Here is a 288358-nt window from a genome sequence, read left to right as displayed (position 1 = left end):
CCCACTTCCCTAGCGTGCCTTCGTGGTGTAACGGTAGCACGCTGGGCCGGTATTCCAGAGGTCCGTGGTTCGATTCCCGGCGAAGGCAGTTGCATATTTTTCATCTTTTCTGCTTCTAATTAACCTAATGACTCTACAAGTGGCGCCCGAACTAAAAGGGTTGTGGATGATGATTCTCCGCACCCAGGATTTGGCGACTAGGTCCCCTAAAACCCTAGTCGCCCTTTAAAAAGGGGAGTATATAAGGTATTTCTCCCACTTCCCTAGCGTGCCTTCGTGGTGTAACGGTAGCACGCTGGGACGGTATTCCGGAGGTCCTTGGTTCGATTCCCGGCGAAGGCAGTTGCATATTTTTCATCTTTTCTGCTTCTAATTAACCTAATGACTCTACAAGTATAAATCAAAGAAGTAACTAGGCAGGATTCTGGTGCTTTAGAAAGAACTTTGCAAGTTAAGAGAAATCGTGATATTTTATTTGCAGTTCGTAATTTTCATAATATGTCATTCCGGTAGCGTTTAATTTTGTTCATATATTGAATCTCTTACTAGCTTTTCCATTAAATGCAAGTCCAAAAATCAGTCCTAATATTCAATTTGAAATTGAATTTATTAATGTGAATGATTCTTAGAATTTAATATAACATGTATTTCGTTGGTTCCCTATAAACGGCGTATCACTTTTCAAATTGTTGCCACCAAATAATTTCACCCTGTATTATTTTTAAAGAAATTAAATAAGGAAGAATCTGCATGTTTGAATGTATAATTTTCACAATGTAAAAAACGATGGTACTTGCAACCTGTGTAGTCGCACCAAGAGGCAAGGTATGGGACAGAAACATTTTGGATTTAGAAGCACGATTGCCATTACAAAATGGAAAAGTTAAAGGCGGATCTATTTTTTTCTCTGTTTTTTTACAGTAATGAGCTGGAGGGGGGAATCATTCGTAAGTATTAATTGCTAATTCCAGAATACTTGCTTTTCTTTCTTAAGGACACAAAATCATTGACGTAAGTTGAGCAGTTGTGGCATGAAAGGACTTTGCCCCACTCCCATGTCGAAATGCCGTTCTAGTCCAGGAAATGCAAAGAATTTATGGCACCACATTTGGAAAGGAGACATTTCCCGTTCGGCTTAGGGATCTTTGAATGAATTCAAGGTCCGAAAGAAAGGGGAGGGGAGTTTTACGACAGACTACGAACAAACATTTAAACGGCCAAATACTTCAGTTAATTTCCGGCATAAATTTAATGCAATTTTTTTCATTAAATTTATCGAAATTCATTACTTTTTCACTCATGGGGGTAGGAAATGAAATGGATGAATAATTTTACTTGAAATAATGAGTAAATAAATATTTATCGAATTTTTCATATCAAAATTTTCAAAATATTCTCACATTGCAGATAAAATGCAGGTTAGGAATTCTTTAAAATCCAGCGTTGCTCTAATAGTTTTATGTTGCATTTCAACATATGAAAGAACGCGAATTACATTTCTATTTTCACTACACAAACGAATAGAATATTTCAGAAAAGAATGCTCCCTCGTTATTACAATAATTCAATAATTTTTGCAAATTAAAAAATTTAATTAACACGTTTTAATAGTAAATGATGCGATTTTTCACTCATAAAATCCATTTGTACATTATTCTCTTTCATTTCAGCATCACTGCATAACTTATCTAAGACATACATAGCTTCCATTAATATATGTTCCCATACATTATATTTATTTTTTATATTTTTGTCATTAATAAATTAATGATTAAGATAAAAAAAATTGATACTGCTTAATTTATAAGCAATGTAAAGACTGGAAATCTGAGGTCATTACTTTCTGAGACATAAATAGCTTTCTAAGACACAAATAAAAGAGACAACAATAATCATAAATATTAATGCTCCTAAAATATATCCGCTTTTCCTAACTGATTTTTGCTTTCTGATCACCTGGGGTACAACAAACCTATTTTCATTAAATGAAGTTTTGCGCATTTCTCTACGAACTACGCAAAACTTGTTTCATACAATTTTATTTTTACTAATTATGAAGAAACTTTATACTTGTTTCCTAAACAAGTATTTATGTGTACTATTTTTAGAATCCATGCGACAGAGTGTGAGTACTTATCTTCAAATATACGTTAGTGTCAATAAGCTTAACTCTAAATTATTAAACATTTCTGGGACCTTGAAACTTGGAAGAGAATCGTCATATTTCGCTACAGTGGGTATTTAAATTTAGATAAATCCTCATACCATAAATATTTTGTGTTTAATTTTAAAATTTCCATTTCGTATTACACAATCATTTTCAAAGCTCCTTGGATACATATCAATAAAATTTGTTTCTACCTGTTTATGATTTCATCGTAAACTTGTGAAGAATTTCCTAAAAATATTCGAATATCCATAATTTTTACTGTTAAATATTTAATAATTATACATTAACTGAAATGCATTTATAGTACAGAGGAAATGTAGAAAGATATTGTAGGTGATGTTATGTATCATTGGAATATGACAATAATAATAGTACAATTTGACTGAAGGGAAAAGAAAAAAAAAACAGATGTTTCAGCGTTTTAAAAGGGAAATGGACAATGGACATCTTTACAGTAAATTCTTGGATGAAAGTTTTACTATGACTCAACTTGGGAAGACACTGGAAATTTATGGTGGAAGCGAGGCACCTTTCTTCATTAAACAGCTACATTGAAGTGTGAAACGCTACCCCTCAAGTATACTTGTAAATTGGCTGATGACTCAGAACAGTAAACTGAAACTTCCTCTTATTCTAATGCCATTTCTCTAGTCTATGGCTAGAAAAAATAGAAGTTTTTATTTAAAATTAAATTTCAAAGTGATGTCAAATATAATTCTTCATTATAAAGGTAAGTTATTGATTTGTAATATCTAAATTAATCATAAACTAAATTCTTATAATTTAAAACTTGCTAAAAATTCAATTCAGCTAAACTTTTAATCCATTTATCTAAAAAAACTAAAATTATCATCATTAACAATGCAAATGTCTACTAATATTAATAACGTATTGTTATATTAACATGAAATATTTTTATGATAAATATGAAATATAAATATAATCTATGTTTCCATGCATTAAGAAACATCATAACAGGCCAAAATTAAAAACAAAATTTTTTAAACACATCCTGCACTATAGTGCAGGATCGATCAACCCATCAATCGTCTCGACAATCGAAAATCAATCGACTTGAATGGAGCTCATCAACATCTAAAAAGCGTTTCTATTAATATGCAAGATATGATAAACAAGTTTGAAGACATTATGAAAGAAGCTGAGTTTATTGCAAATAAATTGGGCATAGAAACTAAATTTGAAAAATAAAAGAGAAATAAAGAACCTAAAACACTGACATTGTTAACAAATACGGAAATTATTAATAATGTTTCAAAAATACGGAAAACATATAAAGAAGACTTGCATTGGAAGTACAACTTTTATTTTTTATAAATACTTTCAGAACAGAAATTAAAAAATTTGAAATCCGTTAAGGATTTAGCTAAATTAGCAATGGTAAAATATTATGACATTACAAGCAGTTATTCGGGAGTGTGCAATTCACTTATATTGTATTTATCATTATCTGTAACCACAGCCACGAGTGAGAGGTCATTTTCAATACTGAAACTAATAAAATCATATTTAAGAAACAGTATGACACAAGATCGGTTGTCAAATCTTTCACTATTAAGCGTTGAAGCTGAGATGGCTGAGAAAATGGACGACCAAGTATTGATAAATAATTTTGCGGAAATGAAGGTTAGGAGACGCAAATTTTAAAAGAAGGTTTTCTTTTTTTTTCCTTTATGATGAATTTTGGCCACCAATGTTGTCATTACACTTATTGAGGGAGGAAACAATTAGAGAAGAAGAGCAGTACGGACTGAGGAAAATTAAAAGGAAACAGTAAAAAAATTTAGCATTCATATTTTTTATAAAAATCATATATTCAATTAGTTTAGTGTACCAAAAGGTTTTTTAAAAAGACAGAAAAAAAAAACTTTACCATACATATTTTCTACAAAAATTGTATGTTCAAATAGTTTTCTTTATGAAGTTTATGATAAATATGTTTTATATTTAACAAAGGTATCATTTACATTACACAAGTTCTTATTTATTACTTGTACAGTCAAAAGTCTTTAATTCGGACGTCCATAATCCGGAATGATCTATAATCCAGACCTTAAGGCTACAAACTTTCTGCGCATGCGTAAACGCATAATGATTTTACGCCTGCGCATAATACTTTACGCATGCGCGTTTAATGTACAACAGACGGTATAAGCTAAGCTAAAATTATCTAATTATCTATTTCAGTTAATGTTGCAGATTGCGTTGTTCCTTAATCTTCTAACTGGATCCGGCTTATTATTCTTTGCAGACTGTTAGAGCAATTTTATAAAAGTAAGCTTGAACTTTCGATTATGTCAAAAAGAATTTCCGATTCTGCAGCTGTTAAAGAATCTACAAAGCGAAAGCATGTTTCGATGTCCATCAAACAAAAAGTGGAATTGCTGCAAAAAATGGATAAAGGCATATCCTTTGTTTCTCTAACCATTCCGAAATCTATTTATCAATTTCACGCTGCTCTGCGGAGGGGGGGGGGAGGGAAACGTCGCGGTGCGCAATGAACTGGAAGTTGATCTGTCAGCACTATCCTCATGTTCAGGGCAGATGTTTTTATTTTATTTGGCTTATAATTATTTACTAAATGCAGTATTTCATCTCGATGTACTCAGTCTTTGATATGATTTAAATCAAATTCCTCGTCATTATGAATATCACGAATACACATCAAATAGTTTTCTGGTTGCAATTTTCTAATTTCAACTATGCGTAATGTATGCTTTACGCATGCGTGCGTTGAAAGAAATGTTTAATAAAGTAAAATAAATATTAAGCCTTTGTTTTAATAAATTTTGATAACCTTTAGATCATAATTGCTCTTTATTTCATAAATTACGGTTTCATATTTTTAATTTTATAATTTCTGCATGTCATCTTACCAGATTTAAATTGATGATCTATAATCCGGAAAAACCGATAATCCGGAATCGCCGAAGTCCCGACGAGTCCGGATTAAAGATTATTACTCGTCGGGACTTCGGCGATTCCGGATTAAAGACTTTTGACTGTATATTATTGCATAAATCATGTTCGTAAGTTGAGTAAATCACAGAGTACTAAACATTAATCTAATAGTTTTTCTGTTTATCAATTATCTTGTCTGTCAGTTTATAATATAACTAATTATAAGTTTGCTAAATTAAGCGAAAAAACTTAGACAGGCGCAGATTTTATATAAAAGTTTAAAACATTAGTATGTCAAACTTCTTGGATTTTATATAAAAATCTCCGCAAATCTTGGCTTTCTTCCTTTTCTTAATACTTTACGTCGACATGTTCCTTTTTTTATATAGACTTATTCATTTATTATCAGTATGCATCTGAGTAAAAGGAGAGAAAAATCTGTCTCTCGCCCTCCCACAAAACGTCTTAAGTAACTGAATTAAAATCATCTGAAGTGAAATACCCAGACTAAAGCAAATTTTCATTTCACCAGTTGGTCAAGGGAAATTATTTTCCTTTTTATTCTTTCTTCATGTTACGTACCTTTCAACTGGTTCCCTGAGAACGTGCTTTTATTTTTTAACAATTAATACAGATGTGATAAAATTCTTCATGAAAACATTGGCTCCTGGAATCTTTGATTTTTTTTAACTCTTTTTTTTTTTCCTTTTAATTTTTTATTTTTAAGCACATTAAATTTATTGGGAAAGGGGCCCCGAAAATTTTTTTGCATAGGGGCCCAAGAGTTCTAGTTACGCCACTGTTGCCAATGCAGCCGCAATATTTTATGATTCTGGGGAATGAGGAACGTATTGGTAGCACTACTTTGTATAGACGAGGAAGAAAAGGAACCAGTTAGAAGACGAGACTGCTTCTACATAGAATATTTCTGCATGATCTTCCTTCATACATCTCGGATGAATTTAATCCCCAGAGAAGTTTCGTTCAGAGTTTCGCGTCGATAAGTCTCATCAGAGTTTTACATCCCTCTTCGTACTTAAAAGGCAGTTGGGAAGAGGCATGAGACATATTCCGCCAAAGACAGGTAATAGCAAATTATCGTTCACCATATTTTTAGTTCTTGCACGGTAGGAAACTATTAGACTTTCGGTGAAAATCAGCTGTCGGGAATCGAACCACGAATCATTTAATTTCACTTGGATTGGATGTCCAAACTATGTCCAATGTCACGGTATTTTAGATTCAGTCAAGAAGATCTATATCTAAACAATTTCTGTTAGCTAAATTTATATAATTGCATATTTTAGGTTCTGTTTTTGTAAACTTTTATTCATTAAGAAGTTAATTACATCATCATAAAATATTTTAAATTATAAGCTAATATTATACTAAGCAACAAGAGCGTTCGAATAAAAGCGTTCATGCCTCCCAAGGGAAATAGCTTCTGATTTGTAAACTCTATATAATTTTAAATCTACAATATGTCCACGTGATAATTTGCATTACGTTTGTGGCGTTATTCTGATTTTCTAACGCCATTTATTACCTACCTGGACGGAGATTACGAGATTATTTTTAACATTACTAGCCGTTTGCGAAGTTAACCACCTGAAATAGTTATTTAAAAAAATATTACATATATAATGGTTTTCATGAGTCAAGATATTATACTTTTATAAAAATATTTAAGGAATTTTAATTAGATATATCATTAATTAAATGAAATTTTATTTAAATCAATCAGATTAACAAATAAAAAATTATTAAGAATTGCGTTTATTGCTTTTAAATCGCTTAATTTGGTAATCAATAACAGACAGATTAAACGCGAATATTAAATATGTTACACTTTGCTGAATGGCAACATATAGGGGTGTGGAAGATAAAAATATTTTATTTCGAGTAATGGCAACACACTATTTGCAAACTGCTAAATTTGTTGATTAAATGTGAAATATCATACACTTTGATAAATGGCAACAGACTTGCGCATTGAAAATAAAATTGTTTTATTTCGAACAATCGCAACATATTACTTTTAAATCGTTGAATTTGTTACTAAAAAATTCATTAAGTTTGCAAAAAATATGAAAGAAATTTATAAAAAAAGTTCGAAATTTAAAATTCGAGCTTCGGAGTGCATATGTTTGGATAAAGGATTATGTGTATTCAAAATTTGGTGCCGCAGTTTTGCACAATGCGAGGAACATAAACACAAGCATCCATACATACAGATTCTTCTTTACTTAATAATAGAAACTGGACAGACGCATAGAATCTTTTTCTGAAATTACATAGCAAGTACGAATGTATAAATAGCGTCAGAGGTGGGTTTTGTATCTTTTTTTTTTTTTTTTTTTTTGAAGTGAAACAGATGCGAGTTATCTACCAAGAAAAGAAGCAGGATAAATTCTTTTTTATAAAAGAAAAAACATTTAAAGTAAAAGATACAAATACTTTAGAAGGTAAAATATAAAAGTATTTAAGAAGATAAAAGTATTTTTGAGAATTTAATTGAAATTATGAGTTATCCCTTTTAACAGCATTTTGATATACATGCTTCTGTGCAAGAGATATTGACTGAAATGATAATATTTCTTGCATTATGTGACTTATTAATCAATTAAAGCGTTTCTTTTCATATTACGTGAAATACACTGCCCTCTAAAAGTTAAAGAACAGCATGTTTTTGAAGGCTCGCCTTTACAAAAATGTCAGTAACATTTAAATTCACAGTTTATATGCATAATAGTAAGGAAGTTTAAGAAAATATATGCAAAAAGAATAGCTATCGCTTTTATTTTATAGAAAGGAATATAGGAGTTAGAGAAAAAAGAAAAAAAATTGTAAGTTTTGTTCACGAGTGCTGATGTTCAGTTGTTATTAGCCATTTCGTTGAAAATATCTAGGCGAGTCTATCAATGAAGGAAGAAGAGAAGTATTTTGCTCAATTCGTTGAGGTGGCGGACAATCGGATGGATGGGAAATGCGGATGTCACAAGCTGATGCTGCTAGGCGTCTCAATGTCTCTCGCAGTGTGGTCCACCGACTATGGAATCAGTTTGAATCCGAGGATTCTGTATCTGGAAGACATGTTCAAGGCAGAACTAGACATCTGCGGGAGATCGTTATTTAGCACTTTCGGCCCGAAGGAGGAGTATTCCAACTGTGTTCTGCTCATGGCAGATCATTTAATGGCAACAGGAATTTGAATCTCAACTATTACAGTGCGCAGATGCCTGCACAACATAGGTCTGTATGCAAGACGCCTAGTTGTTTGTGTCCCCTTGATCCGAGAATGCAGAGATGCCCGTTTATATTGGGCAAGAGCACATGCCTCCTGGACCAGACAACAAAGGACGTCTGTTCTCTTCACAGGCGAGTCCAGGTTCACATTGGCGAGTGATTCAGGTGGTCAGCTGATCTGGAGGGAACAACGCACCAAACACAACCAATCCCACATTGTGGGAAAACACAGTTACAGAGGTGGGGGAATAATGGTTTGGGCTGGGATAATCACACTGACTTGTATGTGTCCCATGGAGGAATTTTGACCAGTGTGAAATATCGAGACAAGATCCTTGATCAATAGTCCGCCCATATGCCGTGCTATTGGTCTTGGATTTCTTCTAATGGACGACAATGCGCGATCGTACCGAGTTCGGATTGCTGAAGAATACATTGTGGGTCACGGTGTGGAGCGGATACAATGACCAGCTCAATCTCCAGACCTGAATTCAATAGAGCATCTTTACCTTGGGAGACAGGTTGCTGCTTTAAGTCCTCCTCCAAGGTCTTTAGATGAGCTTGAACAAGGATTACTCCGTGTCTGGTCGTTGCTTCCCATTGACCGACAACTTAATTGACAGCATAGAATGTCGCTGCTGCCAAGGTATCGCAGCTAATGGTGGACACATTCCTTATCAGAACCCATTTTTATAATGTTACCACCCCATTTTTTCTCAAAAAAACTGTGATATGCTGTTTCTCCAAGACTAGATTTCTCTGCCGAGAATGCAATTTTTTGTTGTAATTCATGTTTGTGTTGAACTTTAGAAACATTCTATGTCGCATTCATTAAAGAATTGTTTAGTGAACATGTTCTCTAAAATTCTGTTTTCTATGTTGCTTCATTCTCAAATTAGACACAAAAAACATGATGTTCCTTAACTTTTTGAGGGCAGTGTATTTTTGTTTGTTATCCGCAGCAAGAAGTTTATTTTAAATCCAGCACTATTTATAAACCAGATTTTTTTTTAAAAAACTGTAACTATAGCATTGAAGAAAATTTTGCAAGCTTCAAGATTCATGCGATATGTAAATGAGATTTCTAAAAAAATATTTTAAAAGATTTTTAAGTTTCAAACGACCATACAGTTTTAGAGATTTTTATATTTTATTAGTGCAATTTGTTTTAAATGTAGCATCGTATCACATTTTCAAAAATAATAGAATTTCTTTTCCCACCCACCACCTTTTTTTAAAAAAATCGAATCGTTTTCATTAGGAATAACATTATTCTTATTTAGATTCTTTATTCTAATTTGAAACCTAAAACTGACCAGGAAACCCATCAGTAATGCCAGACAAAAATTTGGCTATTTCTCGATCATATGGAGCTGTTAAAAAATTTTATTTCTTGTTTAGAAACTGAAATTTTCGAAATTCCCTAATATCTGAATAAAGTGATCGCAAGCTACAGCAAATTGCATGACAAGATAAAATGGCGAACACTACTCAAACGTACTTGTTCGTTTTTTCTCCGTAAAAATTATCAGATGTCTCGACAGATTTTGGCTTTAAGCAAAATATTTTTGCATTATGCCTAATTATTTTTGCTAACTTTGATAATTTCATCTTCTAATCTAAGCTATACTAAGGAATTTTGCATTCTTAGTATGGATGGAAGCACTAAATTTTGCTAAGATCTTGATAAAGCGATTACTTTGTAGCTGTAGCACATGTATTTTGCATTACAAGTTAAATATGGAAAACGTTATTCAAATACTTTAATCTTCCCCTTCCCAAGGTCCACTTGCGGCCGAGCGGTAAAAAATAGCTGAACATTGGTAATTCTAACTTGGGTTTTATTTCAAGCAAACGAGCTCGCTGCGTGGGTGTTTTCATGGTTTTCCTTATGTCTAACGTATATAACAGTCGATTTCCCTTAGAAAGTCCTCCAACAGGGCATCCCTTCCCATAGGCAGATAGCCCTAATATGCTTTGCCGTAATAAACTAAACCAAACCAAATCTCTCCCCCTTCCCTCTCCTTCCCAACAAATGGGCTCAACCAGATGTTTACATATTAAAATGATTTTTGCACTATGACAATTTCTTTCTTTCTTTTTTTTTTTTTTACTTTGAAGGTTTCGTCCTTTAATGTTTGTTAACTTTTTTCCTATAAATTTACGCTAATTAATAGATGAATCATAATTATTAATCTTATTTAGCGCATTTGCTTAATGCCGCTTCGCTTAATGTACAGCATTTGAGGCATTAATTGCATCTTTACTCACATCTGTAAAACTTTTTCACATCAGTAAAGACAAAAAATAAATAAATAAAAAATAAAATTCTGAAAGGTTTCAGATCTTAAATTACGTCTAAAAGGACTTTTTCGAACATTTTGTGTGTTACATTATTTATTAAATATCACGTTCTTCGCACTTAAACCATTAAATTCAGTTCAAGGGCAATATCGTGAAATAGTTTTAAACTGAGCATATCTTTAGAATTTCCGATACAGTCTCGCGCGCTGGCAATAAAAAATATTTTTTCTGTACAACGTTGCCATTGGTCGCTTTGAAATCCTTGAGTTTGTTAATCAAACATTCGTTAAAGTTTTACAAAATATGAAATCGATAATTAAACAAATTCCAAATTTCAAATTTGGGCTTCCACATGCCCATATTCGCAGTAGGATTACGTCATTCAAAATTCGATGGCTCTATGTACCTTTGTTTTATCACAATACGAGAAATATACATCAATCATTTATGCATATTTTTCATTATTTAATTTCTTCAAATATAATGCAGGACTCTAACATTTGGTGGCAATAGTTTGAAAAGTGAAACGGACATTTATAGTGAACCAACGCAAAATCGCAAAGCGAAAACAATAATCCTTCAGGAAACAAAGCCCCTTTGGACTTAAAAAAAAAAAAAAAAGAAATAAATTAATTATGACAAAAGGATAGTAGGGCTATTTCTCTGTTTACGGCTTCGATCTTTGTTGACTGAGAACCAACTCATAAAAGTATTTTCGAAGAGAGGGTATATATTTTTGCTATGTTCAGAAAGTAAATGTGAAAAACAAGTCGAAAACATATTATTGTTGGGGTATATTTTATACGGAAGAAGAAAAGAAATTATTTTACTATTACTACAAAAAGAAAAGTTTGAAAGGATTCAGATTTTAACATTGATCGCGCAAAAGGGTTAGTTGAGGTTTTCGCTCTCGTTGAGCTCGCAGTCTACCAGTCTGCTGTTGCACTCACCTCTAATAACACATTTAATTTTGTCTTTTTAGATTTGTTATTAAGCATCATTTTCGCACTTATGCAATAGACATTTCAACAGTAAAGTTACAAAAATTTTTAAATTAGCATATGTTCAGAATTCCAAATTCAATGTTAAGTGCTGGCACATACATTTTCTATTGTTTACCTGTCTTTTCTCAGGTCATGATATCAATGTTCAGTTTTCTTAGTTTCAAAGTTTTTTTTTTTTTTTAATCTTGACGTTTCTTATTTTAAACTTATTAATTAAATATCACGTTATACGGACTCATGTAACATAAAATTTAATTCAACAGTAAAATCACAAAATATTTAAAAACAGTATACCTTTAGAATTTCTGATATACAGTCTCACGCGCTTTAGATTAAAATTTTTTATTCCGTACATATTTACCGCTGCTCGCTTTTAAACCTTTGAGCTTGGTAATAAAAAATTCATTAAAGTTTTATAAAATAGGAAACATAAAATTCGCAATTCAAAAATTTAGGTTTTCAGGTGCACAGGTTCAGTGCTGGACTACGTTATTCAAAATTGGTGGCTATAGATGTCGTTTTTTCACAGTGCGAGGAACGTACATACATACATGCAGATTCTTCATTATTTAATTTCTTTAAAAATAATATTTGGTGACAAAAATCTGAAAAGTAGTACAGCCGTTTATAATCAACGACGCGAAGTCTAGTTTCGAGACTAATAGCCCATTCGGGCTGGCAGTATTTTGAGGTAAAAAAAAAAAAAAAATCTGAAGGCTTTTAGATTTTATATTACGGCCAAGGGGGTACTTTTTAGTCCAAAGGGCAATCTGCCCTGAAGGACTATTATTTTCGTTTTGGCATTTTGCGTTGGTTCACTATAAATGTCCGATTCCCCTTTTCAGATTGTTGCCACCAAATATTTGAAAAATCTGCATATTTGTATGTATGTTTCTCGCATTGTGATAAAACAACGGTACCTAGAGCCATCCAGTTTTGAATAATGCGTTTCCATCCGAATATGGACATCTGAAAGCCCAAATTTGGAATTAGTTTTATTATCTATTTCATATTTTGTAAAACTTTAACGAATTTTTGATTAACAAACTCAACGATTTAAAAGCGAGCACTGGCAATACTCTACGGGGAAATATTTAAAAACAGCCTGTCTTTAGAATTTCCGATAGACAGTCTCGTGCTCTAGAGATAAAAATGTTTTTTTTTCCATACTGTGTTGCCACTACTTACTTTGAAACTGTTGAGTTTGTTAATCAAAAATTGGTTAAAGTTTTGCAAAATATGAAATAGGTAAGAAAACAAATTAGAAATTCAAAATTCGGTCTTCCAGGTGCCCATATTCGGATGGAGGATTACGTTATTCAAAATTTGATGGTCAATATAGGTATTGTTTTTTTTTTCACAGTGCGAGATACATTCATGCAGATATTTCATTATTTAATTTCTTTAAATATGATATAGGGCGATAATATTTGGTGGAAACAATTTAAAAAGTGATACACCGTTTATAGTGAACCGACGCAAAATGCCATTTCGAGACTAATAGCCCTTCTGGGCTAACGCCCCTTGGGCTAAAAATTATAATTTTCCTCGTGAAAAGTAGTCTGCTGTTATATGTAACGATGACAGTAGAGACAAAACGTTGCTTAATTAATTGCTCTAGAGGTTTAGTTTTGAGGTTCGCATGGCAATTAAAATAGTTTTCGAGTTTTGACTTTCAGAACTGAAAGAGAATTTGCTTGGAGTCCCAATGAGCGTTATTTTTTTATTTCATGTGTAATCTAAATATGAGTCAGTTTCCCTTAGAAAGTTATCTAGAAGTGTATTCTTCCACTTAAGAAAATAATCTTCGCATGTTACACAGTATTCAACTAAACAAACAATACTGCATTATTTCCCATTTTTAAATATCTCTTTTATTTCAAGAATTGTTATTTATAAACTTGTATCAATTAAAACAAGCTTACTAAAATAATAAAACTGCTTAATTTTTTTTTAACCAATAGCGGACGCTCAGCCGTATGACCTTAAATAAATGCACAAAAAAATGAAAATACTACTGCTTCGTTACTTCTGTAATATTTCTGTAAATTTGACACAGATCTTATTTTACTGCTGTATTTGTTGGCATTAATTAAGGATTTTTTTTTTTTTTTTTTTTTTTTGTAAATAGCATTCGCTAATTATGTGCGTAATCATTAATACACTGGCTACCAATAAGTATTTGGACACCTGTAATAGAAAAGAAAAACTAACTTTGTTCAAAATCAATAGTTGGTAGAGCCTCCACGAGAGGTAATTACAGCGTGGACCAAACGTAACGTACAAAACGTAACCAAATGTGATCTGATTCGTCTGCTATCATACCGAACTGTATGGAGGATAATGTTAGCGCTGAAATAAAATTTCAGACATCTAACCCATTCCAAATTGTATGATTACTAGTATTATGTTCTTTGCGTGAGCCGCCCAACCCGTATAGTGGTTAGTGACTCTTACTGCCGTAGCAATCGGCCCAAGCTCGAATCCCAGAGAAGGCATAATTGTAACTGTCCGTCTCTTCATAGAAGGCAACTGTGGCCATCCATTAGGTGCTTCCATAATAAAATGGCCCCTACTTCTGGCCCTTGTTATGGCCCAAGGCTAACGGCTGTCAAATAAAGCCCTCTGCCATTAAAAAAAAGTTCCCTGTGTTGGCTACACGGTCTTTTTATAATTATGAGGCTGCATACTTGATGCAGGTAAAAATATATGCGCCCAAAAGTTAAAAGAAAATTTTATAGTAATAATATAGTCTCCAAGAATGAATGACGGTATTTTATTAAGTTTCTATGAAGTATATATTTATTATCTGAAATGAATTGAAAGTGCCTTTATTTAAAACTGTTATGTGCACGCAATTGCTCATGAGCGTGACTCCATTATACACGAGAGCATGTTCAACGTAATCGTGTGACACAGTTGCGTAAATCGTTACAGTTGCTGAATTAGGGACTTTCGAAATGCGTGTGTATCAGATGAAAGCGCTCGAGATTCTTCTAAGATCAACATACAACCTAATAAAGATGGTACAATCTAATAAAGATTTTGGCCCTTTTTGCTTTGTTAAAACTGATACCAACTTAAATGTGTATTTGATTGCACTTTTTAGTCCAAAGGGATTTGAATCCCGAAGGACTATTAGTTTCGTTTTGGCATTTTGCGTCGGACGGATAAATGTCGGTTCACTTTTCAAACTGTTGCCATAAAATGTTAGAGTCCTGCATTATATTTGAAGAAATTAAATAATGAAAATCTGCGTAAATGTATGTATATTTCTCACATTGTCATAAAATAACGGTACATAGAGTCATCGAATTTTGAATAACGTAATCCTCCAACGAATATGAGCATGTGGAAGACCAAATTTGAAATTTGAAATTTGTTTTATGATCGATTTCCTATTTTTTAAAACTTTGACGAATTTTTGATTAACAAACTCAAGGATTTCAAAGCGAGCAATGGCAACGTTGTGCAGAAAAAACATTTTTATCTCCAGCGCGTGAGTCTCTGTATCGGAAATTCTAAAGATATGCTCGTTTTAAAACTATTTTGCGATATTGCTGTTGCACTGGATCTTATGGTTTAAGTGCGAGGAACATGATATTTAATAAAGAAAAGTAACACACAAAATGTTAAAAAACGCCCCTTTGGACGTAATTTAAAATCTGAAACATTTCAGATTTTTTTTTTTTTTTTTTTTTTTTTTTTTTTTTTTTAGCCTAAAGGGGCTTTGTCCTTGAGGGACTATTCTTTCCGTTTTGCGATTTTGCGGCGAATCACTCTGAATGTCCGTTTCGCTTTTCAAACTGTTGCCACCAAATATTATCGCCCTCTATTATATTTGAACAAATTAAATAATGAAGAAAATGCATAAATGTATGTATGTTTCTCGCACTGTGGTAAAACAATGCCTACCTAGAGCCATCCAAGTTTGAATTATGTAATCCTGCTGCGAATATGGGCACCTGGAAGCCCACATTTGAAATTTGGAATTTGTTTAATAATTGATTTCATATTTTGTAAAACTTTAACAAATTTTTTATTAACAAACTCAAGGATTTCAAAGCGAGCGATGACAACGTTGTACAGAAAAAAACATTTTTATCTCCAGCGCGTGAGTCTGTTTATCAGAAATTCTAAAGATATGCTCAGTTTAAAAAATTATTTTGCAGTATTGCTCTTGAACATGGTTTAAGTGCGAAGAACGTGATATTTAATAAATAAAGTAACACACAAAATGTTTGAAAAAAGCTCCATCGAACGTAATTTAAAATTTAAACCTTTAAGATTTTCTTTCTTTTTCCCTGTCTCCTTAATCTGCGAAAACGGAAAAGGAAAATACTGATTAGTAGATTTCACAATGAGACGGAGGACCACCTTATCTTACGAATCAGGTTCGAGATGAGTTGAATTATCGAATCTCAGGACATTATATTTTCAGTGGACTTATCCTATGCTCCACCGGAAATCCTAAATACACCCAATTGGACTATTGGTTCTGCGATTGGACTGATAATCTTGACTATTTCTAGGAGACAGCCACACAAGCAACTGAAAGCATTACACCAAACGTTCTTGTCAAAGTAGAGACCGAAACTGAATATCGCTTTGACGTTTGTCGTGCTGTTTATGTTACAGATGAACATATTGAAACACGAAATTTTCGCATGGTGGTTTTGAGAAAATGAAATAAATAAAACTATTTTTAAGCCATTTAACATAAACATTCTTTGTAAAGTATTAACGGTGGGATTTTATAAATACTCTGTAAAATCCCCCCGTTTATTGTCGGAGATCCTGCTGTACGTATGGCTATGGAATATGGAAATATTGAAGAATGCATTATTTTTTGCATAAATCAACATCAGCGCAACACAAGAAAAAAAATTTTGAAATTTTCATGTGCAGAATTAAATTAAATTATATGTTTAGCGGAAGAGATGTCGTCTACCTCCATGTTCGTCAGAGAGAATTCAGGGGTTTTAATGGCCTTGCCATTGGTGTGACGTCCAAAACCTGTCTAGAAGAAAAAATTAATTGAGGGAAAAGCTTTTTTGAAGCGAAAAGCTATTTTAATAAAAACTGTAGGAAATTGCAAAAATATTGTTTTTTTAACATAACTAAAACATTAAAATAAAAACATGAACGTAAAAACAGTCATATATTTGTTTTTATTTTTTATGTTTTTTTTTACCTTTTCTATTCGTTTTTCATTTCTTGAAACAATTTTTTTAATTAAAATTTTTGTTTTGGTGACTTCGGTGAAATTGTCTACAATGTCTACAATTATGTTGCAAAGAATGCAGCAGGCATGTGCCCTTGAAGGGGGAAGATTCATACCTGCTTATATTTCTTTTAAAATAATAAAAGCGTTATCTGACCAGTAACCAAAAGTTTTATGATAAAAAGAAGGGAGGGAAAAAGATAGTCAAACCTTAAAACATCAGTCGTCGTCTTTTTTCTAGGGCCCAAATTATATGAATGACAATTATATTAAACAAAGTCTTAAGCTTTGGAGCTATCATTTCCATCAGAAATTAAACTTAAGTTCTCATTTCTCCCGGTTGAAAATTTTGTTTGATAATACATAATTAGGACAATGTTTTTATTTATTAAATATCATATTTATTTTATTTTATTAATATTTAATTTTTATTTTTATTTGTTTATTTACTTGGAAAGAAAAGCAAAATTCGCCCGATAGTCACGAGGTACGTCGTGAAATTCACACAAACACTTTCAAGAAACATTTTCGTGGTCAATAATTTACATTAATATTTCGAGGAAAAGGATTATTCCACAAGTAAAGAAATAGTATAAATAACTAAATAAATATTTTATTACGTAGTTTTTAAATGAAAATTATTTTGAAAGTTATCATCTACACATACATACAGATTTTCATTATTTAAGTAGTGGCCGCCAGCGGCCGATCCGTAAAGTCGCTGAACACTGGTAGTTTGATCAGGGGTTCGAATCCCGGCGATGTCCGTTCCCGCGATTGAATGGTCGTTTTCATGGGCTGGCTGCATGGGCGTTTTTGTGATTTTCTCTATATGTAACGTGTATACGAGCCAGTTTCCCTTAGAAAGCATTCCATGAAGGCATCCCTCCCCTTAGGCAGATAGCCCTCGAGGCTTTGCCGTAATTAAATAAACCAAACCTTTAGAAAGTCCTCCATGAAGGCATCCATCCCCTTAGGCAGATAACCCTCGAGTGTTTTGCCATAACTAAGTAAACCAAATAAAAACCATTATTAAGTAGCACATTTTTTTAAAAAGGATCTTTTGGGCATCAAAATCGCTTGTCGGCATTGCTTTGCAACAGTGAGCGACTCTGTGTAACTTCAGCAAACAATTTTGTCTCATATTCTAAAAGTCTAGCAAAACTTAGAATAATTCTACTGTCAGTTTTTTAGTTTGAGTTTTGGAATAGGATTACTTTGCAGTGTATCTCTGCGAAAACTGTAACGGAAAGTAGCTTAAAAATTATTCAAATATAAGAACTATCTAAAAATGATAATAGAAATTAAAAAATTATCGGGGAAAATCTGAAATTCATATTCGACATTTTTAGAAATATCTGATAGTCGCGAAATGAGAAAAATCTCCTAAAATTGGTCAAAACAATAGTGGATATTCGTGCCGCGACAATGTTACTCCTCTATAAATAAATCATAGCAAAATTTTCAGTTACTTATAAATTAAATGTCATTTCTGTCCAGACCAAAGGATTAAAAAAATGAGGTAAACCCAAGGCCAGTTTCATCAGTGAACTTACAATAAAAAAAAAAATTTTTTTTTTTTTTTTTTTTTTTTTTTTTTTTTTTTTTTTTTTTTTTGCGTGGGAAGTGAAAATTTAGTTGCGATCGCTTTAAAAATAAATTCAAACCAATTGTTTCTTTAATGATTTTTACAGACAATTACTGTATTTCTGCAGAAATTTACCACACTTTCCTTCAATGCAGACAAATTCCACAAGCACGTATTTTAAAATTCAGTTTAAGACTCTAATTATCTCGATTTATTTATAAAAACCGTTGAAACTTAGAATAAAACTAAAAGAAACATACGAAAGTGGAGATGTTGCCTGTTAACAATGAAGAATTTGAATAATGAAGATTCCCAGAATTAGGCCCATTCTGAAAACTTGGCGAACTCTACCGTAATATTATTTGTGCTAATATGTAAGTTCTGTGGCCTAGTGGTTAACACCGTTGGATACTTGGAGTTCGACCCCAGGTGAACCGGCTGGCTGCATGGATGGTTTTCGTCGTTGCTCCATGTGTAACGTGAATACGAGACAGTTTATCTTAGAATGAAAGCATCCTTCCACACGCGCAAATAGGCTTGGTGCGCTTTGCGATAACATTACCTAAGTACCAATTTGAGGCCCTAGGGAACGATTTTGATATCCTATCCGATAATACGGCTGTCTGAGTAAAAACCGTAGACGGTCAATGTCGTTTCATATTTCTTCTATAAATATTGTCATCGCAGTCTGAGTAAAACCGCATGCGATCAGTTGCCGTTCTACATTTCTTCTATAAGTATTGTCATCGCAGTCTAATGTCGTTTTACATTTCTTCTATAAGTGTTGTCATCCCAGAAAATTGTCTTAATGATTTTGTTTATAAGAACATTTTGCTTTATCGCGACTAGAGATTCCAAATAGAGTGTTTTAGCTTAAAAAAAAAAAAAAAAAAACACTCTAAGTTTTAGATTTTAAATAACGTCCAAAGGGCGTTTTTTTAACGTTTTGTGTGTTAACTTTATTTATTAAATATCATGTTCTTCGCACTCGAACCATAAAATTCAGTTCAAGACCAATATCGCAAAATAATTTTTTAAATTGAGCAGATCTTTAGAATTTCCGATACACAGACTCCCGCGCTGGAGATAAAATGTTTTTTCTGTACAACGTTGTCCTCGTTCGGTTTGAAATCCTTGAGTTTGTTAATCAAAAATTCGTTAAAGTTTTACAAAATATGAAATCCATAATAAAACACAATCCAAATTTCAAATTTGGGCTTTCAGATGCCCATATTCGCAGTAGGATTACGTCATTCAAAATTGGATGGCTCTAGGTAGCGTTGTTTTATCACGATGCAAGAAGCATACATACATTTATGCAAATTCTTAATTATTTAATTTCTTCAAATATAATACAAGGCAATAGTATTTGGTAGAAATTTCTTCAAATATAATACAAGGCGATAGTATTTGGTGGCAACGAATTGAAAAGTGATACAGCCTTTTAAAGTTTTCAACGCAAAATCACAAAACGAAAACAATAGTCCTTCAGGTACAAAGCCCCTTTGGACTTAAAAAAAAATTCTATTTCAATAAGGAAAAGAAATGGAGCAGAAAATCATGCAATTCATCAGCTAATTTTGAATACAGAAGCGCAAGGGATTTCAAGTGGAGGTGGAATTGTAATTGAGTCTGATATGTTGTAAGGATCTTAAGTTTTACTAACGTTTATTTTATTTTAAATCTTTACTATCACTTCTTATTTTCTACTTCCGGCCAGAATTAAAAGCGTTAACTTATTTATGCAAAATTTGTCTGGCGAACGCCAAGTACTTAGTTGTGGCTTTTTGCCAAGCGAGAGAGAGGAAGGAGTTAGTCGAAGCAGGCCGCTTACCTTAGCAGTTTTACTCAGTTGCTGGTTGCCTTCCAGGACAGAGGTTTAATCCTCGTGATAATTTTTAAACGTATTGTAGTGTTAACAGTTCTCTGTACTACATACGGCTTCCTGTTAATATACGGCCAATCTTCCACGTTTATTATTCCAAAGTTAAGTTAGAGTTTAGTTAAATATTTTTATATTCTTACGTTCAGACCACAAGTAGTTGGTCTCTGTATTCCGAAGTACGGAAATTATTGTAAAGAGTGAAAAATAAAGGGTTTCGTATACCCTTCCTGTGTATCTTGTCTACTTCCCACATTTATTGAACATAGCTTTAGTAAGCTCCCTGTTCCGAGTCAGGTTCCTCAATGTTCCCCAAGCAAGTAAGGAGAAACATTGAACCTGATAATGTATCCTCCTCTTGATAACGTCCCATCAGATTTAATTGAATTCTCGTCTTCATTATTTTTTATGGTTTTAGTACATATTTTCAGATCATTAGAATTTTTAGGTTTTAATTTTACATTTATATAATTCTTATTTTGTATATTTATATGATATTTTGAAATTTATTGGTATTGAATTTCATTTGGGGGGGGAGGTCTTTGTGAAAATAGAATCAAAATTTCTCACTTTTTCTCTTTATATATATGATATTTCCTCTTTAATTATATTGCAAATATAATAGGATTCATTCATAAGCAGTCTGTGTGTTGAACTAATCCTGAGCTTCCAGGAATTATTTCTGCTTTTGCTTTCATACAAATAGTGCGTTTTCAGCTTTTCCAAATTTTGAAATATTTAAGAAGTATTTCTGTTACAATACTTTTTGTATGAACTGGCGGTATGGCTGTTTGCATGTGTTTTTTATGTACAAAGTTAGTGTGAACCAGTATTTCTTAGAATGCATCAATTAAGCAGATAGTCGTATAGCTTTGTGTATTTAGTCAAACAAATAGATCGTATTCGGTTTCACCTTGTAATAAAATTCTTGCTTTTGAAAGCAATTACTAAGCGTGTCTGATGCCGTTTTATTCCAAGAATCGGTTAACATACAGCATAAGAGTCTTAATTTGAGATTTCGTTTCCGAAATTCCGATTTTCGTTTTAAATAATTCAGTTACTATATCAAAATGCTGTATTTCATTGGCAAACTTTCAGATTATTTTATTTCTTTGTCGGGGTACGGAATAACATAGTAGGGAATCTTTATCAGTCATTCTTACAGAAATGACATTTATACAGAAACCACTGGTACATGTTGTCCCCCATGTCCATAGCATTTTTTTACATTACCACTTATGTTGGACGATGCCCGAATTCTCGTGAAGTTTGGTGGCCCCATAATAAATAATTACAGGATTGCAGGTAGGAGGATTTGAATTATCATTCATAATATGTCATCTCATCATTTTAATCGAAGTTGAATTTGATTACGAAGCAACGCGCAGTAGTGTTTTATCTTGCACTAAATGCGTCATAATCCAATGCTTGCCCTTCTACCAAGCCAGAGAAAATGTTATTTTATAAAATGTCAGCAAAATCCTGACTTTTGAAAGGAATAATTCAGCACAGTCAGTCATTTGAGAACTCAAGGCGCAGCACTGTTTGAATGGCATAACTCTAGCTAAAAGAAAAACCTTCCGTAATAAATATTCTTTAAAAAAAATCCTCCACAACTGCAAGCATTTCTATGTTAATCGTATTCTTTACGTTATAAACTCACTGAAATAAAAATTTATCAAGAAATTGCTTACTCTTTTATTGTACATCTGTTTGTGTTATTAAATTGATATATCGTTATTTTCGTGAGAAAAATTTGGGTATTTCTTCGACTACAATGAAGCGCTTGAGCGTTTCTATTAGAATATAGAAAATTCTTTCGTTTCGCAATGTGATTTATAAATATATCTTGGTTGTTAACCTGTGACTTGGCTTTCTATTCTCTGCAAAGCGAATGACGTCAAAGTATACGTCACATTCTCATGGGCGTAATAGTATTTTGACATTAACATGAAAAATCTTTTGCGTGGGAGTAAAGCAAATAGAAGTTTTCAGACTAAATTTTTATTTCTCAAAATAGGCTAACGTTATTGACTTGCTGTGAACTAATTTTTTATTATTGCTGTGAACAAATAATAATCCATTGTGCCTCTTCAGTTTTTGATTTGTTTCATTAGAATGCTCTATTTTCAAAGTTTCGACAGTTTTGTTACAAACGTTTTTTTTTTTAATCATATTTTGTGACTTAAATCCTAATAATAATGTAGGTGATTTTTCGCTTTCCTTCGTCTTCTTCTCTTGCTTCGAGAATAACCACCGAAGTAAAAATAGAAAGATTTAAAGGAAACATTTTGTGCATAATGTACTTTAATTTATGCTGCGTGGTGTACATAAACATTCTTGGAATTTAGAAAAAAGAATCTGGTCAGAAAAATTCAGAATGAAGAATGTATCAACGGGCGATGCAAGAGCCTAACATTTCTTTTATACATGTCATGTTAAGAAAATAAGCTTTCGCCTTCTAACTCACGCCTCTAAGATTAAAAATTCTTTTAACATGAAGAAACGAATTGAAGCTATGAATTTTCCATCATTTTTAGCACAAAGGGACGAAATTAATCAGAGAGCAGTTATATTCTACATGCATAATGATAACCTTCTAATTACGCAGAAAACAACAGCAGCGTTAGAAGTTGTATCTGAATTAGGGCTAGGGAACATTTTGGATTAAAGATACTGAAATATTATAATAGACTTTGTGTCTATAATTAAAAATATATAATACCATACATATAATTTATGTTGTGTCCGGGTGGTGTTGTGTTATATGGATTAAGCACACGATGGCTATCTGCTTAGAGAGAGCTTTACCTCTACAGAGGACATTTTAAGAGCAACTGGATCGTATTCATGTTACACATGTTGAAAACCACGACTACGCATCTAGTCCATTCGTCGGAATTTCAACTACCACGGAGCAGTGCTCTTACCGTTCGGCCGCTTCTGGGTTGCTGTTTGGATGCGGGGTGTATGGTGGGATTGCAAGATGTAACATAAAAGGTAAACTCTAGATCATTTGGAAAGCTTGAGTTGCCTCTTTCCTCAACCTTTCTCTGTAAATTCTTATAAAGCTTGCTTTTTTTCAGGCGTTATAGTATGGGAAGGCACTACCAGTTGGACCCATGGTATATCACTGGTGTCCCCAATACTTTTTTACCTGTACGGTTATGCTGAGGTATAGATAATTTCTGACGACCTGTCTGTAAAAGCCTGGTTATGTTGACGAATGAAAATTATTCTATTCTATGAAAATGATGAAATCTAATGCTTCAAGTGAAGAAAAATAAAAGAAATGGTCAATTAGAAATCTGTATATTCTCATCTAATTTATATGAATCAATATTCAAGCATGCGCAAGTGCACAGTCAGGCCTGTCTCTAGCATAAGGTGCCATAGGGGTTACCCAAAGCACCAGTCGGGTTTTTCTTAAGAGCGATAATGGCTTGGTTGAGCGGCAATGTCTTGGTTGAGCGGCAGGTGCAAGATATTAAAATTGTGTAATCCGACTAAGTTTGTTATTTCTTGTATGAGAGATAGTCCCCCCTCCGTCGAAAACAATCTAATTTTATTTTCTGTAAAAATGCGTATATCTACTTTTAATATTACTTTAAAAGATACTCATCCAAAGATATGGTTCGCAGTTGTTCTAATTTTGCACTGTAACCCGTATTTAGAACCATTAGAATTCGACGAAAGAAAAGGATGTTCGATCATAAACATTCCACCAAAGCTCCAGAAAAGCAGCTTCAATCCAGGCGAATAGGCTAGCTGCATGAGCGTTTTCGTAGTTTTCTGAGTGTATAACGTGGATACGAGCTAGTTTCCTTTAGAAAAATCCTCAGTGAAGCCATTCCTCACTTCAGGCAGATAGCTCTTGCGGCTTTAGTATAATCAAATAAACTAAACCAGGCATAGGTGGTAAAGGTATTTCCTTAGATTTGCAACTCATAATTTCATATGCGACACCTGAAAAAGTAAACTTTGCTTTGAATTATCAATGTGTTTAATTTATAGGAGACACTGACTGTAGTGATCTCCAGTGGTATCGAAAATGTTGGAGCTGAGCCTGTTATATACATACTTTATGTTTGAGTATCCATCCACCATTCATTTTAATGGAAATCGTCATCTAAAATAACAGCACTAATTACGTTATCAGAATATAACTAACTAAAATTGTATAAAATACTTATTTGATTATTCACTAGTACTTTATTACTTATATTATTTAAATACTAGTATTTCTTGCTTACGAATGTAGACATTTTTTCTTTTACTTTTTGACGTTACAAATGGTCTTTACGATCTTGAAAAATTGAATAAAAGTTCAGTAGCGGAAAAGTGCAATAATTTGCAACATATTTAATACAAACGGGAATGGAAGATACACCAATCTTATATCAATGCTGACAAGATGACCACAGACCTCCACAAATCATAAGATCTTTCCCAAGTTTCAAAAGAAGAGGTCTAAAGTTCTTCACTCCGATGCAAATTCAAAAAATACTCATCCAAAGATATGGTTTTTATTAATATATTTATTTATTTATTATTTCAGTATCAGTATTGTTTTTAAGCCGAAATAAATAAAATAGAAGTAATGTTTAAATCAAGAGACGTTAAACTCCCTTGGATGTCAATCAGCAGAAAATGATATTCTCAAAATCACACAGCGGTGACATCATCGCCGAGATCCCCTGACGAAAAGCATGTACCAGATTTTATGTATAATAGGTAACAAATGTATAAAATATTGTATTAATTAATTAAATAAAGGTATATTTTGGTCTTAAATAAATTTAGTTTATATGGGGCGCGAAACGCACTATTCGCCTACGGTGCCAGGAACACTGAAGCGCAATAATTACCGAGATGAATTATATTGACACAAAGCATATATATAACTGAATTTTCTTTATTCTGCATCACCGGTGGCCTAATGGTTAAGGCTGCTGAATGCTGATAATCCGCCAGGGATCAGAATCTAAGCAAACTGACTGGCTACATGGCTGCTTTTCATACTTTTTTTCTATGTGTAACTTAATTACTAGGTAATATCCATTATAAAGTCTTCCACAAAGGCATCCTGTCCTTTAGGCAGACTGTGCTCGTGAGCTTTATTAAAATGGTTAGGAAACATTTTAATGACATTGCACATTTTTTTCACTTTTCAAGTATACAGAAGGTATATATAACGTCTCCACCATATTAATCTGAATGAATTTTTATCTAGTATCCCATAAAATATTTCGCCATTCCACCTGGATCATCTCAACTCATAATCTCTATTGACGAAAAAAATTAAATAATCTCTATTGACGAAAATTACACTAAAAGAGCCCTTTAGGGCAAAAGCTGAAATCTAAACCCATTCGAATGTAGCGCAGCATTTCAAATTAACAAATTTTCTGCAAAAGGTTATTAAATTTAAAAATATGATGTTTAGGATTTAAAAAGAATATGAAAATCCAATAGAAATTAGGGTTAACTAAGTAATAAAAGAAATCTTTACTGTAGTGAAAGAGGAGACTGACTGTGAAAATGAATCAGATAAACATACTGGGAGGTGTATTCACAGCCGTTTCGCCAAATATTGAACATGATTAAAAAAATACTTCACTTTCATATCACGGGACTATAAGGAAAAAGAGGTAAAATTCTGGCATAGTATAAGCCTAAATAAAAAAAATCTGAAAGGTTTCAGATTTTAAATTACGTCCAAAGGGGCGGTTTTTTGACCTTTTGTCTGTTACCTTTATTTATTAAACATCACGTTCTTTGCGCTTAAACCATAAAATTCAGTTCAATGGCAATGTCGCAAAATAATTTTAAAATGAGCATATCTTTAGAATTTCCGATACACAGTTCCGCGCGCTGGAGCTAAAAAGTTTTTTTTTTTTTTTTTTCTCCCCATAGAGTTTTGAAACCCTTGAGTTTGTTAATCAAAAAATCGTTAAAGTTTTACAAAATATGAAATCGTAATAAAACAAATTTCAAATTTGGTCTTCCACATGCCGATATTCGTAAGAGGATTACGTCATTCAAAATTCGATGGTTCTATGTACCGTTGTTTTATCAGAATGCGAGAAATATACATACATTTATGCAGATTTTCATTATTTAATTTCTTCAAATATAATGCAAGACTCTAACATTTGGTGGCAAAAGTTTGAAAAGTGAAACGGACATTTATAGTGATTCAACGCAAAATCACAAAACGAAAACAATAGTCCTTCAGGGACAAAACCCCTTTGGACTAAAAAGCTTACAATATGTTTAAAATAAATTTAGGCAGACGTAACATCTGCAAAATTTTTATTATTAGAAGAAAGAGCTCTAAATATATGGGAATGGCAAAAGAAATTTAGAGGAAACAGGGACATTTTAAAGTAAATGGTTCGTATTTACATTACCCATGTGGAGAAAAACCGAATTAAATACCTGTGTTCAGCAATTTTACTGCTCGGTCCCCAATGGCCTTGCAATTCGATTCAGTTTGCTAACTACAACTGGTATAAAACAGATTACTGCTTAGATAATTTTCAAATCTATGCTTGAAAAAATCTTTTTTCAATGCAGTATATGTGTACAGTCCGTTAGAAATGTTAGTGGGTAACGGTCTGGTACAGTATTTGCATTAATGCCACGGTAATGGTCTCCAGTCACCGGATTATTTTAAAGTGAGGTGTAATGAACTTGACCAGCTGTTTCTGGATCTTCTTGCAGCATATAATCGAATTCCGTTTTCGCAGCAATCAACTTTTCTTGAGAAAGTCTTCTGACTTTAAAGGATATGTAATGCTATACATCCTGTTCTTTAATTTTATTATTTTTATGTTGGATTTAAGTAAGTTAAGAAATTTATTTAGAATTGCTCTATATTGGTTTTGAAAAGTATTAGCAATGAATTTAGGAGCGATGCTATTGTTACACAAAGTACCTTTAGTCATCAATGAGGTGCTGCTGTCGATTAATTTTCTATTTTTGCTATCGACTAACAAATTAAAATGTGAAAGAAAGTTCATTCCAACGATAGGTTTATTGACATCCGCAATGATAAAAGTCCTTGTTGAAAAATCAGCGTAGCCTTAAATCCAGTTCTAATAATTTTTTACCATACGTTTTGATTGTTGTACCGTTAGCTGCAAATCGCTCAAGCTTAGCCACAGTTCTTTTATCCGATGGAGATGGTGGGATAATCGATATTTCTGCTCCAGTATCAACTAAAAAATGGGTTGCTGATGCATTTTCGCGAATATATAGACGACTCAGCTGGACCCCTTCACTTTCGGTTGTGATTGAAGGCCAGGGATTCAATTTTCCTGTTTCGAAACCTGGTATTTGCATAGCGAGATGCACTTGTTAGGTCTCTCGCCAAAGCGTTGATGAAAGTTAAAGTTATTTGGGTCACTGTTATTTTTGGAACGATTTCTTGAATTCAATCTGTATCTTCGTCTCTTGTGTGGACTGGAATTTCTAAGCCTACTCATTTTTGCCATCTGCAGTGTCAAGTTTGATATCGATTTCCATAGATCTTTGGATATAATGTTATCAGATGGTGGAGAAACAATGCGAGCTGCCTCGGGTGGATTGAGATTTAATTCCATATTTTCTCAGCCATTATAGATAATTTCGACAAATCGTCGCTGCTTACAGACAAAATGCTCCGCATATTAAGTGGTAGTCGTTACATCAACAATGTTTTCAAAAATTCATCTGGCACTTACTCAGCCGCCAAGTTACGAATTTCGCAGAGAATTTGGGATGGTGTCTTATCACCCAGTTCTAATTCGGCAAGAAGTTTAACAATCGGTAAAAATTTCAATAAGCCTCTTTCCAATGGCCGGATATTTGTCACTGTCTGGTGGTTTGGTGAGAATATCAGCGTTTTGTGACAATGCCCCTGATTCAAAAGCACCGACAATATAATCGTATTTTGTATGATCAGCCGTAATTCCAGCTTTGTGGAATTGGGTTTCAAGCAGAAAAAACCATATTTTGGGGTCGGGTTTCCAAAAAAGGAGGAATTTTGATGCTGACAACCGGCGGCAGTCGCTGTTGTTGCATTAGTTTTAGTTTGTTTGTTCATCTCCATCAGCCATACTAGAATTAGGCTTAACAGATGTACAATTATCTTTATTCAACTTATTTTATTTTTTATAGCTTCAGCTTTTCCATGTAAAGATTACTTAGAAAAAAAAACTTTTTTTTTTTTTTTAATTTTATTTTTTTTAAGTTCGTTTATTTTTAACACATTTGATGCATTCTGAAAGTTTTCAATAAATTTACAGCTAAATTGTATACATTTTTGCCGTAATATAGAACAAAATTTTAAATTTTAAAGTTGACTTACCCATTTCAGAAGTATTTTAGTCCCACGTACACTCGGAATTAATACTTTTCAAATGCATAAAGATAATAGAACCATCAGTTTTTAATGCAATCCACGCGAACACAGAAGCACTGCGAAATTGAAACTGTTACTCAATCCACTGTCGAGCTCAGGGAAAAAATACGGAATTTTACAATGGGCAAGTACCTGCTTACAACTCTGCCGATAACAGATATTTAATAACAGGTGAACTATTTAGAACATACGTATAATGTCAATGACATCTCGTTGTTATTTTACAGGGTGCTACTTTGGTATACGGTTGCACGGATTTTTGGCGATTTACGTTGGCGCGATTTTTACAATCGTCAGCCATCTTGAAAAACGCTGTTTTTACGCATAGTAAAGTATTCGAAACTTAAAAAAAAAAATAAATATCGTTAAAAGTAATGGATTAATTTTTTGTTGAAAATGTCGTTGGTGAAAATGTGCTTTAGCCCACTGCTTGGAGATTTTCAGCAGCGGCGATTTTTGGAAAATAATATCAGAATACGTTGCATAAACAAAGTTGCGAAGGCGGAGCTATGTGACGTTCATAAACGGGTGGGACTAAGATTGTGACGTCACAATGTATTCTCTACAGATGTAGAAATAAGTATACTAAATTTTTTGTATTTCAAACTACTATAATACGGTAAGTGAATTGTAACAATTATTAAAACTGTAAACAACGTCGCAGTCTCTCATACAGGGTGAATATTTTTAAGCTTTAGTATTTATACAAATAAAAACAGATTTTTTTAAATTTTAATTTCATATTGCGGAACATTTTAACTTATCTTTACAAAATTACCTTATTACTACGTAACGACACCATCTCTTACATACTAGTAAGTAAACAATCTTCATTATTTTCTAAAAATTTTTATGCTTTACATTAATAAAAAAGAAAAATATTTATGATTGAATATCAACATCATACACAGCTTTCATTTCCCTGTTTCTTAAGTTCCTAAACCACGTTCTATACTCTCGTATTAGAATTCTACACATTAATACATTTAAAAAATCTAATTTCTCACAGTGAAAGAAAATAAGAAAATATTAAAAATAAGCAATTTTAAAAAGAAAAAATATTTTCACTTACCCTTTTCAGGAAAATAAAAAGTCTAAAATTTACTCAGTTTTATCGGCCGTTTCTGGCGGATAAATCTTTATGATTGCCGCTAAAAAGGCACGATAATGTTCATCACTTAGTGAGTTGTGCCATTTTCGCCACATACAGTGTCTCAAAAAGTGATGGGACACTTGTGCTTTAAAAAAGTATCAGGTTCAATGTTCCTTCTTACCTTCTTCGGGAACATACAAGGACCTGACTCGGAACAGAGAGCTTACTAAAGCTATGTTCACTAATTGTGGTAAGTAGACAGGATACAGACGAAGGGTATACAAAACCCTTTATTTTTCTCTATATACAATAACTTCCGTACTTCGGAATACACTGACCCGCTACTTGGGGTCTAACGAAAAAGTATAAAAATAAAACTAAACTCTAATTTAACTTTAGAATAATAAACGTGGAAGATTGGCCTTATATTAACAGGAAGCGTATGTAGTACAGAGACTGTGAACACTACAATACGTTTAAATTTATCAAAAGGATTAAAACCTCTGGCCTGGAAGGCAAACAGCAACTGCGTAACTTCTAAGGTAAGCGGCCTGCTTTGACTCAACTGCTTCCTCTCTCTCGCTTGGCAAAAGGTCACAACTTAAATACTTGGCGTTCGCCAGACAAACTTTGCATAAAAACCTTAACGCTTATAATTCTGGCCGGAAGTAGAAAATAAGAAGTGATAGTAAAGATTTAAAATAAAATAAACGTTAGTAAAACTTAAGATCCTTACATACTTCCCGCCAGAGTTAATTAGTTTGAAATTGAGGTCTAAAACGACCTTGTTGAAAACTTTTAGCTCTAGAATCTAACGCGAGGCCAATCTTTTACAAACATACTTCGCTAGAAACTAGAAATTTAAAAGAAAGAAATTTGTTTTTACACAAGCAGCTCCCAGGATATACAACATTTTTTTTCATCTGTACTGCATCTAAACAGGAGCTTTTATTCAATTTTGGTTCCTTCCAGAGATCTGGAAGGAAAACTAGTTTAATGAAATGTTACACAATGAAATGGCAAGAATCATATACAATTATACTTCTCTTAACATTCTTATTTCATTCATGACTATTTTAATTATCTCTCCCCGTGCTCTCTGACATGTGTTGTAAAAGAACACCAAACACGAATGTGTTTCTGTCTACGTGTTCCACACTTCCTCCTACAATCAAAACACTAACGTGTTAAAATTCAACATAACAAGACCTCTTAACACACCCTAATTTCAACTCTAAACCCTGAGGTACTATTCTAAAAGTGGCTAACTCTAAAGTGTAGCGTCAGAGAGCCTAACTACATCATTCAACCTTTAACACATATTCGCCATGCTTTAGTCTTTTTACAGTCACACGAATAACAAATTTTTAACATTACTTTCACTTTTACCATATCACGGTATTTCTTAACATTTAAAATAACAGTTCACATTGTATATAAGAACATATTAACATGCCGTTAATTTTACACATTTGAAAACATACATTAGTAGTACATTGTTAACTTCTATTCTTTTCAAAGCAAATGCCAATTCTTTCTACATTGAAATACTACATTTCAAAAAGTCTTTCAGACTAAAACTTCTTTCTTGCCAGAATGTTTTAAATCAAATTTATACAATAACTTTTACAATATTTAAGTATTTACACATTCCTATTATACATCAACTTTAGTTTTACGCGCGAGTAATTGAAAAACATAATACCAAAATCGGTAACAACTCATTTCTCGCCTTTTTGGCGATAAAGGTAGGCCTCACATGAGGTAAAACTTCTTGAAATCTACCACTTGCAGTAAGAATGAAAGATTAACTTAAGTTTGCAAAGTAACATAAAATTTTACTTATCTTTGTGATATTCGGACATTCTTTTCTGAGCCCAGTCCTGGAAGGTAGCGCAGATTCTAGTTTGATTTATCCTCCTTCTTGTGCGGGCTCGTCCTTCAGTTCCTTCCTCTAGAAGCTTTCTTTTTCCTCCAGTTCGGTCACCCTTGAATACCTTCTTTTTCGCCTCTGCCTGTGGTCCTGGCCTTTTGATGGCAGCTGGTCTTGGCGGAACCGGGATACTTCTCGCTCGTTCCTGCTTGGACTTCGTTGCTGGTCGTTCAAATTTTCCTTGTAACTTTTCCTCCGCCGCTGGTGGCTTTTCCGCAGTTCGGCGACATTTGCTGCGGAGAGTCCTGTCGGATGAGTCGATTTTCCGTTTTAGAGCCGGGTTATAGTTGCCGTCATTTCTCCTGGTTCTCTTCACATACGTCGTCCTTCTCCCTTCTTCATTCTGGGGGTGTTCGTGAACTCTCTTTTCTGGACGGTGGAACGGCTTCTTTTTCTTGCTACCTTCAATTTTTCCGCGGGGCAATTTTCTTTTCACTTGCTCCTGCCTCTTATTGGCTTGCCCTTGTACTTGTCGTTTTTCCACCTCTGGAGCTTGTGCCTGCGGTGTCTGCCGTGCCGGATCCTGCAAAAGATCTGAAAATATTTGCATTTTATTACGATCGAAGTAGGGCTTGATTTGATCAATGTTTGCGGAACAGGTTTCACCATTTCTGGCTTTTAACACTACTACAGCGTGAGTTATTTTTTCTATAACATATGGTCCTTCAAATCGTGGAAAAAATTTGGCAGTTTTATCTTCTGGTGCTGAAGAAAGTGAATGCTTAAATTTTAAAACTTCATCCCCTACTTTATAAGTTACTCCCCGTCATTTCAAATCATAATAGAGCTTCTGTTTTCTTTGTGCTACTTCCGTATTCTTTTTTGCTTCTTTTATTAGTTTTTCTATATCACCCATTTTAAATTCTGGGGCTCTTTGTTGCACATAAAATAATTTATCTAACGGTGTTATAATCTTTCTGCCTAGAAATAACTCAGCAGGAGTTTTGCCCGTTGCATCATGTTTTGCGGTCCTAAGAGCGAAAGCAAATTCATTGACATAGTTATCCCAGCTTTTATGAAAATTTTTAACATAACTACGGATAATTTTCACTATATTTCTATTGACCCATTCCGCTATATTTGATTGCGGCCGATACGGGACCATTTTTAAATGACGTATGCCCAGTTTTTGGCACATGTCTTCAAATATATTACTTACAAATTGAGGACCATTATCCGATATAACTTTTAGGGGCGCCCCGTATTTTAAAATATATTTATTTAAAATAGAATCAGTAACTAATTTCGCGGAGGCTCGTTTTAAGGGAACAATTTCGGTCCATTTGCTAAAATGATCAACCATAACAAGGAGATAGCGACTTTTATTTAACTGACTTTTTGGGAAAGGGCCCAATAAATCGATGCCAATTATTTCATTTGGAAATTCGGATTTAATACTATTTAGAAACCCGGCCGGGCGGAAATTAATATAATTAACTGCTTGACATGTTGGGCAGGACTGGACATACGCCCTTGTTAACTTTTGCAGTTCAGGAAAGTAGACTGCCTCGCGTACGCGTTGGATAGTTTTTCGAATACCAGCATGAGAAGCTAAAGGGCTGTCATGGAGCTCCTGCAGGATATTTAATCTAAGACTAGCTGGGATAACAAGTCGAAATTCGTTGTTGGAATTCGTAGTTTTTGTATAAAATAATAGACCATCTATTAGTTCGTAATGGGCCGCCCTATTTCTTATCGCCACAATATCTTGGTGGCTAAAATTTTCAGGATCCTTCAAATACTCATAAATGCTTCCAAACTCAGGATCCTTACCCAGTTCGGTTATTACAGTTTCTCGGGAATTTATTGTACATGCTGTAAGCATTGCCACCTTTACGGTATTTTCTTGTTCGTCTATTTTAAGTCTTGATAGGGCATCTGCTACGATATTTTCCCTTCCAGGGGTATGCTTAATTACCAGATTATATTCTTGCAGCTTGAGTGCCCATCTTATTAACCTGGGGGATAAATTTTTCTCTGAGTACAATCTAGTTACCGCCGCATGATCAGAGTACACTGTTATCGGCGCCTTTCCAAAATAACCTCGGAACTTTTGCACTGCTAACAGAACTGCAAGTGCCTCTCTCTCGGTCGCGGAATAGTTTCTTTGTGTTTGATTTAAAGTTCGGCTAAAAAATGCCACGGGCTGCTGATTTTGCGAAAGTACCGCTCCTACCGCATAATCCGAAGCATCCGCTGAAATTTCTAAATTCTCATTCTTTTCAGGAAATTTCAACACAGGGGTTTGCGTTAATGCTTGTTTTAATTTTTCGAAAGCACTATTGGCTTCGGCCGTCCACGAGAATCTTGCCTTTTTCCTTTTTAATTTTAACAATGGCTCAGCAATAGCTGCAAAATTTTTTATAAAGGACCTATAATATGAACAAAGTCCTAGAAAAGAAGAGAGCTTCTTTGCCGTGTTTGGAGTCGGATACTTTTGTACAGCGATTATTTTTGATTCATCTGTCTCGATCCCTTTTTGAGATATTTTGTAACCTAAATATTTTAATTCAGGGGCTGCAAATTTGCACTTTTCGACATTAACTTTTAGACCGGCCTCATTTAATAAAGAAAACACCTGTCTTAAATCCTGTACATGTTGGTCGAGATTATCACTAGTAATAATGATATCGTCTAAATAGATAAATGTGGACTTTCCAAGAACAGGTCTTAACACAATGTCCATGCATCGCTGAAATGTTGCCGGGGCCCCTGAAAGGCCAAACGGCATACGCAAAAATGCATAAGTGCCAGACTTGGTTATAAAAGCAGTCTTAGGCACGTCCTCAGGCCTCACCCCTATTTGAAAATAACCAGTCGTTAAGTCTAAAGTCGTCATAAATTTGGTTGATTTTATGTTCCTTAGAATTTCTTCTATAATCGGTAACGGATATACCGGATATTTAGTTATGGAGTTTAATTTACGGTAATCAATAGCGAATCTCCATCTTTTTGGATGCGTCAAAGGATAGTCATTATTTTTCTTACATAAAACCACCGGGCTAGCATAACTACTTGAGATGGGCGTTATGATCTTTTTACGTAGCATATTGCTAATATGCCATTCTATAATTTTTTCCTTATTCTTATCATACCGGTATGGTTTTTTGACGAACTGGCATTGCATCTCCGGTGTCAATACTATGGTTAGTAACCTGAGTAAATCCTGGAATATCACTAAATAACGAAGCAAATTCACTTACCACTTGTCGGATTCTTCCTTGCTCGTCATTAGAGACGTGGTCAACTTTTAACATCGGCGGTTCAGCGTTTTCTGTACGAACTGGTTTCATTGTCAGCTTAAGGGACGCTTCATTAAAATCCAGCGTAGCTTGTGCTTCTGAAAGAAAATCTATTCCTAAAATTAAATGTGCTTGCAGATTCTTTACTATAAAAAACATCACCTCTACTTGTTCGTCCTTGATACGGATATACAAAGGTGCTTTACCTACGCACTTACATTTTTCTCCTTGCGCCGCTAACACTGTCGTATTATCCGCATTATATATGCGGTATTTGCGAAAATACTTCCTAAAAAACTCTTCTGCCACACAGGAACACTACGCGCCGGTATCCAGGAGTGCGGTGGCTGGGATATTATTCACCAAGACTTCAATCTTCGGAAGAGTCAAATTTTTCACCATTACTGTATTTAACTTGTAGGAAGAGGGGTTTTCGTGGCCTTCGGATTTCCGCACCCTCTCGTCAGCAGAAATCCGTTTTAGTTTAAATCCTTTTTTCTTCCCATGTTTTCCTTCTTTTTCCACTGGCCTTGAGACTTTTTTCCTGGGTTGCTATTGAACTGTCGACGTTCGCCGGCTGTTTTTGAATGCTCGGGTTTCCTTGCCCACTGATTCGCTTTTTCTCCGTAGCCGTGTGCTTGAGTTTGCTGTAGTCTTGGCGTACCAAATTGGTTTCGCTGTTGATATTGTCGTCTTCTTTCGACGTCCGCCGTTCTTCTACTTTCAAACTGGATTGCTAGCTCAAATAACTTTACCAGTGTAGTCGGATTTCTCAATTCAATAAAGTCTTGCACTTGTGGTAGTAACCTCGGCAAAATCACTTGAATTATTTCAGGATCCGGACGGTTTCCATACAAGAGCTTGAAAACGTGAATTTTTCTTAAAATAAAGCTCGAGAGGTTTTCGATTCTTTGTTGATATATACTGAAAAGTTCCGTTTCTAATTTTGCACGATCCCTTACAACAGGGAAGGCTTTTAGTAGGGCAGTCTTGAAATTTTCGTAAGTATAGGTGGGACTTCCTGCTTGACCCAAGAGACTTCTGCCTATACATTTGAACCAGTTAAGCGCTTGGCCCCTCAAAGCGCTGGTAGCTAAGGTAACTTTTGAAACTCGTGCACGGGGTAGAGCATGAAGTGGTCATCCAATTTTTCCAAAAAACTGGTTACCGGTGAGTTTCCATTAAATGATGCTTCTGGTTTCATCGAAGCGCGCATGGTCTGGACGATGTAACCAAATCCTTCCAGGGCGGCAGCTGGCATTTCTGGATTCTGAGCCGTTTCTGCAGGCAGCACAGGTTCTTCTTGAAACTCGGCCATGGTTATTCTTCTTCGTTGGGCGCCACTATCAGGTTCAATGTTCCTTCTTACCTTCTTCGGGAACATACAAGGACCTGACTCGGAACAGAGAGCTTACTAAAGCTATGTTCACTAATTGTGGTAAGTAGACAGGATACAGAAGAAGGGTATACAAAACCCTTTATTTTTCTCTATATACAATAACTTCCGTACTTCGGAATACACTGACCCGCTACTTTGGGCCTAACGAAAAAGTATAAAAATAAAACTAAACTCTAATTTAACTTTAGAATAATAAACGTGGAAGATTGGCCTTATATTAACAGGAAGCGTATGTAGTACAGAGACTGTGAAACACTACAATACGTTTAAATTTATCAAGAGGATTAAAACCTCTGGCCTGTAAGGCAAACAGCAACTGCGTAACTTCCAAGGTAAGCGGCCTGCTTTGACTCAACTGCTTCCTCTCTCTCGCTTGGCAAAAGGCCACAACTTAAATACTTGGCGTTCGCCAGACAAACTTTGCATAAAAACCTTAACGCTTATAATTCTGGCCGGAAGTAGAGAATAAGAAGTGATAGTAAAGATTCAAAATAAAAATAAACGTTAGTAAAACTTAAGATCCTTACAAAGGAAACTGCAATAAAATAAATATAAAAAACATGTAAATTTTTTGTGGGTGTGTTTCATACTTAAATTTAGTAACAATTGTTTCATAACATACATTTTGTCAAAATATTAAAATATTAATTTAATAAAAATACAATTGTTTAGAACGGAGCAGAAAATGGCTCACTTAAGTGATGGGACACTTACTTTTCCATCAAATATTTATCCAAAAATTTTACTTTTTAAAAGGTTTTAATATTTTGTTGGATTTCCTTTTACTTTTAAAACATGATTTAATCTTCTTGGGATGGATTCGACTAATTTTTTTGTGATTTCTGAAGTGATTTTACTCCATTCTTCTTGAAGCACCGATTTTAATTGTTGTTTTGAAGAAATGGTGTGTTTGCGAATTCTTGATTCCAATTCTTGCCAAATATTCTCTATGGGATTTAATTGTGGAGATTGTGGGGGTGTTTTTATTATTTCAGGACAGTTATACAGCAGCCAGAGTCTAACGTTCAAAGCACTGTGCTTGGGGTCATTGTCCTGGTAGAATTTAAAATCGTTATGAAGGTTCAATTTTCGTGCTGAATATTTCAAATTTTGATTTAAAATGTCAATATACTTGTACCGATCCATTATACTGTCAATAAAAACAAGATTACCAACTCCAGCGGACGACACACACCCCCATACTATAATTCGTCCTCCACCATGTTTTACTGTTGGCACCAAGTTCTGTTTGCGAAATTCTTCCCTGGGTTTTCTCCACACCAAGATTCTACCGTCAGAACCAAATATATTAAATTTACTCTCATCAGCAAATATAACTTCATTCCAGTAATCAGAATTCTTATTTATGTTGGATTTTGCGAAAGCCAGTCTGAGTTTTCTATTCTTTTCACTTACGAAGAATTTTTTCCTGGCTCCTCTACCGTGATATCCAGTAGATCGAATTACTCTTCTAATAGTCTCAGAATTAACAATTACTCCGTATAATGCTTTTAAATCAGCAGCAACTTTAGGAGCACTCATTCTTGGATTTTTTTTAAATATTTCGAACGATAATTCGCTTTATTCCATTGGATAGTTTTGATGGTCGGCCAGGTCTTCTTTTATCCTGAATCATATGATTCTTTTTATATCGTTTAATGATATTGAAAACTGTTGAATGACTGAAGTTAACTGTTTCAGTAGTTTCTCTAATAGATTTTCCACGTTCAATATGCAAATTAATAACTAATTTTCGAATTCCAGGCAAAGTTTCTTTTCGTTTAGCATTGATGGCTGCACAGAGCTAAAAAACACAATTCCAAAACAAACTGGAGAGAAATACTGCAGACGATTTTATAAATTATTGGCAATTGCTTTTGAGTAAAAATAAATACCCAAAAAGATATTTTTATTGCTTACTTCAGACGATTTTTGTTGCATAGTACGTAGTGTCCCATCACTTAAGTGAGCCATTTTCTGCTCCGTTCTAAACAATTGTATTTTTATTAAATTAATATTTTGAGAAAATGTATGTTATGTAATAATTGTTACTAAATTTAAGTATGAAACACACCCACAAAAATTTTTACGTTTTAAAATTTATTTTATTGCATTTTCCTTTTGCAAAGCACAAGTGTCCCATCACTTTTTTGAGACACTGTATATTCCGCTAAATATGAATCAAATTCGCCATCTACGTGGTTTGTATTTTGACGTAAATGACGTTTGATTCCAGACCAGGTACCTTCTATGGAATTAGTGGGCGCACCCGACTCGGGATCAGGGAAGTACAGACTGTGGTTGACAGTCAGATGGCTATAACCTAAATTTTTTAGTCCACCATATGCCTTCCAGCAGTCTGAAACCACAGTTGATCCCGGCAACACCCATTCAACTATCACTCTCTCCAAACTCTCCTTTGATCTATTCTCAACCTCTCTAAAAAAACATCTGCTCGTTCCTCTCTCTATACCACCAATTACCCAATGACAGTCCACAGGCTTTCCTCTTCCATACTTCATTTTCCCGAATTTGCTCTCATCCACTTCAACTATTATTCCTTCACCACCAATTGGAACACTATCATTTATCACAGTCGTCATACACACTTCTCTGCAAAACATAAACCAATCAACAACAGCATGTTCATGCACTTTCACTTCTTGAATCACAGATTCATTTCCCATTTTCAAAAACCAACACCTCGTAATTCTCAAAATATCACATATACTCAAATGGCTATGACTAAACCATGAACCTTTCCTTATACTCCTACAAACATCATTCGCATTCACTTTTCCTTGCTTTCTACATCGCCATTCAAATCCATCTATACTTTCCTTTCTCTCACAAAAACGCATATTTTCACCACATTTCGAACAAACAAAAAAAGTAGCAATCAAACCAACTTTCATACACCATTCAATCCGTTTCCCTTGCACTTCCAATAAAGTAATAAATTTACATGTACAATCACTCACCTCTCTCAGCATCACAGGTAAATCCATAGCGACTGTTATTTAACGAAATATATGCAGAAAAATGTTACACACACATAAAACCACTCGATTGATAACTACCAAATAACATTCAAACGGCAACTGAATTAACTGCCCAAATTACGAAGTAAAAATTCCAAGAGAAATCTTCTGCTTGGAAATTCTTTTTAACTGCAAGTATATATTTTTGAAAACATAAATTATCGTCTGCTATTTGACAATTTGTCTTCGGACATTTGTGCTCTCTCCGAAGAAATTTATTCGTATTTAGTTATTAAAAAACGCTGTGAAAGCCATGGCTTTTCGATATCGAAAGCTACGATAAGTAATATTGTCAACGATAGGAAATTAAAAAAAGACAACAAATATAATGAAATTAAAAAACAAAATAAAATCTGAAATTTAAGTTTAAAACACAAAATACCATTAGTTTCGCTTAAACGCTACGTGTAATTCACAACAAATGCGAGAGGTTTAAACCTCGTAGAAATTTACAACATTTTCATTCAAACATGGAAGTTTATTTCTCGCAAAATGCATGATTCATGCGAAGGATTCATTTGTTAAAATTTATTTGCGTGCATACATATTTTCTTAAAGAGATATCAGTCACTATGCATACCAGAAACAGTGTATAGAAAAGCCTGCTATACAATTTGAAGTCAATTAAATAAAATTAAAAAATTCAGATAATTACACAAACTTGGCATTGCGCACTGCCTTGGCTTTGTCCATGTGCAAGTCGATCTATTTTTACTTAGAAAACATTAGAGAATTGCACATAACTCGGCATTGCGCGCTACATTGGCTTTTCCCATTTACACATCGATCTATTTTCACTTAAAAAAAATCCCAGAATTGCACAAACTCGGTATCGCGCACTACATTGGCTTTGCCCATGTGCACATCGATCCATTTTCCCTTAAAAAAATCCCAGAATTGCACAAACTCGGCATCGCGCACAACGTCGGCATTGCGCACCACATTGGCTTTGCCCATGTGCACATCGATCTATTTTCACTTAAAAAAACATCCCAGAATTGCACAAACTTGGCATCGCACACAACCTCGGCATTGCGCACCGCATTGGCTTTGCCATGTGCACATTGATCTATTTTCACTTAAAAAAAATCCCAGAATTGCACAAACTCGGCATCGCGCACAACCTCGGCATTGCACACTACATTGGCTTTGCCCATGTGCTCATCGATCTATTTTCACTTAAAAAAACATCCCAGAATTCCACAAACTCGGCATCGCGCACCACATTGGCTTTGCCCATGTGCACATCGATCTATTTTCACTTAAAAAACATCCCAGAATTGCACAAACTCAGCATCGCGCAAAACCTCGGCATTGCGCACTACATTGGCTTTGCCCATGTGCACATCGATCTATTTTCACTTCAAAAAAATCCCAGAATTGCACATACTCGGCATCGCGCACAACGTCGGCATTGTGCACTGCATTGGCTTTGCCCATGTACATATCGATCTAATTTCATTAAAAAAAAGCATCAGAGAATAGCACAACGTCAGTTTTTCCAATCTTCTAGGATTGAGCCAAAAAGAAATACAAAATATTAAAAATAAGCAACTTTAAAACGAACCATACAAGAAAAATTTTTTCACTTACCCTTTTCAAGAAAAATGTAAAGTCTTTTAGAGGGGTTTTATATATGAATTTATCTCAGGGGGAAACCCTTTTGGATCCCTCCTCATCTTTAAATAAATTTACTAACGTTTTATACGCCGTTTCCGTAATATATGCAGAAAAAAGGCTAAAACCCACAGGGGGGAAAACACTCGATTAAAAAAAGAACCACCGCATAAGAATATTCAAACCGCAACAGAATTAACAAGTAAAAATAAAAATAAATAAATAAATACATTTTAAAAAATGAAAGCTTTTAGATTTTACATTACGCCCAAAGGGACGTTTTTTTTTTAACGTTTTGTGTGTTACCTTTCTTTATCAAATATAATGTTCTTTACACTTAAACCATAAAATTCAGTTCAACAGCAATATCGCAATATAATTTTAAAATGAGCATATCTTTAGAATTTCCGATACACAGTTTTGCACTCTGCACGTAAAAATGTTTTTTTTCTCGCACTGTGTTGCCGTTGCTCGCTTTGAAATCTTTCAGTTTGCTAATCAAAAATTCGTTCAAGTTTTACAAAATATCAATCAGATAATAAAAAAATTCCAAGTTTGGGCTTCCAGATACCCATTTAGGTTGGAAACGTATGTTATTCAAAATTTGATGGCTCTAGGTACCGTTGTTTTATTACAATGCGAGAAACATTTATGCAGATTTTTCAATATTTAATTTCTTTAAATATAACACAGGGCGATAACATTTAGCGCCAACAGAGTAACAACACAGCTTCAAAACATCGGGTTAGCCATGTTGGCGGGTTTATTGCCCATTGAAAAACAATCGCCAAGCAGTGGGCTAAACCGCATTTTAACCATGTCGTTTTTTAAGATGGCAGGCAAGTGTAAATAAATATATTTACTATGAGTATAAAGTACTAAAGTAAGGCTATTATTACTTTCATGTAGCAAAAAAGAGAATAAAAACACCGCTATAAAAACATTGTGCCAACGTTTAATTAGATTAAAATATTACTGAAATTGAATATCGAATTAAAAACCATCCTACCAACATTTAAAAGAATTAGACTATTATTAAATTCAAATACTTTAAAATACGTTATATAAAATATAATTAACATTAAAACATATGTGACAATAATTATCTCAGCAATTTTTGAAAATAGTGTATTAATTTTTTTAACAAAAATTGAAGTATACAATTATAAAATAAAAGAAAAATATGTACTACATTTTTTTGAGTAATTTAACCTCTTGTTTATTGATAAGTACCACAAAAAAAATCGAAATCATAATTGAATCGGATCTTTTAACCATCTTCATCTGTTATCCAAATATCTCGCACTTTATTGAAGAAGCAATTAGCGAGGCTTCCTCCAAAATTTCCTCTGACGTTATTAACAATTTATAAATAAATCTTTGATTAGGAAAGACAGGTTGGCCAAAATAAAGTCTCAAAGGGCAATTTTTTTATTCCAATACCAATAATTCTTGGTAATTACCAATAACAACATTCGTCTTCGAAACGGAGATATCCATTCCATTTGAAATCCGAGGAATTCGAAGAGATGAATAATAAAATTTTAAAATGGCACGGTAATGCACAAATATTTAGTAACCAATCAGGGAGCTGATTACATCACGCATAGAATTAAAATTATTTAAATAATCATTCATAATAAAATCATTTTTAAAACAAATGCAAAATTAAATTTTATTTTAATATTTAACAGCTATAAATAATGTTTAAAACATTAGATTAAATTTATAGATATTAATAAAACCAATTACTTTTTAAGTAAGGTGACGTCATTGATTACATCATCCACAACATAAAATTATATAAAATATTATAAACAAAATTTTTATTTCAAATAAAAATGTAAAATTAAATTGATTTTTAATATTTAGAAGCCATAAATAATATTTAAAACACGGAAGTTATGCATAATAAAACGAATTATTTTTTTAATAAAATGACAACAAAGTATCGGTTACCATAAATAACTTATCCAGCAATGGGTTTACCATAAGTTGTATTACTCGCCATAAGGCAAATCGCCAAAAAGTCGCCAAAATCCGTGCAACCGTCTACCAAAGTATCACCTTTTACAGAAACGTCGTACGTTCTTCTTACGCTTCATAAGTAGAATTGCATCAAATCCGGGTAAGGAAAATGCGGAACACTTCTCCGACTCCTATAAGATTAACATTTATTCATATTGAATTTCACAAAACAGAAACTCAGTCACTGTTCTTTTGATTTCATGTCTGGCTTAATGCTGCCACTCTGGCGAAAGAAAAATCGCACGCGAAGAATTTCTGCTGAAGAGTTTCGCTATCTAACTGAAGCGTTAAGATAGCGCTTCAGTATCGCAAATGATTTCGCCACAGGGGCAGTTTTTTTTTCATTTATACATATATACATGTTTCGAGAGAATTTGGGCTAACGCCCTTTCAGGCTATAAATATTTAAAAAACAGCATATCTTTAGAATTTCCAATAGACAGTCTCGCGCGCTGGATATAAATATATTTTATTCCGTTCAGTGTGTTGCCACTGCTCGCTTTGAAATCCTTGAGTTTCTTAATTCAAAATTCGTTAAAGTTTAAAAAATATGAAATAGATAAAACAAATTCGAAAATCAAGATTCGGGCTTCCAGGTGCCCATCCAATTTTGAATAAGGACTACCTTATTCAAAATTGGATGGCTCTAGGTACCCTTATTTTTTCACAGTACGAAAAACATGCATACACTCATGCAAATTTTTCAATATTTAATTTCTTTAAATATAAAACAGGGCGATTTTGGTGGCAACAATTTGAAAAAGTGATACAGCCGTTTTAGGGATTCGAGGCAAAATACCGTTTCGATAATAATATCCCTTCTGGGTTAATATCCCTTTGGGCTAGAAATGTGTGGCAACACTTAACACTATCGGAAATTCTAATCATATCCTGTTTTAAATATTTTTTAATTTTGCTGTTGAATTTTACATGGCGTAAGTGCAAAGAACGTTATATTTAATATATAAAGTTAAAACATACAATAAGTTAATAATAAAAAGATTAGAAAAATAGTTTTATAATCCATCTTACTCAGAAAATTGAACATTGGTATGACTAATTGAGAAAAGACTGAAAAAAATAGAAAACTGTATGCCAACACTTAATACTGTATCAAGAATTCTAAACAAATACTCCTATTCTATTTAAAAAAAAAAAAAAAAATTGTAATTTTGCTGTTGAATTGCATGTGGTGGCAGTGCGAAAAAAGCAATGCTTAATAATAAATCTAAAAAAAAAAAAAAAAAAAGTGTCAGTAAAAGTGAGTCTAAGAAAGATTGGTAAACTAAAAGTTGAGCAAGAGCATAAAAAACCTTAACAAACCCTCTGGCAGGACGTTAAAAATCTGAATAACTTCATTCTTTTCTTTCCTAAAGTTTTATCTTTCTGTACTCACCATAGCCAAAATATTATTTCAAACTACGATAAACAAAGAGGTTCTTCATTGCCAGCACAGTTATTGAAAATTAAGACAAATTGGAGAAATGTCTCATCTTAATATGCCTCCTCCTGAATTATGCTTCAAGAGGCTGTAGCGTTGCCATCTTCGTCATTACTTTTGGTTATTTAAATTCAATCATTTATCCAGACGTAAAAAATATTTTATCCTAAAATATAAATAAAATCTCTCATAATAATAATTATTCAAATAAATGCTAACCTTAGTCAAGAAAAACAGTAAAATACAATATTGTGTTTTTCCTTCGACATTTGCTGTGATGAAACGTAAGAACTGAATGAACTATACTGGAAAAGCGTAATTATTACACTAGTCTCAGCAGCCCCGAATTACTCTCGGCACACATGTGCGGCGTAGGACATTAAGTCATGTACGTTTGCGGCATAGTTGGATTCTGAAATGACTTGTATGAAACTGTAATGCAACCGCTATTATGATGCGCTTGGGGTATTTTGCAATATGTAAATATAATTTGCAGCTCACCTTGGTTAGATTTACTATTTTATAATTGCGATGCAACAGAAAATGTAATATGTTGAATTAAAGATAATTGAACAGACTGTAACTAATCTTTCTTTAAATTCACGCATTTGAATTAAATTTTTGCGACCCCAACTTTTCGCATTGTGACCCCACAAGTTTAAGAAAAGGCAATCTAGTTAATACTGATGATATCAAGAAATTTTTATTCTATTTATCCGTGGAAATTTGAACATTTGCGACTACTTCTAAGTTAGTATTACAGCTTCACTATAAACATACGCATTTTAAGATTAAGAAGTCCTCTCCATTATTCTTTGAATAGAAAGTAGGTTTCGTTTGCCAAATGGCAGTTTGCATTATTCAGTTTCCTCTTTCTTAAGTTTGCATATTACGAAACGTACATTTAGATTGGATTGCATTATTTCAGGCAAAGTACACAAAAGCAATCTGCCTTTACTTCAGTTTTCACCAATAAACTACAGGGAATTGAAATTAAAAGCTTCTTATATCCCTCTTCCCTTACAAGCAAGCTCTTGGAAAGACATCTGGCTCGACAAATTTCAAGTTCTTTCATACTACACAAATTTTGCAACTACAAAACCATGCTTTGCTCACGATTTGAACCTGTACCCAATGACGTGAAAATCAGTCAGCCTTCGTTAATCACCAAGTCGTCTTGTGTCTTCAATTCGTACATTCGAAGTTACAAAAAAGAACAAAATTAACTTGGAATCTATCCGCACAGACTGCATATTCATGAAATGATGCTCTTTCATAAAAATTGGGTTCGGTATTACATTCCATATATGAATGTTATACAATCTGAATTCCATAACAGTCGTAGCTAGGGTTTTCAGCGCTCATGGACAACTGAAGATTTCGCGCCCCCTACTGCTTGCCAAGGATGGAAAACATTTAATTCTAAAATGTCGTAACATCAGTTTGGTGCCCCTTGGATTCTGCCCCCGGGGACAGATGCCCCCCCCCTCTAGCTACGCCCCTGATAATCAATGAATAAAGCAGTGTTCTTACGATTTAAATAACTGATAAACAAATCCCATATCTAAATTTACAGATGCGTACTTTTGAAAGAAGAGACGTAAAGGTTCGATAACTGTAAATAAACTTGAATCATTGATGTGGGTGAAACATAGAAAACTTTAGTATCAGGCTGGGGAGAAGAAGAAATTAAAAAAAAATTTTTTTTTTCTCTATTCGTAGAGAATAAAATATTAAAATTAGCGGACAACTGAAATGTTCATTTTTCATATTTCTTTCCCTTTTTATGAATACATTAAATAGCAAAAACTGAAATTAATATTTAATGATTAATTACATTGGTCATTGGGCATACATTAATGGTTACATGGTAATCCAATTGCAGCAAATGCAACAACGTAATTGGATTGGCTAATCTCATAAATATATTTGAATAAAATATTATTATGTCTGTATTTTGTGAAATGTAAAATAAATTTTACTCTGAGAATAAAATAGGAAATGCAATAGTTACAAGTATAAACAAAGGTTTCATTTTCTATAATAAGGTTAAAATTTTCTGCATTTCAACTCACAAAAGTACGCAAAAAGCCTCAATAAAATGCCGCGTTGACAGCTATTTGGCGCTATGGTGAGAGTTGGCGCCTGGCCTGTCGCCAAGGAGCGATTGGCGCCGTTTTCCGATTGATGAATATGAAGTCGTCTGTTACGTTTGAAGATTCTGGAGCAAATATTTAGGTCAATACAGGATTATAATGCTTTGGCGAAGCAAGAAAGAGCAGAAAAGTTCTTCCTCTGTCTTAATTCTCTCCTGTTGGAGGGAGAAAAAAAAAGTGGTAGTGGTGGGGAAGTAGCCGGCAACACCTGTTTTTCAATCCAACCGCTTCAACATAATGCTGTTCAGGTTAAAATAGAATTCAAGTGTGACGTGACGCAGAAACAGAATTCCGCATCCAGATGCCCTTCTCCTGTTTGTATACTTTGAAGAATGTTCCAAGAAAGCGCTGGCTGACGCATAGGGTTTTTCCAACCTGTGAGTGTGGACCACTTGTATCCCTTAAGACTTCTGAAACTGGTCCAATGACACAATTTCAAGTACTTTCCCCCCACCGTTTCCATGAGTCAAAAAATAATACAACGGTTAAAAAAATCTGATGTGGTTAGCACATGATTTAGTCTACTTCCTAAGGGAAAAACGAAATGAACTGAGCAAGATTTTGGCATCACTTTACAGGCCGAATATGAGCATAGTTACTAGCACACATGGAGGTAGGAAGTAAGATGGAGTAGCCCTACACAAGTTTCTCCCGTACCCTGCTTTGAAGCACCGGCGATCCCTACGTGGTGACCAAAACATTGAGACATTTACCACTGAGTTCAATGGGATTTGACGCGTTCGGATGTAAATATTTTGTAATTACGTCGTAAATATACGTATGTATATAAAAATGTATATATTTATATAATAAAAATAAGTATAAGTATGTATATATAAGTATGTATATAATAAAAATGTATATATTTTCTTTTTCTACAACACTTCAGAGTCCTAAGTATATGAAAACAACATATTTTTAAACAACATTTCATTCTGAACGGTATTAAATGCTATACTTTTCACAGGACAGTTTTCTCAGAATGGTTTAATTTGAATGAAATATTTTCACAAGTTTTCGTTAATTACATTAGAAAAAAATTAAAGTAATTCGATTTTATTCGGTTAAGGTACAAAAATTAAGATCAAAGTTTATTGTATTATTAATATTAAAATTATGCATTATTTCTTTTCTATTTATAGAGCTTCTTCCTAAAATACTTTCTTAAACATGACATGATTTTTTGGCTTCTGAGGCATCTTTTAAATCGAAAAATGCAAGTCAATTTATAATTAATGCTCTATTCGGTTCATTTTAAATTAGATAATTATTAGGAATTATCGAAATACTTTAAATAGTACTTGACTTTCTCTGAACATTTCTGAAAGTGAATTAAAATAAGTTTTTTTTTTTTTTTTTTTTTTTTTTTTTTAAGTATTATTTAAAACTTGTAACTGAGTTATTATAAAATGTAAGGGGAATAATTCTTTTAATTATACTTATCAGATTTTTTTTTACCCTTCATTTCAACAATACATATTCCAAAACTCTTTATTACGTTCTTAAGTGCGCATCTCATAGCATTTGCTTTACAATACCTTTTAACAGATTGCTTTCCAATACGAACAATTCTTGCTTAAATAGTTTTATAACGTATTTGTCAACAGGATTTCAATTTATGTTTAGAATTCAATATTAAGGTTATTATATATTTAGATAACATCTATAATCATTATAAATTAGATACATTTAATAATTAGATTTTTTCACAGTACTTTCACAGTTGTTTATAAGTGAATAAATTCTTCATTTCAAATACATTTATAAATAATTTAATGAATATTTATGTATTTTGTCAAAGGCAGATACATGCTTTTTGCAAGCACATGCATAAATACCCATAAATATTTCCTATTTTTCATTTCCGGCGTGTGCAAATCTTTAATTTCTGTGCATTCACTATATTTTTCGTGTAAAGTAATTTACACTAATTTAGCATACACCCGAAACTTCTACATAAAAAATATATATGAATATAATTTAAATGAAAATTATATGCATTATTTTTAATACCCACTCAAAGGTTAGTTTTTCTTCAAAATTCCTCCACGATGGCATCTCTCTCTTTAGGCAGATAGCCCTTGCATGCGTTACTCTATTTAATAAAAACTTAATCTAACCTATGTGCCTAATTACAAATATTTTAACATACATAATTTTATATTTACATTTAGCCATCAAGTTTCAAACTTTTCAAATCTTCTAGAAAATAAATTTTGGCAGAGCACTCAGTATCTCTTTTAGCAATTTTACACAGTTTAATAATTCTTTGATAATATAATAAATAATAACTATCCAGTTCACATAATTAACCGTATTGTCATCAGATCGCAATCTTGATTGCCTTACTCTGCATAATAGCTTCATTTTTTTAAAACAGTTAAAACAACTAATTGATCTAAATTCACTTACCTGAAATTTTCCTACTGTGAGGTAATCCAGAAGGTAACAATATACAAAGTATGTTGATATACCAATTTATAACACTTTTTCATGTCTTGAAACTTTCAAAAATAGAGGACCACTACTCAAGTATATGTATTGAATAACAAAGATTTTTCATTCATAATTTTTTATTACATTTAGTAATCAGCTAAACATGTTGCTAAATAAAATTTTAAAAAAGAGAGAGAAAACTTTATATTTTCCCTTAAAACTAACTCTATTAATCACTGACCATGAAATAAGATAAGTTTTGTATACAACTGACACATAGATACTGAGTTATTTACAACATTTTTGCAAAAATAAGCGTATCTTATTTGCAAATATTGTTTAATGATTGCTCTTATTAAATGTAAAATGTGGTTATGCACTGGATCAGTTTCAAGCAAATGTTCATTTAAAAAAAGACCGAGAAAAAAAGACTTGCGTGGGAAACATTTTAACAACCTGGAATCAATAAGAGAACCATTCATGATCGGACCTCCTTTGGCAGGATATACAAATGTTTTCACCTCCGTCGATTACCCTATTTTCAAATTCTTAATAAGCTGTTTTGATGGTGTAGCACGTTCATATGGTCACATCATCTTGACCGCACATGGTACTTCCGCCAAATTCGCAAATTTATGCCTCTTCTGTTCCACACATTTGTGTAAAACTGTACATAATTTTACACAAATGTGTGGTTCCAAATCAAGGGAAAGCTAACTTATTGGCATATCTGTGTGTATATTTATTAATTTTGACGAGGATTGCAGCATTTGATGGTAATTTTATTTTTAATTAACCCAAATAAGTAAAACGGGTAAGCCCAAAGTGATTATTTTTCAGATATATAAAATTAAAACGATCAGTTTAAAATGAGCAGCAGTAAAGCCTCTTCTCTAAAAAATTTTAAAAGGTACGTTACAATAATATATGGATGTGAAAAAAATTTGTTTTATTTAAAACATTTTGGCGTTTGGAAAATAAAATAAAAGTAGCCAATACTCTATCAAGGGTATCGAAAGACGTATACAATTTTAAATGTACCATAAGGTATTTTTCATTCTTTAAGCATAAAATTTTTCTTAAAATCTGTATTTTTGTAGTTCAACAGCTTAGAATTTTATAAAACAAATTCATAATCAAAATCGCTGTTGTTAGTTATCGAAAAATAACCAAGATGTGATTTTTGCGTAAATGTCACTAAACTATACAAATTGCTATTATCCATCACACTATGAATGTTTCTTTCATACAAAAGTGTCCCTTTTTCGATTTGTATGGAACTGTCGTGTGTCGAAATACTATCAGAACCCTGTCAAGCGAGCTTCTGAATGTAAACAAAGAACACCCCATCTGGTGACCCAAGCTTCAAAGCAGTGCTTCACTTTTAGTGCCGGTTGGCCCCTCCTTCCTTTCCTACCTCCATGCTAGCACATGCAATTAATCGATTATCATTAGTCTTCTGCTTCATTTGCATAAATAGAACGGTGATTATCAACTCTTTCTGTACCTCTCAGAATACTGAACAAAGCAATAAAATTTAGAAAGCATTTCTTTCTGCATCCAGGATCCCAAAGTTTGTTTCCCGAAGGTCCATATCCGCGGTTCTTTGTAAATTATCGCACATATCCGAAGGTTTAGCACACAGAATTGAAACCATTAGCCATTGTTGAATATAATAAAGCAAAATCCACGTATAGATGTAATTATATGGTTTTACACGCAATGTCGTCGCTGCATAATATATATAAAATGGTACTGCAAGCCTTAGCACTGTATTTAATTGTACGTGTATTTAATTACACATATGTTTGTTGTACGCACTGTATTTAATTATACGTAAATTTGTTAATCATACGTAAGTCGTTTCCTAATTAAAATAATTCAGGAATTTAAAATCACAAGTTTAGAAAAAATCACTTCTCGGAAGATCTTGAAGACACATTGGCTCGTATACATGTTGCACAGGGAATCATGAAATTGATTCTTGGGGGCGGGGATTCTTAAGCTGGCCTGATCAGTGATCAGCATTTATAATATTATCTACTATAATTCGATACCATTTGTAGCTGTAGAGATTTTTTTAGTATTCTCTAATGTTTCAGAAGTACATCATATTGAAAACTGAAATCTTTTGTTTTAGTAAGCGTAACTTTTAGCTTTCTTCAACTGTCTGTTCAAATTGGCTTTTACTGAACATCATCTGAAGAAACATTTCAGTTGGTAAAAGATTGCACAAATTTTTTGTTAATAAATTTTTCTCCTTACGTTCTATGATAGTAGTCCTAAACGAGAATGCTTATTATTTAGGGTTATTTCAAGGAATGGATGGTTTCATGGAGGGCTTTTTAGGCGAAACTGACTCTTATTATTTTACTTCTGCAATTAGGAAGATCATTAAGATTCGAACGCAAGTTGCATTACGATAGTTCAGTATAATTCGACCTGAGGTTCGCCAACCAATAATGGGTAGCACTCAATGGCCAGCAATGGGTATGTTCCACTTGTTTTCGTTTACAATGCATTTTTACTTACTAATATTTTACAGTGAAGTTGTGTCTCTATCCGATGTATCGTAGATGATAGTTCTTCGTTTCGAAAGTGCTAGGGCAGCCATTTTTCTTTCATTTGCTGTAGCATCTACGTTTGGTGAAAAAATAAGTACATGAATATGTCTACTTTAAAAATCTATCCTTCACTACAGGTTTCATAATTTATTATCAATATACCATACAATTTATTACTGAAGAGCATACTAGCAGCCAAGTGGTAAAGTCGCTGAACATTGGTAGTTCGATTCGATTCCAAGCGAACGGGCTGGCTCCGTAGTCGTTTTCTTGGTTTTCTCTATGTGTAACACGGATACGAGCCAGTTTTCCTCAAAAAATCTTCTGCAAGAGCATCCTTCCCCTTTGGCAAATAGCCTTAGCATGTTTTGCCATAACCAAATAAACCAAAACTTTATTCAAAAATTAAGAATGGCTTTCTGAAATATGGGTATGACTTTGAAAAGAAACAAGCATTTAGCTACGCAAGTTAAATTCTTTTATAATTTTCACAATAATTTATGCTAACTGTCATGTTTTCGCAACATTTAATAAATCAACAAAATATTAATAAATGAATCAATACAACTTATTCGAACAAGCCATTTCGTAGTAAAGATTCGAAATATTCTTAGCGTCTGGTTATTTTTTAATGCGCATCTGGTACCGCGTGTAAAAAAAATATTTTTTATTTAAAAAAAAGAAGCTTTTTTAAACCGCAAATTAAAATATTTAATTTATAATTTATAAAAAATACTAACATTATTCAGTAAAGCCTGAGATTTCTTTCAATATATATTGAATAATAATGTAACAATATACATAAAATTTCAATGAAATACATTTTGTAATTAGTTTTTTAATCAATTATGTGTAAATTCAACATCACCGAGAAAATTGGTTAATAGCTGTTTGTAACATATCTGTGACTAGATTAGATTATTTGGATTACTGCAAAGCACACCAGAGCTATTTGTCTAAGATAAGAAATGCCTTCGTGGAGCTCGTTTCCACTTTACATATGGGGAAAAAACCTGAAAACTCCCTTACAGCTGGCTCATTCGCAGAGGTATGAAGACTGGTCGAATTTCTCTGTAGTCTTCAGTTATTTTAACGCTCAGCCGTTGGTAATCACACTATATCCGAGATACTTCTTGCTTGTTAGACTCTGGAAAGTGAAAAAGGCAATCTGATAACTCACTAATGATGTTATACATTTCTGACTTCAATAGAAGAGCAAACACACAAAATAGAACTTCTTCTATACATAGGAAGTAGAAAATACTGAAGATTAAATTATATAATCATAAAAAAAGTGAAATTGCAACATTACAGAGAACTTTGCACAGTTGACTGAAAGTCGCAGAATGGGAAAAGATATCAGAGATGTGGATGTTATTTAAAAAAATACAGAAGATATTCAATACATAACTTCTTTATTCAGTTCTTAGTGTAACCCCAAGAGCAGCGGTTCGGTCCTCTATATGGCTAGGCGTATTGCAAGTAAGGTGATTAATTGTTTGGAGGTTTGTTTCTGTTGCCAAATCGTATTTACCACGATACACCGAACCTCTCTCTCACCTATAATGAAATAGTACAGCTGTTCGATGAGGAGACCGGCAGATAGGGGTATTTTGCCATAATCAAATAAATTATATTACCCCCAGTCCACGGAATAGGTGAGATTCAGCGAGGTTGATGGCAAAAAGGATGTCACATGTCTCTTGTTGTGTCTCTTGTTGTTGTGAGAGTTTTCCGTACAGTCGACGTTGTATTGTTATAGTACTGTGCCAGGTGAAACCTTCACCACTGGCAGACCACAAAATCCATAATCTGAATCACGTACTAGCCGTTGTCACATAATAAGATATGTGTACAGGAAGTGTTGTGGTTATCGAATGTGATCCTGCCTCAAAACATAATTCCATGTTTCGGCCTGGAGTGACTCTCAACCAAAATGACAGGGCGAAGTGTTCCCGTGAATAACCCTCTCATCCATGACTGTCTTTCTCTCATAATAATAAGAAAGAAGAGAGATTCACCAATTTGGGGGATGCTGGTTTGATTTCAGGGGTGCAGGCTGCTGCATGGGTGTTTTCGTTGCTTTCCCCATCTGTAACATGAACATGAACCAGTTTCTCTTAGAAAGTCCCTCACGAAAGTGTCCCTCTTACGCAGATAGCTGTCATGTGCTTTGTCATAATCAAATACACCAAATTCTGGCGTTTGCGATATTTTCTGTAAATATTTGGAAAACCATCCACAGGTGGCCTTCTGCCAGAGACAGATCTGGGATTCATCTGATGATTCCGACACCACACTAAACATACAAGTTTATGCTGATTGGTTAATGCATACTGGCTATTGTTGCTGTTCTTGCAGACTGTTGTAGACTGTTTTGATGAATCTGGAAGTACCTGTTAAAGGTACAAGCCAACTATATATGCCACATGCCTAGGTGAATATTTCCCAACGTATCATTCACCGGAATAATCAGTCGGCATTCTCTGTTGAGAAACGTTCTCTGCATCTCAATTAGCATTGCTGACAGTGATCCGGTATTCTTTGTATCATACATTGCTGAATGGTACGCATGTCAAGCCGCATATGTTGAGTAGCTGCGTGAATTCATAATTAAAAGATCAGGTCTCGTTCGTCAGTCACTGATTGATGGTAAATCTACGAAGGTACTTTATAGCTAGCATTGGGTGCTACATGATTCGTTGTATACTTTTCTGTTATTGCGATTTAAAGTTAGTTAAGTTATATTGCGAGGAGGAGGAGAACATTTAAAATTTTTCATAAAACTTTAGACAAAGCATTTCATAAATCTACGAAAACAAAACTTTTGCACCTTTGCAGTATAAACATTATATGATCTTGATTAGGATATGGTCAGTTCTGGATTCTTTATTTAAAGATGAGTCAGAGAGACAATGTATGAATTTAAAGATGAGTCAGAGAATGATGAATTATACTTAGAAACATGATGCTGCTCAACTAAAGGGAAAATCTGATGTGTACACCACATGACTTCCTTGTGCAAAATATTAAATTATATGCATTTTTTCTTGCATTTCATTTAAACTTATGGGACTGAATTAAATCTACTTCGTCGATAGCGCATAATCCAAAATAGAATAAATGCAGTCTTTAAAATTCACTATTACCATTGCGACACTCTGGCGCTAGGTTCGCTTAACGACGTTACATTTCGTTTATATTATAACTAATCCTAATAGTCTCTAGTATACTGGTACACAATCACACTAGGATTTTAACCAGTAATATTATAACTATGTCTTTGTCTTATCACTTAGAGGCAATCGACCATTAACGGCCTTTACCAATATGTTATACTTGACTTTTAAATGCTTGAAGAATCGAGTAAGTTGTATCCAATATGGAAGTACTTGTGCACATGCTGTGCTAGAACTCAGAGACTACTAGCGACGGAAGCCCCTGTGCCGTCGTCAGTAGAATAAGTAAACTTTGAACAAATGAGGCGCTCGTGTGTCGCCATCTATTAGTAGGGATGAAAAGCATTTTAGTTGACTGGAGCTCTGGTGGTGCCATATCTTGCAGGATGTATTGTAACGCATTTTTAAAATTTCATAACAATTATTCTTCTGATTAGCAATAATGTAATATTATAACTCAGAAAGCACGAAATTTATATCATTTGAAGAATTATCTAATCATTGCCACATGTTCTTTTCAAATACTATAATAAATTTAAAACGATGTATAAAAGAAATTAAGCAAAGAAAAAAAAAAAAAGTTTTCCCCAGACGATTCAATATTTCTCATTCAATTAATTCAGTTCTCACTTCGCGGCAAAGCAAAAATACATAAAAACTCAAAATATCTATATCAAGAATTACGAAGTTAATCTTAAACACTTATTTCCTCGAATAAATTCCAGAATGGATCAAGCATGATTTAATTCGCAATAATATATGAAGGCATTATCTTTGTTGTTGCGAAGCTTAGTTTCTCTAGATTGGCAACAAATCCGCTATTCTGCCAGTTTCATATGTAAACAAACATGGCCGCCATGGAAAAAATAATTAGGCTTAGCCGCACTTAAACAACTTTTAAATTGTTGATAACTCTACAAATATTGCATACAGATTTACTAAAGGCATAAAAACCTTAACTGGAAGATAAGAACAACATAATTCAATCATTTTTAAAGCAAAAAATGCACAATTACAAATACATAAGAGTAAAGAAACTGGAATCACTGAGCCGGGTAACAAAGTGGATATATATATATACGTAGCGTATTCGGAAACTAATTACCGTTTCATTCTAGCGCCGTCGCAGCGCTGTGGTAGGTGTCCCGCGCATGCGCACTAGTCTTTCTTGTTCACTGACTTTCAATTGTCGCCATTTTGGTTGCTCTATGTTGTGTTTTCAGTTTGCTGTGCACATTCAAAATGTTTAAGACAATTAGTTCTCCCGCTGACTGTGAGATTCGCGCCGTGATTAAATTATTGAACGCGAGGAATGTTAAACCGGCCGAAATTTATCGTCAAGTGACAGAAGTTTACGGTGAATACACGATAAGTGATGGAATGGTGAGAAAGTGGGTAAGAATGTTTAATGCAGGTCGAACAAATGTCCACGCCGAGGCTCGGAGTGGTCGGCCTTCTGTTGTCACCGATGATTTGGTAAGGAAAGTTGATGAAGCGATTCATGAGAACAGACGCTTCACAAAGACAACTCTTTCAGAGGCATTTCCACAAATTTCACGTACTGTTTTGTTCGAAATTGTGTCTGACGGCTTGAATTATCGCAAACTGTGTTCCCGATGGGTTCCAAAAATGCTCACTGATGTTCACGAAACAAAGCGACTTGGTAGTGCCCTGACATTTCTCACGCGGTACAGTGATGAGGGAGAAAACTTTTTAAACCAAATAGTGACAGGTGATGAAACTTGGGTGTGTCATTTCACTACAGAATCGAAACAACAATCGATGGAGTGGAGACACACTCATTCTTCGAAAAAACAAAAGTTCAAAGTGATAATGTCATCACAAAAATCATGTGCGCTGTCTTCTGGGATAGGAAAGGCGTTTTGCTTACTGAATTTCTTCCCAGAGGTGAAACCATTAATGCGGCACGATATTGTGAGACTTTAACAAAACTAAGGCGTGCCATTCAAAACAAACGAAGAGAAATGCTCAGTAAAGGAATTGTGTTGCTCCATGACAATGTTCGGCCCCATACTGCTGGTGTCACTCAATCGTTCATTCCACAGTTTCATTGGGAGCAGTTCAATCACCCGCCGTACAGCCCGGACTTGGCGCCGTCCGACTATCACTTGTTCCTGTACATAAAGCGCGAGCTTGGTGGCAAGCGCTTTGGATCTGACGATGACACGAAAAATGCTGTGGAGTCGTGGTTATCGAAACTGGCGGGAAGTTTTTTTGACGATGGTATACAAAACTGGTCACCCGCTATGACAAGTGTTTGATCATTGGCGGAAACTATGTTGAAAAATAGTTTAAGACATGTATTTTCATGTAAAAATAAAATTGGATTCGAAAAAATTGTTTTACTATTTTTTTTTTTTTCTTTTCAAAACGGTACTTAGTTACCGAATACGTCTCGTACATATATTTATATACTTTTGGTATGGCCGATTGCAACCAAAATACGAAGCGCACATCTACATGTTATAGCAGTCCTATATACAAAACTTCAACGTTCTGAGTTAGTACTCGTTTTTGAGTTATGCGAAATACGTACGTACACACAGATGCCACGAAAAATTCTATTCAAAATTCATTTTAAATCAGGTTTACAATTTTTTTGGAGTCTTTTATTCTGTCCTTACGTACAGATGCCACGCAAAAACATCTTTAAATTGCATTCGATAGCAGTCAAAATTGATATTTTCGTTGAAATATATGCCTTAAACTTTTCGCGATTACAATACTTCCTTTTTACTTCGTACAAAGAAGTAAAGAAGGGTTCTAGAAAAGGATGCATGAAGAGCAAGTTTCATTCAGGTATTTCAGGTTAGCTCAGAATAGATTAGTGTGATCTGAATCTAGAAATAATTGTATTAATATCCCCGATAAATTAACTGGTAATTTTATAACTGCATGTAGTATGTAAAATTTATATGATTACCAGAAATTGTTGATAACGTAAATATAAATAAAATATTTCATTTCAAGGAGCCCGTGTTTAAATAATGATATGAGTTTGGACTGCTTTACCACCGAAAAGCCTATTTATTAACTATACTATTTATTACATTATCTCTTAATGTTATTTTCGGAGTGTTACTCTTCAATATAATTAAAATTGAGCACTAGTTACTATCATTTAATTTACAATACAGCCATGTTTTGAATATGTAAATTGGTGCATATTATGAAGCATTTAACATGATAACCGAGTTTAAATATTTGCTGTCTTTTTAGCTGCTAAACCTCGCTCAACTGAAGGAGCATAGTAGTAGTGATATGCATACGTCAATTCTGGATTGTTCTTTCCATTTCTCTGCTGTTGTGTGAAGTAGGCGGGGCTTCGCGATGCGAGCCGTGGGCCGGTGATCCTAAGTCCACAAGCATGCTGAGGGCTGGATCCCGAAACTCTGTACCACAAGAAAAGCCAGAGAAAAACTTTCAACAGCAACAGAAACAGAAGAAAAGGTTGTCGTTTAAAGATCCCGAAATCGAAGGTCCACAGCAGTCCAATATTTACGGAGGTTGCAGATCCAAGATACTAACAGGAAGGATCAGCGAACGAAGACCCAGTACCAGTGTTGAAGATCTCACATTAGAGGCGAGTAATATATTAATTCGCTCTTTGGCCTATCAATCACTGGTTAATTATTATCTATCTTGGAAATTACTATAAATTATCAGGTTTATCGTTATCTGTAAATTACAAATTTTACTCTATGGAAATAACATTCATTTATGACCTGTAACGCCAAATTGTTTGTAATTGCACAACATAGTCATGGATGTGCATCAAAACACACTTTTAGAGTCTGTTTTTCTATCATTTGTGAAATAGATTCAATACAGTCAAAAGTCGTTAATCCGGACTCGTCGGGACTTCGGCGATTCCAGATTATAGATCATCAGTTTAAATCTGGTAAGATGGCATGCAGAAATTATATAATTAAAAATATGAAACCGTAATTTATGAAATAAAGAACAATTATGATCTAAAGGGTATCAAAATTTACAAAAAGAAAAAGCTTAATATTTATTTGTTTACTTTATTAAACATTTCTTTCAATGTAAGTTGTTTAAGGTGCTTCGTTTCATGTGATAATACTTTCTCTTTATTTCTATTAAACAGACATAATTTCCTGTTTAGTTACAAAGTTCCGCTGTTCAAGTCCTATAATTGCTGAGTCGAGAATACCGACTAATTTGTATATCGAAATTTTTTCGTTTTCAATAACCTCTGCGTCACTTTCTTCATTATCAGAAGCAAATTATAATGAAGAGGAACTTGATTTATATCATATCAAAGACAGAGTACATCGAGATGAAATACTACATTTAGTAAGGGATTATAAGTCAAATAAAATAAAAACATATGCCCTGAAGATAAGTATAGTGTTGACAGATCAACTTCCAATTCATTGTGCGCCGCGTCGTTTCCCTCCCCCCGCAGAGCAGCGTGAAATTGATAAACATATTTCGGAATGATTAGACAATCAAAGGATATGCCTTTATCCAATTTTTGCAGCAATTCCACTCTGTTTAATGGACTTCGAAACATACTTTCGCTTTGTAGATCCTTTACATATTAGTAAATATATATCGGAAATTCTATTTGACATAGTTGAAAGTTCAAGCTTACTTTTATAAAATTGCTCTAACAGTCTGCAAAAAATAATAAGCCGGATCTAATTCGAAGATTAAGGAACAACGCAATCTGCAACATTAATTGAATTAGATAATTTTAGCTTATACTGTTCGTTATACATTTAACTCGCATGCGTAAACGTATTATGCGCATGCGCACATGCATATTAGCAGCCGTAAAGGTCTTACGCGCACGCGTAAACGCCTATGTGCATGCGTCAAAGCGACGCGAGGTCCGGATTATAGATCTTTCTCGGATTATGGGTGTCCGAATTAACGACTTTTGACTGTACTACTTACTTCACCACAGTCTGACGGAATTTTTTATGTTGCACTGTTCATAAGTGGAACATACTATCTTCCATAATCTTAAGGAATTTCTTTAGCAAATCAACATTTTTGAACCAAGCTTTCATTCTTTACCAAACCGAGATTTAAAAAAACCAACATTTTTACAAGTATATATCCTTATTTGATATTGGCTTCATTCCAGCAGTTTTGCTTCACCAATGTAATTAAATTCTAGGAAAAACCTTATGAATTACAACTAGCCATTCTCTCTAAGTAATTTTTTTTTTATTCAAACTTACTAGTTTTACGTCTCCATACAACATTCCTATGTGACAACAGCTGATTGAAAAGAGTGTTATTAACAAACTGAAATGTAACCTCTTAAGTTAGTCATGCTTTATGCTAACAGAACAAATATTCGAAATAAAGATGCATACACTATATTTTTCCTAAAAAACAGCCGAATGCATTTCAGAGATTTTTTTATTAACATAGCATATAAAAATTAGAATCCAGAGTCGTAGCTAGGATTTTCAGCGCCCAGGGACAACTGAAGATTTCGCGCCCCCTACTGCTTGCCAAGGATGGAAAACATTTAATTCTAAAATGTCGTAACATCAGTTTGGCGCCCCTTGGATTCTGCGCCCGGGGACAGATGCCCCCCCTTGCCCCCCTCTAGCTACGCCCCTGTTAGAATCTCAGAAATGGCTAAAAGTTTTCACAAGCTGCTGCCTTGAGACAATAGGCCTGTGCCTTTATTGTAAACCAGTATTAGAGGTTCTTTTATTTATGTTATTGTTTTCGAGAGTTTAAGATAATAAGCATACAGTGAATTATTTATTATAAATATGTATATAAATTAACACCTTGAAAATTTTATAGTAATGCTGTATTGCATTCGTTGAAATTTTACATCTTTTGGTTTCAGGATCAGGCTTTACAAATTGTCCAAAGCGTTGGAAGTGCCTTCTCGGACTTGACTTTGCAAGAAAAGGAGCCATCCAATTGCTTTGATAGCATTCACTCCTCAATTTCGGAGAGACCAAATAGAGGTAACTTGAAAATGAATTCATCATTATCTTTGAAATTTTGGCAAACAAAGTGTAATACTGAAATATACTATCGGACGATGAAATTAGTGCACGAAGAAGGAAGCCCCATCGGATTCAATGAAATTTATTGATGCATGATACACATGACTGTAAAAATAAAGTAGCAGGACTACTAAAGACAAATCTATATACGGCTGTTCTCTTAACAAATAAAGCGCATCATATTAAACTCATTGTTGCGATTCACATTGCAGTTTGTACTGAATAGGTGACTGATGGCCTGTGGGGATCAAGCCCATATTTCATGTTGGTATGTTTGAAATCCTGGATACAGTTGAAATTACTGTCCTTTCAACTAGTCCCACATATATTTGTCAGGGAAAAACTGGTAAGCAGAAAAAACATGGAAGTGTCTGGACAACGTAGGCAAACTTGAGCGGTGTTCCCACACATTATCCTCCTGGAATATTGTACCTGATATTTTAGGTATTTCAGCGAATAATGGGGGCGCATACGGCAGTAGGATCTAATCCACATCCAAAGGACCATCAGTGTTCCACATATCATAAGTAAAATGGATTTTTTTTACTTATTACGTGCTCCGCCTTTAGGCACTACACGGAAAGGGAGGGATGCCCCGTGGAGGTCTTTTTAAGAAAAACTGGCTCGTATTCACGTTACACTTGAGAGAAAAAAGTAAAATGGATTGGGCTATTATTTATGATTCCTCAAACCATAATGTCTGCACTGGGGCAGATGTCAGTGTGACAGAGAGTTTAGAATTGTACCATCGACGACACGATTGTTATACGCTCCCCAAACCAGGTGCCAATCATCATTAAACACCACACATTCACAGTGAAATGGCATCGCACGTTTCTTTGGGAAGTACTACTGCAAATGGAGCTGTCGACGTTTCTGCATTAAAGACATAGATAAGAAGTACTGGGGGTCTCAGAATTGCTTTCTTTGGCATTTGGAAATGGTTCATGAGTGCAGAGAAACCTCAATATTGCTTGTATAGTCGACGGGCTGGAGTGAGATACATACATGCCTGGCATATGATCCTTCGATTCTCTCAACTGGCAGCCTATCTGAGCTGGTTCACCGTATATGGGTGCCACTTATATACTCACTGTTTTCGACAGTGTCATACAACGTGGTCAGAACAAGCCACATGGCGGACTAAACGACTCACCTAGCATCCTGCAAGGGGTAATAAGGTCTATCTCGAAGTTCATAAATTGAGTAAATTGAAGTGTTTGTGTATTATCATTATTCTTACTTGCATCGGTTTGTAATTTTTTTTTTTTTTATTCAAAAGAGATGTTAGTTTCCCTCTGGTTTGTAAGGCCGTCCGTTTGTGTTTGCAGTGTCACTGCAGCAAATGCGGTCATGCGTAATCACTCCAAACTTGGAATATTAGCATAACAGCCAACACTCTATCTGTTTATATAATTTTGAAGTTTTAGCATAATTTCTTCTTTAATCGCAATTACATTGTCCGTGAGTATACACAACGCTTGAAATAAAACAGCCCCTTGTTGTTTTTTAATCAATGCCTGCACAGCATTATTGACTAGCATTTGCTTTCATTTCTGAAATAAACGCCTGTTCATCTTCTTGAAAATGATGCTATCCAAATTTCTCCCATCTTATTACGCACATTCATGTAGCTAGGGACATAGTTTTACCGCCCGGGGTGGTCCCTAAACTTACTATCGCTCTTGATTTACAAACAAATAAATCAAAAAAAAAAAAAATGTCCAAACAACTAAGGGAAATAAATTAAAATTTTATGCTAATTTTTGGAAAAAAAGGTTTTAATTCCAAACTTTTTAAAATATATTATTATTTTGCTTGTTGCTTTGTTTTGAAAAAACATCAATGACATCATAGATTTACTTGACCGCTTCATTTGCTGTAAGGTATAAAGAGCTTTCTTAAAAGCAAAATAAACATTTATAATTCTAAAATACTTTCTAAATGATTTTGGATTAGAAAACTCTTCTAAAAAAAAGCAGTGCTTACAGCAATTGTGAGGAAAGCTCACAATAGTATTACAATATTTGGAACTTCGTTCTGAAGATTATATTTTAAAATAAACTGCAAATGTTCAAAAGTACCACCCTCCCATGTTCCTGTTTTGTTTTCCTTAGCAATAACAGAAATAAAGTTCTTGAAATATTTCTTTCTGAACATTGAATTCTTCGTTATTATAATGTCACCGCAATCATAATCTAGTTGATATTTGTAATTTCCATTCAAACGTATTGAGAGAATAAAAAAAGTTATGTAGCTGTTGAAATCTCGTGATTTCTTAAATGCTTTACCTCGAGTAAAAACTATTTTTTTTTACTAAATTTAATTCGATATGCAATTCAGAATCTCATTAGTATTTACATGTCTCGACGATTCACGACTTTTAATCCCTATAAAATAATGTTTTATGCACAAAATGCAGCTCCCCAAAAATGGGCCGCTTGGGGTGAACCATCCTCCTTCTAGCTATGCTTTGTAGCCTGTCTTGGACAATTGTAAGATCCATTGTATCTGGAGAAACCCACCTGACTATTTTAATAGTTCAGTTAATACTAGAAGGCAAGGCATGATACTCAGTGAACTTCTGCATATATCACATTTTGAGAGGCATGCTAAATCATCATTAAATAGCATTTTTGTCTAGAATATATTTTATTAATGATGAATCTGCCTTTCTGCTATCTAACCTTGTTGACAGTTTTATATGGACTTCAAAAACATTCAAGTGGAAAAATTCCCATAAATAAATATGCTATTATGGACTGAAAAGTCTAGGTCTAAATGGTTCAACATTGGAGAATAAAAGGATGTGCAAGATGTTCCAATCCCAGGAATTATTAAGGAGCCATAAAATAGTTCAGCAGCATAGGTTGCATCAAATACATCAGATCACAGTGAGCGAATAAGACTGCTTTGGTTTTCATAATAATCCCTATAAGGTGATGGTTATGTAGGAGTTAAAAGAGATTCACCTAAGCAAACTGGAAAAATTCACAAAACAAATGCTCAGCATTTTAATAGATGGCATTATCATCATGAGCAATAATATTCATTTCTGTTCATTAGATTACATAAATAAACAGAACTTCAGGTATAAGACTTGAGATTTCAAAACGGTCAGTATAGACCTGCATGTTTGGGCTGATTAGAAATATCTGATGATCGAAAATGTCCAAGACTTGAGTAAGAATCGACAAATTATTATTAAAAAAAAATAAGTATTAGTGACCTCTGGAGTAATGTAAACATTATCAGTATGTATTCAGCAACTTTGCTCAACAGAATATTTTACTTAAATTCTTAGTTTCCTAAATATGGTTCGAACTAGTTTAAGGCATGTAAATTCAAAAGTAGCAAATATAATGTCACAGTGTGTTATTCTGTATATTTTTGTTACAATAACTAAACTTCACTGATACTTTCGTTAAATTATATTCATATTTTTAAAAAAAATTAGTAAAAAGTGACCTTCCACAGATTCTTGTGTTATATAGGTATAGATCTGAATATGCTTCATGACAGATATATGACAGTATAGTCCTGACCAGACGTATGTGAGAAGTCTACACATATCTAAGGGCAAAGGACATGCTGTAACAAAATATTATCCCCCATTCACGATTTGAAAAACACGTAAAATAACCCATGTCTTCTTTCAATAAGCAGCATCTACACTGCATTCTATAAAGTTGCTCTAAAATAAATGTACAATAAAGCAATATGTAAGTCTTTCTTTGTGCATTCTCTACATGGTGGAGGAATTCTTTGCCAAGAAAACGTAAGAAGCTTTTATAATTGCAAAATATTGCTCTCTTGGCAATAACATGACTTTATAGATCTAATTCTACAATAATCCTCAAAGTCTTGTTAGAACTTCCACCACTGGATTTTTAATTTTGTATTCAGAATCTACCATTCAAAGAATTATGAAATAAGTTTGCTCTTTTTCTTTGACATTGATCAATAAGTTAGAATCTGGGACCTTTATTCAGCGATTATAAAGAACATATATAATTCCTTATACATCATAAATAGTCTTATAAATATCTCATTCATACTAGTATAGAAATCTACACCAAGAATTCCAAAGAAATAGTATGTGTGTGATTATGGCAAAGCCACAAGGGCTATCTGCCTAAGGGGAGGGATGCCTTCGTGGAGGACTTTCTAAGGGAAACTGGCTCGTATACACGTTACACATGTGGAAAACCACGAAAACGCTCACGCAGCCACCCCGTTTGCGGGATTCGAACCTCGGACCGAACTACCAGTGTTCAGCGACGTTACCGCTCGGCCGCTCGTAGGCCCCAAAGAAATAGAATACAGTTCTCAGAATCTGTATTTCTAAGAATGATGCTCTAATTTCTGAAATTTAATATAAATTTCCAGAATACTGTTGAGTGTATCAAGTGAAAGTATGCCCAGTTCTACAAGCACTTAAATGGTTTGTATAGAATACTGATATCAAGAATGCAGCATCATTTCTTGTAGTTAAGCTAAAAAATTGCTTTAAGAAACGAAAAATTATAGTTTTGAAAAAAAAAGTAAGAGCAATCAAAAAAATTTTACGTTGATTTGTTGAAAAGTTTTGAAACTGATTCTCTTACTAAAAATAAAGTGACTTTACAGGCACTTTTCTTTTTCAGGTCTAAATCCTTACACTTTTCAAGACTGTTTTATGGCATTCTCTTAAACACTGCTGGCATGACATTTTTCAATTCTTCATCTGAAGAGAACCATTTTTTCATAGGTTTCTCGGACTCTTAAGAATGCGTTAAACTTACATAACAGATCAATTTCAGATAGTTCTGCCAATGCAACAGTAGCCTGGCATTTCAAAACGGGGCAAAAACCACAATTTCTTGAATAACTCTGATTCATTCGTTTTCATGAGGCCCCACAAACAGCTTTCGGATTATTTATATGATAAACAGTATTCATAGCTTGCCCACAGGTGTCCAATTTCAAAAGCCATAACTGCAGTGGATAACTTATCAGAATGTGCTCTGTAGCTTAATCACTCGCATGTTATGCCTCCATCACTGAAATACTAAAACATAGCTAAAGTTCCATTTCCAAATGCATACATAGTGTTTCAAGAATTTCATTACAGTTCTTCTAAGTTAAAAAAAAATCTAATACAATCTTTGCCATATATGACATTGACACGGCACAGATTATGTAATATGTGTATTTGACACGGCACAGATTATGTAATATGTATATTATTAATTATAATACACATATTACATAATCTGTGCCGTGTACAGTATTATTAATATGTGACACCGCACAGATTGTATTGGATGACGTATATGACAACATATGCAATATATGACAACATCACGTCATCTGACGGCGCGCGCAGTCGAACATAAGGTTGCCACAATCACAACGATGCCTTCTTCACTCATTACAACAAAACGTACTAGGTACTTCCACTCGTTGTGACCAAATATTGAAGGCCTACAGATTCAAGTATGTCGGTGTATAATCTTCACAAAATCCAATACAGGGTTTGTCATGTCTGGTTGCTGTTGCTTATCCTCGAAAGATCTGACATATTGCAGATCAGCTCCAGAAGGTTGCTGACCATAAAAAAATCTATAATAATAAGAGGATAGGATGTTAAGTCCCCTTTAGAAAGTTCGATGCCGCTTAGAATGTGATCCGGTGAAGCTGAATGGTTACAGCATTTTTTACAAATGGGAAGATTTTTCTGCCACTTTAAAAGGAAAGACATTTAAGCCACTTGTTAGTCTAGCAGTCTGGGAGACACTGTCACATTTGATTTCCAGCAGACAGCCAGGGGATGCTCTTGTGTATCATTGGTGCATAGGTAGAATACGCCATACAATTGAGTTTAGATCTTTTACTTGAGTATAGTTCTTGATAAGTAAGTGAAGAGCCAGTGGCAGTTTTATTCTTACTACCCTCTTTGGCCAGTCTATCAGCGACCTCATTACCACCCAGAGCTTAAATTACGGCGGAGCCAGGCTCTGGTACTTCTCAGTTTTCGTAATAAATTATAATTTCTGACCGCACCGGAGCCCTAAACAAAAAAGCTCCGGCACTTATTTTATGTAAGGGAACTACAATTTTAGCACATAATTTTTGTTTCAATAGTAAACATGCCTTAAAAATTATTTCTAACTTCTGAATGCAGGCCTGTCTTTCCCTCGCACTCAAACCTTGCACAGAGGTTGAGACTTTTAAGGAAAAAAAAGTTCCCCAATCATATGTCAAAGGCTTATTCTCCAGGATATGCAGTGAATTTATAAGAACGGATCAATTTTGTATTCGTCAAGGAACTTAAAATGATACCCTGGTCGTGCACGTTTCACTATAGTGACTTCTTACTGCAGCGTTCCTATAGACTTTCTGAATGATGTAATCAAACGGTAGAACCACTGTTATTAGTTGTACAGAGAAGTCTTATGTTTGTTTTCAGGCTGTATTCAAGAAAATTTATACAGAAAAGGTATTCAGGGAAAACTTTTGCTTGACGGCTAGATTTATATCGGCAGGGCATCGCGATCAGAAAGTCTTGAACTCTTCTCTCTTTATTTTCAAAGCTACACTTTTCCGTTAAATTTCTTTCCATATCCTCATATTGTTTCTAGAATTCTCACTATTCTCCTTATTGGAGCTTTAAGCGTTTTATCTTTTTTTCTTGGTGTGCTGCAAGAAAAGAGTGGTACCTGTCATCTCTTGAAATAGTATATTATGAATATAATCAGGGCTTAAACGCAGGCGGCGATCGGCTGAGCTGCTTCTTAGCATCTAAGTGGAACTGAAATTCCAGCCGATGCCCGAAATAAGACAAGGTCCGATACTTTTTTTTCTATTAACTATTTAAAATTAATTTAGTAGTTTATTAGATTTCTCTTTAATCCTCCGGCTGATCATCCTGTGATTTCCATGGGCAATTCAAATGTAGCAAAATTTGCTTATTGTGCGATTTCTGCGGGCATATCTTTTTCTTCCTTAATTGAGGAGCGCATCCCGTTTTTTCCCCGTTTAATCATTGAAATAAATTATATACAGCATTAGGCATTTAGTTTACGTTTTGGCTAACAGATATCGTTAGTTGTCCACTAAATTGCGGCATTTGAAGGCACATGGTATTAGCGCTCAAACTTCATTTTTTTCTTACAGAAATGGCTGCTAGAAAACGTTCAGCGATTATCTTGTTTATTTAATTAAATTATTGAATTATTAATTAGATTTATTGAATCTGGTGCAAAAACTGTGAAGTTGGAGTTTGCCTTGAACCCTGTTTTGAACTCTATCATACTAAATTGCACTTCTAAGGTATTTTTCCCTCAACTTGTAACTTTTTCATAAGGAAAGAATTTCCATAGAAAATGTATATGTGTATCTCTATTTTAAAATTTTTTGTGAATATTCAGATGGCCAGAAAGATTCTTGATTGCCTTTTTTACACATATTGCCTGCTAGTGCTTCATATATAGAAAATTTATAATTCTTCATAATTTTCCTACACATGAACCACCCATTTATACACTATATATATGCATAAGAAATTTTGTTGTTTCATCTGCAAATAAATATCTTGATGGTTCCCACACTATATGAAACGAAACGTGCAACACAGAAAAGGCTATCAAATTGTATACTTCTGGAAATCAAATAAAAAATCTTACCAAGCATTTATTTAGTAGAATAAAAATATGCAGAAATTAACTTTACAAAAATTAATATTGTAGGAATATCCATCTTTATGTCTAAACTCATGCAGTTTAGCATATAAGTTTTGGAAAAACAAGCTAACACATGACATGTGAAATTGTGGCTACTTCATCATAAGTATTTTGTTTAAATGGACTTTTGTTATCAATTTCTTTTTATACACACAACTTTTACAATACCTCTATATTAGGTCAGGAGGAGAAAGATCAAGAATTCTTGACGCTGATGGGATATTGTCTCCACAAGAAATCAACTTATTGATGAATATATTTTTTAACCATGGATTACATGTGGCACCACCCTGCTGCATCCAGATTCTGTTATCATAGCTTTCAAAATCTTGCAACTCTGGTTGTTCCTTGTAGACTAACATCTTACACATTTTCTTTGCTTAGCTGATAGTGTCACCATTATGCTGGAATCAATTTATTTGAATTTCGTGATCCATGTCTTCATTAAATTTATATTGGGGCACTGAATTAATGTGTGTAAATCATAATGAATACAGGTCCCATATAGCTACATAAGCATAGTTATTTTTGTAAATGCTCTTTTAATAAAAAAATCATGCTATTCACCTATGAAATGTTCCAAGTATTTCAGTGCAAGAATCAAGCCAAAATTCAGGATAAATTTAGTCTTAAATATTGTTTAGTATTTCCTTTAATATGTTTATTCATTTAAATCTATATATTCTTAACTGATAAAAATTAAGCAAGACATTCAGCATATTCAGTTTTTTTTTTAAATATTAAAAAGTAAAGAGTATAAACAATAATAACATAACAAGAAAAATATTGTGTCGTTCACAATAAATTTCTTCAAAGAAATGGAACAAAATTTTAATGGTTGTTACTAGCTTATGTATTTGATGCAATTTATGCTTTGTGGAGTTATCTAATAATATTATTTTCCATTTCAGACTATTCTCCAACAGAGGAATCCTATCAAAAAGTATCTCAGTTGCAAAGTTTTAAAATCTCACCTGAGGATCGTGAATATCTAGATACTCAAGGTTCACCAATTTTTAATTTAACAATGCGTGGCCCATCCAATGAAGTAAGCCATAGTAGTTACTTCTGATTTGTACGTAAAATGTACATCACCTGTACATCACTTATGCCATTCTCAAATATAAACAGAATGTTTCTAATGTTACAGGATAAGATAACATTTAATGGGTTGTAAGCATAGATTCTTGATATTGTTACGAAACGTTAAGGCGCGGTGAGATAGCTTCCCCGCAAAGCAGTTTTAGGGTTGCCATAAAATGGCAAGGCAAGGCAGGGTTGCCATATTTGGTGAGAAATACCCATTTGGCGATATACCATGGACGGTTGGAGAACCTTCTGGAACGAATTCTTACTGGTTTAGCCCAGAATGTACTCGATAACACATGCCAAAAGCTATATAAACCCTGCTGGTCTGCAGAAGTGGGAGTGTGCTTCATCTAGAAGGCGAGTGAGTGTGCCTCGTCTAGTCAGTATAGAGTTGGTGTTTCGTCTAGCGAGTCGATCCGAGTTGACAGCCGGGCAGCGAGTGCCGAGTGGGTCATCGAGTTCACTGAAGGAGTCTCTTAGTGTACGCGGTTAATGCATTAGTGCATCATTGAGACTGAACCATATTCAGCTCCGGGAATGACTGAACCGAAGAGTCACGACCTGTGCTCTGTGTGTTGTCGAGTGCATCGCGAATTGTAGCGTTAGTCTCGAGAATACGTGGAGTTCCGAGAATGACCAAGCAGAGTCGGGAGCTGTACTAGTGCTTTGCTGTGAAGCTGTCTCCACCGTTATTGCCTGACAGTGTGAAGGCTGTGTTGCTGATCATGTCAGCGTGTTTATAGTAGTCCACTGACGACTGTAAAAATGTGTTTTGGAGCTGTCCTGGCAATATCAGCCAATAAAGTGTGTTTTGATACTTTATTAAGTGTCGTTGTTATTCACTCCAAATCCACACGAACCCCGTACAAACGTGAAGGAAGAAAATAACGTAACAACTGGTGTTAGAAAAGAAAAATGCAACAACTGGTGTCAGAAGTGGGATTTGCGAGTGAATGCCAGTGACCCGCCTGCAGAGGAAAGCCATGGCGGAGGAAACGAAGACTTTGATGGACTTCTTAGCCGAGATCAGAGGCAGATAGAAGGAATTGAAAACCAGATGTGCTGAGATAAAGGCCGGATATGTTGAGTTAAAAGCCGAATGTGCTGAGATAATAGCTGGATATAAAAAGATGACAGCTGATATAAAAGCTGGATGAGAAAAGATAAAAGCCGGCCAAGAACAGTTGCAAAAGCAACTCCCACAGATGAAAGTGGAGGTTGCGGAAGAAATTGGAGCCATAAAAGAAAATGTGAAAATGACAGAAGTGGCGTCTGAAGAATCAAAGGATGAAGAAATGAAAGAAGTAGCTAATGATGGAGGAAACATTTAATGGGATTAAAGCAAAAGAACGAAAATATGAAGAAATAAAAGGCGGGAAAGAAGATATTGAATCTCATGTGCCTGAAGTAGAGATAGAACAAAGTGAAAACGTGACTATCAAGATCGTAGAAAGTGATAGTGAAATGACAAAGTCGCAAGCAGCATGTGTTGAATCATCTGAAAGTGCATGTGATGCAGAGATGGGAGAAGCTGATGTACAGCTTAAGCAGCGCGCTCCAGTATGGCAAGAAAATTCACCCACTTTGCGAACTATATGTGCATCTCATAGTGAAGAATCGTGTTCCGTTCGCGACTCTAATGCAAACATCTGAACTGACTTTCAAGAAATAGAGGTAAATAAGCATGAACCATTTGTTAAAAGTATCAAGATGAACTGTACATATGATGCAAACAAACTTCAGAGTGGTGAACAAAATGTATCAGATCTTCTTGTGGATAAAAATCTGAAAGAATTGATTATTCAGACTGTGATATGCAAAACATAAATGTATCTGAGAACTGCAGTGGAAAAGTATTTGACCCGGGTATAACTTCATGAAAAGACTGAGACTGAAATTCATTATGAACTTTAATTTGTATAATTTAAAATTGTTATATGTTTAATTTGTGTTTATAACTTGTACATAGTGTAAATATTTGTTTCTTTAATTAAATTATTTGTTTGTGTTATTACCTTTTGTTTGTATCGAATTATGCTCCTGAACAAGGATTGTACTGTTGGAGAACCTCCTGGAACGAATTCTTACTGGTTTAGCCCAGAATGTACTCGATAACACAAGCCAAAAGCTATATAAACCCTGCTGGTTCGCAGAAGTGGGAGTGTGCTTCATCGAGAGGGCGAGTGAGTGTGCCTCGTCTAGTCAGTATCGAGTTTGTGTCTTGTCTAGCGAGTCAATCAGAGTTGACAGTCGGGCAGCGAGTACCTAGTGGGTCGTCGAGTTCACCGAAGGAGTCTCTTAGTGTATCGCGATTAGTGCATCGTCGAGAGAGCGTGTTGAGCTCCAGGAACGACTGAACCGAAGAGTCGGGAGCCATGCTCTGTGTGTGGTCAAGAAGAGCATCGGGAGTTTTATTGCGGAGAGTCTCGAGAATATGTGGAGTTCCGAGAACGACCAAGCAGAGTCGAGAGCTGTACTAGTGCTTTGCCGTGAAGCTGTCTCCATCGTTATTGCCTGACAGTGTGAAGGCTGTTCGCTGATCGTATCAGTGTGTTTATAGTAGTTCACCGAAGACTGTAAAAACGTGTTTTGTAGCTGTCCTGACAATACCGGCCAATAAAGTGTGTTTCGATACTTCATCAAGTGTCGTCGTTATTCACTCCAAATCCACACGAACCCCGTACGAACGTGAAGGAAGAAAATAATGTAACTGGTGTCAGAAAAGAAAAACGCAACAATATATCAAATATTTTTTGAGTATGTAACTACAGTGAAAGTAAGTCTGGTTGGCAAGACTCTTAGCGAAGTTTTGAAAACAAGATTCTTTGGATGTTTTAGATGTAACAAAATTTGTTATGATCATAATCAAATAATAGTTTTACCTTAGTCAATCCACTGGTTCTCAAAAATAGGTTCATATTAAGTTTTTCCATGTTAAAATATGGTGAAATCACACTTGAAGTCAAATGGTTAAAAAAACATTCTGCAACAATTCTGGCAAAATCTCTTATAGAAAAAGGTTGTAAATCAAGTTGAGTTGATAGGTAAGGTCTCATAAGTCTAGTCCAAACATCGATAAAGATTTGTTGCTTTCCTGTAGATTCATATTTGCCCAAGCAATAAACTCCTGGGTAAAAGCTACTTCATGAATAGAACATGTGCCAAAATTGCTAGCTGCGCTGCATTCTATTGCATTAATGAATTATTGGTTTCTATGTTGCAAGGATATTCTCAAAATGATGACTCATAATAAATCATCAGCTTGCATTGCATGTATATATAAATATTGTATATTTATATGATCTTTAAAATATTGCAAATGGAAGGGATGTAGCAATGATAATGATTCTTCAATTTGCCCAGCATGAATTTTCTGCAAATAGCAAGGGCTGTTTCCCATGTATTCACATGGGTAACATCCCTGCCTTCCCATACTATGATCAGACTAACATAGATACAACAGTGCTCTTATTAGAGAGTTCAAATAACAGGAATGAACAGTATTTTTTATAAATTTGCAGTACTAATTCTGTAATTTCGATTACAGAACCTTCTTCAGCTGGAGTAAAATGGATCATTTCCACTACTGCAAATTTATAAAAATGACCACTGATTCCTGTTGTGAGAACTCTCTAATAAATGTTATTTGGCATGTATTTTTTACTTTAACAGTGCTCCTGTTTGTTACTGGATATTCTTCAGTCCTCTGCAAAATGGCATAATCATCACGGATCTTTGCATTCATAAATCAATCCAATATATAAGAAATCCCTGTTGAATCTGATAGGCTTCTGAAAACACTCACTAGCATAGAAATCCAAAAATGCCCTTTAGCACATTCCAATTACAGTTCCAACCACACATTTTATCAAAAAATATGTATTTAGCGTGGTACCATCCCTTAAAGTTTGTTGTATAAATTTAGAAAGGCCTTTTATATGGAAATTTCACACATAAAAGTCTAACTCTGAAATTCATAATTTTATTATTCTTCCCATTATATGCTTAGAATTTTTATTTTTTATTAATAAATATTATTCCTAATGAGATTTCAAATTTAATTTATAAAATACGTAGAAATGTTAATATTTAGCCTGGCTATTTCCTATGGTGAAACCCTGAAATATTTTTGTTTGTACAGTCATAGATGATTAGGAATATGGTGTCTGAATTATAATCAGTAGAAAGAATTCTCAAATATAAATACTGTTTTCTAGCAATTCATAATACTTAAAAGAATTTGCTAATTCTCATGTACAAAAATAATATGTTCAAAAAGACACCAGTTTTTCTTTACTGCTTAAAAATAACCACCACACAGATTAATGTACTGTATTTAATGTAGATTTACTAAATAATCAAGCAAAAAGGTTGTCAAATTTTAGAACTAAAAAATATTAGCTCCTTTGTTTTCATTACTTTTATTTAGTTACGATTAACTATTTTATTTTATATTACTTTATTTATCAAACTAGTGTTTCAGGGATGTTTAGAAAAACTGACGATCTTTTCATTTTAGAATAATAAACCTTGCCTATAATAATCCCTTCTATTAATATTTTATGGCTTATATTTTCTTGCAGTAAATTTTACAGCAAGTAAATAATTAGTATAAGAGACTCGAATTAGTTTCAGATTTGATTTAATGGCTATGCCTAATTATACATTAGAAGTTGTTGGAGTCAATTCTAAAGTTTTTTGTCCCTATTTAAAAAATAAGCATTAATTTCATGATTTTAAGAAAAGTCATATATATATATAATTTTTTTAAAATTTTTTTTAAAATTTATTTCAGAAATTTAATCTTTTCCATAGTTCCTAGAATTGAATTTTTTTAGAAAAGTTGGTAAATACAGGATTAGTTTCTTAAATACGATTATTTTCTCTAAAAAAAAGGGTAACAAATTTTCCACAAAAAATTAGTAATCTAAAAAATTAATAAATTGGTAATAAAAATGAGTAATCTTTATGATTTAATATGCTCTTTTAATACATTTGCAAACAATATCTTAATTTGACTGCTTAATTATAATAACTTATGTCATTTTCTGTGTCTGCAATAACTTGAAATTACTTTAAATAATTTTTATTCCAGTCCAATGACAGGAATTTCTCCCCAAATTGCATTCCAACCACAGAAGCTGAGGAGAAATACCCAAGCAGTGCACAGCATCAGATACAACTTTTGAAATATCACCTGGACCAACAATGCCAGCAAACACAAATGGCTCTGCACCAAGTACAACTTCTCACGGACCAAATGGCAGCGGAGAGTGTTGCCAGACATAAAGTGCAGGTAAGAGGAATTTGTTAACAATTCTTGGCTTTTTTTAGGATTCAATATTTCGGGGTATCACCTTCAGATTATCACTTATTTTCATAAAGCATTCAATCACATTCTTTATAAAAGTGTCTGATGCTGCAGAGATAGGAGAATTTTTCAGATGCTAAGTGATGTTTCATATACATTTCGTGATATAAATGGCCAATGAAACTATTCACTGCCCCCATTTCAGCATTGTTGCCTTGCCATTTGGCCTTTAGGCCAGTTTGCCATCGGGCCAATTCACCATCAAGACATTTTTTTCACATGCCTATATTACAGTACAAAGTCCATAATCTGGACTCGTCGGGACTTCGCCGATTCTGGATTAGGGGTTTTTCCGGATTATAGATCATCAATTTAAATCTGGTAAGATGGCATGCAGAAATTATACAATTAAAAATATGAAACCATAATTTATGAAATAAATATCAAAATTTACAAAAAAAAAGCTTAATATTTATTTGTTTACTTTATTAAACATTCATCACTTTGTCATGATCGTCACTTTTAGCATAACGAACACTTTTTCTGTTAGTCATTGCAAGTGGGGTGTCGGAATCCCCAAAATATTCAAAAAGTTCCTTTTTCTTTTTGCTTATGTCATATACAGTTGACTTCCCAATGTCATACTCCTTGCATAATTTTGAGACGGATATGCCTTTATCCATTTTCTGCAGCAATTGCACTTTTTGTTTGATGGACATCGAAACATGCTTTCGCTTTGTAGATCCATTGGCAGCTCCAGAATTTGAAACTCTTTCTGATATAAACGAAAGTTCAAGCTTGCTTTTTATAAAATTGCTCTAACAGTCTGCAAAAAATAATAAGCTGGGTCCAATTAGAAGATTAAGGAACAGCGTAATCTGCAACATTAACTGAAATAGATAATTTTAGCCTAGCTTACACCGTCCATTACATATTAAATGCGCATGCGTAAACACGCATTATGCGCATGCGTAAACGCATTATACGTTTACACATGTGCATAAAGTTTGTAGCTTTGAGGTTTGAATTAGAAATTTTGTACTGTATATATGTTTTATTTACCTATTGTATACCTCTTGCTGTGTTAAATTTTAAAAGAAAAAGCTTTTGCAACTAAGCACATCTTCTAGAATTACTAAAATATATTAAAATAATAAATTCCTTAATGATATGCAGTATTCAGTTAAATTCAAATCAATAACTAAAAATATTCATAATTAAGAAGGAATCTAATATAATTATAAAAATAATATATAATAATGTAATAAAGATATATAATAATGTAATAAATTAAACATAACATAATGTAACATTCATAGTAAAAAGAAAATTGGTATTGTTTTTATATAATTAAAAAAATTGAATTTTGTTTTTGATTTTATATTAAAACTCGAATTTTTGCAAGCATTTTAAAACAAATTGCATGCAAAAATTAGCTCTACAATTAATATATAGTAACATACCTTCCTAAACTTCTATTTAAAAAACCAGATGGTTTGTTAATATTTACATGTCAGCAAATTTCTCATATTAACATCTTTTGAATGATATATAAAATTCTTTTGTGTGTCATTTTATAAAAATATATCATTATACATGAATTTAATCTTTACTTCACTATGATTTGTGCCATATGCCAATGAGACTATTAATCTGTAGAATCTTTCCGCTTTAGTGTCGTATTTATGTGTTATAAAATTTTAAAAAAATACCCCAAAAAATACATAAAAAATTAAATATATATATATATATATATATATTTATAAAATAATCATAGAACTAAAAAAATCAAAACTTGATTTTTCCTATCCCTAAACTTTCTCGAGCTAATGTAGCTCCCTCTAGTGTGCATCATTATAACTAATTATGCAATTTTTCTATTTCTGCTCACTAATTAGATAGTTTTCCGATGTGGAGGTACATGGTTTTGAACCACAGGCACTCCGTAACTTATAATCATTGGCATTGGCATTATACATGATATAAAAGTTAATTTATTAGTATAACTATCTATATATTTATAAATTTTAAGAGAGTAATGAGTTAACAACATTCCAAAGTGATTCCATTTTCAACTAAGATTTCATAAAAATGTGTATTTTCTGTTGCATGAGTGATTTCACTGAACTGGCTGATTAAAATTTCAAAAAATTTTTAAAAATCATGTAAACACTATCTGCATTATTTTAGAAACAATAATTTAACAGAATATCTCAAAGATTTCACCCGCAATTATGAAATGTGATAATTTTGTTGTATCTGATTTTGACATAATTTTCTGACTAACTTTGTGTAATTTATGCAACAACATTTTGAAGTACAACAAAAATAACATTTTTATCTACAATATTAAAAAATCTGATGTATACACCACATGACTTCCTTGTACGGGATATTAAATTATACACATTTTTTCTTGCATTTCATTTAAACTTATTGGATTGAATTAAATCTACTTCGCCGACAGCACATAAACCACAATAGAATAAATGCATTCTTTAAAATTCACGCTATTTGTTTACCATAGTGACACTCTGGTGCTAGGTTCACTTAACAGTATTATATTTTGTTCATATTATAACTCAGAATGCACAAAATTTATATCATTTAAAGAATTATCTAATTGTTGCCACATGTTCTATTCAAATACTATAATAAAGCTAGAACGATGTATAAAAGAAATTAAGCAAACAAAACAAAAAAGAAACAGTTTTTCACAGATGATTGAGTATTTCTCATTCAATTAATTCAGTTCTGACTTTGTGACAAGGCAAAATTACATAAAAACTCAAAATATCTGTATTAAAAATTAAGAAGTAAATCTTAAACACTTATTTCCTCAAAAAAATTCCAGAAAGTATTAAGCATGATTTAATTTGCAATAATAAATGAAGGCGTTACCTTTGTTGTTGCGAAGCTAAGTTTCTCTAGATCGGCAACAAATCCACTATTACACTGTTTTAAATGTAAACAAGCAATGGCCGCCATCAAAAAAATTATTAGGCCTAGCAGCACTTAAATAACCTTAAAATTGTTGATAATTCTAAAAGTATTGCATACAGATTTACTAAAGGCATAAAAACCTTAACTGGAAGATAAGAAAAACATATCTTCATCATTTTTAAAGCAAAAATGTAAAATTTACAAACACATAAGAGTAAAGAAACTGAGATCACTGAGCCGGGTAAGAGTGGATATATATATAAATATATTTATATACGTTTGGTGCAGCCGATTGCAACCAAAATACAAGGTGCACATCTACATGTTATTGCAGTCCTATATACAAAATTTCACCATTCTGAGGCTACTCATTTTTGAGTTATGCAAGATATGTACGTACATACGTTCATACAGATGCCACAAAAATTTCTCTTCAGAATTCATTTTAAAGCAGTTTTATAATTTTTTTGGAGGAAAAGAGTCTTTTATTCTGTCCTTACGTACAGATATCAGGCAAAAACATCGTTAAATTGCATTCGATAGCGGTCAAAATGGACATTTTCGTTGAAATATGCTGCCTGAAACATTTCGCGATTACAATACTTCATTTTTACTTTGTATAAGGAAATAAAAAGGAATGAAACATAAAAATTAGCATAAAAATATATAGAATAAATTTTCTCTGCATTTTTGTCAGAATATAGCCCAGTTTTATAAAAGTTAATCACTGTTGTTAATGTGAAACTTTACCACATAAGTGGTTCAGTTTAATTCCCCTCTAAGTACTACAATACAGGAAGTTATAGTGAAAATAATGTTTTAAAGTACAATAAGAAAAAAAGAAGTATGCAAACATAAAAATTAGCATAAAATGCCAGAAGTTATAACACTTCAGTGGGAAATTTAAGATCTTAACTAGAAGAAAACAACTGGGTCTTGGAATATAATTCACATGTCTCCAAAAAGAATAAATATGAAATTGAAATTATTCAAAAAGAAATCACAATGGGAAAAAATTTCTAAAAGTCCTAAAAAATCTTCAGCAGCAAGAAACAATAATGTGGACAATAATTTTGAACTTTGGAAAATGAAATTTAAGATTTTGATCACAAGAATTCAATGCAATGCAATGCTAGATTTTTTTGTACTCCTTTCTGTACTTATGTCCCATCAGTAGCTGAGTGGATAAAACTGCTGAATGCTGGGAGTTCAACCTGGTTTCAATTCCAGATCAATCGGTTGGCTTCATGATTGGTTTTACCCACCTGTAATGTGAATATGATCCAGCTGCCTTCAGAAAGTCCTCAATTAAGGCATCCCTACCCTTAAGCAGATAGCCCTCATGTGCTTTTCGTTTTTGTTATTATCTAACATAACCTACCGTGTATAATTTAGGCTATATTTTATTAAATTTTGAATTTTTATTTTTATTATTATATTTAACAAAATTTGCTCTGTGCATGCAAAGGAGAAATTTTTAAGGTCAATTCATTTATAAATTCATTTATAAATTAATATTCAAATTTTTAAGGTTATTCATAGTATTCAATTTTCTATGCCTCAGAATTTTATTTTATAGAACAATTTGTTAATAGGAGAATAACTAGATCTAGCTTCAACATTTCTTTTCTTGGCTTATCATAAAACATGCATATGTAATTGACATACTACATAAATAAATTAACATCCATAAAATTTTGCATTCAAGCTGATTCATGTAATTATTACAGTGGAGTACCAACTGCAAGACTGTTTACCTACTGGTAGAACTTTCCACTGAAATTAAAACTAATTTCTTTGCTAAAGATCATTGTTGTTTACAGTTCTATTTCAAAATCAATCACAGTAATGGAATTCACAAATAAAAGATGATTTATATTGAATAAAACTATAATAGCATCACCAAGAACTTAATGTTAATAAAAAAATTGTGAGTGCTTTCCATGAGTATATAATGCAGATAAAATCTGTTGACAATATAGTTTGCAAAATGATGGGATGTCAAACTAATACTGGACATAAGATATCAACCTTCATTTTGCAACAGTGCATGATCCAACTTCTTCATCACAGACCTGTTTAACAGTGGCATGTTATTAACCTGTCCTAGTTGGGGGGGGGGGGAGGAAGAAAGAAAGAAAAGAAAAGGAAACTTTATTTCCACAGTATTTAAAAGATACTTTATTTGAATACACAGTATCTTAACTCAGGATCAGAGAATATACCTAACATATTTGATAGAAAGAAGTCATTCATTATTTAGATTAAAATCACAAATTTCAATACTCAAAGGTCACAATTATTGTTTATACTTATTTAGAAGTATCAGAAATTTCTCTCCATAAGACTATCTTGTGAATGGCATAACATATATTCCATTACTTCCTACTAAGCACTTCAACTTCTTTTCAAAGCATTATATTTTCTGCTGCAAGTACCAGTCCAGCAATCATGATAAATTTGGACATGGTCTCACAAAACTGCAATCCCCATTGACTTTGGGTAATTTTTGCTTTGCATTGATTAATTTGTTTAGATTTTAAATCTTGAGTTCTCCCACAGAACTGCCTTTCGTCCAAACTAAGGAAAACAATAAAAAGACACATATTTATTCCAAATAAAGCACGAAATTATGAAACACTCCACTAGATAATACTTAAGAATACCTAGAAGGCCAAGAAAAATGAGAAAGCCAAAAGGAAGAATGATAAAACTCACTGAGTAAAAATCTGCATAAAATAACATGGACGTTGTAAAAAAAAAAAAAAAAAACTAACTAGAAGAATAGCATCACAGACAGATAATCTATTCAAAGATTCAAGGAAATAACAACCAAATTTCATTGGTTCCTATTATACAAATAAAATTTCACCCAAAACCAATTCAGAAAATGGTCATTATTTAAGGTACCTGTAGTAAACTGAGATTTGAAGTCATTTTCTTTCAGATGGGTTGATGTTACTTTTTTTTAGCTCATGGCACATTTTACAGGGTTCTTGTGCATTTCTGCATGTGGAAATTAAGTACTTTTAAGGACTTTTAAGAACCATTAACGAAAAAAAATTAAAGACCTCTTAGTAAATGGAAACTGAATAAATTCAATTAAAGACATTATCTATGCCTGAATTTTACATTTGTTATACAATTCTAAGAATAAAATAGATCCATAAGTAGGCTGCATTATCATTAAACATAATCATAAAACAAATTTGAGAATAAAATCAACTTTAAAAAATTTATCAACTAGCATTAAATATTTTACTTACAATGATTGGACATATCTGAAGAAAGATTATTGACATTTTATTTACTTTTTACCAAAGGTTAGCTTTATACTGATTTTTTCTTTTATGTTTCATTTTGTCACATACTTGCTCAGTCTACAGATTTTATATTAAATGGCATGAGTTAAAATTAGAAGTAATCATAATCAGCATGATTCGCAACAGATGACTGGCTGTTGCCAGTGCTGCTGCTTGCTTAGAAAGAGACCTGTTGCTAAGAATAAACCTGAAAGCCTGATGTAGGCACAGTTGGCAAGTTTTGAAAGTTAGTCAAGCTCTATCTTTCTGACGCAGTTAGTGTCATAGTTTGTGTAGAGTTCCTAGGGTTGTAACTCAGTTAATGTACTTTAAGATTGCAATACGCCACTAAGAGACCATAAGTGATAATTTGTTTTGTACTATTTTAAGTCTCCCTAGTTGCAAAGAATAAGTTTTACATTAATTTTTAGACTTTTGTGCTGTATCTTGTGACTAAGAATTAATGAAAGGCAATAACTGGCTTTAATATGAAGAGATAACTTTTAAGAATGAGCAATTAGTTACAAATAATTAAATTAGGTAGTTAGATAGCTTTAGTTATTATAGATTTAATTAGCCACTATTAAATTTTATTTATTTTTTTAAAAAAATATTTTTTAAAAAGCACTTAAAATCACAATCTAATAACATTTCACAGTTTAAATACATGTAATTTACGATATTGATTCTTACACAATATTAGGATAATTACACGTTTTGTAGCAACAACACACGACAAGATATATATACATGTGTCTTTTTAATTTGAAGCCTTTCCAGATAGTTTGGTTAATTTACATCAATTTCCTTCTCTTTAAGCATCTTTTCTAACATTAGAAACATATTTCTAACAGTTAGAAATTTGTTTTAATATGCAAACAAAGGTTCCCACTAGTTTCTGGGTGCTTTATCTGCTAACTAAGCGTGGTCCAACCCTCCGCATGTGGCCCTCTTATTCATTTTGTTGGCACTTGCCCTTCTTACTGGAGAAAAAAAATGTTAGTTGAACATTTAGAAAAACAAAATACCCTTCTTACTGCTTTAAATATTAATAAACAGAATAAATTGTAAAGTAAAAAAGTTATTATACAATAAAAATTATAAATTAAAAAGTTTTTAAGGGATGGTTAGTTTAAAAAATGTGCTATAAAAAAGGCATCTTCATTTGGACATAAGATAGCTAGAAATTTTGAAACAGTATTGTCTCATCCGGCAGTAAGTAGAAGAACTAATGATATGGGTAATGAAGTTTCAGATACTTTCAAGGGCATTTTGGGAAAATGTGAATTTTACCCTATAGCTTTAGATGTCAGCACAGATATAGCTGACATCAGTCAGCTCCTTACTTTGTCAATAAATGAAGCACTTTAAATTCATGAAGAACTGTTGGAATTAAAATCATTAGAAACTAGCACCAAAGGTATTAATATATTCAACGCACTGGATAATGCAATTTCTAAATATGGTATTTTCAGGAAGTGCAGAACTGAGCTAGTAGGACTATGTAAAGAAAAAGAATAGATTGTTTGTTTTTCCACTGCATTATACACCAGGAGGCTCTCTGTGGAAAAATTATATAAGACTCAGTGAGACAATGAAAACTGTTGTAAATATTGTAAATTTAATAAGGGGAGGCAAAGCCCAGAGACACAGAACATTTATTGAATTTGTGGACAGTTTGGATGCTGAGTATGGTGACATTTTATTGTACTGTCAAGTATGCTGGCTAAGTGCTGGAAATTGTCTGCAACAGTTTTTTGGGTTGAGGAATGAAATTCTTGCTTTCCTCAAAAAAGAAAACATCGGGCATGAGTATCAAGAAAAATTGGAAGAAATTCAGTATTTAAATAATCTTGTTTTTCTGACAAATTTAACATTCCATCTAAATGTTTCAAACTTGAAACTACAAGGGAGAAAACAAAATATATTCCAGCTTTAGGGACATATTGAAGGTTTTCGCAAAAACCTTAATGTAATGTAAATTGCTCTGAAGGCAAATAATGTGGCACACCTATTTTGTCAGCAGCTGAAAGAAGAAAATGACATAAATTTTAGTATGTTTCATGAAATAATTATTGATATCAAGAAAGAGTTCCAGGACAAATTCCAGGATTTTTGACTCCCTAAACACAAAACTTTCATTGTTAAACAACCCCATGGAGATTGAAGTAAGTAAGGTGCCTTGTGACCTTCAAATGGAAATTTGTGATCTTCAGGTAGATCCATTCTACCAGATTAAAAAATGTGATGTCACTGAACATTTCTGGGAACTGATTTCCAAAGAACGTTTTCCCAAACTGCATATATTCTCTTTGTAAATGTTATTGTTATTTTGCAGTACACATGTGTGTGTGGAAATGCTTTTTTTTGCTCTCAAACAAATTAAATTAAAAACGATAAATCACATTGAAAGTGCTCCACTGGAATTCAGCCTGAGACCTTTGCCTTACTGAAATTATATAAACTTGTATCATAAAAGCAGTGTCAATCATCACATTGATTTCTAGACTGTAAAATAAAGTGATATATTAAACTAGTGATTTGTATGTAATTAATTTTCTTTTTTTAATGTAATTTTGTAATTAATTAATTTTCTTTTTTATTTCTCCCCTTTTTGTATAACTATATTAAAGTGGTAAGCATATTAGTAACAGCTATTACATTATGTTTTTAGTTTCCAAATTTTAAATATTAGATAGGCAGATTCAATATTTAGATCACAATTTATAAAATTTGACAATAAACACTTCGAAGATATTAACCCTAATGTTGACTGCTGTAGGGGTCACTGGCACTTGACTTACACCGACGTGCGTGCCAACAATGACCGACGCCGCGACGAATAGTAAAATACATAATTAGAGTAAATATTGATGCTGATAATTTTTTTAAATAGTGCCATTGTTATTATAATGGTTTGATGAAGAATAAATCATACAAATTTAAATTATAAATCACAGTAATGGTCTACAGCACCTTGGGGGTCACCGGTAACTCCACTATGAAAAATGCAGATAATATAATTCACATTATCTTTTGTAGATAATATTTCAACATAATATAACATAATTTACACGCATAATAAAAATTTCAAGTTGGCGTCATGGGCAAACCATGTCAAATGCGCATGGCAGTCAGCGCATTAAGCATATATATTTTATAAAAATAACTACTGAAGAAAATCCAAAATACTAACTGGCATATTCTTGGAATGTTGTTTAGATGTTTTAAAAATTTAAAACCAGTGTAACAAATCAAAATGTTTAATATTTTGAATTTTACATTAATGCATTTGTTATAAAAACAGGAACAAAACAATCATTTGATGGCACAGAATAAAGAACTATTGGATCATATTGAAGGGCTATTTCAGCAAATTGAAGATTTAGAAAAGCAAATTCGTTTCTTGGAAGAAAGGAAAGGGATGCATTTTCAAGATACACAGGTAATTAAATGAAATTGAAATTATTTCTATTATTATAAATTTAAATCTAGCATAATGCACTGATTTAAAAGTGAATTAAATCTTGAAAACAAAAATAGATAATACATTTACAAATGCATACAAATTGTTTACCTTACAAAATAAAGGACTTCCAATGATTATCCTGGCAAATAAACTGATTAAACAATTTCTTGATTTTCCCCTTGAAAAATCTGTCTTTAACCACTTGCGCTAAAAAGACATGCCACGCACGTCGAGATGCTTTTGTCTCAAACCACGAGCGACGATAACACCATGTCGATAGGCATTTATCGCAAAAATGAAAATAACATGGTGCACATGTTGCCTAACAACGAGATTGTTTATTTCTCAAGTTACAGCTCTGAATTGAACTCGCAGACACGGAACGCCGTAAATGAGACACTTTACCGCTTGTTATATTGTAGTGCACGGCACTGCAACCATGAAGCTTAGCCAGTGCAAGTGGCTAATGATTAAAAAAATTTATGAAGAGAATAATTTTTTAAAAGTTTGGGGTATTAATAAGAAATATAAAATTAATTAAATTTGCATTCATTAATATACTAAATTTTAATTAAAAAATTTATAGGAAATATTGGACTATTTTAAAATCCATTTTCAGCAAATTTTATACTTTTTTAAACATTTATACTTCCTTAAAAATAGTGTAATATTGAAAAAAAAGGGAGAAAGACAGATAAAATATAGTTTACTGAGCTGTAAATAAATATCTTGTTGATAATGTGACAATAGATACAGTAGACTCAATATTGAATCTGGTATCTTATAATTCCTTTTCTATGCTTAAAATTAATGAATTTTTTATACATCAAATAGAGAAAATTATTTGTCTGGAAAATTAAGTGTCTATTAATTCAAATTTTCATAAAAATTATATGTATGCTTTAGTTTGTCAATTAAATTATTGATAGCATTTTTACTATTAAACTGAGCTTGGAATAGTAATATTTCTGTGGAAATATTGATGAAAATATGGAATAGTAATATTTCTGTGGAAATATTGATGAAAATAATCTCCATAATTTTTCTTAAAAAATACCTCAATAACAGTGTGTATTTGTACAGTAATTTATACAGCCTTTTGACTATTTCATACACTTTTATTTCAGGCTATACAAACAAGGCAAACAACGTCTTTTTCTGGAAATCACAGGCTAACTAATGATCAAGCAGCTCCAGAAAAGACAGCGACATCAAGCCGCATTCAATATCCAACTAGAAGAAGCTCTCTGACTTCTACCAGACCAGTCTCTCAAAGCAGGACTCCTACAAGTCAATCTACTAGTCCAAACCAAACTACTTCCAACAGGAAAAGTTCACTAATCTCCCAAAGACTATACACAACAACACAAAACAAAACATCAGACATGAACAGCAAACCAAAAGAAATGCTGCGAATAGGAGATGTAAGCCCTCCAATTCAGAGTGTCACAACAAATCCATTAGCTGATGGATGGAGAAGAAAGTCTCAAGACCGAAACAATCAGTCTACTACAGAAAAGACCACTACCATATCTGCAAGAAATAGAACAGGTAGCTTCAGCTCCTTTTCAAAGCTCAAGCCACCAGAAAGCAGCAGTGGAAGTAGTAGTTCTCTTTTTAGTAGCAGTAGCAATATATCAAAAATATCTGAAACTGCAAATAAAAAACACTCATCAAGTACTTCCGATTTGTACAAGTCATCAACCACCATTCAGACAAACAAACCACTAGTGATAGATGAATCTCCATCAAGTGGGAAAAGTGATATAAGTAATGCAAATGTTAATTTTACAAGCAAGCTTCCAAGGTTCCAGCCATACAATGGCTGGCAAAGAAGGAGTTCATTATCAAATGATTTTGACCAGATTTCTGCATTGGGAAAGGACATATACAAAAAAATACCAGAAACAACACTTTTTAACAGATGAAAAGAATTGGGTATTAAAATCAATATACAAAATCTAAGAAAAGTAATTTTATATAAAAAGAGAAAGAGTTATGTGCATATTTAAAATACTTATAAATGCTCTCATTGTTCTAAGATGGCTTATGTTTGGGAATTTAGAATTCAAGGCAAACAAAAAATATTTTGCATTATTAGCACAAATTCATACTACAGTTTTATTAAATAATTAAACAGATAATGAGAAACTGTGAAAAGCATTTTATAAGAAATTTCTATGCTAAAAGCAAACCTACTTGTGAATGGGCAAAATGTAAAAATGAAATAAAATCCATGAAGATATAGATGTAAGAAACTATGACTGAATAAAAAACAAAATCTTGAACTACAGAAATTACATAGAAGATATTTACGAGTCAGAAAAGACACAAAGTTGATTTGTCCTTTTTGGAAAAGGGCAAATCACCAGATCATATGTGCAGATCTAAAAGCTGCAATGAATATGTTATGGTATTTATACATTTTCATCTTTTTAAAGATTTGAACTGAGCTTTTTTTTTTCTTTTAAGAATATGTTATTCTTACAATGCATATGGATTTCTCATAACTTTTCCTGTTTTATCTCTAATCATTTAATGATTTAATCATTCATTCACCTTAATAGTTCACAAACATTAAAATATTTTCAGCTTCCTGATCAAATGCATATTTTTTGTACTTTTATTATTAGAAGGTATATGAAAGGATAAGAAGTCAAAAGCAAAACAATTTGCTTCATTTGGGTTGTGTTTTGAAAATAACTGAAATTATTCTATTAAACAAAAACTTCTTATAATCAATATTTTTAATAAAAAGCTTAAATAACTTAGTAATTTTAATTTAATGTGAGAAAATAAAAAGTTCCTCAAGGATAACATAATTAATTATAAGCATTCCTTAACACATAGAAATGAGTTTTCTGTAAATAAATTAGAAATGGATTTAATGGAAGTTTAAATTTTCATATACAGAAAATTTTTAACTTAATCTATTTGCTTCAGAAATAATTATGCACACAAGTAATCAAGAAAATTATGCAGTTATTTATCCCAAAATGGCTTTTATATTATAAATTATGTTTCAATGAATATTTCTATTACATTTTATAAATATTTTTGTTCCTTCTACTAACATTGAAATATCATTTTTAGACTTTGTAAATACTGTGTACATTGAACTATTATACATACATATGAAGAGCTATCCAAAAGTTCACAAAATTTAATTATCAAATTTAAATTCTTATTCTTCTCCATCTCCTTCAAAAGAGTTTCCATTGTAGCACCAATCTGCCACTCAATAGATATGGTGGTTAGTGATGCTGACTGCTGTACTGAGGGGCCTATTTTCGAATCCCAAAGAAGGTATGGATATTTGTATAAGATATATATAAGAGTATACTATGCAGTAAATCGGTATTCAAATACACAGCGAGCCAAAAGTCTCTTAAATGGTTGGTGATACAGAAACCCTTGGACCACTCACAGGTGTTCTCCCTCAAAATTGGCATGGAACTGCATAGTTAGTACAGATGCATGATTAATGGTGAATTTCTGGTGTCCACCAGTATTTGTACCACTGATTTCAACTTTTCCCCATGAAACTTTTCCTAGGCTTCATTTATGACACTAACTCTATTTTCCATTTTATTGTCATCTTTGTTTTAGAGAACAGAAACATGACAGAGTGCTAAATCTGGTAAATAACAGGGTTGAGGGAAAACTACCATGCTTTTGGATGCCAAAGTTGCTTTATATGAAATGAAGTGCAAGCAGGTGCATTGTCATGATGCAGAATCCAATTCTCTTAGTGTTATTTTTTAGCACTTTTGCAAAAACATGATGTTTTCATCTTAAACATTTTTACTCTTTTTGAAAGCAAAGTAATATACTCTCTAATTACTTTACGTTTCTGGAAAGTAAATGAAAATTTTGTATTGAAAAGAAGAAAAATAACATTATTTTCCTTTTCAAAAGTAAACTTAAGTACAGCATATAAATTTTTCCTTCCTTAATATTTGTTATTTTATATAAATATTTTTAATCTATGCAATTACATTAATTAATAAATTTCCAACTTCCAATGCTAGTTTCAAATAATGAGGCTCCTTCTTTCAGTAGTAAATTATTTTAAGCAACTTGTTTGACAAAATGTACTGAATGAAATATGAAATGAACTCAGCCTTTTTTGTCACAAACCACAAAAAGGCTACATTTTGCTACTTATTTATTTATTTAAGTGGCATAAATTCAGTTGCTAAAAATCTTTTAAAGAAAGCTACAATAATTGAAATTATTAAAACCAAAAATACTTACCCTACTAGGAAAAAAAAAGGGAGGGGACAAAAATCAGCAGCTCCAGCTGAGAGAGATATTATTTCAAAAATAGCTATTCACCTTATTCTGCACAGTAGTAAAATGCGTAATTACATATTACTTTAATGTTTACATATACTATATTTAAAGGAAAAAATTCAAAATTTTGTCTCCAAAGTATATTTTGAAACATTTTCTTAAAACAAATTCCAATTTTAAAATTATTATTATGATGCAGACTCAAATCACACTAGAAAAGTGTGTGATTACTCATTATTTTAACACCTAAGGGCAACATATTTATGTAATTTAAGAGAAAAGTAAAGATAAATTTCATTTCTAAAATATCCAGCCACAAAAACAACAAAATTATCAATCTGAAGCAAAGACAAAACAAACTCTTCATCAACAAATTAAATACCATACAAGTCCCTAGCAAACAGCCTTAGAGCAAGCAAAATAGGCCTAATATTTAACACGTTAATATAATTATTAAATCAGAAATCTGTGACTTTTCATAAAGGGTTCCTGCTATGCATCCTAATGCAGTGGTCTAAAACTAGCAGTCCGCTGGCCGTACGCAACATCTGAAGCAATTTTATGTGACCTACAAATACATTTCAATTACGTATTTGTGTCAAATATAATGTTGCAAATATTTCAAGAATTTAGTTATCTGAAGAGTGAGTTTACATTATTTTCATTTCTATTAAAAAGAAACATGAAAAGCACACCCAAAAATCTACAAATTGAGCTACTTAATTTACAATGTGATATAAATCTAATTCAAAGACCTGAAGATACAAACTTTATTAACTTTTATTCGTATGCTTGTCAAAACATAAAATACACTGAGTTACGAATTTTTGCAATAAGAATAAATGTTTTGTTTTGGGATTTCATTTATATGGGAACAGCTCTTTTTCACAGTTGAAAATTAATAAGAAAAAGACTTGACTGACCTATGACTATCTACAGTCCATTATCAGAACTGAAACACCCCTATCTAGCTGCAGTGTAAGAAATAAAGTAGTTTACAGTTATTTACTTACAAACATAAGTACTTTTATTTATGCCTCAAAGATACATTTACTAAATAAAAGAAAGAAACTAGGTTATCATTATTTATTCTCAAGTTTTGTCCCACTTGGGAAGTTTTCTCAAGCTATTTGTTTACTTTTAGTTCAGATTAAATCATTTAATGATTAATTAAACATGTTAGAATATTTTTAAATAACTATCAGTCTGAAAATTAATATTATTAGCTGTCAATATATTTGAATTACAAACCATGATGAATAAAAAATATTTTGTAGGTCCTAAACTTTAGATTTTCTTTGCATATTATTATTATTGCTTATGTAAGTATGTTTTGGTAAATATTTAGTAAAAAATTAAAACTGTATTTAAAATATTTCTTATTGTGTTAAATAATATTTAATACAAATTTTTCATTTTGTTAAAAATAAAATAAAATAAAAATTTTGGCCTGCCAGTTGTTTTCAGATCTGGTATTCGGCCCTCATGTTATTAGAGTTTGAGACCACTGTCCTAATGCATTTTTTTAGCTATTGACTGAAATATGTTGCAGTTACAGAAGCAAAATTCAGGGTTTACCTTCAGGAAGGTAATGATGCATTTTCAATTTATCTGAATGCTTTTAGTGGTAAATAATTAGTATTACTATTACTGTCTCAAATATGAAGTGAAGAGGAATCAGAGAATTTTCTACCTAATATCAAAAGATATGTACTTTACATGTATATGCAGATGAAACAAATTAAAGGAAAAGAAAGAGTAATTAATATTCGAATACTGAAATATTTTTAAAAAATACATGAGAAATACAGAAAATCAATAATATATTTATTCTGCTTACTCTTCAGTAAGCGATTAAATATTGCATAAAGTTATACAGCCAGCTGATGGAGTTCTTTGATATGATATGGAAAGAGTCTGAAAAAGTGACAATATTCAAATTCAATCCATTCCTATTAATAAGATTAAGTAAAGACATCAAGAATGAGAGTTATGGGATAGTTCTGATGTAGAATAAGGATGCTGAACCCACAAATCTTATATGTGAACTCGCAATCCTGCGCAAAAGATATTAGTAACAGAAATGTAATACTATTTCTTATTACTGCCTTCAAATATTTCAGTATTAAATGAGATATTTGCATTATTAGAGTTTTTATCTCATTGTTTGTGTACATGTCATATACAAATCACACATAATGTAAATGTAAATTTTCATCTATCTGGTTTCATTTCCCAGACACAAATTATAACTTCTTTGATTCATTGATACAGGCACCCATAAAAGTTTTGAATCAACAAAGCACTGCTGCACTTAAACCAAAAGCCCCCCTTTTTTTTTTCATAATAATTTTTCACTGCAAAATTCTGAACACATTTACATAATTCTAAACTTTAAAAACTAAAATATATAAATTATTATGCAAATTAAATAATGGAGAAATTATACATTTTCCATGTAAGTTGATTATAAAGTGAATAAATTACAACTTATAAAATAATTGCATTTAAAAATATTTAAATAGTTTGAACGCCTAAATCTGTACAATTCAATTATTATTTTTATCAGTACAATTTAATTTTAAAAAACATATTTTATATTAATCTACAATATATTTTGCTCAGTTCAAAGCATACACACACACACTAAAAAACTAAAACAACTGGAAGATCATTTAATAAAAAATCACAGTTCTCTTATTTACACTGAGGAATGATAGTAGACAAATACAGAAAATTGACTTTCTGCATGTTTTTTAATATACAATATACAACTTTCCTTATAAGTATCTCTTCTCTCACTGTGTTTTCTTATTTTTATTTATTTATGTATAATTATTCCCAGCTTTGTAATACTGAAGAATACTCAGACATATTCAGGAAAGGAACATCAATTGATCTGCAATGACACAATATGTAGGATATTATAATATCAACATTTTTGCACCAATGACTAACATGCTAAAAATCAGAAATAAAATATATTTATTACTTTTGTTTTAATTAGTATTTTTAATAGATAGAACTTTTTACAAAGTAATATATAGTGAGCCAAATTATGTAACATGCAATTTATTACACAAATTTAAGGCATAATATTACAGAAATTTAAAGGCATAATAGAAACATATTTTGTGTCATGAAGAAAACAGAAGACCAAGCTATGACAACAAGTATTTGTAGATATTAAATAAGTGCTTTAAAAATTCATTGCAACATACTATGCATACATAATACATAGCAAACTTACCAACATTACTAATGTACAGTAGGAATTGCCAACACTTATGAGCAATTATATATATCAACTTCAAACCTTCAGTACTATAAGAGTATGAACCTACTACAATAAGTACTATGAATCCACACTGAGAGAAAAATAACTTTACAAAATATTTTCCACAGTCTCTTAAGTTAATACTCATTTTAAATTAATTTTCAAAATAGAAAAATTTAGTATATTGCAAAAATGTCTTGAGGATCATATATATTATCCCATCAAAATGCTGACAAACACTGTAATACATAATACAACACATAATAGTGTGAATTTTTAGTACTTTTTTGCTGTAATTTTTAAATGTTTTTAATATTTTGGTGATGTAATTTTGAATTTACTGTTTTGTTTTTGCTGAGTGGCCTGAAGTAATTGATTTCTGAAGAAAGCCATAAGAAACAACAACATTCATCTATCATGAAATTATGAAGAAATAAAACATAATCAAAATAAGCAGATGGAAGCCAAAAATTATGTTGTAAAGAATTTTAGTCTCAGTGAATAATTAATGCCATAAATTTAATCTTTTGCAAATGGGGGGGGAAGAGTTCCATTTAACGTAAATACTATATGAATGGTCCTTTTATGAATTTACATTGGCTATCTATAACTGGTTACGACTAACTCTGTTTTACCTTCCTGCTTTATAATTAAATTTTATTTACTACATAAAAATTCACATTTACATCCCAATTACTCCTAATTGTTCTAGAAGTTTTCTTTCAAATGAATTATCAAAGCTTTTCCTATACTTTTATAACAATTTGAATCTTAAAATCATATTTAAACATAAAATTTCCTGTATCAGAGAAATAAATGCATAACAAATCATAATACAATGAAATCTTACTTACCTTATCATTATATCTCCACAGTATAAACATTCAGACGCCACAAGATCATCCAATTCCGCCTTTAAAAAAAAAGTAATTATAAAACGGGTTGTGAGATTCAGATTAATTTAAAATACAAATGCTTTCAGTTTAAATTAATACCTGCCATTAAATTAAATAGCATACACATTAAAAATCATAAATAAATTTAGTTTCTTGTAAATTTATTTAAGAAATAATTCAATTAAATGTGCTTAAATGTGTAAAGAATAGCCCAGTTAAATTTTTTTTTTAAAGTCTCAAATATTAAATAAAACAAGTTTAAAAATAAATGCTTTAAAATTTGTTTTAAAATCATGTTTTTAAATTTTAATTGTTGTATTTCTCTTCCAATTCAATAAAGCAAGTTATTTAAAATCAAAATAATTTTTTATTTATTTTCTTAATGATGTGCAATCAATATTTCTTTTGAAATTATAATATAATATAGAATACTGCAGTTTTCATCTGTAAAAATGACAATTTCATTAATATCTGAAATATGTTAATAAATAATTTATTCATGAAGTTTTTTCTTCTTCTAAATATGACATGTACTTAGAAAGGAAAGTTAAGCCGGATTTTTTGATAATTTTGGTAGGAATTACAATGAACTTACATAAATTAGATGCAAGAAAAGTTGACTTAAATAAAAATACAAATGATAAAAAGATTAACATAAGAGATGAAATTTTCAAAAGTCTCTTCAAATAAATGAAATATGGGAAGGGGGAATACAACTTACATAAAAATATTAAATAACTACAAATTATACAAAGAATGCATTAAAAATAAATTGTGAAAAAATAATGACATGTCAGAATTAAAACTTAATTTTATTAATTTATCCACAGAAAAGTGCATGAAAGAGTAAGTATAATGAAAAGAAAGAAAATGGGAACATGCATTTTTATGTTGAAATTTTGTATGTTTATTATTTATGTTTTCTTCATAATAATCATACCTTAGATTCATCTTGAATTTTTATTATTGCATATTTTGAAGCAAAACTCAATAGTTTTTATAAAGAAGATCTGAAGTTAGAAAATGTTTGCAAGTGTTATGAAAAAAAAAAAAAAAAAAAAAAAAAAAAAAAAAAATTGTTTATTTATATAAAAAAATATACTTTTTTTTTTTTTTTTTCAAAGTGTGCAGTAAATTAAATGCTCCAGTACAAAGGTACACCACTAAGGAAAAGCTTTTGCAATGACTGATATACTGTTACTCTTAGAATGAAATAAAAGAGTGAATCATGCATCCAGCTCCATGGAACAAAAGCATTATGCAATCTGGAGAACTACTGTACAGTATACATTGTTATTTACCAAAATTATATGATGAAAATGTTAACCAATGCAATGTTTGAAAATGTTGCTAATCTAATACTTGATATTTGTGATACTTACATTTAGCCTGTCTTTGGTACTAACAGCTGCTGACATCAAAGACGTAGAAGAAATTGACACTGAATCTTCCTGTCCAACAAAAGCAGACAACTGCCTCTGAATTTCAGATACACGATTCTGCTTTGTGGGTGAAAGATGAGGTAAAACCTGAAAAATATACGCTCACATGTTAATAATAATAAAATATTTTAATAAATCATAACCACAAAAAAAGAATGAACTGTAATAAACATTGAATGATTATGTGAACTATTACCTACACACCCCTTTAATGCTATAAAAATTTTCATTAAACATTTTAATGAATGATAGTTAAATTTCTGTAAATTAAGCACTTTTTTGAGCAATTTTCTTAAAAGAATAAAAAGTAAAATGATATTATGTAAATAATTCCATATGGTTACATATTACACTTAATCATGTTTTATTGCTAGAGTTTATGTATTAAAAGCAGTCAGTGAAACAGTATTTCACAGAATATTTCTTCATAATTTGATCTTATGCGATGAGAAATTATATGGATGAAATAAATGTGATGCACATTAATGAAAACAATAATAAAATATTAAAATTCTTTTGCAACTTAGCTGAGGCATTTTTTCCCCTTAAGCACAAGGTTCTGAAATTGTTTACTTATTCACATAATTTTCTCCTTTCTCAGGACATTCAGAAAGTGAGGTTTCCTAGGTTTTAAAATGGATTCGTTCAGGTAGTGATTATTTTCATCTTACTAATTGATTTACTTGTAGATTTTATATGCATGGGCTCTGACTGATGGAATAATAATGAACTGTTTCTAGAAAATGAGATATCTAATGCTCATGAGGTTTCTAAAGAATACTGCACACAAGAAGGCTGACTGAACAGTGAAATAACAGTAATTTCTCCCCTCTTGATTTTTTTTTTGGGGGGCAATAAAATTAGTTACAAAGAGGGGGATGTACAAGTAAGAATAGTAATCAAAATAAAGCATATATATATATATATATATATACACACACACACACATATATATATATATTTCATTGAGAACAGGATTTCTTAAATGTCAATCTAAACACTATCTGGTTATAAAACAACTACTTCAAAATATTAGTATTTCCCTTAAGCTTTAGATTTTAATCTAAGGTAATGCTTACCTATACAGAAAAAATTTTACATATTTTCACATATACAGAAAAAAATATTATACTACAAATATAAAAAAGCAGAAGTTTCAAATATATATAACTGTACATTAATTTAAAGAATAAAACATCTACATCAATTTGCAAAATTTTTTCATTAAAGGATATGTGTATAGCCAATAAAATAAAGAAACCCTCACCTCAGCTATCATACAAACTGAATGAAAAACATGCTTGCAAGGAAATAAGTAAAATGAACGGCCCATTATAGGATAATTACAAGAAGCACATTTTTCTTGTGCAGTGACCACAGAAAACCTGAAATTTAGAATGTTAATGATTAACAAACTGTTCGCTAAGCAACAGAAAATATCCACTTTTTAAAAAAGAAAATTTTTCAAGATACTTAAAGACTCTTAAGACATAGCATATAAATCTATGGTAGCTGCACATGAATTATATTTTTATCTTCAAGTACTAGGAATGTTGTCAGATGAAGAAAAATATTTGATCTAAAGGAAAAATGAGAAAAATGTGTTACTTTGATTAAACTAAGTCTAAATTTGTACTATCATACTAGTTGAATCTCTCACTTTTCATATAGCACTCATAACAGTCTTAATAGATAATTTCAGATGCTTTTTTGAGTACCAGGTGATGAATTTCAATTGAGCTATGGTTCTTTTTTTTTTTTTTTTTCCCATTAAGAGTGTATTGATTATATTAGAGTGGATTCATTAAGAGTGTATTGATTATTGAGACTTGCATAACAGAAAAAATACACTTAGGGGTTAAGATTAGACAAAATATTTAACTCTATGAAAACGTTATCAATCTAATAATAAAACTATGCTCAATATGAAGTAACAGCCATCATTATAAATAAGGATTTAAAAAATTACACATTGCTAATAGGTTAGGTTACATTAATTGGTTAAAGAAAGGCTATCTGACTATGACAAGTGATGTCTTCGTGGATTTTTAAGGGAAACTGGCTCGTATTGCCTGTCACAAATGGTAAGAATGAGTGACTGTAATCTTTAAATATTTCACTGCTGCAGACCTCACACAGTTTACAAGGGACACCATCTGTCCTCAAGCTGCTATTATTATTATTATTGTTATTTTAATTTTCATAATATTAGATCATATTTCTCCTGCATGATACTTGTATGTCAGAAAAATAAGTTCTAGGTTAAAAGCAGAATGCATATTTAGAGTGCAGAACATTTTACCACATCTGAATAGCAAAATGTTCAATACAAAGGAGAAAAAAGAGAGAGAACAATAAACACACTGAATATATGACTTTGATTACAAACGAAGCTGATTAAAAGCACTGGCAAAAAGCAGAAGATACTTATAGCTATTGTTCAAAGCATTTCTAAAGACACTCAGTCATCCTAGATTTTAGATTAGAGATACATTCCTTTCTCACTTACTGAAGAAAGAATAACAAAATGCAAATACAAATGAATTCAGTTGAAGTGAGTATTTTTTCCTCCCTCTATCACTGGTATCAGTTATATAACTCCAGACTTTATATGAAAAATAGGGCACAAGAAATTAATAAGTTAAAACTTATCCTTTATATATGTTACTAAGTTTGCTAATTAATCATATATATACCCAATAAATAGCAATATTGATAATTTTAAGTAATGCAGCTAATTTTGCTATGTAATCATATAAGGTTTACTATCTGATGAACAGTAATATTCACAATTTTATGATCACAGATTTAAAAAAAAGTTATAAGCATTTTAATAGTAGATCCTGCTATTACAGCTGAAATTTGTGCTTTACAAATCATAATTCATTTAATGAAACTGTTCTCCCTCCAGCCAAAAAGAAATATTTGGATATTTGGAATTGAGAGCTGAGGATATATAAGTATTTTTTACTTGTTTCTAAATGTTTGAGTTTCAGCTCTGATTTCCTGAGTATTCTGAGTTGCAACTTCCATTTCTTCCTTCAAACCTTCAATATGTTGATTATATTCTTGCAGGGAAGAACATATAGCATCCTATAAAAGAAAGGGAGACAGATACAAGACTGAATCACATAAGCATTCATAGTTATCATAGTATAGAAGGATTCTTAACTTACATAAATATTTTCATTGATCTCTCTTGAAGGAGTCTGCGACACTTAGCCAATGAGACATTTAGCCAACACAAACATTAGCTGTGGACATTTACTGATATGGACATTTAACAGACAGGACATTTAGTCAACAACACATTTAGTTGATAGCACGTTTAGCTAATAATGCATACATGTAAACAAAGAGGGGGGAAGTGACAATGTTTTTTTAAATTTTTTTTTTATATTTATCTGATGAAAAATTGTTTTCAGGGGTACATAACAAGAAGGTTTATGGACAAGTACCACATTTTTAGTCTTTACTTATTTTATTTAATGCTAAAAAAAGAGAGTAAATGTTAAAATTGGACAGAAAAACAACCTCATTTTGGTGAAGGTTTTCAAATCAATTTTGAGATCAATGGAACATAGGAATGAAACAATTTTACATGGAAAGAAATGGATGAAGCCAAGCAAAAATAAATATAACATGATCTATCAAGGAAAATAATAATAAAATGTGGAAAAGCTAAGATATTAGAATTTTGAAAGCATTGAAAAATTAATTCATTAACTAAAGTACAAAAATTGGCATTAATGTGAGAATTCAAAGAAATCCAGTTCACTAACTGAAGAAGCTCTACATATATTTTTTTGTAGATCAAAAATGAAAATTATGATTAAGTGTCCAGCTGTGATTAGCCATCAAAAATTTATTTATTTCTCTTGCCAATAGCAAATATAACCTACCCTTGCTACTGAGAAAATAAATAACCTATTTTTTTAAAAGTACTTAAATAAATTAGCACCATCTCATTATATTTCTATGATGTGCACACCAAATATGTAATTTAAGAGAAATTTATACATTTCAGACATCCAGAACATGGATATTTATTGATACACTACCTTGAAATGATCTATCGTCACAAAATCTGGGAAAAAGGGTAAAATATCTTCAATCTTTATTAAATCGCATTCCTGAAGAAACTCCATAGCTCTTTTTATATCATTTTTCTCTTTCACCACATGTTTTGCTAAAATTAAGAACAAAAAACACATAATGTATAAATAATTATACATAATACATTCTTCAGTTATCTATGAAACCTACAATGAAAATTAACTAAGCATACATATTTCTAGTCAAATAATCTAAAATTAATACATTTGCATCCAGGGTAGGTATCCAAAACTTCACTGAGAGCCAACTAACAAAACAAAACAAAACAAACAAACAAACAAACAAAAAAAAAAAAAAAACATGCACTGGCGTTGACTGGCTGTTAGACAATACCTCCACATCGGCTAGCACGTAATTGGTAGCCAATGTATTTAGATAATAAATCAGTAAGCTAAATTAATAAAACTAAATTAATATATAATCTACTATGACTACACATTATTTTGTACAGACAGGATCTTAGTTATTGCATTAAAAACATCTAAAAAAGTACATATAAAGGCTAATACACAATACTGCTAGTAAATCTCACTAGCCTTTATTATTTAAAACAAATCAATTTTATAATCTAGATTTACAATCTGAAACTCAATTTTAATGGCATACTTTTAACCACAACATGTGCAACCATGAACACACAATTCAGATTGATTTATTTAGGAACTAAGGTAGTTTCACACCATTTAAGGAACACAGTTGTTAAGGAGACAGATGATTACTTTTTAATAATCTAAGCTGATTTGCTGATTATGTGGATCACAATTTGTATTAAGTATTGATTACATTGTACTTCATTTTCTGGACTTATTTAATCATTTAAGTATTTTTAGAAATATGAGAGTCCTCAAAATTTAAATGAGTTATAATGATGAATAATTACTATCATTAAGTACTCAATTATTATTATGCAATTTTTATTATTATATTACCATTTTGATTAATTATAATAATGCTTTCTCCTCCCCAAAAACTGCCTTTTGGTTGGTAATAAAGGAAGACAAATTTATGAAAAAATGGATGCTTTTGTAATATAATTAAAGTTCAGTTTTAACTATCAATTATTTAGGCAAACTAATTAACTAAATTGTGATAATTAACTAATTAATTAAATAATAAGCTAATAAGCTTCTGAAGGACTTTTAAGAGAAAGTAGCTAACATTAACATTTCACATGATGAAAACAATAAAAATTCCATTCAGTTGGCTGCTTTAATGAACTGAACTGAATATAAATCTCAGCTCTTCCAAAATTTGAAGCTAGGAATGAATAATTTTCTTTTCAGACCCATGACCTATTGAACTATTTTAATCTAAACTACTTTTTTAATCTTCTTCATAATAAAACTAAAATTCTAAACAATAAACAACATCCACTACTTCTGGTAATTCCTTTTAAAATTCCAATATTTAACTGAAAAATTTTCCTTTCTAAACACGACGGATGTTTATTATAAGCACTACCTATTTCAGAATAAAATTCATTATATTAAAACATTCAGTTATGTCTCAGATTATTGAAATTTTCATGCAGTGATTCCTATGATACAGTAAATAACCCTATATATGCCAATCATTTTATGTTGCTTACCACGGAATGGAAGTTTTGTCAGTGGCATATGATACCTGTGAATGATAAAAAAGCAAAAAATGCCTCATTCAAGAAATAAAGGATTATGAGTAAATTTCTAGAGGAAGGAGATATCTCAAACTACCAAAATCTGAACAGCTTCACATACAATATGCAGAAGAATGTCTATCACATACAGACTGTTGGACATCTTGATACATCCCCATTAGAATCCAAATTATAGCTGAAGTAGTGTTTCCTAGTGTCATAATAGTAATTCAAGATTGAATTCATATCAAACCAAACGCTTTTTAAGAGAGGATAAAGATCCTCCCAGAATGCTGGAAAGATAATACTGCAGTACAAGGGGATTGCTTTCAATAAACACATTGCATATGTACAATGATTTCACTTTTTAAATCATTCCACTCACCTTGATCATATTTGAATTTCCTCACATTTCAGATAGATCTATTAAGATATATGACTACATTATAGATGATTTAAAGTTGAAGCATTTATACTATTTAAAATCTTTATTATATAATACTCAATTAAAGCTAAAGTTCTTAGAAAACAATACAATATTTTAATACATACAGTATTTTTTAAAAATTAAATAACTATACAGAATGAATATTAATAATAAACATTATTAAAAATAATTACCAATTTTTAACCAAAGTTTTTTCTTTAAATCATCATTATCTTCTGGACGACAGGCATTCTGCTTTCCTAACTCAACATCAACCTACATATAAATTATACTTTAGATTACTTTAATACAACAAAAAGGAACACTTAAAGGAAATTTTTAATGCACAAACCTTAAGTGCTAAATCTACAGCTTCTTCATAAAGCCCCATTGTTGTGTATATGTGGACACATGCTCGTTCAAATCCCTGAAGCTCAGAGCATAGACGCAATGCATATTTCTGATCATATGGAACATCAATTTCATCCTGAAAACAAGAAATAAGTATACATACACACAAAAAAAGAAAAAAATTCCTCAATACAGTTTGATTTATTAAAATAAATATATATGATATTACTAACAAAATAAATTATGATACATAAAATCATTAAACATTTTACAGCTAGTCGTGCTAAAATAAATAAGAAAAAATTTCACAAATGAGAAGGTAATGTCAAACATTAATGATAGATAATGATAGATAAGAAAGAAAATTAATAATATATTATACAGAATAAAACATTAGTAAATTTTAAATATTGTTTCTTTGTGAACAGATACACTGAATTATAAAACAAAGTAACAATATAAGAAAGAAACAATGAATACTATAAATGATAATGATTATTTAAATTTTGAGGCATTAAGTTTAACGGTAAACATCAGCTAAGTATTTTAGCCTAATTTTGCTAAGTGTGACTCATGTTGAGAAATTAACTTCTGTTACGCAGCATGTTTTATACAAAATGCTATGCAATAAACTGCATATGCAAATAATTTCAACAGAACTCAGAAATTAAATGACAGTATTTCCACTTTTCTGAAAAATTAAAAAAAATATTTTCATAATATTCTAAGACTTTGAAATGTTTAAGCAAAAACATTCATGCAGATTTGCAAATAAAATGCCAAAGCCAAAATAGTATAAGACCCATTTTTTAAGCACTGTTTTTGAGTTTTTCTACAAGTAAGTGATTTCAACTAAGATCTCAGGCAAGATACCTTTGGACTAGGTGGAATTTTTATTTTCTCATCTAGAGGCAAAATGATAAAACTCAGAAGTCAGACATTTTTGTTAAGTAAATTGGCATAACAGACATAGTACATATACTCATGGTGTGCTTCTGCTTCATGTTTAAATTTAATCGTATACTACTGCTCAAATCTGTACTATCATTAACATCATTTGACAGAAAATAAATGTAGCATTTTTTCTATAGGCCAGAAATGCCACTAAAAGACTGCTGGGAAAAAAAAAAAGCTCATCCTACATGTAGCTGAAAATACATGGCACCATGCAATCATTTACCCTTTCTTGTACTTATCCTCGTCAAATATGGACTCAACAGCGGTTAAACAAACATTTGTGCTGCAAAACTGTCTGAAATGACAGGAGGCAAACATCTAGAACAAAAAAAGGAAAGAAAACAGTGATTAAAGAAAACAAAAACGATTATCTGTACAACCCAGATTTTACCCTAAATGAAATTTAACTATAGTTGTGTTTGAAGTTATTGCTTGCTGAACAATAATTTAACAATGAAGAAACAAACAGTGAAGAATAACATCAGCTGAATGGATAGATGACTCACTTCAATGAAAGATGAATATAAAAATTTCTATCGCTTATGGCGAATTCTTCTGTAATGACAGGGGCTACATAGGCAAATAATTTAAAGAATGAAGAATGCAATAGTCACAAACACGTTTTGCCCAAAAGGGCTATTAATCTTGAAACATGATTTTGCATTCACTATAAATGCATTGTTTAGCTTTTCATTTCAGTTGTCACCATTTGGCAAAATGTAAGATATTTATCTTACAAATTTAATCTGCCTGCTACTGATTAACAAACTAAGCTATTAAAAATAATAGATGCAGTTCTCAAGAATATTATTTTTTACTTTTTAATCTGATTGATTTAAAAAAAAATGCATTTACACTCATGTCCATAAATTAAGGATAATGCAAAATCAGGCAAAGGAAGAGTTAGAAGCAAAACAAATTTGACTTATTTGTAAAGCTTATTTATTAAACAAAAGGTAAAGAACAAAAAAAGATGCTATACATTTGATATTATTAGAAAAATTGATTAACTGATTAACAAACTAAGCTATTAAAAATAATAGATGCAGTTCTCAAGAATATTATTTTTTACTTTTTAATCTGATTGATTTTAAAAAAAATGCATTTACACTCATGTCCATAAATTAAGGATAATGCAAAATCAGGCAAAGGAAGAGTTAGAAGCAAAACAAATTTGACTTATTTGTAAAGCTTATTTATTAAACAAAAGGTAAAGAACAAAAAAAGATGCTATACATTTGATATTATTAGAAAAATTAGTGATTTTTTTCTCCCTGGAGGAAATTACAAAAAAAAAAAAAAAAAAAAAAAAAAAACTATTTACAAAAAAACAATATTACATGGTTGGTATGATTGTTAATACATTGCATGTCTCCCAGACGATGCAATACAGTCCGTACAACGCCTAGGCATGCTGAGTATCAAATTATCGATCTGATCTTGGGGGATATTGCACCACTCAAAAAGCAATGCTCTCCGAAGTTCCGGTAGACATGTAGGAGGAGGTTGACAGACTGCAACTCATCAGCCAAGCATGTCCCACACGTGCTCTACTGGATTCAAGTTCGGTGAGAGTGCTGGCCAGTTCATACAGGTGATATCCTCCGATTGAAGGCGATGTTTGCACGGTGAGGACGGGCGTCGTCATCCATAAACACAATTATGTGCCCATGGCGCCCCGAAACAAACGTATATGTTGTTCCAGAATGACGTCCCGATAGATTTGGCTTGTCATGGTTCCAATTTGAACTTGCAGGTCAGTTCTGGAACCCAGAATAATTCCACCCCAAACGAGAAATCCTGCACCATCGTAACGGTGTCGTTCAATGATGTTTTCTTGGTGGTAATGGCTACCTGGAGCTCTCCATATGAAAGTTCGGCGAGAATAAGACTGCAAGCTAAACCTGGACTTGTCGGAAAACAACACACAAGCCCACTGTTGCAGTGTCCACAATGCATGCTCTCTACTCCAGGCTAACCGCATGCGACAGTGAGTTGCAGTAAGTGGAACTCATCTGACAGGTCTACGAGCACATAGACCAATCTGCCCTAAGTGTCTGTACACGGTCTGCCGTGAAATTGTCGTACCAGTGGCTGAAGAGAGCTGACGAGACAGGTCTGAGGCTGTGCTCTGCCTACTTCTTTTGGCAGTAACTGCCAAATACCAGTCCTCATTCGACGTTGTAACTCTGGGCGACCTGTGCTGTAACGTCTACTCACATTACCATCATCTTGGAATCGTTGCCAAAGCCTGGAGATGACACTCTGGGCAATTCCAAGTTCGTCTGATACTTCCAGTTGGGTACGCCCACATTCCAGACGGCCAATAATTCTACCACATAAAAAATCATCCAAATGCGTCCTTTGTGTCATAGCTATTCGGTTATTGCACTGAAATGCTTATAAAGCGCCTGCAAACAATTTTACTTCTTTGCCTGTATTCCTTATATATCACTCTCTTACACTCTCGTCATTGTGACGTACCATCGGTGTCATCTGGTTACTTCCTGAAATTTGCATATGATTCTTGAAGATGTGTGTAGTGATTTTACAGGTGATATATTTATTTTAGAGTTCCATTTCTGCGTGACTCCGAATTATCCTTAATTTATGGACATGAGTGTAATTCATGATATATATAGTTAAAAAATGTACATATTTTTTACTTTTAAAATGTACAGAATGATATATAACATTCCCATGTTAAAAGGTTTTGCTGTTCCACCTGGGTCATCTCGATTCATAATCTTTACTGATAAGCCATATTAAACTTTAAGAAAGCCCTTCTGGGTGACATTAAAACTTGAAACCATTATTTTTTTTTTTTCCTTTTTTTTTTTTTTTTTTTTTTTTTTTTTTTAATTATTGCTTTTGTATTTAATACAGAGCAAAATGAATCATAATTTTTCAATATTGTTCATATCTTATACTGTTACAAACTATATCTCTTGCTAAATATTCCATCTGTAATTTGGGAAAAAAAAAAAAAAAAAGTTTTCTCTGCTTTAAAAAAAAATAAAATTAAAAAAAGGTTCAATCCTGACAAATTTTACAGGTGTGAAATAGAAAATGATACCATCATTATTAAAAAAATTCAATATCAAAGTTATAAAAAATTCTAGAATACTTTTCCTATGATATATTGTTCCAGCATGAGTAATTAGAACTCTTCTTAATGGTATATCACCCATTAAGTTATTTATTGTTATATATAAATTATTTATTGCTGTATATAATTACTTCCCAATGCTCAGGATCATACATTACATCCTTAATAAAGCTTGGAAAACAATTAATACCTTTTATTTAAAAAATAATACTATATTGGCTTTTATGATTAAAAAAGAATTTTTTAAATGCTAATATCCAGTCATTTCAAAATGAGAAAATAACTTTCTAATTAAGACAAAACATACCTGCTGCTGTAAATATGTCATGAGTTTATCTTTTTCTTGAAGTCTTGCATAAAGTGTTAGTAGATAATTATGTATGGCTTGATCCTTCACTCTCATTTTATTAACACAATACTCCAAATACCTTATAGCTTCACTTCCCTATAAATTACTTGTATTTAATTGCAAATATATATAAATAATAATAAAACAAAATCAGAAAGGTATGTTCAAGAATGACAGTTTTTTAAATTTTAACAAAATAAATGTTAATTTAAAAAAAATGTGTACATGTAAATGTTTTGTCACAGTTATGAAAAATACACACACATATATATATATATATAGTTTAGGTATTGTTTAACATATTTTAACACCTTAATGTGTCATTCTGTGCAGACGCGTCGGGAAATTGGAACAGAGAATTGAGACTATTAAAATTTCCAAGACACTTTGTCTAAATTTTAAAAAATTTTTGTAGAGAAAAAGTTTCAATTGTCTGTTTCGGCGAAACACGTAATGGGGTTAGCTTGATTCGACATTCAAATAAATGAAATTTCCCTTTAAAAGCCAGTTTGGAAGTCGAATTGGGCTAATTTACCATTTTCCGCTTATTTTTTTATCTGATTCTGTTTTTTTAATGTTTTACATGTTTAATGGTTTGATTTTCATATGTATTAATTTTTTAAAACGTGTTGAACTTTTTTGAGCAGCAGCTCTTGGTAACTTTTAGGCGAGCTTACTACAATTTTTATATTTTACTTACTTTGCAGCATATTGCGCAGGTTGTTTTCTGGACCAAATTTTTTTTTTTTTTAAATTATAATTACTACCTTGCTTGATATATATATATATATATGTATGAAAAATACATATATACATGAGAAATTCATAATTTCTTCCTAAAATATATTCAGACTTTATTGAAATTCTATGACTATTAACTGATATAGTAAAATATGTATATGTCTATTAACTGATATAACAAAATACAGGGTGTCCATAATTAAACTTGAAATTTGTGAGCAGTCTGTAGCAAAAAACTATGCAGCAGAATTGCATGAAAATTGGGTATTGGCAGAATGAAATGATGGGAATTTTATCAAGGGGAGGGGGTGAACCAATTAGTTTCAAAAACCACGACTAGATGGTGTTGTGCAATGTAAGCTATTGGTATATGCAAATGTCGGAACCAGAGTAATCTTGTGCACACACAGCAACCCTATAAAGCTGCAAGAGGCGAACTGCAGTCATACTCATTTCCAAGTCAAGAAAGATGACCTTGACTTTTTGGGAACATGTTTTAATGGTAAAATTGTTTTACCAAAATGGAGACTCTGCACCGAGGCTTTGCGGAAATTTCGGTCTTTGAAACGGTCACAAAAAGGTCCACTCACTAGTCAAAGACTAACAAACATGATTAGAAAATTTGAAGCAATGGGAACATTGGGGATTCAGCCAGGAAGGGGTTGAAAGTGTGTTGCAGCACACGCAGTGGATAATGTAATGATACACATGGAGAAGGACAGATCGCAATCCATTGGTTGCACTAGTGTTTGGCATACTGCAGTATCTATTGAAAAACCATGTTCCAGTGTTCATAAGCTTCTTCAAAAGGTCTTGCGCAACTAGCCCTATAAACTGTCGCTAGTGCAACAGCTCTTACCAGTTGATCTGAACAGGTGACAAACTTTTGTGCTGCGATTTCTTGCATGAGTTGAGCTCCTTCGCATGTAATGGTTTGGTGCAGCTTTACTGCAATCTTCATTGTGGGTCCAATTTTTTTTAAAGAGCATAGAGCTGCAGAGCTTGTGACATGCACCATCATCGGTCAACGATACGCTTCATTATTAGAGCAATCCGTTATTCCGGCTCTTCAGGCAAGTCGATGTGATATAACCACAGTGTTTACGCAGGAAGGTGCTCCTCCATACATCACTTGTTTTGCGAAACAAGTGCTCCACCGCCATTTCGGTGATAGTAAAATCATCAGCCGGCAATTTCCTTCAGCTTAGCCTCCTAGATATCCCCGACTTGAATCCTTGTGACGTTTGGCTGTGGGGATACTCCAAGACCATAGTCTATCATGTTCCAATCACATCTCTGTTCAAACTTAAAGAAAGCATACAATGGCATATGCGTAACTTTCTCCAATTCATGCTGCTTTCAACAGTCGAACATGTGATTTTACTCTTCCAGATGGTAGCAGAGGATGGTGAACATCATATTGAGCATGTTTTGTACATTAATGTTCTTAATAAAGCTATGATATGCCACCTAGAAGAGGTTTTTGAAGTTCATTGGTTTTTTTCCTCCTTGATAAAATTCCCATAATTTCATTCTGCCATTACCCGATTTTCATGCAATTCCGCTGTATAGTTTTTGTTACAGACTGCTTGCAAATTTCAAGTTTAATTACAGACACCCTGTATGTATGTAAAATATTGACTGTATAGCAAATGCAAAATAAATTGCTGACAGTTTAAATTGTAATAATTATGATTTGAGATATGAAGGAGAAAGTATTTAGTGTAATTTAGCATAAACTATTAAAATAATAGTCATAATTGCTTTATCTCTGAAAATATTGAAGATTGCAATTAGAATCCCTCACAAAATGCAAACAAATCACTTAAAAAAAAAAAAAAAAATACATACAGAAAATATATGCTATTTTACGTGTTCCAAAATGTATTAACATTTGGTACCTTCTAATATTTTAACTGCTAATATAAAGTCTCAGATGCAAATGATTTTTTTGTTGATATTGAAATGACCTTTCAAAGGTTCATTTTGAATTTCCAAAGTACTATCAAATTAGAAATATATAAAATGCTGATTAATAACCCCCACCTAAAAAACTCAGCTTTATATAAGAAAAGTAAAGACAATAACGAATGATGTTGATGATTAATAAATTTATATTTGTTATTAACCTAATAATGATGAATAAATTTATGCTAAATAGTTACCTGTCTAGGATCTTTACTGCTATCATACTGAACTAAAGCTGGAATTAACTGGACAGGATTTAACCTATAGTCTTGGGCTATCCAAGCATCAACAATTTCTTTGGGATTAGTTTGCATTAAAGCAGGAGAAAATTGATAAAATAATTCTGGACGGCTCTAAAATAAAAATATTTTTTTAAATAAAGTTACAATAAATAAATATTTGATAACAAAAAACTTAATGAAAATCTGAAAGAACAAAAACGTCATATCACATATTTAAAAAAATATTTCTACTTGCCTTCTCTATTTAAAACCGAGATATAGTATCTAATGAATAAAGAAATTTATTTCTTTCCCCTTGAATGATTAAAATCAGGAAAAATAATGGCAATTAAATTATTATGAGTAAATTTTTATACTATCTTATTTCTTCTTGTCTTCCATCGCAATAATTCGTCCAATTGAGAAGTTTATGTAAATCTGCATTATGTAAAAATAAAATACTGTAGCTAATTAACTTCAATGTGCTGAATTCAAGCAAGAATTGTTCCTGCTAAACAGAATCCTTGCTGCTGTTAGGAAGTCTTTCCTGTGCTTTTAGTGGATTATGACTTTGAAGTTGCTCGGCAATGTTTGAAACACATCAGTTCATATTCATCTACATGTCTCCTTTGAATAAACTATGTGGTACCTACCAAGTGTCCAAATTTACCACAGGTCTAAAGTATAAATCTGCTTCTCCAAAGTTATCTTATAAACAAGACATTTTTCTAGAAATTCTGTGCCAATAATCTTCTTATTACTTTCAGTGGCATTTAACAGGTCTTCACCTGTCGATTCTTGAGGTATTCCTGATTATTTTAATTTTTGAGCTGCATCTCACCATTATTAGCATATGTACTGTGTTAAAACACTATCACATGCCATCATCATTCACTACTACTCATGGGAAAAAAATGTCTGAAAAGCTGTTTTAGGATTTTTAGCCCAAAGGGTCAGTAACACAAAAGGACTACTAGTTTCAAAATGGCATTTTGCCTTGTTTCACTATAAATGTCTGTTTCACTTTTCAAACCATTGCCACCAAATATTATCGCCCTCTATTATATTTAAGGAAATTAAATAACGAAGAATCTGCATGAATGCATGTATCTTTCTCACACTGTGAAAAAAACAGCAGTACCTAGAGCCATCAAATTTTGAATAATGTAATCCTCCTGTTCTCATCTTCTGCAACATTGCACAGAAAATAATACTTTTATCTTCAGCGTGTGAGGTCATCTGTCGGAAATTCTAAAGATATGCTGTTTTTATATATTTTGTGATATTTCTGCTGAATTGAATTTTATGTGGTTGAACATGGTATTTAATAAACAAAGGTAACACACAAAACGTTAAAAAAAATGCCCCTTTGGGCGTAATATAAAATATGAAAGCCTTCCGATTTGATTTTTATTTTATTATATATATACAGTGAAATACGTTTAACGCGAAAAAAAAATATCGGCTAACACGAAATAATACAATGTCCCGACAAACTACTATGTATATTCGTGCATTTTTTTTTTCATTTACCATGAAACAAAAAACACTTCACACGAAAAGATTTCCCTTCTGGGAATGAACAAAATACAGCGCAAGTGAGATTTAAGAGGGTTGAGAAATGAAAGATAGGTGGCTTCGCATAATTTGTAGAAAGGAGGCTAACTTGATTGTTCTACCATTGCCTACAACTTCACATAATTATTATTTAATTGCTGCTATGTTTTACTACTGATTCTCCATGAAAGCTCCACATTCAAAATTTATCTTCAGATTATGCTAGCACATACAAAGATATGCAGAAAACTATTTCACTGCAACTACACACAGGGTAGGGCCATGCGCGAGAACCTGCTACTGTGACTTCTTCACCTGATCTGGCTAACTTGGCTTAGAAATACCCTCGAAATAGCCTGTGACACGAATCAATTTTGTTAATCTAGGCTATTTCACCTTCCACCCCTACAAATGCCACACAGAAACATCTCATATATCATCAGTTGACTTTGCAATTCAGTGATGAGTACATAGCAGCGTGTGTAAAAATCAGTAAGTTTGGTTCATGCCAAAAGAAATGGAGGAGGATGATATTGAAACTGAGCCAGCACTTAATGAAATGTTTGAGAAAGTTTCTGTATTATTGGATTGTCCCACTGTATCATACGGAGAATTCGTTGCAGTAGATGATGATAATGTGTGTACAGCCGTGACCTTTGAGAGGGAGAAGGCCATGACACTCCAAGATAACGTCCAATGTTAAAAGATGATGCATATCCATGCACATTTAACGGCTGTCCAATGTACATGCCCGAAAACCCACCGGCAGTCAGGAGAAGTAGAACGGAACAAATCACATAGTAAGTTATTGTCTATATTATTCAAAGCTCTTCCATGTAATATGCAAAGAAAGTTATTGATTTTAAAAAGCATATAAATAATTATCATAATTCCCATTATCCTAAAATTTAGAAGCTAAAAATATGTATATACACCAGCATATGATTGAAAGAAACGGTGTTAAGAAACATCAGCATTACTACTAAATATTGTAATCCATAAGTATTGCATTTTTAATCATATAATATTTAAAAAACATTAAATTTTACATTAAGTGCAAATTTCAGTTCTGCTGTTTTTCTCTTAGAATTTTTAATATATCTCTTGGTATGAATATGAATGTTGCAAGTTATGTTTTTTAATTATTACATTTGAATACATTCCATTTTCATTGTTAATTTTTGTACATGCTTGTGATAGAATAAAATTCATGATAAATGGGAAAAAACATTTTGTTGTGTGCTTATTATTGTGTATATTATTCAAATCTTTTCTGCGCAGTATCCAAAGGAATGTTATTGATTTGAAAAAATTGAAAAAAATGGTTGTGAGAATCTGCCATAGTTTAAAACAAGTGTATATATATATACAGTCAAAAGTCTTTAATCCGTACTCGTTGGGACTTCGGCGATTCCAGATTATCAGTTTTTTTCGGATTATATATCACCAATTTAAATCTGGTAAGATGGCATGCAGAAATTATAAAATTAAAAATAGGAAACCGTAATTTATGAAATAAAGAGCAATTATGATCTAAAGGGTATCAAAATTTACAAAAAAAAAAAAAAAAAAGCTTAATATTTATTTGTTTACTTTATTAAACATTTCTTTTAGCGCGCACATGTGTAAAGCATACATTACACATAGTTGAAATTAGAAAATTACAACCAGAAAACTATTTGATGTGTAGTAATATTTATAATGACGAGGAATTTGATTTAAATCATATCAAAGACGGAGTACATCGAGATGAAATACTACATTTAGTAAGGAATTATAAGCCGAATAAAATAAAAACATCTGCCCTGAAGATAAGGATAGTGCTGACAGATCAACTTCCAGTTCATTGCGCGCGTCCATCCCCTGCAATCAATCCAATATGCAACATTAATTGAAATAGATAATTAGATAATTTTAGCTTAGCTTATACCGTCTGTTATACATTAAACGTATATGCGCATGTGTAAACACATTATGCGTTTACGCATGCGCAGAAAGTTTGTAGTTTTGAGGTCCGGATTATAGATCATTCCGGATTATGGACGTCCGGATTAAAGACTTTTGACTGTATATATATCTACATATGATCGAAAGAAATTATGTTAAAAATTATCAGCATTGCTACTAATTATTGTACTTTTAAAAGCTTGCTATTTAAAAAGTACTACATGATTTTTTATTAATTGGAAATAGTAGGTAGTTCTGTTACTTTTTTTTGGTAACTTTCAAACACTTAAGAAAAAACACAGTTTCTGTGTTTTTTTTTTTAACATTGCCAGTTGTGTATGTTGTTTATTAGATTCTCTCATTTCAATTATGAATGTTGGAAGACTTTTTTGTTATAAGATTTAGTTATGTTTCTTGTATGAAAATTTATATAGTATTTCATTTACATACATTGGAGATATAGAAGTTGATGGTTATATATTTTACTCTGAAACGCAAATAAATTAATATTTGAGCCTAGGTAAAATATTAATTAGTATCTTAAGAACTTCTTCTCAATTTATCATGACAGTGGCAATTTTCAATCAGCGTTTAAATTTTTGTAAAATGTTCGTTTGTTCGGTTCTTTCAATTATATTTATGCAGAAAGTTAATTAAAATATCTGTAAAAAGCCTAAAAAGTGAAAATAATGTATATAAAGCTCCCTTTCTTTCAGATATTTTAATTAACTAAGCAACAAGATAAGCAACAAGTTATATTTCCGATGAAAATTTAAAAATCCAGATGACTTTCCAACGATAACATCAGATGGAAGACTCTGCCATGTTTACAAAGTGTCTTGGCCTTCTCCCTCTCGAAGGTCACGGTACAGCCCAATTATGGCAGACAAAGACAGTTTGGAGTTTCTTCAAAGCTCAGAAAATATCATTGATGCAGATTCCGATGACAAAAATTAAATGAATAACGCAGCTCCTGTTCTCATGTCATCCAAAAAGAGGAACATCATGAAAAGTATGCGCAGTTATTTAGACATACTTTCCAGTGGAGAAATGAGTAACAAAATGGACAACATCAAACAATTTGATGCTAGAAAAGACAATGCAAAGAAAAATATCAGATTTTTTTTTTCGAAACCTCAATAAAATGTTTTGTTTTTCAAAAAACTTGAAAAATTTGTATTAATTTCTGGATGTTTTTATTTTATTAATTTTTATTAAATACATGCTATATACATATTTATGTAAATAAAATGCACTCTAATAAACTTAATTTTGTTGAATATATGATTTTTTTGCAATATCCTTTAACACGAAAAAATATTTCAGTCCCCTCAGTTTCGTGTTAAACGATTTTCACTGCGTATATATATGTATGGTCTTATTTAAAACTGAGAAGCAATGTGGGATTCCTATACCAACAGCAATTAGTAAGCAGAACTCTGGGAACTTCCATACTGCCTAGCCATTTACTAATGAAAAAATGCAAACAGTTTCCAATTCAAAAGTAAGAAAATACAAAAACCTTTGGACATGCCTGATATATTACAATCTCAAAATGTTTATTCACATACCTTGTACTTCAACGTAGAGTACTATACCATAAAACTCAAGATGAGAAATAAAAGTAACTAATATAATTAAGTAAGTTTTCAGTTTTCTAATTTTGTCCTAAGATTTCAGGAATTTGAAAAAATAAAAATATCCACGATATATTTAAATACTGAAGTCAACAACACAGAAACATTTTTTCATTAATCCAACATTTAGACATAATACAGCAATGTTTCTGCCCCTAAACATGAGAAATCACACTTTAGGAAATGAATTTATTTACGTACATACGTACATGCTCATTAAGAACTCCTAATGCTGCTCTGTAATTTTTATGCTGTAGGTGATACTGTATTACTTTTTCAAAATCTAAAATGACAACAGAATTTAATTTAATTTTACAAAAAAAAGTTTTAATCAATGTACTATTTTAAAAATATTAAAATTCCTCAACCAACCTTTCATAAGATTAGTGAAATATATTAAATTTTCTTCATCACCATGACTGGACATTAAACTGTAAACAGCACTCCTGTTATTAGACACACAATCCTAAAAAAAGCATTACACTGATCACTCATGTAACAGCTACAAAGTTATTTACAAACTTGAAAATCATTTTCTTGCCTTGTATAATGGTTTACATAAAAATACAGCCAAAATTAAATAAGAGAAAAAATTTAGAAACTTCACAAAAAACTTTAGAAAAAGTTTACATATTATAGAAATGCTCTATATTTAAAATATATAATAAAACATTTTTCAAAACTTTTAAGAATCACAGATACTTTTAGCAAGCTTCAAAGATTCCTACTACACACATTAGTGATGTGTAAATTATACATCAAGTTATTGCAGCTATTTGCTGGGCTACAAGCTACAAGCTTTTCATTTAAAAAATCTATATAAATCTCAGATGCATCTCATGGTCTGAATGCAAATGATACATGGCAAAATTTACAACAACAGAATGAAAGAAAGCATAACAATTTAGAAAAATATATCTGAGAAAGAAATTCATGGGGATATCTAAAAGACAAGAAAACTTTAAAATAATTTGAGATAACCATACCATAAATAATTCACTTGATAGTACTACTGATGCCTTGTTTTGGAAGATAGTGTAAACATTAGAGGACAGATTGGGGGGGGGGAATGAATTTTTAGTATTTGCATATTAACCACTATTATGAATATTGGTTCGTGTCAAAATTCGTCTCCCTATATTTTAGTAACATAAATTTCTTGAGGATAACTGTTTCAGCCTACAACAGATTTGTGGACTACATTGGTTTTTCTTTGTAAAACTTTACTGATACTAAATGCTTTCACTTAAATCTGTTGTAAATGTGATTTAGCTTCCTCCTAACCAATTTCTTACTATCTGTCAATATTTCTACAATATAAATATATTTTTAGTAATATATAATTTTGCTGTATAGGAATACAAACATATATATATTAATTCTGAGATTTTTGGGGTTGGGAAGCAGACAGCTCTTATTTTGCTATTTGAGAAATCCGAAATGCATTAAAATAATAACAAAGTATATAGATAGAGTTAATCATAATATTAAAAATAAGGTAATTAAAATCCAATATGAATGCACACATTACAAATTATTATTGTTCGACAGTCTATTGCAAAGCCTCTGTTGGCATTTCACGAAAACACATAGAATCGTCCAAAAGGGGCGTCAGTTAAGTGCTGCGAGGTGAGAGGTCACGTGAAACTTCTCTCTTCATCGATAAAAGGGAATTTATATCATTGAGGGAGGGAAAATTCTTATGTCATTCGGGTGACGATGTTGCATCAATTGTCTTTTGTGCCTTTAGTTTTTTTTTTCTTTCTTTTTTTAGATTTGTAGAAATAAATGCTAAGATTCAAATTGGTTTGCAGCCCAGAAACCTAGAACGTTGAAATTTTTTTCATTATGTATTAATTTTATATGAACAATGCTTACTTTTATATGAACAATGCTTTTTAGTTCATTGCTTACTTTTAAAGATAAGGTCACTAAAATCAAGGAACTATATACTTTAGTGGATGTATTTTTTGTCGTAAAGAAAGAAAACCTATCAATAGGTTTCCACCACATTTAACGTGGGATTTATTTAGATCCTGGTTGATTGTTTACTTAACATTTGTCAATATTGTGATCTTTTGTGTAAACGTTAGGAATAGCTTGTTTTTATTGTTAAAATGAGTTCTGTTGGTAAAAACAAAGCTTTTCATAGTGATACTAAGAAATTGCTGCATAATGGCATTACATTTTGTGACATCAAAGTCAAGAATGGAAAACTTAGCATTCCCATCTCATAGCCCACGAAAAGAGCCAGCAGCATTGCAAGAGTATCGCAGACGACAATAAAGAAAATTCGCCAACAGCAGAAAGGGAGGAAGAAACAGTTTTTAATTCTCCGGAAAAAACAAGCCCAAAAAAGTATTAAACAGGTTTGGTTTAGATGGTTTTGAATGCGATGTGATTCAAAGAACTTGTTCATGAATTTTATATTAAGGAAAAAAAAAAAAATTCCATCCCTTTCAAAATTACTTCCTGTGCTTGAGAAAAGATTTATTTTAAATAGAAAAGAGAAACATTAAGAAATGTACTGCATAGTATTGGATTTGTATGTAGAAAAAGCCAAAACAAGAGAAAAGTTTTAATTGAAAGAACTACTTTGTGTTAAGAATAATGCAGTATCTTAGAAAAGTGAGGCAATTTCATCATGAAAGAAAACCTCTCATTTACTTCGACAAAACCTGTCTGGATAGCAACATAACATTAAGTGTTGGCAATCGGAAGCAGTTTTTGGCGCCGTGCAGAGCAGCAATGCATCGAAAAGAATTATAGTTTTATGTGCTGGAGGAGACACGGGATTTTTTACCTGATACATCGCTAGTGTACAAAACAAATACCACATCCAGGGACTATCACGGACAAATGAATTCTACTGTTTTTGAAAAGTGACTTTCGAAAAACTAATTCCAAATCTTCCACTAAATACTGTAGTGATTCTAGACAATGCCTCCTAACATACTGTTCAAGTAAATAAATGTCCAACTAGCCAAAAAGTAGAAATTATCCATTGCAGTGGCAGCTCGTGGCTAAAATTAGTGGGGGTGCTGTTCCAAAAGAAATTTAACCTTTGTTTTAAAATTGTCTACAAGGAAACAAACATGTATAAAAAAAATATTTTGAAACTTCATGAAATCTTACAAGAAAAAAAATTAAACATTTCTTAATTACTTTAACCAAAATTGTTACAGTTCAATCTTTGTCCATTCACTTAAAAATAAAATCCATTCTTCTTGTTTTAATTTGCGCAAAAAGATCAATAATTTTCTCCTTGATCTCTGGATGACAACTGAGGAAATTTTTCTTTATTGAAAGCAATGCAAGCACATTTAGTCTTTCTGAATCACAGAACAGCCAAACATCCCATCGCTGGAACTGTGAAACACGCAGTTTTTCATAAAGTGGAGGATGGCTACTGAAATTAAGCTTACGAATTATGTATTGTAAAAGTATAAAGGAAGAATTAAAGACTAAAGGGCACACTATATTGAATATTAAAGACAGTAATAAGTGGAAACAGGGGGAGCTGCAGTTCCACAATGCTTATTACGAGCTGACACTGATCCATTGGTTACTTAACAAAAATGTACAGTTCTCTCCAGTTTTACGGAAAGTGGAGTTAATGGAGCTTGTGAAACAAAATGCTCCTAAAAGAAAAGTCATATAAATTTGATTCAATGCTCGAAAAACATGGTTTTACGGCTCTACGTCTGCCCCCATACCACAGCGACATTAATGCAATTGAATTCATATGCGAATAAATAAAGCAATTTGTTCGACTGCAACACAACTGGAGACATGGAAATGACTAAATTATTAAGAATCACAAAAGAAGCTCTTGAAAGCATAACTATAGAAAAATGGAAGAAGTACTGCACTCATGTAGATTTTCTACATAACTACTACTGGGAAAAAGATGGTTTGATTGAAGATTTATATGAATCTTTGATCATTTCCTCTGATGAAGAGGAAGACAACTTGGATATGTGTAGTGACTGTGATACAGAATAATAAGTACAGAGGTAAGAAATTTCGTTTTTAGCTCCCCAGTACATGTAATACTGCATAAAGCTTTCAGCGCAAAAACCGAAGCGATGTAATATTTATTTATTATAATATAGTTATTATAATTACTATAATTACTCAATAATTATAATAATTATTTATCACTGCATAATCATTATAATTAATTAATAGGAAATTTTTTTATCTGTGTAGTAATGCAGATATGTAATATTTATTTATTATAATATAGTTATTATAATTAGTACTATAATTACTCAATAATTATAATAATTATTTATCACTGCATAATCATTATAATTAATTAATAGGAAATTTTTTTATCTGTGTAGTAATGCAGATAAATCATAGATCAAAGATAAAATAATTATCAATTATAATGCAATTATAATAATTATTATTGCCATATAATTACTATAATTAATTATAATAATTAAATTATTAGAATTCCTTGTAATAATAATAAAATAATGAAAATCATGAATAAAATATAACAACTGAATAATTATAATAATATTTACTTATTATGTTTTTTTTATAAAAAAATAATGTTATACTGCAAAACTAATTTTAGAAAACGTGTATTTTTAAGAATATATACATAAATGCTTAATATTAAACACAATTTAATAAAACAGCTAATAATAAATGAAAATCAGCTTAGATTGCTCAAAAGTAATTTTGTCTTCTTATGTCTGAGCGCTTTGAATGTTGTGGAAATAAACAGGGAAAAAGTAAAACGGAAAAAATCCCTATGACATGATTACACCGATTCCTTCCACCCCATTTTGAGAATAAATCGGTCCAAATAGCGCATGCGTGTTTGCGTTCATGGTAGCCAGTAAGACAGTCGAATTATATCATAAATTTATATGAAGAAAATAACCTTTATTCTGGATTCTTTCAGCAAAGACCTAAATTCTTTTTGTAAATTCACATATTCTTGTGTTGTTTGCTTTCCAGCTGTTCTCAAAACACCGAGTTCATTTAGAAATATTTCCAGCAGCCACATAACAATCATGGTTATTTGGGTTTTGTCTTGTGATCGAAGACCTGCTAGCTTTTTCAGCAGAAATTTACGTAAAGCTGCCTCCTGTTCAGCCACTAAAAATTTTAAAGCAATTTCTTCAAATGAGCTGTGTGTTTGAGCATATATTACTGCACTTTCTTCATATCTAGAAATAAAGCACAAGTACTACATTATATATAACAAAAAAATGAAATAATTATAAAGTTGAACATAATTAAAACAACAAAAAAGGCATATAATGACAACAAGCTGCTTCGATTCATCTCCCACCCGCCAACTAGAGAAAATTAATAGATACAGACTAGGAAATGTGAAAATGGCAAACATCTTAAAGAAATTATCACTATAGTAACTATACTATTTTAGTTAACAAAACACTTTTTAACGCTACATCAAAGATGCCACACAAATCCCTTAAACTACTCCAGCATGTTTAATTTTAGTAGAACATTTGCTGAAAAGCTTTCAAGTCTTAATATAGTTCATATGGAAATAATTTCTTGAATATTTTGTTAGTGTACAGAATATTTAATACAGTCAAGTCTTTAATCTGGACCTCAAAGCTACAAACTTTCTACACATGCGTTAATGCATGCGCATATGCCTTTACACCTGCGCATAATACCTTCACGCATGCGTATAATACGTTTACGCATGCGCGTTTAATTTATAACGGATGGTATAAGCTAAGCTAAAATTATCTAATTATCTATTTCAGTTAATGTTGAAGATTGCGTTGTTCCTTAATCTTCTAATTGGATCTGGCTTATTAATTTCTGCAGACTGTTAGAGCAATTTTATAAAAGTAAGCTTGAACTTTCGATTATGTCAAAAAGAATTTCCGATTCTGGAGCTGCCAAAGGATCTACAAAGAGAAAGCACGTTTCGATGTCCATCAAACAAAAAGTGGAATTGCTGCAAAAAAAAATGGATAAAGGCATATCCTTTGTTTCTCTAACCATTCCGAAATCTGTTTATCAATTTCACGCTGCTCTGTGGGGGGGACGTCGCGGTGCGCAATGAACCGGAAGTTGATCTGTCAGCACTATCCTTATCTTCAGGGCAGATGTTTTTATTTTATTCGGCTTATAATTCCTTACTAAATGTAGTATTTCATCTCGATGTACTCCGTCTTTGATATGATTTAAATCAAATTCCTCATCATTATAAATATCACGAATACACATCAAATAGTTTTCTGGTTGCAATTTTCTAATTTCAACTATGCATAATGTATGCTTTACGCATGCGCGCATTGAAAGAAATGTTTAATAAAGTAAACAAATAAATATTAAGCTTTTTTTTTGTAAATTTTGATACCCTTTAGATCATAATTGCTCTTTATTTCATAAATTATGCTTTCCTATTTTTAATTTTATAATTTCTGCATGCCATCTTACCAGATTTAAACTGATGATCTATAATCCGGAATCGAAGTCCCGACGAGTCTGGATTAGGGACTTTTGACTGTATTACTTTTATTAATCCAATATGCATTTTTAAACTAAGCACACAAAATAATAAAAAAAGTAATTAAATTTTATTTAATTTAAAAAAAAACAAGGGAAAAAGGGAATGAAAAAGATAACTGTGACATATATTATTATGAAGATTACTAATTAAAAAAACTATTACATACTTATATGGCATATGATAAATAAAATCTTATCAAACTCTGATATAAATAAAACAAAACATGAATGAATGATTTGAGTATGATTGTTCTGTCACATGATCATCAGTAAGCTCAGGATTTCACATAATTATTAACATGCTAAAAAACAAAATCAATATATATTATACAGGAAAAAATACTTTCTTAGCTTCATCATAGATAATTTTTAAGTATATAAAATTTTAATATATTAGATGACAAAACATTAGAGTATCTAATATTATAGAATCTACCCACCAGAGAACCACATCATAAACAAATGCTATTAATTAATAAAGAAATAACTTTTTTATATAATAATATGCATTTAAAAAAAATTAAAATGAATAAACCAGCAAGGTAAGTATTGACCAAAACTTTAGTTAAACTTTAAGATATGTATTGACCAAAACTTGATTTTGAGATTTGTATCAACATTAGGCTTGGAACCATCCTTTTTTAATATCTATAAAACATTTACAAATTCTGAAATTATGGTTTACAAAACTAAAATTATTTACTTTATTACAGGCACTTTTGTGGGACAAAAATCAATGTTTACATTTTATTTTTTCTACCAACATTACATAGTAAATTATAGTTTTACACAAATTTTAATTTCAAACTGTTGCTCAGAGGCAACAGTTAATCTTATGCCTTAACTCCAATTTGAAACATTATTATTCTCACAATTTTTTTATAATGGCTCTTGGCCGAAGTACCTAGGTTATAGGTATATTTCTGATTCTTAATTAAGCACAGCTAGTTTTTGCAAGCATAGTAAAATGATATAACTTACAAGATTAAAAAAAAGCAAAAGGAAATTCAAATTACTTAAAAGAATGAAAGCACAAATATAATAAGGGGGGAAAACTGATTACATGCTATATTCAAAATAGACTGGTTTTTTCTACAAATAATATAATTTATAAAAATTAACAATACATGGAATATATAACAAGCAATATTTTTAAATATAACACATATCAAAAAGAAATGGGGGGCTAAAGGATTCATAGAAAAAATTTTCATCAGCATCATATTATACTCATACCACTTGATGGAATGTGTTTGCCGAAACTTTAAACTTCTTTACTTACAAAATAAATTAGGTAAAATTCTGAAAATTTAGATTTTTCATATTAAATAATAACTCACTTCTCTTTCTTGAAAAGATCATCAGCTTGTTTAGACATAACTTTATCAATTTTTACAGGATCTCCCTATAAAGAATATTAGAACATCATACCAATAAAATTAACTTTATCATTAACATTTTACAGAATTTTAGAAAAGAACACGGATTGTAGAAAATATTTTGAAAACATGATTTATGCAAATAATTAGCCATGTCGGACATTTAATCGCTTGCCTGATTATCCCGAGTCATCTCGGGTTCGTATATATTGCAGTTAATTATTATCTCATGAAAACTTGGGCGAAGCAGAATTTGTTAGTATGATTTGTTTTATCATGGTTTTACTCGGTCTAGAGGAAATGAAAGGAAATATTCAGCTTTGATCAGCAGTTGGCCAAATTTTGTTGGTTGCACGGTTCTTTTGGAGGGACTGGTCACGTGTTTCCCTATTGTATAGTATACGTCGGCTTGTGGATTAGTAATGTATGAAGAAGAATACATGCATTGGAAAAAAATAAAATAGTGGCAATGATGCAAGACAGCGAAAGCAATGATTTTTCAGATAGTGATTGTGAAGAGGGGGGAAATCCAACAAGACGATGTACTCTGTGCTCCCGTGAAGAGATTCCAGCGGTAATCCAGTAAGAAAAGAGACCAAATACCAGCATCGAATGTCAATTATCACTCTGTGTTGTCACTTGTTTCAAAAACTATTATACAAAGACTAATATTTAACTTTTTTTCGTTTGCCTGAGATAACTCGGGATAGTAAACTAATATTAAAAATAAATGCTTTTACACCTTCAAAAAATTAAAAATTCAACTTAAAGCCTACATATTTTGATTTGTTTCGTTTTGTTGTATTTAATAATAAAATTAAAAAAATGTGATGATTTTTTGCAAGTTTTTTTCAAAAAAATTTGTAAGGGAAGCGGTTAAAAGAACTTAATGGAACTTTGGAATGAAGGCATTTAAGTTCTGAATAGTGGCTAATGTATGCCACACCCTCTTTCAAATAAAATCTGTTTCAGTGCCTTATGCTGGAAGAAAGTTATATGACTTACCTGGTTTCCTAACACACCCACACTGGCTCAAAGATGTGTTGAAATTTCAGGTAAACAGATGGTATTTGGTGTCATTCTCAGACTTTTAAAAGCGTGAATAGGCATTACTTGCTCTATGAACTGTACCATAATCATTCTGAATGATTAGGAAAAAAGTCATCATCATGAAGAAATCCTCATAATTACACACACATCACTAATCATACTTCCTATCCTAAGGATAATAACATGTGCTAAAACTATATTATAATCACCTTAAGTATTATGGAGCTTCTACCATCCTCTATTGCAGCAAACAACAGATATTTCAAGCTTCTGCCAAAGTTCTTTACAGGCAAGTTGGAGAATAGTAAGAAAGTTGAGTAATTTACAGATCAACAATCCATTTTATATATTTATGTATAATAATGATATGCTGCACTTTGCTGCAAATTCAAAATAATGATCAAAATGTGGTGGCTCTAGGGTCTGCCATTTTTCAAAATGTAAAGAAAATACATTCATACAAATTCTTCATTATTTAATAATTGAAATGAATTCTTCTGTTGTACGTTGCTAAATTTGGTAACTTAACAATATTTAATAACAAATTTTAAAATCACCTGCTTACAAAAACTTTAATTTGGCAGTTTGTGAACTTCATGACAAAATTTAAAACATACATAAAAATATTATCATTGTATCATTAAAATAAAAATAGTTTTTTTTTTTTAAGTAAAAAAATAACATAAAAATGTTCATTTTACCCTATTTTAAATAAATGTTCATTTTACCCTATTTTACAATGTTGTTGCCTTTCATTTTAGCAATTTTTTTTAATATCTTTATTCTTAAAATTAATTAAGACAATAACTATTATAAAACAAAGATCTGACTTGTTGGTTACAAAAGTAAAAAAAGCTAGTGCAATTTTTTAAATTAATTTAACTTCTCTAATTTCCATTTTTCATGATAAGTTTCCCCCTATGTAAGCATTTTAAAAATTCAGAAATGTATTAGTTTCATTTCACTTTTTAAGTTTCCCTCCCCCCAAAAAACAATCTTCGAATTTTTACTTACACAAAGTTGAAAGATATGCATCTGTAACACAATAAATTCTACAATGACGATTCTGCTACAAATTATTTTGCTTATACAATTCCTTTGCATTAATTCAGTTGGAACTGTTTTTTTAAATTAAATATTTTGCACAGTAAGCCCATTTGTTGCACTGATCTTCCACTTCGAGGTAGCAGTCTTCTTTAATGCTATCACCCACCACAAGCAAATTTTATTTTTCCATTTAATACATTTCATTTTGCAATGAACGCACATTGTCAAGATTTCAGACATAACAACTTTTGATACAATCAATAATTTACAGCTTCATTCAGAACTCTGTCAAGTTGCCTATTTTTTCTCCACATCAAACATTCCCCTCCCTCAAATCTCAAGTTAAAATGCTTCAGACAAAATTTTCAGAGGGTAAGCAAGACATCAATACTTAATATTTTTTATACAGATTTTTGCTTTATAAATAGCAAAAAGAAAATTGTCTTTTTCAAGTCTGGTGTTGCCATTTTTATGTACAACCTCTGAATTTATCTAATGTCAAATCTAATGTTAGAAACATTAATGATATTTAAATCCTGGAAAGAAAAGATATCATAAAAAATTTCTTCTTGAAGAATAAATGCTTAATAAAATGTTTTTATATCATAGTTATGCTATATATTATATAAATTCCAAATGCGTTATATGAGTTTTTTAATTCATAAGGTTTAAGTATCCAACGATTTTAACAATTTAACTACTATGACTCACAAGACTGAGATTAAAATATGCAGATATTTAAAGCAAATTTTAATAATACTTTGTTAAAATGATTATAATGAGAAATTCAATAAAAAAGTCCATTATACAATCAATTATTTATTAAATAATAAATTAATAAAAACTGAAATAAGGAAAATCTCAAAACATTATAAGTAATTTTTTATGTTGACACAGTAATAACCAGTTTACCAGAATGAACACTTCTTTTTATCTATGTTCAGTACCTTAATTTTAGACTATTCTTTTTTTTTTTTTTTTTTTTTTTTTTTTCTAATACAAAATTTATCTATCAAACATATTCAGGTATTAACTTTATTTATTTACCTTGCAATACTCCTTGGCAAGATCATATTCATTTTTGTCTAAATAAACTTCCCAGATAAATCTAATAACAGAAAAAAATTCATTTAAAAATAAATTCATTAAATACTATTGCAATTTTATTAATATTTTTATGATAAAATGCATAGTTCTAAATTATACATTTTTTCTTAGACTGTTTCATAAAATGAGAAATCTGTTAATGAAACTTCATAAGCATTTGAATTTCATGTAAATACTCTTTATCTCTAATAATAAGATAGCAGTTCTAAGATAATAGTATTAAGATATTATTATCTATTTGTATCTATCACTATCTATAATAGTATTAAATTTATGTAATTATCCTGACTGTAATACTATTATTTCTGCTTATGTTCTGGGTAAGGGAAACTTTTTTTCTTTCAGCATTAAAACTGAAATACTTGTTTCTATCTATATTCTCTACACTTTTCATTCTCTCTCTCTCATTTTTTTTTTTTTTTTTTTTGAAACCAATACAAAAATGACTTTTTACATGTAAGAGAACATACCGTTTATATTAAAACCAAATGGCATACTAATTACTATTCAGGATCTCTTAAAATGGCCATAAGTAGCTATTCACATTTAGTGAACTATAAAACTCATCAACTTAAAAAAATAATAACAATTTTAAAGAGAAGGAAGAAAACAGAAGTGGGAAAAATTATTTTTAATCTGAAAACTTCAAATCACAGCTTCATAACTTTTATGGAAGTTTATATTTTATATAACTTTATTTATTTTTATATAACTTTTATAATAGAAGTTTGACATTAAATAAATGAAACTAATACATATTGTTATAAATTCCATATATATGTAAGAGTATGTAAAAAATTAAATTAGCAGCGTAAATTAATTTCCCTTCTCTATTCTAAAAATAGCAACATTGTAATTATGATGATGTAAGTGGAACGAAAACTCTTAACAGCCAATAATAATTTTACAGCAATATTAACCATCCAATCAGAATACTTTGAGAACCAAAACTAACTCAGTCTGACTTAAGATTTCATCCTGAACATTACGCACTTGCTTTCCACGCTTTGGCCTAGCTACACTGCAGTCTGTCTGCTACTGCTTTCTTGCTATAAAGTTAGCAGAAATGTATGCTTTTTGGAACAGGTATATTTATAAATATGTAAGAAAAGTAAAGAAGATTAAATTAGCAACATAAATTTTCCTTCTCTATTCTAAAAATAGTAACCCCTCTCTGCACTGTGTCATTTCGAGAAAAATCTATGTCATATGACTCTTACGTAATTCTGGTGATGTAAACGGAACTAAATCTCTAATCAGCCAATACTAATTTTGGAGCAATATTAACTATCCAATCAAAATGCTTTGAGAACCAAAATTAACTCAGTCTGACTTAAGATTTCATCCTGAACATTACGCACTTCTTTTCACGCTTTTGGCCTAGCTTCACTGCTGTCTGTCTGCTCTTTCTTATTGCAAATTTATCTAAAATGTAAAATCTCTTGGAACAGGCACAATTAATGTGCCAACTTGATGTCGCCGCAACATGTTGTGAAAATAAAACTGTAGATCTCCAAATTCTGCTTGTCATTACTTCTAAGTTTGTTTCTGCTCCCGAATATATTACAACTGAGTCTCCTCCTCCTGCTCTTCAGTTATTTCCGACTTTGAATTTATTATATATATGTAAATGATTTTAGTGAAATTGTAAGTAAAATTGCAGTCTCTTGTATAATGTAACACGAAAAGAATAAAAAAAGTGAAGCTTTGCTGGAAAATGTTACAAGAGCAAGTCCTTTTAACAATAATGGTTGGCAAGACAGTATCAAACCAGCAATGGTTTCGACAACTATGCTGTGTTCTGTGTACAACCATAATTGTAATATGTTACTGCATTCCAGCAATTCTGAGAACTCAAAGACACTGGAAATTTCTTGGTGGATGGGAGAAAACTATGTTAGACTTCACAGTTCTCACTTTAGTTCAGATTTGAGTACAGAGTTTAGCTCAGAGTTCTGAGAGACCACTTTGCGAGCTTACACACTGAGGCTTTGTATATTGTTTCGTGTTTAACATTCTTAGTAGTTTGAAATGGTAACTACTGTTTGTGCTCTGTCATACTGAGAACAACTGTGCAATTACTTTAAGAAAAGCTGATGAACTGTAAAATGTTTCTTTGGGGAAAATAAATTTCATCAACCTATCATCAGTTCTGTGTGCATTCAATTAACTATGAAACCTGTACACATGTAACAATATCATTGCTGAATGATTAAATTAACTAAATAACTTCATTCAGAAATAAATTAAAACTCAATTTAGGTGGGGGATTTCAGATTGGAAATTTATGGTATACCTTTCAGCTTTTCAATTCATATAAATAAGACAGTTTCATAACATTGAAAAAGATGGTTACAATTTGACTGAAATTAAAAAAAGAAACACATACAGAGTAGTGTGATTTATGTATCACTAAAGAAATTCTATCATTAGATTTTAGCTTTGATGCAAATGATAATTTCTGCTGTTAGTAATTAATATTTGTGATCAATATATTACAGGATATTAGAAACATATCATGTATATTGTTTTTGAATTAAAAACCACTTTTCTGCATGATCTGTGCAATAAAATCTGGTGAATGTGGTGGTACCATTGGAAAAGTATTTTTTTGGACAAATATTACCGAACTTATATGCAAAGTCCTCCACACTTTTATTAATTTTATATTTTTAAAACAGGGAAAGGAGAATTACATTGTGTTTAACTTTTCTGCATGAATAAAAGTAATTATGTATGAATGTAGAATAAGGTGGTAGATTAAAAATTGCATATACAGAGAGACGTATTAATATTATGTATTCTGTATCTCAAAGAAGTTCCAGTTACTGCTCTCAACATAGTAAATTCTTGATTAATTGGAGGCAGATTAACTAAGTTTTGGATCAAACAAGATTCTGCTTAAATAAAGAAAAGTTTACCATTAAGTTTATTTATTGTGGAATGTTGGGAAAATTACCATCACAAATCATCAGCATAAAATGAAATTGTCCACAGAAAATAAAAAAAAAAAAGAAAGAAAGAAAGAAAGAAAAGGGCTTGAGATAATAGCAGTGACAACAGATTATGTCAGTCATTTATAACTCACAATTCACCATTTCTAATCCCAGGCAGCCTAACAGTAAACAAACATTACGTATTTTTATTTAACAAAAATGTATGCTTATTATACTTTATTTTCCCACAACAATGTAGGTGTACTTTTAGAGCTATGCTGCCTGGGATGATGTTTATTTTTCTGTTATTTACTGCATGTTCTTTTCTTTTGAATGTTGACTTAATTTATATAGGATGATCCTAAGATAAACCAAACCAAATCTACAATGTCCAGTTTAGTTTGATTTATCTTGGGTCGCCTAATATAACACCACCAAACAGTTCATGTGTTCTTTACTTGCTTCAACTTCAGTTTATCTTGGCCATTTTATATAATCAAATTTATTCTCCAAATTAAACTGTTTTAATATACAAGTAAATTGATATATAGATCATTTATCTTTCCTGTACTTTTTTAACTGCCCTTGGATTAACTGGGACTCTGAGTTAACTGCAGTTGTCAATCTCAGTATTACTCCCATTAACTAAGTGTTGACTACACTATTCCTTTTACTTTCACATTATACTTTGCATCTTGCATATATCAGAAATATCTGAACTGCATGTTTAGAGGGGGGGAGGTGAATATGTGACAGCGAAAAATATTTGAATAAATATGGCAATTATGTTTCATAAAATAATCTTATTACTTAATAATAATGTGTTGAAAATTAATCGCAGAGAGAGGTAATGTACGGATTTAATAATATTTAAAAGGATTCATTTAGTTTATGCACACATATTATAATTACATGTCTCTTTTGTGACTATAAGAAAGAGCAATTAAACTTTTAGAAACAGAGAGAATAAGAATTTGATGTATAAAATAACATTTGATTTTTAAGAGAATAAGTCTGTAGCATAGTGTTTCCCCCCACCTTTCCTTTCTTAAGTGCAAAATGATATTTCCTTACAGACACATATAATAGTTCCCATTTATTTTCAGATACTTGTGTTTTTCTGTTTTATTTGCAAATATCAGTTACTAAATTATAGCAAAATGACTTTTTTTACATATACTATTGATCATCTATTTTCAAACCTGAGCGTTTTGAAAAAAATTATTTAAAATGTTTTGATAAAAAAAAAAAAAAAAAAACAATAATTTGTTCAAAAAATTCCAAAAATGAACTTGCATTAGTATTTGGACACACTGAATGAACAATCTAGTATATTAAATAAAAACACGGATATAACAAGAAATTCAATATTTTGCTGGATACCCTTTAGCTAAAACAAATTTTTCACAGGCTTTGTCATGGATTCAACTAATTTTTTCATATAAGAATGTTCCATTATTACATAAGAATTGTGTTTAGTAGAGTTTATGAAAAAGTATGTTTCCTCACTTTTTTCCTTCCAACTCACTCCATTCATGTCCCATAGGATCTAAGCCTAGAAGATATGAAGAAGTTTTGTATAATAGCTAGAAGTGAACATTTAGGACTTTAGGATCATTATCTTGATAAAGCTTGTATGTATTTTGCATTCCAAGTTTTCTTGCAAATGCCTTCAGGTTTCCATTAAGAGTATTTATATATTTAAACTAATCTATATTATTTTCAATAAACACACCAGACAGCAAAATATCCCCAAACTTCTTCATACATATGATTCTACTCTTACGCATAACATTAGGCAATTAAGTTTTTTTAATTTAATTCTTAATTTGGATTTTTCACATACTAATTCATTCATCAGACCCAAATACATTAAATCTTGACTATTCTGTAATAACATTGTTCCAATACATTATGATGAAATTTAGCTTATTAAAGATTTTGCAGATGCCAAGCATATTTTCCTTGTTTCCTTGATGAAGAACTTCCTTCTTATTGATAGCCCAATGTATCCACATGGCCTAAATGACTTTTCTAAAAGCTTTAGGGTTAACTTTTATAGCAAACCATTCTTTTGGCTCTGCTTAATGCTTAACAGTACTAATTTTTGGGTCACATTTAAGTTTTCATAGAATAAATCTGTGATTTCTTTGTGTTGGTCAAGCTTGGAATTTGGTCAAGACTTCAATGCATTTTCAATAATGCCAAGCAACTGTCATTATTTTATTGCATCAAAAATAGTTAAATGTTTTACATCAAGAATGTTTCGAATATTTTGAATATTTTTTCCTCTTTAAAAAGAAGAATTATTTAATTTCTAACAGAACCAGTCATTAATTTGTTGCAACTTGCCATATTCACTTCAGATATGGAAATATTAATATATTTTGCCAAAGAAGTAAAAATTCCCAAATGCAGACAATAATGTTTTTGTAGACATGCCATAATAAAAAATTATAGCTTGATATATTGTCTACAAAAGTATTTCAGCAAAAATTTGGAGTGGTGGCACAGTCAAGATGGAGGAAAAAAAGAAAAAAATCACCATTCAGAGCAGCATAATAAATAACACAGCTCACTGAAGAATAAGAGCAGCAAAGAAAGAGTGTAAAAAGATCTGAGTCTATTCCTCTAAACTTACTTTTCATTCTCTTCAGTAATTTACTTACTTTATTTTAGGTATGTTACTTTATTTTTTATATGATAAAAAAAATATTTTACTGTTTAATGCAAATAAAATGAAATATGGAAAAGCTTATTTTTCACTTTTTAGTAATCTTATTTACATAACCTCATTTATCAAAGCATATTGACAGTACTGATGTTGGTTCAAATGTTATTATCTCCCCTACCCTTTCTGTTTAATTGAATTGCATGGCAAAGGATGCAAAAATCGGGAATGGGACTATTTTCCGTGGCCATTTCACTGTCGGGACGTTTCGCTGTTAAGACATATTTTTCTTTTTACACGACTGTATTATATCTTGCCGTATTATATTGATTTAAATTAATAACTTTGTTTAGTTTAAAAATTTAATTTGATTTAATAAACATTTTACATAAAATGTTTTTGTGTACAGTTTTATACAAATACACCGTTACACATGACATATTAATTTTAAGAGAGTAAGGTGCTGACATGATTCCAAAGTAATTCCGTTTTTCATTCAGATTTCATAAAAATGTGAATTTCCTGCTTGTATGAGAGATTTCTCTGAGCTGGCTGATTAAAATTTCAAGAAATTTTGACAAATCATGTAATACCCCCATAGTTTTAAAACTGATAATATAACTTCTATTATATCAGAAGTTTAGTCCCAGTTTTCTTTGACTGACATAATTTTCCCACTAACTATGTGTAATTTCTTTGTATCTCATACTTGTAAATAACTATATATATTTAAAGCAACCTTTATTAAGTATACAAAAGGAAAACAGAATTATTAAACTAAATAAATTTAAAACGAGTATGATATGGCAAGATAAAATACAGTCTTATAAAGATAAATATGTCCTGACGGCGAAAAGTCCTACACCAGCAAAAATCTTATTATTCCAAGAGCAAAATCCCCCTCTTTACATAGGCAAAGAAACACTTTCTTTGTTAAAGAACACCAAGAAAGGAGCTTAATAATAATATCACATTATATCAGATAGAAGAGATTCTACATATTTACATATAAAATCTCCTGAGCAAATAATTGGCTAGAGCTCAACTAGTCTTATGTAGAACAATGAGAGTGTACAAAAATAATTGCTGTAATATGTTATAAAAAAATACTGATAAAATTACTTTTTAAAAGGCACATTTTGTTATGCTGGTCAACAGTATGAACATGAAAGCTAAAATTTATGATCAATAAATTTGTCTTAAATTTGTATCATATAAAAGCCAGAAAGAGAAAACAATTATACCCCCACCTCTCAGGTTTGAATAAAACTGTGTAATTCTATTACTGAAGTAAATCTAATGTTGCTTAACTATTCTTTACATAAGTTTATAACATACAGAATTCCGTACAAGAAATTGTAAGGTATATCTCCCGCCTTCCTAGCGAGCCTTCGTGGTGTAGTGGTCAGCACACTGAGCCGGTATTTCAGAGGTCCGTGGTTTGATTCCCGGTGAAGGCGTTATTAATTTTTCATCTCACCGGCTTTTTCAATTAACCTAAGGTCTCTACAGTGGCACTGGAACTGAAAGGGTTGTGGATAATGACTCTCCACACCCAAAATTTGGTGATAGGGTCCCTTAAAACCCCAGTCGCCATTTAAAAGGGAGAGTATGTAAGGTACTTCACCCGCCTTCCTAGCAAGCCTTCGTGGTGTAGTGGTCAGCACACTGAGCCAGTATTTCAGAGGTCCGTGGTTCGATTTCCGGCAAAGGCGTTGCTCATTTTTCATCTCTCCGGCTTTTCCAATTAACCTAATGTCTGTACAAAATAACTTCTTTAATAATAACAGTGCCCACATTAAAATCTTTCTTTGCCATTAGTGATATATAAACATATAATACATACTTCAAACGTGCCATTACATATAATTTTCAGTATTAAAAGTATATTTATTAAAAGGCTCCGGTAACTTCATTTGACTTTTTTTTTTACAATCCAATGGCTAAATACTTGATTTGATATATAATGAATCCATGAATCACATCACTATTCCAACATTAAAAATATAGCCAATGGAGCATCATAAGTGATGGCTACAGAGATACGTCAAACATGTCATTATATATAATTTCAAATAAATAAAATTAAAATTTCAAATATATAAATTTCCTGCCAAAGGATCTGCTATCTCTGTTCTGCTTGTTTCTCACATCAGAGAGCTTTCCAGGCATAGTGCAAATAATATATCTTAAACCCATATTCTCTTCAGTGATGAAGACGATATGTGCTCTCACTTTACATATTGATTCACTATGTATACTGATTCTTGATCTACCTTTATCTGCAGAGAGCATGACACCCAATATTCTTCTGACATCAGGGCAAAGATTCACTATGATGGTGAAGCTATCAAGGTCTGAGAGTCATCATGTTGAATGGTCACACACCCTTCCATGTTTTTAATACAATCTTCTGGACTAGTCAGAAGTATAGAGTGGAGATCTTAAAACTCTATATGTAACTGTTTTGAAATTTGAAGGAATATGCTATTCTGGCTTAATTCTGAACAAAAGAGTAATCCCCAAAATCTTTTTACTTCTTCCCTAGGGACTCAAAAATGAAACTTTGTACAGGTCAACCTTATCCATATTACAAGAAACTTGACATCTAATTATTAAAATAAAATTCCATAACTGTTGTAGAACTTGAATATGTATTGTGTTAAATGTACCCATAGAATGTTTGATAGTAGGAAATTTTTATCTTTTCCCTATTAAGCAACGTATGACCTACTTTTAGATTACATGAAATAATAACAAGTAAAATTAGCTTCTTTTCATTGTACCTCATATATAAATTTGATTTCAGTCACATAGTTTAAAAAAAAAAATTTAAATTTTCTATAATAATCTATACATCAAAATCACAATTTAAAAATTAAAAAAATTAGGAAAGGAAATCATTTTATTAAATACAATTTATAATTTAAACGTTGAAAAGACCATTTAAAAAGAACTTACCTGTCTTCTCTATATATTCTGTATCTATAAATTGCCATGTCAGAGAATGCCCATATTGTACCTTTTTCAGGATCTTTAAGAATGCCTTTTAAAGAACCATATGTCTGAAAATTAAAAGAGAAACTAGTAATTTTTAAACTAACAGTTTAATAAATAATAAGATTTTAAAGCTATTTATTTCATAATAACTAATCAAGCTAACTTCGCACATATTTTAAAATAATATGGATATGCATGAATTAACATAAAATCTTCAATAGATTTTTACTAAAAACTGCACAAACGAAATTCAATAATAATACAATACACCAATTCAAAGTATATAATATATATATATTAAAAAACAATATGAAACTTAATTTTAAAAAAAAATCTAATTACATTTTTAATTTTATAAATAGTCTGGTAATATTATAAGTTAATTGATACTAACTTTAGGAGTTAGTTAATGTTAACTTTTTTACCTTTTTCAAAATTTTCTAACATACCTCAGAGAAGAAGTCCTCAAATACTAGCTGTTCATTTAAAACACATATTACTTTTAATCTGAAACAATGGTCAAAAATAAATAATTATTCAAAACATAAAATTTCAAAAGTCAATTACATACATGAAAATAACGCTTCGTTTTTTTTCAATCAAAAATACAAAATATTAAATAATTAAAATAAATTTAATGTTTATTTCAAATTATATTTTAATTGACAATTACCTTAATCTCAATTTATATATAAGTAATGAAATATTTCCATTTGAATATTTTCGCTAAAGATAAAACATATTGTATTCTTGAAACTTTAAAGAATACCTCCCATTTAAATAAACCATATTAATTTCTTTTCTCTCTCTCTCTTTTTAGGTGTATATATATATATATACAGTCAAAAGTCTTTAATCCAGACTCATCGGGACTTTGGCGATTCCAGATTATCGGTTTTTCTGGATTATAGATCATCAGTTTAAATCTGGTAAGATGGCATGCCGAAATTATAAAATTAAGAATATGAAACCGTAATTTATGAAATAAAGAGCAATTATGATCTAGATGCTATCAAAATCTAGATTGCTATCAAAATTTACAAAAAAAAAAAAAAAAAAAAAAAAAGGTTAATATTTATTTGTTTACTTAATTAAACATTTCTTTCAACGCACGCATGTGTAAAGCATACATTACGCATAGTCAAAATTAGAAAATTTCAACCAGAAAACTATTTCATGTGTATTCGTGATATTTATAATGATGAGGAAAATTTGATTTAAATCATATCAAAGACGGAGTACATCGAGATGAAATACTACATTTAGTAAGGAATTATAAGCCGAATAAAATAAAAACATCTGCCCTGAAGATAAGGATAGTGCTGACAGATCAACTTCCGGTTCATTGCGCACCGCGACGTCCCCCCCACAGACCATCGTGAAATTGATAAACAGATTTCGAAATGGTTAGAGAAACAAAGGATATGCCTTTATCCATTTTTTTGCAGCAATTATATAATACTTTATAAAATTGCTCTAACAGTCTGCAGAAAATGAAATACTACATTTAGTAAGGAATTATAAGCCAAATAAAATAAAAACATCTGCCCTGAAGATAAAGATAGTGCTGACAGATCAACTTCCAGTTCACTGTGCGCGTCCCCCGCCCCCCGCAGAGCTGCATGAAATTGATAAACAGATTTCGGAATGGTTAGAGAAACAAAGGATATGCCTTTATCCATTTTTTGCAGCAATTCCACTTTTTGTTTGATGGATATACAGTCAAAAGTCGTTAATTCGGACACCCATAATTCGGAATGATCTATAATCCGGACCTCAAAACTAAAAACTTTCTGCGCATGCGCCGTGTTGACACATGCGCATAGGCGTTTACGCGTGCGCGTAAGACCTTTTACGACTGCACATATGAGTGTGCGCAAGTGCAGAATACGTTTTCGCGTGCGCGTTTTATGTATAATGGACGTATAAGCTAAAATTATCTAATTATCTATTTCAGTTAATGTTGATGATTGCGTTGTTCCTTAATTTTCGAATTGGATCCGGCTTATTATTTTTTGCAGACTGTAAGAGCAATTTTATAAAAGTAAGCTTAAACTTTCGATTATATCAAATAGAATTTCCGATATATATTTGTTAATATGTAAAGGATCTAAAGCGAAAGTATGTTTTGAAATTCGAAATCTGTTTATCAATTTCACACTGCTCGGCGGGGGGAACACGCCGGCGGGCACGTTAATGAATTGGAAGTTGATCTGTCAACACTATCCTTATCTTCAGCGCAGATGTTTTTATTTTATTTGGCTTATAATTGAAGATCAGATGTTTTTATTTTATTTGGCTTATAATTCCTTACCAAATGTAGTATTTCATCTCGATATGCTCCGTCTTTGATGTGATTTAAAACAAGTTCCTCGTCATTATAATTCGCTTCCGATAGCGAAGAAAAGTGACAGAGGTTATTGAAAACGAAAAAATCTCGATTGACAAATTAGTCGGTGTTCTTGACACAGCAATTATAGGACTTGAACAGCGGAACTTTGTAACTGAACAAGAAATTATGTCTGTTTAATAGAATTAAAGAGAAAGTATTATCACATGAAACGAAGCAAAACTTAAACAACTTACATTGAAAGAAATGTTTATTTAAGTAAACAAATGAATATTAAGCTTTTCCTTTTTGCAAATTTTGATACCCTTTAGATCATAATTGTTCTTTATTTCATAAATTACGGTTTCATATTTTTAATTTTAGAATTTCTGCATGCCATGTTACGAGATTTAAACTGATGATCTATAATCCGGAATCGCCGAAGTCCCGACGAGTCCGGATTAACGACTTTTGACTGTAGAAACATGCTTTCGCTTTGTAGATCCTTTGGCAGCTCCAGAATCGGAAATTCTTTTTGACATAATCGAAAGTTCAAGCTTACTTTTATACAATTGCTCTAACAGTCTGCAAAAAAAAAATAATAAGCCAGATACAATTAGAAGATTAAGGAACAACACAATTTGCAACATTAACTGAAATAGATAATTAGATAATTTTAGCTTAGCTTATACTGTCCGTTATACATTAAATGCGCATGCATAAACGCATTATGCGCATGCACAAACGCATATGTGCATGAATAAACGCATGAATAAACGCATAATACGTAAACGCATAATGCGTTTACGCATGCGCAGAAAGATTGTAGCTTTGAGGTCTGGATTATAGATCATTCTGGATTATGGACGTCTGGATTAAAGACTTTTGACTGTATTACAGTGTCACAATTTTTTTTTATTTAAAAACAAAATTATTCCAAGTATTTCTGCACAATATGCTTGAATTTCACTTCTTTTGGGTCTTTGTGAAATTGGTTCTAAATTTCTTACTTATATATATATATCACGCATGGCCAACTGTGACTCTCTGACACATTAACTTGCAGCTTGTGAGCTTCTTGTGGCCCTTTGCCCTCTGAAATTCAACTTGTTTTAAATAAAAAGTAGTTTAATTTTTTGAAATATAAATGGAATTTGAAGCTGAAACCATGCTACAAACTGAAATATATTTCCTTATTAATTTCAAATTTAACTTCTTATATTATGTATGTAATAATTTGATCGATTTCCATCTGTCTACTCAGGCTTGTCCTCCGAGTTACAAATAAAAGTGCAAATAATTTCATTTCTGGCAATTACATTTTGAGCATGTAATGAACACCAGAATAGCACAAAATACACAAATACGAAGTTGATCTAAAAAATAATGTTCTGTAATACTATTAGTTATTGTAATACTATAAGTTAATTTTATTTCAGGCTGTTTTTACCTACATTCCTTCTTTGTGATCCCATTATTCACAACACTTGTGATCCACTAGGAAGATTTACTATTTGTTGTTGGGTATCACTTTTGTTCAATCCTTGAATGGCTTGAATAACTACTGAAGTAATCTCCTTCAGTCTGCAGTCCAGTATTTCAATTTGGGGAAGAATTTTAAATCCGAGGATTTTAATTTTGGTGAGTTGAACTCTTTCTTGTGCACTTGGTTAAGAGACTTATCACAACTTTCTGCAGGTGTCCTTCAGAATTAACTCCCTATCCCTAAGCAATTCAGCTGATTTTTATGCAATTCCTTCATAGTTTTTGCAACCATGTGTGATAATATGCTGCAATGATCACTTTTCCAACATGAATTTTATCTTTCATAATAATTAAATGGTAATACTAGGCAGAGATAATAATTTATTTCACCTATGATTGTGCATGTTGAAATATTTAGGGTCGAGGGCAAATCACTGGACTGACAATAATTTCAGTTCTAGTCAAAATTTTCAGTTCACGTTTAATCAACTGATGTTATTCAGGATAGAAATCTTTCACCTTCATCATCAAATCTTCATATCAATAACACTGCATCAAGTAATGCGGGATCAAGTGAACACAGTCGTCTTTCTTCTCCAAAGTTTCTGTCAAAATATACCATACTGATAGTGAAATAGTTTTAACTTGTGATATTTTATCATACGTTATTTGAGGACCTTATTTCATTCTTACTCAATACAAATATTGCTCTAGCATAGAGGAAGCGCTAGGCCTTTTTGCTACTCGCTATTTCTAAATTTTTTGACTCCTTAGAACTGCCGCTCAGTACAGCTGCATTGGTTACTCTGCCTCAGATTACACTTCTTTAATGTATTGATAATTTTTGTCTACCTAATTTCCGATCATCAGGTATGTCTGATACTATTTTATAGATGTCTAGTAGCCAGCGGAAAGCTATACTATGTTCCGCTGCCTGATCACTACAAATTTCACGCAATAATGTAAAATTTTGCTGGAATTTTGTCTCATAAAGGTTTATTTTTTAAGTCATCTCATATTTTTTAAAGTATACTCATATGTCTATAGACTCCATTTAACAGTTATTTTCTGTACACAGGTTGTATAAACATTAGGTTCACTATAAAATAAGGAAATGTTTATTTAAAATTTTCTTCCAAGTTATTTTACTTAAAAATTTAAGATGTGGCGGTAAGTCACTGCCTTTATGGGTACAATAGATAACAGAATAAAGTGGATCCATATACCTGTTTGGTAAGAACTCCTGAACAAAACTGTCAAGTAGACACCTGTCGTGTCACAAAAGGCTTTCACATCGAAAATCTGTGCATGTCCATAGAAATGCGACAGATCTACATTCATGATATATCTGCATTTGTGAAAACAATTCAGTGTAGTAGTCACAGGCATGTTTCCTTTTTTGTATCATTAGTTTTGATTTACCTCATATTTTTAAAATAGCTCAAAACTCAATAGCTGTGGCTAAAAGTTCGACTAGTAGATGGTTAGAAAATGTGCTTGATGAAGCGTTTATATCAACCAGAATGAACTGCTAGATTTATTAGCAATAGGTTATGTATGTCCAGAGTTATTGGGATGATCCGAGACATAGTTTTGAGGGCTCTACGCTTATATGTGCCCTAAGATCACCAAATGTGGCGATATGTGTTCTGCACTGGTTTTTGGTGTGATTCCGTGCTGTGGGATGGTTTGCTGGACGATGCTGTTTGTATGGCAACCCTTTTGACGTTTAAACTTAACTCTTTTGCTGCAGTGGTTTAATTGCTCGTTGGTTCGTGTCGTGCGTGTTTTGAATGTTGCAATGAGAGACGTGGTGGCAAGATTTAAGTTGCAATTTTTAGATTGTGTGGAAAGTAAATTTAGTATTAAAAAGTACGATGTTGAAGTTGTTAATGAGTCTTTTGTTCACGGGTGCGTTTATGCGGAGAGGAGTGCATTTTTGGAATTTCTGCGGGAGTCAGGACTTTTAAAATGGAGTTTAGCGTGTCCAAAATGCTGAGCTGATATGGCAAATTGGACGAAGAATGGTGTTTCTGATAGACTTGTGTGAGTTTGCACTCAAATGATTGCTGGTAAAGTATGTGGCTGTCAGCGGAGTTTAAGATTTGGATCGTGGTTTTCGTGTAGTAAGTTAACTTTGGAGGAGGTTTTTATTATTACTTTCAAAATTTTGAATCACAGAAAGACATGTGATATAGCAAAATCGTGGCACTTTAGTTCACAGACGTTGTGTGACTGGCGAAATTTTATTCACGTATGTATTCTGCTATGTGCATTTTATTTTATTGTTTTTATTTTGTAGAATGTTATGTTCATTGTTTTTTTACTATGAATTTCTGTTGTTATTTGAATTGTTTGTAATTTATTTATTTTAGTTTATTTTGTTGATTTGTGCGCAATGCGTAGATTGTGCAATTCGTAGACGTTTTTTTAAGTTTAAACAGAATGCTGTGTATATGGTATTCTTTGAAATTTATTGTTGTTATGTTAATTTATTAAAGTGAAGTGTGTATAGTTCGTAGATTCCTTCACTGCCTAGATTGTGCAATTCGTAGATTTTTTTTAAAGTTAAAACATATTGCTGTGTACATGGATTCTTGTTAAATATTTTTGGTTAGAAACTTTACATTTTTGCTATCTAAATTTTTTGTTTTTGTTTTGCATTTTAAGCTTAACTTGTGTGTTGAAAATGTGGTTTTTGCATGTGTGAAAACAGCGTTTTTGGAGACATGTTGAAGTTTGCTTAAAGTTTAAAATGTAGACAAAAAATTTAGATAGTAATATGGCACAGTGGAGTTTCTCGCCGTATATAAGAGTAGTTCCGTTTTGAGAAATTTTAATGACTCGCATTGTACTGATTAGTTTAAAATTCTCACAAATTTCATTGGATGCCATACTGAAAGTGTAGCACTAAGGGCAGTCAAGAGTTAAAATGATAATTCAGATACTATTGAAACTGTAATCATGTTCTTTTTCTAATAGATTCTTCTACACTGGCATCAGTAAAACTAGTCACTCAAAGTTTGGGGATAAAATGTTTAATGATTTCTTAGGTTTGGATTCAAAAGATTCGAGTGATGAAGAAAGTTTTAAAATCCGATATTTGGAATTTAAAATCTTTCTGAAGGTTCCCGAAATCTGATGATTCAAATGCATCAACATCAGATAAAAAAAGTGTAATTTATAATCTTTATCTCATCTAATGAATTAATTCAGTTACTTAAAGTTAGATTTGATATGAGTATGTTGATCCTCATGTTAACTGAGTGCAAAAACAAAATTAGCTTTTATGCAAAAAACCAAAAATTTAATAACTTATTTTTAAATAATTTTTCTTTTTTGAATAAAAATTTCTCTGCAATGCACGCTGACCAGTATTTTTAAATTTAATCTTTCAAAAAGACTGCTTATGAGTTAAAAAAAGAAAGAAAAAGTACTCAACCTTTTCTTTAAAATAATGATTTAGAATACACTCAAATAAAATTTGTTTACACAGTTGTAAACCAGTGCATATGCTTCTAATTTCAGTTTACTTTTACTAAAATCAAACAACAATGATTATAAATGGAGGGGGATAAAGAAAATTAGAAGAAAATATTTGGTTTTCTACTTAAAGAAAGAATGCTCATTTGCACAATACAAGAGTTACAAATTTATATTTTCTGGGAATTAAATTTTCGGAAGACAAAACAGGAGGTATGAGATTTATCTATTCATATTTATATACAACTATGTTAACCAAATATATATTGCAAAATTCTCAAAAATTTACTTAACAATTTTTTTAATATTCAAATTCGGCTTTATTATTTTGGAAATGCGGCCCCTATCATCTTGAAATTTGACCGCTCATATATATATATCACAGTATCACAATTTTTTTAATTTAAAAACAAAATTATTCCAACTATTTCCATGCAATATGCTTGAATTTCACTTGTTTTGGATTTTTGTGAAATTGGTTCTAAATTTCTCACTTTTTATCATATATGTACACACACACATACATATATTTAAATAAATTTTCAAGGAAAATAGTAATCATGATATTGGAGCATTGATAAAGTACTAACAACAAACTGAATTTAATTTGTTTAAAGAGAAAATAAAACTATCCAAATAAGAAATTTTAAAATGCTAGTATATTCTGAATAAGCCAATCAAAATTAGAACTATGCATATACATTTTCAGTTATGCCATTCATGTTAGATTACCAAAGCGCATGACAACTATCTGCCCAACGGAGGAATACCTTCGATGTAGTTGTGTTGCACATGGAGAAAATATGAAAAACACCCTTGTAGTTAGCCTGTTTGCATTGGTTTGAACCTGAATGAACTGCAATTTCAAAAGCAAATTCAGTAGTTTTAACCACTTGGCCATTTGTATGGCCTATATCATTAACAAAAAAATATTTTCATCATATTGTTGCACAGTACTAATTCATATACATCTGCCTAAATAACTGGGCCAGAAAACGACAAACATATTTCAAATGGAGATGAATAAAATTTGAGACAAAAACAGAAAAAGCAGCTCTAAATAGCAAAGAACACACAGATGAGCTGATATTCTCCATAAAGGGGTGATGAGTATCGAAGATCTTCTCAGACAACAAAACAGAAAGCTCAATAATATAAATTAGATAAAATCTTGACCTATTAGGCCACAACCATTCACAGCCTACTATCTATACAAGTACTCATGGATAACAAAGATATTTTTGGAGTCTTCTAGAAAAATCTCTCCTTGGGCTTCATAAACACGCTTCCTGGAAATTTCCAAAATACTGCCAATTTCACAACAATAATTGCTACGAAGGTACAGTAAAAACACATGCCCTCAGTTTTACTTCAGCTTCCCTTATAATTTAAATTAAATGGCTAAAATAAAAATTACAAATAAAGAAAATAATACATGAAATAAAAACAAATATAATACACGAAATAAAAACAAATATAATACATGAAATAAAAACAAATAAATATAATACATGAAATAAGAACAAACAATATAACTGACCAAAAATCTAAAATTAAATAACATTAAAATAAACAAACCCAAAATCACCATACAAAATACTCCAAACAAATAAAATAAATCTGATGTGGTTACCACAATTTTTTTTGGGGGGGGGCATGGCATATTAAATTGTACACATTTTTTGCTGCACTTCATTTAAACCTATTTCTTCAAAATATTCTAACTTAGTTAACCGATCCCTCAATGCAAGTTGAAAATGATATCACAAATTGCAAATTATGGAACTAAATATCCCGGTCAGTTTTGTTGTATGGTGGGAGCCAAACTTCTTATTTTTTTATTTTTCATAATGAGTATAAAAAATTTCTAAACATAAGTATAGGAGCTGGGATTCTTTCTTTTTTTTTAATTGATATTTTTCATTCATTTTAACATAAAAATAATACTGGTAAAAAGCAACAAACAAATAAACAAACAAACAAAAAACCAACTTCACAAAATCGATATTTAATCTATAAATTTCCATAAGCCGTAAAGCTGATCTTTTTCACTCTTTCTGAAAATAAGAATAAAATATATTAATTATACAGTTTTGTAACATTTCTTTAATATACCATGTCTTGATTTCAAGTCCTCCTACAGTTATGTCATTGGTTCAAATTACATTACTTTCCAAGCATGATCATAGCATGATATTTATCATAACCACAGAGCAAGGTCAAATTATATTTCCCTGTGTCTCAATACAGCAATCAACATATGAGGATGGAAGCAGGGAAGTACAGGCAGCAAATTCATGCCTAGAAAGAGTTCTTGCTGAACTCTTTTTTCCCAGTACTTTAATGCTTCTGAAAATTGGTTATTATTTTCAATTTCACCATCATTCAGACAACTTTGTACATGATTTTGCACTGTGATTGCTTTTTCGGTTTATTTAAAAATTAATCTGTAACATTTTATTGTTATCCACTGCTATTCACCAGGTATTAATTCATTTAATGCTGCTGGAACTACTGTCTGCGTGCTCTGCTACAACTTGCAAATCATTATCATTGTCACTGTTGTCATAAATTTTATTACTATTCACAGTCTGTCTTCTCAAGTGTGATCTCCAAAACCATAACGAGCATTAGATATCCCCGATTTCATCAAATTCTTCACTATCATTGCATCATCAATCAAAGTCCATGCATCCAAAAATCCACAACAAATCAATTAGTAAGATGAAAACAATTCTATGCGGATGAATCCATTTTAAAACTGAGAGATGCTCCCTTTCTGAAGGTCTTGGGGAAGGGAAGAATACTTGTAAAATTTTCAGAAACCTTGTGAGAAAAATATGCTTGTGGGAAAAATATGTGAGTAAATATGGTAAATAATTAGGAATAATAAACCTGTGTCCTACTATATGGTATGTCCATAGCTTTCAGGCTTCCTCAGTTCTTATAGTCATAGAAATATTCATCTGGAAGATTATGTTTGAACAATGAGACTGGATTATGACAAAAGCAGAATAGGATTATCCGTCTAAAAAAATGGATGCCTTTGCGGAAGGCTTTCTAAAGAAACATGACATATTCACATTACGTAAGGCAACATTACCAAAAAAACTCATGCAACCAGCCTGTTCACCAGGATTTGAAATCGGATCAAATTACCAGCAATCAACAGCTAGTGGACCATGAAACCTGAGAAACAAAATATTCTTTTGAACAGGTGTATAAAAAAGAATACCGTATAAGTAAGAGCTTTATTTCTTTTTCGAAGATTGACAAACAAATAAGGGTATAAATTTCAGTTATAAATAAAACACTTATAAAACAGAGAAAAAATTTAATGATCCAATTACAACAACACTTACCTATCACAAAATAATACAAGAACATGAAATTCTGTAAGAACAATAGATAATGGTGTTTTTGTTTCCCCTTTGTCATCAGGATATCTATTTCAGTATTAAAGATATATTACTTTCAAATTAAAAAACTCCATATTATAATTTGCAGTTAGAAAAATATGTATACCTTGTACTTTGGTTTTGCAACAAATAAGAGGATGAAATTTTAATGAAAGGATACGAAAGAAGTTTTTTGTTGATGATTAAATTCTGAGGAGGTTTTGCTGAATAATTTATATTTCCATACATAACACCAGGTTCTAGAAGAAAAAGAATATTTTGGCCTTTTAATATCAAACTATGATCACAGCATATTTCTTAAATAAAACACATTTCCACATGTAAAACAACGGGTCCTAGAAGAAAATGAACATTTCAATACTTTAATTTCAAATTATGATAACAGCATATTTTAAAAATAAAATATATTTTCACACATAAGAATGCGTCCTAGAAGAAAAAATACTTCAGTATTTTAATTTCAAATTCCTGTTAATAGCTTATTTTTTTAACAAAGTAAATACATGTTTCATATAAAAACTAAGAAAAGCTTCTACAAAAAATCAAACACCAAATCATGAATACTTTTCCATGCTCGTATTTATCCATATTTTACATTATTTAAAAATCATTACAGTCCATACACAAAAGCAGACTAGAATTTAACATATTTGCTCAAAATACATAAGAAACATTCACACAAGTAACAAAAATTAAAAAATACATGAAATGTAAATTAACTTATTAAATAATTTAAAGAAAACAAATAAAATATGCTTGTTAGCATAAGATTTTAATTGCATCAAAATTACAAGTACTACTTTTAATACTAACCTGTCATCCAAGCAAACGATTTTGGTAAGGCTTTTGAATTTGGATAATGTAACTGAAGTTTGCTATACTGTAAATCTCCAGGAAGTTCAATATAGCTTTCTGTAAGGAAAGAACAACAGATAATTGTCACAGCAAACTTAGTATTCAAAGAATCACTTAAAAAAATCTATAAACACAAATTTATATAGAGAGGATTACAAAATTTAAGAGCAACAAATACCCAAACCTATTTTTAAATGAATACCAATTTCCTTATGCTTTTTCTGCCATTATATATGCACATATTAACAAATTTGTAGACATTGATACCTTTGTTAATTTCATATAACTTTGCATTCTCTCTCATTTCATTATAGAGTTAAATACTAACTTATTTATTTTTCTACAAGAAAGCGCTATAATTTCTTTTATCTAACTGGATGTGCCCAATTTACTACAGACCTAATATGTCTATCTATGACTGTTCGTTTTGAAATAAAAGAAGTACCAAGAAATACTTTTTTTTTTTTTTTTTTTCTTCCCAGACCCTATATTTACTGGTTTCAAAGATAAAGTAAGTTGTTATTATGCATTAGTAAAGGATTAAATTTGCACAAAACGGAAAGACAATGTTCTTTTAAAAATGTATGGCATCCATGCATTATTCAATCAGTTTCTTTTTAGATGTCACTGCTGAAATACTATTTTTAAATATGGAAATAAATATGAATACATAAGTGAAAATGAGTTGATAAATTAATTTAATAAACCATTAAAGTTTTAATTCCTCTAAATTTTAGAGTTACTCATAAGGGGAATGAGTTGCTGATTTTGATGACTTCTTTCAAAAAGAACATTAAACCATCAGTATTTTTTATAACTTGGTGAACATTGTCAACAAATCAAAAGAAAACAATTAAAAGTACAATTTAAGATACAAAAATGATAATTTAAAAAGTTTACAATTAATACAATAATGCAAATAAAAATATAAAAATGATACATTAAACGTCGTATATAATACATTACTGTTGTTCTTCCCATGTACACAGTGATCTGTTTTCATTTTAAAAAATTAGACAGTTGTACAAGCTCGGCATCGTGCACATAAAACTTTATATAGACTAGATCAGCGGTCGCCAAACGGTGGTCCGTGAAAACTTTGCGATGGTCCGCAGAAAAATTGGAACATTATTTATATTTTTATGAAGATTCAGTTTAAAAAATTCTGAGTAACAAAACCTATTATGGAATATGGATTATACTTTTTATTTAAATTTTAGCTAGCGAAATTTCTTTTTAATTTAGCAACTTTTTAGCTATGTTTGCAGGTGTATCTAGCAACATTTGAAAGTGAGAGTTGGTATCCATAGATATGCTGCTGTTATCAATAATAGCCCGAACTGGAATTCTCTTTCCTTTTGAATTGCAAACATATGCCATTGTGGTCGTTAATAACACAGTTTTTCTTCGTGTCAATAGGCATCTTGATGGATTTTTATGAGAACCATCTGCATTCTTGTTTATAATTGCATCACTGGAAGTTTCTGTTTTCGTTTTGCCTAACTATTGATTTATGGTGCCATTGCTGGCGAAGCGATTATTATGTTTACAATAATTAAGAATTGGCAGCATAACACTGTCAGTTTATTGATATTGCTTTGCATTGGCTGGTTTGTTCTTGCCTTTTTGTGAAGTTCCTTTTCAGTGAACAAATAAGCTTTCTGTACAAAAAATTAAGATTTTTGTACTTTTCATGTAATTTTTCAATGTGAATGAAATATGTTTAGTTAGCTGATACCTTTTTTTTAAAAAAAATCATATTAGTGGTCTGCCAAATATAAAGTTATATATGTAGTGGTCCGTGAAATTCTAAAGGTTGATGACCGCTGGACTAGATGATATATCTGTTGACTTAATGTTCTGTTTTTTTTTTGGTTTTTCTACATGCAAGTTAGATTCAGAGGTCAATAATTAGCGATAAACTTTGTGGTTGCCGCTGGTTGGCCGATAACGAAGTATCAGAGGACTGGCCGATGTTGTGTATTTTTATGCCAGAACTGATGGAATGCGATGGTATTTGCTGGTTTTTCTTTTCTCATTGGTTTTAATGTAAAGGCTACTGTTGCAGCCTAGTTGTTTTAATTTAAGTTATGAAATAAATATTAGTTTTATTTTAGATTACTCGTGGTTTTTGTTTAAGCAAGGCAAAATATGCTTTTGCTACAACTTTAACAATACTGCTGTTGTTCTAATATCCCATAATGAAGGATTATCTCACAATCCCATTAATTGCAATTATCAAAAAGAAATTTATGAAAATAAACGACTACGAAGAATGAAAACGTAGGGTTACTAGGATAAAATCATTAAATGACATAGGAATCACCAAATTTGGTGCGCTGTTTCGTCTTCAATTTAGCCAATTTAAATTTCAGTAGTTCATAATTCAATATCAACAGCTTCATAGAATAAAAAAAAAATTCAATATCTTTCCTTCAAACATGTGATCAAATAACAGCAAAAAGAAATGATAAATAAATGTGGCAGACTGTATATTAGAATTACCAATATACATTAAAGTGAAAAAATACATTTGAAACCTATTTGAATAAAGGATTACCATTCATTAGCTGCTGTGCTAAAATACCCCCTCTACTTTAGACTGCTGAAATAATACAAAGAGTTCTTGTTCAAGAATGTAATTCCTTGCCAAGAGTACTATCAACTTTATGTCGTCCAGTGGTTTGCAGCCTAGCTGTATATGACTATCAATAATGTCTGAGCAGCAATTCATGATAATCACATGCAGTACCAAAATTTTCCATGACCACCAGGATGGCATTTAAGCCACAAATTATATCAATGTTAAAAACACCCTATTTAAATCGAATAAACTCTCTTCTTCTCCCCCCCCCAGTGTGTTGTGCTGCTATGTGTGTTATGAGCCCACATGATCCTATACATCTCTCTCTTTTGCCTTTATATATTCATCCTCTTTCTAAGTGCACATTTCTAGTTGAATAAAGCAAAATCATCCTAAACAGCAGATTTAGATATACAAGAGTACTTGTAACTTCAGAAAGTAAAAATTTTAATAAAACATTTAGTATCTTTGCAAGAAATTACATTTTAGTAGACATAACACATACACTTTCTTAATAAATGTAACAATCCCTTCAACATAAAAGGAAAGGTGATTCCTGTGCTTAAGACAAAGTGGGAGAGAACTCATCCTAATTTCAGGAAAGACATTTGTTTGAGTTCAAACTGGTAGACTCTAATAAAACACACTACAAAGAGAAGCTATACCATTATTGAAATCACATGAACTAATAAAAATGACATAATTAATACATAGGCTTATGCAAACACAGAAAAATAAATAGAAAAGTATCACATAATCCAGATTATTTAAAATTAGTGCTGGGATTACTAGGATTTGAAACACAGAGATATATTAAACAGTATTAATTTCATGATTGATAGTTATACCACTGATATTTACTGTTTTACAAATTAATTTTGTCACTTTAAGATGTCAAAATGCAACAATGAAAGCTCTATAAATAACCATGAGATCTGGGGGAGTGTATCATATATATAATTAATGAGTTTGAATATCAAACTAATTTTTCACATTCATTGCAACTAATTCTTATATGAAATACATGTACTTTATTTACATAATTAAGCCCAAATGAATTAAAGTATAACAAGCTTATATGTTTATCTCCACATTTGACTATTATTAATGAATTTTAAAATAAAATTGTCCTAACCTACCAGCTTAAAAGTTAAGAGACAATCTTCAAAATCAGAAATCAAGCAAATATCACAAAGGTTTCTCTAATAAACAAAGTTATAAAATAACGCCCAAATTATCAACATTTTACTTCAATAAAGTGGATGTATAAAAATACACTACCAGGTACATCTTTATAATAATTAAAAACATTCTGCAGTATAGGGGGATCTCCAACATTAGCACTGCCCATGAATTGTAAAAGACGGCTGAAAGATGAAAAAAAAAGAGAGAGAGACTAGTCAATTACATATACAAACTGGAAAGACTTTGTAAATCTATTTTTAAATAATAAATACAATTATACCTCGGTGTTGTGGCTAATACAAAATAGTTATCAGCAGAAATTTTGTGAAAAACTAAGCCAGTTATAATCTTTGAATCTGAGCTGATAATATTGCTTGCACCAATATCAAAAACCTATAAAAAGAAAAAAAAAATCTTCATATATACTTTAATTTCAGGAGAAAGAACATTAAAACAGCAAATATTTTATCAAAACGTATTACATAATTTAAATACATATGTGTGTGTGTATATATGTGCACATATATATACAGATATATTGATTAATTGAAACTGAAATAAAATTTCCTAATACTTTCACAATCGCTGCAAAGTAAGATAATAATAATTTATTTACTAAAGTAATATTGATTATATTATCTTCTAATATATAGTAGAATATATCTAAATGTAGTAACCCAGAAGATTAATCCCAAAAATAATAGAAATTCAAACTTTTAAATAGAATACAGTCAAAAGTCGTTAATTCGGACACCCATAATCCAGAATGATCTATAATCCGGACCTCAAAGCTACAAACTTTCTGCGCATGCGTCGCATTGACGCATGCGCATAAGACCTTTACCGCTGCGAATTTGTGTGTGCGCGTGCGCAAAATACGTTTACGAAAGTGCGTTTAATGTATAACGGACGGGATAAGCTAAGCTAAAATTATCTAATTATCTATTTCAGTTAATGTTGCAGATTGCGTTGTTCCTTAATCTTCGAATTGGATCCGAATTATTATTTTTTGCAGACTGTTAGAGCAATTTTATAAAAGTAAGCTTGAACATTCGATTATGTCAAATAGAATTTCCGATATATATTTACTAATATGTAAAGGATATACAAAGCGAAAGTATCTTTCGGAGTCCATTAAACAAAAAGTGGAATTGCTGCAAAAAATGGATAAAGCCATATCCTTTGTTTATCTAAACTTTAACGTTTGTTTATCTTTAACCCGCCCCCGGGTGCAATGAATTGGAAGTTGATCTGTTAGCACTATCCTTATCTTAAGGGCAGATGTTTTTATTTTATTTGGCTTGTAATTGCTTACTCAATGTAGTATTTCGATGTACTCCGTCTTTGATATGATTTAAATCAAATGCCTCGTCATTATAATTCGCTTCGGATAGCGAAGAAAGTGACAGAGGTTATTGAAAACAAAAAATTTCGATTGACAAATTAGTCGGTATTCTCGACACAGCAATTATAGTACTTGAACAGCGGAACTTTGTAACTGAACAAGAAATTATGTCTGTTTATAGAATTAAAGAGAATGTATTATCACATAAAAAACGAAGCAACTTAAACAACTTACATTGAAAGAAATGTTTAATAAAGTAAACAAATAAATATTAAGCTTTCTTTTTGTAAATTTTGATACCCTTTAGATCATAATTGTTCTTTATTTCGTAAATTACGGTTTCATATTTTTAATTTTATAATTTCTGCATGCCATTTTACCAGATTTAAACTGATGATCTATAATCCGGAAAAATCGATAATCCGGAATCGCCGAAGTCCCGACGAGTCCGAATTAACGACTTTTGACTGCATTAATAAAGTAGGTAATTATCATCAATGATCAGAAACTGGCTGACTTTCCAAAGGAAACAAACCAACCCTCGTTCAATTAACAATAATTATTAAATGCGAAGATGTTTCATCTTTCACTCAAGTAAGAATGATGATGCTAAATTGGGAATTTTAGTTAAAGTCAAACCCGTAGTCGAGTTCTAATTCAATTAGTGAGACCAAAGTGAGATGAATTAAATTGAAGTACCATAAAGAATTCACTTGTACGTAGCAGTTAAGCTAATGGATTTTTTAGAAAACTGAGATATAATAGCCAAATTAAGTAGAGTGCTATAAAGAATTTATTTTGAATGTAGCAGTTTCCTTAAAGTGAGTGGATTTTTTTTTTTTTTTTTTTTTTTTAGAAAGCTCGAGATATTAAAGGCAAATTAAGTAGTAAAAATTGTATACTTGTGTAAAGTGTCCCCTGATACCCTCGCTTTCATGCATGTTAATTTAAAACTATTTATATATATATATATAATAAACAGAAGTTAATCTTTACCTTACCTATGAAATAGAACTCAAAATAATCGTAATAAACATGAGCAATGTAAGAGACATAATAAACTATGCAATCTTTGCAAAATTAATGAAATATAAGTTGAAAAATTGAAATATATAAATAAGATACAAGGAAATGTGTAATGTGAAATGTACATAATATACAAAAAGGCCAGAATATGAATTTCGGGATCAACAGTGGGGATACTTTGAAATATTACAGGCAGTGAACATCTGAGAAGCTATTTTTGGTATCTGGGAGGGACGTGGCATGTATGCAGAGGCGTAGCTAGGGTTTTCAGTGCCCAGGGACAACTGAAGATTTTGCACCCCTTTCTGTGTGACAAGAATGGAAAACATTTCATTCTACAATATCATCACATCAATGCCCCCTTGCCCCACCCTAGCTACGCCACTGCATGTGTGAGGGAGGTGGTTACAGAGCTTTGTGCGAGTGTAAATGCATAATGCATCTGTTAAAATTTTGACTGTACTAACTAGCGAATTACATTTAGATACATTCTATTAACTTTATATTAAGAGCTAATATACCCAATATTACTTTAGTATATACAGATATAGAAATAAATGTATAAACGTTTGTTTACATACATAGAGAGAGAGTTTAGAAATTTCCAAATTAAAATTATTAATTATTAAAAATGGGCAGTATAGAGCAAAATTAATTAACTATACATTAATTCAAATTTTTTATTTAACTTCTATCCTTTGATTATTTTATATACATATACACACACAATATGAAGTCTGATATCTGGCTACCAAATATCCAGGACCTCGAAAAAAATCCCTCTGTGCCATAAATATGATCATTCTTCTGATTTAAGTGAAATTCCTGCATGTTACCATCAAACACCTACTGGCTGGGAAATTGCACTGAGCCAGAGACAAATAATACATTGATTGTCGTTGTACTGATGCTCCATACTACAATAAAACTTTCACCCTTTGAATAGTTGTGGAAGGCCAGCATTTTTCATTCTGACCTATAAAGTAAAGCCGTTTAAATTGGTGATCTAAAATCCAGAAATCTCCACAGTCCAGAATTATGCTAAGTACCCCACATTTCCAGATCTCAGACTTTATGATGAATATATCTACAGATCAGAAATTGCAAAATTAATAACTAATTATTTCTTTACATTTTGCCTTTGTACCCATTTACCAAATTAAGTTTATTACCGTTTGCTTCTAATCTTAATTAAAATTCCAAATACCAAATTCTAATGCTTTTGTTTTCAATTTTAATTTTTGTTCATTTTAGAGATTTATAATTTTTACAAATTTAGTACTGTAGGTTACTTATTTGCTATAAATTTTGGGTAATTTACCTATTAAATAATGTTTTAGAAGTCCATTTCATTTCCAGAAATTTTGACATTTTAAATTAAATTACTTTTGTTTTGCTTCATATTACACAAAAATGTTTTATTCTGCTCTATTTTTTACTATTATTTAGTTTTTTAGCTGTTTCTCATTGAAAAATTAATTTTTTTTTAAATTCTGTTTTTAAAGTTTAAAAATTTTATATTTACAGAGGTTGAACATGTTTCCTTTTTAAGTTACCTTGATTCACCATTTATTGATGGCTTTTGAATTAACCATAATACTCTTCAAATTAGTAATTTCAAAAAAAAAAAATTTTTTTTTCTTACTTTGCCTTCTGATTTTATATTGCTATATTTCATACAATTAAGTCACAACAGAGCAGATTATATCATGATGATCAATTTAAAAAACTCTTAAAATCATTTTAAAATAATTAAAACTTTCTTAACGGCATTTTAATATTGACTTATCTTAAATTATATTTAATTTATTATATTAACCTTTTACTTTGATAATTATCTAGATATAATTCAGAAATATGGGTCTGTTGAAATATTTTTGCCAGCTCCTTGAAAAATACCAAAGAATCTTCCACTATTTGCTATTTATTTTGTTATATTGTTTTGCTTTTGTTTCACCTTTGATTCTTATTTTAAATATTATTTCCTGTTAACACTTTCAAGTGATCTAATTATATTAATTTAATTATCTCTTGATTATACATACATATATATAGGGTGATTCTAAATTGTTTTGACAAATTAAGAGGGGTGATAGTACTCATCCAGATGAGCAATAAATTACCATAGAACATAGTCTGAGAGGCACGGAAGAAGAATATTAGAATTCCAACCTGAACTTACAACAGTATGGGAGAGCAAATGAACGAGACCAAAAGTTGCACAATCAGTTTAGTGAAAAACTCACACAGAGTGCACAAAACAGATAAAACCGAAAACTTAGCGTTCGAGAGTTAATTTGAGCTCAGACTTTGATGGCAAACACTCAGATGCACATCTTTGGTTGGCAAAGTCTCAACCTCACAAATGATTGCAACAAGTTAATTATCTAATCAAGGACTCAATATTATCAACTAACTCCAACTTCCGCTGTATGCCGAGATTAGCATGAAAAGTTCACGCTGTGTTCCAGCTGTCAGAACTTCGTTTTCTATAGAAGGTAGAGTAGAATGAACGCAGCACAGAAGTCCAGGAGGACAGGATAGAAGATAGCAAAGGGGCAAAAACCTGCTACCTGTACTTGATATCAAGGTAGCAGTTTTTTCCCCATAATAATTTAGATAATTAACTAGTTGAAAATGTTTGCGAGGCTGAGACCTTGCCAATCAAAGATGTGCATTTAAGTGTTTGTCATCAAAGTCTGAGCTCGAATTAACACCCAAAAGCCAAGTTTTCGGTTTTATCCGTTTTGTGCACTCTGTGAGATTTTCACTAAACTAATTGTGCAACTTTTGGTCTCATTCATTCGCTCTTTAAACACTATTGTAGGTTCAGGTTGAAATTCTAATATTCCTCTCTTCTGCCTCTCAGGGTGGAATGCGACCCTATGTTCTACGGTAATTAGTGCTCATCTGGATGAGTACTATCACCCCTCTTAATTGGTCAAAACTATTTAGAATTAGTTGGGAATACTAATAGCAATTGGATCAAAACTTGTATTGTGTTTTACATTATAGAGCCTTTTGCTTAATGATTACTGCTTTAGACTCTGTGACTAAACCTGGTGATTGGTAATATCCTCATGTATTAAAAAGAATTTTGCTTTGTCCTGTTTTTGCTCCTTTGGCTAATTTATGTTTTAGATAAGATCTATATCAACAGCATTTCATGTTTTTCTGTTCATTTGGCTTATTTATATAAGAATACCTCTATTAACCTATAGAAGGCAACTATAATATACTGTATATCACATATTTCAGAATATTAGAATTCCAACCTGAACTTACAACAGTATGGGACCTGTATACACATAACACTCACTGGTATACAAGGCGCACCTATAACTCCAAACTACATTTTTTCATTTTTAAGTATATTCCCCATAATAACAGGCAATTTATTTACAAAGAAACCTAAAAGATACAAGTGCAATGTTCGTATCTCTTGAAGTGATTCAATTGAAGACTTTTCCCAGGCACTCAAATAATATAGTATACTGAATTGATAAGCGATAAGGGGAACAATATGTGTGGAAAGGAAAAGTGCTTGAGGAAGTAATTGATTTAGAAGCAAATATTTAATTCACATTTGCTTTAGTTGAAATACAGTTGATTTAGAAGTAAATATGGCTCCTGCCAAACGAAAGAACAGAGTGCAGGTTTCAAATGCAAAGTCATTCAGTTTGCAAAAGAAGTAAATTTGTGTTGCAGCAAGAATGTCTGGTATTGGTGAAAGATGGAACGAATGACGGTTATTTACAGATCAGAGTAACAACAATGGTAAACTTGAAACAGAATTTGATGATGTGCCTAAACATGCAACAGAAGACAAACTTTTCATATTATCTGATAATGAAACATTTTTTAAGTTCATAAGACATTGTTTCTTTTAAATAAGCAGCATCTAGGTGCATGTAAAAATCTAATTTTCATATGCTGATTTTTTTCCTTATTTTTAATATATTCTTTTTATATCTGACATATAATATGCACCCATTAATTTTGATCTTATTTTCTGTATTAAAAGTTCACGTTATACGGCAGAATATGTGGTAGTTAATACTACAGAAATCAAATTTAAAACGTTTTTATTTTACTTTTATTCAGCAGTTTATCTGATAAAAATGAAAATAGAAAAATACAAAATTAAAAAGGTTAATTAGACTTCAACAGTTCAATGCAATTTTATTGAATAACATAAAAATGTTCAATGTAGCATGCATATTACTATCAGACATACTTGCTTCCAATATTGCTCAGGACTGCTTTGAAAGAAAGGTCTTTCATCGCCAGATGCTAATTCAGTCTCAAATATTAAACCTTTAAAAAAAAGGGATTGTTTTTATTTAAAAATGAAAAATAAACATTACATAGTTAAATAAATTATAATTTTAAATACATAGGATGAATCCAAATATTACAGACAAAAACTTAAGCCATTTAAATACAACTTTTTAAACCAAAATTCTTTGAAATAATTCTGAAGCTTTGAAAGTAAGTAATTTACACCATAGTGGTAACTGTACAATGTAAGAAAGCAATGAAAAGCTTTAAGTTAACAAAAAGCATAAGTTGCATGTATAAATAACAAGTAGAGAAAAAGATAGTACAAAAATAACATACAAATCAAACTAAAGGTCATAGTCAATACATACAATTGCAAACTCATGGTTTTAAACAATCATGTGGAATATTTCCACACTGTATTTCCTTGTACTCTGTTCATCATTAACTCAGAGAACTCTATTTGACTCAGGAAAAATCAATTTGAAAACACAGTTTTCTGTAAGAAAAACACAGTTTTCTTTTTGAAGTTTATGAATTTCCCCATTCTATACCCTATATACTCAAATATGTCCAATAATTTTACTTAACCCTTCAACTTTATAATCTGTGTAGTTACTTTTCTCCATTTATTAGAGTACAGAAAAGTATATCAGACAAATCTGCTGATTGAAAGGTTAAATTACAAGCAATTTAAAGAAATGTAAACTTTATATATTACATATATTAAATATCCATGACAACTATGCAACAATACCTCAAATAATTAATCCTGGTCCTAATAACCCTAAATAATAAATCCTGGTCTAATCAAAGAACTAAATATACATAATGAATGATAACTGAGTCTAAAAAAATTCTCTCAATTTTTCAATAAATGTGATTGATAAATACCCATGTCTTTATTAAGAATAATTTTTAAACATGCATTTTTTGTTCATTTATTTTTATTCTATAAATTTCAATATTGACCATCTGTATATTTTTCTCTTTAGCCTTTTCTCTTCTCACTGTTCTTTGTAGCAATGAATTGCATTGCTTGCTATTGGCAATTTACAAGATTATGTTCAACACACGGATTAACTAATGATATACTCTGACAAGGTTTCAACCATTCTAATAATTTTTTGCATTGTTTACCTTTTAATTCTTAAGAAGCCCTTCCACACAGTTGTCATTATTTAAATAGCCCTTTCATTCTTCATAAGCTTGTTTTATATCTATACTAAATAAATGTTTCATTATCTAATTTAGTGGTTTCAAGCTAGCAGTCCATGGGCCAGCCTCCGCAGCAGTTTCATGCAGCCCACGGAGACATTTCAATTAAAATTTTTTTGCAACTGTTACACAGATTACAAGATTTTGATTATTTGAAGTTTGTGTGTGTGTGATTATGGCAAAGCCTCGAGGGCTGTCTGCCTAAGGGGAGGGATGCCTTCGTGGAGGACTTTCTTAGGGAAACTGGCTCATATACATGTTACACATGGGAAAAACCACAAAAATGCCCACGCAGCCAGCCCTTTCGCGGGATTCAAACCTCGGACCGAGCTACCAGGTTTCAGTGACTTTATCGCTCGGATAAACTTTTGGAAATGAATATATGAAACCGTCAAAAATGAAAGATTACCTTGAAAGGCTTCATTCAGATAAAAAAAAAAAAAAATGAAGAATTAGAATTTTTCAAAAAACTCAAAGAAAAATTCACATGTCGACCAACTCTAAAAAGTTTTATGAAACAGTCTACTGAAACTGAAAATGAAGGAGGATTAATTGCTTGGTACAAGATTTCGCTTAATATAGCAAAGAGGGGAAAACCTCACACAATCGCAGAAGAAATTGTAGTACCTGCAATTAGAGACGTCATTGAGAAAGTGATGAAAAAAGACTCTACTAATGTTTTAAAGTCTTTGCCATTAAGTGCAAATTCTGTAAAACAGCGTATTGACGAAATGGCCGAAGAAATAGAAAACACAATAGTTTCGGAGTTAAAAAATTGCAAGTTCTCTATACAACTTGATGAATCTGTTTTTTGCGTTTCTGCTATTCTTATGGCGTATGTTAGATATTTCAGTAAAATTAAAGGAGAAGTCATTGATGAATTTTTATTTGCTAAATATCTTGAAACCGATGGGAAGGGAGTGACAATTTTTAGATGTTTACAAGAATATTTAAATAAATATGACATTCCGCTTGAAAATATAATAGCAGTAGCCACAGATGCCGCACCTTCTATGGTAGGGCGTTACCGAGGTTTTGCTACATGCCTCAAAGAAAAAGTGCCCAGTATTCGTACTATTCATTGTGTGTTGCATAGACACAACTTAGTAGCAAAATATCTGAGTTCAGAGTTACATGAACCTTTACAGTTTTGTATTAAATTTATTAATCAAATTAAAGCTCAACCTCTTAAATCAAGATTATTTGCCAAACTTTGTGAGGAAAACAATGAGTTATTTAACCAATTACTTCTGCACACTGAGGTTAGATGGTTGTCTAGAGGTGTATGCTTGCAACGGCTCGTCAATTTATTTGACTCCACGACAGAATTTCTGAACGAAATAAATCCTGTTCTAAGCAATGAACTCCAAAACAATAAGAACCATATTTTTTATTTAGCAGACTTATTTGGAAAATTTAATGACGTTCAAACAAAACTGCAAGGAAAAGATATAACAATTATCCAAGCTCGGACAATACTGTTAGGCTTCCAAGTAAAATTAAATTTATTTAGATCTTCAATGCTACATAAGGATTATAAGTATTTTTCAAATCTGCAACAATTAAAAACAAAAGAAGACTTGGAAATATATACAAATCATCATCAAAAATTAAGCGACGATTTTAAACTGCGCTTTGTTGATTTGGAAAACATTGACATCCCTGATTGGATTATTGCGCCATTTTCGGCGCAAATTGATAACGTCGACATCTACATACAAGATGAGCTTGCTGAACTATTGTCCGATCTTGAAACAAAAACGCGTATTAATTTGACAATACATAAATTTTGGACTAATATAAATATAAAGCAAAAATATGTGAAACTTTACGAAATGCTGGTGTTTCCAAGTTCGTATACGGTTGAAGCTCGTTTCAGTCACGTTAATTCAATTTTAACTAAAAACAGAAATAAATTAAATGTGGAGCTTCGAGGGGATTTACGGTTAAAATTGACTAATTTCGAACCCAATATAGCGAACCTTGCCAAGAAACACCAAGCACACTCATCTCATTAAGAAGTAAAAAATCTGTAGCTACTTTATTTATTGTTTCTGATTTATTAAATATTTAAACTAATATATAGTTTTATTTTAATTACCTGAAAATTACCTTTGTGGGGGTCTATGGAGATTTCGAAAAATTATATAGGGGGCGATGATCAAAAACGTTTGGCGACCCCTGACTTAGATGCATAGCATAGCACTTATACCAATCTAGCATGAAGAACATTAATGTACAGTGCGCAAAAAAAAAGGGGGGGCAGGACAGTTCTATATATCCAGTTCTACTGGGCTGATTCACGAAATTCAAATTGCGTTTTTTATGTCTCGAAAGCGAGACTTATGATGTATATTAGATTTATATATAGCACTATTCTAACATAGGTATTTTGACACAAAATCGGACTTTTTCTGAAATAACATACCAATTTTTTTACATATTTTGATTTTGCGACTCAAATTATGCCAGTCTGCCAAGTTTTGTAACAATTGCACAAGTAGTTTTCAAAAAATTAGCTCTCAAAATTTTAGCTCCTCAATGTTAATTGAATTTGGCATATATTTATTAATATCTCTTTTTTATTACACTTTTTTGATTCTTCCTTTCACATTTCAAAATTTAGGTTCACTCTAAATTAAATTCAGCCATTTTTGTGTATTATTTTTTAAATTTCTATTTTTAAATAATTTTTATATATTTTTTGAAAAAAATTTTGAATTATAACCTATAAATTTTTTACCATCATCTTAAAGTAGACGCATTTCTAAGCATACCTGCAAAAAATTAGAGATTTTTATTTAAAATTTTCTAAGATATACATGAATTTACATATTTTCGCGTTTTGAAATTTGGCATCTTTTTTTTTCTTTTGAGCGATAGGGAGAATTAATTATATGAAATTTGTTTAGATATTATTCAAATTTTAAACTTTTTTTTAATTTCTTTTTCTCTCTTTCTCTCTCTCTTTTTTTTTTTTTTTTTAATATTTGTGAAAGTAAATTTTTACCTTCGCCGTGTTATCGTCTGCTACTTTACTTCATTTAAATCGAATTGTCTAAAACTGAGAAAAGTTAGTTTGATGTTTATTTTCACAATGTTTTTAAGCAAACAGGACGTAGACAGTTTGTGTCATGTCCCAGCTTTAAACAAATATACAAAAATATTAATTTTTACATAAATTCTCTTAGAAAGAATGTTTTAAAGAGTAATTTTCTCTCGTGTTGTAGATCATATACAAAACATCTTTAATATAGAAAATATTAGGATTAGAAACTCTAAATAATATGATTTAGATTTTTTCCACCCGATATAAGAATTGGGTTACACAGTGATACAGGATAAGCGCTGCTGGAGTGGTTTATTTCTTCCTCATTTAACAAAAATCTTTTAATTCAAATATTTACCCTTTGGACTTTGCTTTAAACTTTGTTTATAGTTAAAATGTCTAGAAAATGAAAAGCTGTTTTCATCTGAAACACATTTGATGCAACTGATATTTTAAAAAATTTGACAAGGATGCAAAATTTATGGAAGTGTAACAATCTAGAAATCTTAATTTTCTTGTGTCAGCACTGAAAACAAATGTAGAAAGAAAGAAGGAAATTGGGCAAGCAAAATTTTAAAGGGGAATCTACTTCAATGAAGCTGGGTGTTCAAAGAGAAAACACTTGGACGTGCACACCAGCAAATAGCAGCAATTTAGTAACTAACAGAAAAGACAAAAACCATATCGTTGCAGTTTAAATTGAAGAGTGACTGGTTTTTGACTATATGGTTGCATAAATTTAAATTATGTCATAGAACATCATATCATATCATAAACATAGCATCCCACGATTTCTCAGTCGAATTATTTAAAGATTCCAGAATTTATCCAGTGACGTATATAGATACCAGCTAAAGACGTTTTCCCTCTTGATGAAACCACTCTTTCCTTTCATCTCATGCCTTCATAATGCTTAGCCTGTAAAGACTGGTAAAGGCTCTGAGAAAATATCGATGAAATGGATTGATCTGGATTATTAAGTTACGGCAAAGCCGGGCTATCTGCCTTAAAGGAGGGATGCCTTCGTGAAGAACTTTCTCAGCAAAACCAGCTCGTATACACGTTAGACACGAGAAAAACCATGAGAATGGCCATGCAATGAGCCCATTCGCCAGGATTTGAACCACGGAGCAAATTACCAGTATTCAGCAACTTTACCACTCGGCCGTTTGTGGGCCTTTTTGAAATGGAAGGTGATAGCTTTATTTAAAATGAATGTCAAAAATACCAAGATGTTTCGAAAAGTTGGATGCTTTTTAATATACTTGCAGAATGCCTGAAGAAAAAGATCAAGCCATTAAGAAGGAAAAAAAATAAAATTTTTGCATATAAAATTTAGTACTTATTTTTTAAATTTAAAACTTTTTAATCTTATATGATACTTGATTCTTGCGATTTCATAAATAAAATATTTGACTAAAATATGAATAACATTTTAAGAAACTAAATGTAGGATGATAAAATTAATGAGTATAATGTTAAAGCTATTTAAAGCAATATATGCAAGTCATCCTAAGTTAAAAATGTTGGTTATACATCTTTCTCATTTATATATCTTTTCTGAACAGAACACTGAAAGGCGTGTTAACTGCGCTTTACTGTATTTTCTCTTTTAATATATTCAGTTTTCAGATGTATCGTAGTCTGGGACAGAAAGTATTCTTCCGAAAGAAACGCAATTCAAATAAATAAAATAAAATCTCAGAATATTTATATTAATAAATATATTTTAAATGCTCAGTTCGAATGAAAAAATAGTAAATTTGAAGAGACAATGCAACACAAACAATTAAAATAAAGGTCTAAAAATTTAAAAATTACCTAAAATAATAACTGTGACAAAAAAAATAATATATATATATAAAGAAAACTATTTGAAAAAAATAAACGATACACCTTATATTTAAACTGTGTAGTTCGAATGGGTAAATAGAAATTTATAAAACAGTTATTTGAAAGAAACCATGCAACTTAAGCAATTAAAATGAAATTCGAAAAGAAAAAAAAATATTTAAAATAATAACAAACATATAATATAAAGAACATTATTTGAAAGAAAGAATGCTGTGATTTTTTTTTTTTTTCCTCTCACGGAAAAGGAAAATAGGTTGCCATATATTAAGAAGTTTGCCAAGTGAACTATTCTCTGCACAAACTGGGAAAAAAAAAAAAAAAAAAAAAAAAAAAAAAAAAAAAAACCAACATAAATTTGTGAATTTCTCTGTAAATTTCACAAAATTTCATATTTGGGCATAATTTGATTCGTAGAATCGAAATATGGAAAAAAATTGACATATTATTTCAGAAAAAGTCGGATTTTGTGTCAAAACACCTATGTAGAATAGTGCTATATATAAATCTAATACAGGGTTTGTACACCTTTCCTTACATGAAAATTAAGGACTTTTAAGGACCATCAAAGAAAAAATTAAGGACCTATCAGCAAACAAAAAAACGAATAGAATAAAGCAATTATCCATACAACCGACTTCATGCTTGTAATTTCACTAACAGAAGAAACTAACAGAAGTGTGTATTATGCACTATTATTAAATTTATTTTAAAGGCCCGTTTCCACTGTTGCGTATGCGTTGCGGTGTGTATGCGTTTCTCCAATCAGCGAGCGAATTCACTTTAATTGACATCTGCAATCCGGTCGGTGTGCGGTGATGGATGATATACGGATGGAGTTCAACAATGTTCAACTTCTATCCGTATGTCTGTGGATGCGTTGGGGTCACATGGTAAAAAAGGAGCAATAATGTGTAGTCACCAAAAATTAATAGCGGCAGAAGAGCGATGAACGCTCGCTTAGGAAAAGAACGTTTTGCTAAAAAATACTTATTTCTGAATTAACATCATAGCAAGAAATCTGCGTGCTGAAAAGATAGCAATCAGCTGAATTTAGTTAAAAAAAGATAAGAAAAACAAGATAAATGCAACTACAGTACTTGTTCGTTCAAGAAATTCAGTTCAAGAAAATCAGCGGCAAAAATTATAATTCCAAGTCCATGAAATAGCAAAATTGGTTCTGATAATCATTTCCTACTTCTGCATACTCATTTAGCTTTAATGAAAATGAATATCTGACTATATCAAACTGCTATAGCAAATTAGATATGATTAAAAGATTTGCTATTTTTTCTTTTGAAAAAGGTAAAAACTAAAAACGTTAATTATAAATTAAATTTGATAGCCTTTTAAATACTCCAGTTCATTGAAGAGTATGTTAAATTTGTATTTCCCTTTATAAATATATCTTTTTGGCTAACATATATTTGTAAGCACATGAAATATATTTTTAGCAGCTTGTTTAACTTCAGTTGGAACGCCACTTTAAAAGATAATGTTTTTTGTAAAAAATGTACTAGAAGCTGAAGAACAAACTCTGGTGAATTTTTCAGACGATAGCAAACTGAAATAGGACCAAAAAACTTAAGTTTTAAGAATTGATTTTCTTGATAATGTATATATGCCAAAACATGCATTTGACTCACATGCAATCTTAGCTTAGTGGTAAAGCTGATGGTAACAATGTTCACCTTTTGGAGTCGTCAGTTCGAATATCATATGCTTTTTGCACCCTGTCTGCAACTTTCTTAGCTTTTTATTCCAATTTGATCTATATTCATGTTTTATAATTTATTTCTATTATTATATGCATTAAATACATTGTTTTATTTATGCTCTTATTTATTTAAATTTTTACCGCAAAAAAGTTTGAAAATTATATAATACTAATTGAAAGCATATACTGTACATATATATTTGAATTTAACAAACATTCTCTATTCGTAAAAAGCAAGTTTAAAGTTAATTAAATTTAAATGAAATTTAATGCAAACAAAGAAATGATTAATTATTGCTGCGAACTAATCTACAATATCATTTAAATTCTGAGAGCATATGTAAATCAAGTGCAAGTATCAAAATCCATGAATAAATATACAATTCCAAAAATTTATTAATCCTAAAAAATTTATAAAAATGCATAAGTGAATAATGGGATAGATTATTAATCCTAAAAAAATTATAAAAATGCATAAGTGAATAATAGGATAGCTTGTTAATCCTAAAAAATTATAAAAAGGCATAAATGAATAATAGGATCGATTTAATCCTAAAAATTTATAAAAATGCACAAGTGAATTATAGGATAAATAAATTTTTGGAATTATATATTTATTCATGGGTTTTGATACTTGCACTTGATTTACATATGCTTCAAAATTTAAATGATATTGTATATTAGTTCGCAGCAATAATTAATCATTTATTTGTTTGCATTAAATTTCATTTAAATTTAACTAACTTTAAATTTGCTTTTTACAAATAGAAAATGTTTGTTAAATTCAAATTTCATTCCTTGCAGCAATGGTGCAACAGAATTATTTAAATTTAATTTATTTTGAAACCCTGCAGATATATATATATATTTTTTCGTTTCACTTTTATGTGAATGTATATACATGTGTTCAGACTTTGGGATGTTTACGACTCTAAACTTTCATTCCAATTAACATGAAACAGTATTAATGCCCTAAACATTTTTTTAACAAAAAATTACTATAATAATTACTCTTAAATTCAATCCTCTCCAGGAGAAGCGCAGGAATTAATTAATTAAATACTTCCATTTTCTTTACCTAATGTGTGTATATATAAAGAGAAAAATCTTATTTTTATAACTTCTTTTATAAAAAGAGATATGAATTAAAAATGTTTAAATTAAAAATAATATTTTATGGATTATGCATAAAATATAACTGCCCATAGTGCATTTTAAAACAAACGAGATTTCTAATAAATTATCCAGCTATGAACCTGAAGTCAGCGGTATACAAGTATAGCAAATTTTGTGTAAGTATTGTGAACCTTTCTTTACAGTTGCTCTGTACTTTTAAAGTACCAACTATTTTTTTAATTCCTTTAACTTTTTTATTTTATTTATTTATTAGTTTACTTTTTCACTAACAGTACATTTTAGTTTTAATAATATATATATATTATTTCATAATATTTAAGGCTTCTAGAAATGCAAATTTTTTTTTAAATTTACTTCAGCTTCTGTGGAATTAGTGATGTTCATAATATGCATTATAACCTTACTTATCTAAAAATTGCTAGCGTACTTTACTTTCGCAGTTCATAAGCAGAAATAAAAATTTCCAATTAACAGGGAATTTAGTAAACAAAACTTTTCTGTGTTTTACGTCAGGATCCATATCAAATCCAAAACAAACAATATTCGCTTAAGCGGGAAAAATTCAGATGTTCAGCGTCGTAACTCGCAAACTGCTTTTTTGGTGCCAAAATATTACAGTGACACCTAGTGGCGGAAAATGAAAATATTTTACGGATACGCAGCAGTGGAAACGCTTGTACGGATGCCGTAGGCGTGTCTTCAATTGACGCAATGCATTCGTACGCAGTAGTGGAAACGAGCCTTAATACTTACCATAAAACAATTTTGAAAATTAAACTAACTCCCTACAAGTTATGAAGTAGATAACATTAAATTAGGAACATAATTTCTTTAAAAACATGTATAAGTGTATTTTACACTAATAACAGTCACTATTTTAGAGATTTACATGATTATTATTTAACTTATTTGATATTTATTTAAACACAGTCAACTACTATTATAATCACAATGTAAGAATAGTTTGCAGATTAAAATAACTGATTTGTAAACATATAATTTATTTCCTTGGTTTTTTAAAGATACTAGAACAATAAACTGTACAATAAAAGATACAAAACATTTGTGCTTTTTTTAAATCTGAAATCTTTTCAGCTATTTTAACATCTAATTTATTTATGTCTATTTCCTTTTCTTTAACTATTCTTCTAAGTTCATTTGCTTTGATAAACAAATCAATGTTCATGCTGGTCTCAGCTTCATCTGCTAAAGCATCTACTTCTTCATTAATATCTTTAATGTCCCTTTGAAGAAATTTTTTTTTCTGCTTCATATAATCAATTTCTTCCTCAATGATATTTCTTTTCCTCTTTGAATTTTCAGATTTAGTTAAAGATTTTTGTTCTTCTAAATACTGCATATATTTAGACCTTGCAGAAGCTGCTGCTGATCTCATTTCTTTATTAAGAACACCTCCAGAAAAATTTATGTAATCAAATACTGTGCGTTGAAAAATGTATGATGAGTCACTTAAATTTTCAATTTCAATTGCTTTATTTACAGAGAAGCCCCTTTCTACAGAGGCCTGTCCATGTGACAAGATAAGAATCATTTTCACTATTTTCCATACTTTTGAATAGTGAAAATCATGAAAATAAGAAGTGAGAAATGTGTCAAGAGAAAGATTTTGAGGATCAAAAGTAGAAAATTCATGTAAATTTGTCTTAACTATGTCTAGAAACTCTCCAAACTGCAGCAGAATTTCATCCCAATCATGTTGTAAAACACGTTTATTCTGCATTAATACAGTTAGAACTATTTTCATTTTGTTCTGGGCTTTTAACCATCAATCGCGGGTCTATACAAGATGCATTTTGAATAAGAGAATAATTTATCGGGCATTTAGACATTAAGTGTTGTACCATTGTTAAGACACATTGTTGAGCTTCTTGTTTCAATGCAAAACTTTCAGCTTGTGAAATGTTATTTATCATTCATTAACTGCTCAGCAATGAATCCCAAATAAACTTTACTTTTATCATTATAACAATTTGGATCATTAAAATTAAATTTATAAAGATTTTCTGCTTTAGTTATTTTTGAATATTCTAGTTTCAAAATTTTAAAGTGCTGAAGGCAATCGTTTACAAGTTTTAAGATATCTTCAGCAAAAAAGGGAATAAGTGGTTTATCACTTTGATAATATTCAAGGAAAGGCAATAATATTTTCGACAGAGAGAGAAAAAAATTTAATTTTATAAGAAATGTTTTATCTTTAGTTGCCTCCAAAATATTTGAGAAGGATTTCGATGAATTTTTTTTAAACTTCCCCATTTCAACTTCTTTAATGTACAGTAGCAAGTCATCCCATATTTCAATGGCTCTTTCAACTGCTGGGACATTTTGCAACTTCACAGGAAACTTAAAAGCAGAACTTCACAGGTAGCTTTTTTAAGCCAGATATACTTAAAAAATCTTCACGTCTTGCAGGAGAATCTTTAAAAATCCAATATAAGGAGGATAAGAATGATGGAATGTCCCAACCAGTGGATGACATCCTATGCTTGAAAGCATTGTTAAGAATGTGTAAACTACATGTCTCTAATGTCAAGCATTGAATGTTATATTCCTTTGTCAAGTCCTGTTGCAATAAATCATAAAATTTCCAGTTTACTGCAGGACCATCCATCGATATTTGTAAGAGTTTTGACAAGTCTAGTTTTTCAACACATTCATAAAATTTGGATAAAATACGAGGGCCATCCAGGAAGTAGATTACGTTTCCGTCTGTGTCCGCTAGGGGCGGGGCTAGCGCGGCCATCTTGGGGTCAGAGCGTTGCGCAGCTCAGTCTGCATCTAGCCGTGCTAGTGAGAGGTTCGTGCTGTGCTCCGTTCAGATACTGTGACGGTTTGAAATGTCTGCGTTAATTGAAAATCCCGCGAGCTGCGCTCAGTAATAAGGTTTCTGACTGCAAAAAACTGTAAACCGATAGAAATCTATCGGCAGCTTCGTGAAGTGTATGGGGACAACATTATCACTGAAGGTGGAGTGCGTCAGTGGGTCATAAGATTTCAAAATGGCCGAACCAATGTTCACGACGAAGATCGAAGTGGGAGACCCAGCATAGTGACCGCCGAACTCTCGAAAAAGTCGATGCTAAAGTCCGTGAAAATCGAAATTTCACAATAACGGAACTTTCTTTGAGTTTTCCACAAATTTCGCGAAGTTTGTTGCACGAAATCATCAGCGAAAAGCTTGGTTACCACAAGTTTTGTGCAAGATGGATTCCAAAAATATTGACAGAGGACCACAAAAATCAGCGAATGGCTGCAGCGTTGAACTTTTTGGACGCTTACCATAAGGATGGTGACTCTTTACTCGACTGCATCGTTACTGGTGACGAAACATGGGTGAAACATGTGAACTGTGAAACAAAATTGCAATCAATGCAGTGGGGGCACACAAGTTCTCCCCAAAAACCCAAGAAATGCATGCAAACAATGTCGGCAAGGAAGATGATGGCGACTGTTTTTTGGGACAGAAAAGGTGTAATTTTGGTGGACTTCCTGGAAAGAGGCACTACAATAAACTCTCAAAGGTATTGCCAAACTCTCCAAAAACTCAGAAGAGCAATTCAAAACAAGCGCAGAGGAATGTTGAGCTCTAAGATCTTGCTGATTCACGACAACGCCCGGCCCCACACGGCAAATGTCACTCGTAAAGTTCTTGAATCTTTTAAGTGGGAGTTGTTTCCTCATCCGCCGTACAGTCCCGACCTGGCACCGAGCGACTTCCACCTATTCCCAGCAATGAAGAAGTGGCTGGCTATGCAGCGTTTTGATGACGACGCACAGCTGCAAGAAGAGGTAACGAAGTGGTTGAAGGCGCAGGCGGCCGAATTTTTCGACGAAGGAATTTCCAAGCTCGTACATCGCCACGATAAATGCCTTAATTTGTATGGTGACTATGTAGAAAAGTAGTATTTGAGTGTGGCTTTCATCTGTATATAATAAAATTTGTTTCCTATACTTTGTTTATTTTTTTATTCCAAAACGTAATCTACTTTCTGGATAGCCCTCGTAGTTTCACTTGTTGCATGCCCTATAAATGCAGAAGTAAGGTACTGAGTTCTGACCTTATTTTCGTGATGCCAGTACCTCACATAAATATCTAGTTGCTTCTTTTGATGTGTCAGCTTAAGAGTTTCATCAAATAGTAATGTAAAAAACTCAGCATTTTTACAATGCTTTAGTAACAAAGTTTTAAAATAAGGGCCAAGACCAAAATAACAGATATAAGCACATTTCTTTTCACCATATGAAAACTATTTTGCAATGGAACTATCCGGGAACATTTTAGTGAATAACGGCCCAATATCATCGCACGATTTAAAAGAATAGTGGCTTTTGATGCACTTAAAAGCCCACAATATTTTTGCATCTGTAACTTCAGATTTGAAAAGAAAAGAATTGATTTTATTATTTTCAACACTTATTGATGTTGAATTAGCAGTTACATCTTTTCCTGAAGGAGATGGTTCTTCTAACTTGACAAAATTCCTGATACTGTTAGAAGAAACTCTGCAGTTGAGAAGCTAAAGATGTTTTGCAGTTAAAAGGGGCATTACATGCAAGGCATTAGTAAAATTAAGTATCGCATATATATAAATAATTTTTAAATTTTTTTTGGCTTTAAATTTGCTTTTTTTTTAATTTTGGCTTTAAATTTGCTTTTTTACTTTTATACGTGTTTGTTAAAATTTAAATTTAATTTGTATATAATGTATATATATATATAATAAGAAATCTATAAGAAATCTATATATAATAACAAATGTACACTGAAAATATACATTTTTACTATATATATACAGTATATATATATATACACAGTACAAATTCCGAGATCCAGACATCCAATATCTGGAATGATCTAAAATCCGGACTCAAAGCCACCACCAACCAACTTTTTAGGGCTTTTTTGGAGGGAAGAGGTATGCTTTACGCATGCGCATTACATTTTTTTCCTCATAAAAAAACATGCCGGAAATCCCGATTCTTAAACTCAGTTTGGCGCTCAATAAAATATTTCATTATTGAAGAAATAATTATTTTAGCATAAATTTGTGTGATTAGTTTAGTAACTTGACTCCATAGCTGCGTATCTGCTTGGCATAATCTCAAAAAGAAACATTGATTAATTTTACACCAACTAATATTTTATATCCTTGATGCCGAAATCACGAATCATTATTTATTGTATTTTGCTTTCATCACCGCATGTTTATCATGGACCTTATAAAAAGTAGACTAACCCAAACGGGTTTTCTCCCTCGTCTGAGGCGTTAGCGGCTGTCACCTTGATCACATCCGGAGGAGTAGGGAAGACTTGCAGACATTTAACATTGGTTGCCAATTGCAGCGTGTATTATTGTCAAGATAAAACTGGTTGTAGCGCCTCATTTCACAAATTAGTGTTTCTACATATTTTTATTTTTGAAATTGAAATTGATTTTTAAAAATTTAGCATATTTATCAAGCATAATTAATGTTCCAAATAATTATAAAGCTATTGCATGCTTTCAGGGCTGGATATTTTTTTAGCTTTTCCTATGCTGTAAGGAAATTTGTAACTACTTCTTTTAGAAAATAATATTTTAAATCTGAAATAACATAAAATTTCAAACAAGCAATTTTCTCTTGCAATTTTTAAACTTGACTCTAAGGTCCAGCAGAGTTTCCTTTTTATTGGTGTAAATAAGTAAAAAATACTAAAATATTTAAAAACGAATTTTTGAAAGTTTTGTTTAAAATTCAAAATTGTGCTGCTTTTTTTAAATTATAGATGAGTATTATAGCACAATTTCTATAAAGGAATTTTATTTCAATTATATTTGATAATACATCATAGTGATAAACACTTTGACACTTAAAAATTTTTATGCATTTAATAGTAATATTAAAATTGTATTTAACCGTAATAATTAATTTTGCTTGTATTTTATAGTGATTATTTTTTAAAATTTATTTTTAGTTCTGCATAAGATTTTTTTCATTTAGTGTTAATTTAATTTATTAGCCCAAAGGGGCAATAGTCTAGAAAGGCTGTTAGTTTCAAAGTGTCATTTTTTGCTGTTTTACTATAAATGTCCGTGTCTCCTTCCAAATTGTTGTTACCAAATATTATCGCCCTGTATTATATGTAAAGAAATTAAATAATGAAGAATCTGCATGAATACATGTATGTTTCTCGCAATGTGACAAAAACGACAGTATCTAGAGCCATCAAATTTTGAATAATGTAATCCTCCACCCGAACATGGGCATCTGGACGGCCGAATTTCAAATTTGTTTTAATCTATTTCATATTTTGTAAAACTTTAACGAATTTTTGATTAACAAACTCAAGGAGTTCAAAGGGAGCACTGTACGGAAAAAAATAACAGTTTTATCTCCAGTGCGGAAATTCTAAAGATATGCTGTTTTCAAATGTATGTGGTTTACGGGCGAAGAACATGATATTCAATAAATATAGGTAACACACAAAACTTTAAAAAAAAAAAAAAAAAAAAAAAAAAAAAAAAAAAAAAAAAAAAAGAGTGCTTCTAGATTTTGTTTTATCCTTTTTTCCCCTTCATTACGCTCAGAAAATTTTATCCTCCGAATTTTATGAGTTATTTAAATAACTAATCCACTTTAATGTTAATAATTTAATGATCATATAATCAAATAAATATGATCGTTTTGTAATGTTATTATAGTTTGGAAAATCACTGCCTGAAAATGTTCATTAAATTAAAAAAAATTATCAGATCTCGTTTAATTTTGCCTTATTTATTTCAAAGCATCGCGTACTATTAATCTTACTTAATTTTACTTTATTTTTACGCAAAATTAAGTTCATAAATTTTGTGCTTGGAGTGTTTACCGTTTTATCAAAGTAAAGATGTTTGTACAAGAATTACGCGTGAAAAAAATGCGCGAAATGCAGTAAAAAGTGCTTTAATTAAATATATTAAATCTTATTTGGAAAAAACTGTGGCTTTTATAATCTGATCACTATACAACGTATTACATTTAATAATTAAAAAGAGTTATGTGATACAAACGCCATAGGTTTCAGTGTTAAAGTAAACCAGATCGTCCCTACTCTTTCTTGCCGGCATGTCGGTGACGCGCGCCCCGCCCACTGGGTTAGTCTATTTCTTATAAGGTCCATGATGTTTATCAACGGATGACAACTTGAGTGATGACTCATGCAGCGACGCCAAATAACAGAGTATTATTCGATTACAGATTTAAGTTTAATGCGCTAAAATGTTGACAAGGGGAGATTTAATAGAAACTTCTTTCCTTATGCTAAAAATTGATTTTGTTAATGATACTCATAGGACAAACGATTATATTTAGTGCTGTATGAATTAAGAATAATTGATTTGTTATTCACATAAAGCCAGAACCAGCGCCAGAGCTCGCATGGCCGCACCAGGCGGCAGAATTTAGGGAAGTTAAACAGAAGTTTTTCATTGCGATGACAATGCCCCAATTATCAATCAATTAACGGAGGGCGAAATCTGTAGTATAGTTCTAAATTCTGAAAATACAGCTACCGATAGTGAAGAAAGTAACAAAGAGGTTACTGAACGAGAAAAAATTTTGATTGACAAGTTATTCGGAATTCTCGACACAGCAATTACAGGACTTGAACAATGGAACTTAATAACTCAACAAGAGATTATATGTCTATAGTATTAGTCTAAAGTATTAGCAAAGAAAACAAATCAAACAACTCGCATTGAAAGAAATGTTTAATAAAGTAAACATATAAATATTAAGCTCTTTTCTTTTGTAAATTTTGATACCCTTTAAATCATAAATGCTTCATTATTTCATAAATCACGATTTCATATTTTCAATTTTATAATTTCTACGTGCCGATCTGGGATCGCCGAAGTCCCGACCTCGGACTTTGTATAAATGTATATATATATAATACGGAATGTATATTTTCAGTTGAAACTTCTACCCAATAACTTTAGTAATTCATGAAAGTTAATTTTGCGTCTAGTTAATTCAGGAAAATTAGTTTCAATTAGTTGTTTTCAGCTTTAAAAATATTAAATTTTTAATTAGTTAGTTGTTTTCAACTAATAATTGTATCGCCATTAGCAAAAATAATGCATTACTATCAACAGCATAGGACTAAACCAAATACTTAATTGTCTATTGAAGCTTCAAAACGTATTTCCGAAATTCACTTTTTCTCGGCTAGCCTCGGCCAACCGAATTTGCCCTTGGCGACCTAAAATAGAAATGGAGCCAACAGATTTTCCGCGAAATCGATAACAAACCCTCTGCAGAAATAAACTCATAATCCCGATATCCCATACATATAGTATGTTCAAAAGAGAATAAACTCCGTAGAAGGTGATAAAAAATTAATTTATGGCTTAATTGAAACAAACACAGAAATTAAGCTAAGCAAAACCGTGTAAAAACAAACTGAAATGATAAAACGAAACTTAATTTTCATGTGAATTTTCAGCGCTGACTCTCCCATTATAGAAATTTCAATTTGTTTCAGACAAAGACCACATTTAGCTTTATAAGGATTGTCATCCATCAATATCCAGTCTTTGTAGTCAGCTTGAAGAAGCCATAGTTTATTGAAAATGCACTTTCCAGACATCTCGTTCCTATTGGCGTCGGAAGGGTTGTGGCCTTCCAGGTTGGGATTGCTCTAATTTTGGCAAATATTTACAGAATCCCCCACTTTTTTTTTTACTCGAGCACCTGCATCATCATCACTTTCGCCTCTTAAAGAACTTCCGGCTTCACGCTTTCGTCACAATCTGCCTAAATTTATGGATAACACCTGTTTCGAAAGATTGGGTAAATAGCCAATCAGACACCGATACTTTCGTTCGGGTAGCTGTTTTTTTTTTTTTTTTTTTTTTTAAATCGTTTGCAACGCAAATCCGCCAACAGATTGGTTAAAAGCCGTGCAATTTTAATTCCATATTCATGAGAAATCGCAATTCACACATAGAATGGCAATCATTAGAAATGATAAGAAATGTCAAATGAGCAAAATTAAGGGCCGTTTATTCATTTTAGCCAAAATTAAGGATTTTTAAGGACCAAAAATCATTTTTGAAAAAATTAAGGACTTTTAAGGACCGTACGAACCCTGTAATATATGTCGTAAGTCGCGCTTTCGAGATATGAAGAACGCAATTTGAATTTCGTCAATCAGCGCAATAAAACAGGAGACATAGAACTGTTCCCCCCCTTTTTTTTGCGCACTGTACATCTGGGGGGGGCACACAGGAATTGCTGGTTATAACAGTTATTACTTTAACAGCATAAAAGGATTTCTGATAGTTAAAAAAAATTTAAAAAAAAAAAAAAAAAAAAAAAAACATTTTAAATCAATTCTATTTTTTGACAGTTTCATACACCATCTCTTTTTCTTTATAAGATTTTATAAAACAACTATTCTATCAAAGTTATAATTACTTTTTAAATATCACACAACATATTATACACATATCACAAACATTTGTATTAAGCAGTTAAAGGTCATCAAAGATTACAAAATAGAATAAATATTCTAAACACCAAAAATGTATAACACAATTAAGCAAAGTTCCAGAAATCTGCAAAGCTTGGGACCAAAGGTTGTGTGGATTTTAGGATTTTGCAGATTTCAGGACACTAAAGATAAATCATAATATTCAGACTAAAAAAGCAAAATAAAAAAAAAAAAAAAAAAAAAAAAAAAAAAACTGAAATGTTTCAGATTTTAAATTACGTCCAAAGGGGCGTTTTTTTAACGTTTTGAGTGTTACCTTTATTTATTAAATATCATGTTCTTTGCACTTAAACCATAAAATTCAGTTCAAGAGCAATATCGCAAAATAATGTTAAATTAAGCATATCTTTAGAATTTCCGATATACACACAGTCTCGCGAGCTGGAGATAAAAGTTTTTTTTTTTTTTTTTTTTTTATATATATATATAACGTTGCCATTTCTCGCTTTTAAAGCATTGAGTTTGTAAATCAAAAATTCGTTAAAGTTTTACAAAATATAAAATCTATAATAAAACAAATTCCAAATTTGGGATTTCAGATGCCCATATTCGCAGTAGGATTTCGTCATTCAAAATTCGATGGCTCTATGTACCATTGTTTTATCACAATGCGAGAAATAGACAATCATTTATGCAGATTTTTCATTATTTAATTTCTTCAAATATAATGCAGGACTCTAACATTTTGTGGCAACAGTTTGAAAAGTGAACCGACGTTTTATGAGTCCGACGCAAAATCGCAAAACGAAAACAATAGTCCTTCAGGGACAAAGCTCCTTTGGACTAATAAGGCTTATTAGATACATTTAATTAAATTATTATACACTATTACAATAATTTATTATGTATATTAATTATTACATATATAAATTGATTATATTATATTAGTATTCATTTACATTAGTGCTTACAGGGATATTTAAAGGCATTAGGGATGTATTCAATAGACATAAAAATAAGGGATATTAATAAAGCATAAAATATTTCATTTTTTTCTACATGTTTGAAACATTTTTTCTGATGGAGGTTTGTTTTAAAACTTTAGGGTGCTCCAGAGTAAGTTTCTTTTGTAAATTACATAGAGTCATAATCTCTTGCTCTGTGACGCAGCTTTGTTCTAAAACTTTTGATATTTTTCACCAAGTTCCTAATTAAGCTCATTAAAAGATATTTTCTCACTTCTGTCAAATTTACTATCTGTGTCGGTGTTAGAATTATCTTTTGTTGTGGCGAGTTCGAAACAGAGCTAATGATTTCATCATCAGTTATTTGATATGCCAGCATTGGCTCATCTGAACACAGCATCCATTCAACAATATCTTCTTCCTGCAAAGCCTCCTCATTTATTTTTCTTTCAAAAATAAAAGCAATTTTCTTGCTTTAATCCTTGCTGCACTGACCCTAAAACCAGAAAAATCCCTGCCATCACTCTCAGTTTCAATAAACAGAGAAGATGGCCATACATTATGTCAGGCATTCACTAATGTTGGGGCCCACCAGCGGCCGAGTGGTAAAGTCACTGAACACTGGTAGTTTGGTCCGAGGTTCGAATCCCACGAACGGGCTGGCTGCATGGGTATTTTCGTGGTTTTCCCCATGTGTAATGTGTATACGAGCCAGTTTCCCTTAGGAAGTCCTCCACGAAAGAATTCCTCCCCTTAGGCAGATAGCCCTCGAGGCTTTGCCGTAATTAAATAACCTAACCTAACCTATCACTAATGTTGTTTGGGAAACAGAATTCCATGATTCAGCTAACAAATAAATGCAGTCTTTGATGGTGAATTTTTTTTTTTAATCACAAAGTGGAATAGAATGGTCACTTGAAAGAATTTTTTTCAGAAACTCTGATTTATAGTGGCATTTAATACTGTGTATTATGCCCTGGTCCATTGGTTGGATCAATGATGTAGTACAGTCAAAAGTCGTTAATCCGGACTCGTCGGGACTTTGGCGATTCCCGATTATCGATTTTTCCGGATTATAGATCATCAGTTTAAATCTGGTAGGATGGCATGCAGAAATTACAAAATTAAAAATATGAAACCATAATTTATGAAATAAAGAACAATTATGATCTAAAGGGTATCAAAATCTACAAAAAAAAAAAAAAAAAAAAAAGCTTCATATTTATTTGTTTACTTTATTAAACATTTCTTTCAATGCGAGTTGTTTAAATTGCTTCGTTTCATGTGATAATACTTTCTCTTTAATTCTATTAAACAGACATAATTTCTTGTTTAGTTACAAAGTTCCGCTGTTCAAGTCCTATAATTGCTGTGTCGAGAATACCAACTAATTTGTCAATCGAAATTTTTTCGTTTTCAATAACCTCTGTCACTTTCTTCACTATCGGAATCGAATTATAATGACGAGGAACTTGTTTTAAATCATATCCAAGACGGAGTACATCAAGATGAAATACTACACTTAGTAAGGAATTATAAGCCAAATAAAATAAAAACATCTGCCCTGAAGATAAGGATAGTGCTGACAGATCAACTTCCAATTCATTGCGTGCTGCATTCCCTCCGCCGAGCAGCGTGAAATTGATAAACAGATTTCGGATTTCAAAACATACTTTCGCTTTAGATACTTTACATATTAGCAAATATATATCGGAAATTCTGTTTGATATAATCGAAAGTTCAAGCTTACTTTTATAAAATTGCTCTAACAGTCTGCAAAAAATAATAAGCCGGATCCAATTCGAAGATTAAGGAACAACGCAATCTGCAATATTAACTGAATTAGATAATTTTAGCTTAGCTTATACCATCCGTTATACATTAAACGCGCATGCGTAAACGTTTTATGCACACGTATATTCACAGCCGTAAAGGTTTTACGTGCACACGTAAACGCCTATGCGCATGCGTCAACACGACGCATGCGCAGAAAGTTTGTAGCTTTGAGGTCCGGATTATAGATCATTCCGGATTATGGGTGTCTGAATTAATGACTTTTGACTGTATTTGGGGGCAAAAAAAAAAGGCCATGGCATTATCCCATGTTAAAATAGTTACATCTGGATGCGCAGATCAGTTGTCAAACAATAGTAAAATCTTACAATTTGATGGTAACCCCACACTGTTACAAATCCTTCTAGCCTCTTTAATGAAATACTTCATGAACTATTCAGTCATAAATTGTTTTGTGAACCAGAAATTTTTATTACTCCTGTAAATCACAGGTAAGGATTTTACTCCTTTCAGAGTTCTGGGATTGGTGTTACCACTGGTTTACATTTGTAAGTTCCAGCTGCATTGCTGCATACTAAAATGGTAACTTTTTTTTAGCATCTTTTACCCCTGATGGTGCACTTTCTTCACTTATCACAAATGACTTTCTTGCCAAACATCGCCAAAAAAGTCCAGTCTCGTCCATATTAAAAACCTGTTCTGGGCTAAGATTTTCTGCCACTAACACAAAAAATTCATCAATAAACTCCTCTGCAGCATCTTTATTTGCTGAAAGTTTTTCCCCCACATGCTTTCAGATAACGTATACCGTGTCTCTGTTTAAATCTATTCAGCCAACCACTGCTGAAATTGCACGGCTCCTCTATTTTTAAATCAGCAAGAATCTGCTTCGCCTTTTCTCTCAGGAACAGTCCTGAAATTGGTACCCCATCACTCCGCCGCTGCCAGAACCACTCGTACAAGACAGCATCGAGGTTTGCCGATTTTGCCTCATGCAAAGATTTCCGGTTTCAGATTTCTGTGTTAGAATCACTGCTGCTGTAAAATTTCAACAGTTTTTTCTTTATTTTTCCGTATATTATATACAGTCCGTGTCGCTATTCCATACGATTGTGCTATAAAGCCAGGAATAGCATCTGCCTCCATCTTTTGCAGAATTTCCACTTTTTGCATTACCGTCAATGCAATGCGTTTACGTTTTTCAACGCTGCAAGCAGTAAAATCATAAGTGCGTTTCTTATCTGTCATTGTATTAAAAAGTGCTGAAATTTAAAATATTCTTAATTTATCCACAAAATATCCGGATAAAAAAAAAACAGCAGCACTAAACAATCTCGTGAAATAACAAAGTTCAGAAAATACAACAACGTGAATCGTGAACTTGAAAGAAAAGTTGAGTGAATCATCTGCTTTTTTACCTCAATGCAGATTGCAGTGAAAAACACTTTTATCATGATGGCAATAATTTGCTATTTCCATCATGACTCATTATTATTCGGTAATTTTGATGTCATTATTCGATAAATATTTTTTCTTCGATATTTCGTACTCCATGTTGTGGTTTCCGGAACCTATAAACTCAATGTTTACATTTTGAGAGGCAACGCGGATTTCAGGTCGGCAGATTTTCGGTATTTGACTGTTCTGAGTGTAAAACAACTTTTTAGTGGAAGCTAACTTCAGCATACTTCAGCATAAATACTAATTAGATGCAAGAACACCAAATGTACAGGAAAATGACACTTAATCTGATTAATGAATTCATCAATTAATGTGCATTAAACAAAATCATACTTAGCAAACACAATAAACCACATAAATAACTCATTCAACAGTAAATTTTTGGGGGAAGAAAGCTATATTAGTGATATATGATCATCAAAAGTAATAAATAGTTCTTGCACCTTTTTATTTATCATATATATATATATATATATATATAGTCTGTTGAAACAGAAAGAACTGAGCTACAACTACAAAACTCGGCAGAAACATAATGTTTGAGAAGATAAACAAACGATGAAAAATTGGGAGGAAAAAAGTGTTTTATTTATGAAAAGCAATACAAAGCATGTGAAAATGAGTAGGTGGTAAAGCCACCCTTGGTAGCTATACAAGCTGATACTCCATTGGGTATAGGGTCTATTAAGTTGCCACTGTCCTTCTGCAGTAGATGTGCCACAAATGGAGCAACTAGCCAGTGAGTTGGGACACATTTGTACACAGCTGAATTTACCTCCCCAACATGTCCCAAACATGTTCAGTAGGTAACAGGTCTGGCAACCTGGAGGCCAATCGAGAACATTAGCACATCAGAGATATTGTTGGGAATGTCATGCTGTATGTGGCTGAACGTCTTTCTGCTGGAAAACAGAGCCTGGACAACCTGCTAGCATAGATACCAAGACTAGATGCAAAATGTCATCAATGTACCTGGAAGCAGTCAAGAGTACCTCTCAGCATGACTAACACTGAAATGTCTTTCCCAGCTGATCACTTATCAGACTATTGTCCTCTATGTTCTGGATTTGTGATGCTCAATTGTAAATGGCACACTGAACTGCTCACCTTTCCGTCTCCAGACACATATGCACTGGTCATCAACATTGAGAGAAAAACATGATTCAAAACTGAATATCAATTTTTCCAATTGGACACTGTCCAGCTTCAGCGAGAGTGTAAGACGACATTGCTTATGGTGGAGTGCAAATGACAATAATTTAAATGTACACTGCTAAAAAAAATGGGATTAGGATATATATTAGATTTATATATAGCACTATTCTAACATAGGTATTTTGACACAAAATCAGACTTTTTCTGAAATAACATACCAATTTTTTTTTACATATTTCGATTCAACGACTCGAACTATGCCTAAATATTAAACTTTGTAAAATTTGGTGCGAAATTTACGGAGAAATTCAACAATTTATGTTGGTGCTTTTTATTCAATTTGCACCAAAATTAGTTCACTTGGCGAACTTCTTAATATGTGGCAACCTATTTTCATTTCCATTTTTACACAGAGAGTGAGAGGGAAAAAAGACTCAATCGTTCCTTCTTTCAAATAATGTTCTTTATATTACATTTTTATTTATAATTGTTATTAACTTTAAGCAATTTTTTTCTTTTCCGAATTTCATTTTAATTCTTTACGTTGCAGTTTCTTTCAAATAACTCTTTTAAAAATTTCTATTTACTCATTCGAACTGCATAGTTTAAATCAAAGGTGCATCGTTTATTTTTATTTTTTTTTTTCAAATAATTTACTTTATACTATATTTTTAACCAAAGTTACTATTTTAGTTAATTTTTAAATTTTTAGACTTTTATTTTAATTGTTAGTATTGCATTGTCTCTTCAGATAATTATTTTAAAATTTTCTATTTATTCATTTGAACTGAGCATTTTAAATATATTTATTAATATAAATTTTCCAGAATTTGATTTTATTTATTTGAATTGCGTTTCTTTCGGAAGAATACTTTATAACCCAGACTACGATGCATTTGAAAACTGCATACATTAAAAGAGAAAATACAGTAAAGCACACTTAACACGCCTTTCAATGTTCCGTTCAGAAAAGATATATAAATAAGAGAGATGTACAACCGACATTTTAACTTAGGATGACTTGCATACACTGCTTTAAAGAGTTTTTCTTCAGGCATTCTGCTTTATTCTTGCTCTTTTTCTTCAGGCATTCTGCAAGTATATTAAAAAGCCTCCAGCTTTTCGAAACATCTTGGTACTTCTGACAATCATTTTAAATAGAGTTATCACCTTCCATTTCATAAAGGTCCACAAATGGCCGAGCGGTAAAGTTGCTGAACACTGGTAGTTCACTCCGGGGTTTGAATCCTGGTGAACGGGATGGTTGCATGGGCGTTTTCGTGGATTTTCTCACGTGTAACGTATATGCCAGCTAGTTTCCCTTAGAAAGTTCTTCATGAAGGCATCCTTCCTTTTAGGCAGATAGCCCTGCTTTGACATAACTTAATAATCCAATTCAATCCATTTCATCAGTATTTAAGTCAGAGCTTTCATCAATCTTTAGAGGTTAGCATTTTGAAGGTATGAGATGAAAGGAACAGCTGGTTTCATCAAGAGAGTTTGGTTTATTTAATTATGGCAAAGAACACTAGGGTTATCTGCCTAAGGGAAGGGATGCCTTCGTGAAGGACTTTCTAAGGGAAACTGGTTCGTATACACATTACACATGGGGAAAACCACCAAAATGCCCACGTAACCAGCCCGTTCGCAGGATTCGAACCAACTTTTTGAAACATCTTGGTATGTCTGACAGCCAAATTTCCTTTCAAATTTTTGCTTACTTTTTTCCCCAATTTTCTTCTTTCCTTCTACAGTTATTTTCAGTGCTCCCAGAAGAAAATTAAGATTTTTCGATTGCTAGACTTCCATAAATTTTGCATTCCTGTCAATTTTTTTTAAAATATCAACTGCATTTCAGTTGAAGACAGCTTTTCATTTTCTAAACATTTCAACTATAAACAAAGTATATAGCAAAGTCCAAAGGATAAATATTTTAATTAAAAGATTTTTTTGCTAAATGACAAAGAAATAAAACAGTCCAGCAGTGTTTATTCTGTACCACCGAGTGACCCAATTCTTATATCGGCTGAAACAATCTAAATCATATTAAAGATCATGTTGTTTTATACAGTCCATAATGTGACAGCTTCTTAAAACATTCTTTTTAAGAGGATTAATATAAAACTTTATATTTTTATATATATATTTTTAAAGCTGGAACTTGAACCAAACTGTGAAACTTCTAAAGTTCCACTTTGAAATGGTCATAAAAGGAAAACTACCAGACCAAATGTTATCAAACTTGGGAATCATGTAAAGTAGGTTATGGTAATTTATTTTCTGCAGAGAAAAAAAAAAAAAAAAAAAAAGAGTTCAAGAACTCACCACCAGGGGAGAAATGGCACTGTATGCGATATTGTTAATTGAAATAAGACATGAAAACATTGGTTTAAAATGTGTTTAATCGTTTCCAAAACGTGTTACAAAACATGTTCAATTTAGCGTCCAGTATTTTCCGAAAGCAAGTTAAATCCTGTTACTGCATTCTTAACAGCAGCTCTGAGCACATCAGGAGGAATGTTACGGACATGTCGGTGTATCACATTTTTTATTTCTGTCAAATTGTTTAGATTATCAACATAAACAGTGCTTTTGAGATAACCCCATAGCCAAAAGTCACAGAGGTTGAGATCTGGTGGGAAGTGGGGAAGTGTCGGCCTATAAGACGTTCATTTGTGAAATGTTGCCTAAGTAACTGTGCGAAACATGTGAGGTGGGGCCCAGCCCTGCATAAAAATCCTAGTATCTAAAATGCCACGTTACTGCAGTTCATATATCACGAAACATTTTAACATTGACTCTAAGTGAGCTGCAATCATAGTGGTCCAGCTGTCGACTGCTCTTTAGAGAAAAATGGTTCAGTTATGAAACTAGCTGTCATTCCACTCCAAACAGCGTGGAATGACTGTCCGAATTCCACACTGTTTGGAGTGGAATGACAGCTATGCAATGGAATGCAGTAGGAGAATGCAATGGAACTAGGTAGATAACATGAGGGATTTCTTTGGCCCAAATCGATTAAAAGCATTTTGAATCAGTATCTTCATATTTTAGGGCTGAAATCAGGCTTCAAAAATTACAAATTAGCGATCTGTAAGAAAACGATTTCCAGATTGTAGGCATTTGTGCAAGTGATTTGCGATCTCACATTTTCTAATTGCTAATTCGTGGTTTTCACGGGCGAATTTCTCCCTTACATGGATGGCACACTCGACTTTTAGCGACTTTAATGCCTTAAAATGATAATTTCCTTACTTCAAAGTTTCTTAAAGGTATACAACATATTAAACCCTTGTAACAAAAGGTTAAGTTAGATTTCGAACCATATTTCGTTTAACAATATTGCATACAGCGCCATTTCCCCCCTGGTGGTGAGGTTTCGAACTTTCTTTTTTTTGCAGAAAAAAAATTCCCATAATCTCCTTTACACGGTTACCAAGTTTGATAACATTTGATCCTTTTATAACCATTTCAAAGTGGAACTTTAATTATAACCAGCCTGTACATTATTAAATTTTAATTTAAAGCTATGCGTATACCATGCGTAAGATTTTTCGCTTTTATGGAGAAAATAAAGAATCGAAGCAAATATACTTAGGAAAATGGACGAAAACTGAAAAAAAATTCCCCTCCCTCTGAAAATAAAATATTAAAAATTTGACCTTGAATTTAGTGGATTATCGAAATATTCAATTTGACTTAGAGATCTATTTTTGACATGCTTCTAAAAGTAGATGTCATACTCCTTTTGTCTCTTCAATGTCAAAAAACGTTCCTTTGAGAGGCAACTTTAGTTTTTGGGAAAGAAAAAAATCACAAGAAGACAGATTTGAAGAACATGCAGGATGATTGAGTACACATACTTATTTTTGGAACACAAGCGATTCTCCGATTGGTTATTCAATAATAAAAAGATGCATTGTCATGCAATACAAAACATTTGGAATACGTTTTCTGACTGAATAACATAAGATTAAAAGTCATCTGCTTAATTCACAGCCATTTACAAGTCAACTACTTGGGCAATTGCAGAATTGTTTTGATACCTAAGCTTGTAAGACAAACCTAATATCACTGAATTTAAACACTTTTTTAAACTTCCGAGAACATTCCTTCTTTAGCTCATATTCCAAGAATATTAAGTGAATACAATTATTGCAAAAGAAATTGAATATTCATTTGCACTACGACTTGGTAGTTTACTAAAGAGTTAACAAAACTTAAATTCTGCTTTTTGTGTCTAAGATATACGCTACACATAAAAATACATTTTAGGATAAAAAATGAGTTGATTTTTTATGTTTAAAAACTTCTTAAATTCATTTAATAAACATCGTACCCTTATTGTTAATTGAATCCAGAATGTAGAGTATCATTTATATAATTATTCTTACTTGTCCACAGAACCTGATGACTTATCCAGCCATTAAGTAGCTGCAGATCATTTCTACATAACCACTGAACTTCCATTAATTCGGTCTCTAGAGATTTGTATGCTTATATCATAATTTGACTTTTATAAAAATGATTATTCTAAATCTTATGTTTCTATAAAAATATACTGTGCTTTAAAAATATGGATGATAGTATCTGCCGCTCTTTCAGCCACTTCATAAGCAACAGCTTGTTTAGAAATAAATTATGCAGTTAATGTCATAAAATATTTTCATAAAATTCAAATAAACATCAAACGAAAGTTCTCAGTTTTAGGCAATTCAATTTAAACGAAGTTAAAGTAAAGTAGCAGACGATACAATGCTGAAGATAAAAATTTACTCTTACAAATATTTTTTTTAAAAAGGAAAAAAGAGAGAAATTTTAAAAAATTTAAAAAATTTTTAAAAAATTTCAAAATAAATTTGAATAATATCATCTATAAGTTCAAAAAATAGCTTTTCATATAATATTAATAAATATTTATTAAGCATGAGGGAAAAAATTTCATATAATTAATTCTCTGTAAAATTTTATTTGAAATTTAAGGTTAAAAATAGCTGTGGCAATTCACTGTAACAAAAATCCATAAACTACATTTGGTGTTATTATCGCTCAAAAAAAAAGATGCCAAATTTCAAAATGCGAAAATATGTAAATTCATGTATATATTAGAACATTTTGAATAAAAAAGTATAATTTCTTGCAGGTATGCTTAGAAATACACCTACTTTAACCCTTTGCGACACGCATATTTAAAATATATTTTAATCTTTAAAAAAATGCCTTAGAATAAGTCAGATGGACTTACTTAAGTGTCTTTAAGGCTTGGAAAAAATTCTGCGCTTTTATTTTTTACGGGGGAAGGTGGGATACCGTTTGTCCCACCATGCAACTAGCACATGTCTTATAGCATATTGGTGTATAGCAGGAAAAAAAAATCATATGTGGAATGAATAAACAAAATAAAGCGTGCATTCTAAAACATTCATAACAAACACACTAAAATGCATTTTGTACATATTGCATATATGCATGACTTGTAAAATTTTGCATATGCACATTTTGCATATATATATATTTAATATTTTTAAATTTTAGGAACAAAAGAAAATATTTTCTTGAATATTATTTTAAGATTAAAATTTGATACACGTACATATGATACTAAATAAAATATTGAAATTGGCACTTGATTCAAAAACATTTATATATGATTAAAATTGAAAAAAAGTCATTTTTCATGAAACTTTGAAAAACATGTTTCATTCTTTTGTAAGCATAGAGGCACTTCACATGTTTCACACATCCAAAATGTTCGTCGTTCTTCTTTCGATGTGCTGCAATATGCACATCTTCTCCTGCTCGTTCTCTTTGGCGTGTGACTTATATTTTTTAGTCTCTTTTCTGGTTGTATGAACGGGTTTTTAGTTTTTATTTGAACTGGGGATTTCAGTTTTCTTTTCTGCTCTTTCTTGCCTGACCTTCTATAACTGAGAGAAGAAAATCTTTCATTGTGTTTACATCATGATCGGGTTCGCGAACAAACTTAAATAGAATAAATGCGTTTACAATACTCTCCTCTAAAATGTAAAAAAAAAAAAAAAAAAAAAAAACATGTGCCACCATTTCTTGCTTTTGCGGTCTATTTCATATAGTCCTTTCAGTTGATCAATCAGTCGACATATCCCATGTTCTTATTGTATGAAATAGTGCTGTTTGGGCATAGTACTTTTTTTGTCTTTCCACCTCGTTCTTTTCTATTAGTTTCTTTCATTTCAGTTGCCTTTTCCAAGTAAGACAGGATAGAAACAGATCTTTTATCCTTCCATTTTATGCAATAAATTGAATCATCGCTAACTGAAAAGTCTATATATTCTCTTGACATAAATTTGTGAGTAGATACTTCCGATTCATATTCACACTGACACATGCATAGATGGCAGCCACATGCATAGATGGGTCTGTGTCTTTAAAAAGCGAAACAAATTATAGCTACTTCCCTTTCTTCCTCAGCAATAACTTCAACCTCAGTTATTCTCTCCTGGATTTCAATTTCATCTGAATCAGAACTGACATCTGAAGCATTTGAATCGCAATCAGATGGCAATTCAGCAAAAAGATCCAAAGCTTCCTGAGTTGTTAATTTTTTTCTAGACATTTTAGCACATCAGAGCATACAACGGATGTAAAAGCGCGTGCAATCACGAAAAAAGTAGATACAAAAAAGAAAAGAAAAAATAATCATGAGTGCTGCCATCTATTGAGCGGAAATTCAAGTGTGTGGTGGGACAAATTTTAACCCACTTATTTCAACTGCAAAATTAATGTTATAAAATATTGAATCCAATTAAGATTTTTGAAATTAAAATACCTTTGAATATTAAAAAGAATCATACATATCCTAAATTGCATACCAAAAGTTTTAAAATATTGAAAAATGCGAGATACATGGATATCACTCTTGTGATCCTATTTTGAATATTTTTTGCTTATAAACTGAAGCCCTGATATAGTAGTGACATCTACTGAGAAAAATAATAACTAAAATAGATTATTTTTAAAAGATTAGAAAATTTCTAATGGAAATTGCTAACTGAGAAAATAAATATTAAATAGGTGGGACATATATTGACCCACCATGCCGCAAAGGGTTAAGATGATGGTAAAAATTTTATAGGTTATAATTCAAAATTTTTTCGAAAAATTTATAAAAATTATTTAAAAATAGAAATTTAAAAAATAAAACACAAAAATGGGTAAATTTTATTTCGAATGAAAATCAAAAAAGTTTAATAAAAAAAGAGATATTAATAAATATTTGCCAAATTTAATTAACATTGAGGCGCTAAAATTTTGAGAGCTAATATTTTAAAAACTACTCGTACGATTTTTACAAAACTTGGCATTCTGGCATAATTTGAGTCGTAGAATCGGAATATGGAAAAAAATTGGTATGTTATTTCAGAAAAAGTGATTTTGTGTCAAAATACCTATGTTAGAACAGTGTTTGTTATATATAAATCTAATATATACCCTAAGCTGTGCTTTCGAGACATGAAAAATGCAGTCTGAATTTGGCTATCGACCCAGTAGAACGGGAGATATAGCACTGTCCCCCATTCTTTTCTTTTTCTTTTTTTCTTTTCTTTTCTTTCCTTCTTTTTTTTTTTTTTTTTTTTTTTTGAGCAGTGTACATCAAGATCTGAACCCAACATCACCTAATCTTCTGTGAATCACATCCCTGGATACCCTGGGATCCCTAGTGGGCAAATGACATTAAATCAATGCTAGTGTAACTCTTGGTGTAGAGGTGGCATCTCTTCTAATTGAAAAATCATCTCGCACACTGGTCACCCGGGCACATTCCCAAGCCACTTCACCAGCTGACTATGCCTTGATTGAGCCACTGGTTCCAAGAATAGACAATGAATATGCCTTGCGATATGCCTTCAACCAATATGCCTACCGATTCGTCTGTTCGATCAACCAGCCTCTTTTAGCCCTATGATGTGACTCCTCTAAAAGTCTGACAACTGTTCATAACATCGAGTACGTCTTAAAGGCATATTTTCATTATAATGTCGTGTATCCAAGCCATCAGAGCAGTTGTAAATGCTCTTCACTCGCCGCACTGGCCCTTTTACATTCTACCAGCTGCACACTTCAGATGCACAATTAGCCAATTCACATTTGCATGCCACGTTTTGTAGTTGTGGCTCAATTTTTTCCTGGGTACATATATTTTTTGCAACAGAGTGCATTTTATTTATACATACATACATATATATATATTTATTTATTTAATATTAAAATTTAATTATTACTTCCTATGAACAATATTTCAATATTATTGTAACTTGTATAAAGTAAATTAATATGCAACTCGGCTAACTATGAAGAATGAAATACAGAAGACAAATTGGACTGATGAATAGTAACTGTTAAAAATGTATGTGTGTATATATATATATACATATATATATATATATATATATATGTCATAAAAAAAGCAAAGGAAATGACGGAACACTGTAGATGCGTGATTAGATCCATATTGAAGAAGAATTTTGATTACGTAGTATTTAAAGAACTTGGCAGTCGAAGCAGTTTTAATTCCATTTTTATTTCCAATTGATATTTGTGGCCACAATCACTTGGAACTCTAATCGTGCCTTTACACAGAAAATTTACATTTTTAATATTGTTGAGATAGAAAGCAAGCCAGCGAAATTACATCTTAGCACAGTAGAGAGCTAAAGCTGAAGTGCGTCGTTATGAAAGATGGAAGCACGCGAAGAGAAAATTTTTGGTTTATAATTCGGTGATTGGTCGTCAAGAGGCATCTGGAATAAATATGAATCAGAATTATGATATAACTATAAACATTAATTCTTCCTCTCTATTCTAAAATCGTAATAACTTATCTGCATCGCGTCATTCAAATTAATCATGCGATCTTACGTAACCACTTATTCTAGATGCCTCTAGACGACCAATCACCGAATTATAAACCAAAACTTTTCTCTTCGCGTGCTTCCATCTTTCATAACGACACACTTCAGCTTTAGCTCTCTACTGTGCTAAGATGTAATTTCGTTGGCTTGCTTTCTATCTCAACAATATTAAAAATGTAAATCTTCTGTGTAAAGGCACGATTAGAGTTCCAAGTGATTGTGGCCACAAATATCAATTGGAAATAAAAATGGAATTAAAACTGCCTCAACTGCCAAGTTCTTTAACTACTACGCAATCAAAATTCTTCTTCAATATGGATCTAATCACGCATCGACACTGCTCCGGCTTTTCCTTGTGCTTTTATTATGACAATTAAGCCGGTAGGATAGTTTCCTGCAGCCACAAACCTCAATGGAAAACTTAATTCAGCTCTTCAAATCATCGTTTTGTGATAAATCCAAGATAATGTGAAAGAAGTAAATCATCAAGTTTGTTTTTTCAGTGTTTAACAAATAACAGATCATTCTTCTGCTGTGGTGTTTTGCAAGTGCTTCAAAAAAATAATCACACGTAGTGTTTACAGATTGAAAGTAATCTCTCGATAAATTGAGAAGTTCGAATGCCTAGTGAAAAGGAATATTGAATTTGCTTCCCCGATCTCTACAATATTTAGAAAAAATGTGCTTTAAATCATCAGTGAATTACCGTTTAGGAATTAAGCATTACAGCGAGTTCAAGGTCGATCCGAGTTGGTGTTTGCAAGTATAAACGACAGAAAATTACTATTTGCACTTCCGCTTTTGTAACAGCTCAAAAATTATTACATTCGTGTGAATCTAGCTCAGGAACTAAATTATTTAATGTGCTGCGGATTCTATACTTTTCATTTCAACTTTGGTTAAAATTTCTGCAATTTGTTTTGAGAAAATCTGAAATTCTTGTTCATTAATGTTTCTAATTTTTCATAATTATGTGTGAGCAAATTAAGTAACGAATTTTAAGCTATTTAAATTACTCACAGGAAAGGATATTAAGATAAGTTATTATGATTTTAGAATAGAAAGGAAGAATTAATGTTTATAGTTATATCATAATTCTGATTCATATTCTTACATATATATATATGTTTAAACCTTTGACTGAGCTACTTCTTTTTTTGCCCTTCTTTAAAATAATAAAGAAATAAAGATGTTAGAATACCATTCAATACATTCTATTACGATATATAATTTGCAATAACCTACCAATTGCTTTATCAATTTTCACAGGCTCTGATGCTTCATTCTACAGCAAAAGCAATGTCAAACAAATTTGCTTAGCAAGGATAATTTAAATCAAGTTCTTTTGCAATTAACTTGTCTCTTGTCCAGTTTCATGTTTGAAACTAGATAAGAAAATCATAGTGAGAATAATTTTACTTTATAATAACAATATAATCAAATATTTCCTTTAATCGGCTGGCACAAAAATTTTTGTAAAAAGAGGAAACGTTATGATTAAAATTATAGTCAATGTTTAATAAACCTTACTAAGAAAATGCATCAACCTTTAAAATAAAAATATCATTCTAATAAGGAATGTTTTAACATACACAAGTGATTTGTAATATAATTGTGATTACAAATCATGATCTTCAATGTTTTTCTTTAACTCTTTAGTTCTTTTAACATCTTTTAATAATATTGACAGATTTAAAATAGATTTATCACTGCAGATTAACAAAAAAAATTGAACATTAACAATCATATTTAATCCTCACTCAAAAGAGTCAGAAAAAGTTTAATTTGTTTCTCAAGGCTCTGATTTCTCACTGTAATATTGGTAATGCTTAAAACCCACTTGACTAATTTTGACTTGTACATTCTATACACTATACATCAGCATTTTAAATAGAAACAATTTTTTTCCAGCTCATTAAAACACAATTATGGATTTTCAAATGAATTTTTTCTTTTAGTTATGATTTTAAAAAATCTAATGAAGCATTTTTAGTATTCCTTTAATAAAGCTGCCACCATACCAACTTCTGGTGACATTTAAAATTTCCATCTTATAAATTTAGCAATCAATTTTGCCAGTTATAGCAACTAACCACAAGACACACTTTACAACAAAAGTGCTCATAATCAATATGTGAAAAATTAATCCATATTGTATTTATAAACTTTCACATTAAACTAGAGAGAGATTTATTATGAAAGTCACTGCAAACATACCTTTTGTAGTGCCTACTAAAAGTACGCCAGTTGTATTATCATTTACGATCAAAGGATTCCATGCAACAGCACTTATCACATGACCCTTTAAAATAAAAATAGTAATTTAGACTGACAGCATAATACCACAGTAACACATAAAATGAGTCATGTGAAAAACAATGTGTCATTGTATTTGTTTTCATAATTTTACTATATTTAATTTTAAATACACCTATATGAAATCACAGATAATAAACTTTATCACCATATTTACTTGAAGATAAAACCTTCCTTATGTTATGAACAAATTTTAAGGAATAAAAGTGTTGGTAGATATTTCATGGCATCATAATTTTGATTAGAATTAATAAGTTTCTGATTACAGTGAAAGGCAAGCTACTTAATTATACTTTAATTAAATACAATATTTAATTGCGGTATAGAGAGAAAAACTGGGGAAAATTAACGATACATTATTATTTAATTCTTTTCAAGACACACTGGTAATCTGTATAGTTGATATGCTAACTGAAATTATTCAACCAGATATGGCTGCTATAATATAATAAGAACTGGTTATAAAGTTAGACACAGTAATTACCTGTGTATTTTACTTAGTATTAAAAAGTGTAATTAATCCGTATAGTGAACTTAAACTCTTTTGCTTATTCTGCAGTTTTATTTATTAAAATACCAAATTTTAAGACTCTAAAAAATTTTAGAGTAATATGAGTAAATATAAAATTGTAGAATAATTGGAGTAAATATGATATATCTGATTTAAATTATCAAGCATTTATTTATGTAACAAAAATATTTTTTAATATTACCTTCATTTTGCTGCAATGCTGAGGCTTCTTTGAAGAGTGAAAAAGGTACACATTTTCTGTTGGTCCTTCAATTTCTGGATTAATTAAACTCACTAATAGATGCTTACCCATGCGATCAAGAAATAATTCATATATTTTGACTTTTTCACCTGTGCTTTTTTGCAAATCAATATCTATAAAGTAGAATAAAACTTTCAACTATATTATTTAATGATTTAGAAGGTGAAAATATAGCACTACAAAATGTAAGAATAATAAATAATAGATACATTTACAAATAATAAAACATAAAGAAAGCATTTAGTAATCTCTCACATTTTAGCAATCTGGAGATTTTAGTTTGCTTTTATATGGAAAAAAAAAAAAAAAAGGTTCTTACATATTATCACAACCACCTTAGAGGAAGTCACCAAATTTTCAGAATGTGACAAACTCTAACAACCTTATGCATAACCATTCTTCAGGCAACCATGCTCATAACAGTCCTTCAGTCAGACAACTTTTCCTCAAGCATTCTTTTTGTTGTATTCAGTTTCAATGGTTTTAGACAAATCATAATATTTTTTTGTCTTCTACTCTAATTTAAAATATTGCTTGTGGAATATGTCAGCAATGGAAGAAATGACAATAAAAGTTCTGCAGAAATATAATATTTAACCACAAAATCGCTAAAGAGAATAAAGATGAGATGAGTTTGGTGGATAGCTGATATCCAGTGTCAAATTTGTGCAATTCTTTGGTGTTTTTACAGCAAAAATGAATTGCAGTGCACATGGAAAGAAGAACAGTACTAAAAATTTTATGAAAGATTTCATGAAAAATGTGATTTATTTTTTAATGCATCATATAATCCTTACTTAATAATTAAAATATTTTTTCTTTTGATATATTGATAATGTTTGCTTGCATACTATTACTATTGATAGTTTGAGAATGTTTTTAAAAAAAGTCGTGAAAATCAACTTGCACCCAATACATAGTTATTACCTTCCATCTGTAAAAGACTGCCAAATTGCACTAATGTGGTTGCATTGATATATATGAACAGGAAAAAAATTTAAAAAGCAATATTGTATTTATTGGATAAATTAATCTTTATCAAATTCACTTACCCTTAAAAAAATTATAAAACAGATAAATGATGAAAAGCTTTAACAAATGTATTAATAGAGCATAAAAAGTTGAAAGTTATATAAGGTATTCATGAAAGGTGGCTATAGTCTTTATTTTCTCTAAATTCTTAGTTCTAGGCATTACTTAATTCTAGGCATTTACTTCCACTACAGAGCTTCTCTACCTAAGGTACAGAATTTTACGAGAACAGTTTCAGCACTAGTATTATAATAGCTTTGAAAATACAAAACTTAACCTTTTTATATATCCTCACAAACAAAGAACAAAAACTACAATTTAAAAAAAGTTAATTACATTTTAATATGCTAAATAAAAAAAAAAAAAAAAAACTGAATAGCTTTACAAGTAAAAGTTAAGAAGAAATTAGAAAATAAATTTAATAATTTAGATCACTTTTCAAAACATACCTTTAAGTGAAATTAAATACCGTCTGAATTTTCACTAATCCTCAGCAACTACTAAATAAATGACAATTCACAAAATCATATTGAGTAAATCAGCACGGGACTAGTGTATATCAGAGGTGGGCAACTTTTAAGCATGAGTCAAAAAGATCGTTTTTAAAACTGTAAGTTGCAGTGGCACTCATGTAATGATCTTTTATGGTGCCGCTATTGTTTTCCAGGATGTAATAGCACATCTAGTGTTCTCAACTTATGTTGACTGCAAGTACAGTCATGTCATATACACATATGCATTGGAATAATAGATATGGACTTGTGCTGCTGATTTCACTAGTTCACATACAAAATTGGGTAAGAAAAAATGAAAATATTGTTACACATAATTTCATAATGGGCTGGTTTAATCAATGTAAAGGATCCCATTGGGCCCAGAGGCTGGCTTTTGCCCATTCTTGCTGTATAGTGATATCAATATTTTCACAAAGAGACATTGCTATGAAAGTGCCACAACTATCCTAGTTTTTAACTAGAAAGTATCACTTATCATACATCACCGAATTCTGCATATAAAGGTGTTTACAGTTAAACTTAAGTTCCTTTCTAACTGATTTTCTTAATCTCTCTCGTTATGACAAATATTGTCTTCAAAACTCATTACTTGCATGGTTTCAATAACTCAAATATTTAAATCAGTATAATACACTGATTTTCAAGAACTCAGCTCTGGCAGTGGGATTACAGAATAGAAAATTCATACAACAATCCTTCAGTCAGCTAAATGGGTATTCTTCTCAAGCTAACAGCTGCTAAGGTAGCTATCGCAGTATCCTCTTTCTAAATTGTGCTTGTCATTTAAATTCTGATTAATTTACATACCGGTGAAAGCTGACAAAAGAAATAGATGGTAATAAAAATAATGCATTAGAGCTAAACTAAACCTTATTAAGATATGAAACTTCTTGCCTTTGATCTATTACAGCATAATGAACACTTTTTCTGTTGCCTTTCTGTTCTATATGGACTATATAAAAATAAATAAATAAATAAAAAATAAATTAAATTTTGTCCTTTCAAAACTATTCCACCCCTAGTCCTGAAACTATTCTCATAAAATTCTCTACATTACTTAGTGATGCTTTGCAACTATAAGTATATGCGTAGAATCAATAATTAAGGAAATAAAATCTATAGCCAGTGTTCATTTCTTTTGTGAAGGGGGGCGGAAACTGGGTTCTACACTCATTAAAAAATCAATGCTACCATTCAGGGCAAGACATTTATTCCTACTCACTATACATATACTATGATACAGAAAAACTGGAAGGATTATACAGCGCCCTCTTACGGCGGGCAAAGGATGGCATAACACACTGGGCCCCCATGACCCCATCCTCAGCTCAACTAGAAATATAATGCAACACATAAAAATTAAACAAACTGTAAATAACATAATAAAACATGGAAAGAAATAAATCAATCAGTCATTTATAGGAAGTCTGACCAGTTTATAGTCTTTTCATTTCACTCGACACAGTTTTTAAGTTGACTGACCTTACTCTTTGGTCAGTTCCCTTATAAGTGCAAACTACTTTTGCCATCTTCTACTTAAGTGATGGCAAGTTCTCATCCTTGATGAGCACCAAGTTCATTCAGACATAAATCGTCACTGGGAAGTTTCCACTTGTTACACGCTTGCAACTGAGTCAAATAGTCCTTTGACCACGATTTCCAAAATAATTCGGAAATCTGTGTGACTAATTTCCATTCACGGATGGGAATTTTCTCATTTATTACATTAGGCTCAGGAACACTTTTTAACTCAGAACTGATAATAAAGTGACCGGGAGTAATGACAAAAAAATCATTTGGGTCCTCAGAAGCAGCCACTAAAGGATAGGAGTTAAGTATGGCTTCAATCTTCACTAGACACGTTGAAAATTCTTCTCGTGAGAGGATCTGCGATCCTATAACACGTCTCATGTGAAACTTCATGAATTTAATTGCAGCCTCCCATAGGCCTCCAAAATGAGGGGCTGATGGAATATTCCTTGTCCATTTAACACTTTCGTTGGTCAAGTAAGTACACCAAGTGCCTCTTCATACACGCTTTTAAGTAAATCTTTGCACCAAATAAAGTTCGTTCCATAATCACTGAATATTTCAGCTGGCTTTCCTCATCATCCTATGAATCATTTCAGAGCTGCAATACATGCCCGAGCACTAAGATCACTAACAAGTTCTAAATGAACGGCTTTCGTTGCAAAGCATACAAACACACATACATACATTTTCAGTGGTTTAACGCCTCTACCACGTCTAGGGCTGATGAAGAATGGTCCTGAAAAGTCAGTTCATGATCTAAGAAATGGTCTTCTGGGATTCACTCTCACAGAAGTTAAGTCAGCCATCATTTGTTTCGAAAGCTCAGAGAAAAATCTGGCACAGATAACGCACTTTCTTATTTCTCTGCATATTGTAGTTTTTGCTCCTATAATCCAATACTGTTTCATCGCAGAGTCAACTAATTGTACTCCTCCATGCATATAATTAAGGTGATAAAATGTCACTAACAATTTTATAACAGGATGATTCTTAGGTGATATTATTTGATGTTTCACAGAGTCTGGTAAGCTGGCATTTCTTAAACATCCTCCTATACATAGTATGCCACTGTTGTCTAAGAACAGATTTAGAAAAATTAAAGAACTTTTCTTTAACACTCTCGTTTTCTCTAAAGTAGCTATTTCCTTTTTATACTCCATTCTTTGGACTAGTCTGATTATAATATCATGTGCTCGATCTTTCCTGAATTTCCACAACCCGGCTAGCAACAAACTGTTTCCATCTCTTCGCACTTCCCTTCAACCAATGCAACGTAATACAAGAATCACTCCAAAACACTATTCTTCCAATTTTATCCTTGAAAACATTTTTAAGGTAATTTCCCACTCTAGCACCTATTATCAAGGCCATTAGCTCCAACCGTGGCAGCATTAGTTTCTTTAACGGTGAACCTCTATTCTTCGACATTATAAAAGATACTCTGTAATTCCCACTATTCTCACAATATCTAAAATAAACAACAGTTCCGTAAGCATTCAGTGAAGCATTGCAAAACACATGTACTTTCGATTGCTTATTCTCTCAATCCAAAAAACAATATCTTGGAATAGTTACATCTTTTAATTTTCCAGTTTCATTACACCGTTATCCACTTTTGCTGCAAGTCCTCCGGCAACTCTTCGTTCTAATCACACGCTCTCTCACAAATTTCCTGTAACAATAACTTTATACGTATCACAAATGCAATCAAACCAATAGGATCAAAGATTCTTGCAGCTGTCTGTAAAACACATCTTTTAGTGCTTTGCAACGTTTTCCACGAATCCACCAAACCCTTCACCTCCAACGACAACTCATCTCTATCAGGATTCCACTTCAACCCTAGGACTTTCAGCTGTTGAACTCCCACTATCTCACTAAGTCCATTTTCTATCCACAATTTTTCTAATTCTCTACTGTTCGACCTCAGTTTCCTCAAATTAAATCCACCACTCTTTACTATTAATACAGCATCTGACGACAACTCAAATGATTCTCTCACACTGTCTCCAACATAATATAAATCGTCTACATAAAGTAATGAATCTAACATTTCAAATGACTGGTTTACTTTTCTCATATTTTTTAATATGATGCTTTATCGTAGCACGTAAAATTAAAGAGGAACATTTACATCCAAAGGGTAGTCTTTTCATTCTCATAATTTTATATTCTTCACTAGGGTTATCCAAATACCAAAGAAATTTCAAGAATTTTCTATCTCTTTCAGAAATTTTTATCATTAAGAAAACCTACTCTATATCACCATTAAATGCTATTCTGTAATTACAAAATTTTAGAATCACATCAAGAATATTTGGATTTACATTAAAGCGCCCTCTTACGGTAGGCAAAGGATGGCGTAACAGCCAGTTTAATCAAAAGCACTATATCTATTAATAACATCAGTAGGATTTTATATTAATTAACCAGGTTATTCTAAGTCAAACCTAGAACTTCTGTTATTTAGCAACTTGTTGTACTTCAATTTTATATATTTTCCAATATTCCCTTTTTTCTAAACTATATCTATAAAATTTCTCATAAAAATTACTTCTAAAATCACTTAGTTGACTGATTTACTTGTCACGACAACGCCTGCAAGGACTCTGAAACTCCATGCAGCCCGTTCACCTGCGAAGAACTGAATATGGGGAAAATTACTTAAAATTAATTATTTATTATTTTCCATTAAAATAGCACAAATTATACATATTCCTATCTCTTTAAGGCACTATCTTTTTTATTGATATATATATATTATAGTATCATAAAATTTTATTTAAAAACATAATTATTCAAAACATTATTATTTTTTTTTTTTTATTTATTTATTTATTTTTTTTTTTTTCAATATGGTGTTAAAAATTGATTAGTATAGGAAAAAAGTAAGAAATTTAGAAACTATTTTACATAAAGACCCAGAGGCAGACTAAGGCCTAGGCAACCTAGGCACGTGCCTAGGGCCCATAATTTTTGGGGTCCGAAAATTAGGTTTTTAATTGTTTAATTTTTATAATTAATTTTTATTTTTATTTAACAGAAAAATGTGATATTCATAATTATTGCTGAAACGTATCCAAATTATGCCAAATCGTTATTAATAATATTAATCGTAAATTATGCAAAAAGTCGACAAGTGTGAACGAGCGTTCACGCCCGTGAGTACGCTTATGCATCACGTCCGCAAGTGTTGATGTGTGTAATTACAATCGAGCCTCGCACCTATTGAGCCTTTACTATGGACGTGTTTAAAAAGTCAAACATAGCTATTTAAAAAATGTCTGTCTCCTGAAAGTATTGCATCTTATATAAGTTGCGATTTAAAATTCTGCAATTAAGACTAAGTACCTAGACTTGGTTGCAAATAGATTGTTTTGGATTCATAGTTAATACTTTCTGGAATTCCTAAAGTAAAAATGTAAGTTTTTATAAAAGTATTACCTTATTTAATTAAAATAATATATAATATAAAATACCACAAATTGTGATTTTGTTTGTGATTGTCATATTGAGTAAAAATAAATTTAACTGAAGATAATTTTCTTCTTTCTTTTTAGTATGTGGTCTTTAAAATGAATTCCTATAAACATTTAAGAGGAAGCGAAAAAAAAAAGAAAAAGAAAAGCAGATCGAGATAAAGTGGCAAAACAAATGAAAAGATCATTGGACAAATTTTTAACTGTAGATGGAGAACAATTACAACAATCATCATCATTTTCACAAATTTCACCTGCTCAAACTCCAGAAACACCATTTGTATCCGAAACTATTCTGCAAAAAGACCAGCAGGAAAAACCACGCAATTCCGCTTGTGAAGATGAAACAAAAGGAGGAAATATAAATTTAAAATCATCTCAAAGTAATGATGAAACTAAGAATTTTGTAAACGATCTTGCATTATGGCCAGAATACTCAACAGATGCCATGCAAGAGTATTATATAAAAAAAAATCCACTAAAATTAATAAATGGATCTTTGGAATCATCTTTTATTCGATGCAACGAAGGATCAAAACAAATCACAAGAAAATTAACTATTGCCTCCTTCTTCAGAACAATAGATAGCGGGGGAAAAGTTAAAAAAGATTGGTTGGATTATACTGAAACCAACAACTTATTGTACTGTTACGTCTGTAAATTATTTTCCAAGCAAACAACGCTAATGACACAAGGGACGAATGATTGGAAAAATGTACATAAAAAATTGTCAGATCATGAAAACTCCAGTGACCACATTAACTTCATTTTAATTTTTATAACAAGATCTAAAATTACCAGATGCATTGACACTGAACTGGAAAAAGAAATTATAAATGAAAAAAATATTGGAGAGAAGTACTGACCTACTCAATAGACTCTCACATTGTCCGAGTTATAAAAGAATTGCTTTTGCTGATGATCTACTAATTTGCTTTCAAGAGAAGTGTCCCATTACTCTCTTTAATACAGCTCAGAACAATCTTAATATTATTTCTAATTGGTCCAGAGAACAGAAATTGGAATTTAATCCTAATAAATCTAAAATTATGATAATAAAAAGAAAGCATGTCAGCTATACAAACCAACAACTGTACTTGGATAATACTTTACTTGAAACAGTGAATGAAATTATTTAGGCGTTATTCTTGATCATAAGTTTTGTTGGAAAAATCATATTATGTATTTATCCAATAAGTGTGAAAATATACTTAGAGGACTTAATCGTGTCTCTTGCAATACTTTTGGTTTAAAATCTAATGTTATTGATATGATTTATAAGCATGGTATTGTCCCCTTTATTTGCTATGCTTCTAGAGTGTGGGGAGCAGCTTTAGAAAAGAAGATTAATTCCCGTATACTTCGCAGAATTCAAAGAAGAATTTTACTAAGAGTTGTGCGTGGCTACAGAACAATTAGCTATGAAGCCTGTTTCACAATTTCAGGATTTCCTCCGATTGACCTTCATGTTTTGAATGACAAAAAGTTTAAGGATACCATCAGCAAATTTATGTTCGATACCAAGGTGTTGTTTGAAGATCTTCCTCATCCTGCCAATCGTTTGCCAATTCAAACTACCATTTATGACAATTCTGTTGATGATAATTTCCCTGTTGTGTGTTATACAGATGGCAGTAAAATTAATAATCGAGTTGGATCAGCTTATGTCGTTTTCCATCATGGTTCTGAACTGGAATACAAACTCTTTAGAATTCCCAATGAATGCAGTGTTTTCCAAACCGAATTACTGTGCATTAATGAGTCAATTAAATGGATATATAACAACTGTTCGCTAAGTGCTAAATTTCTTATTCGCACTGATTCTCTTTCATCCTTATATTCGTTTAGGAATATTTCTCATATAATAAATTAATTGTCATTTCCCATGCTCTTCTTAAGGACCTTAATAATAAAGGTGTTGATGTTATCTTTTCTCACGTACGTGGCCACACTGGCAATCTAGGAAATGAAAGGGCTGATTGGTTGGCAAAACCAGCTACACATCTTCAAGTAATTACTCCAATGATACTTCCCAAGTCATTTTACAAGAACAAAAGTACGGATGATACGATACTCTAGTGGAATGAACTATACAGAAATTCTACTACTGCCTCTTTGACTAAACTATATTTTCCTTCCATTCCTCACAGACTGAATAATAAACACTTTTTCTGCAATTTTGAAGTTACTCAATTTCTAACTGGACATGGTAAATTCAATTCATATCTGAAGAGATTTAGATTATCTAGTACAGACTTGTGTTCATGCAGTTTCGGGGGAGTGCAAAATGTTGAACATTTGTTGTTCTATTGTTCAAAGCTCAAGGAAGGACGAAAGGAACTCATTTCTAGGTTAAACTCTGTGAATATTACATTTCCTCCCCCTCTTCATGTATTTGTCAACATAAAATGGCTTTCTCTTTCTTCTGTAAATTTATCTCTTACGTATCATCTGTGAATTTGTAAGTTTATTTTATTTTGTGCTGTGTTGATGTATTTGTTTGTTTTTTTTTTTTACTAGCCTCTGTAAGCCTTGTGTAATACTATGTGGTGCACAAGGAATTAAAATTTTCAAAAAAAAAAAAAAAAAAAAAAAAAAAATGTGTAATAGCGACAATAAAATTTATTTCTTCATACTAGCATTTCTTGGTAAAAATGAAGTGTTTTTTAGTGAAAATGGTATTATATGGGTACTTTGGAATATTTATCCGAGTTTGATCCATTTTTGTGGGAACACATGAAAAAATATGGCAACTGTGGCACCGGTACTATAAACTGTTTATCGTCTACAATATGTGATGAATTTATTTTTATTATATCGAAAGATTTACAACTCACAATAGTGACTGAAATAAAGGAAGCCAAATTTTACTCTCTAATTATTGATTCAACACCTGATATAGCTACCAGATCAGCTACGTAGATCAGCTGACCATCATTATTCGCTATGATCTTCCAAGTGGTATAGAAGAAAGATTTTGGGGATTTCTACCTATATTTTCTTATACTGGTGAAAACTTAAAAAAAATTATTTTAGAATTTTTAAATAATATAGATTCAGACATCACTAACTTTCGGGGACAGAGTTATGATAATGCATTTAATATGTCAAGTAAATATAATGGACTCCAATCCAGAATAAAACAACATATTTTTTCTGGCCATTTTATACCATGCGCAAATCATTCATTAAATTTAATTGGAAATTCTGCTGCTGAAAGTTGCATGGAAATGACCACTTTTTTTCAATATCATTCAAGAACTGTACATTTTTTTTTCAAGTTCTACACATAGGTGGAATGCATTACAAAAATTTTGTAAGAGCAAACACTTGAGTATTAAACCTATTTGTGACACTAGGTGGTTTGCTCGTTTCAATGCTGTGAATTCCTTAAAGGAAAATTCTGAAGAAATTAAACATTGTTTACATCATTTTTCCTCAAACAAAGATGAAAAATAATTAACAAGGTCCGAAGCTGCCGATTTACATAAAAGAACTTGATACATTTGTGTATGTACTGTTACTTACTATATGGGGAAAAGATTTTAGAAAGAATTGATGCTTCAAATAAGACTCTTTAACAAAAAGATGAATCCCTAAATACAGCAGTTTTAATATATAATTCATTGATAAGATTTCATACAAACTGTTAGAGATGATTTTGTCAATTTAGAAAAAGAAGCAGAAAAAGTTAAAGATACTGCATATTCTAATGATAAAAAATGGCAGAAAATATGAAAACTATTTCATGATCAAATTCAAGAACATGAAATAAGATTCAGTGGCAAAGAACATTCTAAAGTTAATACTTTCTTTGTTGTTGTTGTTGTATGCGATTCTTTAATTAGCAACATTAAAAAAAAGCTCTGAGGGATATAAAACTATGAACAATAAATTCAAAACAGTTGTTCATGATAGTGATGTTAGTGATTCTTCAATAGAGGAATTAAAATGTTATGAACAAGATTTAAACCTTGCAGAACAGAAAAATGAAGTATTGTACTTAAAGACTTTTATAAGAAAATATTATTTCACCTGTATCCGTGTGGTCATTTATTCAGGAAAATAATATTATTGCAATATTCCCTAATTTAAACATAATTCTGAGAATTTATTTAACACTTCCAATAAGCAATGCAAGCGGTGAAAGATCATTCTCAGTAATGGCAAAAATAAAAAAAAATTTAAGATCCACATTAGGCCAACAAAAATTAAATAATTTATCATTACTTTATATAGAAAAAGAGTTATTAAATAACTCTATTAATTATAACAAACTAATTGATGAGTTTGCAGAATTAAAAGTGAGAAAAGAGGAAATATAACTAATCAATCTGGGTATATTTGTTTAAGTATTATTGTTTGTTTTAATAAATTATGTTTATATTTGTTTGTTTTAATAAATTATGTTTATTTAATTATTGTACATATATTATTTTTTCCTTTCCCCCCCTTGGAATCTGATAATTAAATAGAACGACATACTATATGCTTTAAAACCAAACTACCAAACACAAAGTATGTGTCATGACAGAAAAATAGGCCCGGAATTACAATGTTGCCTAGGACCCGCTTTAGCCTTAATCCGCCACTGCAAAGACCCCAAAAATTTAAATTCAATACCAATAAATTCCAAAATATCCTGTAAATACACAAAATAAGAATTAAAGAAATTAAAAATTATAAAAACCTGAAAATATATACCAAAACAAAAGAAAAAAAAAAGAGAAAAAAGAAAAAGGTGGAACTCAATTAAATCTGACATAACATTACCATGAGGAGGATACATCAGACCCAATTACATTTCCCTTTCCACTGAAAATCCTTGTGTTTCTGCATTCAAAATTAGCTGATGAACTATTCTAATGTTTTTTTTAATTAATGACAGTTCAACCAAAAGTCCTCCCTGACGCAAGGTAAATTCAATGTCAAATTAAGTAAAAGAATAAATTAGACCTTTTCATTGAATTTAAAATTTTAATAAAAAATAAACTGAGAACATGAATAAAAACTTACTTAGAGGACGAAGTAGTAATCCATTGGTGAAAAATAGTAAACACAGCCAACTGAAGAAAATTCCAAATTTGAATAAATTAAATAGTTAAGCAATTTTTACACTATGCAAGATAAAATATGAAAAAATTAATTAAAATGTAGAAATAGAATTTGTAAGAAATGAAGCAAGAACACCGTAATCAAAGTACAAATTTCAAAACAATGAACAAAACCATTAGATTCAAAAGTAGATATAAAGGGCTGCAAATTTGGATTCACTGTCGAAACAAACTGGCAAATGTGAGTTACAAATCTCCTAAAAGGTGAATTATTGCTTCAAAGAAATTTTTTTCATTTTTAAATAAAAAGAAAGTGTAGAGGAAAATACGAAAACGAAGAAAAGATACAAATGTAAGAAAAGTCAAAAGTCTTCATGTCATGGGCTTATCATAGCAACTGGAATATAATATGCCCCAAAGTTAGTAACAGATAAGTCAAGAAAATGATACAACAATAGAGGAAAATACATGAAAATAAAAACTATGAAACCTTCTTGAAACATCCTTTTTTATCCTTCTCTATTTAAGCTTTCAAATGAAAAATTCATACTTTAAAAAAAAAATTATAGGGTGTAGACTACTCCAGACTTTTTTAAAAGACTATTAATAAAGTTAATCGAAATTTCATTTTCTTTTAAAATTTTATAACTGTATTTGCTGTAACTTTTCTAGAAACGTTGGAGTACCAACTTATAAGTTTTATTGTAGAATAATTAAATTCTTCTTTTATCAAAAAGTCTTATTTCTTTAAGATCATGTATGCTAAGATCAAGATAGTCTATTACTAATTAATTTTTATTGATGTTATTACGTTTTAGACAGTTAGAGTAGATGTTGCTATTTTGAATAAGATCATTATTGTTAAATGCGATAACGTCATCAATATATCTAAAAGTGTGTTCAAAATTACTGAAATCATTATCAGAAAGGTTCTTAAGATAATTAAATTCTTAAGAAAACAAATATAGGTTACATAGATGAGTTTATTATGAACTTCCCAATGGAATCTCATTTGTTTTGTAGGTAAAGAAATTTTGAATGCTTTATGTAGGTATGATGCATGGAACATAACTTTCAGTTTTGAGAATATATGCAACAAAATGGAACAAAAAATTAGACATTCTGTTAAAACAGTATTTCCACTCCTCTTGTAAAATAACAGCTATATCACTTCTCTTGATGTCAAATCTTGCATATTCCACTTCTTTTGTCCATACAGAGAAATGCCATTCATCAGGAGAAAATTATTATACATATTTCATTTTACTTATGTTATATTTGAAATAATACATGTAGGTCATACATATTTATATTTGAAATAACACATGCAAGATGAAATCATCAAAACATACCATCAAAATTTTCTGGATGAATTAAATCCATTCTTCTAACTTTGTTACGCATTCCCAGGACAAGTTGATTGTTGCAGACTACCATATGAGTTACATAATCACTAGGACTGAAAAGAAAAAATAGCATTACTATACCTGTGAGAACACATATATATTGCAGACATAATACAGATAACTATATTGCATGTGAAAGAAACTATCAAGTGCAAAGAATTTAACAATAAACTCAATCAAACTACCTTTCATGTAGGTTTTAACAAAAATCTGATATTAAAAGCTGAGTAAAAAAATATAAAAAATAGTATTAGTCTAATTATGAAAAGTAAACATAAAATTCATAATTTCCTCTTCATTTCTCTGATTGAATCATATATCTAAAGCATATATTGTACAGTAAACTATATGGAAACCTGCAATGAAAGAAAAGCAGAAAAGTTTAGTATAAAGCAAGTTTCCTAAACACGGATTTCTAAAAATAAAGACAAATGGAACTTTTCTAAAGCATGCATTTTGGGCATCATAATGATACATTTGGTACTGTTACGGGCCCAAATGGTACCAAACACCATAATGGTACATTTGGTTTATTTCTTTCCTGACATCTTTGGATCAATACTAGATTAAATGAAATGATCCCAAAAAGTTTAAGAAAATAAATAAAATTACAATTTCACTGACATAATCCTTAAAAAAACCACTGTGGATGAATACAGCATTTTTTCTTTTTCTGAATAAGCTTTCAATAATTTCCATAATTTTGAAGCACCCATTCAAGTTTAATGTTAGGACTAGATAACAAGTAACTGTCATAATCTCTCTAATGAGATTATTCTGATTAACCAGTACGTTGGGATTCATTTGAAGTAACATCATCTGATTCACAAAACTCAAAAGATGTTGTAGAGTTCATTAGGCTACTTTTGAAACAAGAAGTGAAAAATGAGCAACGCCTTCACCAGGAATCGAACCACAGACCTCTGGAATGCACGTTCAGCATACTGACCAGTACACTATGAAGGCAGGAGAAATAACTTATATACTCCCCCTTTTAAAGGACAACTGGGATTTTAGGGGACCCAATCACCAAATCCCGTGGTGTAGAGAATCATCATCCACCACCCTTTTAGTTCGGGTGCCACTGTAGAGTCATTAGATTATTTTTAAAACAGGAAGAAGTGAAAAATGAGCACCGCCTTCGCCGGGAATCGAAACACAGATCTCTGGAATACGTGCCCAGCGTGCCAACCACTACACTACAAAGCCATGCTAAGAAGGAGGGGAAATACCTTACAATATTAACTGCTGACATCACAAATAAATAACTTATACAAAAGCAAAATAAGGAATATGAGATGCAACAAAATTTATATTCAGACACTTTTTGTTACCTGACATGAGCAAAGGTTCCATAGCTATTTCAGCTTTGAATTAGTTTAATTTCATGAGAAGGATTTTTTTAACAACCTTTTTTTTTGTGAAGAACATCTCTTTCTTCCTTCTCAAAGTGCAAAACTGATTTAGATGAAAAATGTGGTAGCTTGATGATAGTTATAAAGACAATTTTCACCAGGAAAAAAAGGTCAAACTAAACTACTGACACCAAGTTCTGCTGAGAACATTGGAAGGGGAACAGGGTGGCCTTTTCTTTAATGAAAAAATACTAAATAAACAAATAAATAAAAACTGTGACCTTTCAAGAAATTTATTGCAATAAAAGATAATCAAACATAGATAATTCTTTTATTGGTAGAATGATTCAAAATGAAATCATCTGCATCACAGCATTCAAGAATTTACAAAAAAAAAAAAAAAAAAAAAAAAAAAAAAAACTTATTTATAATCCCGACGTGTTCTATTTCTAAATTTCAAATTTCATTTATATTTTATATTATTAGCATAAAGAATTTCACTTGGTCATTTAAAATATGAAGCCTGTAACAAAGATAATATAAAGGAATGGCAGCACAGCAAAATAAAAAAAAAATAAATAAATAAGTAACACAAACCATATATATATCACATCAGAGCAGAATATTTTTTAAATGTAATAACATATTTATTGATATTAAGTATCATAATATTAATTTTAAAAAACCCTCTTTTTTTACCTAAAATTAATTCTTTTCTTATTGAACATTGGCGAATCATCTTCTAAATTTGCATTTATGATACCTGCTGTGGTCTAGAAATTACAGAAAAAAAATATATAATTTAAACTAAAAAGTAATCTATACTTATAAAATCAAAAAATTATATATTGCACAACATGTGAAAAAGAAGCAGAATAATTTTGCTCTTCTAATAACAATTTTCTAATACTAATACAGCCAAAAGTCTTTAATCCGGACGTCCATAATCCGGAATGATCTATAATCCGGACCTCAAAGCTACAAACTTTCTGCACATGTGTAAACGCATAATGCATTTATGCATGCGTGTAATACCTTTACGCATGCACATAATACGTTTACGCATGCACGTTCAATGTATAACGGATGGTATAAGCTAAGCTAAAATTATCTAATTATCTATCTCAGTTAATGCTGCAGATTGCGTTTTTCCTTAATCTTCTATTGGATTCGGCTTATTATTTTTTTGCAGACGGTTAGAGCAATTGTATAAATGTAAGCTTGAACTTTATATTATGTCAAAAAGAATTTCCGATTCTGGAGCTGCCAAAGGATCTACAAAGCGAAAGCATGTTTCAATGTCCATCAAACAAAATGTGGAATTGCTGCAAAAAGTGGATAAAGGCATATCCTTTGTTTCTCTAACCATTCCGAAATCTGTTTATTAACTTCACGCTGCTCTGCGGGGGGGGGGGGGGGGACGCGCGCAGTGAACTGGAAGTTGGATCTGTCAGCACTATCCTTATCTTCAGGGCAGATGTTTTTATTTTATTTGGCTTATAATTCCTTACTAAATGTAGTATTTCATCTCTATGTACTCCGTCTTTGATATGATTTAAATCAAATTTTCCTCATCATTATAAATATCACGAATACACATCAAATAGTTTTCTGGTTGAAATTTTCTAATTTTGACTATGCGTAATGTATGCTTTACGCATGCGCATGTTGAAAGAAATGTTTAATAAAGTAAATAAATAAATATTAACCTTTTAGTTTTGTAAATTTTGATACCCTTTAGATCATAATTGCTCTTTATTTCATAAATTACGGTTTCATATTTTTAATTTATAATTTCTGCATGCCATCTCACCAGATTTAAATTGATGATCTATAATCTGGAAAAACCGATAATCCAGAATCGCCGAAGTCCCGATGAGTCTGGATTAAAGACTTATTGAAGTAATACTAATCTGAATTTCATCTAAAATCAAAATACAGTAAAAAATTTTGCAGAGTGAATAGTGTGAATTCAAAATGCTAAATTATCTGATATTAATTGTTTCTGAGGACAACTTATTCATTATAATAAATCATATATAGGAGAGAATAAGTTTAAACTTTCAATGCACAATATGCTGATAACATCGGGAACAGCTTGCTTACATGCTTAACTGCAAAAACTTTATAGAATCATTTTATTGAACATTTATATCATTGACATACAAAATAATAAACTACTTTTTTTTTTAATTTATTTTTGGACATCAAAACATTTTAATCAATAAATTTATAATATTTCAACTGGTCCTCTAGCAGTTATTCAAAACTGAAGCAAAATGTAACATACTATGAACTAGAATAATGCACTAAATGCATCTATTTGTCTCACAATCACACTGAGTCATGAAATTTTGTGATGAAAATAAGCATTTAAGTGTTGTTAATACTGATTGCATTACACATTTAGAAATATTCACAGGCTCTGAGCAAATACTTGTTATGTGGCTTCAGAATACATTCTCTAAGACTCGAACAGGAGATTAAGATGCCTAAAGGGTTAGTATTTCTTCATCCTAAATGAGATATCAAAATATGTATGTACCTAAATATAAAGACACTCCTAACTCAAAGACAATACTGGGGAAAATAAAGCTAATTCAAATAATAATAAAATATGAGCTATGTAACATTATTATTACAAAGTTAATATCTTATGAAATTTGATCACAGTTTCCAAAAGTGTCATGATTAGGAAATGAAACATAGAAAATAATATACCAAGGTACAAAATTCTATGACTACCTACATCCGGCATGCAAAATCATCAAACAATTTTGGACTATAATAATAATGATGGATCTAACATTTTAAATACCCAATGACTAAAATATAATGCTGAATTGTCAGTTTACCACTGGTTTAGTTCTAACTTACATACATCCTTATACAGTAAGGGCAATTTGTTTCTTAAATGCCTGCATCCATAGCATTTTGGCAAAATTAATTAAAGGCCTTGGCAAATAATAAATTTTAAAATAAATAATTCTTTTATAATAAAAAGGGCAAAAACTTAAATATCAGTTTGTTACTATATAATCAGGAGATGCTTCTAACAAAGTTATGTGACTAACAGAATTTAAAGAGATAATCTGTACATTAATAAAAAAAAAAAAAAAAAAAAAAAAAAAAATGCTGCTAAAATACTAAAAATTTGATAAAGAAAAACAAACTGTATCTCATTACCATTATAATAATTAACATCAGTAAAGGTAATGCAACATGAACAAAATCAAAATATACTTAGGATTCTTTATAAATTTTTTCACCATCATTCATTGATAATTCAAACATAAAAATTAGTCTTCAGTTTAATAGCATTTCTTCTAACTGTTACCAGATTTCTTACGCATTTTTGTAACTGCTAAATTATAGATAATTTAAAACAAATATTTTTACTTTGTAGCTTAAAAGATAATTATGTTAAATACTATTTATTTTGCTGCTTTTTCATCAGCCTTACTCTGCAATCAGTGAAAAACATGTTGTATTTCTTGACATTTTAAAATTTCATGGATGTTAATGGCAGTATTTATTGCAGTTTTCCAGATATCTTCATAGAACACAACTGAAATTTGTGGTATTAGATAACTTAATGCAGATACTTATGGTATTATTGCAACCGCATTAATAAAAATAGCCAAATTTTCAGAATATGTGAAACTTTGGCAGCCATGTGCATACAATTCTTTTAGTTTTTTAAAAGCAACATTATCATATTCATATGCATTTTTTTTGTTGTATTTCATATCCCATAAGGTTTTTATTAATAAATCCCGATAGTTTTTGTCTTAAACTCAATTTTAAAATATGTACTTCTGAAACTTGCTTGCAATGGCAGAAAGTGCTGTAAAATTTCTGCGGAAATACAGTTATTTGTCATAAATTCATTAAAGAGGACAACTGCTTTGAATCTAGCATGATGCTAGGAAATTTTAACCACAAAAAAAAAATAAATAAATAAATAAATAAAATAAAATAAAAAATAAAAAAAAAATAATAATAAAAACTTCCTAGTAAGTAAGTATATTGATTTTCAGGATAAATACTTAATTTAAAGCATAAAATACAGTGGTTCAAATAATTGAAAATGCACCTTACTTTTACTTGATAAACTTTCAATATGAATTACCAAGAAGCGGAGATATGTTTTTATTTTTACACATAATAATTCAATTAATTTTAAGTAAAAATAAAGAACAACCAACAAAAATTCCTAAAATGAAAAATTTTAGAAGCATTTAAATAAACATATGCAGATGTTTGTCTCCAAAAACTGAGAATACACCAATGAAAAATATGCTTAACTACCACTAGGATTTTTTCTACATGGCTTCTATTTTGATCTAATGTTGCATAATCTTATCTTAAATGTTTTCACTTTTATGATGAAACTTGTCATATGAATTCTAAGATAAACTTTTAAAGTAGAAAATGGATCCTCGAAGAAAAACCAGTATTAGCGTAAGAAAATTCGCACTAAGATTATATAAAAAAAGGAAAATATTATTGTGAAATAGCTAAAACTGTTGGTAGAAGTCACATGTGTGTCAAGAAAATCATTGGAAAATTTAAAAGTGATAGACTGATTGAAAATAAAAGTGGAAGAGGAAGGAAAGGTATTCGAAGTGATGTCACCAAAAGAAAAATTTCAAAAGATATCAACATTGATTCTAAAGTAAGTGTAGCCAAACTTGCTACGGAAACTTCTCAAATCATTGGCAGAAGTGTAAGCGTTGAAACTATGTGAAATGTAATTAGACACGTTTGATTTAGTTCGAAACAAGTAGAATTCCTAGAAAGAGATCATTCATCAGCTTGTAAACTCAGAAAAAGCGTTTGAAGTTTGCAGAAGCTCTTCAGTTGAAGATGAATAACTTTTGGAAGAAATTATACTCACAGATGAAAGTAAATTCAATGTTTTACTGCAGTGACAGCCATCACACTGTATGCAGAAAATCCAACATCATTTTGGATACAAAAAATTTACATCCTACAGTTAGATATGATAATGGCTCCATTATGGGTGTATGGCTTAAACTTAGGTAGAAAATTTAGTTTTATAGATGGCATTATGAATCCTATGGTTTACTTGGATGTACTTAACATTGATCTAGAGGAAAGTGCTAAAAGGTTAGGTTTTGATGAAAATTTCGGCTGATCTTTAGAATATGGTAACTGGTAGTTTGGTGACATTTTGGAGGCGATAAAGGTTACTACCTGGGACTTTGGTAATAATGTGAGCAGTACTCGGTTCCGATTACGCATTATTTTGTGTGAGGGAAATGAGAGATCATGGGATATTAATGGACGAATTACGGTTCTTTAATCGGAATTTGGAAAAATATCTGTGGCTGTATATTATTTTGTATTAAGCTTCATTGTGTGTTGTGTGAAGTAGGGTTGAATAATTTTGGGATTGTATGGCGCTGTCTAAAGTGAATTCTAGATTTTTAATGCGTTTGTGTGATAATTCAAAAGAATTGGTTGAATTGTGCATGAGTGTAGGTTTAATTGCGGATAAGTATGAATGTCCAAAATGTGGGAATGAAATGAGATTGTGTGAAAGGAAGGATATTACTGGCACGTGGAGTGCTATAAAAAGTGCCATTCCGAGGCATTGTGATAAAGAGAATTTTGCTTTTTATTTAGCGGAGGAAAAATTCGCAGAAAAAATCGTTCAATAATTTTATTGAATCCATAATAAAAGTGTATCCACCATGTAAGCAAGATTCTGAAGAAGATTAGGTAAGTTAGTATTTTTAATTATTTGAGGATATTATTTTTATGCATGGTCCTAAATGTAAGGTGGAAATAAAGTACTTTGGTATTATTGGGAAAATTGTTATTAGCAATGATTTAGTTTAAAGTAATTAGGATTGTAAGCTAATTTTTATTAATTTAATGTATGTGCTTATTTATATTTTAAGTAGTGTTTTTGAATTTAATTATATTTTAATTAAATGATAGTTATTTTGAGAATTTTATGTTTGTAGGAATTTGGTATACGTTTTAGTTGAAGTAAACGTGCATGGAAATAATTTTAATATTTGACACTAAGTATTTGTAATGTTTGCAGTATGAATTCGTTGGTGACATTTATAATATAATAGATAATTTAGAGGTAAAAGTTTTCGGATATTTTATTTATTTTATACGTGGAAATGTTCATATTTGGAAAAGGTATATACTTTTTCGTTATTAGGTAATTTCATATATGTTCTTTTTAACGGGTTTAAAGATTCAGAAAATTGTCATGCATTTTCGTGAAATTTTTCTAATTTATGAGAAAAAAGCAGTGTACATGGATATGGTGAAGAGTGTGCGCAATGCCATTTTTGTGCAATTCTGGGATTTTTTTTTAAGTAAAAATAAGTCGACGTATACATGTTTAGTGATATTTTAATTAAATGATAGTTATTTTGTGAATTTTATGTTTGTAGGAATTTGGTATATGTTTTAGTTGAAGTAAACATGCATGGAAATAATTTAAATATGTGACACTAAGTATTTGTAATGCTTGCGGTATGAATTCGTTGGTGACGTTTATAATATAACAGATGATTTAGAGGTAAAAGTTTTTGGATATTTTATTTATTTTATATGTGGAAATGTTCATATTTGGAAAGGGTATATACTTTTTCGCGATCAGGTAATTTCATATATGTTCTCTTTACCGGGTTTAAAGATTCAGAAAATTGTCCTGTATTTTTGTGAAATTTTTCTAATTTATGAGAAAAAAGCAGTGTACATGGATATAGTGAAGAGTGTGCACAGTGCCATTTTTGTGTAATTCTGGGATGTTTTTTTAAGTAAAAATAAGTCAACGTGTACATGGTTTATATGTATGTGTTATTTTGAAAAACGCGTAAGGAGTATGGTATTGTGTACTTTTTCCCAATTTTGCAGTGAATATTTGTCATGATTAAGCAGTTTTGTTAGATAACATTTCTAGCATAAGTGTAATTCGGCTAGTAGATTGTTGGAAGAAGTGTTCAGTAGATAAAAAGAAAAGAAACATGTCTTTACTTCGTGAAGACAAAATGGCGGCGGGGTAAAATAGAGGGTTGCTGTAGGAGAGTTGGTCGCCAAATTTTCGCCAAAAAATCGCCAAGTTACCATAATCTAAAGATTAACCAAAATTTCATATTCCAGCAGACAATGACCCCAAACACAAGGCTCATAACATCAAAATATCGTGTCTTTTTCATTGTAAACAGCAATTATACACACCACCTCATTCCCCAGTCATTAATGTCATAGAAAATCTATGGGCCGTACACCAAACAGAAGTTCAAAAACACAGAATTTAAAACAATTTGCAATAAGAAAGAAATAAAATATTTTCAGATACGAGCAAAATCTTGGTCGAATTGGTACCACAACGTTTGGAAGCGATTAAAAAAAACCAAACGACATGCAACAAAATATTGGCACCTTTTTTTTTTATGCAAGATACCACAAAAATTTTATTTGTGTATTATTAATTATATGAGGCAAAAATCTGAATATGTTTATTTAAAATGCTTCTGAATGTTTTTAATTTTAGAATATTTTGGGTAACTGTTCTTTATTTTTACTTAAGCCATTTGTTATGTGTAAAAATAAAAATGTGTTTGCTGTTCTTGGTAATGTGTTATTCATATTGAAAGTTAGATTTATCAAGTAAAAGTAAGGTGTATTCTCAATTGTTTGAGCCACTGTATATTTAATAGCATGTACAAAAATTAAAAAAAAATAAAAAAGTTTTGCAATTACAAATCATTAATCTTTTTATTTTCTATATAAAATTGCCAAACTGCAAGAAGCACTAATACATGAATACTAATACATAAATATCATTATGTCCTATATGAACCCATCACCTACGAGTAGAATTTAGAAGTCATCCATCAATTAATATTTGTGTAACTGACTAATAAGCATACAAATAAGGAAAAAAAAATTCATTTTTATAAATTAGCAGAATTAGTATGAGAGGAGAACTTGAGAGTTAATTTTATATGAAGGTGATGATGAATGAGTAACTATTTCAACTACTTAACAGGCATTTTAAGCAGGGGGGAAGTGCAGAATCACCCGCTGTTTGGCACGTTTTTAAGAATTGCACATACTCGGTATCCATGTACACATCAACCTATTTTCACTTTAAAAAAATATCCCAGAATTGCACAAAAATGGCATTGCCCACTCCCTTGACTTTATCCATGTATACATCGACCTATTATTTTCGATTAAAAAGTCAAAGAAAAATAACAAAAATTCAATTCTTCTTACTCTCGTAAGAAGCGCCAAACAAAGAAGTGGGTGATTCTGCACTTTACCCTTAAGCAGTATAATTTGCTGGTAAGAGAAATTTTACTTTTATAAATTATCAGAATTAGTGTGAGAGGAGTGTTAGAGTTAAGTTTATATGAAGGTGGTGATGAACTCGCAACTATTTTAACAACTTAACAGGTCATGTATTTTATGCAGCAAAATTGGCTGGTATATAATACAGATATTTCATTTTCAAATCTTACATTTTTCATTATCCTGCTTCATTTAATCTTGTTTACTTTCAGAATTAGATAGCATTAATGAATCAATATATAATTTCTAAAACATGATACCAAATAAAGAATACATGATACCAAATAAAGAATATTTTGACAATAAAATAAATTTTATTCTCAAAAGAGTATACATACCATCACACATGGAAATATTAGTATATTTTTCAAAGAATGTAAAAATACTTACCATTTCAGGTATGACTGGTTTTCCAGTCATATACCCAGAAGACAAGGATGCTGCTTGTTCATACTGTTCAAATAATGAGGCCATTTTTCTGAAACAGAATATGTTCATTAATAATATAAGACCAGACCCATTAAATCCATAATAAACATTAACTGGATTACAGTTTTCAAAAATATAATCTAAATTGTCTAACCATTAGCATACTAAACTAGCAGTGCACATTTGGATCACAAGCATACCTTCAAAAGTTATCAAAATTTCTATTAATAGAGTTTATATTTCTAATATGCCTTACATATATTATTGGCTGGATATTTTTTTAATTTTAATTAAATCTAACCAACACTGAATTGTTTAAAACAAATGACATTTTAAAAATATACACTTTTTAATCCTTTTATGTCAGTAACAGCCAACTTCTACTAATAAGATGACATGGGGAGAGTGCAGAATCTCCCACCTGCTTGGCACGTTTTTAAGAATTGCACATACTCGGTATCCATGTACACATCCACCTATTTTCACTTAAAAATTGCACAAAAACGGCATTGTGCATACCCTTGACTTTATTCATGTACACAATGACCTATTTGCACTTAAAAAGTCAAAGAAAACTGACAAAAATCCAACTCTTCTTACTCTTGTGAAAAGCGTCAAACAAATAAGTGGGCGATTCTGCACTTTACCCGATAACCAGTTTAAGATATGTGCTAGCTCCATTGGCCACACAATATACTTTTAGTAAATACTTAGAAGTGCATTTTGAAACAATAGGATATATATATAACCTTAGAAAATGTGTCTGATTATTTCTTTCACTATACAAGTATTTGAGTTCTAATTTTGCATCTACTATGAATGTATGTAAATGGAGGCAACATATGCGGGGTAATTAATAGGGCTCAGATGACTTAATTCGTCTTTCACAGTTAGCATTTAAAATGCTTACAAAATGGAATTACAATAAATTTTACTGAAAAATCATTAAAATTACTGATTTTCTGAATTTAATATCTATTTTTCTTTATTTACTTATTTATTCTAAATGCTTTCATACGCTACAGAATCGTTTATATAGATATTAAAGTCAAAATAAATGTGATACTTAAACGCATTAAATTACAACATTTATTTACAATTCTAATTTTGCAGTCAATGCTACTTTCAGACTATATTTGCAGCTAATGATAAATTACAAAGAAACATTAAAATATTTTTTAATTTAGTATTAGACAAAATAATATCCTTGAGATGAAATCAATGTTATTATTTGGTATTACATTTTAATACTAATCTAAAATGTATGCACACAAACATACCTTTTAATGTTTTACTACTTCTGTCTTAAAGTAAAATGAAAAATATTAGAGACGCAAAAATTATATTATTTCAATAATGAATCAATAATGTTACATGAAGTGCATTTTATATTTAATTACTCTTTAAATGCAAATATTTTATTTCCCATTCACCACCCACAAACACAAAGTAGATAGATGTCTTGTTTTGCATCTGCTAAGTCTTTCTGCCCGGGTGGGCGAAAAATCAAACTTAGGTCCGAGGAAAAGTAATATAGAAAGGGGAAGCCAATTTTATATTTCAGAGGAGAGTAAAAGGGAACTTCGTATATTTTATGCAAGTTCGAAGAAAAAATAGAACAAAATAAAATTTAAAATAAATGGCCCAAAAAATAATAGAGGAAAAGAGAGGATAAAAAAAGAAAAAAGAAAGGGCTTATAGAAAGAAAAGAAGTAGAAAATATAATAAAATACGATTGTGCCCATGATAAGGCTCCTATACATTTAGAGGAGCCTTGGTTCATGAGTTTGTCAAAATGAGAGGAAGCTATGTTCATTTACAATAAAAAGTGTTTCACAGGTGTATGTAATGAGTATGTTTGGTAAGGCTGAATAGATGTGATGATGGGAAAATAATAAAAAAATGGACTGTGTTGAGATAATTCCAATCAAGGTATTTAGCACGGAATACAAGGCAATATGTATGCTTTCATCCTGAGACACAACAGCAAAAGATCTGTAATGTCATTACTTTAACTAAAGTATAAGGGGTCTAGTCTGGACACCGGTCGAGCAGTGGCGTAGCAAGCATAACTGGCGCCCGGGGCAAAATACATTTTTGCCCCCCCCCCCGAAAAAAAATTTCAGTAATATAATGTATAGAATATATTCGTAATAAGAAAATAATGCAAATAAAAATAAAATGCTGGATCTGCCATAAAATACTCAAAAATATGTTAAGAATAGTCACTACCTAACTATACTAGCCTTGGATTCTGAAATGCATCTGTGTCGGCGGAAAAATCAAACATACAATGGTCTAGAATTAGTTAAAAACGTGTTATTTATTTTACATATTTATATAAGTGTTTTTAAAAAGTACAATTTTTAAACAATTAAAAGTTTAATATACATTATAGATAAATAGATACGTGGCAACTTGTCTACTATAATTCAACTCTGCCAGTCTGTTAACCCATAGCAACCAAAATCAAAATAATATTTATTCTATTCAATTGTTATAATTATTTAACGATCTGTCTCAAATTGTATTGCCATAACTGGTGACCCGTATTTATTACGAATAGCAACCTTCAATGTTGCACGAATATGGAGTTTACATGTCAAAATTCTGGGCACCAATTAAGTCATCAAGTGTGATGAGATGCTAGTATGGATTAAAAATAATCCATACTAGCATCTCATCACACTTGATGGATTAAAAATGGATTAAAAATAAATTTGTTCCTATATTTTTAAAGCTTAAGCGTGTTAGTTCTCATGGAAAGAGCCTTTTTTTCCCCTGAGCTCTAAGAAAATGTTTCCCAGTCCACTCAATCGCTGAAATGGATTAAAAATAAATTCTTTCATATATTTTTAAAGCTTAAGCGTGTTAGCTGTCATGGAAAGAGCCTTTTTTTCCCCTGAGCTCTAAGAAAATGTTTCCCAGCAGACTCAATCGCTGAAATGGATTAAAAATAAATTCTTTCATACATTTTTTAAACCTCAAGCGTGTTAGCTGTCATGGAAAGAGCCTTTTTTCCCCTGAGCTCTAAGAAAATGTTTCCCAGCATACTCAATCGCTGAAATGGATTAAAAATAAATTCTTTCATACATTTTTAAAGCTTAAGCGTGTTAGTTCTCATGGAAAGAGCCTTTTTTTCCCCTGAGCTCTAAGAAAATGTTTCCCAGTCCACTCAATCGCTGAAATGGATTAAAAATAAATTCTTTCATATATTTTTAAAGCTTAAGCGTATTAGTTCTCATGGAAAGAGCCTTTTTTTCCCCTGAGCTCTAAGAAAATGTTTCCCAGTCCACTCAATTGCTGAAATGGATTAAAAATAAATTCTTTCATACATTTTTAAATCTCAAGCGTGTTAGCTGTCATGGAAAGGGCCTTTTTTTTACCAGTATATTAACTTTTATTAACCAGTATATTAACGAGATAATATACTGGTTGTTATATGAAGTCGTTGAGTGAGACGTTTCACCTGTGGTTTCAAGTCTTAGCCGCTAGTAACCTAACGGATAACATTCTTAAAACATTATGGATGAATAGACTTCCATCTAACATGCAAGACATTTTAGCGGCCAGTAGCGAGCCACTTAAAAATCTTCTTGAAATCACTGATAAAATTCACGAGCTGGCCATTCCAGCGCAAATACACGCAGTGCAGGCTCCTGGTCCAGGTATTGTGGCATTGCAGGCTCAAATTGATGATTTGTCCAAACACGTTGCTCAGTTAGTAGCCATCCAAGCTGAACCTTTTCAGCGCAACCGCTCCACATCAAGTGGTCGAAATACACGTCGTAGCCCACTGAAGAAACGTTATGAAAGCCCTACTCCGGATATTTGTTCTTACCACCACAAATTTGGAAACAAGGCAAACAAATGCCACCCACCGTGTCGTTAAAACGACCAGGGAAACGAGAAGGGCCGTTGCTCGAAGTCGTGAACGACAACGGACGGAATTTTGCACGCCGTTTCGTCATCGAAAATAATTCGGGCTTAAGGTTTCTTCTAGACACCGGGACTGATGTTTCTGTCGTTCCACCACATTTTCACGAAAAGCACCTTACCAAGTTACAACTTGATGTAGGAAATGGAACTCCTATTGGAAATGGAACGCCTGATATCTGTTGATTTAGGATTGCGCCGCAACTTCCAATGGCCATTCATTATGGCTATTGTTTCAAGTTCTATTATTGTCGCTGACTTTTTACAAAAAAAAATTTTTTTTTGCTTGCCGATCTTAAGAATTGTCGTTTGATAGATTCCACAACCAACTTAACGTATCCGGGAGTAATTCGCAATAGTCAAGATTTGAGCATTAAACTCATTTCGGGTAACTCCCGATAGCATCAACTTCTCAGAGAATTCCCTACAATCACGCGCACAGTTATGGGTATTTCTAACCCAAGCACGATGTACAGTCGGCCACAAAAGTATTCGAACACCGGTACCCATTCAGAAAATTTACTTTTCCGTTGAGAAACAAAATTGTCTCCAGAGTCTATCTTGGTTCGATAGACAAAAAAAAAAACAAAAGGATGGCTCATGTCCAAAATTAGCTAGGTGCATGAAACAAAATACAACATGACCTATCTGGGTGAGATGGGAAAAAAAATGGCTGCTCACGTAATCCATTATTGCGCTCATAGAAAATGCAAAGTGTGGCTGCGGCTCGTCTCGGTTCGCGAAGAGTGAAAACCCAAAACGGTCTGCAGTGCCTATCTTTGTTGGATGAGAAAACAAAAGAATGGCTCATGTCCAGTTTATTTAGGTGTGGGAAAAAATATAACGTGACCTATCTGGATGAGATGTCTCCAGCGATCCAGTATAGACTTTTTCCCCATCTGCAATAGATGACATCTATAAACAATTTCATTGAAATCTCCTCGAAATATAAGAAACAGCTAGCTCGTGAAATTGTAAGGTATTCCCAAAAAATTCCACTTCTTGAAGAAGGAAAAACACCCTAGCTGCAGATGAGGTAGAGAGAGAAAAAGCACGTTGCACCATGGAGAGCCCGCACGGTTCTGAACAGAAAACGTGGAATGCTTTTATAGAAAAGAGTTGAAAGTGAAAGTAAAAGCCGATTGGAAATTTTTCAATTGGTTACCGACTGGGAAAAAATTTTCAGAGCTCAGAAAAAAAATTCTGAGATGTAAAAAAAAAACAAAAAAAAAAAAAAAACTTTTTGTTAATTTTTATCATGTCTTCTAGACATGATAAAAATTAACCCTACCCCCTTTTGTGTGGGAATGTTGTCTCACTGTTTCTAAAAATAGACCATGACTCATTCTAGGAATTATATGTTTTAAAAAGGATGAGTTTAAAGTTTATAAGATAAGATAAGTTTTTAAAAAGGATATGTTTTAAAAAGTATTTGGGTTTCTCCATTCCAAAGTAAACAAAGTGAAGACATCAAATTAATAGAAAAAAAAGGAAGAGTTTTTTTTTTTTTTTAATAGCTCTGGAAATATTTTTCCAATTCAACAGCCAAGAAATATTTCCAGCCAATACAATTTCATTTTTACTTTCACTTTCAATTCATTTCTTATATATATAAGAACATTTCATTTTTCTGTTCAGATCAGTGTGGGTTTTTCAAGATGTAGCATCTCTACTCCATCCCACAACCAGGAAAAAAAGATGTTCTTTCATGAGATGTTCTTTTGGCTTTCGAAAACAATGATGACATGATGATTGTAATACATTTCGGTTCTCATGTCCCATGTTTGAACTCAGAATTATTTCCAGAACTCTGAAAATTTTTCCTAGTCAGCTCGATAACCCAGCTTTCGTATATTTATTTTTTAAGCCACTCGAGTTTCGACTTCCCATCCGTGTGTGCTGTGCATCCAACCTGGAGACACATTCCCTGAGCTCTAAGAAAATGTTTCCCAGTAGACTCAATCCCTGAAATGGATTAAAAAAAATTCTTTCATACATTTTTAAAGCTCAAGAGTGTTAGCTGTCATGGAAAGAACCTTTTTTTTCCCTGAGCTCTAAGAAAATGTTTCCCAGCAGATTCAATCGCTGAAATGGATTAAAAATAAATTTGTTCCTATATTTTTAAAGCTCAAGAGTGTTAGCTGTCATGGAAAGAGCCTTTTTTTCCCCTGAGCTCTAAGAAAATGTTTCCCAGTAGACTCAATCGCTCAAATGGATTAAAAATAAATTTGTTCCTATATTTTTAAAGCTTAAGCGTGTTAGTTCTCATGGAAAGATCCTTTTTTTCCCCTGAGCTCTAAGAAAATGTTTTCCAGCAGACTCAATCGCTGAAATGGATTAAAAATAAATTCTTTCATACATTTTTTAAACCTCAAGCGTGTTAGCTGTCATTGAAAGTGCCTTTTTTCCCCTGAGCTCTAAGAAAATGTTTCCCAGCAGACTCAATCGCTGAAATGGATTAAAAATAAATTCTTTCATACATTTTTAAAGCTTAAGCGTGTTAGTTCTCATGGAAAGAGCCTTTTTTCCCCCTGAGCTCTAAGAAAATGTTTCCCAGTCCACTCAATCGCTGAAATGGATTAAAAATAAATTCTTTCATATATTTTTAAAGCTTAAGCGTGTTAGTTCTCATGGAAAGAGCCTTTTTTCCCCTGAGCTCTAAGAAAATGTTTCCCAGTCCACTCAATCGCTGAAATGGATTAAAAATAAATTCTTTCATACATTTTTAAATCTCAAGCGTGTTAGCTGTCATGGAAAGGGCCTTTTTTTTCCCCTGAGCTCTAAGAAAATGTTTCCCAGCAGACTCAATCGCTGAAATGGATTAAAAATAAATTCATTCATACATTTTTAAACCTCAAGAGTGTTAGCTGTCATGGAAAGGGCCTTTTTTTTCTCCAGCCCACTCAATCGCTGAAATGGATTAAAAATAACTTCTTTCATACATTTTTAAAGCTCAAGCGTGTTAGCTGTCATAGAGCTACAGATGCGGGAGAGAGAGAACAAGCATGTTGCACCATGGAGAGCCCACACGGTTCTGAACAGAAAACGTGGAATACTTTTATAGAAAAGAGTTGAAAGTGAAAGTAAAAGCCGATTGGAAAGTTTTCACTTGGTTGCCGACTGGGAAAAAATTTTCAGAGCTCAGAAAAAAAAATCTGAGATGTAAAAAAAAAAAAAAAAAAAAAAAAAAAAAAAAAAAAAAAAAAACTTTCTGTTAATTTTTATTATGTTTTCTAGACATGATAAAAATTAACCCTATCCCCTTTTGTGTGAGAATGTTTTCTCCCTGTTTCTAAAAATAGACCGTGACTAATTCTAGGACATTCCAAAGTAAACAAAGTGAAGACATCAAATTAATAGAAAAAAAGAAAGTTTTTTTTTTTTTTTTTTTTTTTAGCTTTGGAAATATTTTTCCCAATCAACAGCCAAGAAATATTTCCAGCCAATACAATTTCATTTTTACTTTCACTTTCAGTTCATTTCTTATATCTATAAAAACATTTCATATTTCAGTTCAGATCAGTGTGGGTTGTTCAAGATGCAACATCTCTACTCCATCCCACAACCACGAAAAAAAGATGTTCTTTCATGAGGAATTTTTTTGGCTTTCGAAAACAATGATGACATGATGATTGTAATACATTTGTGTTCTCATGTCCCATGATTGAACTCAGAATTGTTTCCAGAACTCTGAGAATTTTTCCTAGTCAGCTCGATGAACCAAATTTCGTATATTTATTTTTTAAACCACTCGAATTTCGACTTCCCATCCGTGTGTGCTGTGCATTCAACCTGGAGACACATTCCCTGAGCTCTAAGGAAATGTTTCCCAGCCCACTCAATCGCTGAAATGGACTAAAAACAAATTGCTTCATACATTTTTAAAGCTCAAGCGTGTTAGCTGTCATGGAAAGAACCTTTTTTTCCCTGAGGTCTAAGAAAATGTTTCCCAGCAGACTCAATCGCTGAAATGGATTAAAAATAAATTCGTTCCTATATTTTTAAAGCTCAAGCATGTTAGCTCTCATGAAATGGGCCTTTTTTTTTCCCCAGCCCACTCAATAGCTGAAATGAATTAAAAACAAATTCTTTCATACATTTTTAAACCTCAAGAGTGTTAGCTGTCATGGAAAGAGCCTTTTTTTCCCCTGAGCTCTAAGAAAATGTTTCCCAGTAGACTCAATCGCTGAAATGGATTAAAAACAAATTCTTTCATACATTTTTAAAGCTCAAGCGTGTTAGCTGTCATGGAAAGGGCCTTTTTTTTCCCCAGCCCACTCAATCGCTGAAATGGATTAAAAATAACTTCTTTCATACATTTTTAAAGCTCAAGCGTGTTAGCTGTCATAGAAATTGAAATTCATGTCATGGTTTGTGTCTCACACGTCGTCAACGGTATGGTTTGAGGTGAAAATTGAAAACCCGGTATGAAAAATCTCTTTAAGTTCACTTTAGAAGAAGCTGTGTGATAGAGAGATTTCGTCATGGAAAAATGTCTTTCAATGTCTTTCAATGTCAGTAATGGGAATATGTCTTTCAATGTCCGTCATCGAAAAATGTCTTTCAATATCATGACATCTCCTTTCAAATAGGATTGAAGGATTTTTCTTAAACTATGTTGAAATCTTGATCCATCCAAATTACAGATGGGAAATTCTGATCCATGGATTGATCATCCAATTTCGCTAGAACCTGATAAACGGTTGCTGATGAAATACAAACGAAAACCCTAGCTTTTCAAACAGGAAACATTTTCCCCTAAACGTATTAATGATTTCTATTCTGTGAGACATTAAAAAGTGGAAAGAAACTTGTGTTCACAGAAGCTCTTTCTATAAGAGTAGTCCTAGGTCCAGATGAGATAGAGAAAGAGAAAAAGCATGCTGCACCTTGGATAGCCCGCACGGTTCTGAATAGAAAACGTGGAATACTTTTATAGAAAAGCGATGAAAGTGAAAGTAAAAGCCAAATCGTCTTGGCTGTAGAATTTTCACTTGGTTGCCGACTGGGAAAAATTTGTCAAAGCTCAGAAAAAAAAAAAAAAAAAAAAAAAACAATCTTTTTGTTAATTTTTATCATGTCTTCTAGACATGATAAAAATTAACCCTACCCCCCTTTTGTGTGGGAATGTTGTCTCCCTGTTTCTAAAAATAGACCATGACTCATTCTAGGAATTATATGTTTTAGAAAGGATGAGTCATAGTCTTTGGGTTTCTCCATTCCAAACTAAACAAAGTGAAGACATCAATTTAATAGAAAAAAAGAAAGTTTTTTTTTTTTTCAGCTTTGGAAATATTTTTCCCATTCAACAGCCAAGAAATATTTCCAGCCAATACAATTTCATTTTTACTTTCACTTTCAGTTCATTTCTTATATCTATAAAAACATTTCATATTTCTGTTCAGATCAGTGTGGGTTGTTCAAGATGCAGCAACTCTACTCCATCCCACAACCAGGAAAAAAAGATGTTCTTTCATGAGGAATTCTTTTGGCTTTCGAAAACAATGATGACATGATGATTGTATTACATTTCTGTTCTCATGTCCCATGCTTGAACTCAGAATTATTTCCAGAACTCTGAAAATTTTTCCTAGTCCACTCGATGACCCAAATTTCGTATATTTATTTAAGCTACTCGAGTTTCGACTACCCATCCGTGTGTGCTGTGCATTCAACCTGGACACACATTCCCTGAGCTCTAAGAAAATTTTCCGAGCCCACTCAATCGCTGAAATGGATTAAAAATAAATTCTTTCATACATTTTTAAAGCTCAAGAGTGTTAGGTATATGGAAAGAGATTTTTCTTTCCACAGCCCACTCAATCGCTGAAATGGATTAAAAACAAATTCTTTGATACATTTTTAAAGCTCAAGCGTGTTAGCTGTCATAGAAAGGGCCTTTTTTTCCCCAGCCCACTCAATCGCTGAAATGGATTAAAAACAAATTCTTTGATACATTTTTAAAGCTCAAGCGTGTTAGCTGTCATAGAAAGGGCCTTTTTTTCCCCCAGCCCAATCAATCGTTTAAATGGATTAAAAATAAATTCTTTCATACATCTTTAAAGCTCAAGCGTGTTAGCTGTCATGGAAAGAGCCTTATTTATCCCAGCCCACTCAATCGCTGAAATGGATTAAAAATAAATTCTTTCATACATGTTTAAAGCTCAAGCGTGTTAGCTGTCATGGAAACTGAAATTTATGTCACGGTTTGTGTGTCACACGTTGTCAACGGTATGATTTGAGGTGAAAATTGAAAACCCGGTATAAAAAATCTCTTTAACTTCACTTTAGAAGAAGGTGTGGGATAGAGAGATTTCGTCATGGGAAAATGTCTTTCAATGTCCGTCATGGGAAAATGTCTTTCAATATCATGTCATCTCCTTTCAACTAGGATTGAAGGATTTTCCTTAAACTATGTTGTAATCTTCATGCATAAAATCCACGGATGGGAAATTCTGATTTATGGATGGATCATCCAATTTCGCTAGACCCTGATAAACGGTTGCTGATGAAATCCAAACCAGGGGTCCTAGCTTTTCAAATGGGAAACATTTTCCCCTAAAAGGAGAAATGATTTCTATTCTGTGAGACGTCAAAAATTGGAAAAAAGCTTGTGTTCACAGAAGCTCTTTTTAGAAGAGTGGTCCTGGGTCCAGATGCAGTAGAGAGAGAAAAAGCATGCTGCACCTTGGACAGCCCGCACAGTTCTGAACAGGAAACGTAGAATACTTTTATAGAAAAGTGTTGAAAGTGAAAGTAAAAGGCCAATCGTCTTGGCTGTAGAATTTTCACTTGGTTGCCGACTGGGAAAAATTTTTCAAAGCTCAGAAAAAAAAAATTTGAGATGTAAAAAAAAAAAAAAAAAAAAAAAACTTTTTGTTAATTTTTATCATGTCTTCTAGACATGATAAAAATTAACCCTACCCCCTTTTGTTTGGGAATGTTGTCTCACTGTTTCTAAAAATAGACCATGTATACCAATATACTACAAACGGACTTGAACGCCTGTTCTCAGTATGTAGCTATACAAATTTGAAGGTAAAATTAAAAAAAAGACATCTTTTTGGGGAAAAGGGAGTAAATTTGTATAGGAATATACTACAAACGGAATTTAAGGCATGTTTTCAGTATATAGCTATACAAATTGGAAGGTAAAAAAAAATAAAAAAGAAGACATCTTTTTTTTCGGGGGGGAAGGCAGTGAATTTGTATAGGAATATACTACAAACGGACATTAAAGCCTGTTTTCAGCAGATAGCTATACAAATTGGAAGGTAAAAAAAAATTAAAAAAAAAGACATTTTTTTTCGGGGGGGGAAGGCAGTGAATTCGTATAGGAATATACTACAAACGGACTTTAAAGCCTGTTTTCAGCATATAGCTATACAAATTGGAAGGTAAAAAAAAATAAAAAAAAAAGACATCTTTTTTTTTCGGGAAATTAAGTGAATTTGTATAGGAATATACTACAAACGGACTTTAATGCCTGTTTTCAGTATATAACTACACAAATTGGAAGGTAAAAAAAAATAAAAAAAAAGACATCTTTTTTTTTTCCGGAAATTAAGTGAATTTGTATAAGAATATACTACAAACTGACTTTAATGCCTGTTTTCAGTATATAGCTATACAAATTGGAAGGTAAAAAAATTAAAAAAAAGATATCTTTTTTGGGGAAAAGGAGTGAATTTGTATAGAAATATACTACAAGAACATCAAGAAAAGAACATCATGGGTCCAAGAATTGAAAGTAAAAGTCCAAAAACGAAATGTTAACGACTGGGCAGAAAATTTTCAAAGCTGAAAAAAGATTTAAAAAAAGAAAAAAAAAAATACTTCCTTTTTCTTTCTTAATTTGATGTCTTCATTCTTTTGACCTTGTAGAAATAAAAAAAGTGAAGACATCAAATTAAGAAAGAAAAAAGGAAGGTTTTTTTTTTTTTTTTTTTTTTTTATGTTTTAAAATTTTTCCAGAGCTCTGAGAATTTTTCCCAGTCGGTTTCTAGAAGCAACTCGTTAATGTATTTAAACCACTTGCGTTTCAGTTTCAGATCAGTCTGTGCTGTGCACTCAACGTGGATACACGCTTCTCACTCTCCTGGGAAGAGCTTCTCTGAAGGTATGTGAACATTTTTTTCTTACTCTTTTGTATTTCATAGACTACAAATATTTATTGAGTCACCCATTTTATAGAAATGTATTCTTATTTCCTTTCAATACTTTGAGGTAGGGTAATATTTTACCCCGTGCTACTGTTTTTGCTTTTCAAGGCTAGAAATGTTTTACTCAATAGCTGTTTTTATAGAAAACATGCTATTATTTCATACACTGATATATTTTGTGAAACTTTAACAAATTCCTTTCAAGAAGCCAAGATCATGTGATCCACAGCTGGCTAGACCCGTCAGTGTAATCGGATCACGATTGTTCCATCCTATACTGATATATTTTGTGAAACTTTAACAAATTCCTTTCAAGAAGCCAAGATCTCGTGATCCACAGCTGGCTAGATACGTCAGTGTAATCGGATCACGATTGTTCCATCCTATACTGATATATTTTGTGAAACTTTAACCAATTCCTTTCAAGAAGCCAAGATCTCGTGATCCACAGCTGACTCCATTAGTCAGTGTAATCGGATCACGATTGTTCCATCCTACACTGATATATTTTGTGAAACTTTAACAAATTCCTTTCAAGAAGCCAAGATCTCGTGATCCACAGCTGGCTAGACTCGTCAGTGTAATCGGATCACGATTGTTCCATCCTATACTGATATATTTTGTGAAACTTTAACAAATTCCTTTCAAGAAGCCAAGATCTCGTGATCCACAGCTGACTCCATTAGTCAGGAAAAACGGACCACGATTTTATCAATCGTATACTGATATATTTTGTGAAACTTTAACAAATCCCTTTCAACAGGGCAAGATCTCGTGATCCATAGCTGGCTAGAGCAGTCAGGATCAACGGATCACGATGGTTCCCTCGTATACTGATATATTTTGTGAAACTTTAACAAGGCAAGATCTCGTGATCCATAGCTGGCTAGAGCAGTCAGAATCAACGGATCACGATGGTTCCCTCGTATACTGATATATTTTGTGAAACTTTAACAAGGCAAGATCTCGTGATCCACAGCTGGCTAGACTAGTCAGGATTAACGGATCACGATTTGTTAAATTTTAACAAATGACTTTCAAGAAGGCAAGATCTCGTGATCCAGAACTGACTCAATCAGTCAGGATTAACGGATCACGATTGTTCCATTCTATACTGATATATTTTGTGAAACGTCTTTAACAAATGACTTTCAAGAAGGCAAGATCTCGTGATCCACAGCTGACTCAATCAGTCAGGATTAACGGATCACGATTGTTCCATTGTATACTGCTATATTTTGTGAAATTTCTTTAACAAATGACTTTCAAGAAGGCAAGATTTCGTGATCCACAGCTGACTAGACTTGTCAGAATTAACGGATCACGATAGTTCCATTGTATACTGATATATTTTGTGGAACTTTAACAAATTGTTTTCAACAAGGCAAAATCCTGTGATCCACAGCTGACTCCATCAGTCAGGATAACGGATCATGATTTTTTTCAATCGTATACTGATATATATTTTGTATATTTTGTGAAACTTTAACAAATCCTTTTCAACAAGGCAAAAGATCCCATGATCCACAGCTGACTCCATCAGTCAGAATAACGGATCATGATGGTTCCATCGTATACTGATATATATTTTGTGAAACGTTAACAAATGACTTTCAAGAAGGCAAGATCATGTTATTCAATAGAATTGTTCAATCGTATACTGGCATATTCTGATAAAACAACAGAATGATCCAATTTTGAATACAATCCCAATATGTTTTTATAAAATCCATTTCATATTTTGTAAAACGTGAACGACTGACTTTCAAGCTGGCTGCATGGGTGTTTTTTTTCGTGGTTTTTCCCCATGTGTAACGTGAATACGAGCCAGTTTCCCTTCCAAATTCCTCCACGAAGGCATTTCTTAAGGCAAATAGCCCTCAAATGCTTTACCGTCATCCGAATTGACATGACCTCTCTCCAACTTCCACGGTGTCATTTGAACGATCGAGTCGGGTGTTGGAAAAAAATGTCTGACAGCTGAAAACAATTCAGCTCCAGTGCACAGCACAGACTGATTTAAAGCTGAAACGCAAGTGGTTTAAATAGATGAGAACCCTCTATAGAAATAATTTGAATATATCTGGTTTTGTGAATCAAGCCGACTGGGAAAAAATTCTCAGAGCTCAGAAAAAAATTCTGAGATGTAAAAAAAAAAAAAAAAAAAAAAAAAAAAAAATCTTTTTGATAATTTTTATCATGTCTTCTAGACATGATAAAAATTAACTCCCTTCTCTTTTTGTCTGGGAATGTTGTCTCACTCTTTCTAAAAATAGACTATGACTCATTCTTTTATGGAATTCTGTTGGGATTTTACTTTCGATTGGCTTTTGACTTTGTTTCAATAACTGGGGATAACTGGACATGATCAATAGATAACTGGGGAAGTTATCTATAAAAGCATTCCGCGTTTCACTTCAGATCCGTGTGGGCTGTGGAAGAGACAACACGTCTCTCTCTTTACCCAATCTCATGATATTCTTTAAGAATTTCTTAGCCATTTGTCAAAGAAGGGGACTATAATTGAAGAATTTATGAATTTGGGAACATGTCACCCATGGCAAATCTAAAATCTTGGCACTGGATACTGGAAAGCCCCGCTCTGATTATAATTCTGAGTTCTAGCATGGGACATTTTTTAAATCAATAAGCTAAACTATTTTTCTAGTCTCATATTCTCTCGTGACTAGGGTTCCAGATTTGGGTAGAGAGAGACATGTTGCGTCATTAACAGCGCGCACTGTTCTGAACAGAAACGTGGAATGCTTTTATAGAAAAGTGAAGAGTTGAAAGTGAAAGTCGAAAAACGAAATGGGATCGGCTAGGAAAAATTTCTCAGAGCTCAGAAAAAAAAATTCTGAGATGTAAAAAAAAAAAAAAAAAAAAAAAAAAAAAAAAAAACTATCTTTTTGTTAGTTTTTATCATGTCTTCTAGACATGATAAAAATTAACTCCCTTCTCTTTTTGTCTGGGAATTTTGTCTGCCACATTCTAAAAATAGACCATGACTCATTCTTTCTAAAGAATAGAATTCCAAGAAAAGATTGGATGAGTCATGGTCTATTTTTAGAAAGTGGGAGACAATATTCCCATACAAAAGGGGGGTGAGTTAATTTTTATCATGTCTAGAAGACATGATAAAAATTAACAAAAAGATTTTTTTTTTTTTTACATCTCAGAATTTTTTTCTGAGCTCTGAAAATATTTTCCCAGCCGATCTCATTTCGTTTTTCGACTTTCACTTTCAACTCTTCTCTTTTCTATAAAAGTATTTCGAGTTTCTGTTCAAAACACTGTGGGCTTTTGAAAAGGCAACACATCTCCCTCTCTACATTAATCGGGAATCCAAGATGTTCTAAAGAAGAATTTTTTGAGAATCTCTTAACCTTTCTGAACTTTAGAAGAGCTAGCTGGATATTTCTTCATTTCTTTTTCAAGTATAGGTTCAAAGGATTCTTTTAAATAGTTGCAAGTAAGACGTTGTATCATTTTCTGTTGATCATGAATCTATTAAAAAAATTTCAATGCCTAATTTTAGGGCTACCTATACCCAACATGATTCATATGTTTTACTCTACGTTTTAGATGAGACCCTCTCTTAAAAACATGATTTTCCTATTCAAAGTTGAAATGAGTTTCCAAAAGCTTGATCCTTTAAAAAAAAAACATGTGTGTGTAGGTGTGGTGGGAGGGTTAGCTTTCTTTCTTACGAGATAGTCATCTCCACGAGATGTGTTTTGGATATCTTCTCCAGTCTCTCTCTTTACCCAATCTCATGATATTCTTTAAGAATTTCTTAGCCATTTGTCAAAGAAAAGGACTATAATTGAAGAATTTATGAATTTGGGAACATGTCACCATGGCAAATCTAAAATCTTGGCACTGGATACTGGAAAGCCCCGCTCTGATTATAATTCTGAGTTCTAGCATGGGACATTTTTTAAATCAATAAGCTAAACTATTTTTTCTAGTCTCATATTCTCTCGTGACTAGGGTTCCAGATTTGGGTAGAGAGAGACATGTTGCCTCATCAACAGCCCGCACTGTTCTGAACAGAAACGTGGAATGCTTTTATAGAAAAGTGAAGAGTTGAAAGTGAAAGTCGAAAAACGAAATGGGATCGGCTAGGAAATATTTCTCAGAGCTCAGAAAAAAAAAATTCTGAGATGTAAAAAAAAAAAAAAAAAAAAAAAAAAAAAAATCTTTTTTTTAATTTTTATCATGTCTTCTAGACATGATAAAAATTAACTCCCTTCTCTTTTTGTCAGGGAATGTTGTCTCCCACTTTCTAAAAATAGACAATGACTCATTCTTTCTAAAGAATAGAATTCCAAGAAAAGATTGGATGAGTCATGGTCTATTTTTAGAAAGTGGGAGATAACATTCCCATACAAAAGGGGTAGGGTGAGTTAATTTTTATCATGTCTAGAGGACATGATAAAAATTAACAAAAAGATTTTTTTTTTTTTTTTTTTACATCTCAGAATTTTTTTCTGAGCTCTGAAAATATTTTCCCAGCCGATCTCATTTCGTTTTTCGACTTTCACTTTCAACTCTTCTCTTTTCTATAAAAGTATTTCGAGTTTCTGTTCAAAACACTGTGGGCTTTTGAAAAGGCAACACATCTCCCTCTCTACATTAATCGGGAATCCAAGATGTTCTAAAGAAGAATTTTTTGAGAATCTCTTAACCTTTCTGAACTTTAGAAGAGCTAGCTGGATATTTCTTCATTTCTTTTTCAAGTATAGGTTCAAAGGATTCTTTTAAATAGTTGCAAGTAAGACGTTGTATTATTTTCTGTTGATCATGAATCTATTAAAAAATTTCAATGCCTAGTTTTAGGGCTATCTATACCCGGCATGATTCATATGTTTTACTCTACGTTTTAGATGAGACTCTCTCTTAAAAACACGATTTTCCTATTCAAAGTTGAAATGAGTTTCTAAAAGCATGATTCTTTTAAAAAAACATGTGTGTTTGTGTAGGTGTGGTGGGACGGTTAGATTTCTTCTCTTACGAGATAGTCATCTCCACCCTCTCTTGGTCGCTGAAATCTCGTGATAGCTCAAGTGAAAAGAGTTCATTTATTTTGACTCACAACCACGTTATATTTTTTTGGATATCTCCTCCAACGACTCGTGGAACTCTTTTCCCTGAAATCAGGTATGTTTAGCAGTGCACGCCCTCTGAAGTGAAGCTCGGAATACTTTGACAAATCCTGTCGAGTGGATTATGAAACCATTTTTAAAGGACCTCAGAGAAACACCCATGAAGACGATACCAACGTGTCGTTTTTCAGAAAGCATGAAGGTGGTTCATGGTGAGAGATGAGATGGTAAAATAGTTTTTTTTCTTAGAAAGTTGAAAAAAATGAAGAGTAGTAAGACACAGTCTCTTTTTTTCAAAACTGAGTAGGAGGGTCATTTTGAGATGAGCTGGAAAATATTTTCTGAGAGATTTGAAAAAAAAATTTTAAAAATAAAAAATATATATATAATATAATATATATTATAAATACTTTTTGTTGTTCATTTTTATCATGTCTTCAGACATGATAAAAATGAACGACATCTCTCTTTTTCTCTTTGAAACCTCTTTCAACCTATCTCGTCCTGTTTCTCAAGTAACATTCCTTTCCTGAAAAAGCTAATTTCTTTAGAAACCTAAGACAACTCTTTTCCTGAAAAGCTAATTTCTTTAGACACCTAAGACAACAGGTAGAGACATACTCCGAACCAAAAAGAGAGTAGAGATCCTTTTGAATAATGTCGAATAGACAAAATCACGAGTAGCCATTTCAGTTCTATGCTTTTTCCTAGGGACGATCCACGAAAGGGTCCTCTTTTGTTCACGACCCGTGGTTCACCCATGAATGAAACTCGTAGGCTCGAAACTTTCTAACATCTCTACCTCCACGGTGCAGTTTGAAAGGAAGGTGACACACCCATCACCCCAACTATGAAATGAAACGTCAAAACAGTGCACACGTTCTAGAATAAGAACCCTTGTAGACATTTGGGGGCTCTACAGCACAGACTCAACAGAAACTAAACGATAAAAACTTTCATAGATCCCAGAGAGTGGATGTGCTTAAAAATAAGGTGATGTCTCGTCGATCAAATCAGCTGTAAATAAATGTCTAAGAGCTGTGAAGAATGGATGGTTTACCTTCACAAAAGCTCTTTCTAGGAGGGAAAAGTGTGTATCCAAGCAGAATACACAGCACAGACTGATGTTAAGTCGAAACTGGAGTGATTTCAATACACAAGTATGAATTCGTTCTAATAACCCTTTAGATAGGTCTTGTTTGACTCATCGAGTCGAGGGGGAAAACATTGACGTGTTGCCTTTCCAACAGCCCACACTGTTCTGAACAGAAACGTAGAATAATTTTATAGATAAAAGAAGAATTGAAAGTGAAAGTAAAAAAACGAAATCAGATCGGCTGGGAAAATTTCTAAGCCGAGAAAAAATTCTGAGTGAGAAAAAAAAAAAAAAAAAAAAACTCTTCCTTTTTCTTTATTAATTTGATGTCTTCACTTTTTGACATTCTACAAGGTCAAAAGAGTGAAGACATCAAATTAATAAAGAAAAAGGAAGAGTTTTTTTTTTTTTTTTCTGACTCAGAATTTTTTCTCGGCTTAGAAATGTCCCCAGCCGATCTGATTTCGTTTTTTTTACTTTCATTTTCAATTCTTCTCTTTTCTATAAAAGTATTCCACGTTTTTGTTGAGAACAGTGTGGGCTGTTGAAAAGGTAACATGTCTCCCTCTCTCTTTACCCAAATCTGGAACCCATGATGATCTTAAGAAGGATTCTTTAAGAATCTCTTACAATTCCTGAATCTTAGACAAGCTGAATGTTTCTTTTTCGTATTTCGAAGCTATTGATGGATCAAAGAAGAAGATTTCAATTGAATGACTTCATCGTTCTAGGATAGAATATTTTTTTGAAATCTCTTCCTACTTTCGTCTACACAGAAATACTTTCAACGAAAGTTAGGTCCTCTTTTACATTTCCTTTTTAAATAGTTCAAAGGGATTTTCGTTCTGCTGATTCAGGTATAACGTTGCGCGCCTCTAACTAGCACGCAACCAAGAGGTGACTGTGAAAGCTTGTATAAACCACAGAGTCTTATAAAGGGTTTAAGTCCCTTTTTATTCAACGTACTAATTTAAAATTGCGTTCTCTTGACGCTTACAAACGGTGCCAACTCGGCTGTCAAAATAAAAATAAAAACCTGAAAAGAAATTAAAGACAATATTCTAACTACGAGGCTCTCTCAAACAACTAACTCACCGCGTTTTACAATACGGCTGCTAATTCAGCAGACTTGAAGCTCACTGGAACCATTGCAACTACTTCCCGCCAAGCACATAGGCCGCAACGCGGGGTTTTTCAAATCTCTATAACTACCTCCGCGCTCGCTAAGTAAGAATAACTCTCTCTCACCGAACTTGTTTCCTTCTATTTAAATCATACTACTTCCGCTGATAATTTGAATGCTTGCGCGTTCTACTCAAATTTACATATTCTGGCATTGGCAGTTCCAGGGGAAAGTAAGGATTGACAGAAAAGATAGTTTAAACTTAAAATAAATGTTAGTTAAAATAAATATAAACCCTACATTTGCCGCTGCCAGAATTTGGAAAACTTGGAAGCAGGTCCTACAAACGACCTGTTGTAAGTTTATCTAATTCTGAACTAACTGGCGAAAGCCTCGTTTACACAAAAATAATCTTATGTAACAATTAAAATTCTGTTACTCTTTACAAAGGTTTCTTCTTACAGCAACTTTTCCTGGACTTCATCAATCAATCTTGGTCTTTCCTTCCAGCATCTGGAAGGAATAAGTATCAGTATCTTTCTACATACATTATAATTTACACTTTCTTGACACAATAAATTTTTGTTTTTAACGTTTCGTTTTTCTTAGTTATTGCTTACTTCACATTCATTCAATTTTTCAAGCATTAATTTAACTTTACCCTGGCTCTCCACCGTGTGTGGTGTCAAACGGGAATATTCGTGTTTTAGTCTTACAACACTTCCCCTAACCACCATGATTTGTTAGAATTCAACAACCAAATAGACACACCTTACTCGACATTCTACAACTCAATGAGCTACTTTAATATTCTTAAAAATTCAAATGTAGGTGGGGAACCCTACAAAACACATTCATTCTAACTTCCCCCTCATTCATCTTTTAAACATGCAGGCTTTCGCTCTAAAGCATGACTTTACAGTTTAATACTTAAATTTTGACTTCATTGCTTTTAAGCATTCACTTTTAGCATCTACAATTTTATGCTTCTAGACTAAATTCTACTTTTACATAACATGCAAGTATTTACATACATTTACAAAAGTTTAATACATATGCTTTTTACAATTTACCATAAAATGAATAAGAGAAAATAAATTTTTACTTTACTCATCCTTCGCCAAGCTGGCGGCACTGAAACTAAAATTCTTATTAGTACATACAAGAATACGAAGTTATTTTTATCTCCGGCCAAATTTTGGCTTTAACATAACATAATTAGTCTTTCGACCAACAGAAAATGCTTGTTTTTAGCTTTTACACTTAAAGAAAATAATACTTTTGCCTTAGCTAAATAAAGTAAAACAAAACTAAGTCTCAACCGAGACATATTGACTTTCGTCAAAACATAGAACTTCGTACTTATGCATAACATTTCGGAACAAAAGAGAAAAATATTTATAGAAGTTTTTAACTTATCTTTGAGTTTTCGATGCTTGAAACTCCGTCATCCGTTTTTGACAAAATTGATCCCAAGTTAAAGGTGTCATGGATGTCAATCTTCTCCTTGTTGATCTCCAATTGTCGTCCCCGTTGATCTTTCTTTTGCATCCTCTACATGCTGGCCTCTTGACGGAGTAATCGTCTGGTTGTTGGCTTTTGCGTTTCTGCCTGGGACGGCTGGTCTTGACGTCCTCCGGTCTGGAGTCCTTGAATTTCTTCTGTTCCTCGTACTTCTGTGCTTCCTGTTGGCGTTTCAGTTTCCGGAACGGCGGCCTTGCTGGCACCTGACTCTGTGGCCGTGTGCGCGTTCTTCTTGATGTGTAATTCCTCCTGCCATCCTTTGTAGGTGGTGTTTTTCTTTTTACCACGGTTTCTTTACCCGGTTCATCTGTACTTTTGTTTTTCTTAAACGCCGGAGTTTGATAATCATTTTTTCTTTTTTATACCGACGTCCGGGTTGTAGAAGTGCTAGGTCTCTCTTCAGTTCTCCGTTTCTTGGGTGGTGGAATAGTTGTTGCAGTCTCTGGCCCTTCTATTTCGTTTAGACTTGAGTCCTGCAAGAAACTTTTAAGGATTTTAAAATCATTGGGATTATAGTATTTTTTCACCTGGTCGGGACTTGCTTTACAGATTTCCCCTCTCTCGTTTTTAAGATATAAAACTACTCCTTTGATTTCCTGAATTACATAGGGGCCTTCAAACTTTGGAGCTAGCTTTGCCATAAAATTGTCTGGGGCACTTGATAAAGAAAATTTCCGTTTCAATACTTTATCACCAACTTTAAAATCTGCTTCACGGCGTTTTTTATCGTAATAAATTTTCTGCCTATTTCTTGCCGTATCCGAGGTTTTAAGCGCCTGATCAATTAGTTTTTGCACGTCCTTTTGTTTGAATTCCTGCTCTCTTTGTTGCACAAAGAATAATTTATCTAAAGGCGTAATTAACTTTCTGCCTAAAAATAATTCTGCTGGAGTTTTTCCCGTAGTATCATGATGTGCCGTTCTTAAAGCATAAGCTAATTCATTTATGTAGCCATCCCAGCGCTTGTGATGTGTGCTAACGTAACTGCGAATTATTTTTACAATGTTTTTATTAACTCTTTCTGCTATGTTAGCCTGTGGTCTATACGGAACCATTTTGATATGGCGTATATCAAGTCCATTGCATATGTTTTCAAATATTTGACTAATGAATTGTTTTCCGTTATCGCTAATGACTTTTATCGGTGCACCGTATTTTGAAATGTATCTGTGTAAGAATGCATCTGCGACTGTTTTGGCTGACGCGCGTTTAAGTGGAACAATTTCTATCCATTTTGAAAAATGATCTACTATTACTAAAAGAAAACGATTTTTATTTAACTCGCTCTGGGGGAAGGGACCAAGGAGATCTATGCCTAAAATTTCATTCGGAAATGTAGCGCGAATGCTATTTAAGTACCCGGCCGGGCTGTAATTAATATCATTTATTAACTGACATTGATTGCAGGACCTGACATACGCCGTTACTATTTTGTATAATTGCGGGAAATATACCGCCTCGCGTACCCTTTTTAAAGTCTTTCTGACCCCGAGGTGGCCCGCTGTTTTTTTTTCGTGCAACTCCCTCAAAATGCTTAATCGAAGCGAGGCTGGGATGACTGGCTTATACTCAAGATTTTCGTTCGTTGTTTTCGTATAGAATAATAAATTATCTATTATTTCATAGTTTTTTGCTCTATTTCTTATCGCATCGATATCTGTATGCTCAAAGCCTTCGGGGTCTTTCAAATAAGCATAGATATTTCCAAATTCAGGATCAGCTTTCAGTTCAGTAATAACCGTATCTCTAGAATCTAAAATTTTTGAAGTCAACACAGCGCATTTAAGTTCATTACCTTCCTCGTCCAGTTTTATACGAGAAAGTGCGTCAGCTACATTGTTTTCCTTACCCGGTTTATATTTTATTGTGATATTATATTCTTGGAGTTTTAAAGCCCATCTTATTAACCTGGGCGTTAGGTTTTTTCCCGAGTAAAGTCTACCAACAGCCGCATGATCCGAAAAGACAGTTACTGGCGATTTGCCGAAATAAACTCGAAATTTGTGTACAGCCATTAATACGGCTAATGTTTCTCTTTCTGTAGCTGTATAATTCCTTTGTGTTTGGTTCAATGTTTTACTAAAAAATGCCAGCGGATGGTTATTTTGCATAAGAACCGCACCCACCGCATAGTCTGATGCATCTGCCGCAATTTCCAGGTTTTCGTCCCCCTCAGGGAATTTTAAAACAGGGGCATTAATAAGCGCTTCTTTTAATCTTTCAAAAGCCGTGTTAGCTTCCGCTGTCCACGTAAATTTACTCTTTTTTCTTTTGATTACTAAGAGTGGTTCAACAATATTAGCGAAATCTTTTATGAAAGATCGATAGTAAGAACATAATCCAAGGAAAGACGAAAGTTTCTTGGCGGTGTTGGGCGGTGGGAAATTCTTAATAGCTTTTATTTTTGAATCTTGCGTTTCTTACCCTTTTGCGAAATTTTATAACCGAGATATTTAAGTTCTTTAGTTGCGAACTTGCATTTTGAGGCGTTAATTGTAAGACCGGCCTCTTTTAATAATTTAAAAACTTGTTCGAGATCACTAATGTGTTGTTCCAACGTACTACTCGTTATAATTATATCATCTAGATAAATTAAAGTTGATTTTCCTAGGACAGGCTTTAGAACAATGTCCATAGCTCTCTGGAATGTTGACGGGGCCCCACACAACCCAAAAGGCATGCGTAAAAATGCATAAGTGCCCGATTTTGTTATAAACGCGGTTTTATGTATATCTTCGGGTCTCATAGCTATTTGATAGTAGCCAGACGTTAAGTCCAAAGTAGACATATATCTCGTCGATTTGATCTGTCTAATGATCTCGTCTATAACCGGCAAAGGGTAAACTGGGAATTTAGTTATGCTATTTAGTTTTCTATAATCGATAGCAAACCTCCAAGCCCTTTTATCCGAAGGAGGAAACTCGTTCTTTTTCCTACATAGTACGACTGGACTCGCGTATTCACTATTTATGGGCGTTATTATTTTATTCTTTAACATCTCCTGAATATGTTCTTCGATGATTACGTCTTTTTGTTTGTCATAGCGGTAAGGTTTAGTCCTACAAGGTTTTTCGGCATTTAATTGAATCTTGTGAGTTACAATCTGACAGTTTCCCTGCTTTTCTGAAAACAAATGAGAAAAATTACTCACCACTTGCTGTATTGCTTTACTTTCCTGGTCATTCAAATGGCTAAGGTCCAATTCAGGTGTCTCCACCGGTTCCACCACCCTCTGGTCCATCTCCAGCACCACGGAACTATCTTGAAAATTTAATTTGGCCCTCGCGGCCCTTAAAAAGTCCATACCTAAAATAAGAGAGTGTTGGAGGTGTTTCACCACAAAAATTAATACTTTGAGATTTTCCTCTTTTACCTGTACGTTTAATGCTACTTTCCCGATGCAGTGACATGTTTTTCCTTGCGCCGCTATAATTTCCGTATTTCTGGTTTGAAAGAGTCGTATCCTATAAAAATTCTTTTTGAAGAACTTTTCACTCATGAAATTGCCTTCTGCCCCTGTATCGATGAGGGCTTCTACTGGTACATCACCAACCAGGACTTGTATAATTGGTAGCTGTGAGTTTTTTACGATGACTGTATTTAGATGTCTATTTGAGGGTTTTTCTAAAACTTCCGGGGTCTGGACCCTCCCTTTCACAGGCCCCTCTAGTCGTTTAAAGCTTTCCTTTCAATCTGTGTCTTCTGGGTACGCGGATGCTTATTTTCAAATTTTCTTTTTGGGCCTTGCCCTTCAAGTTTCGATGCGTTAGCTTGATATTTCTTTCCCCCATATGAGCGATTTCCATTTCTTGTTTCCTCCTTCCTTCTGGTACTTTGAGAATATGTTTCCCCTCTCGCTCTTTCCGCGATTCTGCGATTTTGAAACTTCACCGCCAATTCGAAAAGTTCCTGCAATGTGGTTGGGTTTCTAATTTCAAAGTAGTCTTGAACAGCGGGTAACAATCTTGGTAATATTATTTCAATTATCTCCGCATCGGGTTTCTTGCCGTACAGCATATCCATTAGCTTGATTTTTCGTAAAATAAAGTCCGTCAATTGTGCTGTATCCCGTTGATAGAAACTATATAGCTCGGCTTCCAGCCTTGCGCGATCTTTCACTATGGGGAAGGCCTTTACTAACGATTTTTTGAAATTTTCAAATGTATACGTCGGGCTTCCAAATTCACCTAGTAGAAATTTTCGTATGTTCTTCCACCATAGCGCGGCCTGTCCTCTTAGTGCTGATGTGGCGATAGCAACTTTTTGTCTTTCAGGCACAGGATAGAGCTGAAAGTGGTTTTCTATACCTTCGAGAAATACCGCCACCGAATTTTTTCCGTCGAAATAGACGTTTGGCTTGATTGATGCTCTCAAAGTCTGGACCAGGTATCCAAATCATTCTAACTGCGTTGTCATTTCTTGGTGTTGTCCAGCGGCTTCCATCCAATTTTCGGCCATTTCAGTTCGCTAAGTGTTCGGGCGCCAATATAACGTTGCGCGCCTCTAACTAGCACGCAACCAAGAGGTGACTGTGAAAGCTTGTATAAACCACAGAGTCTTATAAAGGGTTTAAGTTCCTTTTTATTCAACGTACTAATTTACAATTGCGTTCTCTTGACGCTTACAAACGGTGCCAACTCGGCTGTCAAAATAAAAATAAAAACCTGAAAAGAAATTAAAGACAATATTCTAACTACGAGGCTCTCTCAAACAACTAACTCACCGCGTTTTACAATACGGCTGCTAATTCAGCAGACTTGAAGCTCACTGGAACCATTGCAACTACTTCCCGCCAAGCACATAGGCCGCAACGCGGGGTTTTTCAAATCTCTATAACTACCTCCGCGCTCGCTAAGTAAGAATAACTCTCTCTCACCGAACTTGTTTCCTTCTATTTAAATCATACTACTTCCGCTGATAATTTGAATGCTTGCGCGTTCTACTCAAATTTACATATTCTGGCATTGGCAGTTCCAGGGGAAAGTAAGGATTGACAGAAAAGATAGTTTAAACTTAAAATAAATGTTAGTTAAAATAAATATAAACCCTACACAGGTTTCCCGCGCTTCACGCTACCCATCCTCACCCATTCCTAAAGGATCTCAGAGAAAATTGAAAGGGAGATCGCGAAAAAAAGAAATACCCTCCAGTGAACACAGTTCCAACGACAGTGGATAGATTTTTTCGGTCCTTCCAGATATATCCCCGGTGACCGATAGGTTGTTCAGCCACATGGGTGTCACGAAAAGGCACACCATGCCTGTTTCCCTCCCTAAAATGTTTCTTCGGAAAAGGGAAAGTTTTTTTCCCACCCCTTTGGAGATTCCTTTTCCGAATCGATACCCAAACCCATCGGCCAGAAAAATAAATTTTTTTAAGAACTTTTCTACTCTTGAAACCCAATATAAGATACGTATTCATTGTAATATTTTTAATAAATTATGCATACATGTATTTTACGAGGTTATTTATTGTTTCTTACAATGCTTCGTGAATCTTACGTAAAGTAGCTTGGAAGAACCGTATTATTATTTCTTTCTTCTAACCTCTTACAACTATATTGTTTAAAGTTTCTAAGGAATTTCTAATACATTGTGTATTTAGCTAAAACCTATGACAAGATGAGTTTAACTCCCCAAAACAATTAATATATAGGCAGTTTGAGTTAGCTGGATCCGTGGAAATAATTAGATAATATTTATGTCACGTAAATATTTGCTAACACGTATTTTGTTTCCTTCTTATCATGCTATTTCAACCATTTTGTTTAGCAATGATCCATCTCAAATAAAAAGGATTTGACGAGACACAAATAGTATTTAAAAGATTGATGAAATAACACTAAAGTCTCATGTTGTTGGAATCACTTAAGAAATTTAGAGTTTACAGACTAGTTCATCCAATTTGTTAACAATATTAGAATGAATACGTATATTTGTAATATATTTCAGAAACGGCAAGTTCTTAAAAAAATTTATTTTTCTGGCCGAAGGGTTTGGGTATCGATTCGGAAAAGGAATCTCCAAAGGGGTGGGAAAAAAACTTTCCCTTTTCCGAAGAAACATTTTAGGGAGGGAAACAGGCATGGTGTGCCTTTTCGTGACACCCATGTGGCTGAACAACCTATCGGTCACCGGGGATATATCTGGAAGGACCGAAAAAATCTATCCACTGTCGTTGGAACTGTGTTCACTGGAGGGTATTTCTTTTTTTCGCGATCTCCCTTTCAATTTTCTCTGAGATCCTTTAGGAATGGGTGAGGATGGGTAGCGTGAAGCGCGGAAAACCTGAATCAGCAGAACGAAAATCCCTTTGAACAACTATTTAAAAAGGAAATGTAAAAGAGGACCTAACTTTCGTTGAAAGTATTTCTGTGTAGACGAAAGTAGGAAGAGATTTCGAAAAAATATTCTATCCTAGAACGATGAAGTCATTCCATTGAAATCTTCTTCTTTGATCCATCAATAGCTTCGAAATACGAAAAAGAAACATTCAGCTTGCCTAAGATTCAGGAATTGTAAGAGATTCTTAAAGAATCCTTCTTAAGATCATCATGGGTTCCAGATTTGGGTAAAGAGAGAGGGAGACATGTTACCTTTTCAACAGCCCACACTGTTCTGAACAAAAACGTGGAATACTTTTATAGAAAAGAGAAGAATTGAAAATGAAAGTAAAAAAACGAAATCAGATCGGCTGGGAAAATTTCTAAGCCGAGAAAAAATTCTGAGTCAGAAAAAAAAAAAAAAAACTCTTCCTTTTTCTTTATTAATTTGATGTCTTCACTCTTTTGACCTTGTAGAATGTCAAAAAGTAAAGACATCAAATTAATAAAGAAAAAGGAAGAGTTTTTTTTTTTTTTTTTTTTTTTAAGGATCATGTTTTTGGAAACTCATTTCAACTTTGAATAGGAAAATCATGTTTTTAAGACAGGGTCTCATCTAAAACGTCAAGTAAAACATATGAATCATGTTGGGTATAGGTAGTCCTAAAACTAGGCATTGAAATTTTTTTAATAGATTCATGATCAACAGAACATGATACAACGTCTTACTTGCAACTATTTAAAAGAATCCTTTGAACCCATACTTGAAAAAGAAATGAAGAAATATCCAGCTAGCTCTTCTAAAGTTCAGAAAGGTTAAGAGATTCTCAAAGAATTCTTCTTTAGAACATCTTAGATTCCCCATTAATGTAGAGAGGGAGATGTGTTACCTTTTCAACAGCCCACAGTGTTCTGAACAGAAACTCGAAATACTTTTATAGAAAAGAGAAGAGTTGAAAGTGAAAGTCGAAAAACGAAATGAGATCGGCTGGGAAAATATTTTCAGAGCTCAGAAAAAAATTCTGAGATGTAAAAAAAAAAAAAAAATCTTTTTGTTAATTTTTATCATGTCTTCTACACATGATAAAAATTAACTCACCGCCCTTTTGTATGGGAATGTTGTCTCCCACTTTCTAAAAATAGACCATGACTCATCCAATCTTTTCTTGGAATTCTATTCTTTAGAAAGAATGAGTCATGGTCTATTTTTAGAATGTGGCATACAACATTCCCAGACAAAAAGAGAAGGGAGTTAATTTTTATCATGTCTAGAAGACATGATAAAAATTAACAAAAAGATTGTGTTTTTTTTTTTTTTTTTTTTTACATCTCAGAATTTTTTTTTCTGAGCTCTGAGAAATTTTTCCTAGCCGATCCCATTTCGTTTTCCGACTTTCACTTTCAACTCTTCATTTTTCTATAAAAGCATTCCACGTTTCTGTTCAGAACAGTGCGCGCTGTTGATGAGGCAACATGTCACTCTCTACCCAAATCTGGAACCCTAGTCACGAGAGAATATGAGACTAGAAAAATAGTTTAGCTTATTGATTTAAAAAATGTCCCATGCTAGAACTCAGAATTATAATCAGAGCGGGGCTTTCCAGTATCCAGTGCCAAGATTTTAGATTTGCCATGGGTGACATGTTCCCAAATTCATAAATTCTTCAATTATAGTCCCCTTCTTTGACAAATGGCTAAGAAATTCTTAAAAAATATCATGAGATTGGGTAAAGAGAGAGACGTGTTGCCTCTTCCACAGCCCACACGGATCTGAAGTGAAACGCGGAATGCTTTTATAGATAACTTCCCCAGTTATCTATTGATCATGTCCAGTTATCCCCAGTTATTGAAACAAAGTCAAAAGCCAATCGAAAGTAAAATCCCAACAGAATTCCACAAGAATGAGTCATAGTCTATTTTTAGAAAGAGTGAGACAACATTCCCAGACAAAAAGAGAAGGGAGTTAATTTTTATCATGTCTAGAAGACATGATAAAAATTATCAATAAGATTTATTTTTTTTTTTTTTTTTACATCTCAGAATTTTTTTCTGAGCTCTGAGAATTTTTTCCCAGTCGGCTTGATTCACAAAACCAGATATATTCAAATTATTTCTATAGAGGGTTCTCATCTATTTAAACCACTCGCGTTTCAGCTTTAAATCAGTCTGTGCTGTGCACTGGAGCTGAATTGTTTTCAGCTGTCAGACATTTTTTCCAACAGCCGACTCGATCGTTCAAATGACACCGTGGAAGTTGGAGAGAGGTCATGTCAATTCGGATGACGGTAAAGCATTTGAGGGCTATTTGCCTTAAGAAATGCCTTCGTGGAGGACTTTGGAAGGGAAACTGGCTCGTATTCACGTTACACATGGGGAAAAACCACGAAAAAAACACCCATGCAGCCAGCTTGAAATTCAGTCGTTCACGTTTTACAAAATATGAAATGGATTTTACAAAAACATATTGGGATTGTTGTTTTATCAGAATATGCCAGTATACGATTGAAAAATTCTATTGAATAACATGATCTTGCCTTCTTGAAAGTCATTTGTTAACGTTTCACAAAATATATATCAGTATACGATGGAACCATCATGATCCGTTATTCTGACTGATGGAGTCAGCTGTGGATCATGGGATCTTTTGCCTTGTTGAAAAGGATTTGTTAAAGTTTCACAAAATATACAAAATATATATCAGTATACGATTGAAAAAAATCATGATCCGTTATCCTGACTGATGGAGTCAGCTGTGGATCACAGGATTTTGCCTTGCGGAAAACAATTTGTTAAAGTTCCACAAAATATATCAGTAAACAATGGAACTATCGTGATCCGTTAATTCTGACAAGTCTAGTCAGCTGTGGATCACGAAATCTTGCCTTCTTGAAAGTCATTTGTTAAAGACGTTTCACAAAATATATCAGTATAGAATGGAACAATCGTGATCCGTTAATCCTGACTGATTGAGTCAGTTCTGGATCACGAGATCTTGCCTTCTTGAAAGTCATTTGTTAAAATTTCACAAAATATATCAGTATACGATTGATAAAATCGTGATCCGTTAATCCTGACTAGTCTAGCCAGCTGTGGATCACGAGATCTTGCCTTGTTAAAGTTTCACAAAATATATCAGTATACGAGGGAACCATCGTGATCCGTTGATCCTGACTGCTCTAGCCAGCTATGGATCACGAGATTTTGCCCTGTTGAAAGGGATTTGTTAAAGTTTCACAAAATATATCAGTATACGATTGATAAAATCGTGATCCGTTTTTCCTGACAAATGGAGTCAGCTGTGGATAACGAGATCTTGGCTTCTTGAAAGGAATTTGTTAAAGTTTCACAAAATATATCAGTATAGGATGGAACAATCGTGATCCAATTACACTGACGAGTCTAGCCAGCTGTGGATCACGAGATCTTGGCTTCTTGAAAGGAATTTGTTAAAGTTTCACAAAATATATCAGTATAGGATGGAACAATCGTGATCCGATTACACTGACGAGTCTAGCCAGCTGTGGATCACGAGATCTTGGCTTCTTGAAAGGAATTTGTTAAAGTTTCACAAAATATATCAGTATAGGATGGAACAATCGTGATCCGATTACACTGACTAATGGAGTCAGCTGTGGATCACGAGATCTTGGCTTCTTGAAAGGAATTGGTTAAAGTTTCACAAAATATATCAGCATATGATGGAACAATCGTGATCCGATTACACTGACGTATCTAGCCAGCTGTGGATCACGAGATCTTGGCTTCTTGAAAGGAATTTGTTAAAGTTTCACAAAATATATCAGTATAGGATGGAACAATCGTGATCCGATTACACTGACGTATCTAGCCAGCTGTGGATCACGAGATCTTGGCTTCTTGAAAGGAATTTGTTAAAGTTTCACAAAATATATCAGTATAGGATGGAACAATCGTGATCCGATTACACTGACCGGTCTGGCCAGCTGTGGATCACATGATCTTGGCTTCTTGAAAGGAATTTGTTAAAGTTTCAGAAAATATATCAGTATATGAAATAATAGCATGTTTTCTATAAAAACAGCTATTGAGTAAAACATTTCTAGCCTTGAAAAGCAAAAACAGTAGCACGGGGGAAAATATTACCCTACCTCAAAGTATTGAAAGGAAATAAGAATACATTTCTATAAAATGGGTGACTCAATAAATATTTGTAGTCTATGAAATACAAAAGAGTAAGAAAAAAATGTTCACATACCTTCACAGAAGCTCTTCCCAGGAGAGTGAGAAGCGTGTATCTACGTTGAGTGCACAGCACAGACTGATCTGAAACTGAAACGCAAGTGGTTTAAATACATTAACGAGTTGCTTCTAGAAACCGACTGGGAAAAATTCTCAGAGCTCTGGAAAAATTTTAAAACATAAAAAAAAAAAAAAAAAAAAAAAAAAAAAAACCCTTCCTTTTTTCTTTCTTAATTTGATGTCTTCACTTTTTTTATTTCTACAAGGTCAAAAGAATGAAGACATCAAATTAAGAAAGAAAAAGGAAGTATTTTTTTTTTAATCTTTTTTCAGCTTTAAAAATTTTCTTCCCAGTCGTTAACATTTCGTTTTTGGACTTTTACTTTCAATTCTTGGACCCATGATGTTCTTTTCTTGATGTTCTTGTAGTATATTTCTATACAAATTCACTCCTTTTCCCCAAAAAAGATATCTTTTTTTTATTTTTTTTTTACCTTCCAATTTGTATAGCTATATACTGAAAACAGGCATTAAAGTCAGTTTGTAGTATATTCCTATACAAATTCACTTAATTTCCCGAACAAAAAAGATGTCTTTTTTTATTTTTTTTTACCTTCCAATTTGTATAGTTATATACTGAAAACAGGCATTAAAGTCCGTTTGTAGTATATTCCTATACAAATTCACTTAATTTCCCGAAAAAAAAAAGATGTCTTTTTTTTTTATTTTTTTTTACCTTCCAATTTGTATAGCTATATGCTGAAAACAGGCTTTAAAGTCCGTTTGTAGTATATTCCTATACAAATTCACTGCTATCCCCCCCGAAAAAAAAATGTCTTTTTATTTAATTTTTTTTTACCTTCCAATTTGTATAGCTATATGCTGAAAACAGGCTTTAAAGTCCGTTTGTAGTATATTCCTATACAAATTCACTGCCTTCCCCCCCGAAAAAAAAGATGTCTTTTTTTTTATTTTTTTTTACCTTCCAATTTGTATAGCTATATACTGAAAACATGCCTTAAATTCCGTTTGTAGTATATTCCTATACAAATTTACTCCCTTTTCCCCCAAAAGATGTCTTTTTTTTAATTTTACCTTCGAATTTGTATAGCTACATACTGAGAACAGGCGTTCAAGTCCGTTTGTAGTATATTGGTATACATGGTCTATTTTTATTATTGTGGGATGGAGTAGAGTTGCTGCATCTTGAACAACCCACACTGATCTGAACAGAAATATGAAATGTTTTTATAGATATAAGAAATGAACTGAAAGTGAAAGTAAAAATGAAATTGTATTGGCTGGAAATATTTCTTGGCTGTTGAATGGGAAAAATATTTCCAAAGCTGAAAAAAAAAAAAAAAAAAAAAAAAAAAAAACAACTCTTTCTTTTTTCTATTAAATTGATGTCTTCACTTTGTTTACTTTGGAATGGAGAAACCCAAAGACTATGACTCATCCTTTCTAAAACATATAATTCCTAGAATGAGTCATGGTCTATTTTTAGAAACAGGGAGACAACATTCCCACACAAAAGGAGGGTAGGGTTAATTTTTATCATGTCTAGAAGACATGATAAAAATTAACAAAAAGATTTTTTTTTTTTTTTACATCTCAAATTTTTTTTTCTGAGCTTTGAAAAATTTTTCCCAGTCGGCAACCAAGTGAAAATTCTACAGCGAAGACGATTTGGCTTTTACTTTCACTTTCATCGCTTTTCTATAAAAGTATTCCACGTTTTCTATTCAGAACCGTGCGGGCTATCCAAGGTGCAGCATGCTTTTTCTCTTTCTCTATCTCATCTGGACCTAGGACTACTCTTATAGAAAGAGCTTCTGTGAACACAAGTTTCTTTCCACTTTTTAATGTCTCACAGAATAGAAATCATTAATACGTTTAGGGGAAAATGTTTCCTGTTTGAAAAGCTAGGGTTTTCGTTTGGATTTCATCAGCAACCGTTTATCAGGTTCTAGCGAAATTGGATGATCCATCCATGGATCAGAATTTCCCATCTGTAATTTGGATGGATCAAGATTTCAACATAGTTTAAGAAAAATCCTTCAATCCTATTTGAAAGGAGATGTCATGATATTGAAAGACATTTTTCCATGACGGACATTGAAAGACATTTTCCCATGACTGACATTGAAAGACATTGAAAGACATTTTTCCATGACGAAATCTCTCTATCCCACAGCTTCTTCTAAAGTGAACTTAAAGAGATTTTTCATACCGGGTTTTCAATTTTCACCTCAAACCATACCGTTGACGACGTGTGAGACACAAAGCATGACATAAATTTCAGTTTCTATGACAGCTAACACGCTTGAGCTTCAAAAATGTATGAAAGAAGTTATTTTTAATCCATTTCAGCGATTGAGTGGGCTGGGGAAAAAGAAGGCCCTTTCCATGACAGCTAACACGCTTGAGCTTTAAAAATGTATGAAAGAATTTGTTTTTAATCCATTTCAGCGATTGAGTCTACTGGGAAACATTTTCTTAGAGCTCAGGGGAAAAAAAGGCTCTTTCCATGACAGCTAACACTCTTGAGGTTTAAAAATGTATGAAAGAATTTGTTTTTTATTCATTTCAGCTATTGAGTGGGCTAAGGGAAAAAAAAGGCCCTTTTCATGAGAGCTAACATGCTTGAGCTTTAAAAATATAGGAACGAATTTATTTTTAATCCATTTCAGCGATTGAGTCTGCTGGGAAACATTTTCTTAGACCTCAGGGAAAAAAAGGTTCTTTCCATGACACCTAACACTCTTGAGCTTTAAAAATGTATGAAACAATTTGTTTTTAATCCATTTCAGCGATTGAGTGGGCTGGAAAACATTTTCTTAGAGCTCAGGAAATGTGTCTCCAGGTTGAATGCACAGCACACACGGATGGGAAGTCGAAATTCGAGTGGTTTAAAAAATAAATATACGAAATTTGGTTCATCGAGCTGACTAGGAAAAATTCTCAGAGTTCTGGAAACAATTCTGAGTTCAATCATGGGACATGAGAACACAAATGTATTACAATCATCATGTCATCATTGTTTTCGAAAGCCAAAAAAATTCCTCATGAAAGAACATCTTTTTTTCGTGGTTGTGGGATGGAGTAGAGATGTTGCATCTTGAACAACCCACACTGATCTGAACTGAAATATGAAATGTTTTTATAGATATAAGAAATGAACTGAAAGTGAAAGTAAAAATGAAATTGTATTGGCTGGAAATATTTCTTGGCTGTTGATTGGGAAAAATATTTCCAAAGCTAAAAAAAAAAAAAAAAAAAAAAAAACTTTCTTTTTTTCTATTAATTTGATGTCTTCACTTTGTTTACTTTGGAATGTCCTAGAATTAGTCATGGTCTATTTTTAGAAACAGGGAGAAAACATTCTCACACAAAAGGGGGGTAGGGTTAATTTTTATCATGTCTAGAAGACATGATAAAAATTAACAAAAAGTTTTTTTTTTTTTTATTTTTATTTTTTACATCTCAGATTTTTTTTTCTGAGCTCTGAAAATTTTTTCCCAGTCGGCAACCAAGTGAAAACTTTCCAATCGGCTTTTACTTTCACTTTCAACTCTTTTCTATAAAAGTATTCCACGTTTTCTGTTCAGAACCGTGTGGGCTCTCCATGGTGCAACATGCTTGTTTTCTCTCTACCGCATCTGCAGCTCTATGACAGCTAACACGCTTGAGCTTTAAAAATGTATGAAAGAAGTTATTTTTAATCCATTTCAGCGATTGAGTGGGCTGGAGAAAAAAAAAGGCCCTTTCCATGACAGTTAACACGCTTGAGCTTTAAAAATGTATGAATGAATTTATTTTTAATCCATTTCAGCGATTGAGTCTGCTGGGAAACATTTTCTTAGAGCTCAGGGGAAAAAAAGGCCCCTTCTATGACAGTTAACACGCTTAAGCTTTAAAAATATATGACAGAATTTATTTTTAATCCATTTCAGCGATTGAGTGGACTGGGAAACATTTTCTTAGAGCTCAGGGGAAAAAAAGGCTCTTTCCATGAGAACTAACACGCTTAAGCTTTAAAAATGTATGAAAGAATTTATTTTTAATCCATTTCAGCGATTCAGTCTGCTGGGAAACATTTTCTTAGAGCTCAGGGGAAAAAAAGGCTCTTTCCATGACAGCTAACACGCTTGAGGTTTAAAAAATGTATGAAAGAATTTATTTTTAATCCATTTCAGCGATTGAGTCTGCTGGGAAACATTTTCTTAGAGCTCAGGGGAAAAAAAGCCTCTTTCCATGACAGCTAACACGCTTAAGCTTTAAAAATGTATGAAAGAATTTATTTTTAATCCATTTCAGCGATTGAGTGGACTGGGAAACATTTTCTTAGAGCTCAGGGGAAACAAAGGCTCTTTCCATGACAGCTAACACTCTTGAGCTTTAAAAATATAGGAACAAATTTATTTTTAATCCATTTCAGCGATTGAGTCTGCTGGGAAACATTTTCTTAGAGCTCAGGGAAAAAAAAGGTTCTTTCCAAGACACCTAACACTCTTGAGCTTTAAAAATGTATGAAAGAATTTTTTTTAATCCATTTCAGGGATTGAGTCTACTGGGAAACATTTTCTTAGAGCTCAGGGAATGTGTCTCCAGGTTGAATGCACAGCACACACGGATGGGAAGTCGAAACTCGAGTGGCTTAAAAAATAAATATACTAAAGCTGGGTTATCGAGCTGACTAGGAAAAATTTTCAGAGTTCTGGAAATAATTCTGAGTTCAAGCATGGGACATGAGAACCGAAATGTATTACAATCATCATGTCATCATTATTTTCGAAAGCCAAAAGAACATCTCATGAAAGAACATCTTTTTTTCCTGGTTGTGGGATGGAGTAGAGATGCTACATCTTGAACAACCCACACTAATCTGAACAGAAAAATGAAATGTTCTTATAGATATAAGAAATGAATTGAAAGTGAAAGTAAAAATGAAATTGTATTGGCTGGAAATATTTCTTGGCTGTTGAATTGGAAAAATATTTCCAGAGCTATTAAAAAAAAAAAAAAAAAAAAAAAACCCTCTTTCTTTTTTTCTATTAATTTGATGTATTCACTTTGTTTACTTTGGAATGGAGAAACCCAAAGACTTTGTAAAACATATCCTTTTTAAAAACTTATCTTATCTTATAAACTTTAAACTCATCCTTTTTAAAACATATAATTCCTAGAATGAGTCATGGTCTATTTTTAGAAACAGTGAGACAACATTCCCACACAAAAGGGGGGTAGGGTTAATTTTTATCATGTCTAAAAAGTTTTTTTTTTTTTTTTTTTTTTTTTTACATCTCAGAATTTTTTTTCTGAGCTCTGAAAATTTTTTCCCAGTCGGTAACCAATTGAAAAATTTCCAATCGGCTTTTACTTTCACTTTCAACTCTTTTCTATAAAAGCATTCCACGTTTTCTGTTCAGAACCGTGCGGGCTCTCCATGGTGCAACATGCTTTTTTCTCTCTCTACCTCATCTGCAGCTAGGGTGTTTTTCCTTCTTCAAGAAGTGGAATTTTTTGGGAATACCTTACAATTTCACGAGCTAGCTGTTTCTTATATTTCGAGGAGATTTCAATGAAATTGTTTATAGATGTCATCTATTGCAGATGGGGAAAAAGTCTATACTGGATCGCTGGAGACATCTCATCCAGATAGGTCACGTTATATTTTTTCCCACACCTAAATAAACTGGACATGAGCCATTCTTTTGTTTTCTCATCCAACAAAGATAGGCACTGCAGACCGTTTTGGGTTTTCACTCTTCGCGAACCGAGACGAGCCGCAGCCACACTTTGCGTTTTCTATGAGCGCAATAATGGATTACGTGAGCAGCCATTTTGTTTCCCATCTCACCCAGATAGGTCATGTTGTATTTTGTTTCATGCACCTAGTCAATTTTGGACATGAGCCATCCTTTTTTTTTTTTTTTTTGTCTATCGAACCAAGATAGACTCTGGAGACAAATTTGTTTCTCAACGGAAAAGTAAATTTTCTGAATGGGTCGGTATGAAAAATCTCTTTAACTTCACTTTAGAAGAAGGTGTGGGATAGAGAGATTTCGTCATGGGAAAATATCTTTCAATGTCCGTCGATGAAATCCAAACGAGGGGTCCTAGCTTTTCAAATGGGAAACATTTTCCCCTAAACAGAGGAATGATTTCTATTCTGTGAGACGTCAAAAATTGGAAAAAAGCTTGTGTTCACAGAAGCTCTTTGTAGAAGAGTGGTCCTGGGTCCAGATGCAGTAGAGAGAGAAAAACCATGCTGCACCTTGGACAGCCTGCACGGTTCTGAACAGAAAACGTAGAATACTTTTATAGAAAAGTGTTGAAAGTGAAAGTAAAAGGCCAATCGTCTTGGCTGTAGAATTTTCACTTGGTTGCCGACTGAGAAAAATTTTTCAAAGCTCAGAAAAAAAAATTTGAGATGTAAAAAAAAAAAAAAAAAAAAAAAACTTTTTGTTAATTTTTATCATGTCTTCTAGACATGATAAAAATTAACCCTACCCCCCTTTTGTGTGGGAATGTTGTCTCACTGTTTCTAAAAATAGACCATGTATACCAATATACTACAAACGGACTTGAACGCCTGTTCTCAGTATGTAGCTATACAAATTTGAAGGTAAAATTAAAAAAAGACATCTTTTTGGGGAAAAAGGGAGTAAATTTGTATAGGAGTATAATACAAACGGAATTTAAGGCCTGTTTTCAGTATATAGCTATACAAATTGGAAGGTAAAAAAAATTAAAAAAAAGACACGTTTTTTTTCAGGGGGGGAAGGCAGTGAATTTGTATAGGAATATACTACAAACGGACTTTAAAGCCTGTTTTCAGCATATAGCTATACAAATTGGAAGGTAAAAAAAAAATAAAGAAAAAGACATCTTTTTTTTTTCGGGGGGGGGAAGGCAGTGAATTTGTATAGGAATATACTACAAACGGACTTTAAAGCCTGTTTTCAGCATATAGCTATACAAATTGGAAGGTAAAAAAATAAAAAAAAATACATCTTTTTTTTTTTCGGGAGATTAAGTGAATTTGTATAGGAATATACTACAAACGGACTTTAATGCCTGTTTTCAGTATATAGCTATACAAATTGGAAGGTAAAAAAAAATCTACAAACGGACTTTAATGCCTGTTTTCAGTATATAGCTATACAAATTGGAAGGTAAAAAAAAAATAAAAAAAAAGACATCTTTTTTTTTTCGGGAAATTAAGTGAATTTGTATAGGAATATACTACAAACTGACTTTAATGCCTGTTTTCAGTATATAGCTATACAAATTGGAAGGTAAAAAAAAATAAAAAAAAAGATATCTTTTTTGGGGAAAAGGAGTGAATTTGTATAGAAATATACTACAAGAACATCAAGAAAAGAACATCATGGGTCCAAGAATTGAATGTAAAAGTCCAAAAACGAAATGTTAACGACTGGGAAGAAAATTTTCAAAGCTGAAAATGATTTAAAAAAAAAAATACTTCCTTTTTCTTTCTTAATTTGATGTCTTCATTCTTTTGACCTTGTAGAAATAAAAAAAGTGAAGACATCAAATTAGGAAAGAAAAAAGGAAGGTTTTTTTTTTTTTTTTTTTTTTTTAATGTGTTAAAATTTTTCCAGAGCTCTGAGAATTTTTCCCAGTCGGTTTCTAGAAGCAACTCGTTAATGTATTTAAACCACTCGCGTTTCAGTTTCAGATCAGTCTGTGCTGTGCACTCAACGTGGACACACGCTTCTCACTCTCCTGGGAAGAGCTTCTGTGAAGGTATGTGAACATTTTTTTCTTACTCTTTTGTATTTCATAGACTACAAATATTTATTAAGTCACCCATTTTATTGAAATGTATTCTTATTTCCTTTCAATACTTTGAGGTAGGGTAATACTTTTCCCCGTGCTACTGTTTTTGCTTTTCAAGGCTAGAAATGTTTTACTCAATAGCTGTTTTTATAGAAAACATGCTATTATTTCATATACTGACATATTTTGTGAAACTTTAACAAATTCCTTTCAAGAAGCCAAGATCATGTGATCCACAGCTGGCTAGACCCGTCAGTGTAATCGGATCACGATTGTTCCATCCTATACTGATATATTTTGTGAAACTTTAACAAATTCCTTTCAAGAAGCCAAGATCTCGTGATCCACAGCTGGCTAGATACGTCAGTGTAATCGGATCACGATTGTTCCATCCTATACTGATATATTTTGTGAAACTTTAACAAATTCCTTTCAAGAAGCCAAGATCTCGTGATCCACAGCTGGCTAGATACGTCAGTGTAATCGGATCACGATTGTTCCATCATATACTGATATATTTTGTGAAACTTTAACCAATTCCTTTCAAGAAGCCAAGATCTCGTGATCCACAGCTGGCTATACCCGTCAGTGTAATCGAATCACGATTGTTCCATCCTATACTGATATATTTTGTGAAACTTTAACAAATTTCTTTCAAGAAGGCAAGATCTCGTGATCCACAGCTGGCTAGACTCGTCAGTGTAATCGGATCACGATTGTTCCATCCTATACTGATATATTTTGTGAAACTTTAACAAATTCCTTTCAAGAAGCCAAGATCTCGTGATCCACAGCTGACTCCATTAGTCAGGAAAAACGGATCACGATTTTATCAATCGTATACTGATATATTTTTTGAAACTTTAACAAATCCCTTTCAACAGGGCAAGATCTCGTGATCCATAGCTGGCTAGAGCAGTCAGGATCAACGGATCACGATGGTTCCCTCGTATACTGATATATTTTGTGAAACTTTAACAAGGCAAGATCTCGTGATCCACAGCTGGCTAGACTAGTCAGGATTAACGGATCACGATTTTAGCAATCGTATACTGATATATTTTGTGAAATTTTAACAAATGACTTTCAAGAAGGCAAGATCTCGTGATCCAGAACTGACTCAATCAGTCAGGATTAACGGATCACGATTGTTCCATTCTATACTGATATATTTTGTGAAACGTCTTTAACAAATGACTTTCAAGAAGGCAAGATCTCGTGATCCAGAGCTGACTCAATCAGTCAGGATTAACGGATCACGATTGTTCCATTGTATACTGCTATATTTTGTGAAACTTCTTTAACAAATGACTTTCAAGAAGGCAAGATCTCGTGATCCACAGCTGACTCAATCAGTCAGGATTAACGGATCACGATTGTTCCATTGTATACTGCTATATTTTGTGAAATTTCTTTAACAAATGACTTTCAAGAAGGCAAGATTTCGTGATCCACAGCTGACTAGACTTGTCAGAATTAACGGATCACGATAGTTCCATTGTATACTGATATATTTTGTGGAACTTTAACAAATTGTTTTCCGCAAGGCAAAATCCTGTGATCCACAGCTGACTCCATCAGTCAGGATAACGGATCATGATTTTTTTCAATCGTATACTGATATATATTTTGTATATTTTGTGAAACTTTAACAAATCCTTTTCAACAAGGCAAAAGATCCCATGATCCACAGCTGACTCCATCAGTCAGAATAAGGGATCATGATGGTTCCATCGTATACTGATATATATTTTGTGAAACGTTAACAAATTACTTTCAAGAAGGCAAGATCATGTTATTCAATAGAATTGTTCAATCGTATACTGGCATATTCTGATAAAACAACAGAATGATCCAATTTTGAATACAATCCCAATATGTTTTTATAAAATCCATTTCATATTTTGTAAAACGTGAACGACTGACTTTCAAGCTGGCTGCATGGGTGTTTTTTTTCGTGGTTTTTCCCCATGTGTAACGTGAATACGAGCCAGTTTCCCTTCCAAAGTCCTCCACGAAGGCATTTCTAAAGGCAAATAGCCCTCAAATGCTTTACCATCATCCGAATTGACATGACCTCTCTCCAACTTCCATGGTGTCATTTGAACGATCGAGTCGGCTGTTGGAAAAAAATGTCTGACAGCTGAAAACAATTCAGCTCCAGTGCACAGCACAGACTGATTTAAAGCTGAAACGCGAGTAGTTTAAATAGATGAGAACCCTCTATAGAAATAATTTGAATATATCTGGTTTTGTGAATCAAGCCGACTGGGAAAAAATTCTCAGAGCTCAGAAAAAAATTCTGAGATGTAAAAAAAAAAAAAAAAATAAATCTTTTTGATAATTTTTATCATGTCTTCTAGACATGATAAAAATTAACTCCCTTCTCTTTTTGTCTGGGAATGTTGTCTCACTCTTTCTAAAAATAGACTATGACTCATTCTTGTGGAATTCTGTTGGGATTTTACTTTCGATTGGCTTTTGACTTTGTTTCAATAACTGGGGATAACTGGACATGATCAATAGATAACTGGGGAAGTTATCTATAAAAGCATTCCGCGTTTCACTTCAGATCCGTGTGGGCTGTGGAAGAGGCAACACTTCTCTCTCTTTACCTAATCTCATGATATTCTTTAAGAATTTCTTAGCCATTTGTCAAAGAAGGGGACTATAATTGAAGAATTTATGAATTTGGGAACATGTCACCCATGGCAAATCTAAAATCTTGGCACTGGATACTGGAAAGCCCCGCTCTGATTATAATTCTGAGTTCTAGCATGGGACATTTTTTAAATCAATAAGATAAACTATTTTTTCTAGTCTCATATTCTCTCGTGAGTAGGGTTCCAGATTTGGGTAGAGAGAGACATGTTGCCTCATCAACAGCGCGCACTGTTCTGAACAGAAACGTGGAATGCTTCTATAGAAAAGTGAAGAGTTGAAAGTGAAAGTCGAAAAACGAAATGGGATAGGCTAGGAAAAATTTCTCAGAGCTCAGAAAAAAAAATTCTGAGATGTAAAAAAAAAAAAAAAACAATCTTTTTGTTAATTTTTATCATGTCTTCTAGACATGATAAAAATTAACTCCCTTCTCTTTTTGTCTGAGAATGTTGTCTCCCACATTCTAAAAATAGACCATGACATTCTTTCTAAAGAATAGAATTCCAAGAAAAGATTGGATGAGTCATGGTCTATTTTTAGAAAATGGGAGACAACATTCCCATACAAAAGGGGGGGTGAGTTAATTTTTATCATGTCTAGAAAACATGATAAAAATTAACAAAAAGATTGTTTTTTTTTTTTTTTTTTTTTTTTTACATCTCAGAATTTTTTTCTGAGCTCTGAAAATATTTTCATATTTTCCCAGCCGATCTCATTTCATTTTTCGACTCTCAGTTTCAACTCTTCTCTTTTCTATAAAAGTATTTCGAGTTTCTGTTCAGAACACTGTGGGCTGTTGAAAAGGTAACACGTCTCCCTCTCTACATTAATGGGGAATCCAAGATGTTCTAAAGAAGAATTCTTTGAGAATCTCTTAACCTTTCTGAACTTTAGAAGAGCTAGCTGGATATTTCTTCATTTCTTTTCCAAGTATGGGTTCAAAGGATTCTTTTAAATAGTTGCAAGTAAGACGTTGTATCATTTTCTGTTGATCATGAATCTATTAAAAAAATTTCAATGCCTAGTTTTAAGCCTACCTATACCCAACATGATTCATATGTTTTACTCTACGTTTTAGATGAGACCCTCTCTTAAAAACATGATTTTCCTATTCAAAGTTGAAATGAGTTTACAAAAGCTTGATGCTTTAAAAAAAACATGTGTGTTTGTGTAGGTGTGGTGGGACAGGAATCCAAGATGTTCTAAAGAAGAATTCTTTGAGAATCTCTTAACCTTTCTGAACTTTAGAAGAGCTAGCTGGATATTTCTTCATTTCTTTTTCAAGTATGGGTTCAAAGGATTCTTTTAAATAGTTGCAAGTAAGACGTTGTATTATTTTCTGATGATCATGAATCTATTAAAAAAATTTCAATGCCTAATTTTAGGGCTACCTGTACCCAACATGATTCATATGTTTTACTCTAAGTTTTAGATGAGACCCTCTCTTAAAAACATGATTTTCCTATTCAAAGTTGAAATGAGTTTCCAAAAGCTTGATCCTTTAAAAAAACATGTGTGTTTGTGTAGGTGTGGTCGGACGGTTAGCTTTCTTTTTTACGAGATAGTCATCTCCGCGAGATGTGTTTTGGATATCTTCTCCAGTCTCTCTCTTTACCCAATCTCATGATATTCTTTAAGAATTTCTTAGCCATTTGTCAAAGAAGGGGACTATAATTGAAGAATTTATGAATTTGGGAACATGTCACCATGGCAAATCTAAAATCTTGGCACTGGATACTGGAAAGCCCCGCTCTGATTATAATTCTGAGTTCTAGCATGGGACATTTTTTAAATCAATAAGTTAAACTATTTTTTCTAGTCTCATATTCTCTCGTGACTATGGTTCCAGATTTGGGTAGAGAGAGACATGTTGCCTCATCAACAGCCCGCACTGTTCTGAACAGAAACGTGGAATGCTTTTATAGAAAAGTGAAGAGTTGAAAGTGAAAGTCGCAAAATGAAATGGGATCGGCTAGGAAAAATTTCTCAGAGCTCAGAAAAAAAAAATTCTGAGATGTAAAAAAAAAAAAAAAACTTTTTGTTAATTTTTATCATGTCTTCTAGACATGATAAAAATTAACTCCCTTCTCTTTTTGTATGGGAATGTTGTCTCCCACTTTCTAAAAATAGACAATGACTCATTCTTTCTAAAGAATAGAATTCCAAGAAAAGATTGGATGAGTCATGGTCTATTTTTAGAAAGTGGGAGACAACATTCCCATACAAAAGGGGTAGGGTGAGTTAATTTTTATCATGTCTAGAAGACATGATAAAAATTAACAAAAAGATTGTGTTTTTTTTTTTTTTTTTTTTTTTTTTTTACATCTCAGAATTTTTTTCTGAGCTCTGAAAATATTTTCCCAGCCGATCTCATTTCGTTTTTCGACTTTCACTTTCAACTCTTCTCTTTTCTATAAAAGTATTTCGAGTTTCTGTTCAGAACACTGTGTGGGCTGTTGAAAAGGCAACACGTCTCCCTCTCTACATTAATTGGGAATACAAGATGTTCTAAAGAAGAATTCTTTGAGAATCTCTTAACCTTTCTAAACTTTAGACGAGCTAGCTGGATATTTTTTCATTTCTTTTTCAAGTATGGGTTCAAAGGATTCTTTTAAATAGTTGCAAGTAAGACGTTGTATCATTTTCTGTTGATCGTGAATCTATTAAAAAATTTCAATGCCTAGTTTTAGGGCTACCTATACCCGGCATGATTCATATGTTTTACTCTACATTTTAGATGAGACCCTCTCTTAAAAACACTATTTTCCTATTCAGTGTTGAAATGAGTTTCTAAAAGCATGATTCTTTTAAAAAAACATGTGTGTTTGTGTAGGTGTGGTGGGACGGTTAGATTTCTTCTCTTACGAGATAGTCATCTCCACCCTCTCGTGGTCGCTGAAATCTCGTGATGTCTCAAATGAAAAGAGTTCATTTATTTTGACTCACAACCACGTTATATTTTTTTGGATATCTCCTCCAACGACTCGTGGAACTCTTTCCCTGAAATGAGTTATGTTTAGCAGTGCACGCCCTCTGAAGTGAAGCTCGGAATACTTTGACAAATCCTGTCGAGTGGATTATGAAACCATTTTTAAAGGACCTCAGAGAAACACCCATGAAGACGATACCAACGTATCGTTTTTCAGAAAGCATGAAGGTGGTTCATGGTGAGAGATGAGATGGTAAAATAGTTTTTTTTTCTTAGAAAGTTGAAAAAACGGAGAGTAGTAAGACACAGTCTCTTTTTTTCGAAACTGAGTAGGAGGGTAATTTTGAGATGAGCTGGAAAATATTTTCTGAGAGATTTGAAAAAAAAATTTTAAAAATAAAAAATATATATATTATATAATATATATATTATATAATATATATTATAAATACTTTTTGTTCATTTTTATCATGTCTTCAGACATAATAAAAATGAACGACATCTCTCTTTTTTCTTTGAAACCTCTTTCAACCTATCTTGTCCTGTTTCTCAAGTAACATTTCTTTCCTGAAAAGTTAATTTCTTTAGAAACCTAAGACAACTCTTTTCCTGAAAAGCTAATTTCTTTAGATACGTAAGACAACAGGTAGAGACATCCTTCGAACCAAAAAGAGAGTAGATATCCTTTTGAATAATGTCGAATAGACAAAAGACGGCTAGCCATTTCAGTTCTATGCTTTTTTTTCCTAGGGACGATCCACGAAGGGTCCTCTTTTGTTCACGAAGCGTGGTTCACCCATGAATTAAACACGTAGACTCGAAACTTTCTAACATCTCTACCTCCACGGTGCAGTTTGAAAGGAAGGTGACCCACCCATCACCCCAGCTATGAAATGAAACGTCAAAACAGTGCACACGTTCTAGAATAAGAACTCTTGTAGACATTTGGGGGCTCTACAGCACAGACTCAACAGAAACAAAACGATAAAAACTTTCATAGATCCCAGAGAGTGGATGTGCTTAAAAATAAGGTGATGTCTCGTCGATCAAATCAGCCGTAAATAAATGTCTAAGAGCTGTGAAGAATGGATGGTCTACCTTCACAAAAGCTCTTTCTAGGAGGGAAAAGTATGTATCCAAGCAGAATACACAGCACAGACTGATGTTAAGTCGAAACTGGAGTGATTTCAATACACAAGTATGAATTCGTTCTAATAACACTTTAGATAGGTCTTGTTTGACTCATCGAGTCGAGGGGGAAAACATTGACGTGTTGCCTTTCCAACAGCCCACACTGTTCTGAACAGAAACGTAGAATGCTTTTATAGATAAAAGAAGAATTGAAAGTGAAAGTAAAAAAACGAAATCAGATCGGCTGGGAAAATTTCTGAGCCGAGAAAAAATTCTGAGTCAGAAAAAAAAAAAAAAAAAAAAAAAAAACTCTTCCTTTTTCTTTATTAATTTGATGTCTTCACTTTTTGACATTCTACAAGGTCAAAAGAAAAAAAAAACTATCTTTTTGTTAATTTATGATAAAAATTAACTCACCTCCCCTTTTGTATGGGAATGTTGTCTCCCATTTTCTAAAAATAGACCATGACTCATCCAATCTTTTCTTGGAATTCTATTCTTTAGAAAGAACGTCATGGTCTATTTTTAGAATGAGGGAGACAACATTCTCAGACAAAAAGAGAAGGGAGTTAATTTTTATCATGTCTAGAAGACATGATAAAAATTAACAAAAAGATTGTTTTTTTTTTTTTTTTTTTTTTTTTTACATCTCAGAATTTTTTTTTCTGAGCTCTGAGAAATTTTTCCTAGCCGATCCCATTTCGTTTTTCGACTTTCACTTTCAACTCTTCATTTTTCTATAAAAGCATTCCACGTTTCTGTTCAGAACAGTGCGCGCTGTTGATGAGGCAACATGTCACTCTCTACCCAAATCTGGAACCCTAGTCACGAGAGAATATGAGACTAGAAAAATAGTTTAGCTTATTGATTTAAAAAATGCCCCATGCTAGAACTCAGAATTATAATCAGAGCGGGGCTTTCCAGTATCCAGTGCCAAGATTTTAGATTTGCCATGGGTGACATGTTCCCAAATTCATAAATTCTTCAATTATAGTTCCCTTCTTTGACAAATGGCTAAGAAATTCTTAAAGAATATCATGAGATTGGGTAAAGAGAGAGACATGTTGCCTCTTCCACAGCCCACACGGATCTGAAGTGAAACGCGGAATGCTTTTATAGATAACTTCCCCAGTTATCTATTGATCATGTCCAGTTATCCCCAGTTATTGAAACAAAGTCAAAAGCCAATCGAAAGTAAAATCCCAACAGAATTCCACAAGAATGAGTCATAGTCTATTTTTAGAAAGAGTGAGACAACATTCCCAGACAAAAAGAGAAGGGAGTTAATTTTTATCATGTCAGGAAGACATGATAAAAATTATCAAAAAGATTTATTTTTTTTTTTTTTTTACATCTCAGAATTTTTTTCTGAGCTCTGAGAATTTTTTCCCAGTTGGCTTGATTCACAAAACCAGATATATTCAAATTATTTCTATAGAGGGTTCTCATCTATTTAAACCACTCGCGTTTCAGCTTTAAATCAGTCTGTGCTGTGAACTGGAGCTGAATTGTTTTCAGCTGTCAGACATTTTTTTCCAACAGCCGACTCGATCGTTCAAATGACACCGTGGAAGTTGGAGAGAGGTCTTTCAATTCGGATGACGGTAAAGCATTTGAGGGCTATTTGCCTTAAGAAATGCCTTCGTGGAGGACTTTGGAAGGGAAACTGGTTCGTATTCACGTTACACATGGGGAAAAACCACGAAAAAAAAACACCCATGCAGCCAGCTTGAAAGTCAGTCGTTCACGTTTTACAAAATATGAAATGGATTTTATAAAAACATATTGGGATTGTATTCAAAATTGGATCATTCTGTTGTTTTATCAGAATATGCCAGTATACGATTGAACAATTCTATTGAATAACATGATCTTGCCTTCTTGAAAGTCATTTGTTAACGTTTCACAAAATATATATCAGTATACGATGGAACCATCATGATCCGTTATTCTGACTGATGGAGTCAGCTGTGGATCATGAGATGTTTTGCCTTGTTGAAAATGATTTGTTAAAGTTTCACAAAATATACAAAATATATATATGTATACGATTGAAAAAAATCATGATCCGTTATCCTGACTGATGGAGTCAGCTGTGGATCACAGGATTTTGCCTTGCGGAAAACAATTTGTTAAAGTTCCACAAAATGTATGAGTATACAATGGAACTATCGTGATCCGTTAATTCTGACAAGTCTAGTCAGCTGTGGATCACGAGATCTTGCCTTCTTGAAAGTCATTTGTTAAAGAAGTTTCACAAAATATAGCAGTATACAATGGAACAATCGTGATCCGTTAATCCTGACTGATTGAGTCAGCTCTGGATCACGAGATCTTGCCTTCTTGAAAGTCATTTGTTAAAGAAGTTTCACAAAATATATCAGTATAGAATGGAACAATCGTGATCCGTTAATCCTGACTGATTGAGTCAGTTCTGGATCACGAGATCTTGCCTTCTTGAAAGTCATTTGTTAAAATTTCACAAAATATATCAGTATACGATTGATAAAATCGTGATCCGTTAATCCTGACTAGTCTAGCCAGCTGTGGATCACGAGATCTTGCCTTGTTAAAGTTTCACAAAATATATCAGTATACGAGGGAACCATCGTGATCCGTTGATCCTGACTGCTCTAGCCAGCTATGGATCACGAGATTTTGCCCTGTTGAAAGGGATTTGTTAAAGTTTCACAAAATATATCAGTATACGATTGATAAAATCGTGATCCGTTTTTCCTGACAAATGGAGTCAGCTGTGGATCACGAGATCTTGGCTTCTTGAAAGTCATTTGTTAAAGAAGTTTCACAAAATATAGCAGTATACAATGGAACAATCGTGATCCGTTAATCCTGACTGATTGAGTCAGCTCTGGATCACGAGATCTTGCCTTCTTGAAAGTCATTTGTTAAAGAAGTTTCACAAAATATATCAGTATAGAATGGAACAATCGTGATCCGTTAATCCTGACTGATTGAGTCAGTTCTGGATCACGAGATCTTGCCTTCTTGAAAGTCATTTGTTAAAATTTCACAAAATATATCAGTATACGATTGATAAAATCGTGATCCGTTAATCCTGACTAGTCTTGCCAGCTGTGGATCACGAGATCTTGCCTTGTTAAAGTTTCACAAAATATATCAGTATACGAGGTAACCATCGTGATCCGTTGATCCTGACTGCTCTAGCCAGCTATGGATCACGAGATCTTGCCCTGTTGAAAGGGATTTGTTAAAGTTTCACAAAATATATCAGTATAGGATGGAACAATCGTGATCCAATTACACTGACGAGTCTAGCCAGCTGTGGATCACGAGATCTTGCCTTCTTGAAACGAATTTGTTAAAGTTTCACAAAATATATCAGTATAGGATGGAACAATCGTGATCCGATTACACTGACGAGTCTAGCCAGCTGTGGATCACGAGATCTTGGCTTCTTGAAAGGAATTTGTTAAAGTTTCACAAAATATATCAGTATAGGATGGAACAATCGTGATCCGATTACACTGACTAATGGAGTCAGCTGTGGATCACGAGATCTTGGCTTCTTGAAAGGAATTGGTTAAAGTTTCACAAAATATATCAGCATATGATGGAACAATCGTGATCCGATTACACTGACGTATCTAGCCAGCTGTGGATCACGAGATCTTGGCTTCTTGAAAGGAATTTGTTAAAGTTTCACAAAATATATCAATATAGGATGGAACAATCGTCATCCGATTACACTGACGTATCTAGCCAGCTGTGGATCACGAGATCTTGGCTTCTTGAAAGGAATTTGTTAAAGTTTCACAAAATATATCAGTATAGGATGGAACAATCGTGATCCGATTACACTGACGGGTCTAGCCAGCTGTGGATCACATGATCTTGGCTTCTTGAAAGGAATTTGTTAAAGTTTCACAAAATTTATCAGTATATGAAATAATAGCATGTTTTCTATAAAAACAGCTATTGAGTAAAACATTTCTAGCCTTGAAAAGCAAAAACAGTAGCACGGGGAAAAATATTACCTTACCTCAAAGTATTGAAAGGAAATAAGAATACATTTCTATAAAATGGGTGACTCAATAAATATTTGTAGTCTATGAAATACAAAAGAGTAAAAAAAAAATGTTCACATACCTTCACAGAAGCTCTTCCCAGGAGAGTGAGAAGCGTGTATCCACGTTGAGTGCACAGCACAGACTGATCTGAAACTGAAACGCAAGTGGTTTAAATACATTAACGAGTTGCTTCTAGAAACCGACTGGGAAAAATTCTCAGAGCTCTGGAAAAATTTTAAAACATAAAAAAAAAAAAAAAAACCCTTCCTTTTTTCTTTCTTAATTTGATGTCTTCACTTTTTTTATTTCTAGAAGGTCAAAAGAATGAAGACATCAAATTAAGAAAGAAAAAGGAAGTATTTTTTTTTTAATCTTTTTTCAGTATTGAAAATTTTCTTCCCAGTCGTTAACATTCCGTTTTTGGACTTTTACTTTCAATTCTTGGACCCATGATGTTCTTTTCTTGATGTTCTTGTAGTATATTTCTATACAAATTCACTCCTTTTCCCCAAAAAAGATATCTTTTTTTTATTTTTTTTTAACCTTCCAATTTGTATAGCTATATACTGAAAACAGGCATTAAAGTCCGTTTGTAGTATATTCCTATACAAATTCACTTATTTCCCCGAAAAAAAAAAAGATGTCTTTTTTTTTATTTTTTTTACCTTCCAATTTGTATAGCTATATGCTGAAAACAGGCTTTAAAGTCCGTTTGTAGTATATTCCTTTACAAATTCACTGCCTTCCCCCCCCGAAAAAAAAGGTGTCTTTTTTTTAATTTTTTTTACCTTCCAATTTGTATAGCTATATACTGAAAACAGGCCTTAAATTCCGTTTGTAGTATATTCCTATACAAATTTACTCCCTTTTCCCCAAAAAGATGTCTTTTTTTTAATTTTACCTTAATTTTGTATAGCTACATACTGAGAACAGGCGTTCAAGTCCGTTTGTAGTATATTGGTATATATGGTCTATTTTTAGAAACAGTGAGACAACATTCCCACACAAAAGGGGGGTAGGGTTAATTTTTTTTTTTTTACATCTCAAATTTTTTTTTTCTGATCTTTGAAAAATTTTTCCCAGTCGGCAACCAAGTGAAAATTCTACAGCCAAGACGCTTGGCCTTTTACTTTCACTTTCAACACTTTTCTATAAAAGTATTCTACGTTTTCTGTTCAGAACTGTGCGGGCTGTCCAAGGTGCAGCATGCTTTATCTCTCTCTACTGCATCTGGACCCAGGACCACTCTTCTACAAAGAGCTTCTGTGAACACAAGCTTTTTTCCAATTTTTGACGTCTCACAGAATAGAAATCATTCCTCCGTTTAGGGGAAAATGTTTCCCATTTGAAAAGCTAGGACCCCTCGTTTGGATTTCATCGACGGACATTGAAAGATATTTTCCCATGACGAAACCTCTCTATCCCACACCTTCTTCTAAAGTGAAGTTAAAGAGATTTTTCATACCGGGTTTTCAATTTTCACCTCAAATCATACCGTTGACGACGTGTGACACACAAACCGTGACATAAATTTCAGTTTCCATGACAGCTAAGAGTCTTGAGGTTTAAACAAATGTATGAAAGAATTTATTTTTGATCCGTTTCAGCGATTGAGTGGGCTGGGAAAAAAAAGCTCTTTCCATGACAGCTAACACGCTAGAGCTTTAAACATGTATGAAAGAATTTATTTTTAATCCATTTCAGCGATTGAGTGGGCTGTGAAAAGAAAAAGCTCTTTCCATTACACCTAACACTCTTGAGCTTTAAAAATGTATGAAACAATTTGTTTTTAATCGATTTCAGTGATTGAGTGGGCTGTGAAAAGAAAAAGCTCTTTCCATGACACCTAACACTCTTGAGCTTTAAAAATGTATGAAACAATTTGTTTTTAATCGATTTCAGTGATTGAGTGGGCTGTGAAAAGAAAAAGCTCTTTCCATGACACCTAACACTCTTGAGCTTTAAAAATGTATGAAATAATTTGTTTTTAATCGATTTCAGTGATTGAGTGGGCTGTGAAAAGAAAAAGCTCTTTCCATGATACCTAACACTTTGAGCTTTAAAAATGTATGAAAGAATTTATTTTTAATCCATTTCAGCGATTGAGTGGGCTCGGAAAATTTTCTTAGAGCTCAGAGAATGTGTGTCCAGGTTGAATGCACAGCACACACGGATGGGTAGTCGAAACTCGAGTAGCTTAAATAAATATACGAAATTTGGGTCATCGAGTGGACTAGGAAAAATTCTCAGAGTTCTGGAAATAATTTTGAGTTCAAGCATGGGACATGAGAACAGAAATGTATTACAATCATCATGTCATCATTGTTTTCGAAAGCCAAAAGAATTCCTCATGAAAGAACATCTTTTTTTCCTGGTTGTGGGATGGAGTAGAGTTGCTGCATCTTGAACAACCCACACTGATCTGAACAGAAATATGAAATGTTTTTATAGATATAAGAAATGAACTGAAAGTGAAAGTAAAAATGAAATTGTATTGGCTGGAAATATTTCTTGGCTGTTGAATGGGAAAAATATTTCCAAAGCTGAAAAAAAAAAAAAAAACTCTTTCTTTTTTCTATTAAATTGATGTCTTCACTTTGTTTACTTTGGAATGGAGAAACCCAAAGACTATGACTCATCCTTTCTAAAACATATAATTCCTAGAATGAGTCATGGTCTATTTTTAGAAACAGGGAGACAACATTCCCACACAAAAGGAGGGTAGGGTTAATTTTTATCATGTCTAGAAGACATGATAAAAATTAACAAAAAGATTTTTTTTTTTTTTTACATCTCAAATTTTTTTTTCTGAGCTTTGAAAAATTTTTCCCAGTCGGCAACCAAGTGAAAATTCTACAGCCAAGACGATTTGGCTTTTACTTTCACTTTCATCGCTTTTCTATAAAAGTATTCCACGTTTTCTATTCAGAACCGTGCGGGCTATCCAAGGTGCAGCATGCTTTTTCTCTTTCTCTATCTCATCTGGACCTAGGACTACTCTTATAGAAAGAGCTTCTGTGAACACAAGTTTCTTTCCACTTTTTAATGTCTCACAGAATAGAAATCATTAATACGTTTAGGGGAAAATGTTTCCTGTTTGAAAAGCTAGGGTTTTCGTTTGGATTTCATCAGCAACCGTTTATCAGGTTCTAGCGAAATTGGATGATCCATCCATGGATCAGAATTTCCCATCTGTAATTTGGATGGATCAAGATTTCAACATAGTTTAAGAAAAATCCTTCAATCCTATTTGAAAGGAGATGTCATGATATTGAAAGACATTTTCCCATGACGGACATTGAAAGATATTTTCCCATGACTGACATTGAAAGACATTGAAAGACATTTTTCCATGACGAAATCTCTCTATCCCACAGCTTCTTCTAAAGTGAACTTAAAGAGATTTTTCATACCGGGTTTTCAATTTTCACCTCAAACCATACCGTTGACGACGTGTGAGACACAAAGCATGACATAAATTTCAGTTTCTATGACAGCTAACACGCTTGAGCTTTAAAAATGTATGAAAGAAGTTATTTTTAATCCATTTCAGCGATTGAGTGGGCTGGGGAAAAGAAAGGCTCTTTCCATGACAGCTAACACGCTTGAGCTTTAAAAATGTATGAAAGAATTTGTTTTTAATCCATTTCAGCGATTGAGTCTACTGGGAAACATTTTCTTAGAGCTCAGGGGAAAAAAAGGCTCTTTCCATGACAGCTAACACTCTTGAGGTTTAAAAATGTATGAAAGAATTTGTTTTTAATTCATTTCAGCTATTGAGTGGGCTGGGGGGAAAAAAAGGCCCTTTTCATGAGAGCTAACATTCTTGAGCTTTAAAAATATAGGAACGAATTTATTTTTAATCCATTTCAGCGATTGAGTCTGCTGGGAAATATTTTCTTAGACCTCAGGGAAAAATAGGTTCTTTCCATGACAGCTAACACGCTTGAGCTTTAAAAATGTATGAAACAATTTGTTTTTAATCCATTTCAGCGATTGAGTGGGCTGGGAAACATTTTCTTAGAGCTCAGGGAATGTGCCTCCAGGTTGAATGCACAGCACACACGGATGGGAATTCGAAATTCGAGTGGTTTAAAAAATAAATATACGAAATTTGGTTCATCGAGCTGACTAGGAAAAATTCTCAGATTTCTGGAAACAATTCTGAGTTCAATCATGGGACATGAGAACACAAATGTATTACAATCATCATGTCATCATTGTTTTCGAAAGCCAAAAAAATTCCTCATGAAAGAACATCTTTTTTTGTGGTTGTGGGATGGAGTAGAGATGTTGCATCTTGAACAACCCACACTGATCTGAACTGAAATATGAAATGTTTTTATAGATATAAGAAATGAACTGAAAGTGAAAGTAAAAATGAAATTGTATTGGCTGGAAATATTTCTTGGCTGTTGATTGGGAAAAATATTTCCAAAGCTTAAAAAAAAAAAAAAAAAAAAAAAAAAAAAAAAAAAAAAAAAAAAACCCTCTTTCTTTTTTTTCTATTAATTTGATCTTCACTTTGTTTACTTTGGAATGTCCTAGAATTAGTCATGGTCTATTTTTAGAAACAGGGAGAAAACATTCTCACACAAAAGGGGGGTAGGGTTAATTTTTATCATGTCTATAAAACATGATAAAAATTAAAAAAAAGTTTTTTTTTTTTTTTATTTTTTACATTTCAGATTTTTTTTTCTGAGCTCTGAAAATTTTTTCCCAGTCGGCAACCAAGTGAAAACTTTCCAATCGGCTTTTACTTTCACTTTCAACTCTTTTCTATAAAAGTATTCCACGTTTTCTGTTCAGAACCGTGTGGGCTCTCCATGGTGCAACATGCTTGTTCTCTCTCTACCGCATCTGTAGCTCTATGACAGCTAACACGCTTGAGCTTTAAAAATGTATGAAAGAAGTTATTTTTAATCCATTTCAGCGATTGAGTGGGCTGGAGAAAAAAAAGGCCCTTTCCATGACAGCTAACACTCTTGAGGTTTAAAAATGTATGAATGAATTTATTTTTAATCCATTTCAGCGATTGAGTCTGCTGGGAAACATTTTCTTAGAGCTCAGGGGAAAAAAAGGCCCTTTCCATGACAGCTAACACGCTTGAGATTTAAAAATGTATGAAAGAATTTATTTTTAATCCATTTCAGCGATTGAGTCTGCTGGGAAACATTTTCTTAGAGCTCAGGGGAAAAAAAAGGCCCTTTCCATGACAGCTAACACGCTTAAGCTTTAAAAATGTATGAAAGAATTTATTTTTAATCCATTTCAGCGATTGAGTGGACTGGGAAACATTTTCTTAGAGCTCAGGGAAAAAAAAAAGGCTCTTTCCATGAGAACTAACACGCTTAAGCTTTAAAAATGTATGAAAGAATTTATTTTTAATCCATTTCAGCGATTGAGTCTGCTGGGAAACATTTTCTTAGAGCTCAGGGGAAAAAAAGCTCTTTTCATGACAGCTAACACGCTTGAGGTTTAAAAAATGTATGAAAGAATTTATTTTTAATCCATTTCAGCGATTGAGACTGCTGGGAAGCATTTTCTTAGAGCTCAGGGGAAAAAAAGGCTCTTTCCATGACAGCTAACACGCTTAAGCTTTAAAAATATATGAAAGAATTTATTTTTAATCCATTTCAGCGATTGAGTGGACTGGGAAACATTTTCTTAGAGCTCAGGGGAAAAAAAGGCTCTTTCCATGAGAACTAACACGCTTAAGCTTTAAAAATATAGGAACAAATTTATTTTTAATCCATTTCAGCGATTGAGTCTACTGGGAAACATTTTCTTAGAGCTCAGGGGAAAAAAAGGCTCTTTCCATGACAGCTAACACTCTTGAGCTTTAAAAATATAGGAACAAATTTATTTTTAATCCATTTCAGCGATTGAGTCTGCTGGGAAACATTTTCTTAGAGCTCAGGGGGAAAAAAGGCCCTTTCCATGACAGCTAACACGCTTGAGATTTAAAAATGTATGAAAGAATTTATTTTTAATCCATTTCAGCGATTGAGTCTGCTGGGAAACATTTTCTTAGAGCTCAGGGGAAAAAAAAGGCCCTTTCCATGACAGCTAACACTCTTGAGCTTTAAAAATATAGGAACAAATTTATTTTTAATCCATTTCAGCGATTGAGTCTGCTGGGAAACATTTTCTTAGAGCTCAGGGAAAAAAAAGGTTCTTTCCATGACACCTAACACTCTTGAGCTTTAAAAATGTATGAAAGAATTTTTTTTAATCCATTTCAGGGATTGAGTCTACTGGGAAACATTTTCTTAGAGCTCAGGGAATGTGTCTCCAGGTTGAATGCACAGCACACACGGATGGGAAGTCGAAACTCGAGTGGCTTAAAAAATAAATATACGAAAGCTGGGTTATCGAGCTGACTAGGAAAAATTTTCAGAGTTCTGGAAATAATTCTGAGTTCAAGCATGGGACATGAGAACCGAAATGTATTACAATCATCATGTCATCATTGTTTTCGAAAGCCAAAAGAACATCTCATGAAAGAACATCTTTTTTTCCTGGTTGTGGGATGGAGTAGAGATGCTGCATCTTGAACAACCCACACTGATCTGAACAGAAAAATGAAATGTTCTTATAAATATAAGAAATGAATTGAAAGTGAAAGTAAAAATGAAATTGTATTGGCTGGAAATATTTCTTGGCTGTTGAATTGGAAAAGTATTTCCAGAGCTATTAAAGAAAAAAAAAAAAACTCTTCCTTTTTTTTCTATTAATTTGATGTTTTCACTTTGTTTACTTTGGAATGGAGAAACCCAAATACTTTTTAAAGCATATCCTTTTTAAAAACTTATCTTATCTTATAAACTTTAAACTCATCTTTTTTAAAACATATAATTCCTAGAATGAGTAATGGTCTATTTTTAGAAACAGTGAGACAACATTCCCACACAAAAGGGGGTAGGGTTAATTTTTATCATGTCTAGAAGACATGATAAAAATTAACAAAAGGTTTTTTTTTTTTTTTTTTTTTTTTTTTTTTTTACATCTCAGAATTTTTTTTCTGAGCTCTGAAAATTTTTTCCCAGTCGGTAACCAATTGAAAAATTTCCAATCGGCTTTTACTTTCACTTTCAACTCTTTTCTATAAAAGCATTCCACGTTTTCTGTTCAGAACCGTGCGGGCTCTCCATGGTGCAACATGCTTTTTTCTCTCTCTACCTCATCTGCAGCTAGGGTGTTTTTCCTTCTTCAAGAAGGGGAATTTTTTGGGAATACCTTACAATTTCACGAGCTAGCTGTTTCTTATATTTCGAGGAGATTTCAATGAAATTGTTTATAGATGTCATCTATTGCAGATGGGGAAAAAGTCTATACTGGATCGCTGGAGACATCTCATCCAGATAGGTCACGTTATATTTTTTCCCACACCTAAATAAACTGGACATGAGCCATCCTTTTGTTTTCTCATCCAACAAAGATAGGCACTGCAGACCGTTTTGGGTTTTCACTCTTCGCGAACCGAGACGAGCCGCAGCCACACTTTGCGTTTTCTATGAGCGCAATAATGGATTACGTGAGCAGCCATTTTGTTTCCCATCTCACCCAGATAGGTCATGTTGTATTTTGTTTCATGCACCTAGCTAATTTTGGACATGAGCCATCCTTTTTTTTTTTTTTTTTTTTTTTTTTTTGTCTATCGAACCAAGATAGACTCTGGAGACAATTTTGTTTCTCAACGGAAAAGTAAATTTTCTGAATGGGTACCGGTGTTCGAATACTTTTGTGGCCGACTGTCTGATTATACTGTTACAACCACGAAATCTCGAAATGGATGGGTTTTACAGTTGACTATGGTAAGACGCAGGGAGACCTGCCATCCCTAGCTCCTCCTAGGAATTCTGAAGATACTATTACAACCCCAAAATCTCAACAATGATAGGATTTACAATTGACATCGAGCCCCGAAACCAATCGAGCTGACCCTAGAGAGATTGGAAAGGAAGATGGATTCAATGGGAGGGAGATTATTCTTCTTTCGGGATGGAAACAATATTCGTACTACTTTTCTTTCAAGAGGGAAAGGGGCATCCAATCCCACAACCTGTTGAGTGGACCCTAGAGAGGTAGAAAAGGCAGACAGATTCGACTGGGGTCGGTTTCGGGTTAAAAAGAAGAGCCGCTCCGCTTTTATTCCAACATGGAAAAGGGTATCTAGTCTCACAACTTACAAACGCATCTTCTTTCAAAAAGTTAGAAAGGATTTTAAAATAGGTTGGAAACTATTTTCTTCTTCAAAATTCGGAAAAAACAACAACATACGCTTGGGTTCCAAAAAACAGTTAAAGAAGGCTAAATGAACAGCCCATCTAAAGTGAAATTCCGAAGAGAATAAATGGGTAAGGACTCATCCATCGAGTTGGCTGGGCAATGGTTTTTTTAGAAATTGAAACGGTCCACAAATAAACAACGTGGTAAACAATATCAACAAAATGGTAAAACAAATCTATTGAGCTGGTCTCTCAAATCTCACCCCGCAAAATATTTTAAACGTAAACAAGTCAACAACATAGTAAATACCATCAATAGAATAGGATAATAACATCGGCTAGAAGGGGAAAAACCTGTCAGAGAAGCAAAAACACAAAAGAGTGGAAGAAAAAATGTTAACATACCTTCACAGAAGCTTTTTCCAGGAGAGATAGAAGCGTGTATCCACGTTGAGTGCCCCGCACAGACTGATTGGAAGCTGAAACACGAGTGGTTTAAATAGCTAAGTGAGAGTTCTTTCTAGAAACAATTTGGAAGTCTTATTTTGATCATCGAGTCGACTGCGAAAAAATTCTCAAAGCTGAGAAAAAAAAATTCTGAGATGTAAAAAAAAAAAAAAAAAATCTGTCTGTTAATTTTTATCATGTCTTCTAGACATGATAAAAATTAACTACCCTCTTTTTTCTGGGAATGTTGTCTCCCACTTTCTAAAAATAGACCATGACTCATTCTTTCTAAAGAATAGAATTCCAAGAAAAGATTGGATGAGTCATGGTCTATTTTTAGAAAGTGGGAGACAACATTCCCAGACAAAAAGAGAAGGGAGTTAATTTTTATCATGTCTAGAAGACATGAAAAAAAGTAACAAAAAGTTTTTTTTTTTTTTTTTTTTTACATCTCAGAATTTTTTTTTCTCAGCTTTGAGAATTTTTTCCCAGTCCACTCGATGATCAAAACAAGACTTCCAAATTGTTTCTAGAAAGAACTCTCACTTAGCTATTTAAACCACTCCAGTTTCAGCTTCAGATCAGTCTGTGCTGGGCAGTCCACCTGGATATAGGCTTTTGGATTACAAGAATGGTTTTTCTCAACTCGCAGAAATTTGTTTCCAGCCGACTCGTTTTCACTTTCCCATTCAACTCGTCTCAGATCTATAAAAACATTCCGAGTTTCAGTTCAGTTCGGAACGGGCTGTTAGACACGCAATACAACAAGATGCTTCTCCTCCAGACCTGGAAAATACTTCCCTATTAGGAAAATAGAGATACGTAAAAGATCTCAAAAGATATTCTTTAAAGTGATATTGGGAAAAGGAGAACGTTATCATCAACAATTTTGTTTTGCTATTGAAATGGGAGAAAGAAAAATCACTTCTAAACATGCAAGGAGTTTATATGGAGAAGGTTAAATGTTTCCAGCCGACGTGTGTCACTACTAGTTTTTTTTTTCAGAAAAAAAAAACAATGGATTCATTGTTATCGATAGAAGTATTTAGATTTCCAATCTACAGTTCAAGGTGAAATATAATAGCCGGAATCTCTTCCACTTAAAGAAGATAACATATTCTATCCTTTTCAAATCTTCAAATTGAAAAGGGGTAAGTTTATGTCTTTCATTCATACTGTCCAGCTTTACTGTTTATTTGTCATTACATTAGTGATTTGTTTGACCATTTACATGATTTATCAAACACAACAAGCTAGATATTAGGAAAAATTATGTTTTTTTCCTCCCTTCATGATATTCATTTTTCAAACATATATATTATTGATAAAGTTATTTCTTTTTCAATATCGTCAGATCCTGACACCTATTCAAAAAATCATTAATAATAATTTAATATCATTAATAAAATTTTGAAATCCTTTAGTATAAATCTTTTTTATCAATTTATAGTGAAATAAAAAGAATCCTAAAGTCCTAACCCTTCTATCATTATCCCATTACTTGATCAAGGTGCCTTGAGCGAGAAATGGGTTAATATGAAAGGGGTTAGGTTTTTATTCTCTTTTCTATTTTACGGTTAAAGGATATTCAAAAGGTTTATAGAATCCCTATATTTTTTTAATTAATTTAGTTTTTAGGTACCAAAAAAGAACTAGATTAAAAAAAAATATAAGACGGAATCAAAAATAACATAGATAATAATGAATAATGAAGGGTTCGAATCAAGATGAATAATGAGGAATCCACAATTTTATCTGAAAGGAAAAGGAAAAAGAAGGCCTACATGAAACATTATTGGTCATTGGAAAGAGTAAAAGAAGCAAATCGATGGAGATTACGAGAAAGGAGAAGAGATCCAAATGTTCGATTCAAAGAGAGGGAATACCAACGAATGAGACGGTGGAAATGTTTGGAAAACTCTCTTCCTAAACATAGACACAAGCATGACAGTACAGTATTCATACCAAATCCGACAATGGAGGAATGTCAAATTATTATTAAACGTATGAATATTTCGGAAGCAACAAGAACTAACTATGAATTTTATTTTAATGAATTCTATGACTGGTATCGAAAACATGGTGATGGCATTAAATATCATTATAAGAGAGCATTAGAGGAATATGAAAAGTATCTAACTGAAGTAAAGAAGAAATCGCGCAATCAAGTGAAGAACAAACTCTGGTTTTTGTATCGCTTGTTAAGTGAGAAATGGGAACACCCAAAACAAACCAATATTAAAAGATGTCAAGGTCCTCTGCTTACATTAGATGACCTCAAAAAACTTAGAAAAATAGTTATAGATTGCTATGAATATGAAGAGATGGCTTTATTTATTCTTGTCATTCTTGAAACTGACTTAAAAGCAACTGAAATTTTAAAACTTCTGAACGAAACAGATCTTCGACGACATTATGCAGAAAAGAAATTGGCTTCGTCCAATATATGGGATCAACGTAATCGATTTTTGTATGAATTTCTTGCTTGGGTTATTGCCGGCCCCCTTTTCCCTCGAAGATTAGATAGTTGCTCGAGAAGGTTAAAACGATTCTTTCGAAAGTATTTCCCGTATCGATCTTTTAATCCTTCCTATACCATCATTAAACGTTCTATGAAAATTACAAAGTATCGTAAACACATACGAGAAAAAGCTAAAAAAGGAGATGGAATCAATAATAACGTAACAGTTTATTCTTTTACGTATCTCTATTTTCCTAATAGGGAAGTATTTTCCAGGTCTGGAGGAGAACCATCTTGTTGTATTGCGTGTCTAACAGCCCGTTCCGAACTGAACTGAAACTCGGAAAGTTTTTATAGATCTGAGACGAGTTGAATGGGAAAGTGAAAACGAGTCGGCTGGAAACAAATTTCTGCGAGTTGAGAAAAACCATTCTTGTAATCCAAAAGCCTATATCCAGGTGGACTGCCCAGCACAGACTGATCTGAAGCTGAAACTGGAGTGGTTTAAATAGCTAAGTGAGAGTTCTTTCTAGAAACAATTTGGAAGTCTTGTTTTGATCATCGAGTGGACTGGGAAAAAATTCTCAAAGCTGAGAAAAAAAAATTCTGAGATGTAAAAAAAAAAAAAAACTTTTTGTTAATTTTTATCATGTCTTCTAGACATGATAAAAATTAACTCCCTTCTCTTTTCGTCTGGGAATGTTGTCTCCCACTTTCTAAAAATAGACCATGACTCATCCAATCTTTTCTTGGAATTCTATTCTTTAGAAAGAATGAGTCATTGTCTATTTTTAGAAAGTGGGAGACAACATTCCCAGAAAAAAGAGGGTAGTTAATTTTTATCATGTCTAGAAGACATGATAAAAATTAACAAAAAGATTTTTTTTCTTTTTTTTTTTTTACATCTCAGAATTTTTTTTTCTCAGCTTTGAGAATTTTTTCCCATTCGACTCGATGATCAAAATAAGACTTCCAAATTGTTTCTAGAAAGAACTCTCACTTAGCTATTTAAACCACTCGTGTTTCAGCTTCCAATCAGTCTGTGCGGGGCACTCAACGTGGATACACGCTTCTATCTCTCCTGGAAAAAGCTTCTGTGAAGGTATGTTAACATTTTTTCTTCCACTCTTTTGTGTTTTTGCTTCTCTGACAGGTTTTTCCCCTTCTAGCCGATGTTATTATCCTATTCTATTGATGGTATTTACTATGTTGTTGACTTGTTTACGTTTAAAATATTTTGCGGGGTGAGATTTGAGAGACCAGCTCAATAGATTTGCTTTACCATTTTGTTGATATTGTTTACCACGTTGTTTATTTGTGGACCGTTTCAATTTCTAAAAAAACCATTGCCCAGCCAACTCGATGGATGAGTCCTTACCCATTTATTCTCTTCGGAATTTCACTTTAGATGGGCTGTTCATTTAGCCTTCTTTAACTGTTTTTTGGAACCCAAGCGTATGTTGTTGTTTTTTCCGAATTTTGAAGAAGAAAATAGTTTCCAACCTATTTTAAAATCCTTTCTAACTTTTTGAAAGAAGATGCGTTTGTAAGTTGTGAGACTAGATACCCTTTTCCATGTTGGAATAAAAGCGGAGTGGCTCTTCTTTTTAACCCGAAACCGACCCCAGTCGAATCTGTCTGCCTTTTCAACCTCTCTAGGGTCCACTCAACAGGTTGTGGGATTGGATGCCCCTTTCCCTCTTGAAAGAAAAGTAGTACGAAGATTGTTTCCATCCCGAAAGAAGAATAATCTCCCTCCCATTGAATCCATCTTCCTTTCCAATCTCTCTAGGGTCAGCTCGATTGGTTTCGGGACTCGATGTCAATTGTAAATCCTATCTTTTTTGAGATTTTGGGGTTGTAATAGTATCTTCAGAATTCCTAGGAGGAGCTAGGGATGGCAGGTCTCCCTGCGTCTTACCATAGTCAACTGTAAAACCCATCCATTTCGAGATTTCGTGGTTGTAACAGTATAATCAGACAGTCGGCCACAAAAGTATTCGAACATCGGTACCCATTCAGAAAATTTACTTTTCCGTTGAGAAACAAAATTGTCTCCAGAGTCTATCTTGGTTCGATAGACAAAAAAAAAAACAAAAGGATGGCTCATGTCCAAAATTAGCTAGGTGCATGAAACAAAATACAACATGACCTATCTGGGTGAGATGGGAAACAAAATGGCTGCTCACGTAATCCATTATTGCGCTCATAGAAAACGCAAAGTGTGGCTGCGGCTCGTCTCGGTTCGCGAAGAGTGAAAACCCAAAACGGTCTGCAGTGTCTATCTTTGTTGGATGAGAAAACAAAAGGATGGCTCATGTCCAGTTTATTTAGGTGTGGGAAAAAATATAACGTGACCTATCTGGATGAGATGTCTCCAGCGATCCAGTATAGACTTTTTCCCCATCTGCAATAGATGACATCTATAAACAATTTCATTGAAATCTCCTCGAAATATAAGAAACAGCTAGCTCGTGAAATTGTAAGGTATTCCCAAAAAATTCCACTTCTTGAAGAAGGAAAAACACCCTAGCTGCAGATGAGGTAGAGAGAGAAAAAAGCATGTTGCACCATGGAGAGCCCGCACGGTTTTGAACAGAAAACCTGGAATGCTTTTATAGAAAAGAGTTGAAAGTGAAAGTAAAAGCCGACTGGAAATTTTTCAATTGGTTACCGACTGGGAAAAAATTTTCAGAGCTCAGAAAAAAAATTCTGAGATGTAAAAAAAAAAAAAAAAAAAAAAAAAAAACTTTTTGTTAATTTTTATCATGTCTTCTAGACATGATAAAAATTAACCCTACCCCCTTTTGTGTGGGAATGTTGTCTCACTGTTTCTAAAAATAGACCATGACTCATTCAAGGAATTATATGTTTTAAAAAGGATGAGTTTAAAGTTTATAAGATAAGAAATGTTTTTAAAAAGGATATGTTTTAAAAAGTATTTGGGTTTCTCCATTCCAAAGTAAACAATGTGAAGACATCAAATTAATAGAAAAAAAGGAAGAGTTATTTTTTTTTTAATAGCTCTGGAAATATTTTTCCAATTCAACAGCCAACAAATATTTCCAGCCAATACAATTTCATTTTTACTTTCACTTTCAATTCATTTCTTATATTTATAAGAACATTTCATTTTTCTGTTCAGATCAGTGTGGGTTGTTCAAGATGCAGCATCTCTACTCCATCCCACAACCAGGAAAAAAAGATGTTCTTTCATGAGATGTTCTTTTGGCTTTCGAAAACAATGATGACATGATGATTGTAATACATTTCGGTTCTCAATTTCCATGCTTGAACTTAGAATTATTTCCAGAACTCTGAAAATTTTTCCTAGTCAGCTCGATAACCCAACTTTCGTATATTTATTTTTTAAGCCACTCGAGTTTCGACTTCCCATCCGTGTGTGCTGTGCATTCAACCTGGAGACACATTCCCTGAGCTCTAAGAAAATGTTTCCCAGTAGACTCAATCCCTGAAATGTATTAAAAAAAATTCTTTCATACATTTTTAAAGCTCAAGAGTGTTAGGTGTCATGGAAAGAACCTTTTTTTTCCCTGAGCTCTAAGAAAATGTTTCCCAGCAGACTCAATCGCTGAAATGGATTAAAAATAAATTTGTTCCTATATTTTTAAAGCTCAAGAGTGTTAGCTGTCATGGAAAGAGCCTTTTTTTCCCCTGAGCTCTAAGAAAATGTTTCCCAGTAGACTAAATCGCTGAAATGGATTAAAAATAAATTTGTTAGTATATTTTTAAAGCTTAAGCGTGTTAGTTCTCATGGAAAGAGCCTTTTTTCCCCCTGAGCTCTAAGAAAATGTTTCCCAGTCCACTCAATCGCTGAAATGGATTAAAAATAAATTCTTTCTTATATTTTTAAAGCTTAAGCGTGTTAGCTGTCATGGAAAGAGCCTTTTTTTCCCCTGAGCTCTAAGAAAAGATTTCCCAGCAGACTCAATCGCTGAAATGGATTAAAAATAAATTCTTTCATACATTTTTTAAACCTCAAGCGTGTTAGCTGTCATGGAAAGAGCCTTTTTTCCCCTGAGCTCTAAGAAAATGTTTCCCAGCAGACTCAATCGCTGAAATGGATTAAAAATAAATTCTTTCATACATTTTTTAAACCTCAAGCGTGTTAGCTGTCATGGAAAGAGCCTTTTTTTCCCCTGAGCTCTAAGAAAATGTTTCCCAGTCCACTCAATCGCTGAAATGGATTAAAAATAAATTCTTTCATACATTTTTAAATCAAGTTGGGATGCTTTAGAGACCCAAGAATATTGGTCTCAACCCTTATCTCACCTAGACCTGAAAGAGGATCCTCAAGTGTACTCTTTGTGTTCCTCTTCTAAAATTTGGTCTTGGAGAGAACCCTTGAATGTTCATGAATGAAATGGTATGTAAATCCCTAGAGAAAAAAAATAGAAAAAAAAAGTTCCTTTTTTTTTGCAATATGTTGATTTCTTTCCAATCCCATTTCTTTTCTATAACTCCAGCCCAATCGACGAGAAGAAGACGAATTTTCCAAGTTACACAAGACGAATCTTCCAAGTTACACAAGACGTAGAAAGATTTCACAAGGATTTATAAATTACACGCTCCCACATGATATATGTATAGAGAGAAAAAGACCCTCTGTTCTCTAGCCAATACGTCAAGACTTCCCTAAACTAAGAGAGATCATGAGTACCGAGGAAACCTTAGCAGAGCAAGTGGAAAGACTTTCAAAGAGATTAGAAGAGTTAAGACGGGATAGATTTACAGTTCCGCCGACTAAAGAGGAAACTATCATCGATTTCAACAAACCGCTGTACTTTCATCCCCTACCCCAAAGAATGAGACGAGTGGACTCGCCGTTGAACAGTTCCAATGAGAAACAAAATGTCACTTATTTGAATAGTCAATTTCAGCACATGAATATTTCATAAGTATTTTTTTCCCTAAAGCGTAGGGAGATCGGATCAGTAGTTTTTCCCTTTTCATCGTCGAAAAAGATTGGGAGGAAAAATCTTTCTCAGCTCTCTCAGAAAACGATAACCTCATCCAGAAATGGGATAATCTGTCCTGTTTCCAACTGATAGAACATCCGGATGAGCATACGCCTTTAAACTTGATGGGCTCTTCTTCTTTGTCGTCAACTTCCTCCAATAACTCGAGGAAGACGGAGGGTTGGGGAGACATACCTGAAAATATTCCCCATTACGATCCAGCAGCCTGTTGGGACGAACCTTCCAAAGAATCTCATGAGACCCCCAAAATATCTTCAGAGGATCCAAAGACAAAATCCACTGAGTGTTGGGACAATGAACGGACGACTCATGCTCTAAAATCTACTAAGACTATGTCCACTGAGTGTTGGGACAATGAACAGACGACTCATGCTCCAAAATCTACTGAGACTATGTCCACTAAATGTTGGGACAATGAACGGACGACCCATGCTCCAAAATCGACTGAGACTATGTCCACTGAGTGTTGGGACGATGAAACCGAAAAGACGACAGAGAATTGGGATGACCGTTCTCAAAAGTATTTGAATTGATATATACATAAACTCCGGAGAAAAAAAAATAAAGAAAAGATTTTTTAGAAATAAGTAGAGAAAGGTTCTCCGCTTTCCCGATATTTATGGAAATGGACTGAGAAGAGAGAGAGAGAGAGACGAATCAGGAGACCAAAAAAAAAAATGGGTCTTGGAAGGAATGAGTACAAATGCATTCGATTCCTTCCAAGACCCATTTTTTTTGGGTCCCTCTCTCATCCAATCTTGGAAAAGAACTTTGTCCTATTTTTCTAGGTCCATTCAAAAAGAAATGAATCTATCCATAAATTTTCTTAAAAGAAAAAAAAACAAAAAGATCCTTTACCTCATGACGGTCCAAAGTCGAGAATCTTGGAAAAAGTTATCCACTCTCTCCATCCAGTCAAGCTTCTCTGTAGAAAATCTAGTAGGTGCATCTGCATTCTTGAACACCCGGCAGTTATTATTGGACGCGAAACGTCGAATGCTGAAATAGTTAACAGTGAGCCCATTCTTAAAGAAACGGGGATGTTTTATTCATCCAGTCGAGTGCGGAAAAATTTCTGAGAGCCGGAGAAAAATTTCTCTAACTGAAAAAAAAAAAAAAAAAAAAAAAAAAAAAAAAAAAAACCCACATCCTTTTAGTCTGAAAATTGATGTCTTCAATTTTTCGAAAATTGAAGACATCAATTTTCAAATTTTCAGACTAAAAAGGGGGTAATTTATTTTTCAGAATCTTTTCCCAGCCGACTCCATGTGAATAAAACTTTACTGTTTGTTAAGAATGTTATTTAATGGATCGATTTCAACCTATCGAGTTTCGCTTGAGTTCCGGCCGTGCTGTGGGCCCACCTGGATACAAGTTTTCCCCTTTTGGAATAGAATAAAACTTTACTGTTTTTTAAGAATGTTATTTAATGGATCGATTTCAACCTATCGAGTTTCGCTTGAGTTTTAGATGTGAATAAAACTTTACTGTTTTTTAAGAATGTTATTTAATGGATCGATTTCAACCTATCGAGTTTCGCTTGAGTTCCGGCCGTGCTGTGGGCCCACCTGGATACAAGTTTTCCCCTTTTGGAATAGAATTTCCGTCAAGGTAGGCTACTTTTCCTCTTTTTGCATTTTTCATGTCATTTCATTTGTATTACAATATACTGAATACGGGCGTTCGAACTGATTTCTAGGCTATTTCTGTACAAATGGAGCTCGATCCAAGAAAGAAATGATGTCTTTTTTTTTTATTTTGTGGACTGACAATTTGTATTGGAATATACTGAAAACGGGTGTTTGAGTCGATTTTCAGTATATTTCAATACAAATAGAGCTCGGTCCAAGAAAGAAATGATGTCTTTTTTTTTTATTTTGTGGACTGCCAATTTGTATTGGAATATACTGAAAACGGGTGTTTGAGTCGGTTTTCAGTATATTTCAATACAAATAGAGCTCGATCCAAGAAAAAAATGATGTCTTTTTTTTTTATTTTGAGGACTGCCAATTTGTATTGGAATATACTGAAAACGGGTGTTTGAGTCGGTTTTCAGTATATTTCAATACAAATAGAGCTCGATCCAACAAAGAAATGATGTCTTTTTTTTATTTTGAGGACTGCCAATTTGTATTGGAATATACTGAAAACGGGTGTTTGAGTCGGTGTTCAGTATATTTCAATACAAGTGGAGCTCGATCCAAGAAAAAAATGATGTCTTTTTTTTTATTTTGTGGACAGCCAAATTTTGTATTCGAATATACTGAAAACGGGCGTTCACGTTGTTTTCAGTATATTCCAATACAAATGGAGCTGCATCCAAGAAAAAAATAATGTCTTTTTTTTTATTTTTTGTGGACAGCCAATTTTGTATTGGAATATACTGAAAACGGGCATTCACGTTGTTTTCAGTTTATTTCAATACAAGTGGAGCTCGATCCAAGAAAAAAATGATGTCTTTTTTTTATTTTTGTGGACAGCCAATTTTGTATTGGAATATACTGAAAACGGGCGTTCACGTTGGTTTTCAGTATATTTCAATACAAATGGAGCTCCATCCAAGAAAAAAATGATGTCTTTTTTTTTATTTTGTGGACAGCCAATTTTGTATTGGAATATACTGAAAACGGGCGTTCACGTTGGTTTTCAGTATATTCCAATACAAATGGAGCTCCATCCAAGAAAAAAAATGATGTCTTTTTTTTATGTTGTGGACTGCCCTATTTTGTATTGGAATATACTGAAAACGGGCGTTCGAGTCGGTTTTCAGTATATTCTAATACAAATGGAGCTCTATCCAAGAAAAGAATGATGTCTTTTTTTATGTTGTGGACAATCAATTTTGTATTGGAATATACTGAAAACAGGCGTTCGAGTCCTTTTTCCGACTATTTCTATACACATTCCACTATATTAAAATGACGTCATGGTTGAGTCCAAACAGAGTCGTCCCCGGATAGAGTCGTCTCCGGACAAAGTCGTCCCCGGACAATTTTATAACGAATTTGTATAGAAATATACTTAAAATGAGCTTGGAGGGGGGGGCGGAGTCCAAACAAAGTCGTCCCCGGACCATCTTGATGACCAGACGTATTGCCTTTTCAACAGCCCGTATTATTCTGAACAAAAACGTGGAATACTTTTATAGAAAAGAGAAGAATTGAAAGTGAAAGTCAAAAAGCAAAATGGGATCGGCTGGGAAAAATTTCTGAGAGCCGAGAAAAAATTCTGAGTCAGAAAAAAAAAAGAAATAATATATAATATATATATTATATAATATATATATTATATAATATATATATTATATAATATATATATTATATAATATATATTATATAATATATATTATAAATACTTTTTGTTAATTTTTATCATGTCTTCTAGACATGATAAAAATTAACTCATCCCCCATTTGTCTGGGTATGTTGTCTCACCGTTTCTAAAAATAGACCAGAACCCAGGCTTTTCTTGGAATTTAAAAGGATGAGTCATGGTCTATTTTTAGAAAGTGGGAGACAACATTCCCAGACAAAAGGGGGGGTGAGTTAATTTTTATCATGTCTAGAAGACATGATAAAAATTAACAAAAAGTTTTTCTTTTCTTTTCTCTTTTTTTTTTTTTTTTTTACATCTCAGAATTTCTTTGTCTGAGCTCTGAGAAATTTTTCCTAGCCGATGCCATTTCGTTTTTCGACTTTCACTTTCAACTCTTCACTTTTCCTATCCACTGTCGTTGGAATTGTGTTCACTTAAGGCTATTTCTTTTTTTGCAATCTCGCTTTTAGTTTTCTCTGAGATTCTCTAGAAATGGCTATACAAATTTCACCATCTATATAGAGATGATGTCCAAACAAAGTCGTCCGCGGACCATCTTGATGACCGAATATGTATAGAAATAGTCTGAAAATGGGCTTGAGGGCTGGTTTCTGGACGATTCCTCTACAAATTCGGCCGCATCCAGAAAAACAAAAATACATAGTTTCTTTTTTGGGTGGACAGGAGATGATAAATTTCTTTTCTCTCTCTCTCTCTCAATATTGGAGGAGAGAGTGGCCCAAAAAAATGGGTCTCGGAAGGAATCGAATGCATTTTGAAATGCACTCATTCCTTCCAAGACCCATTTTTTTGGTCTCCTGATTCAACTCTCCAGTCTATGGAATAGGGAAAGCGGAGAACGTTTCCCCTTCTTTAAGCGACTGGATACCATATCGCATCATCATCATCACCATCACCATCGTCCTCTTTCTGATACTTTTCAACGAAGGCTTGATGTCTCTGGATGATTTTGGGGAGATGATGGATCCCGAATTGAGTGATGAAAAAGAGAGGACTCTTTTTCCTGTCTTGTTCGTCTTGCACAGTCTCTCGGAGGGTGATATACGTTTTCCCGTCCTCCTCAATTTTCGTCAGAGGTCTCATGAATATTTTACACATCCAAGGGAAGAGCGACTTGTTATGCAGGGATTTCGAAGCGACGAAGGCCGCTTCATTCGAAGTGAGGACAATCTGGTTCGGTTGACCCCATTCTTTGGAGTAGTTGTCCAAATCGCCTAGTCGAAGAAAATGGTGTCGATTAGGAAAAAAGACTTGGAGAACACTCGTCGTATGCGAGACGTTCGTAGGCAAGAGAGTCAAGATATCTTTGGCATTCCAGTACAGGAATCCTAGATCCACATACGCGTGCATGTAATAGTCATCGTTATATTCCAGTTTGAGCAGCATAGCTTTTGTATTTTTTTTTCCGTTCTCAAGGCGAAACACTCGTCTGATATGAACAAGAGCTCGCTGGCGATCCGTTTATATAGACTCCTCAGAGAGAGAGAGGGAGAGGGGAGGAGGAGGAACAAGGTTGATGAATTCTAAAATAAAAAAAATGATAAAACATGAGTGTTTGTGAAGGTCATAGAGAGATGATTATAGAGTTGTTTTATTTTTTATTTTCTCAAAAGAAAAAACCAAAAGGGTCCCATTCCATACGACATGGCCTTTGAGAAGGTGACGGGGTCATGTGTCTACAAAGTTGATAAACTTTAGAATAAAAAAAAAGCTTTCATCACGTAGCTCTCGAGAAGAAAATGACAGGGGTCTCTAGGAGAAGGTCATAGGTAGTATACAAATGATGGTTGTTTTTTTTCTTTCGTTCCTCTCAATCCCATGACCTTTGAAAAGGTGACGGGGTGTTCTTTAGGAAAAAAAAATAGAAGGTTATATAGAGAGAGAGGTAGACAAAGTTGATTTTTTTTTCTATAAGTCAACCGTCACGTCGCCCATCACGTGGTCTTCTCGTATATATAGAGAGGCGAGTGGAAGACAGACTCTTTTTCCCAGAGAGAGAGACTGCTGTGCGTATCCATATTTCTACTCAAGATGATGATCCGCGTCTTATATAATGAGTTTGTGAGCATTCGCTGTTATGTGGATGACGGAAGATTGTTTTGGAACGCTACGGACATTTTGCCTCTGATTCATACTTCCAGTAAAAGAACCTGGGACATTCTCTCCGTGTTTTTCGACGAACACCACGTCTTCAGGAAAATAAAAGATCTTGAGAGTCTCGGCAGTTCTCAAGAGGGATATGTCCTCTCCAGCGAAGAAATGTTACATCTGGCCGAAAATAATCCTAAAAATAATCAGCTTCTGGCCTGGGTGTATAGCATTTTAACTCAGCCGCTGATTCGAGTTGTACCCAATCAACCCGTTTACCGACTGCTCTATCCGGGGGAGAAATTTCCCTTCATCACCCTCTTTAATCTGGGAGTGCGCTACATACCGCCTCATCCAGGCATGACGGATTCTTCTACTTACCCTAAACAATATGCCAGCGCTTATTGCCAGACAGACCCCCGTCAAGAAAAGGTCGTCGAGACTCAAACGGATCCTCTGGTGGTCTCTTTAAATGTCACTAAAGTTATCACCTTCTAAAAAAAACAACCACCACCACCAAAAAAAAATTTGCTCCTCCTCCAAATTTTTTTTTATCTTCTCGAAAGAAAAAAAAAAGAAACTTTTCCATCTAGCCTCTTTCTTTCAATCCCTCTTAAGAGAGAGAGGGAGGAGAAAAGAAAGAGAGTTCTGAGGAGGCAAAAGAAATGGGTCTGGAAGGAAACGGGTGCATTGCGAGAAAAAGAGGGTCCTCTTTTCTTTTCTCGAAATGCACCCTTTTCCTTCCAGACCCATTTTTTTTGATCACTTCTTCAAACCAATCTTGGAAAGGTGGGGATACAATAAATTGTGCGTAAAGTCCATTTCGATCAAGACTGGATTTTTTTTTGAAAAGAAAACATAATTTTATATATAGATAGCTAAATCTTTATCATGATATTCTTTAAGAATTTCTTAGCCATTTGTCAAAGAAGGGGACTATAATTGAAGAATTTATGAATTTGGGAACATGTCACCCATGACAAATCTAAAATCTTGGAAGTGGATACTGGAAAGCCCCGCTCTGATTATAATTCTGAGTGCTAGCATGGGACATTTTTTAGATGAATAAGCTAAACTATTTTTCTAGTCTCATATTCTCTCGTGACTAGGGTTTCAGATTTGGGTAGAGAGAGACACTGTTCTGAACAGAAACGTGGAATGCTTTTATAGAAAAGTGAAGAGTTGAAAGTGAAAGTCGAGAAACGAAATGAGATCGGCTGTCAAAATATTTTCAGAGCTCAGGAAAAAATTCTGAGATGTAAAAAAAAAAAAAAAAAAAAAAAACTTTTTGTTAATTTTTATCATGTCTTCTAGACATGATAAAAATTAACTCACCCCCCTTTTTGTCTGGGAATGTTGTCTCCCACTTTCTAAAAATAGACCATGACTCATCCTTTTAAAGAATAGAATCCAAGAAAAGACTGGGTTCTGGTCTATTTTTAGAAACGGTGAGACAACATACCCAGACAAAAGGGGGGTGAGTTAATTTTTATCATGTCTAGAAGACATGATAAAAATTAACAAAAAGTTTTTTTTTTTTTTTTTTTTTTTTCATCTCAGAATTTTTTTTCTGAGCTCTGAAAATATTTTGCCAGCCGATCTCATTTCGTTATCATTTTTTTTATTTTAGAATTCATCAACCTTGTTCCTCCTCCTCCCCTCTCCCTCTCTCTCTCTGAGGAGTCTATATAAACGGATCGCCAGCGAGCTCTTGTTCATATCAGACGAGTGTTTCGCCTTGAGAACGGAAAAAAAAAATACAAAAGCCATGCTGCTCAAACTGGAATATAACGATGACTATTACGTGCACGCGTATGTGGATCTAGGATTCCTGTACTGGAATGCCAAAGATATCTTGACTCTATTGCCTACGAACGTCTCGCATACGACGAGTGTTCTCCAAGCCTTTTTTCCTAATCGACACCATTTTCTTCGACTAGGCGATTTGGACAACTACTCCAAAGAATGGGGTCAACCGAACCAGATTGTCCTCACTTCGAATGAAGCGGCCTTCGTCGCTTCGAAATCCCTGCATAACAAGTCGCTCTTCCCTTGGATGTGTAAAATATTCATGAGACCTCTGACGAAAATTGAGGAGGACGGGGAAACGTATATCACCCTCCGAGAGACTGTGCAAGACGAACAAGAAAGGAAAAAGAGTCCTCCCTTTTTCATCACTCAATTCGGGATCCATCATCTCCCCAAAATCATCCAGAGACATCAAGCCTTCGTTGAAAAGTATCAGAAAGAGGACGATGGTGATGGTGATGATGATGATGCGATATGGTCTCCAGTCGCTTAAAGAAGGGGAAACGTTCTCCGCTTTCCCTATTCCATAGACTGGAGAGTTGAATCAGGAGACCAAAAAAATGGGTCTTGGAAGGAATGAGTGCATTTCAAAATGCATTCGATTCCTTCCC

At 32.4% G+C, this 288358-nt stretch overlaps 2 protein-coding genes across 4 annotated transcripts in view; one reads left to right on the top strand and one right to left on the bottom strand.

Moving 5' to 3' along the window:
- Window positions 1-87196, top strand: part of LOC118198059 (uncharacterized) — a 113674-nt gene extending 26478 nt beyond the window's left edge. Inside the window, exons 2-7 of the mRNA XM_085811840.1 lie at window positions 58114-58477; window positions 60740-60863; window positions 69541-69677; window positions 74814-75014; window positions 84582-84719; window positions 85871-87196. Of these exons, the coding sequence (XP_085667966.1) occupies window positions 58262-58477; window positions 60740-60863; window positions 69541-69677; window positions 74814-75014; window positions 84582-84719; window positions 85871-86671 (1617 nt within the window). The 5' untranslated portion in view covers window positions 58114-58261 and the 3' untranslated portion in view covers window positions 86672-87196. The remainder of the gene's footprint in view (window positions 1-58113; window positions 58478-60739; window positions 60864-69540; window positions 69678-74813; window positions 75015-84581; window positions 84720-85870) is intronic.
- A 4496-nt stretch (window positions 87197-91692) lies between these two features.
- On the bottom strand, window positions 91693-215787 carry dor (vacuolar protein sorting-associated protein 18 dor). 3 transcript variants are annotated; one of them, XM_085811838.1, is made up of 30 exons: window positions 215708-215787; window positions 215588-215611; window positions 214269-214356; window positions 206226-206299; window positions 204118-204224; window positions 191093-191265; window positions 190281-190365; window positions 155307-155386; window positions 148979-149091; window positions 148795-148880; window positions 144888-144986; window positions 144235-144313; window positions 144018-144101; window positions 133808-133865; window positions 133320-133423; window positions 124692-124752; window positions 121509-121573; window positions 118553-118841; window positions 114022-114115; window positions 113859-113932; window positions 108485-108640; window positions 105537-105674; window positions 101165-101299; window positions 101007-101088; window positions 98716-98843; window positions 97626-97747; window positions 95922-96039; window positions 94595-94741; window positions 93171-93229; window positions 91693-91938 (listed from the first exon to the last, which is right to left on the bottom strand). In XM_085811838.1, exons 3-30 carry the CDS (start codon window positions 214350-214352, stop codon window positions 91875-91877), a joined length of 2958 nt encoding a protein of 985 aa, XP_085667964.1. In that variant the 5' UTR covers window positions 214353-214356; window positions 215588-215611; window positions 215708-215787; the 3' UTR covers window positions 91693-91874. The 3 variants fall into 3 exon arrangements, with proteins under 3 accessions (XP_085667964.1, XP_085667963.1, XP_085667965.1); XM_085811837.1 differs by having other exon boundaries at window positions 215588-215777; XM_085811839.1 differs by lacking the exon at window positions 206226-206299 and having other exon boundaries at window positions 215588-215777.
- Window positions 215788-288358: the final 72571 nt, after the last annotated feature.

Source organism: Stegodyphus dumicola, chromosome 2 (genome assembly GCF_044657685.1).
Source record: "Stegodyphus dumicola isolate Sdum_Otavi_A_Nest chromosome 2, ASM4465768v1".
In the NCBI taxonomy this organism is placed as follows: Eukaryota; Metazoa; Arthropoda; class Arachnida; order Araneae; family Eresidae; genus Stegodyphus; species Stegodyphus dumicola.
Note: the sequence above shows the minus strand (reverse complement) of the source record. Positions and strands in the feature narration are given on the sequence as shown.

What these genes read in the sequence shown, in the direction of transcription:
- dor (XM_085811838.1), bottom strand. Translation starts at nt 214,352, where the DNA reads ATGGCCTCATTATTTGAACAGTATGAACAAGCAGCATCCTTGTCTTCT. An exon ending in TGAAAGAATCCAGAATAAAG is followed by an intron (nt 114,116 to 118,552) that starts GTTATTTTCTTC and finishes TGCTTTTTTTAG; the next exon opens with GATTGTGTGTCTAATAACAG. An exon ending in GTACCAAAGACAGGCTAAAT is followed by an intron (nt 93,230 to 94,594) that starts GTAAGTATCACA and finishes TTTTTTTTAAAG; the next exon opens with GCGGAATTGGATGATCTTGT.